We start from the raw sequence: 288,358 nt of genomic DNA, 5'->3' as shown, positions 1-288,358 counted from the left end.
GTTTAAATACCGTTATTGGTAGTCCATGCGGCAATCGCAAGTCTTTGGCGAAAGTCCCAAAATGGTGGTTGCCATGCGGCCAACAGGCCTTTGTTAGAAATAGTTCCAAGATGGAGGTTTTGGCCCGTGTCCTTGTGGGCTGCCAGGATGTTACTAGGCATCAGATTGAAGGTAAAGGACCTGGACTTTTGGGTCATGTCAGTTTTGTTCCTCACTGTAGGTGGGAGGAGTTATGACACATACAAGTCCAGCCTTGCAATTTGAATAAGGCAGTGCCCCCTTAGGCAGAGAGAGGTTTTAGGCCAATTCATATTTTGCCCGCTCTCAGCATGCCCGTAGGTAATATCAGGAACCCGAATGAATATTCACAATCAGCGTAAGTGTGTGAATCTGCTAATACCAAAAACGAGGAGTCTGGATCGCTAACAGCACCGTCCCCCCCTTCACCTTACTGGCACTGGTTCTGAAAGATCCAGAGGGCTGAACATCTCTCAGGGCCAGTGTCATGTGGCATCTAATAAACTCCGTGAATTTGAGGGAACTGCGATCTTGGGAACACCAGAAATATTACCAAACTGTGACTATTTATTAAATATAGTTTCTAAAGTTTGTTGAATGTTTGGGTGTCCAGATGGCGTGATAAGGATCATTCCTGTCTCCTTTCAACTCAGGCCACAAGGCAGCTACGTGTCGGACTCCTGCTGGGGTCGGTGCCTAGCTGTCTATAAGTGGATGCCTAGATTGGTTCTGTCAGGCTGATATCTCGCCTTCCTCTGATGGATGAGCTATATAACTACCCAGCAAGGCTAGGTGACAAATTCCACCCTTGGATGCGAGAAGCGATGTATTTAGCCAGTGTTTGTTAGCAGCCAGAGTGTAAGAGAAAAAAAAGGGTTGGTTTAAGCCAAAATGTAATTTTTACTATTTTGCAATGGAATTTGCGCTTGTGACGGCATGATGCATTCGATATGTCATATCGAAGGCGTCATAGAAGGGTAGTCACATGACACAACCCGGAAACCATGAAGGAGCAAAAACAAAAGCCTGAAAGAAATCCTCCCTCCTGCACAGCTGCAATTGAAGACTGAAGCCTGGGTAAGTTTAAACCTAACCCTCCCCCCCGCCCAAGTGCTGCACCTTCCGCCACCCACCTGCCCAGGTACAGGCAAATAGCGTCCACACAACCACCCTCCCGCACCCATGCATGATATTGCATTTTATATAAAAAAATGCACTATTAAATAAGGAAAAGCCCTGTTATGCCTTTTCAAATTTATTTAAATTGGTTTAGCCTTGGACATTAGTATAATTAATCAAATCCATTTGCAACACTTTCACAATTGTTGAAATTTTATTTATATATGTCACATGGTTATATGAACTTACATATATAGGTAGGTTTAGCACAGGGTTGAAAATGTGTTTTAACCATAAATGATGTCCAAAAAATTATACAAAATTACTATTTGGTGTAGGTATTGTCAAATAGCAGTAGGCTATGTGAACTACATTAAAAACATATTGGACTATATTTACTTTTCATTAACCCTTTTGAAGAACATTTATTAATTTCCTGCACTCGGTAGCATCAATAACTAATTTTTGGTTAATCACCATCCGATGTACAGAAGAATGTTTTAGACATGGTCTAAAAATGTACAGTAATTATGGAGTAATTAACAGCATTGAATTCATGAAAGTGGCAGTGTTTGATCAGTATTTTCTGGCAAAGATTACAACAGCGGATCCCTGCCTGGAAGTCAGCAAGCTTGCAAGTATGGCACACAGGCACAGATAGTTTACTAAAGCAGAGGTAATTCCAGTTATTTACATCTGCCAACCCTTCATGCTACTACAAAGGGAGCTTCAGCAAAATGGTATTTGGTGTATAAAAAGCAGGTGGTGAGTAGTGTTGGGCGAACACCTGGATGTTCGGGTTCGGGAAAGTTCGCCGAACATGGCCGCGATGTTCGGCATGTTCGGGCCGAACCCCGAACTCCCCGAACATCCCGCTTTTGGGGGCCCTATGGGGTCGCAGGCATAAGGGGGGAGCATGCCCCGATCGCGGGGGGGTCGGAAATTCCCCCCACCCCCTCCGCTAGCGCTCCCCCCTCTGCCCGCTTCCCCATACAAAAGTTTAATGAAGTAAAACAGTACCGGTCTGGTGGTAGTGGGTGGCTGGCAGTGGGCGGCACTGTTTAGTGAGTGACTGAGGAGGAGGAGTCCGGAGAGTGACGCGTTGAGGGAGGCCGGGCAGCGGGCGGTTCAGCAGTAGTACGGTACTACTGCTGAACCGCCCGCTGCCCGGCCTCCCTCAACGCGTCACTCTCCGGACTCCTCCTCCTCAGTCACTCACTAAACAGTGCCGCCCACTGCCAGCCACCCACTACCACCAGACCGGTACTGTTTTACTTCATTAAACTTTTGTATGGGGTAGCGGGCAGAGGGGGGAGCGCTAGCGGAGGGGGTGGGGGGAATTTCCGACCCCCCCCGCGATTGGGGCATGCTCCCCCCTTATGCCTGCGACCCCATAGGGGGGCAGTATTCGGCCGAACAGGGCCCTGTTCGGCCGAACAGGGGCCCTGTTCGGCCCTGTTCGCGGCCATTTAGTAGTTCGGGGCGAACCCGAACTTAAAAGGCCGAACACCATCAGGTGTTCGGCCGAACTCGAACATCACCCGAACAGGGTGATGTTCTGCAGAACCAGAACAGTGGCGAACACTGTTCGCCCAACACTAGTGGTGAGTAAGAGTTGAAGATTTTGTAATTCAATGTAAGCTCCTTACAGTAGATGGCAGCTGCTCAATCTTGTGGTTTTTTTTTGTTTTTTTTTTTGTTTTTGTTTTTTGCACTTTGCTTGATAACTGCAAATGCCCCTCTTAATACTTGCAAAGCTTGGAAGGACTGCCACCAGTTTATTTGCTTCTTGAAGCACCCATCCTCTTCATCTACATCTGCCAGATTCTGCAAAACTTTTGTGAATATAGGAAAAACGGTTGAAATACTAAATGTGGTATTTCATCCAACACTTTCCTATACTAGAACACCCTTTATTGAATACTTGATATTGTACTTCGATGCTCAATATATTTTGATGCAAGTCACATATCAATTTATAACAATCAGTAGGCAAATGGAATCATGCATTAACAATATTGACTTTGAACATGCAGGGATTTGGTTTGTCCAAGAGGCCAGCATAATAAAGGCTTATGCTATTGTTTTTAAATTGTTATAGTAGATGGATTGAAAAAAAATATTGTGTATATAAAAAAAAACCAAGCAAACTTTGTACTCTCTCAGTTTGATGAAATGTGAAATACATATGATGCATAGGCAGGGTTAACAATGCGCATGTTGTGGCGCTGACCTGGTCTAATAGTCTGATAGGCTGCAGCGGTATAAAAGAGGTTAACTCCCAACCTCATCTAGGAAAAAACTGCAAAAATAAATAAATACCTGCGCCTTCAATGGTAAATACCTTGACAATTTAATAAAGCCGTCTCATTATTATTGTGTTCTTTTAATATGAGACGGCTTTATTAAATTGTCAAGGTATTTACCATTGAAGGCGCAGGTATTTATTTATCATAGGCAGGGTTGCCTACTTAATTTGTAATTGATGACTGAAAAAAACCTACTAAAAAGCAGGACACTCAAAATTGTGGGCGGACAGGGGGTGGAGTTGGGTGCGGAGTCAACAGCACACTTTTAATTAGAGTTGTGGGTGGTGCTAAGCTCTGGGCATATATATATATATATATATATATATATATATATATATATATATATATATATATATATAATTATTATTTGTAAAGCCAGGGCTGTGGAGTCGGAGTACAAACAATTTTTGAGTACCAGGAGTCAGTTTCAGAGACGAAGGTGTCAGAGTTGGATGATTTTTCAAACAACTCTATGGCCCTTTATATAGCACTGACATCTTCTGCGGCACTTTACAGAGCACATAGTCATGTCACTGACTGTCCTCAGAGGAGCTCACAATCTAATCCTACCATAGTCATAGTGTAATGTCCTACCACATTATTATTATGTATTTATATACCAGTGACATCTTCTGCAGCACTTTACAGAGTACATAGTCGTGTCACTGACTGTCCTCAGAGGAGCTCACACTCTAATCCTACCATGGTCATAGTCTAATGTCCTACCATATTATTATTATGTATTTATATAGCACTGACATCTTCTGTGGCACTTTACAGAGCACATAGTCATGTCACTGACTGTCCTCAGAGGAGCTCACAATCTAATGCTACCATAGTCATAGTGTAATGTCCTACCACATTATTATTATGTATTTATATACCAGTGACATCTTCTGCAGCACTTTACAGAGTACATAGTCATGTCACTGACTGTCCTCAGAGGAACTCACAATCTAATACTGTCATAACTGTCCTACCATATTGTGAGATATTACTCAGCTTATACAGGAGGCGATTTCCCTGACATCAGACGTAATTCATTATTTATAGAACAGAAGCGGTTTCCTAAATGCTTGGATAGGTGGCTCCTATCATATGAGGCACTAATGCTCTGAATATTGTGTTGTATGCTAAACCTCTGGTTCTCAAGGATGAATACTTGCACCATGCAAGTGTCCTGGCCCTCCTCTATACATGCTATCCCTGCAGTGAGTAATATTCATACTTTTGTGCAATCATGAGCATGCCACTTTCCAGGAAAGAAAGAATCATACTGATTTAAAACTTCTTTCATTTGCTGATGGATAACATGGTAAAATACTGCTTACCTGGAAAGTGTCAGCAGTTATTTATTGTAGACTTATAGAAAGCTGCACTGTTGCAGACCTGAGAGCTGATAGGGCTGTCTGTGTGTGACCTGTCATTGTGCCTAGTCTGTGGGGCTCACACACTCTGGTCACTGATTGGTTATTACTGCATGCTGAGGCTCTAACGGCCCAGAGTCATAGTTTGCACTCTCCATTTCCCTTTTTGTAAACCTTGACACTGTGATGAGGTCAGCCTTCTCCATCCTCCTCCCCCTCCCGTAAAGAAGTCTCTCTCTCTCATCCTCTTTCTAAGTTTTACAATGCAAACCTTAATTGAAGTCATTTGGCAGCTTTCTCATTAAATGTTCCTTGTGTCGGTGAGTGCATCCAGCATCCCTTCCCCTCCCCCAAGCCACTCTCTACAGTTTCCAAGGCTGGGAGCTCGCGGACTATACTTTATTGCACCAATTCAGAATTGCTATTCCCAGGGAATATGTCCACTCTCTGGGGGAGATTTATCAAAGCATTACAGTTTTTTCTTCTTAAACTGTCCTTACCAGCAGGGGAAACTGTTTTGCACATTAACAAGCTTCCCAATGTTTTCTTAAGTGAAGGGAAATGGCGACAGTTCTGAGTGATTTCTTTAGATTAAGAACAGTGCAGAACTGTCCCTGAATAAGAAGTGGCTAATACCACTTCTTAGCCCCGCAGAGCAGGTTTACGCTGACACCTCATAGCTTGTTTTTTAATTTACTGCCATCTATCCAACCTCATTTGTTACTGAGGTGAACTCGCCTTCACCCTGGTGATGTTTATTTGTTTAATAGAAGGAGGGGAATTGTGGACAAGTGTATGGAGAATTGACTGCTTAGAGCAGTGTTTCTCAACATTTTATTGGTATGTACCCCTTTTAAAACCCCGTACTCACCAAGTACCCCCTAGCATAGTAAACATTATCACAAGTACCCCTTGATAAATATATATTTAATTGTAGTATATGATAATTGGTTCTGAACAATTTCCAAGCATTTACTATTGCTTTTAATTACTTAAAACACTAATTTGGTGTTTTTAAAATAAGATGTGTCATTTTCTAAAACTCTAAATGTGTTATTCTTGGTCAAGTACATCAAGCCCGAGTACCCCCTGGCACCATCAGAAGTACCCCCTGGGGTACGCGTACCACACGTTGAGAACCTAGGGCTTAGAGCATCTTAAAAATGTCTGTAAAAGACAGAGCAGACATCAGGGGTTATTTAAGAATGGAAGTTTAGAAGAGTAATTACAGCCTGGGCTGCTTGTGTCCCAGATGGATAAACAAACAAGTCATACACTATTTTGTTCAATTGTCTGAGACACTGTACTAGCCCCTCCTCATTTAGAACAATTTAGGAATGAAACAGCACCATCTAGTGGCTTATTAAGGTGCATGAGAGTTCTGCACAGAGTTCTACAAACCTATCAGCATTTTGTCTGACACTCTTGACAAATCTGGCCCACTATCCTATACAGCTGCTGCTGCTGCTTGCTTCCTGGATTGGAGTGGGGGGGGGGGGGGGGGGGGGCTCGTTTGGCTATTTCTCCTGCTCTCTCTCATTGGTTGTAGAGGTAGCAGCAGCAGAAACGGCACTATTGATTGGAGGGTGGGAGAGAAGTAGGAGAAAGAAGCCTGAAGGTAACAGAGCTTCCTTCTCTGGGACCAGGTCTGTCTGTAGCCGCAGTGTGCACATGTGCACACAAGATCCGTGACAGTGTTCACTTTTGTAGAAACGCCAGACTGAAAGTAAGGGTAACTACGGACACACACAATTTAATGCATTAAATACGGACTGCATGTCCTTTGACGGATGTTTGCCAACCCTGTACATAGGTGTGGTGAATGAAAAGTGAGATTTTACAAATGAATATGCTATATTTAGTGTTGTAAATTAAATAAGAATAACTTTCTTTTAATATATATATATTATGGCTATATATAAAAAATGTCCCCTACATTTCAGGTGCAATGTGATGGCTGCAACACGTGGACACATTATCAGTGTGCAAAACTTTTCAAGGAAAATGAAGACTTTTTATGTGCGAAATGCATCAATAGTCAAATCAACATTTCCGGTGGCAAATTCTCCACTCCAAAAAAATGAACATCTTTGCTTCAAAACCCGAATAAGGCATACTTACTACCTTCGGCAGCACTGCACCAATTTTTGTTTCTACTACTACTATGTGGGGTATCTCGCTCACAGAGATCAACCGGGCGGCCCGCATGGGTAAAAGGCTTTGGGAAGAACACTGTTCCTAATTTTTGGCTCCATTCTTAATCTGAAGCTCACTGTTGAGATATTTGTTACATGTTCTGCTGTCTGCATTTATAGTTTGGAGAAATATATATATATATTTTAATGTTTTATACTCTGTATGCTACCTGCTTACATTCCTTTTCACAATAAAAATCCTTTTGTAAACTAAAGTGTACCTGAAATTGTACACTGACCCATATGACACTTACCTGGGGCTTCCTCCAGCCCCATGAGCACTGTGGCATCCTCGTCTTCTTCTGCCTATCCGTTCTGGCTCTACGACTCCTGGTATTCAGGCCAGTCTCTGACAGTCGTGTGCTAAGCATGTGCAGCTAATCTGCTTGCACACCACCGCAACACTTCAGTGTCCTGGAGGTGGACGGGAGCGCAACAAAGGGTGTACGCATGTCCAAGTCTCGCATGTGCAGAAGCTGTAGACTGGCCAGATTACCGAAAGTTGTAGCGCCAGAACAGAAAGGCTGAAGAGGGAGATGAGGGAAGCCACAGTACTCATGGGGCTGGAGGAAGCCCCAGGTAAGTGTAAATATGGGCCAGTGTAGTATCTCAGGCACATTTTTTAAGATATTCATACTGTCTTTAGAAACATTTCTTATCCACTGTTTTTATGAAGAATATAATGTAAAAGAATGTTAAGTGTTCAAATTTGTCTCAGTTTATGTGTTTAAACTGCATATTTAATGCATTATGCCTTACATTCCAGTATACCAGACGTTGTTTTGTTCATCAGGTATTACAATTTTTTACTTAACAAAAAAACAGTACATGTAACATTTGTACATTTATTTTGTAATTTACAGAAATATATTTTAAGAACTAAAATGTATGAAGTTTCACTTATGTGACATTTCATTGTTGTGATTTATTTTTTTAGTTTCAGTCTCTGGGTAAAGTGTGTTCATGTCTAACTCCCAATAACCGTAAATATTAAAAAGATTACTTAAATGTAAGTAAAGGTCATGCTACCATAATGGGAGCATGCTACGGTTGCAAAGTTAGTGGAAAGATCAGCTTGGCATACAACAAACACTCATGTCCACACAAGCGTGTTCAGAAATTCTCTGTGTGCTGCATTATTTTTTCTTTTGTTTTTTAAAAAAGTACTCTGCTTATTTGTGGCATTCCTGTATGGCTCACTCAACATGTCACCTGACCCTCATATGTTCATTCAAAGCATTGGGACATGCACAGAGTACACCGATAAGCAGCTGGAAGGTTCAGTAAATTAAAAATATGATGAAAAAAGGATTTATAAATAGTTTATGATAGTATGATGGGAAAGAGGTTAGTGTTCTTTTAAATGCCAGTTGCTTGACTTCAATTGAAAGCAAACATCCATCACACATATCCGGCATCAAGCAATCACCACCTGTGCTGGGTAATTAAGACTCATACTATACGCAAATTTTCAGTTCACAAAATATCATTAATACATCTATTAAAATCTTTGTATTACATTGTTAATTTAATGCCACAAAAGCTAACTTTTCAGACATATGGGTGCAAATTTTGCAGTTGTCATATGCATATATAATCTGGTATAACGTGGCCACTACTGCAATGCTTTGTCCTAAACATGTTGCTTAATTGTACTGTGTAAGTTAAGGCCACAATCCAGCATTGCCAGTGCAGATGAACTTATGCACATTACTACGTTCAATATGAAAATATTTAACACAGCCATGATAGGACATCATGATGGTTTCAGTGGACTAATGTGAATGGTGATAAACTTTTGACTAGCTAGAGCAGTGTTCCACAACCCTGTCCCCATGGTCCACCAACAGTAAATAATTTGTAGAAATCCAGAGGTGGGTAATCAGGTTTGCTGCAAAACTAATTACTCCACCTGTGCAGGTTTGTGGTTTTCTGCAAAACATGTACTGTTGGTGGGCCTTGAGGACAGGGTTTGGGAACTCTGAGCTAGAGTGCCCCTGAATTCCTTAATGTCTTGTTCTACTATTTAACTCAATCTATGTACACATCAGTCACACTGCCCTGTTGGTCTACACCCAATAGGGGCTAGACTAAAGGCTTTCAACTATGAATCTGTTGTGTTTCAACCAAAAGTATTACTAGATTAGAAATAAAATGTTATGTTATCCCTATGGTGCATTAGACATCGATCAAGCTGCAGTGGCATACAAAGCTTCTGAAGCTATGTGCATTAATTTAGTGACATGTACATTTACAATTGTCATGACTAAATTGTACTGAATTCCTCAATGGCCTCAATTCACTAAGCTTAACTCCTGTCTTTAATAACTCTTCTGAGCTGTTTTACAGTTATCACAATTATATCACCATGGTGATAACTGTAAAACAGCTCAGAAGAGTTATTAAAGACAGGAGTTAAGCTTAGTGAATTGAGGCCCTTGGTTGCATCAGTAATCCACGCTATGTGTTTTTTGGTGGGTACATGTAAATTTTAATTAAAACAGAGAGAAAATGTGTGCATCAACCAAGTGAACCTGACAAATCTGGCTTTGCAAATTTGGCCTATTGGCTAATCACGAGACATTGCTCATGCAAATATGCATTTGCTGTCGCATGCCTAAATATGCAGGGTCAAAAACCAAAACCGCAAAACAATCGCCCTGCGGGAATTAGTTCATGCTACATAGCACTATCCAGGGGCGCCACGAGGAGGCTTCCCATTGCCCCCAACTCCTGCAGGAAAGGCAGGTTGATAGTTTAGATCCTGCACATTCTGGTAGGCAAATGCATGATTATGCAAACACTTTGCCATTTTAATTAGTCAGCAGACTTGAGGCAGCCAGTAATGAAGTCAGGAGTTGACTGGTCTGAGCACACATCCCTTTTCTCTTGTGTAGCATACATCTGGTTCTTCCTTCTTGGGGGTGGTGTGGTGGTTGGTGTGGGGGGGCGGGGTGCGGACGGGCTCTCCCAGCGGTGGCATCGTCTGGGGGGCTTGCCTGCGCCCTGCCCCCCTCCCCCTCCGCATCACCCCACCATTGGTGTGTTCGCTCCCAGGACATGCAATTTTGCACCACAGGTAAGTAAATACGCAAGGTAGGGAATCTATCCTTTGGGGGCGGGCTGCATGGGTGGTCCCCCCCCGGACACAGGCCATGTCTGGGGGGCGAACCGGCCATGTAATCTCGCTCCCCCCTCCCGGGGGGGGGGGGGGCAGTTGCGGCGCTCCCAGATTTTTGGGGGTGTCTGCGCTGCCCTTTTTTTCTTGGGGGTACAAGGAGGCCTACACGCGGCGCCCCTGTTGAGATGCAATGCACATTGCGTGGGCCAACTCCTGCAGGAAAGGCAGGTTGATAGTTTAGATCCTGCACAATCTGGTAGGCGAATGCAACATGCCAACGCTTTGCCATTTTAATTAGTCAGCAGACTTGAGGCAGCCAGTAATGAAGTCAGGAGTTGACTGGTCTGAGCACACATCCCTTTTCTCTTGTGTAGCATACATGTAAATTTGAACATACATGTGAACTTTTGAAAACACGGAGAACGCCGAACGCCGAACTTACTTTAAGGTAAGTTCCCATATGGAACATGATTCCACTGGCTCGAATGGGGGACCTTGTACAGCGTTGAGTACCGTTGTTAAGTCCCAAGTGAGGAACACTGAATTTGTTGGTGGTCTAAGCTTCATTACACGCTTCATAAAATACGCTACCAGCGGTTTCTGTGCCCATCTGACCTCTGTCAATGCTGATATGGCTGTAACTTGGATCTTTAATGAAGAGTAGCTGAGCTGCTTATCCAGTCCTGTGTGTAGGAAACCTAGGATGTGACAAGGCTGAGGTTTACTAGGATTAAAGTTTTCTATTTTTGCGAATTCCATGAATCTGTTCCATATTCTATGAGATGTTTTATTTGTTGACATTTTCCTAGACTGTAACAGCGTCTTAATCACCTCTTCTGAACATCCCACTTGTCTGAACCTTTCCCCCTCAACAGCCATGCCATCAAATTCAGTCTGTCTGGGTTAGGATGAAATATGGGGCCCTGTTGCAACCTGTTCTGTGACTTCGTGAGCGTCCACAGCGGTTGTGTCTTCATCTCCCATAGAAGTGGAAATCAAGGACTATGTGCCCAGAAAGGGATTATTGTGATCATCGTAACAGACTTTCTCCGTAGTCGCCTCAATAGTCTGGTAATTATCGCTATAGGGGGAAAAACATACCCCGGGCTGAAGTTCCACAGGGACGTAATCGCATCCACTGTTTCCACCAGATGGTGCGGATATCTGGATATAAATCTTGTGCATTTGTTGTTGTGGGGAGATGCCATCACATCTATCTCTGGAACTCCCCATCTCCTGCAAATCTCGAGATAGGTGTTCTGGTTGAGTGTCCACTCGTTGTCTATCGATTGTCGGCTTAGGAAGTCCGCTGTCATGTTCTTTTTCCCTGGTATATAACAGGCAGTCAGGCTCTGTAAATGTGTCTCCGCCAAAGCCATGATCTGGGCTGTTTTCTGAAGAAGTGTCAAACTCCTTGTTCCGCCCTGCCTGTTTATGTACGCCATTGCCATCCGGTTGTCCAGTCTTATCACTATGGACCTGTTCTTTAATTCCGGTACTAACTCTCTCAACGCCATGTAAACCGCTCTTAGTTCAAACAGGTTTGTGGGTAAATGGCTGTATTTGTTCTCCCAAATACCCTGCACTACTTGTGTCGACGTCTGAGCTCCCCAGCCCCTGTGGCTGGCATCCGTCGTGATGACCACTTCCTTCTGTTCCACTATAGGTAAGTATCTGTTCAACTTGACTGGATCTGTACACCATGTAAGGCTGTCCCTCATGCGCTCTGAGATGTAAATTTTCTGTTGTAGATTGCAGTTGTTCTATTGGTTTATGAACCCCCACTAAAACGCTCTTGTGTGCCACTGAGCCCATTTCACCATGGGTATGGTGGATGTTAGGGTAACTAATAGGCTCATGCAATCCCTGGCTATCATATATTCCTTCGGAATCACTTCCTATACTGTTATGATAATCTTCTCTATTTTCTCCCCCAGAAGTCTTACTGCATTCAACTTCGTTTGGAATTTTGCACTGAGAAATACCAGGGGCTCGATTCACAAAGCGGTGCTAACCCAGTTAGAGACTTTTTATTCATGATAACCATTGCACCACGCTGGTGAAAAGCCAGTTTAGGCGTGATAAGTTTAGGTGTGATAAGTTTAGGTGTGATAAGTTTAGGCATGCTAAGTTTAGATAAGTGTAGATAGCGTGCAAAGTCCCGCACGCAAAGCAGCGCCATTAAACTCTATGGAAAGTGTACCAGACTTTGCTAGCGCAAAACGTTTGATCAGCTGTGCACTGCGGTGCTAACCCAGTTGGTGCTTAAACTTAACATGCCTAAACTTATCACACCTAAACTTATCATGCCTAAACTTATCACACCTAAACTTATCACACCTAAACTCATCACACCTAAACTTATCGGGCTCGATTCACAAAGCGGTGATAACCCAGTTAGAGACTTTAGGCGTGATAACCATTGCACCATGCTGGTGAAAAGCCAGTTTAGGCGTGATAAGTTTAGGTGTGATAAGTTTAGGTGTGATAAGTTTAGGCATGCTAAGTTTAGATAAGTGTAGATAGCGTGCAAAGTCCCGCACGCAAAGCAGCGCCATTAAACTCTATGCGAAGTGCACCAGACTTTGCTAGCGCAAAACTTTTGATCAGCTGTGCACTACGGTGCTAACGCAGTTGGTGCTTAAACTTATCATGCCTAAACTTATCACACCCAAACTTATCATGCCTAAACTTATCACACCTAAACTTATCACACCTAAACTTATCATGCCTAAACTGAGTTTAGGCATGATAAAGGGCTTTTCACCAGCGTGCTAACTGTTAGCACCGCTTTGTGAATCAGGCCCATCATGCCTAAACTGAGTTTAGGGCCTCGATTCACCAAGCAGTGCAAACCCAGTTTTCGCGCGCCCTTGCGGTTGCGCGCGGACATGCGTACGCCGTGGCTCGCGATGTGCGGACTCGCGCGGAAAATGTGTGCTCGCGCGCTAAATTGAACACGCGCGAAGAGCGTTGTGTTTCGCGTGAACCGGGGCTCTTCACGCGAAGTACTGCTGTTCGCGCGATGCCTGCAAATTTGAAAATCTCGCCGGCGCGTGCTCGCGTGCTCGCGTGCTCCTGTGCGCGCGTTCGGCGGCTTCGCGCGAGCGGCTTCGCGCGAAAATGTGTGCAATTACATCTAATTAATGCTATTGTTGATTTCAATTGAGCTATGTAGTGTGTCTATTAAAGGATTAGTTGGAGGCTGCTTTGTTGTGGGTTGCCATGGATGGAAATAGGAGAAGAAGCGTGCGCCTTTCTGGCCAGGTGCAGTCGCCCACCCATGCTGCTCATGGCCGTAGTGGCCGATCTGATCGGCCTGACCGCGACCGCAACCGCAGCCGCAGTCCCCATCGCACCAGTCCCCGAGGTGCCAGTTACCGCCACCACCGCAGTCCTAGCCCCTATCCTGGCCCCTCCGGCTCTCGCCAGACCACCAGCCAAGAGCCCCGGAGAAGGGGGATCCGTTTTTCAGAGGCCGAAAACTTGGCACTGTGTGAGGAGGTTGTGCTGCGCTTCGATCAGCTGTACGGGCGCGATTCTGGAAAGACGGATGTGGCTACCAAAAACCGCCTTTGGCGCATTATTTGCGCTGAAGTGTGCGCTGTGGACCATCAGCAGCGGACCGAGCAGCAATGCCGCAAGCGGTTTGCTGACATCAAGCTGCGGCTTCGGAAAAAATTGACCAAGCTGCGTCAATACGCGTAAGTTTAGAAAGCATGTGTATTTTTGCCACCAATGTTAGTTAATTAACCCTGTGCTAAACTACAATAATGGTCAATGTAATTGGTGGCATGTATATTATTTGTCTTCCACAACGGAAGCAAGAAATATGTCATAGTGTAATTGCTGTTGGCCATCCATGGTTAAAGTAACTTTGATATAATCTCCACCGTTTATATGTAGTATAATGGGCAATGCAATGTAGTATAATGGGCAATGCAATGCATAAACACAATTTTATTTTTCTTTGCGGCCTGGCACATATCAAAACCAGATATCACATCCACTAAATGCTAGAATATGTTTCAAGGGAATCTGAGCTGTGCAAATTTGTGTGAAGTGTAAGCTTTGCGATATATTTGGTGTGTTAAAGGCCCATAAGCCAGGATTGCTATCACCAATATTGGAAACTCATCCCTTTAATTAGTCTCATATGTAAGTTATACCGGTTCAGGGGCTCTTTGGACATAATCAGTGCCTTAACTGCATCCTCCTAGCCCCAAAACCAGCATAATTCATGTGTCATTAATTAAAGGGATGAGTTGCCAACACTGGCTCCCACGCCGCCATCATCCACTTCCTGGATGGTCGTTACCGGCTCCAGTCACTTTTGGGGGCCTCGGCGGATCCAACCAACAAAGGACGGCGTTGTGGGAGTGATCCGTGTGTATGGGGCTGGAAGTTATGTATACAATCTTTTGCTATGGACTCTGGTTCCCTTTAATAGGTTTTGGTTAGGTTTTGTGTAGCGCTTCACCTAGCGTTTATTGTTTTTCAGAACAGTCTTAAGGCTCATACACACATCAGACTATAGTGTTTGGGAAATGAAAGATCACAGACCAATCTTACCACCCTTCATGTAGTATGACAGCCATACTGTACACACTCTTTTCTATGGAGCAGAACTCCACATCAGATAAAAAACGTTGAAAGATGCTGCACACACAGATGCTGTACACGCCCAAAAGATCAGTATCTGCCAAAGAGGTGTTTTTGCCAAAATGCATTCCTGCAAATTGCAATGCTCGGCGATGAGATTGGCAGATCAGCATACACACGATTTAGCTGTCATTCATCTGCAGATCAAGCTATCTTCCGCAGATCTGAAAATCCATCCTGGTGGATCTGATCTGCAGATGAATGTCAGTGAAATCATGTGTGTATGGTGTTCTGCATATCTCATTGCCTATTTTTGCCATTTGCAGGAATGGATATTTTGCAGGAGCAGATCTTTGCCAGCTACTGTTCGTTTGAGTGTGTGCAGCATCTTGCAAAGATTTTGGTCTGATGGGGAGTTCAGCTCCATACAATAGACTGTCAAGGTATGGCTCTCATACTACATGAAGGGTGCTAAGATTGGTGTTTGATCTTTCATTTTCAAAAGACTATAGTGTGATGTGTGTACGCACCTTTAGTTGTTTGACATTTCCAACATTCTTAAAGGGCCAAATCTCTGCTCAGCATGAGTTGCACTATTTGCACTCAGGGAAAAAAGCTAGTGGTTTGACACAATCCGCTACCCAATGTAGCGAGTGGCAGTGGTCACACTGCTGCATTAGGCCTGGAACCCACTGCAAACCGCAAACGCAAAACGCAACCGCTAGCGTTTTGTCTGAGCGGTTTGCAAGCGGATTCATGCGCGTTTTGGGTTGTGTTTTGCAACATTGTATTTTTTTCCCCAGCGGGTGCCTAGCGTTTTGCGTTTTGCGCTTTTATCCTCATTGGTCCTGTGAATTATTTTTCATTTTGTTACAGTGTGCTGAACCGCAAAACGCTAGCAGAACCGCTCAGTTTAGGTTTTGCTGATTGTTTCTGCTAGCGTTTCAATACTTTACATTGAAGCGCTAACGCTCCCAAAATGCTGCATGTCCTGCGTTTGCGTTTCTGGGAAACGCAAACGCTCCTGTGGAAGTTGCCCCATCCATTAACATCAGCTGAGCGTTTTGGCAAAACGCTAGCGTATCGCAGCGCTGCCAAAATGCTCAAAAAAACGCTCTTGTGGGTTCCAGCCCTAGGCATTTTGTGGAAAACGCTGTGGTTTGGTGGCGATGAGTGCTCCTCAAGTAGCGTTGTTGATTATTGTGGTTCGAATGCTAATTGCGCTTGGTCCTAAACCGTGTTAAGTGATGTTTTTGTGAGAATGGGCGCCAAAGCACTCCTGCGAAAGGCTACCGATAATGTGCGGCATTTTGCCATTATAAGTGTGAATGAGCCCAGCTTCTATATCCCTAAATTGTGTCAACCAGCTCACAAGTGTTTATTTTTCTGAGTGTTAGATTGGCAGAACATACTTTTTGTGCCTATTTGCAGGATGAAATGGGCTTGCAAATCCAAATTGCAATTGCTTTTCAATGTACAGTATGCTATTGTGTTTGAGCTACTATACTCATTATAGTACATTGCAATTGCATACAGCTCTATTGCATACTAAACGCTGCAGGATGACCATTGCAGGGTTACCAACATCGCATCGCTATTGGCTCACACAAAGGCCCTTTTGCCACTCGCCTGCACTGTGCATTTTTTTGGCCAAAGGCAAGGTACATGCAGCAAATGGAAACTGCAGCAGCTATTTATTAGGGCCCTTCTCCACTAGCAATCACTAGCGTTCACGCTGAACGCTAGCGATTGCTGTATCTCGAATGTTATAGAAAGTTCAGGCCATTGCGTTCCCGATGTGATGCTGTAGTGCCTCGCAAAATGGAGGTAAATTTGGATCCATGGCGCTATTGCGTTTGCTGCAAACGCAAACCACGCTAGTGGAAATAACCGACCGACATTCATATGTGATTTTGCAAACCGTAGTGATTGTACAATCAGTAGCGCTTTCCCATTTGGCACTTCACCTAGGGCAAATGCGCTAGCGGAAAAGGTCCACAAGTGCCATCCGCTTGACATGCAATGTTGGTAAAAGCACAATTGTTGGCCTGCCGCATTTGGTATGCCATTGAGCTGTACTCTAATGAGTAGAGTAGGTCACTTGCAATCGCATACTGACAATTGAAAGCCAATCGCTATCGCATTTAATTTGTAAAAACAGCCCTTGCAAATTGCTGCTGCAGTTTCCATTTGTTTAATGCTACATTAAACAAATGGAAACAGCAGCAGCAATTTGCAAGGGCTGTTTTTAACAATTAAATGCGATAGCAATTGGAAAGGCCTGTTTTTCACAATTAAATGCAATAGCGATTGGCTTCCAATTGCCATTTGCAATCACAAGCAAATTGCAGGGTAGTGGAAAAAGGACCTAAGTGTGGTGACCTACCCCAGTCAGATTCAGCCCTTTAGCAGTTCCCTTGTATACGACATGCAATTGTAAGCCACACATGTCAAGATGGATAACGAAGTTAATGGTATTTAGCAGTGTGAATTTGCAATTGTATTGTGGAAATGTTTGCTGTTTGACTGCCTGCACCAGCATGCATCCAGTTTTGCTGATATGTCATATAGTTGTGTTTAGTGTCTGCATGGCTGTTGGTGTTGGAGTTGTGATTGTTACATATGTACATAAGGCCAGTCTGTAATGTATGATTTGGTGCAAGGCACAACTCTCAGCTCTTCCTGAATCCGCACTTCCGTATGTTGGATGTGTCAAACCGCTAATTGATTGTTCAAGATGTGTAGTCGGCCATATGTGTAAGGTTTCATGCAATCCCATTTGGCTGCTTGTGCTGTTGATAATTTGACTATGGTCCTTGGACACAGGCCCTGAGCAAGCATGCATGAGTGCATGGATTTGTGTGACTAATTTGGTGTACCTTTATGTGTTTGTGTGTTGGAACAGTATAACTAATTCATACATATGCATCAGCAGGGCAGGTGTGCTGGTTTGTGTTTTTACTTGGTCTTACAAATGGCATTCAAAAAATCACTGTCAGTTGATGACTTCTCGATTTTAAAGTGACCCTGTACACTGAGTCATTGACATTGTTTAGGATTACCTCCAACCCATTGAAGCTACAGGGATATTGAGGCTGCCACAAGTGTTGCGATTAGAATAGCACAAAATGGCTGCATATCATGCTTTAGTCACTGTAAGTTTGGGAAACATAGGCCTAAACCACGGGGCCACATAACCCCTGGTATTGTGTTTGTTATTCTAATTGGATTACAGTTGTATTGTAGAAGTGGACAGACATCTCTGTTTGCTTATGGTATGTAGCAAACATGAATGTATCCCAAACGTTGCAACAACACTTTTCCCTTTCAGAACATAACAAGCAATGCTATGCTCCATTTTGTTTTCAGGTAACAAGGAGTCCTTTGCGCAGCCATTTTCTGATGACTCCTGCAGAACAGTAAAGGTGCCTACACATGTCAGATCAAAGTCTTTTTCAAATGACATTTCTCCTCGCAATTTGAACACCTTCCATGTAGTATTAGGGCCATACTCAACACGGTCTGATCTATGTAGCTGAACTACCCATCATTTAAAAATCTTTGCAAGATGATGCACACAAAGATGTTGGACACATTAGAAACATAATTAGCATCTAAATATCACTTCCTGCTATCCGTTGGTGCAAAATGCATTTCCAATTGATATCTGCACATCTCAGAGACACCTTGTTGAAGGGACAATTATCTGCAGTTCTAATCAACCAGGTTGTATATGCACATCTGCCTACAATTGTGTGATCTGCACATGATGGGCCATTAAACAACGTGTGTGTGAAATCAGCAGATATCATAGTCGTTGAATGTATTTTGCATCAACTGCATTTAGCCACATACTGATCTTTTGCATGTGTCCATCCTCTTTCTAAGTTTTGTATGTGAGGTGGAGTTCAGCTCCATAGTCTAGACTCTGAAGGTATGTCTCTCATACTACATGGAAGGGGGTAATATTGGTCTGTGAGCTTTCATGTGGCCCACACTTTGAACGGACATGTGTGCACACATTAAAGGCTGCAGTAGTGTGTGAATTCGACATTACAAAGGTGCATGCAGTATGTGTCGGCTTTAAATACTAGCATGTGAAGTGTATGTTGAATGTTTGCCACTGGGTCACAGTCACACAGACAGGATTATCAGGATAGTGCAGACTGTTTAGTTGTAGTGGTCTAATTCTATGTTGTTGTTTTTTGTTTGCTCAACATAGCCTTGGTACCGGTGGTGGTCCCCCCGCATCCCTGGCATTGCTCGATTATGAGCAGGTGGTAGAGCCGCATTTGATGACGGCAGCCCTGCATGGCATCCAGGGTGGCTACGATGCCGACGCGCCAACTTCTGATGAGGGTAATTAATGATGCTGTTTTCTTGGAAAGTGAACACGTGTTTGAGTATGCGTATGACATTGATAATGCTTGGTTTCTCTATGTCAAAATTGTAGGTGAAGGTGGGTCTGGCCTTCAGGGTCCTGCTGGAGTGGCACCTAGCATCCCACAATCAGAGGGCCCATCACGTTCTGGCCAAATTCCTGGTGAGTTTCCAGTGTCTGTAGAAACTGCTGTTGAACAAGGCAGTGGAGGAGCAGCCTGTGTTGCCTAGTGTCCTAACCTGTGTGTTTTTCTTCCTTTCGTGTAGCTGTTGTTGCCTCTGATGCTGGCTTGGCCCCTGATGCTGGACTGGCTTTGGTCCCCGGACATTCTGTGCCGTTACCTCCCTCTGGCCAAATTCCTGGTGAGTTTCCAGTGTCTGTAGAAACTGCTGTTGAACAAGGCAGTGGAGGAGCAGCCTGTGTTGCCTAGTGTCCTAACCTGTGTGTTTTTCTTCCTTTGGTGTAGCTGTTGTTGCCTCTGATGCTGGCTTGGCCCCTGATGCTGGACTGGCTTTGGTCCCCGGACATTCTGTGCCGTTACCTCCCTCTGGCCAAATTCCTGGTGAGTTTCCAGTGTCTGTAGAAACTGCTGTTGAACAAGGCAGTGGAGGAGCAGCCTGTGTTGCCTAGTGTCCTAACCTGTGTGTTTTTCTTCCTTTGGTGTAGCTGTTGTTGCCTCTGATGCTGGCTTGGCCCCTGATGCTGGACTGGCTTTGGTCCCCGGACATTCTGTGCCGTTACCTCCCTCTGGCCAAATTCCTGGTGAGTTTCCAGTGTCTGTAGAAACTGCTGTTGAACAAGGCAGTGGAGGAGCAGCCTGTGTTGCCTAGTGTCCTAACCTGTGTGTTTCTCTTCCTTTCGTGTAGCTGTTGTTGCCTCTGATGCTGGCTTGGCCCCTGATGCTGGACTGGCTTTGGTCCCCGGACATTCTGTGCCGTTACCTCCCTCTGGCCAAATTCCTGGTGAGTTTCCAGTGTCTGTAGAAACTGCTGTTGAACAAGGCAGTGGAGGAGCAGCCTGTGTTGCCTAGTGTCCTAACCTGTGTGTTTCTCTTCCTTTCGTGTAGCTGTTGTTGCCTCTGATGCTGGCTTGGCCCCTGATGCTGGACTGGCTTTGGTCCCCGGACATTCTGTGCCGTTACCTCCCTCTGGCCAAATTCCTGGTGAGTTTCCAGTGTCTGTAGAAACTGCTGTTGAACAAGGCAGTGGAGGAGCAGCCTGTGTTGCCTAGTGTCCTAACCTGTGTGTTTTTCTTCCTTTGGTGTAGCTGTTGTTGCCTCTGATGCTGGCTTGGCCCCTGATGCTGGACTGGCTTTGGTCCCCGGACATTCTGTGCCGTTACCTCCCTCTGGCCAAATTCCTGGTGAGTTTCCAGTGTCTGTAGAAACTGCTGTTGAACAAGGCAGTGGAGGAGCAGCCTGTGTTGCCTAGTGTCCTAACCTGTGTGTTTTTCTTCCTTTGGTGTAGCTGTTGTTGCCTCTGATGCTGGCTTGGCCCCTGATGCTGGACTGGCTTTGGTCCCCGGACATTCTGTGCCGTTACCTCCCTCTGGCCAAATTCCTGGTGAGTTTCCAGTGTCTGTAGAAACTGCTGTTGAACAAGGCAGTGGAGGAGCAGCCTGTGTTGCCTAGTGTCCTAACCTGTGTGTTTCTCTTCCTTTCGTGTAGCTGTTGTTGCCTCTGATGCTGGCTTGGCCCCTGATGCTGGACTGGCTTTGGTCCCCGGACATTCTGTGCCGTTACCTCCCTCTGGCCAAATTCCTGGTGAGTTTCCAGTGTCTGTAGAAACTGCTGTTGAACAAGGCAGTGGAGGAGCAGCCTGTGTTGCCTAGTGTCCTAACCTGTGTGTTTCTCTTCCTTTCGTGTAGCTGTTGTTGCCTCTGATGCTGGCTTGGCCCCTGATGCTGGACTGGCTTTGGTCCCCGGACATTCTGTGCCGTTACCTCCCTCTGGCCAAATTCCTGGTGAGTTTCCAGTGTCTGTAGAAACTGCTGTTGAACAAGGCAGTGGAGGAGCAGCCTGTGTTGCCTAGTGTCCTAACCTGTGTGTTTTTCTTCCTTTGGTGTAGCTGTTGTTGCCTCTGATGCTGGCTTGGCCCCTGATGCTGGACTGGCTTTGGTCCCCGGACATTCTGTGCCGTTACCTCCCTCTGGCCAAATTCCTGGTGAGTTTCCAGTGTCTGTAGAAACTGCTGTTGAACAAGGCAGTGGAGGAGCAGCCTGTGTTGCCTAGTGTCCTAACCTGTGTGTTTTTCTTCCTTTCGTGTAGCTGTTGTTGCCTCTGATGCTGGCTTGGCCCCTGATGCTGGACTAGCTTTGGTCCCCGGACATTCTGTGCCGTTACCTCCCTCTGGCCAAATTCCTGGTGAGTTTCCAGTGTCTGTAGAAACTGCTGTTGAACAAGGCAGTGGAGGAGCAGCCTGTGTTGCCTAGTGTCCTAACCTGTGTGTTTTTCTTCCTTTCGTGTAGCTGTTGTTGCCTCTGATGCTGCTTTGGGGAGTGATGCTGCAGTGTTTGTGATGACCCTCCAATCTGGGGACTTATCTCCGGCACGGTCTGGTGAGTTTCCTGTGGATGTAGAAACTGCTGTTGAACAAGGCAGCCGAGGAGCTGGCTGTGTTGCCTAGTGTCCTAACCTTTCTATGTGTGCTCCTTTTTGTGTAGTTCATGTGATTTCTGGGTCCAGCATGGATGAGGGCCTGCAGTTGGACTCATGGCAACATGCGGAGGATTCCCATGGAGCAGCAAGTGGTGGTGAGTTTTATGTGTTAGTATATGTCCTTGAGGCAAAAGGATATGAAGAAGGTTTGGCTAGCTAACATATCTTCCTTGTGAAAACACTGTGACAGTGTAGCATGTGGCCGGTTGAGAGGTGTGTAGGTAATGTTCGGAGTCAATACATCTCAAAGCATGCAGCTAATCTGCCACAAAGGACCTTTCAATGGCTCTTGAATGGCAAGTGACACATGGGTTGGTGAGGTAGTGAGTGCACATGAGCATATACGCCTTTGTTAAGGATTTGCTAGTGCCTGACTTCATTTTTGTTCTTGTATGATCTACAATGCTCCATGTCCAACCACACCTACATGGCCTGGCATTTTGCAGGGACTCTCAATTTTGACCAATAGGAATGCTGCCATTGGAGGTTAGATGTTGTAATTCACATTGAAAGAAGGAATCTCAGAATGCAAACATTAATCCTCGACATGGCGTTTGATTTTGTGTAAGATATGTTGTTGGTATGGTGAAATAAACAGACCACATTCACTATTAAGTTTCTGCAATGCATTGGTACTGACCTTGGGTGTGTGAAGCCTCATCAGCCTTCAGAGGCTTCCCACCTTTTCCTCTGTGGTTGGTGGTGCAGGGCAGGGAACCCAGAGCTGACCATTTGTTGATATGGCCAATGTTACCCTTTTGCCCCTCCAGTGGGGGCACTTTCGTGACGATTAGAATTGTGATTGTTGTGATTAGGCATTTTCCGTGCTTCACACTGTAGTATGCTGGCCACTTGTGTCTGAGCATTACAGTTGCTGCATGGCGAATGCCTATTGTAGTCAATTTCTGTCTCGAGGACCCGTACTGTGCATGTAGTTGCGTGTGCTAGGTTGCGAGGTCAATAGCAGTTGGTTGAGGAGGATAGTGTCCACCACCATTGGACGGAGGAGGGGGGAAAGGGTCAATAGTATCCAAAGCCTTGATACACCACAGGTGGATCCCCCCCCCCCATGGTAATGTTTGTGCCAGACTGGTTCACTGTAACCACCATGGAGGTTGTGAGGTCCCGCCTGACAGCACAAGTCACCCTGTGTCCCCCCCCCCCCCAGCTTTTTGTGCTGCACTTGACTGCAGCTGCATCTAACTTCCTGGCACCGCACAAACTTGACACACTACACCACCCTCTGTTTAAAAGTAAAGCACCAATAAGTGCAGATGGAGTACAGTTTAGAGAAGAAGCAACAGGGACAGAGGGGGACTACCGCTTTACAGTTTACTTTACAGTGCAAAGCACATCCCAATGAGATATGTATTTTGTCTGTATGTGCTTCGCACTGTAAAGTCCATGGCCAGCCTCCATGGTGGTTACATTGAAGCAGTATATATGTATGTCGATGTCTCCAATCAAGCCAATTGTGAAGATAATAGTGCCATGTACCTGAGTCTGCAAACCTTACATTAAAGGGTGCCAAAAGGAACAGCTGCCATATACTGGTATTTTTGAGAGCACATCCAACCAACAGCTCACTCAGGCCAAACATTTGATTATACAGGGATTGTATGGCTGGCTTCACTGGCAACAGAATGTGATAGTATTTCACTATGAAAATGATCAATATCTGTGGAGATGCTGCCAATGCCTTGTGTTTTCCACAGACACCTCTCATACATTACCAGCTCTGCTGAGCAGTAGTCCCCCTCTGTCCCTGTTGCTTCTTCTCTGCGCTGGCCTCCATCTGCACTTATTGGTGCTTTACTTTTAAACAGAGGGTGGGGTGGTGTAGTGTGTCAAGTTTGTGCGGTGCCAGGAAGTTCGATGCAGCTGCAGTCAAATGCTGCACAAAAAGCTGGGGGGGGGGCACAGGGTGACTTGTGCTGTCAGTAGGCGGGAATGTTTTGCTGCTACTGTCATCCATTTGAGTGCCACTATAGAGCCACTCCCAAAGGCCCCGTCCATGTTGGTAATTTTATGCATGGATTTATTTAAAGTAAAGATTTGACTCCAACAATGGTGTAGGCAGTGTTTGGGCACTGATTTCACAGCATATTCCATCACACTCAGGGATGCAGCTGTATCTAACCGGCACTCTAGTTTTGTGTCCTTCCAAAGTCAATAGCATTACCTTTTTAAAACAATAACAGTTGCATGACTGTGCTGTTTGTGTGTCCCTAATATTTAGTGCAACTGCCCCTGAAGAAGCATGTCGATCATGTGCTGTGGTCAAAGTTATCAAGGATTTCAGACATCTCATTTGACCATGAAGACAGGCAAATACATCATCAGCACTGTTAAGCAACTGTTATTGTTTACAAGGAAGCATCCATATTAGTCCATATCCGTCTCAATGTGGTTTTCATTTAAAGCCACATCACACGCTTTGCAATTTAATGCAGTACATGAACTTTCGGGCCAGGAAACTTATTTGTTTGTATTAAACATTGTGGGCCATTGTGACAGTATGTAAATGCAAAAGTGATGGTTTGTATTTTTTTTTCCATTCATTTTCAACTATACCTCACACTGACTCCAATCATGATGTTGTCATTGTGTTGGCGCCTGTGCATGCTGACCCTATTTTTTAATTTCTTGTATTTGCAAGGTGTTGTTTATTGTGAAAGGTTGTTTGGGTTGTTGCAAACTTCTACTTACAAACCATTTACTCTTCTCTTCCTAGGTGATGACATGTCACTGGGTAGTGGTCCCGATGGGATGGTTGAATGCCCAGGCCCAAACCTCAACCTTCACGTCTCTTCTGAAACAAACACCACTGTACATAATCAGTCACCAACATCTGACCAGGCCAACTCTGGCACCTCCTTCCATTCCAGAAACTACACTCGGGCAGACTATAACACCGACCGGTGGCATTCCCGGCATTTTCTCCAGGCCCAAGAGGACTATAGGGTCCTCATGGAGGAACACATGCGCCGCTTCCACCAAGACTTTGAGACCTTCAACCGTACTGCTACGGACCTGGCTGGAAATGTGCAGAGACTGGCCAATGCTGGAGTGGGCCAAGAGGCGAGCCACCAGCGTTTGGCAGAGGATGTTGATCGGCAAAACTTAATTCTGAGCCGGATGGCTCGGGCTGCCGAAAGCCAAAATGCTATCTTGACACGGTTGGCTGATGGTGTTGAGCGGCAGAACCTCACTCAGGCCAGAATGGCTGAAGCCCTTGAAAGGCAAAATGCCATTTCAGAACGCCAGAATGCTTTGATGAACCAGATTTTGAATAAATAATTTTTGGGGCCACACATTGCAGTTCCATTTTTTTACTTTTGGGGGTCTACCTTATTAAGAGTGCTAATCTTTACAAAAGATGCATCTTATTAGGTTCATACATTATAGTCCTTTGAAGAGTACTTTATTGTTCAAACCAAACAATTCATACTGAGGTATGGGCACCAATAGATTAGTTGACATTGTGTAGGGCGACTTGTTTCCCCTAAATTTTTGGAGAAGATTCACTATGTCCTTAGTTACACATTGACTATTGGAATATTATAATGCTGTCTGAGTGTGAAGTTCTCAGCCATCATTGTAGTTGGGCGCTTGGTACTGTGACCATGCCAATAGGTTATGTATAACAAGTTGACCACACACTGCAGAAAGCATTGGCCTGAAGGGCCACAAACAGTGAAATGGATGTACACACTGTGAACTTGGCCACGGTCCTGGAACCCCTTCAGGAAAATTATTCCTTGAACTGCCGGTGCTACGCCTCACTCAGGTCACCCACCTGAGGGTAGAATCATGCAAACAGTGAAGAGGCGGCACACAAAAGGCTTGCTATTTAAAGCATATATTGATGGAGCAACACTACATGTTACGAACCATCACGGTTCTTCATCAGGTGTAAAATGAAACCAAATGCAGTCCACACATTTATACGAATTCAAAACCACACCCCTTAGCTCCGGGGCGTGGTGATCTTAACTAGACACTGGCCACACCTAGCTGTCACAATTACATTCTATCTACATTTACAACTTCTCTGATAGAGAAATCGATCAAAGATTAACATTAGCATACTCCCTATACTTCTAAACACAATACCACATTAGGGGAACTCCAAAATATGGCTACCCCATCTAATAAACAATTTAACTGACCGTAATCCCAGGGCACTCCACTAGGGCTACCCGTAAACTCCGACCTAAAAAAGAAAGGCAAAGGTTGTAACTGTAGTCACTACCACTAGATTCCATAATACATTGCACCGCTAACGTTGCCTGGCCTAATTGAAAAATGGCAATAAAAAGCACCTTAAACGGCACAGCAAAAATCACAGTTACTATAAATGCTCTGCAAAATGCTAATTAACTGCTATAGAAATGCTACCATAATGCCATAGAGCAGCCAAAAAAATGCTGAAAAAAAGCTGAAAAAAATGCTGCCATACTGCTATAAACCGCTGTGCAATAATGCTATATGCATGCTCTGCGAAATGCTAAATAACCGCTGTGAAAATGCTGCCATAATGCCATAAAGCTATCTCTTGCAGGTAACCATCTAAATACCCCGCTAGTGGGTACAGGACACTCCCCCGGCTCGCCACAATGGGGCGACCAGGAGGATCCTGTAGCCCCTTGTGGATCTTAGGAAGAAGATATAGTAACGGGACACTAGGATGGTCGGTGGTCAAACCTCTAGCTGTTTGTTGTGAGATTGTCCCATCCTCAACTGCACATGTTAATAGGAAGTCCACCTTGGCTTTGACTTTAATTGTTGGATCGTCATCACATAGTTCATAATGCTCAACGATTCCTACTTGCTTCAATCCTTCCTGTACATAACTGTCCTTATCTTGCACAACTGTGGCACCCCTAGTGGTGCTCAGCAGAGCTCGAATATTCGAGTAGCTCGAATATTCGAGCTCTTTTTCAGCTATTCGAGCTCGGTATTCGAGCTCCGAATAGCTGTAGCTATTCGAATGGGCTATTCGAGAACACTCGAATAGCCCATTCACTATTCGAGCTATTCGAGCAAACCGGCGCTATTCGAGCTCGGTACCGAGCTCGAATAGCGTCATAGCCCAGATTGATGTGCTTAGAGCCAATCAGAGGGCTCCCAGGCCCTCTGACGGCAGCCAATCACAGAGGGGGACCCTGGCCAGCCCCTACCCTATAAATAGCGGCCGCCATGTTCGGGTTTTCCATGCTTGCCTGAGACTTGTACAGAGAGAGATCTGCTCCTTTGTGCTTTGGCTTAGCAAGTGCTCTATTGTGTTCATTTACCTAGCGTTTTTGCTCACCTACACCTGCCATATACACCTGTATTGTTGTTATTTAGATAGACATTGTATTTTAGTTAGTAGCTTGTGTGTTACATTAGAGACAGGCAGCTGCTGCAAGCTTACAGGTTTAGGCCTCAGGGGGGCCTTGCCTCTGTGGGCAGCTGTCCTCTGTTTATTTCTCTCATCATCTATACCAGTATTTCTGCTGTCCTTTACTAATAGTATTGTAGTTATACTGTACTAGGAGTAGGACACTCACTGACTGTCACTGTTTATAGGCTACTAGCTAGCTCCTGCGTGTGTGCACTCACTCACTGTCTGTGTGTACACACACTCTATTTCCTTCTGATTACTGATTGATTATTGTTAGTTGTACTTACTTACTACTTACTCTTACTGTACCCGTAGGGACACTCACTGTCACTGTTCATATAGGCTACTAGCTCCTGCGTGTGCGCACTCACTGTCTGAGTGTACACACACAACACACACTCTATTTCCTTCTGATCGCTGATTGATTATTGTAATTAGTTAGTTCTACTTACTGTTACTACTTACTCTTACTGTACTAGGAGTCTAGGACACTCAGTCACTGTGTTCATAGGCTACTAGCTCCTGCGTGCGTGCACTCACTGTCTGAGTGTACACACACCCACACTCCATTTCCTTCTGATCGCTGATTGATTATTGTTATTAGTTAGTTCTACTTACTGTTACTACTTACTTACTCTTACTGTACTAGGAGTCTAGGACACTCAGTCACTGTGTCCATAGGCTACTAGCTCCTGCGTGCGTGCACTCACTGTCTGAGTGTACACACACCACCCACACTCCATTTCCTTCTGATCGCTGATTGATTATTGTTATTAGTTAGTTCTACTACTTACTGTTACTACTTACTGTACTAGGAGTCTAGGACACTCAGTCACTGTGTCCATAGGCTACTAGCTCCTGCGTGCGTGCACTCACTGTCTGAGTGTACACACACCACCCACACTCCATTTCCTTCTGATCGCTGATTGATTATTGTTATTAGTTAGTTCTACTACTTACTGTTACTACTTACTTACTCTTACTGTACTAGGAGTCTAGGACACCCAGTCACTGTGTCCATAGGCTACTAGCTCCTGCGTGCGTGCACTCACTGTCTGAGTGTACACACACCACCCACACTCCATTTCCTTCTGATCGCTGATTGATTATTGTTATTAGTTAGTTCTACTTACTGTTACTACTTACTTACTCTTACTGTACTAGGAGTCTAGGACACTCAGTCACTGTGTCCATAGGCTACTAGCTCCTGCGTGCGTGCACTCACTGTCTGAGTGTACACACACCACCCACACTCCATTTCCTTCTGATCGCTGATTGATTATTGTTATTAGTTAGTTCTACTACTTACTGTTACTACTTACTGTACTAGGAGTCTAGGACACTCAGTCACTGTGTCCATAGGCTACTAGCTCCTGCGTGCGTGCACTCACTGTCTGAGTGTACACACACCACCCACACTCCATTTCCTTCTGATCGCTGATTGATTATTGTTATTAGTTAGTTCTACTACTTACTGTTACTACTTACTTACTCTTACTGTACTAGGAGTCTAGGACACCCAGTCACTGTGTCCATAGGCTACTAGCTCCTGCGTGCGTGCACTCACTGTCTGAGTGTACACACACCACCCACACTCCATTTCCTTCTGATCGCTGATTGATTATTGTTATTAGTTAGTTCTACTTACTGTTACTACTTACTTACTCTTACTGTACTAGGAGTCTAGGACACTCAGTCACTGTGTCCATAGGCTACTAGCTCCTGCGTGCGTGCACTCACTGTCTGAGTGTACACACACCACCCACACTCCATTTCCTTCTGATCGCTGATTGATTATTGTTATTAGTTAGTTCTACTACTTACTGTTACTACTTACTGTACTAGGAGTCTAGGACACTCAGTCACTGTGTCCATAGGCTACTAGCTCCTGCGTGCGTGCACTCACTGTCTGAGTGTACACACACCACCCACACTCCATTTCCTTCTGATCGCTGATTGATTATTGTTATTAGTTAGTTCTACTACTTACTGTTACTACTTACTTACTCTTACTGTACTAGGAGTCTAGGACACCCAGTCACTGTGTCCATAGGCTACTAGCTCCTGCGTGCGTGCACTCACTGTCTGAGTGTACACACACCACCCACACTCCATTTCCTTCTGATCGCTGATTGATTATTGTTATTAGTTAGTTCTACTTACTGTTACTACTTACTTACTCTTACTGTACTAGGAGTCTAGGACACTCAGTCACTGTGTCCATAGGCTACTAGCTCCTGCGTGCGTGCACTCACTGTCTGAGTGTACACACACACCACCCACACTCCATTTCCTTCTGATCGCTGATTGATTATTGTTATTAGTTAGTTCTACTTACTGTTACTACTTACTTACTCTTACCGTACTAGGAGTCTAGGACACTCAGTCACTGTGTCCATAGGCTACTAGCTCCTGCGTGCGTGCACTCACTGTCTGAGTGTACACACACTAAATTTACTTGTGATTACTACTACTGATTATTGTAACTGCTAGTTGTACTTCCTGACTGTTAATACTTACTTACTGTACTAGGGGACACTCACTCAGTCACCTCACCAACCAACCCACTCCATTAAAGTACCCCACTTTTCACCCGCCCTTTTACAAAACTTTTGTCTATACGCCCAAAACATTGAAGATGTCTGGAAGTGGCAGCCAGCGCGGTTTGGGCAAGGGGAAGGGCAGCAAGGGAATCAGGAAGAGAGGGAGCAGCATTGTGGCAAGCCGCGGCCGCGGGCGCGCCACCATGCACAGTTCCGCAGCAGCAGCAGCAGCGTCAGTGGCTAACATTCCTCCCATAGCCACTGGCCGTGGACGCCTTGGGCGCCGCCCAGGAGGAGCATCTGCAACTCACGCTGCAGAGACACAGCAGCAGCAGCGTGTAGCACCTGCTCCCATTTTCCTCCAGCCGGGTCGGAAACGTCCCATTGAGGAAAAGGATGCAGACACTGTGGTGCAACTCATGACGGAGGATGAGCAGCCCGCCATCAGCTCTGCATCCGAGGCCTCCACCCTCACCACCACCACCACCACCACCCCTGTTCGCAGCAGCCGCCCAGCAGGGTCTGGGGAGGAGGCCAGTTCACCGTCAGTCGCCGACCTCTCATTCAGCACTCTTTTGACCCCAGGCATGATGAGTCAATTGAATGCTGTTGTTGGCGATTTGGAGGAGGAGATGCTGATGGGCACTTTGGGGGAGGAGGGATTGGACAGCAAGACTGTGGCGACAGTCAAGCGTCCCATCCATGCATCAGCAGAGGAGTTTGGGGGGTCATCATCAGAGCAGGACATGTTTCAGGAGGGGCATGATGATGATGACCCGGTGACAGACAGAGACTGGGTGCCAACACATCCAGAGGATGTCGTCCTCAGCAGCTCTGAGGAGGAGGAGGAGGATGCGGTTGTGGGCCTTGCAAGGAGGCGCATCATTGCAAGCATTGGCAGCGTCCCACAGCCTGCTGGTGTCTCAGGCTCAGCAGCAGCAGCAGCAGCATCAGCCAGTACCACCACCAGCCGCACCCAAGACCCACCCCCCCCCCCAACCACCACAGGGAAACAGGCAGCAGCGCTTCCATGCCGTAGGGGGATGTTTTTGTCACCAATCTGGCGGTTTTTCACCATGCCCACAGTGTACAGCAAGTACGCCACTTGCAACCACTGTCAGCGGAAGTTGAGCAGAGGTGCAGACCCCTTGAAGTTCAGCACCAGCTCGCTGATCAACCACCTTTCTGCGAAACACTTCCACCAGCATGAGGAGTTCCAGAGGCTGAAGGCATCTGGTGCTGGCAGTGGCACCAATCCCATCACTGCACAGCCTTCAGCAGCAGCAGCAGCAACAGCAGCCACCCGCCCTCCTGCTCCTCCAGCAGCACCAGCAGGAGTGCGGAAACGCCCTGCTCCTCCCCCCTCTGCAACTCCTGCCGCCGACACTGAGGCCTGTTCTGGCAGCCAGTCCTCAGTGGCCTCCTCTGCTCCGTCTGCTGATTCCCGTGCCAGCAAAAAGGCACGCCAGAGCCTTTTGAGCGAGTCCTTCCAGGGGGTGGTTAGGGCTCTGCCTCCCAGCAGCCGTCGCGTGCGGCAGCTGAACGGCTTGCTGGCACGGGCCATGTGCTCCCAACTCCTGCCGTACACGCTCGTGCAGGAGGGGAGCGACATGCGGGCGCTGCTTGCTTGTGCAGCCCCAGACTGGCAGCTCCCCAGCAGACACTTCTTCGCCCGCAAGGCCATTCCTGCACTGCACCGCTTTGTGATGGCCAATGTGGAGCGAGGGCTGGAGCACGCGGTTGGTGAAAGGGTCCACGTCACCATGGACTCCTGGAGCAGCCGCTTCGGGACAGGCCGCTACCTGTCCTTCACTGTCCACTGGGTCAGCTTGGTGGAAGGGGGTGAGGATGGGAGAGCAGCAGCGGGCACAGCAGCAGCAGCAACACAGTGGGTGGTGCCACCCCGCAGGGTCAGGGGAACTGCAGCGGGTTCCTCCGATCCTCTGCCATCCTCCGCCACACCTGGCCAAACCCCCCGCCTCAGCAGCAGTGTGAAGGCCCGCCACTGCCAAGCGCTGCTGCACTTGGTCAGCCTTGGCAAGACCAAGCTGACGGCAGCCCACGTGTTGGCCAAACTCCAGGAGCAGGAGCGGATTTGGCTGACCCCCAGAGGCCTCAGAGTCGGAGAGGTGGTGTCCGACAATGGGGCCAATCTGGTTGCTGCCATAGACAGGGGAAACCTGACCCACATCCCCTGTCTTGCCCACGTGCTGAACCTGGTGGTGCAGAAGTTCCTGCGCACCTACCAGGGGATGGACGAGCTGCTGGAAACGGCAAGGAACGTTGTGCGTCACTTCCGGCGCTCGGCTGCAGCCTGTGCGAGCCTGGAAGACGTGCAAAAGGAGCTGGATCTGCCACGCCATCGGCTGATCATTGACGTTCCGACTCGCTGGAACTCCACCCTGGCGATGTTGGAGCGTCTGGTTGAACAGAAGCACGCTGTCAACCACTACCTTGCCCTGGCCACTGTTTCCGCAGCTCAGAGAAGGGACAAGACCAGCAACATCCCGTCCATCGTCCCCGATGATGACTGGAGGCACATGCAGCAGGTGTGCTTAGTGCTGGCTCCCTTCCTGCAGGCCACAAACATGGTGAGCAGGGACCATGCTATGGTCTGCGAGTGGGTGCCCCTGGTTTCTCTGCTGAACAGGGCACTCGATGCTTTGCTGGCACAGGGAGCGGCAGCCTTGGACCAGCAGGAGCGGCAAGCAGCTGCACAGTCCACCTCTGAGGGGGAGGAGGAGGAGGACTTGGTGGAGGTCCCTGACCTGGCTGCTGATGAGGGGGATCAGCGCAGTGCAGCTGAGTTGGTGCGGGGGTGGAGAGAGGATGAGGCAGCAGAGGAGGAGGATGAGGAGGACAGCACTGACGTCGATGTGCCAGCAGACGTGGCCCGCCTCTTCCCAATGGCAGCGCACATGCTGACGTGCCTGCGCAGGGACCCCAGGGTGATCCAGATGAAGCAGAGGGAGGACATCTGGATCAGCATGATGTTGGACCCACGCCTCAAGGGGAAGTTGAGCCAGTTCCTGCCGCCTGCAGGAGGAGACCCAGCGCAACAAATAAGGAGCTTGCAGCAGGCCCTTGTTGAGCGCTTGGAGGAAGCCTTCCCCCAGCCTTCCACCCCCACTGTCCAGCAGCCAGCACAGAGGCAGCAGCAGGTGCCTGCATCCAGCAGCAGCAAGCGCCCCACAGACCTGCTGTCTCTCAGCCACGAGCTCTACAGGACTGTAGAGGCTCCGGCAGCAGTGACTAGAGAGGAGATGCATGCAGCAGCATCCTCCTCCGGTCACAGCCAGCGCCTGACCCGCATGGTGGCTGACTACATGGGGTCCTACAGCGGGCTTGACAGCGATGCCCCTGTTGATCCCATGGAGTATTGGGTCAAGCGCATGGAGATCTGGAGCGAGCTGGCGCAGTACGCCCTGGAAGTGCTGTCCTGCCCCCCTTCCAGCGTGCTGTCCGAGCGCTGCTTCAGTGCAGCTGGTGGCGTGGTCACCGAGAAACGCTCACGTCTGTCTCACAAGTCTGTGGACAGACTGACGTTTCTCAAGATGAACCAGGCGTGGGTGGAAGGCGAGTTCCTGGCCCCTGTTGTCGGCGAGAGGGGGACATGAACTGGCTGCCGGAACTTAGTACCATCGTTAATGTGCCTTACCACCCTTTACCACCTCCTGGCTCCTGCTCACTAAGCCAGCCTGGTTCACTTTGACTATTACGTCGCCTGCAGCCACACATTTCACACCTACAGTGGGCTGCTGCTGTGTACTGCCCTTCTGCTGTCTGTCTGTGTTTCCCACTGCCAGGGTACACAGAATTACCGTCTGCTGCCACTCTGCCACCAGCTATTACGTCACAACAATAGCTGCTCACACTGCTCCTCCATTCCTCCTGCTGCTGCTGTCTGTCTGTGTTTCCCACTGCCAGGGTACACAGAATTACCTTCTGCTGCCACTCTGCCACCAGCTATTACGTCAAAACAATAGCTATATTGGTTGTAAAACCAAAACCAAAAAAAACCAATAAAAAAAAAAAAAGGTTTAATTTTTCTGAGGTGCCCGGGTTGAAAACTGTGTTGTCCCAGTTGTGTATTGGACACAATGTGGGCTGCACGACCGCTGTCTGGGACCTCCTGTTGTGTTTATTTACAGCCCTGGTATCACCGCTAGGTACCAGGGCTATTATGTCACGCTGCCTACCTGCTGCCACACTCACACTGCTCCTCCATTCCTCCTGCTGCTGCTGTCTGTCTGTGTTTCCCACTGCCAGGGTACACAGAATTACCGTCTGCTGCCACTCTGCCACCAGCTATTACGTCACAACAATAGCTGCTCACACTGCTCCTCCATTCCTCCTGCTGCTGCTGTCTGTCTGTGTTTCCCACTGCCAGGGTACACAGAATTACCTTCTGCTGCCACTCTGCCACCAGCTATTACGTCAAAACAATAGCTATATTGGTTGTAAAACCAAAACCAAAAAAAACCAATAAAAAAAAAAAAAGGTTTAATTTTTCTGAGGTGCCCGGGTTGAAAACTGTGTTGTCCCAGTTGTGTATTGGACACAATGTGGGCTGCACGACCGCTGTCTGGGACCTCCTGTTGTGTTTATTTACAGCCCTGGTATCACCGCTAGGTACCAGGGCTATTATGTCACGGCGAGCTGCCTGCCTCATTGACTGCCTGCTGCCACACACTCATCCTCCTCCTCCTGCTGCTGAATTTACCTCCTGCTGTCTTTGTGTTTCCACTGCCAGGGAGCACATACAATGGCGCTTCCAACATGCGTGCGCCCACCAGCTATTTGTTACGCTCAAAAATAGCTGCATTTCTTTAAAAAAAAATTTGAAAAGAGAAATACGTGAAGAAGAAGAAGAAGACGATATTGAAAAAGAAGGAGAAGGAGAAGATGAAGAAGAAGATGAAGAAGAAGATGAAGAAGAAGAAGATGAAGATGAAGAAGATGAAGATGAAGAAGAAGAAGAAGATGAAGAAGAAGAAGATGAAGAAGAAGATGAAGAAGATGAAGATGAAGAAGAAGAAGAAGATGATGAAGAAGATGAAGAAGAAGAAGAAGAAGATGAAGAAGAAGAAGATGAAGAAGAAGAAGATGAAGAAGAAGATGAAGAAGATGAAGAAGAAGATGAAGAAGATGAAGATGAAGAAGAAGAAGAAGATGATGAAGAAGATGAAGAAGAAGAAGAAGAAGATGAAGAAGATGAAGAAGAAGAAGAAGAAGATGAAGAAGAAGAAGAAGAAGATGAAGAAGATGAAGAAGATGAAGAAGATGAAGAAGAAGATGAAGATGAAGAAGATGAAGATGAAGAAGATGAAGATGAAGAAGATGAAGAAGATGAAGAAGAAGAAGAAGATGAAGAAGAAGAAGAAGAAGATGAAGAAGAAGATGAAGAAGATGAAGATGAAGAAGAAGAAGAAGATGATGAAGAAGAAGAAGAAGAAGAAGAAGAAGATCTAGAAGAAGATTAAGAAAGATAAAGAAGAAGAAGAACAAGTATATACAGTAACACTACACTACTGAACCAAATTAAGGACACAACTTCTCTTTCCACATTTTTTTTTAAAGGAACATCCCCACATAATCACTTGCTGTTGTTACTTGGAAAAAAAGATGTTTCTTGCATCATTCACCCTCAAAACAAGTGTTGGAAGCTATTTTGGGCCAATTCGAATAGTCAGCTCGAATAGTGAGCTCGAATACCGACTCGAATAGTGAGCTCGAAGTCCGAGGTCGAATCGAATAGTAAAAAATATTCGACTCGAATATTCGACTGACCTCGAATAATTTACTATTCGAATTCGACCAAATTCGAATTTTTAAAAGGGGTATTTGAGCACCACTGGGCACCCCCCTTATCAGCTTTAAGTATGATGATACTATCATTGTCCCGAATTGTACTGAGTGCCTGCTTTTCTGCCATAGAGAGATTGCTGTGTGCCTTTCTATTGTCCCATTTTGCTTTTATTTCGTTTTTCACTGCCTTTTCAAACGCATCAATTGCTGGACAACAGACATCAGGAATCCACTCTGATCTATTTAAATATTTTGTAACGTTCATATGCTGTTTCATAGCAGTATGTTAGCATCTTTTCAGCATTTTGCCAGCATTTTTTCAGCTGCTTTATGATATTATGGCAGTATTTTTACAGCAGTTATTTAGCATTTTGCAGAGCATTTATACAGCATTTTTGCACAGCTGTTTAGCAGTATGGTAGTATTTTTTCAGCATTTTTTTAGCATCTTTCCAGCATTTTTTTAGCTGCTTTATGGCATTATGGCAGCATTTTCACAGCGGTTATTTAGCATTTCGCAGAGCATGCATATAGCATTATTGCACAGCGGTTTATAGCAGTATGGCAGCATTTTTTTAGCATTTTTTCGGCTGCTCTATGGCATTATGGTAGCATTTCTATAGCAGTTATTTAGCATTTTGCAGAGCATTTATACAGCATTTTTGCACAGCTGTTTAGCAGTATGGTAGTATTTTTTCAGCATTTTTTTAGCATCTTTCCAGCATTTTTTTAGCTGCTTTATGGCATTATGGCAGCATTTTCACAGCGGTTATTTAGCATTTCGCAGAGCATGCATATAGCATTATTGCACAGCGGTTTATAGCAGTATGGCAGCATTTTTTTAGCATTTTTTCGGCTGCTCTATGGCATTATGGTAGCATTTCTATAGCAGTTATTTAGCATTTTGCAGAGCATTTATACAGCATTTTTGCACAGCTGTTTAGCAGTATGGTAGTATTTTTTCAGCATTTTTTTAGCATCTTTCCAGCATTTTTTTAGCTGCTTTATGGCATTATGGCAGCATTTTCACAGCGGTTATTTAGCATTTCGCAGAGCATGCATATAGCATTATTGCACAGCGGTTTATAGCAGTATGGCAGCATTTTTTTAGCATTTTTTCGGCTGCTCTATGGCATTATGGTAGCATTTCTATAGCAGTTATTTAGCATTTTGCAGAGCATTTATACAGCATTTTTGCACAGCTGTTTAGCAGTATGGTAGTATTTTTTCAGCATTTTTTTAGCATCTTTCCAGCATTTTTTTAGCTGCTTTATGGCATTATGGCAGCATTTTCACAGCGGTTATTTAGCATTTCGCAGAGCATGCATATAGCATTATTGCACAGCGGTTTATAGCAGTATGGCAGCATTTTTTTCAGCTTTTTTTCTGCATTTTTTCGGCTGCTCTATGGCATTATGGTAGCATTTCTATAGCAGTTAATTAGCATTTTGCAGAGCATTTATAGTAACTGTGATTTTTGCTGTGCCGTTTAAGGTGCTTTTTATTGCCATTTTTCAATTAGGCCAGGCAACGTTAGCGGTGCAATGTATTATGGAATCTAGTGGTAGTGACTACAGTTACAACCTTTGCCTTTCTTTTTTAGGTCGGAGTTTACGGGTAGCCCTAGTGGAGTGCCCTGGGATTACGGTCAGTTAAATTGTTTATTAGATGGGGTAGCCATATTTTGGAGTTCCCCTAATGTGGTATTGTGTTTAGAAGTATAGGGAGTATGCTAATTTGAAACAATGTTAATCTTTGATCGATTTCTCTATCAGAGAAGTTGTAAATGTAGATAGAATGTAATTGTGACAGCTAGGTGTGGCCAGTGTCTAGTTAAGATCACCACGCCCCGGAGCTAAGGGGTGTGGTTTTGAATTCGTATAAATGTGTGGACTGCATTTGGTTTCATTTTACACCTGATGAAGAACCGTGATGGTTCGTAACATGTAGTGTTGCTCCATCAATATATGCTTTAAATAGCAAGCCTTTTGTGTGCCGCCCCTTCACTGTTTGAGTGAAATGGATGTAATTTAAAATCACTCTCACTTTCATGCATATTGCCCATGTATGTTGCCTGAGAATACATGCACTGTTGGTGGGCCGTGTGGCGAGGGAGTTGGAACTGGGCATTATGCTGGATACACACGTTGCGTTTGTGCGTGCGATTTTCCCGTCAGTTTATTTTAGGCAAACATTTCCAAGGAGGAAAATCAAGCGCAAAGACGCACCGTGTGTATCCAGCATTAGGTGTTTGGAGAAAGATAATTAGGCCAGTAATGTAACCAGATTCTCCAAATCATGTGTAGTGAAGGAAGCCTAAGTTGTAGCAACTATACCACAACAAACACAATGCTAACCACAACTGTACGATTTGAAACATATTTATAAATTCAAGAGCAATAAAAAAACTATATACACAATATATACACACACAATATCAAAATATATACACAATATACAAATATCTACACAATATACAAATATATACACACACAATATCCAAATATAAACAAATATCTACATAACAATATATACAAATATATATATACACAGACAATACAAAACTATCTACACACAATCTCAAACTATATACATCAGCTCCACATAAAACAAATTAAACCAATAAAACTATTTACATCACTCCGAGTCGGAGAGGGCCCCCTGCAAAGTAGCAGCCATTTGGGCCAATTGTCTGGCTATGGCTGCCAATTGGGAACGTCCTTTAAAAAAAAAACACAACAAAACAAAAGTTAGCTTAAAAACAAGATGCATGAAAACTTGATTGAAGTAATAAGAATGGTTACACTTACTCTGCCGTCTTCGGCTAGGTTGTGGGGCTGCAGCTGGGGCTGGGGGGCCTTCCTGGCCCACAACATCCGGTGGGCCTCCCAGGGCTTCGGCCTCCAGAGCTGGGGGCCCAACATCAGCTGGGTCCTGGGATGGCCCACCTTCTTCACCCACATCCAACGGAGGGGCCTGGTCCAGAGCCTCATCCGAGTCCTCATGTGCCGGGTCCCCGCGGTGTCGGCGGGGTGGCATTGGTGCATCTATAGAGAGCAAAAGAAAAACATAGGTATTTAAGGCCCATGCAACATGAAAGGGGGTCATTTTTTTGGGGCCTAATGGTTACCAGCCATTATATAGTAGAGAGTCAGCAATACAGCCATTCAGAACGCTCCCTCCCTAATAGTGGCTCTGAAAGCAGACATGTGGCAGATATGTACATCTATTAGTAAGGATTCCATCAGCCTGTAGGTACCTTCTTGGATCATTAAGGGGGCTGTGACGGATGGTACTTAAGTGGTTCAGCCACTTAAGGGTGATCAGCACTGTTTCACACAACACAATTTGTATACCTCTGTATTGTGTAAAGAAGTATATTGCTAACTAGATGTAAGATTACACAATGCTTACCACATGTACTATGACATTGTGCACAATCGATGTCGTATAACGCAAGTTCATTCAATGAATTATGTAGCCATTTCCCTTATCTTCATTTGAAATAGTTTGACTGACAGAAACAGATTTCAACATCAGTGGGGCCCATTCCACTAATAAGCCATCAATCCAACCTCGCCTATAACGTTTCTCACTATTACTTTGCTTTACAAATACACATGGATGTGTGTGAAATAATGTGTAAATTCCCACAAACCAAGTTATGGTTTGACAATGATGGTGCAGAGAACACACCTGTAGTACTGGTGTATGGGCCATCACACAAACACTCGCTGCTATATCTGTAGTGGTATTTCATGGTTAAATGCAATGGTGTGTCCAAGGCATGAAGGGATCTGCTTGGCCTATAAGGAATATTCACACTCTTACACAACAGTGTACCAAACATAGGTTTCAAGATCACTGTAATGGTAATAGAGATGCATGCTCGTTCCTGTGCTCTAGGTAATGATCCCACATAAAACCAACTTAAGCTACCCCTGCAATATGCATTGAGGCTCCTTCAGTCCCCAATTTGGGCCACATAAACACAGAAAGCATGGCCCACACAATTACATAGGGACCTGTAAATTACATATTTAGCTTACCAGCGGCCAGCCATCATAATGCTGAACGTTCGTATACATTACTTACCAGGAACATGCTCCCGGCGGACCTCTCGGATGAAGCTCCGCTCCCGACGCTTCATGTCGGACCACCTCCGTTGGATCTGTGGAATGGTGTGTTGGCCCTGGAAGTGCTGGCGGAGCTCCCGCTGCAGCTCCACCATCACCCTCCTCTTCTCATACATGTCGGTCATCCCGTCATAGTTGGTACGGAGGAGGGTCTGTAAGAGAAACAAGATTGGGAAGAAATTATCTTTTCAAATGAAAGTATAGCTGAGATAGACATGTGTATGTACAGTGGGTAGCACACAAATAACCAACTATGCTGGGTTCCTTTTCACTTTCTGTGTCTGAAAGAGTGACATATGTGGTATTTTAGGTGGGTGACTCACTCCTGAGTCTGTAGTGACACTGATTGGATTGTTGTTAACTCTAATGTAATGTATTTTAATCGAACTCATTATCTGGATAGTAAGTAGTTAATATAACTTTGGTTGTTGCAGTGAGGCAACTCTCACTTGCTGTCTGAGTCTGAAATGAGTGAGCCACTTAACAAACAACAAATGTTTCAAGCACAGAATGACAACAAACACAGCATTGTTGTGTGTATGCTACACACTGTACATTACACATGTTTGACATGAGACTTTGGGGACCTTTATGTTGGCTATTGCAAATAATGTTAATTGGTGAAGTTAATACATACATTTCCTAAAATGTCACCACGTCTGTTTGCAAAAAGAGTGAAAGTTTGGTTAAGTTACACAAACATTACCCACACACAACCAATTCCTCAGATTTGATTGAGGACCTTTTCTCAGTGTCAGCTTGCCAGTGATACAGTAACCAAGATAAGGAGTTCTGTTGGCTGCTGCTAGCGTGCCATTACCAGCGGCCACACCCATTACATCCAAACTATTACTGCCTAAAGAACACTTCACAAATCCCACCCAAGTCAACACTACAAGGAGGGTAGAGTCATCTGTCGCCACAGTATTACTACGATCAGCCTACTAGGCACAAACATCATTTACAACACCAAACCCCACGGGAGAATAGATTTGTGGTGGGGGTGCCCTCAGTGACTTAATAGCCTAAGTGACCTCAAGCCATTCTCACACACACATACATTCCTCTAAAGCTCGCTACAGGAGCATGAGTATTAATGGAATGGGTTATAAACCCTTGCCTTCAGCAACTCCACATACCATGGTGTTGAAATTGTGTTGTCTGTGGCATTGACAAATGTTTCACCAAGTTGGTGACACAGCCTTACAGTGTGTGCCAAATCCCCAGCTACATTGCATTCGTGCATCAACAAGGTCAGCAGCAAACCCCCCCCCCCCCCCCCCGGTGTAGGTTTTTATCTGCCCATTTTTCGCTGCTTTCACTAACAGGGATGGCCAAATCCCTCATTCCCGCTGTCCCAAGCGCTCATGGGAACGCTCACATGCACACTGCCTGGTGAACTGGAGATCAATGAACGGGCAAAACTATTACCGGTCGTTGATATAACCCTTGCAATGATGCGCTGCTTCTATGAGAAGCAGTGCAATTATTGTGACGGTACAAATTTGGCCTCAGCATCGTACTACTTCCTGCAAGCGTACTTAAGAACGCTTGCAGGCCGCAACAACCAAAAGTTACTGGGGACATCTTGTGGGCAAATAGTCCAACCACACCCTAAAGCATTTTTCACATACCACTATTTTTTTGGCCCCACACAAACATTCCATAATTCCCGGCCACAGTTCCGCAAATGTTATGATTTCAGATGAGCAAAGACAACAATAAAAGATCCAAAATACCTTAGGGATTGAATGTGGCAAACTGGTCTGTCAATAGGGGATAACACTGTTACTTTCAAAACTATGCACTTGGAATTATGGATGGAGGCCAAATGGGAAAACATTTGCCTTAATTAGCACATGCAATATTGGGATCAATAAATGAGATCAAGACCCAAATATCATTGTTTGCTAGCCGGCACAAATGTGCACCTAAATTGCCCGGTCTTTAAAGGGACTCCAAACAGGGCCTAGCCTATGGAACCATGCAGCTAATTTGAAAGCTCTCTTTCTCCTCTTTGCAATTATATATAAACCAGCGCCCTACAACTTTTATTGTTGAGTAGTTTTGCTATAGTAATGTGCGTGGGCCACATTTTGGTTGCCAAGATAGAGGAAAAAAAAGGCGTAGAATGTGGATTGAGCTGTCGGCAGAAAGAGTCAAACAATTACTTTACAATTAAACCCATCTTTCCATACTTCAATAGGATTACACGCGGCCACATTTGTGGCTGAATGGAGCTGTTGACTTTCAGAAAATGTCGCCCTGTGTAATCCAAGATCACTATGGCAAGATGGGCATGATTGGAACGCTATCTTTCGTCGCTTTCATACAACACCTAATTTGTCATTCTACGCCTTTTATTTGTCTAGATATTTGCAAGCCAAATTGTTGCCGCGGCAATTACAATCATGAACATAGCAAAACTGAAAAGGCATAGGGCGGCGGTGTATATATAATTTTAACGAGGAGAAAGAGCTTTACATGATATTCATCTTTCCAGAGGTTATGCACTGCTCACAGTCCCTTTAAATACAGTACCAGGCTTGTTTTAACTACTATATTTGCCATAATCAGGCCAAAACTATTGGAACCCAAATTTTGGCCAAATTCACCATTACAAGATATGCAAATAAGCAAACAACAATTGCCATAATGTCACACCTCCAAAAACATGCTTTTGTGTGGGGAAAAAAAAGATGGAGTTCATTTCATTGCGAAAACTAAAGGTAACGTTCTAAACAATTGAATGGAAGTAGCACAGAAAGGTGAAAAATGCTCTGTTGCTCAAGGGGTAACATCACTCATGGGAACAAGCCATTTCACAAAGGACAAACCATTAACCACTGCCACATAATTTGCCTTACAATACAACACTTTTCCATCCCAAAAATATACTGTGCACTGGCCCTTTAAGTACTACTAATAATTAAAATCAGCTTCGGCTTCCACAATGCCACATAACAGCACCAGACATTTTCCAGCATTACCACATGACAACTTCATAAACCAACACATTTAGAATACTGTCCTAAAAAACATGCGGCTTAAATTGACACTGATCAACATGTATAATGTAGACAGTCAATATCATAAATCAGATCTGGAGACATGTCAACATTTACCAAAACAACAGTCTGTGATAGAGCCAGGTTGGAACCACACCCTGATATACAGTAATGAAGCAAAAAAAAAAAAAAAAAAACACTACATACAGACATATATACATACAGGCAAGACAACAGATCCATGTAAGACACAGCCCCAAACTCACATACTTACGGTGGCCAAATAAACGCGCTCACGCCTGGTGAAGTGCTGGACCATGCTTGCTTCCCAGTCTGCTTCCCTCTCACCAGATGAGTCACTTCCTGTCACTTCCTGTTTCCTAAGGGCGCCAACGCGCGCGTACCACGTAGCGCGCTATGCACATGTCACTGACCGCCGCGCGCACACGGTGCCCCGCGGCGTGCGCGCATACCACTTTGCGCTCTACGCGCATAGGACTCTGCGCTATACGCGCGTATTGCACACAACACAGGAGAGGCTGAAGTAAAAATTAAAGGGGAGCTTCAGCCTAAACAAACAGACTGTCATTCAGTTACATTAGTTAAGTTAATTAGAATAGATGGTTAATATAAATTTTTACCCACCCTGTTTTAAAATAACAGGCACATTTTTGTGATTCATGGGGGATGCCATCTTTGTCATGGGGGCCCCCATCTTTTTGTTTGAAAGGAGGTGACAAGGAGCAGGAGACACAGTTCCAACTGTCCTGTGTCCTGTTAAGCCCTCCCAGCTGCACACGCTAGGCTGCAAATGACAAATGTTACAAGTAAAAACATAAAAAAACATTTCACAAAAACAGCAGAACGAGATAAACCACATCTGAAATCCCATCATGCTTTGCGCAGCATTAGGGGAAAATAGCCCGGGCAGTTTTCTTCTGTGCAGCTAAAAATGAGGCTTGGATAACAGAAACAATGTTCTGATGCTGTGAAACTGGTAAAGAAACACCAGCCCTTTTCAGTGCTGAGTAGTCGATTTTTGGTCCGGAGGTTCACTTTAAAGGTAAACATACAGAGCTAATAATTAGCTACTTAGGGCCCATTTAGGCTGCTTGCACTCAGGGACGTTACTGGCGCACGTTAGGGCAACCTGTAAGTAAGGCACAACAATGTAACACGTGGCCTGTTCACACTGGCCACGTTGCATTACATGTAAGTCTGCACGTTGTAGTAAAAGTGCAGCCTGCAACGACATTTTTCGTGACACAAAATGCATTGGCAGCTGCCTTTTGCAATAACTATTGCGAGCAGATTCAATCCCAGTGATCACACAGTTGGACAGTGTCCAACTGTGCGATCACTGTGATTTATTCTGGTGCTAATAGTTTGTGCAAAAGGCACCTGGCAATCCATTTGGCCACAGAAATGATTTTGGGGGGGTCTATTGCGGCGTGCGTGATTTGTATGTGGATCGGCTGCGGCCAGGGAGCGCAACGCTAGTGGCGGTCATTCCAATACAGGTAGACATCACCTGACACTGCCCAATGGACACATGCAATGGCATGCAGTGTGCAAATGACATACATTATGCAGTAATTTGTGACAAATACACGTGTAGGCCACAATATACATGGACAACAGCATTGCAAGCCTATGTCCAGCGTACTATTGATATGCCAAATATTTACTCTACGCTGCAACAAAGGGAGCCAAAAATTAAAAAAAAAAAAAAAAAAAATCACTCAAAAAATTCTACAATTACTCTTCCACGCACTACATTGCCAGCCTCATCTGGCTCCTCCTCCTCATCTGGCTCCTCGTCCTCAAAGTCATCGGATTGCACTGATAAGGGTGTGTGTGGAAGCCTGTAGCCAGGGAGGTTTTGCTTAATGCAAATGTTATGTACCACACAGCAGGCCACTATAATGTCAATGACCTTCTGTGGTTTGTATAACAACGCACCTCCACTGTTGTCAATGCAGCGGAAACGCGTTTTCAAGTGCCCAAAACAACGCTCTATAACAGATCTGGTACGCACATGTGCTCTGTTATAGGCCTCTTCCGCATTATTGCTTGGATGGCCAAGAGGTGTCAGAAGCCAGGGCAGGCAAGGATATCCTGCATCACCTTGAATATAATACAAAGCAAACAAATTAGTAGGGCAACATTAGACATACCAATATATATCTGACAAATGCAAAACTCCCCAAGAAATAAAACCAACAAAGGATCAACTTACCAAGCAACCAGCCGCCTTCACGATAAAACGCATGAAAAAAATTAAAAAGGGCAGATTCACGCAAAATATGGGCATCATGACACGAACCAGGGAATTTAGCGACAACAGAGAATATTTCCATGTCAGGGCCACACACTACTTGGACATTCAACGAATGGCCAAGCTTCCGGTTCCGATACATGTATTCATCAGCACTTGGAGGAACAAGTGCAACATGGGTGCAGTCAATGGCCCCGATGACATTGGGCATTTGGGCAAGATGGTAAAATGCCACTTTGACTGCATCCCATTCGGCAGGGGACCGAGGAAAGTGGATCAACTCTCGGCTTATCCGCCGCATGCCTATCAGGAACTGGGATATAATCCTGCTCATGGTGGACTGGGACACCCCACAGGCAAAGCCACCCAGCCGTTGAAAGCTCCCATTGGCCAGGAACTGCAGGCAGGCAAACAACTTAGTTTGCCCACTCACAGCATGACTTCGAGATGTTAATGGCCTGAGATAGGTCTCCAAACGAGCATACAGCTCATCAAAGGCTGCCCTGTTCAGCCTTGTCAGCCTCAGCAGTTCTCTGTCTGAAAGCAACGCAACATCAATGCGTTCCCGGATGAGACGTGGAATCCGTCTCCTGCGCAGATTATAGCGGCTCATGCGGTCAACAGCCCGAGCCTCGCTCAACCAACTAGCATAAGGCTCCATCTGCAAATGAAATTGGAAAGGAAATAACAATAACAACTTTGTACTAAGTAACACTGCACATACAAGACATTTTTGACCTACCAAGGTTCAAGGCATTCACACTAGCAGGGGCCCATGAGCAGAGGGACCCCTCAGGACATCCTACTCAAGTCACTGCAAATCCTCATAAAAAGACACATTCATTCCAGTGTGGCCAACTCATCCCTTTAATTACTGGCACATATGAATTATACAGGTTTTGTGGCTAGGTAGATGCAGTTAAGGCAATGATTCTGTGCAAATAGCCCCAGAACCTGTATAACTTACAGTCAACTCACTGCAAATCCTCATAAAAAGACACATTCATTCCAGTGTGGCCAACTCATCCCTTTAATTACTGGCACATATGAATTATACAGGTTTTGTGGCTAGGTAGATGCAGTTAAGGCAATGATTCTGTGCAAATAGCCCCAGAACCTGTATAACTTACAGTCAACTCACTGCAAATCCTCATAAAAAGACACATTCATTCCAGTGTGGCCAACTCATCCCTTTAATTACTGGCACATATGAATTATACAGGTTTTGTGGCTAGGTAGATGCAGTTAAGGCAATGATTCTGTGCAAATAGCCCCAGAACCTGTATAACTTACAGTCAACTCACTGCAAATCCTCATAAAAAGACACATTCATTCCAGTGTGGCCAACTCATCCCTTTAATTACTGGCACATATGAATTATACAGGTTTTGTGGCTAGGTAGATGCAGTTAAGGCAATGATTCTGTGCAAATAGCCCCAGAACCTGTATAACTTACAGTCAACTCACTGCAAATCCTCATAAAAAGACATTCATTCCAGTGTGGCCAACTCATCCCTTTAATTACTGGCACATATGAATTATACAGGTTTTGTGGCTAGGTAGATGCAGTTAAGGCAATGATTCTGTGCAAATAGCCCCTGAACCTGTATAACTTAGAGGTGTCAGTAATTAAAGGGATGAGTCGGCAACACTGATTCATTCACTCATTTGTAACAACAACAAGGGCTCGATTCACAAAGCGGTGCTAACCCAGTTAGAGACTTTAGGCATGATAACCATTGCACCATGCTGGTGAAAAGCCAGTTTAGGCATGATAAGTTTTGGTGTGATAAGTTTAGGTGTGATAAGTTTAGGCATGATAAGTTTAGATAAGTTTACATCGCTTGCAAAGTCCCGCACGCAAAGCAGCGCCATTAAACTTTATACGAAGTGCAGCAGACTTTGCTAGCGTAAAACTTTTGATCAGCTGTGCACTGCGGTGCCAACGTAGTTGGCGCTCAAACTTATCATGCCTAAACTTATCACACCTAAACTTACCATGCCTAAACTTATCACACCTAGGGCTCGATTCACAAAGCGGTGCTAACCCAGTTAGCATGCCTAAAAGACTTTAGGCATGATAACCATTGCACCACGCTGGTGAAAAGCCAGTTTAGGTGTGATCAGTTTAGGCGTGATAAGTTTGGGTGTGATAAGTTTAGGCATGCTAAGTTTAGATATGTTTAGATCGCTTGCAAAGTTCTGCACGCAAAGCAGCACCATTAAACTCTATGCGAAGTGCACCAGACTTTGCTAGCGTAAAACTTTTGATCAGCTGTGCGCTACGGTGCTATCCCAGTTGCCGCTTAAACTTATCATGCCTAAACTTATCACACCTAAACTTATCATGCCTAAACTGAGTTTAGGCGTGATAAAGGGCTTTTCACCAGCGTGCTAACTGTTAGCACCGCTTTGTGAATCAGGCCCCAAATATGTTACAAAAGTAGCATTTCACCTTGAAAATACATGGAAGGCACAGCATCAAACAGAACTTACTTGCTCAATCACAAAATGATTCCTCACTCAATCCTCTCCTCATAAGCCAACCTTATAAAGGCCAAAAACACCTGTTACATGTTAACTACATTATTGCATTAACATCATTAATTGATTGGGCATGCGCGGCGCCTACTGCCCATCGCGCGAAGCAGCACGGGAGCGCGCGCGCGCACCGCCGAACGCGCGAAGTCAACGCTGAAACAGCTGTTATTTTTTTTCTAAGTTCACTTCGCGTGATATGGGCGCAGTACGCGCGATCGGAGGCATGTTCACGCGGAACCAGCTGCATCACGCGGAGTGCCTTTTTTTCGCGCGTACCGAGGTGCCGTTCGCGCGTACGCCGGTACGCCCAAACTTTGCGCGCGAGGCCTCCTTTATCATGCCTAAAGTGACTTTAGGCGTGAAGAGGGCCTTTTCAACACGGTGCTAACACTTTGCACCGCTTGGTGAATCGAGCCCTAGGTGTGATAAAGGGCTTTTCACCAGCATGCTAACTGTTAGCACCGCTTTGTGAATCAGGCTCCATGTCTTGAGATGGCTGTAGTTGGTAGTTTCTCCAGCTTATCTGCCAAACGAAATCTTGCAATCTTTGTAGGAGAATCTTCTTCTGATGCTGTATCACTTGACGACTCTGTGCTAGAAGGATAATGTCGTCCAGATAGTGATGAAGTCTTAGGCCTTGTAGGCGAAGCAAAGCTACTATCTAAACCAGAACCTTTCGGGGGGTGGTATTTATGCCGAAAGGTAGACAGGTAAATTGGAGGTGTAAGTCTCCTATTGCAAAGCGACAGAATTGATGGAACTTTCTGTGGATAGGAATATGTAAATACGCGTCTTCCAGATCTATGGATAACATCCAGTCCGACAACTGTGTGGCTAAAATCACTGTTTGTAGGGATTCCATTTTGAAGTGTTGGAGCTTTATGTGTCGATTCAGTACTCTGAGATTCAGTACTGGCCTTAATTCTGCCGTCTTGTTCTTTACAAAAAAAAAGGGGTGAGTAAACTCCCTTTCTCTCTTCCGCCTTGGGTACCCTTATTACTGCCTTCTTCAGTATTAGGTCTTGCACATAATTTACTAAGATCTGCTGTTTTTCCAATGAGCGTGGTATTGTTGTTGGCACAAAGTGATTGTGCGGAGGGTGATCCCGGAAGCTCCAGCGATGTCCCGTGGTGACTGTCCGCAGCACCCAGGGATTGTGGATGTGTTCCGCCCAAATATGTCCAAAAAAACGTAATCTTCCTCCCACCAGACACACCTGGGCGGACGCACCCTCAAAAGCCCTTAGGCGCATTGGATGTAGCGGATGTGGATCTTTGTTTAGTTTCTGCAGTGTAGCCTAACTACCCTGCCAGTTCTTTCTGAAATCCTTTGCAGGTCTATAGGTTCTTGTGTTGCGGAATCTATTTTGTTTGAATCTTGGTTGTGGACTATTGTACATTTTTTTGGTTCTTCTGTCCTGGGGGATGAGGCCGGATTTACTGCTCGGCAGAATCCATTTTTTCTCCAAATAGGTTTTTTCTGTCAAACGGTATTTTACACTAGGTTTGTTTCAATGTGGGATCAGCAGACCATGATTTCAGCCATAATGTGCGACGAGTTGTAATTGAGTGTAGCATTGCTCTTGATGTAGACCTGATGATATCGACGGCTGCTTACCCTACAAAGTCTGCTGATAGTTTAAACTCGTGTAGGGATTTGATTAGTGTTTGTTTATCGGTATCCGCTGTAATGGCATCCGAGATTTTCCGTCCAGGCCTGTATTGCCCTACTTACTGAAGTTAGGGCTATGGCTGGTTTTACAGCACTTCCAGATAGTGTATAGTTCGTTTTAAGATCTTGATCCATTCTCCTCTCAATTGGATCCCTGAAGGCTACTGCATCCTCCAGCAGAAATGTCACGTGCTTTGCGAGTCTCATGACTGACGCGTCCACAACAGGTACCGTATCAAATGGCCTTGCCTTTTCCTCCGTTAGTGGGTACAGTCTAGTAAGGCCACATCTGGAATATGGAATTCAGTTCTGGCCACCACATTATAGGAAAGATATTGCAGTTTTAGAGCAGAGACGAGCAACAAAATTGATACGTGGGATGGAAGGTCTCGCTTACCAAGAAAGGTTAGATAAACTGGGTTTATTTAGTCTAGAGAAAAGACGCCTTAGAGGAGATCTAATTAACATTTATAAATACATCAGAGGGCAATATAATACCTTGGCGGATGAGCTTTTTGTCCCTAGGCCTTCTCAAAGGACTAGAGGACATGATCTGCGCATGGAGGAAAAACGTTTTAGACATTTATTTAGGAAAGGGTTCTTTACAGTAAGAGTGATTAACCACCCTGGCGTTCTATTAAGATCGCCAGGGCAGCTGCGGAAGGGGTTTTTTTTTTATTAAAAAAAAACTATTTCATGCAGCCAACTGAAAGTTGGCTGCATGAAAGGCCACTAGAGGGCGCTCCTATCCATTATTTCTGATCGCCTCCGGCGATCCACAGTAACAAGGAAGGCCGCAATGAGCGGCCTTCCTTGTTTCGTTTTGCTCGTCGCCATGGCGACGAGCGGAGTGACGTCATGGACGTCAGCCGACGTCCTGACGTCAGCCGCCTCCGATCCAGCCCTCAGCGCTGGCCGGAACTGTTTGTTCCGGCTGCGCAGGGTTCGGGCGGCTGGGGGGACCCTCTTTCGCCGCTGCACGCGGCGGATCGCCGCGCTGCGGCGGCGATCAGGTAGCACACGCGGCTGGCAAAGTGCCGGCTGCGTGTGTTCCTTTTTACAGGGAGCAAATCGGCCCAGCAGGGCCTGAGCGGCAGCCATCGGCGGTAATGGACGAGCTGAGCTCGTCCATACCGCTAAGGTGGTTAAGATGTGGAATGCATTGCCAAAGGAAGTAGTTATGGCAAATTCGATAACTGCATTTAAAGGGGGCTTAGATGCTTTCCTTGCGTTGAAAGACATCCATGGCTACAATTACTAGGTAATGCCTAATGTTGTCGATCCAGGGATTTTATCTGATTGCCATCTGGAGTCGGGAAGGAATTTTTTCCCTTTTGGGGCTAATTCTACCATGCCTTGTAAGGGTTTTTTGCCTTCCCCTGGATCAACAGGGATATGTGAGGGAGCAGGCTGGTGTTGTACTTTATACTGGTTGAACTCGATGGACGTATGTCTTTTTTTCAACCAAAATAACTATGTAACAATGTAACATAGCCGTGCATAGTTAATGCACGGACCCACGGCAGCTAGTAGATTCCTCTGCATTTTCGGGACTGTAAGTGTAGAGAAGAAAATAAAAGCATTTTTCTTCCAAAGTGGGGAGCCAGGGTCTGTCCATTACACCCCCCCCCCCACACACACACACACACACACACACCTCCAAAGTGCAGAGTGAATCTAGCATATGCACTCCAATTCCTCCATCACCAGCTGAATCACTCTTTCCTCGCCTTATGTCCCATGCTGGTTTACTGGTGCACAATCACTGTCTACCCCCCAATGTGCCAGGAAGAGACAGAGGAGGAGATGGTGAATCAAAACGCAATGGCTGCATAGGTGCTGGTTTCCACTGCACTTTGCACTTGTAGTTCCAGTAGTGGTTGGGGGGTGGTTATTGTAGCTGTAGGAAGTAGTCTAGCTAGTGAAGCCAGTAGGGGTTAGTGTAGCTAGGCAGTGTAGCTTTGATAGACAAGCCTGCACCATGGACACATAAAGTTTATATATATATATATATATATATATATATATATATATATAGCTGGATTTACCATAAGAAACTGTGTTCATGTGCCTACAGGCGCCTGATGATGGAAAGGCAACTCTCTCCCCTCCCCGAGTGCCTCTCTCCTTTCCTATGCAGAGTCCTGATGAGAATGTAAATGAGAGGTTCCTCACCTGGCTCTCTGCATTCCGCTGACCAGATCTCCCTTCAATCAGGGCTCCTCTAGCAACCTAATACTGCGGTTCCTCTAGCTACCTGATACTTGGGGCCACCTCTAGCTACTTAATACTGAGGGTACTTGTGGCTACCTAATGCTAAGGGTCACCTGTAGTAGCTGCCTATGATGGGCAAAGGAAGAAGTGACAGCCAGGGCAGCCAGAACTCTTGTGGTGCGGTTTGGTGGGGGTTATTATTATTATTTAGTATATATATGTAGCGCCGACATCTTCCGCAGCACTGTACAGAGCACAGAGTACGTTGTCTTGCCACTAACTGTCCCTCAGAGGGGCTCACAATCTAATCCTACCATAGTCACGTCGTGTATATATCGTAGTCTAGGGACAATTTTTGGGGAGAAGCCAATTAACCTATCTGTATGTTTTTGGGGATGTGGGAGGAAACGGGAGTACCCAGGGGAAACCCATGCATTTGATAAAATACTACAATTTGATGGTCAAATAAGACTGGTCATTAACCAGTTCGGCCTATCTGGACGAGCTTCCTCGTCCAGATAGGCACTGCTGCTGCCGCCGGCTGGTGCTCGCGATCGGGCGCGCCCCCCGCGCGTGCTCCCGCTGCCCACCGCTAACCCCCTGATCAGTGAATGGGAATATAATTCCCATTTACCGATCTAACTTCCCCGCAGAAATACTGACACTTTCTCTCCAGAGAGCGCGGTATTTCTGCCCCCAGAAAACTTCTCCCCAGCATTTTAGTTCCTGGTTGCGAGATCGTTCGCATCCAGGACTTTTTTCACTGTGGCCAAATAGTAAACTGCACCCACATACATTTTTAATAAAAAAAAAATATTATTTTACATTTAAAATTAGCAGTTTCCCTTCCACACCAGAAATTACCCACATACACTTTTTTTTTATTAAAAAAAAATAAAAAATACAATAAAAAACAAACAAAAACAACATAAATAGTTACCCAAGGGTCTGAACTTTTTAAATATGCATGTCAAGAGAATATGTTATTATAATATTTAAAATTATAAGCGTATAAATAGTGATGGACGCAAATTGAAAAAATGCACCTTAATTTCTAAATGAAATATCGGCACCATAAATTGTGATAGGGACATCGTTTAAACGGTGTAATAACCGGGACAGATGGGCAAATAAAATACATGAGTTTTAATTACGGTAGCCTATATTAATTTCAAACTATAATGGCCAAAAACTGAGAAATAATGATTTTTTTTCATTTCTTTCTTAATCTTCCTGTTAAAATAGATTTAGAAAAAAATAATTCTTAGTAAAATGTACCCCCCAAAGAAAGCCTAATTAGTGGCGTAAAAAACAAGATATAGATCAATTCATTGTGATAAGTAGCAATAAAGTTATAGGCGAATGAATGGGAGGTGAACGTTGCTCGGATGCATGAGATTTTCGGACTGCAGTGCTGAACCGGTTAATCACACCTAGTGCTAACCTAAAAAAAAAAAACCAGATCTGATGATGTATGCCAATTGGTTGGTACAGGTCATCAGGCTACAGAGTCTGACAAATTGTGTGTGTGTGTGTTTACATCTATATAATATTATTAGAGTCTTGGTCCCTGACACAATGCAAAAGGAAATTAATGAAATGCTGTCGGCATACCTACATTGTTGGCAGGGACTAACATTTAGGGCTCATTTCCACTATTGCGAATTCGCATGCGTTTTTCCGCATGCAAATTCACATAGCAATACAAGTGAATGGGACTGTTTCCACTTGTCAAAATTTCTTTGCGTTTTTCTGTGAAGAAAAAATTTGCATGGCAGAGCCATCAGAATTCGCATATTGCATACCGCTATGCGAATCGCATACAATGTATTTAATAGGAAATTCGCATGAGGTTTGGGTATGCGAATTCGCATAGAAACAATCGAAAAGCACACCAGCACTGCCATGGTTAAATTCGCATACATTGTCATCCATGCGAATTTTTACCGCGGCGATTCGCACCGCACAAATGGAAATGCAGCCTCAGGCATTCCTCAACACATTGACATACATTGCATTGTGATGTAATATGTTATGGTTATATTTATGTATTTGTATGGATATATTTATATCAGAGCTGGGACAAGGTCCTTCAGCACCCAAGGCTGAGACACCAAAGTGCGCCCCACACACTGATTGCTACTAGACTAAGAGGGCCACAGGGCCCCCAACCTCCCTAATACCTTAATCTCTAGTTATCTCACTTGCAGTCACTGCCATGTATCCCCTTTTCTTATTTCTTTCTGCTTCATACACAATTAGGAATGACAGCTGAATGAATTGTGCACCCCCTCCTACACTGCGCCCTGAGGCTGGAGCCTCTCCAGCCTATGCCTCGGCCTGGCCCTGATTTATATAATATATATATCTGTATGTATGTATATCAAAAAAGTCACTGTATGCAAAAATGATGAGGTATGCTATTGTGTTGTGACAACATGTAGTCCTTCATACTTAGGCTTTCCCATTGTGATGTACGTTAGTTTATGACTACAATAGCACTCGTGTGTTCATATGTCCAGTTTGCATTTTTAAACGTTCCTCGCTGTATGCTGTTTTGTTTGTTGGTCTGAACTGACACACACGTCACTTCCGTATGCTGGATTGTCGGGACATCCTATCTAGTTGGAACACTGGTGTGAGGAGCAGGACACATGGGAGGTGATTATATAGCTGCAGGTTATGGATGGAGTGACGTCACAGCGCTCCGCTCTACTCCGGACACACGTGCCTAATAGCCGCGCTGTGATTGGCTGCCGCTCCTGCATTCCCCGCTCCCATTGGTCGCTCCGCCCCGCAGTGCGGCCGCCATCTTGGAGAAGGCATGGAGGAGAGGAGGTGATTTCCTCGGCGGCGCTCGGCCGGGGCTGCAGGTGAGGGGAGAGGAGGAGGCCGCGGGGCCCGGTGGGTGTGTGCGGAGCTCGGGGGACACCTGGAGGGGGCTGCGGCCACCGCCGGGGGGAGCTCCGGCCCTCACTCAATAACCCGCCCGCTCATTGGCCGCTGCTGCGGAGTCACTATGGAGAGACATGAGCGGGGGGCGGGGCTGCGGGATCTGCCGAGGAGGGGGCGGGGCTCCAGTACATACCAGCTGCTGGCTGACACTCTTGCTTCCTCTCCATAGCAACCAGTCATTCAGGGGAGGAGCCCTCATACAGGATATAGCAGCTGCTGGAGTCATGTGCTTGTTGTCCCTAGCAACCAGTCATTCAGGGGAGGAGCCCACATACAGGATATAGCGGCTGCTGCAGTCATGTGCTTGTTGTCCCTAGCAACCAGTCATTCAGGGGAGGAGCCCTCATACAGGATATAGCAGCTGCTGGAGTCATGTGCTTGTTGTCCCTAGCAACCAGTCATTCAGGGGAGGAGCCCTCATACAGGATATAGCAGCTGCTGGAGTCATGTGCTTGTTGTCCCTAGCAACCAGTCATTCAGGGGAGGAGCCCACATACAGGATATAGCGGCTGCTGGAGTCATGTGCTTGTTGTCCCTAGCAACCAGTCATTCAGGGGAGGAGCCCTCATACAGGATATAGCAGCTGCTGGAGTCATGTGCTTGTTGTCCCTAGCAACCAGTCATTCAGGGGAGGAGCCCACATACAGGATATAGCAGCTGCTGGAGTCATGTGCTTGTTGTCCCTAGCAACCAGTCATTCAGGGGAGGAGCCCTCATACAGGATATAGCAGCTGCTGGAGTCATGTGCTTGTTGTCCCTAGCAACCAGTCATTCAGGGGAGGAGCCCACATACAGGATATAGCGGCTGCTGGAGTCATGTGCTTGTTGTCCCTAGCAACCAGTCATTCAGGGGAGGAGCCCACATACAGGATATAGCGGCTGCTGCAGTCATGTGCTTGTTGTCCCTAGCAACCAGTCATTCAGGGGAGGAGCCCTCATACAGGATATAGCAGCTGCTGGAGTCATGTGCTTGTTGTCCCTAGCAACCAGTCATTCAGGGGAGGAGCCCACATACAGGATATAGCGGCTGCTGGAGTCATGTGCTTGTTGTCCCTAGCAACCAGTCATTCAGGGGAGGAGCCCACATACAGGATATAGCAGCTGCTGCAGTCATGTGCTTGTTGTCCCTAGCAACCAGTCATTCAGGGGAGGAGCCCTCATACAGGATATAGCAGCTGCTGGAGTCATGTGCTTGTTGTCCCTAGCAACCAGTCATTCAGGGGAGGAGCCCACATACAGGATATAGCAGCTGCTGGAGTCATGTGCTTGTTGTCCCTAGCAACCAGTCATTCGGGGGAGGAGCCCACGTACAGAATATAGCGGCTGCTGCAGTCATGTGCTTGTTGTCCCTAGCAACCAGTCATTCAGGGGAGGAGCCCACATACAGGATATAGCAGCTGCTGGAGTCATGTGCTTGTTGTCCCTAGCAACCAGTCATTCAGGGGAGGAGCCCACATACAGGATATAGCGGCTGCTGCAGTCATGTGCTTGTTGTCCCTAGCAACCAGTCATTCAGGGGAGGAGCCCTCATACAGGATATAGCAGCTGCTGCAGTCATGTGCTTGTTGTCCCTAGCAACCAGTCATTCAGGGGAGGAGCCCACATACAGGATATAGCGGCTGCTGCAGTCATGTGCTTGTTGTCCCTAGCAACCAGTCATTCAGGGGAGGAGCCCACATACAGGATATAGCGGCTGCTGCGGTCATGTGCTTGTTGTCCCTAGCAACCAGTCATTCAGGGGAGGAGCCCACATACAGGATATAGCGGCTGCTGCAGTCATGTGCTTGTTGTCCCTAGCAACCAGTCATTCAGGGGAGGAGCCCACATACAGGATATAGCGGCTGCTGCAGTCATGTGCTTGTTGTCCCTAGCAACCAGTCATTCAGGGGAGGAGCCCACATACAGGATATAGCGGCTGCTGCGGTCATGTGCTTGTTGTCCCTAGCAACCAGTCATTCAGGGGAGGAGCCCTCATACAGGATATAGCGGCTGCTGGAGTCATGTGCTTGTTGTCCCTAGCAACCAGTCATTCAGGGGAGGAGCCCACATACAGGATATAGCGGCTGCTGCAGTCATGTGCTTGTTGTCCCTAGCAACCAGTCATTCGGGGGAGGAGCCCACGTACAGAATATAGCGGCTGCTGCAGTCATGTGCTTGTTGTCCCTAGCAACCAGTCATTCAGGGAGGCGCCCACATACAGGATATAGCGGCTGCTGCAGTCATGTGCTTGTTGTCACTAGCAACCAGTCATTCAGGGGAGGAGCCCACATACAGGATATAGCGGCTGCTGCAGTCATGTGCTTGTTGTCCCTAGCAACCAGTCATTCAGGGGAGGAGCCCACATACAGGATATAGCGGCTGCTGCGGTCATGTGCTTGTTGTCCCTAGCAACCAGTCATTCAGGGGAGGAGCCCTCATACAGGATATAGCAGCTGCTGGAGTCATGTGCTTGTTGTCCCTAGCAACCAGTCATTCAGGGGAGGAGCCCACATACAGGATATAGCGGCTGCTGCAGTCATGTGCTTGTTGTCCCTAGCAACCAGTCATTCAGGGGAGGAGCCCTCATACAGGATATAGCGGCTGCTGCAGTCATGTGCTTGTTGTCACTAGCAACTAGTCATTCAGGGGAGGAGCCCACATACAGGATATAGCGGCTGCTGCAGTCATGTGCTTGTTGTCCCTAGCAACCAGTCATTCAGGGGAGGAGCCCACATACAGGATATAGCGGCTGCTGCAGTCATGTGCTTGTTGTCCCTAGCAACCAGTCATTCAGGGGAGGAGCCCTCATACAGGATATAGCAGCTGCTGGAGTCATGTGCTTGTTGTCCCTAGCAACCAGTCATTCAGGGGAGGAGCCCACATACAGGATATAGCGGCTGCTGCAGTCATGTGCTTGTTGTCCCTAGCAACCAGTCATTCAGGGGAGGAGCCCTCATACAGGATATAGCGGCTGCTGCAGTCATGTGCTTGTTGTCACTAGCAACTAGTCATTCAGGGGAGGAGCCCACATACAGGATATAGCGGCTGCTGCAGTCATGTGCTTGTTGTCCCTAGCAACCAGTCATTCAGGGGAGGAGCCCACATACAGGATATAGCGGCTGCTGCAGTCATGTGCTTGTTGTCCCTAGCAACCAGTCATTCAGGGGAGGAGCCCACATACAGGATATAGCGGCTGCTGGAGTCATGTGCTTGTTGTCCCTAGCAACCAGTCATTCAGGGGAGGAGCCCTCATACAGGATATAGCAGCTGCTGGAGTCATGTGCTTGTTGTCCCTAGCAACCAGTCATTCAGGGGAGGAGCCCACATACAGGATATAGCGGCTGCTGCAGTCATGTGCTTGTTGTCCCTAGCAACCAGTCATTCAGGGGAGGAGCCCTCATACAGGATATAGCAGCTGCTGGAGTCATGTGCTTGTTGTCCCTAGCAACCAGTCATTCAGGGGAGGAGCCCACATACAGGATATAGCGGCTGCTGCAGTCATGTGCTTGTTGTCCCTAGCAACCAGTCATTCAGGGGAGGAGCCCACGTACAGGATATAGCGGCTGCTGCAGTCATGTGCTTCCTCTCCATAGCAACCAGTCATTCAGGGGAGGAGCCCACATACAGGATATAGCGGCTGCTGCGGTCATGTGCTTGTTGTCCCTAGCAACCAGTCATTCAGGGGAGGAGCCCTCATACAGGATATAGCAGCTGCTGGAGTCATGTGCTTGTTGTCCCTAGCAACCAGTCATTCAGGGGAGGAGCCCACATACAGGATATAGCAGCTGCCTGAGTCATGTGCTTGTTGTCCCTAGCAACTAGTCATTCAGGGGAGGAGCCCACATACAGGATATAGCGGCTGCTGCAGTCATGTGCTTGTTGTCCCTAGCAACCAGTCATTCAGGGGAGGAGCCCACATACAGGATATAGCAGCTGCTGGAGTCATGTGCTTGTTGCCCATAGCAACCAGTCATTCAGGGGAGGAGCCCACATACAGGATATAGCGGCTGCTGCAGTCATGTGCTTGTTGTCCCTAGCAACCAGTCATTCAGGGGAGGAGCCCTCATACAGGATATAGCAGCTGCTGCAGTCATGTGCTTGTTGTCCATAGCAACCAGTCATTCAGGGGAGGAGCCCACATACAGGATATAGCGGCTGCTGCAGTCATGTGCTTCCTCTCCATAGCAACCAGTCATTCAGGGGAGGAGCCCACATACAGGATATAGCAGCTGCTGCAGTCATGTGCTTGTTGTCCCTAGCAACCAGTCATTCAGGGGAGGAGCCCTCATACAGGATATAGCGGCTGCTGCAGTCATGTGCTTGTTGTCACTAGCAACCAGTCATTCAGGGGAGGAGCCCACATACAGGATATAGCGGCTGCTGCAGTCATGTGCTTGTTGTCCCTAGCAACCAGTCATTCAGGGGAGGAGCCCACATACAGGATATAGCAGCTGCTGGAGTCATGTGCTTGTTGTCCCTAGCAACCAGTCATTCAGGGGAGGAGCCCACATACAGGATATAGCGGCTGCTGCAGTCATGTGCTTGTTGTCCCTAGCAACCAGTCATTCAGGGGAGGAGCCCTCATACAGGATATAGCAGCTGCTGGAGTCATGTGCTTGTTGTCCCTAGCAACCAGTCATTCAGGGGAGGAGCCCACATACAGGATATAGCAGCTGCTGGAGTCATGTGCTTGTTGTCCCTAGCAACCAGTCATTCAGGGGAGGAGCCCACATACAGGATATAGCGGCTGCTGCAGTCATGTGCTTGTTGTCCCTAGCAACCAGTCATTCAGGGGAGGAGCCCACATACAGGATATCGCGGCTGCTGCAGTCATGTGCTTCCTCTCCATAGCAACCAGTCATTCAGGGGAGGAGCCCACATACAGGATATAGCAGCTGCTGCAGTCATGTGCTTGTTGTCCCTAGCAACCAGTCATTCAGGGGAGGAGCCCTCATACAGGATATAGCAGCTGCTGGAGTCATGTGCTTGTTGTCCCTAGCAACCAGTCATTCAGGGGAGGAGCCCACATACAGGATATAGCGGCTGCTGCAGTCATGTGCTTGTTGTCCCTAGCAACCAGTCATTCAGGGGAGGAGCCCACATACAGGATATAGCGGCTGCTGCAGTCATGTGCTTCCTCTCCATAGCAACCAGTCATTCAGGGGAGGAGCCCACATACAGGATATAGCAGCTGCTGCAGTCATGTGCTTGTTGTCCCTAGCAACCAGTCATTCAGGGGAGGAGCCCTCATACAGGATATAGCAGCTGCTGCAGTCATGTGCTTGTTGTCCATAGCAACCAGTCATTCAGGGGAGGAGCCCACATACAGGATATAGCGGCTGCTGCAGTCATGTGCTTGTTGTCCATAGCAACCAGTCATTCAGGGGAGGAGCCCACGTACAGGATATAGCAGCTGCTGGAGTTATGTGCTTGTTGTCCCTAGCAACCAGTCATTCAGGGGAGGAGCCCACATACAGGATATAGCGGCTGCTGCAGTCATGTGCTTGTTGTCCCTAGCAACCAGTCATTCAGGGGAGGAGCCCACATACAGGATATAGCAGCTGCTGCAGTCATGTGCTTGTTGTCCCTAGCAACCAGTCATTCAGGGGAGGAGCCCACATACAGGATATAGCAGCTGCTGCAGTCATGTGGTTGTTGTCCCCAGCAACCAGTCATTCAGGGGAGGAGCCCACATACAGGATATAGCAGCTGCTGCAGTCATGTGGTTGTTGTCCCCAGCAACCAGTCATTCAGGGGAGGAGCCCACATACTGGATATAGCAGCTGATGCAGTCATGTGCTTGTTGTCCATAGCAACCAGTCATTCAGGGGAGGAGCCCACATACAGGATATAGCGGCTGCTGCAATCATGTGCTTGTTGTCCATAGCAACCAGTCATTCAGGGGAGGAGCCCACATACAGGATATAGCAGCTGCTGTAGTCATGTGCTTGTTGTCCCCAGCAACCAGTCATTCAGGGGAGGAGCCCACATACAGGATATAGCGGCTGCTGCAGTCATGTGCTTGTTGTCCATAGCAACCAGTCATTCAGGGGAGGAGCCCACATACAGGATATAGCGGCTGCTGCAGTCATGTGCTTCCTCTCCATAGCAACCAGTCATTCAGGGGAGGAGCCCACATACAGGATATAGCGGCTGCTGCAATCATGTGCTTGTTGTCCATAGCAACCAGTCATTCAGGGGAGGAGCCCACATACAGGATATAGCGGCTGCTGCAGTCATGTGCTTGTTGTCCATAGCAACCAGTCATTCAGGGGAGGAGCCCACATACAGGAGATAGCAGCTGCTGCAGTCATGTGCTTGTTGTCCATAGCTACCAGTCATTCAGGGGAGGAGCCCACATACAGGATATAGCAGCTGCTGGAGTCATGTGCTTGTTGTCACTAGCAACCAGTCATTCAGGGGAGGAGCCCACATACAGGATATAGCAGCTGCTGGAGTCATGTGCTTGTTGTCCCTAGCAACCAGTCATTCAGGGGAGGAGCCCACATACAGGAGATAGCGGCTGCTGCAGTCATGTGCTTGTTGTCCATAGCAACCAGTCATTTACATGCAGCGTTCAGGGTGATTGAAGGACACATCCAAGGAACTGTTGTAAAATAAAAAAGAAAACATCCAGTTACCTGGGGCTTCCTCCAGCTTTCCTGCAAACCTCCAGACTCTTCAGTGTATTTTGAAAGCACACCTTAAAGGGCAACTGAAGTGAGAGGAATATGGAGGCTGTCACATTTATTTCCTCTTAAAGGACCACTATCGCGAAAAAAGTAGGCAGTTAAAAAATGTGACAGATGACAGGTTTTGGGCTAGTCCATCTCCTCATAGGGTATTCTCAGGGCTTTCTTTGTTTTCAACAGCATTTCCTGAACAGCAGTTTAACTGCCAAAATAGCAAGATACCAGCCGGCCTCCCTAATCACTTGCACACTATTATGTCACTTAGATTTTACAACTGTTGTTCAGGAAATGCTGTTGAAAACAAAGAAAGCCCTGAGAATACCCTATGAGGAGATGGACTAGCCCAAAACCTGTCATCTGTCACATTTTTTAACTGCCTACTTTTTTCGCGATAGTGGCCCTTTAAACAATACCAGTTGCCTGGCAGCCCTGTTGGTCTATTTGGCTACAGCAGTGTCTGAATCACACTCCTGAAACAAGCATGCAGCTAATCTAGTCACACTTTAGTCAGAAACACCTGATCTGCTGTATGCTTGTTCAGGGGCTATGGCTAAATGTATTAGAGGCAGAGGATCAGCAGGGCTGCCAGGCAACTGGTATTGTTAAAAAGAAAATAAATATGTCAGCCTCCATATCCCTCTTGCTTCAGTTGTTGCATGGCAGCCCTGCTGATCTCTCTGGCTGCAGTAGTGTCTGAATAACACCAGGAACAAGCATGCAGCAAATCTAGTCAGATCTGACAATAATGCCAGAAAGTAATATAAGAAAGAGGAAAGAAGGGGATATAAGACGTCAAGTTCAAAAATGAGAAAAACTTTATTGAGAAGCTTTAAAACAGACACCAAGTCACACTAATGAAAAGCAGTAAAATCACAGGATTAAAGCTCAAGCGGGTCTCCAGCAACCTCCAGTCTGGGGTCTCCCATTCACACCTTCACACACCAGCATCATACAGGCTCTACACCCTGAGGAAGGCCATGATTGGCCGAGACATGTAGGTGGGCGGAGCCTAAAGACGCCTGACCTATCCACCTTCACACACCAGCATCATACAGGCTCTACACCCTGATGAAGGCCATGATTGGCCGAGACATGTAGGTGGGCGGAGCCTAAAGACGCCTGACCTATCCACCTTCACACACCAGCATCATACAGGCTCTACACCCTGAGGAAGGCCATGATTGGCCGAAACATGTAGGTGGGCGGAGCCTAAAGACGCCGGACCTATCCACCTTCACACACCAGCATCATACAGGCTCTACACCCTGAGGAAGGCCATGATTGGCCGAAACATGTAGGTGGGCGGAGCCTAAAGATGCCTGACCTATCCACCTTCACACACCAGCATCATACAGGCTCTACACCCTGAGGAAGGCCATGATTGGCCGAAACATGTAGGTGGGCGGAGCCTAAAGATGCCTGACCTATCCACCTTCACACACCAGCATCATACAGGCTCTACACCCTGAGGAAGGCCATGATTGGCCGAAACATGTAGGTGGGCGGAGCCTAAAGACGCCGGACCTATCCACCTTCACACACCAGCATCATACAGGCTCTACACCCTGAGGAAGGCCATGATTGGCCGAAACATGTAGGTGGGCGGAGCCTAAAGATGCCTGACCTATCCACCTTCACACACCAGCATCATACAGGCTCTACACCCTGAGGAAGGCCATGATTGGCCGAAACATGTAGGTGGGCGGAGCCTAAAGACGCCGGACCTATCCACCTTCACACACCAGCATCATACAGGCTCTACACCCTGAGGAAGGCCATGATTGGCCGAAACATGTAGGTGGGCGGAGCCTAAAGACGCCGGACCTATCCACAGCCTTGTCCCACGCTGATCTCCGCCTAGCAACTGTGGAAACGCCCACAGGGGATCGCCTTCCGTGCACACAGCCAGCAGGTGCATCCAAAAGTGTGAGTACTCATATCCAAAGGCAAGTTAGGATTGCGGTGAGTGGAATCAAGTAGGGCAAGCAATCTCGGACTGCCTGGTTTACACTGTGCTGCGTGTAGCATGACTGTTGTTGTATGTCACCATGCTCAGCTAAATCCTGCAAGACGCTAAGCTAATCTAATGTGCTATGAACTATGCGCTAAGCCTGTATGCAACTCTCATGTATTGGCTAACTCAGATGCCTACTAACAACTAAAGGCTTCATATGCTGAACTTACCACCATTGCAGTACGATGAGCGCTGTTTGAATTAGATTTTTGAGCTGCTTGAACTTTCTAAGCTTTGATGATCTGGATTGTGTACATCCATATATATATATATATATATATATATATATATATATATATATATATATATATATATATATATATATATACAATGGATCTTTCCCATCTCAGTCACCACATGCAATCAGATGTTTGGCATTAATGCCTGTGTAGTACACAATGTTTGTGCTGTGCCGTGTATGATGCTGCTGTGTGAAGGTGGATAGGTCAGGCGTCTTTAGGCTCCGCCCACCTACATGTTTCGGCCAATCATGGCCTTCCTCAGGGTGTAGAGCCTGCATGATGCTGGTGTGTGAAGGTGTGAATGGGAGACCCCAGAGTGGTGGTTGCTGGAGACCCAGGTGAGCTTTAATCCTGTGATTTTAGTGTTTTTCATTAGTGTGACTTGGTGTCTGTTTTGAAGCTTCTCAATAAAGTTTTTTCTAATTTTTGAACTTGAAGTCTTATATCCCCTTCTTTCCTCTTTCTTATATTAGTTCATATCACTAGTTGGAGACCCAACAACAAATGTATCATACGGTATGCAGAGGTGTGTGACGCTCAACTACCTGTGTGAACGTTTGCTATCAAAAAAGAGAGAAGACTTTTTTCTTTAAGTTTTGGGAATAATGTCAGAGCACCTGATCTGCTGCATGCTTGTTCAGGGGCTATGGCTAAAAGTACTAGAGGCAGAGGATCAGCAGGATGGCCAGGCAACTGGTATTGCTTAAAAGGGAATAAATATGGCAGCCTCCATATTCCTCTCTCTTCAGTTGTCCTTTAATTAAAGTGGACCTGATCTCAGAATTTCCTCTCTGCTCTACAAGCAACAGATATAATAACCTTTAAATTAAAAAAAAAAAAAAACAACCTTTTCTTTATTACAGCTGATACACAACTTAAAATAAATATGTGGTGTGTCTACTTCCTGCTTTCATGGAAGCAGACATAAGGTTAACATCCTGTGTTTACAAATAAGCTGCTCTGCTGAGGCAACAGATATTCCTCAGCTGACACAGCTGGGAGATCAAATTACAACTTGTGATTAGTCACAGATGAGGAGGAAGTAGACAGGCTAAACTCTCTACATACATACAGGGTGCATGTTCAGGTTCACTTGAAGTGAGAGGGATATGGAAGCTGACATATTTATTTCCTTTTAAACAATGCATATTGCTTGGCTGTCTTGCTGATCCTCTGCCTGTAATCATAGACCCCCGGAAGAAGCATGCAGCAGATCAGGTGTTTCTGACTGAAGTCTGACTAGATTAGCTGCTTGCGTGTTTCTGGTGTGGGATTCAGACACTACTGACCTTTCATTCTTTCTGTATATTGATGAAGAAATGATGTTGTGACGTTCCCGTGTGACGTTCCCGTGTGACGTTCCCGTGTGACGTTCCCGTGTGACGTTCCCGTGTGACGTTCCCGTGTGACGTTCCCGTGTGACGTTCCCGTGTGTCGTTCCCGTGTGACGTTCCCGTGTGACGTTCCCGTGTGTTATTCAGGGATGGACGACCCTTTCGATGGCAATGAGGTAACAGTGGAGTCTGAAGAGATGGAGGGAACTTACGTGCCTGCAAAGCCCCCACTGAAGAAGAAGAAATACAGAGGATGTACGGACCATGGCGAAGCTGTGAGGAAACCCAGGTATGTGAGGAAACCCAGGTAACATGACTAGAGCAAAGCACAGGACTTCTGCCCAGTGATAGTAATACAGAGGATGTGAGGAAACCCAGATATGTGAGGAAACCCAGGTAACAGGACCAGTGATAGTAATACAGAGGAACATGGCGATGCTGTAAGGAAACACAGGCATGTGAGGAAACCCAGGTATGTGAGGAAACCCAGGTAACAGGACTAGAGCAGAGCACAGGACTTCTCCCCAATGATAGTAATACAGAGGAACATGGCGATGCTGTAAGGAAACCCAGGTATGTGAGGAACCCCAGGTATGTGAGGAACCCCAGGTATGTGAGGAACCCCAGGTATGGGAGGAACCCCAGGTATGGGAGGAACCCCAGGTAACAGGACTAGAGCAGAGCACAGGACTTCTGCCCAGTGATAGGAATGCGGGAGAGATCTTGCCAGGCACTATACTAATGCTTTGTCATGCTGAAAACCCAGGAGGCTTTGCGTAACTCAGAGCCTGTATACTCCTCATTATTATTTGTTCCAGCATACATGGTCTTTTCTACCTTCCTGGTTATTTTCCATCTCAGCCTTTTTTCTATAGACGGTTATAAAGTGATATGAAACCCAACATTTCATTTCTGCTCTAAATCATTAAACACAATGTTAGAATTTAAGTATTATATGATTGAAGTTGTAGGCCTTAGTTAGTTGAACTGAGGTTAGGTAAAAGACTTGATTTGCAGAGTCTCCCTTTAAGCAGAGTTTCTCGGAGAAGAAATGATGCAATCATGTACAAGGAACCTGTTCCTTGTGGAAGGCCACATAAGGGGTTATCAGGTCTAAGGTCTAACTGCCCCGACCGTTCGACGACATAAACAAAGCCGATATTTACAAAACATTGCATTCTTTGCAAATAGGTTATAAAGCAATGGAATATTAATGAGGTGGGTCGCATGCCCATGCCCGCCAATTGTAGGCTTGGGGGTATGGCTCAGATGATGTCACATTTAACTCTTTCCTGGTCGGTAGTTGCCGGCCTACGGAGAGGCACTTCTGCTTCCTGTGACTGCTGACTTCAACCCTTTACTTTTATGTCTTGTCGTTTTATCTAACTGTATGCTGTATATAGAATGTAGTACAGATGGAACGTAGTCTAGATGGAACATACCTGGTTGCCATGCAATGGAACCAACAAGCTGTAACGCAACAGACTTACAACAGAACAATCTGCTTCGCTAAGATCTAACCACATGTACTGTATATCTGCTGACTGAATAAACTCCTAAACTTTGAGGACGCCTAAGAAGTTCTATCTACTATGCTGTTGCTGTGATGAGAGTCGAGTTCTCACACTTCCTGTGAGTTGCAACTCTAATGAGTTGCTGGTGCCGGAATAAAGGTGTAGTGCTGTTGCCAATAGCAACCAACTTATAGTTTCTTACACACAACATAAGCTGTTCCAGAAAGAGTCCCAGGTGCCTGGGAGGCAGAGAACCTCTGCTGTATCTGCTAATAGTATGACAATACAATCTGACCATTCTGTCTGCCACCTAGGCACCCTTATCCATTAGCCTCCTAGTGAAGTGGAAATTTCAGTTATTAACCCTTCCAGTATTTTTATACCAGTATTTGTTTTTCCATAGAGGTTCTAATGTTGTGTTTAATCATTTGGCCCGAGGCCCACTAGAGAGCTTTGTGCTTTCCAGGAATCTCTAGCACTTGCAGAAATGTTTGGCTAATGTAAGCCGGTGATTACACAAGAGCCATTAGCTGCAGCATTTTCTGAGTGCTTTCCTTCCAGCTGCGCAGGATTTATAATCGTATTTCCTGAAATCGCTCCGGAAACCGCTGGTTGTTTAGCACAAAAATCGTTATTGAAAACATTAGCATGTTTGATAGAAATCGTTGATCTCCAACAGGGACCTGAGCCCTTTGCTGCGCATGTACACTGTCCCAGTTTTAAACATATTGTATGGCCCTCACGGAATTACATTTTAAAATATGCTGAAGAGAAATCGAGAGCCCAATATGGTGTAGTATGTCAAAATTGATTGGATAAATGAAACAGTGAGATGGTAATACTCACAAACACGGGTTACCACCTAGGTAACCACTCATTAGGCAGGTGAGGAGATTAGACCTGTCCTCACTCAGGATTAAGAAGTCGCTCTCTGTAGATAGGAAGAAAGGGGGTAGATCACCCCTCCACCTGGGGTGGACTCAAATATATTGGTAGGTGAACAGAGGCGCTAGAAGGATAAAAGTACATAACATTTTTAAAAAATTGCTGGGAGGAAGTGGTGGACTCGCCTCTGTTAAAGCAGACACCAAGGACTGTAAATATATGGATATACACATTTATTGAAAATACCCCAAAGATGCAACGCGTTTCGCAGGCACAGCCCACTTCTTCAGGCAATAAGCAGGGGATAAACAACAGCAATTCAGTTATAGCAAGCAGAGCGCCTCTGTACTCAATACTTTTATCCTTCTGGCGCCTCTGTTCACCTACCAATATATTTTATAATATGTGGCGTTTATGGCTCTCTCAGACAAAAAGGTTCCTGACCCCTGCCTTAGAGCATAGGTGACATTTTTAATTTCATACCATTTTTACAGTTCCCCTTTTGGGCAGAGGTCTGTAAGTTAGAGACTTATAGCGGATGGAAGACTCATGAGTAGTAAGGCTGGATTCACAGCTGTGTTCCATGTGAAAGCAGCAATAGCTCGTCAGAGCAGCGCAGAACGGTGATACTGTCAGTTTGGCTACTTTCACTTTACTATTTTCCTCACTCTGATGCAGGAATTTGCCTGATAGAGCCATGATTCTGCAGAACTGTATTACTATCACAGGCTATTTACACACCGTTATATCAATCAATTATACAGTATTCCAACAATTTTATTATGGCATCTTTAAAAGGACAAATCAAAAAGCAAAAACAATATTAAATAAAGAGGAATGCAATATTTCTGACATAGTCACATGGTCACTCCTGGTTGACCCGCCCACCAGCTAAATCTACAGAGTACCAGAGGCGAGCTGTACTGCAGTTTGAGAAAGGGATTAAGCCCAATGCTTCTCTTCACTACAATGTTCATACTTATTTATTAGGCTGGCTGGTTTGTTCTGGGTTTAGTCGGGTTATTTAAGAATAAATAGCAGTGTGGTATATTGAGAGATTTGACCTAACACCCCTCTGTGTACTGTAGGTCGGCATACTTGCTGTACTACTATGATATCTACCTCAGTGTCCAGCAGAAGGTGCCTCACCTGCCCCAGTCTGAGATCAACAAGAGGATCAGCGAGAGCTGGAAGCTACTGAGCGTTGCCGAAAAGAGTTATTACCTAGAGAGGGCCAAGCTGGAGAAGGAGGGCCTGGACTCTGTGAGTATCCACCTCAGGGACATGGTCATTGCAGGTGTCTGACTGACTCTGGGACATCACCATTGCAGGTGTCTGACTGACTCGGGGACATCACCATTGCAGGTGTCTGACTGACTCGGGGACATCGCCATAGCAGGTGTCTGACTGACTCGGGGACATCGCCATAGCAGGTGTCTGACTGACTCGGGGACATCGCCATAGCAGTTGTCTGACTGACTCGGGGACATCACCATAGCAGGTGTCTGTCTGACTCGGGGACATCACCATTGCAGGTGTCTGACTGACTCGGGGACATCGCCATAGCAGGTGTCTGACTGACTCGGGGACATCACCATTGCAGGTGTCTGACTGACTCGGGGACATCGCCATGGCAGGTGTCTGTCTGACTCGGGGACATCACCATTGCAGGTGTCTGACTGACTCGGGGACATCGCCATAGCAGGTGTCTGACTGACTCGGGGACATCACCATTGCAGGTGTCTGACTGACTCGGAGACATCGCCATAGCAGGTGTCTGTCTGACTCGGGGACATCGCCATAGCAGGTGTCTGTCTGACTCGGGGACATCGCCATAGCAGGTGTCTGTCTGACTCGGGGACATCGCCATAGCAGGTGTCTGTCTGACTCGGGGACATCGCCATAGCAGGTGTCTGTCTGACTCGGGGACATCGCCATTGCAGGTGTCTATATGACTAAAGGGCTTTATTACCTAGAGAGGGCCAAGCTGGAGAAGGAGGGCCTGGACTCTGTGAGTATATCCACCTCAGGGACATGGTCATAGCAGGTGTCTGTCTGACTCAGGGACATCGCCATTGCAGGTGTCTGTCTGACTCGGGGACATCGCCATAGCAGGTGTCTGTCTGACTCAGGGACATCGCCATTGCAGGTGTCTGACTGACTAAAGGGCTTTATTACCTAGAGCGGGCTGACTAAAGGACTGACGTTATATAATATAATAGAAGCATTACAGGTGTTCCTGGATATGCCAATAACTAACTTTGAAAATTGAGATGTTTTAGACAGCGATATTAGACAGCGATATTAGACAGCGATATTAAACAGCGATATTAGACAGCGATATGAATGTATTAAGGGTTCTCCCACACAACAGTTCCTCCTGTCCTCCTCGGCAACTTCAAGCTGACTACTCAATAGAGAGGACTTTCTGAGTTCAGGCCCACCATAAAATTAAAGTGGGCCTGAACTCAGAAAGTCCTCTCTGCTGTAAAAGATAAGCAACAGCATAATGATCTTTAACCTTCTGTGCCGAATGCCTGACACTGTGACGGGCATGCCACTCAAGAGGTTTTGCTGGCCTCAGGAGTTCCCCCCCCCCCCCGTATAAAACTATTTGGTTATATGGCTGCATAAGGTGTTAGCTAGCACTAGGCTATCTAATATAAGTGTCTATAAGTGTGTATAAGGGACTGCGCATGGCGTCGGAGACATCATGACTTCATGTATGATCCACACCACAGAGAGAGCGGAGCTGTGCGGGAGGCTGCGGCGATCACTGGAACCAGGCCGGGTAATGTATAAGTGTCCACAACCCACTGATTGCCCCGATCACCCTGCTTATACATTACCCAGCCTGGTTCCAGTGATCACCGCAGCGCTCCCGCACAGCTCCGGTCTATGGGGAGGATCGGGACTGCGCATGGCGTCGGAGACATCATGACTTCATATATGATCCACACCACAGAGAGAGCGGAGCTGTGCGGGAGGCTGCGGCGATCGCTGGAACCAGGCTGGGTAATGTATAAGCAGGGTGATCGGGGCAATCAGTGGGTTGTGGACACTTATACATTACCCGGCCTGGTTCCAGTGATCGCCACAGCCTCCCGCACAGCTCCGGTCTATGGGGAGGATCAGGACTGCGCATGGCGTCGGAGACATCATGACTTCATATATGATCCACACCACAGAGAGAGCGGAGCTGTGCGGGAGGCTGCGCCGATCGCTGGAACCAGGCTGGGTAATGTATAAGCAGGGTGATCGGGGCAATCAGTGGGTTGTGGACACTTATACATTACCCGGCCTAGTTCCAGTGATCGCCACAGCCTCCCGCACAGCTCCGGTCTATGGGGAGGATCGGGACTGCGCATGGCGTCGGAGACATCATGACTTCATATATGATCCACACCACAGAGAGAGCGGAGCTGTGCGGGAGGCTGCGGCGATCGCTGGAACCAGGCTCGGTAATGTATACGCAGGGTGATCGGGGCAATCTGTAGGTTGTGGACACTTAGATAGCCTAGTGCTAGCTAACACCTTATGCAGCTATATAACCAAATAGTTTTATACGGGGGGACTCAGTCTAGCAAACCTCCTGAGAGGCGTAACGCTCAGGAGGTTAAAGAAAAACATTTATTTGTTATAACTGATACAATTCCTGCAATAAATATGCAGTGTGTCTACTTCCTGCTTTCATGGAAGAAGACATACAGTGTATACCTGAGCATAAGTCGAGTTTTTGGGACCAAAAAAGTGGGGGCCTCAGCTGTTATTTGACTCAATATACTCAAGTCGCTATACTGGGGCACCTACAGCCGGATAACCTACACTGGGGCACCTATGGCTGGCTAACCTATACTGGGGCACCTATGGCTGGCTAACCTATACTGAAGCACCTATGGCTGGATAACCTACACTGGGGCACCTATGGCTGGCTAACCTATACTGAAGCACCTATGGCTGGATAACCTATACTGGGGCCCCTATTGCTAGCTAAAATATACTGGGGCACCAATGGCTAGCTAACCTATATTGGAGCACTGATGGCTAGCCCTATACTCAGGATGCCTGTACTGGGGCACCTATGGCTGGCTAACCTACACTGGGGATACCTATACTGGGCCACCTATGGCTAGCTAACCTATACTGGGGCACCTACAGCCGGATAACCTACACTGGGGCACCTATGGCTGGCTAACCTATACTGAAGCACCTATGGCTGGATAACCTACACTGGGGCACCTATGGCTGGATAATCTATACTGGGACACCTACAGCTGGATAACCTACACTGGGGCACCTATGGCTTGCTAACCTATACTGGGGCACCTATGGCTGGCTAATCTATACTGGGGCACCTACACCTGGATAACCTATACTGGGGCCCCTATTGCTAGCTAAAATATACTGGGGCACCAATGGCTAGCTAACCTATATTGGAGCACTGATGGCTAGCCCTATACTCAGGATGCCTGTACTGGGGCACCTATGGCTGGCTAACCTACACTGGGGATACCTATACTGGGCCACCTATGGCTAGCTAACCTATACTGGGGCACCTACAGCCGGATAACCTACACTGGGGCACCTATGGCTGGCTAACCTATACTGAAGCACCTATGGCTGGATAACCTACACTGGGGCACCTATGGCTGGATAATCTATACTGGGACACCTACAGCTGGATAACCTATACTGGGGGCACCTATGGCTGGCTAACCTACACTGGGGATACCTATACTGGGCCACCTATGGCCGGCTAACCTATACTGGTACACCAATGGCTAGCTAACCTATACTGGAGCACCGGTGGCTAGCCCTATACTGGGAATACCTATACTGGGGTACTTATTGCTGGCTAACCTATACTGGGGCACCTATGGCTGGCTAACCTATACTGGGGCACCTATGGCTGGCTAACCTATACTGAAGCACCTATGGCTGGATAACCTATACTGGGGCCCCTATTGCTAGCTAAACTATACTGGGACACCAATGGCTAGCTAACCTATATTGGAACACTGATGGCTAGCCCTATACTCAGGATGCCTGTACTGGGGCACCTATGGCTGGCTAACCTATACTGGGGGCACCTATGGCTGGCTAACCTATACTGGAGCTACCTATACTGGGCCACCTATGGCTGGCTAACCTATACTGGGGGCACCTATGGCTGGCTAACCTACACTGGGGATACCTATACTGGGCCACCTATGGCTAGCTAACCTATACTGGGGGCACCTATGGCTGGCTATCCTATACTAGGGGACCTATGGCTGGCTAACCTATACTGGGGGCACCTATGGCTGGCTAACCTATACTGGGCCACCTTTGGCTAGCTAACCTATACTGGGGGGCACCTATGGCTGGCTAACCTATACTGGGCCACCTATGGCTAGCTAACCTATACTGGGGGCACCTATGGCTGGCTAACCTATACCGAGGGACCTATGGCTGGCTAACCTATACTGGGGGCACCTATGGCTGGCTAACCTATACTGGGTGCACCTATGGCTGGCTAACCTATACTGGGGGCACCTATGGCTGGCTAACCTATACTGGGCCACCTATGGCTAGCTAACCTATACTGGGGGCACCTATGGCTGGCTAACCTACACTGGGGATACCTATACTGGGCCACCTATGGCCGGCTAACCTATACTGGTACACCAATGGCTAGCTAACCTATACTGGAGCACCGGTGGCTAGCCCTATACTGGGGATACCTATAATGGGGTACCTATTGCTGGCTAACCTGTACTGGGGCACCTATGGCTGGCTAACCTATACTGTAACACCAATGGCTGTCTAACCTATATGGGAGCACCGATAGCTAGCCCTATACTCGGCATACCTATACTGGGGCACCTATGGCTGGCTAACCTATACTGGAGATACCTATACTGGGCCACCTATGGCTGGCTAACCTACACTGTGGCCCCTATGGCTGGCTAACCTATACCGGAGCTCCTATGGCTAGCTAACCTATACTGGAGCACCTGTGGATGGCTAACCTATACTGGAGATACCTATAATAATCTGATAATAATAATCTGAACATTTGTATAGCGCTTTTCTCCTGTCGGACTCAAAGCGCTCAAGAGCTGCAGCCACAGGGACGCGCTCAAGAGGCCACCTTGCAGTGTTAGGGAGTCTTGCCTTGAACTCCTTACTGAATAAGTACTTGACCTAGCCAGGATTCGAACCCTGGTCTCCCATGTCAAAGGCAGAGCCCTTAACCAGTACACTTTCCAGCCACTATACTGGGGCACCTATGGCTGGCTAACCTATACTGGGGCTCCTATGGCTACCTAATCTATACTGGAGCACCTGTGGATGGCTAGCCCTATACTCAGGATGCCTGTATTGGGGCACCTATGGCTGGCTAACCTATACTGGGGGCAGCTATGGCTGGCTAACCTATACTGGAGTTACCTATACTGGGCCACCTATGGCTGGCTAACCTATACTGGGGGCACCTATGGCTGGCTAACCTACACTGGGGATACCTATACTGGGCCACCTATGGCTAGCTAACCTATACTGGGGGCACCTATGGCTGGCTAACCTATACCAGGGGACCTATGGCTGGCTAACCTATACCGGGGGACCTATGGCTGGCTAACCTATACTGGGGGCACCTATGGCTGGCTAACCTATACTGGGCCACCTACGGCTAGCTAACCTATACTGGGGGCACCTATGGCTGGCTAACCTACACTGGGACACCTATGGCTGGCTAACCTATACCGAGGGACCTATGGCTGGCTAACCTATACTGGGGGCACCTATGGCTGGCTAACCTATACTGGGGGCACCTATGGCTGGCTAACCTATACCGGGGGGACCTATGGCTGGCTAACCTATACTTGGTGCACCTATGGCTGGCTAACCTATACTGGGGGCACCTATGGCTGGCTAACCTATACCGGGGGGACCTATGGTTGGCTAACCTATACTGGGCCACCTATGGCTAGCTAACCTATACTGGGGGCACCTATGGCTGGCTAACCTACACTGGGGATACCTATACTGGGCCACCTATGGCCGGCTAACCTATACTGGTACACCAATGGCTAGCTAACTTATACTGGAGCACCGGTGGCTAGCCCTAAACTCGGGATACCTATACTGGGGTACCTATTGCTGGCTAACCTATACTGGGGCACTTATGGCTGGCTAACCTATACTGTAACACCAATGGCTGTCTAACCTATATGGGAGCACCGATAGCTAGCCCTATACTCGGCATACCTATACTGGGGCACCTATGGCTGGCTAACCTATACTGGAGATACCTATACTGGGCCACCTATGGCTTTCTAACCTACACTGTGGCCCCTATGGCTGGCTAACCTATACCGGAGCTCCTATGGCTAGCTAACCTATACTGGAGCACCTGTGGATGGCTAACCTATACTGGAGATACCTATACTGGGGCACCTATGGCTGGCTAACCTATACTGGGGCTCCTATGGCTACCTAATCTATACTGGGGCACCTGTGCATGGGTAGCCCTATACTCGGCATACCTATACTGGGGCACCTATGGCTGGCTAACCTATACCAGGGCTCCTATGGCTAGCTAATCTATACTGTAGCACCTGTGGATGGCTAACCTATACTGGAGCACCTGTGGATGGCTAACCTATACTGGGGCACCTGTGCATGGGTAGCCCTATACTCGGCATACCTATACTGGGGCACCTATGGCTGGCTAACCTATACTGGGGCTCCTATGGCTGGCTAATCTATACTGGGGCACCTGTGCATGGGTAGCCCTATACTCGGCATACCTATACTGGGGCACCTATGGCTGGCTAACCTATACTGGGACTCCTATGGCTAGCTAATCTATACTGGAGCACCTGTGCATGGGTAGCCCTATACTCGGCATACCTATACTGGGGCACCTATGGCTGGCTAACCTATACTGGGGCTCCTATGGCTAGCTAATCTATACTGGGGCACCTGTGCATGGGTAGCCCTATACTCGGCATACCTATACTGGGGCACCTATGGCTGGCTAACCTATACCAGGGCTCCTATGGCTGGCTAATCTATACTGGAGCACCTGTGGATGGCTAGCCCTATACTGGGGCACCTGTGGATGGCTAGCCCTATACTCGGCATACCTATACTGGGGCACCTATGGCTGGCTAACCTATACTGGAGCACCTGTGGATGGCTAACCTATACTGGGGCACCTGTGGATGGCTAGCCCTATACTGGGGATACCTATACTGGGGCACCTATGGCTGGCTAACCTATACTGGAGCACCTGTGGATGGCTAGCCCTATACTCGGCATACCTATACTGGGGCACCTATGGATGGCTAGCCCTATACTCGGCATACCTATACTGGGGCACCTGTGGATGGCTAACCTATACTGGGGCACCTGTGGATGGCTAACCTATACTGGGGCACCTGTGGATGGCTAGCCCTATACTCTGCATACCTATACTGGAGCACCTATGGCTGGCTAACCTATACTGGGGCTCCTGTGGATGGCTAGCCCTATACTCTGCATACCTATACTGGGGCACCTATGGCTGGCTAACCTATACTGGGGCTCCTATGGCTGGCTAATCTATACTGGAGCACCTGTGGATGGCTAACCTATACTGGGGATACCTGTACTGGGGCACAGCTGCAACTGCATATTACATACTAACCTCACTGTCAGTTCCTCTCAGAAGCGCACCACTTTCTTCTTACAGTGATTACTTCCACTGAAATATACCAACTGAAATATACCAGTTGCTGTCATTTATATATCAGCTGCTGTCAGTTACAACTGAATGTGCAAGGTAATGTCCATGTTCCCTATGGCTCAAGTGGGTGATACTACAGGAGGTAAGTATGACCTGTGTATGGTTAGTTTGACTTTTTATTTTCAGTTCAGGTTTTCTTTAAGTGCTTTCATAATAAGTGGAAAGGGGTCAGTTTATAAACTTACAGTGCTAATATGTTGCTAAACTTTGCTCTTAATTTCAAGTATATCTAAAGCAATATAAAATAGAAGATACTTAGCATCTGGATGGTCCAGAGACTTCCCGGATCGTAGCGGAGCCCACCGTTCCAGTGCGGGGTCCCTTTATATCTATTCAGCTGGCCCCAGATGAAGAGCTTTCTTCCAGCCCCATTCCTGGCCATGGGCAGACTTACGTGGACTGGGCATACAGGAGTAAGGTCCACACATGGCCAGTAGAACAAAGCACTTTTACATGGAGGAAGAAAGTACAAAGAGAGGTCCACTGCTTAAACCACACAAAACAATTCCAGAAACCAGGGAGTCAACCAGCAGCACTCCGATCCCCAAAGTGTACAAACTCAAGGAGGAAGAAAGCCCAGTCCGGATGCGTTCATCCACCGCCGGGAACTCAACCCGAAGACAATGAGGGCCCCTCGCGGCAACGGTGGTCTCTACAAGGATCCTGGAAGTTTCTGGACCTTCCATAGGCTTCCCACTACTGAGGTGTCCAATTGTTGTGTTATTTTTTCAATTGCCTCAGCTGTAACATATATGTTTTTATGTCCTCATTTCTCCAGAACATTAAATGTAACTCGGCCACCATGGTGTCTGACGTCCCGGGGTTCAGAAGGATCCTTCCTCGTTCAGAATACATCTTGATACCAAAACCTCATCCTGAAGAACAACGTCCGCATCAAGAACGTTTGATTCAACCCAGGGACAGTGCAGCCGTGGCTCCTTCAGCTACCTCGTCGCACAATGGAAGGCAGAACGTCATTACTGTGGAATCGGGACAAATCGGCCTTTCTGAACAGCTGATTGATGTAGACGGACTCCCTGACGAAGGGGAAAGTGTTAGTCTGGCAAATGAGCTTCATGAAGTCCTCCCCGCTGGTGTTTATTCCCATTGTTCCAGGCAGGTGGATGATAAAGTAGCAGGGGAAATCATCGTGGATGATGCTACCTTGGAGATAGAAGAAACTAGCACTTACCCGGTCATTGAGGAGGATGGGGGCATCTCTGTGGCAAGATCAGTCACTAGTGGAATGTCTGTTGTTACAGTTATGGCGATCCAGGTAAAGCAACAGAAGTATTACCTCAACTGAAAAATAGTCTGGAGTACAACATCTGCATATTGGAGAAAATGTAAAGCCTAGAGAAGTCTGAGGGCCAGTTCACATGTAAAGCCTAGATATGTCTGAGGGCCAGTTCACATGTAAAGCCTAGATAAGACTGAGGGACAGTTCACATGTAAAGCCTAGAGAAGTCTGAGGGCCAGTTCACATGTAAAGCCTAGATATGTCTGAGGGCCAGTTCACATGTGAAGCCCAGATAAGACTGAGGGCCAGTTCACATGTAAAGCCAAGATAAGTCTGAGGGCCAGTTCACATGTAAAGCCTAGATAAGTCTGAGGGCCAGTTCACATGTAAAGCCTAGATATGTCTGAGGGCCAGTTCACATGTGAAGCCCAGATAAGACTGAGGGCCAGTTCACATGTAAAGCCTAGATAAGTCTGAGGGTCAGTTCACATGTAAAGCCTAGATAAGTCTGAGGGCCAGTTCACATGTAAAGCCTAGATAAGTCTGAGGGCCAGTTCACATGTAAAGCCTAGATAAGTCTGAGGGCCAGTTCACATGTAAAGCCAAGATAAGTCTGAGGGCCAGTTCACATGTAAAGCCTAGATAAGACCGAGGGCCAGTTCACATGTAAAGCCTAGATAAGACTGAGGGCCAGTTCACATGTAAAGCCTAGATAAGACTGAGGGCCAGTTCACATGTAAAGCCTAGATATGTCTGAGGGCCAGTTCACATGTAAAGCCCAGATAAGTCTGAGGGCCAGTTCACATGTAATGCCTAGATAAGTCTGAGGGCCAGTTCACATGTAAAGCCTAGATATGTCTGAGAGCCAGTTCACATGTAAAGCCTAGATAAGTCTGAGGGCCAGTTCACATGTAAAGTCTAGAGAAGTCTGAGGGCCAGTTCACATGTAAAGCCTAGATATGTCTGAGGGCCAGTTCACATGTAAAGCCTAGATATGTCTGAGGGACAGTTCACATGTAAAGCCTAGATAAGACTGAGGGCCAGTTCACATGTAAAGCCTAGATAAGACTGAGGGCCAGTTCACATGTAAAGCCTAGATATGTCTGAGGGCCAGTTCACATGTAAAGCCTAGATATGTCTGAGGGCCAGTTCACATGTAAAGCCTAGATATGTCTGAGGGCCAGTTCACGTGTAAAGCCTAGAGAAGTCTGAGGGCCAGTTCACATGTAAAGCCTAGATAAGACTGAGGGCCAGTTCACATGTAAAGCCTAGATAAGACTGAGGACCAGTTCACATGTACAGCCTAGATAAGACTAAGGTCCAGTTCACATGTAAAGCCTAGATAAGTCTGAGGGCCAGTTCACATGTACAGCCTAGATAAGACTGAGGGCCAGTTCACATGTAAAGCCCAGATAAGTCTGAGGGCCAGTTCACATGTAAAGCCTAGATAAGACTGAGGGCCAGTTCACATGTAAAGCCTAGAGAAGTCTGAGGGCCAGTTCACATGTAAAGCCTAGAGAAGTCTGAGGGCCAGTTCACATATAAAGCCTAGATAAGACTGAGGGCCAGTTCACATGTAAAGCCTAGATAAGACTGAGGGCCAGTTCACATGTAAAGCCTAGATATGTCTGAGGGCCAGTTCACATGTACAGCCTAGAGAAGTCTGAGGGCCAGTTCACATGTACAGCCTAGATATGTCTGAGGGCCAGTTCACATGTAAAGCCTAGAGAAGTCTGAGGGCCAGTTCATGCTGCACCCTCTGTTTTGTGTTGAACCTCAGTGGCACCAGAAGGGGGAGCAGTTCTATTCTATTACATGGACTTATCCACACCAATCCGTTGGGTTTGAAAAATAAGAATATAAGTCAGAGGGAAAGTTCTGTTTAGCATTAGTGCTTCAGATACAGTCAGTGAAATGGTTCTTTTCAGGATAGGTTTGCCTTCACCTATGTTTTTGGGGTTGGTGGTGGTGGGGGGGGGGGGGGGGGGGTGACACCCTTATTGAATAGCCATAGAGAATCTGCAGACTTCTCAGACGTACGCTTTCTGTTCAGGTATGTTGCAGACTTGTATTATCAGTGGTTCTGATCCAGTTTCGTAGTGTGTCTGAAGAAGAAACGTAGGTTTTTGAAAGCTTGCACCCCCCACGTCTTTCTACAGTTGCTCAATAAGGGGATCACCCAAAACTACTTTTGTTATTCTGACAAAAAGGATGTATCTATCTTTTCCACAACACCGGACGACGTCTCACTAGTGTGGGGAAACTAAACTTGGGGGAACATCACTTTTGTTTTTGATATTTTAGTTGATACTGACATATGACAGTAATTTGCTCCGCAGGACACAGAGGAGAACACTCCTGCACCAGCCACCTCGCAGTTCATCATGCTGCCCATGCCAGGTCATCTCTTCTCTGAACCCACTCGGCCTGTTAAACTGGTGAGTACTGGAAATCCTGACTTTTGGTAATCTTCCTAAAGGCAACCGAGCACCACGGGAAACATATTTTTAAAATGAGCCTCCCCATAAGGGACTTCTGCATCTCCTGACATACATTGTGGCGGCGGGCAACCGTGTCCAACACTGCTGGGAAGTAAGAAGCTGCAGCAATCCATGGAGAAGGTGGTGCATCCCATACAGGCTGAGGAGCAGCACCCTGCAGGTAAGTAATAGAGAAGGTGGTGCATCCCATACAGGCTGAGAGAAGAGGAGCAGCACCCTGTAGGTAAGTAATGGAGAAGGTGGTGCATCTGATACAGGCTGGGAGAAGAGGAGCAGCACCCTGTAGGGAAGTAATGGAGAAGGTGGTGCATCCAATACAGGCTGGGAGCAGAGGAGCAGCACCCTGTAGGTAAGTAATGGAGAAGGTGGTGCATCCCATACAGGCCGATGAGCAGCACCTCCTAGGTAAGTAATGGAGAAGGTGGTGCATTCCATACGGGCCGAGGAGCAGCACCTCCTAGGTAAGTAATGGAGAAGGTGGTGCATCCCATACAGGCAGAGGAGCAGCACCCTGTAGGTAAGTAATAGAGAAGGTCGTGCATCCGATACAGGCCGGGAGCAGAGGAGCAGCACCCTGTAGGTAAGTAATGGAGAAGGTGGTGCATCCCATATGGGCCAGGGAGCAGAGGAGCAGCACCCTGTAGGTAAGTAATGGAGAAGGTGGTGCATCCCATACAGGCTGGGAGCAGAGGAGCAGCACCCTGTAGGTAAGTAATGGAGAAGGTGGTGCATCCCATACAGGCTAGGAGCAGCACCCTGTAGGTAAGTAATGGAGAAGGTGGTGCATCCCATACAGGCCGGGAGCAGAGGAGCAGCACCCTGCAGGTAAGTAATGGAGAAGGTGGTGCATCCCATACAGGCTGGGAGCAGCACCCTGTAGGTAAGTAATGGAGAAGGTGGTGCATCCCATACAGGCTGGGAGCAGAGGAGCAGCACCCTGTAGGTAAGTAATGGAGAAGGTGGTGCATCCCATACAGGCTGGGAGCAGAGGAGCAGCACCCTGTAGGTAAGTAATGGAGAAGGTGGTGCATCCCATACAGGCTGGTAGCAGAGGAGCAGCACCCTGTAGGTAAGTAATGGAGAAGGTGGTGCATCCCATACAGGCTGGGAGCAGAGGAGCAGCACCCTGTAGGTAAGTAATGGAGAAGGTGGTGCATCCCATACAGGCTGGGAGCAGAGGAGCAGCACCCTGTAGGTAAGTAATGGAGAAGGTGGTGCATCCCATACAGGCTGGGAGCAGAGGAGCAGCACCCTGTAGGTAAGTAATGGAGAAGGTGGTGCATCCCATACAGGCTGGGAGCAGAGGAGCAGCACCCTGTAGGTAAGTAATGGAGAAGGTGGTGCATCCCATACAGGCTGGGAGCAGAGGAGCAGCACCCTGTAGGTAAGTAATGGAGAAGGTGGTGCATCCCATACAGGCTGGGAGCAGATGAGCAGCACCCTGTAGGTAAGTAATGGAGAAGGTGGTGCATCCCATACAGGCTGGGAGCAGAGGAGCAGCACCCTGTAGGTAAGTAATGGAGAAGGTGGTGCATCCTATACAGGCTGGTAGCAGAGGAGCAGCACCCTGTAGGTAAGTAATGGAGAAGGAGGTGCATCCCATACAGGCTGGTAGCAGAGGAGCAGCACCCTGTAGGTAAGTAATGGAGAAGGAGGTGCATCCCATACAAGCTGGTAGCAGAGGAGCAGCACCCTGCAGGTAAGTAATGGAGAAGGTGGTGCATCCCATACAGGCTGGGAGCAGAGGAGCAGCACCCTGTAGGTAAGTAATGAGAAGGTGGTGCATCCCATACAGGCTGGGAGCAGAGGAGCAGCACCTCCTAGGTAAGTAATGGAGAAGGTGGTGCATCCCATACAGGCTGGGAGCAGAGGAGCAGCACCCTGCAGGTAAGTAATGGAGAAGGTGGTGCATCCCATACAGGCTGGGAGCAGAGGAGCAGCACCCTGTAGGTAAGTAATGGAGAAGGTGGTGCATCCCATACGGGCCGGGGAGCAGAGGAGCAGCACCCTGCAGGTAAGTAATGGAGAAGGTGGTGCATCCCATACAGGCTGGGAGCAGAGGAGCAGCACCCTGTAGGTAAGTAATGGAGAAGGTGGTGCATCCCATACAGGCTGGGAGAAGAGGAGCAGCACCCTGTAGGTAAGTAATGGAGAAGGTGGTGCATCCCATACAGGCTGGGAGAAGAGGAGCAGCACCCTGTAGGTAAGTAATGGAGAAGGTGGTGCATCCCATACAGGCTGGTAGCAGAGGAGCAGCACCCTGTAGGTAAGTAATGGAGAAGGTGGTGCATCCCATACAGGATGGGAGCAGAGGAGCAGCACCCTGTAGGTAAGTAATGGAGAAGGTGGTGCATCCCATACAGGCTGGGAGCAGAGGAGCAGCACCCTGTAGGTAAGTAATGGAGAAGGTGGTGCATCCCATACAGGCTGGGAGCAGAGGAGCAGCACCCTGTAGGTAAGTAATGGAGAAGGTGGTGCATCCCATACAGGCTGGGAGCAGAGGAGCAGCACCCTGTAGGTAAGTAATGGAGAAGGTGGTGCATCCCATACAGGCTGGGAGCAGAGGAGCAGCACCCTGTAGGTAAGTAATGGAGAAGGTGGTGCATCCCATACAGGCTGGGAGCAGAGGAGCAGCACCCTGTAGGTAAGTAATGGAGAAGGTGGTGCATCCCATACAGGCTGGGAGCAGATGAGCAGCACCCTGTAGGTAAGTAATGGAGAAGGTGGTGCATCCCATACAGGCTGGGAGCAGAGGAGCAGCACCCTGTAGGTAAGTAATGGAGAAGGTGGTGCATCCTATACAGGCTGGTAGCAGAGGAGCAGCACCCTGTAGGTAAGTAATGGAGAAGGAGGTGCATCCCATACAGGCTGGTAGCAGAGGAGCAGCACCCTGTAGGTAAGTAATGGAGAAGGAGGTGCATCCCATACAAGCTGGTAGCAGAGGAGCAGCACCCTGCAGGTAAGTAATGGAGAAGGTGGTGCATCCCATACAGGCTGGGAGCAGAGGAGCAGCACCCTGTAGGTAAGTAATGAGAAGGTGGTGCATCCCATACAGGCTGGTAGCAGAGGAGCAGCACCTCCTAGGTAAGTAATGGAGAAGGTGGTGCATCCCATACAGGCTGGGAGCAGAGGAGCAGCACCCTGCAGGTAAGTAATGGAGAAGGTGGTGCATCCCATACAGGCTGGGAGCAGAGGAGCAGCACCCTGTAGGTAAGTAATGGAGAAGGTGGTGCATCCCATACGGGCCGGGGAGCAGAGGAGCAGCACCCTGCAGGTAAGTAATGGAGAAGGTGGTGCATCCCATACAGGCTGGGAGCAGAGGAGCAGCACCCTGTAGGTAAGTAATGGAGAAGGTGGTGCATCCCATACAGGCTGGGAGAAGAGGAGCAGCACCCTGCAGGTAAGTAATGGAGAAGGTGGTGCATCCCATACAGGCTGGGAGCAGAGGAGCAGCACCCTGTAGGTAAGTAATGGAGAAGGTGGTGCATCCCATACAGGCTGGTAGCAGAGGAGCAGCACCCTGTAGGTAAGTAATGGAGAAGGTGGTGCATCCCATACAGGCTGGGAGCAGAGGAGCAGCACCCTGTAGGTAAGTAATGGAGAAGGTGGTGCATCCCATACAGGCTGGGAGCAGAGGAGCAGCACCCTGTAGGTAAGTAATGGAGAAGGTGGTGCATCCCATACAGGCTGGGACCAGAGAAGCAGCACCCTGTAGGTAAGTAATGGAGAAGGTGGTGCATCCCATACAGGCCGAGGAGCAGCACCCTGTAGGTAAGTAATGGAGAAGGTGGTGCATCCCATACAGGCTGGGAGCAGAGGAGCAGCACCCTGTAGGTAAGTAATGGAGAAGGTGGTGCATCCCATACAGGCTGGGAGCAGAGGAGCAGCACCCTGTAGGTAAGTAATGGAGAAGGTGGTGCATCCCATACAGGCTGGGAGCAGAGGAACAGCACCCTGTAGGTAAGTAATGGAGAAGGTGGTGCATCCCATACAGGCTGGGAGCAGAGGAGCAGCACCCTGTAGGTAAGTAATGGAGAAGGTGGTGCATCCCATACAGGCTGGGAGCAGAGGAGCAGCACCCTGTAGGTAAGTAATGGAGAAGGTGGTGCATCCCATACAGGCCGAGGAGCAGCACCCTGTAGGTAAGTAATGGAGAAGGTGGTGCATCCCATACAGGCTGGGAGCAGAGGAGCAGCACCCTGTAGGTAAGTAATGGAGAAGGTGGTGCATCCCATACAGGCTGGGAGCAGAGGAGCAGCACCCTGTAGGTAAGTAATGGAGAAGGTGGTGCATCCCATACAGGCTGGGAGCAGAGGAACAGCACCCTGTAGGTAAGTAATGGAGAAGGTGGTGCATCCCATACAGGCTGGGAGCAGAGGAGCAGCACCCTGTAGGTAAGTAATGGAGAAGGTGGTGCATCCCATACAGGCTGGGAGCAGAGGAGCAGCACCCTGTAGGTAAGTAATGGAGAAGGTGGTGCATCCCATACAGGCCGAGGAGCAGCACCCTGTAGGTAAGTAATGGAGAAGGTGGTGCATCCCATACAGGCTGGGAGAAGAGGAGCAGCACCCTGCAGGTAAGTAATAGAGAAGGTCGTGCATCCGATACAGGCTGGGAGCAGAGGAGCAGCACCCTGCAGGTAAGTAATGGAGAAGGTGGTGCATCCCATACAGGCCGGGGAGCAGAGGAGCAGCACCCTGCAGGTAAGTAATGGAGAAGGTGGTGCATCCCATACAGGCTGGGAGCAGAGGAGCAGCACCCTGTAGGTAAGTAATGGAGAAGGTGGTGCATCCCATACAGGATGGGAGCAGAGGAGCATCACCCTGCAGGCAAGTAATGGAGAAGGTGGTGCATCCCGTACAGGCTGGGGAGCAGAGAAGCAGCACCCTGTAGGTAAGTAATAGAGAAGGTGGTGCATCCCATACAGACTGGGAGCAGAGGAGCAGCACCCTGCAGGTAAGTAATAGAGAAGGTGGTGCATCCCATACAGGCCGGGGAGCAGAGGAGCAGCACCCTGCAGGTAAGTAATGGAGAAGGTGGTGCATCCCATACAGGCTGGGAGCAGAGGAGCAGCACCCTGTAGGTAAGTAATGGAGATGGTGGTGCATCCCATACAGGCTGGGAGCAGAGGAGCAGCACCCTGCAGGTAAGTAATAGAGAAGGTAGTGCATCCCATACAGGCCGGGGAGCAGAGGAGCAGCACCCTGCAGGTAAGTAATGGAGAAGGTGGTGCATCCCATTCAGGCTGGGAGCAGAGGAGCAGCACCCTGTAGGTAAGTAATGGAGAAGGTGGTGCATCCCATACAGGCTGGGAGCAGAGGAGCAGCACCCTGTAGGTAAGTAATGGAGAAGGTGGTGCATCCCATACAGGCCGGGGAGCAGAGGAGCAGCACCCTGTAGGTAAGTAATGGAGAAGGTGGTGCATCCCATACAGGCTGGGAGCAGAGGAGCAGCACCCTGTAGGTAAGTAATGGAGATGGTGGTGCATCCCATACAGGCTGGGAGCAGAGGAGCAGCACCCTGTAGGTAAGTAATGGAGATGGTGGTGCATCCCATACAGGCTGGGAGCAGAGGAGCAGCACCCTGTAGGTAAGTAATGGAGAAGGTGGTGCATTCCATACAGGCTGGGAGCAGAGGAGCAGCACCCTGTAGGTAAGTAATGGAGAAGGTGGTGCATCCGATACAGGCTGGGAGCAGAGGAGCAGCACCCTGTAGGTAAGTAATGAGAAGGTGGTGCATCCGATACAGGCTAGGAGCAGAGGAGCAGCACCCTGTAGGTAAGTAATGGAGAAGGTGGTGCATCCGATACAGGCTGGGAGCAGAGGAGCAGCACCCTGTAGGTAAGTAATGAGAAGGTGGTGCATCCCATACAGGCTGGGAGCAGAGGAGCAGCACCCTGTAGGTAAGTAATGGAGAAGGAGGTGCATCCCATACAGGCTGGTAGCAGAGGAGCAGCACCCTGTAGGTAAGTAATAGAGAAGGTGGTGCATCCCATACAGGCTGGGAGCAGAGGAGCAGCACCCTGTAGGTAAGTAATGGAGATGGTGGTGCATCCCATACAGGCTGGGAGCAGAGGAGCAGCACCCTGTAGGTAAGTAATAGAGAAGGTGGTGCATCCCATACAGGCCGGGGAGCAGAGGAGCAGCACCCTGCAGGTAAGTAATAGAGAAGGTGGTGCATCCCATACGGGCCGAGGAGCAGCACCCTGCAGGTAAGTAATAGAGAAGGTCGTGCATCCCATACAGGCTGGGAGAAGAGGAGCAGCACCCTGTAGGTAAGTAATGGAGAAGGTCGTGCATCCCATACAGGCTGGGGAGCAGAGGAGCAGCACCCTGTAGGTAAGTAATGGAGAAGGTGGGGCATCCCATACGAGCAGAGGAGCAGCACCCTGTACGTAATGACTTCCCCCCCCTCCAACTCAGTGAAGATCCCGCCTTATGGGGAGGGTCATTTAAGGAACATTTTCCTGTGGGGCTTTTTTGCCTTTAGCCATGTTGTTAATATTTGAGGCCATTATGGCACCTTTGTGCTTGTTTTATGCTCTCTTGATGACATGTTTATCCTGCCATCACTACTACGTCCGGCCATCACCACATCACTACTACGTCCGGCCATCACCGCATAACTACTACATCCTGCCATCACCACATCACTACTACGTCCGGCCATCACTACTACATCCTGCCATCACCACATCACTACTACATCCTGCCATCACCACATCACTACTAAATCCTGCCATCACCACATCACTACTACATCCTGCCATCACCACATCACTACTACGTCCTCCCATCACCACATCACTACTACATCCTGCCATCACCACATCACTACTACGTCCTCCCATCACCACATCACTACTACATCCTGCCATCACCACACCACTACTACATCCTGCCATCACCACATCACTACTACATCCTGCCATCACTACTACATCCTGCCATCACCACATCACTACTACATCCTGCCATCACCACATCACTACTATGTCCGGCCATCACTGCATCACTACTACATCCTGCCATCACTACTACATCCTGCCATCACCACATCACTACTACATCCTGCCATCACTACTACATCCTGCCATCACCACATCACTACTACATCCTGCCATCACCACATCACTACTATGTCCGGCCATCACTGCATCACTACTACATCCTGCCATCACTACTACATCCTGCCATCACCACATCACTACTACATCCTGCCATCACCACATCACTACTAAATCCTGCCATCACCACATCACTACTACATCCTGCCATCACCACATCACTACTACGTCCTCCCATCACCACATCACTACTACATCCTGCCATCATCACATCACTACTACGTCCTCCCATCACCACATCACTACTACATCCTGCCATCACCACACCACTACTACATCCTGCCATCACCACATCACTACTACATCCTGCCATCACTACTACATCCTGCCATCACCACATCACTACTACATCCTGCCATCACCACATCACTACTATGTCCGGCCATCACTGCATCACTACTACATCCTGCCATCACTACTACATCCTGCCATCACCACATCACTACAACGTCCTCTCATCACCACATCACTACTACGTCCTGCCATCACTGCATCACTACTACATCCTGCCATCACTACTATGTCCGGCCATCACTGCATCACTACTACATCCTGCCATCACCACATCACTACTATGTCCTCCCATCACCACATCACTACTACATCCTGCCATCACTACTATGTCCGGCCATCACTGCATCACTACTACATCCTGCCATCACTGCATCACTACTACATCCTGCCATCACTGCATCACTACTACATCCTGCCATCACCACATCACTACTACGTCCTGCCATCACTGCATCACTACTACATCCTGCCATCACTACTATGTCCGGCCATCACTGCATCACTACTACATCCTGCCATCACCACATCACTACTATGTCCTCCCATCACCACATCACTACTACGTCCTGCCATCACTGCATCACTACTACGTCCTGCCATCACCACATCACTACTACGTTCCTCCCATCACTGCATCACTACTGCGTCCTGCCATCACTGCATCACTACTACATCCTGCCATCACTGCATCACTACTACATCCTGCCATCACCACATCACTACTACGTCCTCCCATCACCACATCACTACTACGTCCTGCCATCACTGCATCACTACTACGTCCTGCCATCACCACATCAGTACTACGTCCTCCCATCACCACATCAGTACTACGTCCTCCCATCACTACATCACTACTACGTCCTGCCATCACTGCATCACTACTACATCCTGCCATCACTGCATCACTACTACATCCTGACATCACCACATCACTACTACGTTCTCCCATCACCACATCACTACTACGTCCTGCCATCACTGCATCACTACTACGTCCTGCCATCACCACATCACTACTACGTCCTCCCATCACTGCATCACTACTACGTCCTGCCATCACTGCATCACTACTACATCCTGCCATCACCACATCACTACTACATCCTCCCATCACTGCATCACTACTACATCCTCCCATCACTGCATCACTACTACATCCTCCCATCACTACATCACTACTACATCCTGCCATCACTACTATGTCCGGCCATCACCACATCACTACTACATCCTGCCATCACCACATCACTACTACATCCTGCCATCACCACATCACTACTACGTCCTCCCATCACTGCATCACTACTACATCCTCCCATCACTACATCACTACTACATCCTGCCATCACTACTATGTCCGGCCATCACCACATCACTACTACGTCCTTCCATCACTACATCACTACTACATCCTGCCATCACTACTATGTCCGGCCATCACTGCATAACTACTACATCCTGCCATCACTACTACATCCTGCCATCACCACATCACTACTACGTCCTCCAATCACTGCATCACTACTACGTCCTCCCATCACCACATCACTACTACATCCTGCCATCACCACATCACTACTACATCCTCCCATCACTACATCACTACTACATCCTGCCATCACCACATCACTACTACATCCTGCCATCACTGCATCACTACTACATCCTCCCATCACTACATCACTACTACATCCTGCCATCACTACTATGTCCGGCCATCACCACATCACTACTACATCCTGCCATCACCACATCACTACTACATCCTGCCATCACCACATCACTACTACGTCCTCCCATCACTGCATCACTACTACATCCTCCCATCACTGCATCACTACTACATCCTCCCATCACTGCATCACTACTACATCCTGCCATCACTACTATGTCCGGCCATCACCACATCACTACTACATCCTGCCATCACCACATCACTACTACATCCTGCCATCACCACATCACTACTACGTCCTCCCATCACTGCATCACTACTACATCCTCCCATCACTACATCACTACTACATCCTGCCATCACTACTATGTCCGGCCATCACCACATCACTACTACGTCCTCCCATCACTACATCACTACTACATCCTGCCATCACTACTATGTCCGGCCATCACTGCATAACTACTACATCCTGCCATCACTACTACATCCTGCCATCACCACATCACTACTACGTCCTCCAATCACTGCATCACTACTACGTCCTCCCATCACCACATCACTACTACATCCTGCCATCACCACATCACTACTACATCCTCCCATCACTACATCACTACTACATCCTGCCATCACTACTATGTCCGGCCATCACTGCATAACTACTACATCCTGTCATCACTACTACATCCTGCCATCACCACATCACTACTACGTCCTCCAATCACTGCATCACTACTACGTCCTCCCATCACTACTGCGTCCTGCCATCACTGCATAACTACTACATCCTGCCATCACTACTACATCCTGCCATCACTACTACATCCTGCCATCACTACTACGTCCTCCCATCACTGCATCACTACTACGTCCTCCCATCACTGCATCACTACTACGTCCTGCCATCACTGCATCACTACTACATCCTCCCATCACTGCATCACTACTACGTCCTCCCATCACTGCATCACTACTACGTCCTGCCATCGTGGTGATTACGTCCTCCCATCACTACATCACTACTACATCCTGCCATCACTGCATCACTACTACATCCTGCCATCATTACATCACTACTACGTCCTCCCATCACTGCATCACTACTACGTCCTGCCATCACTGCATCACCACTACGTCCTGCCGTCACTACATCACTACTACGTCCTCCCATCACTGCATCACTACTACATCCTCCCATCACTACATCACTACTACATCCTGCCATCACTGCATCACTACTACGTCCTCCCATCACTACATCACTACTACGTCCTGCCATCGTGGTGATTACGTCCTCCCATCACTACATCACTACTACATCCTGCCATCACTGCATCACTACTACGTCCTGCCATCACCACATCAGTACTACGTCCTCCCATCACTGCATCACCACTACGTCCTGCCATCACTGCATCACTACTACGTCCTGCCATCACCACATCAGTACTACGTCCTCCCATCACTGCATCACTACTACGTCCTGCCATCACTGCATAACTACTACGTCCTCCCATCACTGCATCACTACTACGTCCTGCCATCGTGGTGATTACGTCCTCCCATCACTACATCACTACTACATCCTGCCATCACTGCATCACTACTTCGTCCTCCCATCACTGCATCACTACTACGTCCTGCCATCACTGCATCACTACTACGTCCTGCCATCACCACATCAGTACTACGTCCTCCCATCACTGCATCACCACTACGTCCTGCCATCACTGCATAACTACTACGTCCTCCCATCACTGCATCACTACTACGTCCTGCCATCGTGGTGATTACGTCCTCCCATCACTACATCACTACTACATCCTGCCATCACTGCATCACTACTTCGTCCTCCCATCACTGCATCGCTACTACGTCCTGCCATCACTGCATAACTACTACATCCTGTCATCACTACTACGTCCTGCCATCACTATATCATTACTACGTCCTGCCATCACTGCATAACTACTACATCCTGCCATCACTACTATGTCCTCCCATCACTGCATCACTACTACGTCCTCTCATCACTGCATCACTACTACGTCCTGCCATCACCACATCAGTACTACGTCCTCCCATCGCTACATCACTACTACGTCCTGCCATCACTGCATCACTACTACGTCCTGCCATCACCACATCACTACTACGTCCTGCCATCACTGCATCACCACTACGTCCTGCCGTCACTACATCACTACTACGTCCTGCCATCACTGCATCACTACTACATCCTGCCATCACCACATCACTACTACATCCTCCCATCACTGCATCACTACTACATCCTCCCATCACTGCATCACTACTACATCCTCCCATCACTGCATCACTACTACGTCCTCCCATCACTGCATCACTACTACGTCCTGCCATCGTGGTGATTACGTCCTCCCATCACTACATCACTACTACATCCTGCCATCACTGCATCACTACTACATCCTGCCATCATTACATCACTACTACGTCCTCCCATCACTGCATCACTACTACGTCCTGCCATCACTGCATCACCACTACGTCCTGCCGTCACTACATCACTACTACGTCCTCCCATCACTGCATCACTACTACATCCTCCCATCACTACATCACTACTACATCCTGCCATCACTGCATCACTACTACGTCCTCCCATCACTACATCACTACTACGTCCTGCCATCGTGGTGATTACGTCCTCCCATCACTACATCACTACTACATCCTGCCATCACTGCATCACTACTACGTCCTGCCATCACCACATCAGTACTACGTCCTCCCATCACTGCATCACCACTACGTCCTGCCATCACTGCATCACTACTACGTCCTGCCATCACCACATCAGTACTACGTCCTCCCATCACTGCATCACTACTACGTCCTGCCATCACTGCATAACTACTACGTCCTCCCATCACTGCATCACTACTACGTCCTGCCATCGTGGTGATTACGTCCTCCCATCACTACATCACTACTACATCCTGCCATCACTGCATCACTACTTCGTCCTCCCATCACTGCATCACTACTACGTCCTGCCATCACTGCATCACTACTACGTCCTGCCATCACCACATCAGTACTACGTCCTCCCATCACTGCATCACCACTACGTCCTGCCATCACTGCATAACTACTACGTCCTCCCATCACTGCATCACTACTACGTCCTGCCATCGTGGTGATTACGTCCTCCCATCACTACATCACTACTACATCCTGCCATCACTGCATCACTACTTCGTCCTCCCATCACTGCATCGCTACTACGTCCTGCCATCACTGCATAACTACTACATCCTGTCATCACTACTACGTCCTGCCATCACTATATCATTACTACGTCCTGCCATCACTGCATAACTACTACATCCTGCCATCACTACTATGTCCTCCCATCACTGCATCACTACTACGTCCTCTCATCACTGCATCACTACTACGTCCTGCCATCACCACATCAGTACTACGTCCTCCCATCGCTACATCACTACTACGTCCTGCCATCACTGCATCACTACTACGTCCTGCCATCACCACATCACTACTACGTCCTGCCATCACTGCATCACCACTACGTCCTGCCGTCACTACATCACTACTCTGACACAGGAGACCAGGGTTCGAATCTCGGCTCTGCCTGTTCAGTAAGCCAGCACTAATTCAGTAGGAGACCTTTGACAGGTCTCCCTTACACTGCTACTGCCAATAGAGCGCGCCCTAGTGGCTGCTGCTCTGCTCTGGCGCTTTGAGTCCGCAAGGAGAAAAGCGCAATATAAATGTTATTTGTCTTGTCTTGTCTTAACTACTACGTCCTCCCATCACTGCATCACTACTACATCCTGCCATCACTGCATCACTACTACACCCTGCCATCACTGCATAACTACTACATCCTGCCATCACTACTACGTCCTGCCATCACTGCATCACCACTACGTCCTGCCATCACTGCATCACCACTACGTCCTGCCATCACTGCATCACTACTACATCCTCCCATCACTGCATCACTACTACATCCTGCCATCACTGCATCACTACTACGTCCTGCCATCACCACATCAGTACTACGTCCTCCCATCACTGCATCACTCCTACGTCCTGCCATCACCACATCAGTACTACGTCCTCCCATCACTGCATCACTACTACGTCCTGCCATCACCACATCCGTACTACGTCCTCCCATCACTACATCACTACTACATCCTCCCATCACTGCATCACTACTACATCCTCCCATCACTGCATCACTGCTACGTCCTGCCATCACTGCATCACTACTACATCCTCCCATCACTGCATCACTACTACGTCCTCCCATCACTGCATCACTACTACGTCCTGCCATCACTGCATCACTACTACGTCCTGCCATCACCACATCAGTACTACGTCCTCCCATCACTGCATCACTCCTACGTCCTGCCATCACCACATCAGTACTACGTCCTCCCATCACTGCATCACTACTACGTCCTGCCATCACCACATCCGTACTACGTCCTCCCATCACTACATCACTACTACATCCTCCCATCACTGCATCACTACTACATCCTCCCATCACTGCATCACTGCTACGTCCTGCCATCACTGCATCACTACTACGTCCTGCCATCACTGCATCACTACTACATCCTGCCATCACTGCATCACTACTACATCCTGCCATCACTGCATAACTACTACATCCTGCCATCACTACTACGTCCTGCCATCACCACATCACTACTACGTCCTGCCATCACTACGTCACTACTACGTCCTCCCATCACTGCATCACTACTACGTCCTCCCATCACTGCATCACTACTACGTCCACCCATCACTGCATCACTACTACGTCCTGCCATCACCACATCAGTACTATGTCCTCCCATCACTACATCACTACTACGTCCTGCCATCACTGCATCACCACTACGTCCTGCCGTCACTACATCACTACTACGTCCTCCCATCACTGCATCACTACTACATCCTCCCATCACTACATCACTACTACGTCCTCCCATCACTGCATCACTACTACATCCTGCCATCGCCACATCAGTACTACGTCCTCCCATCACTACATCACTACTACGTCCTCCCATCACTGCATCACTACTACATCCTCCCATCACTGCATCACTACTACATCCTGCCATCACTGCATCACTACTACATCCTCCCATCACCACATCACTACTACGTCCTGCCATCACCACATCACTACTACGTCTTCGCATCACTACTACGTCCTGCCATCACTACTACGTCCTGCCATCACTACTACGTCCTGCCATCACTACAACGTCCTGCCATCACTACTACATCCTGCCATCACTACATCACTACTACGTTCTGCCATCGGCCCTTTTGTGAGTAGATTATGCATCACTCTTTTTGGGCAGAAATTGGAGGTCACACTAATATAGATGGAGTATTGGGTATAATGAACCTGGTAAGCAGCTTGTCACTTCTGTCCTGCAGGCCACCACATACACCAGAAGGGGGCGCGGGAGCTGCACAAACCCAGTCTGCAATTTTACCTATGTGACAAGGCACAAACCACCCATTTGCCCCCGATGCAACCAGTACCTGGGAGGAAAGTGGATCCCAAAGGCAAGTATAAACATTTTATTTCACACTCACCTATGTTCTAAAATTTAGGGTTGTGTTAAAGCAAAACTGTGAGGAGGAAATGTGCCTGTGTGAGAACAAGCTTCACTGGAATACAGTCTGTACATGCCCAGTAGATTGAAGCGCTTGTGCATGCAGGAATAAAGCCATGCACAAGCAGCCTCTTTTACTGAGCATGCGCAGTACTTTCTTACACATGCCCAGTACAGAGAAGCACTTGTGCATGCAGGAATAAAGTCGTGCACAAGCTGCTTCATCTTACTGGGCATGCCCGGACCTTTCTCGCACATGCCCAATGCAGAGGAGCTCTTTCTCGGATGGGAGCGCAGCCATGAGAAGCACATTTGACAAGCCCTTGTAGGATATGCTCGGAGAGGCACCCAGCGCTGGGACTATGGTGTGTAGGATGATCAATGATGCCTCTGGACTACCCATCACTTCCCATCAGCCACTGCTGTGTCTCTTTATAAGAATGGAGAGACTTCAGTTTAGCAGGACTCTATACTTACCTCTCTGCCAATAAAGGAGGGCAGAATGTTGTGCCTGCTGAAGGCAGGGCTTAGCTGTGAGGAACGCCTCCTTGTGTCCTGAAGCTGTATCTATAGTTAGTCTGACTCCACAGCCCACAAAGAGCTAGAGAGTGGGTTAAAAATCAGTTTATGAAACCTCTGACTCCACACAGCCCTGGGTCTGTAGTTCAGAGTAACAGCTGTGACAACCAGAGATACAATGCAAGAGGCATGCATAGCCATTGTGACAACTTCATAGACAAGCAGAGATACAATGCAAGAGGCATGCATGGCCATTGTGACAACTCCATAGACAAGCAGAGATACAATGCAAGAGGCATGCATAGCCATTGTGACAACTTCATAGACAAGCAGAGATACAATGCAAGAGGCATGCATGGCCATTGTGACAACTCCATAGACAAGCAGAGATACAATGCAAGAGGCATGCATAGCCATTGTGACAACTCCATAGACAAGCAGAGATACAATGCAAGAGGCATGCATGGCCATTGTGACAACTCCATAGACAAGCAGAGATACAATGCAAAAGGCATGCATAGCCATTGTGACAACTTCATAGACAAGCAGAGATACAATGCAAGAGGCATGCATGGCCATTGTGACAACTCCATAGACAAGCAGAGATACAATGCAAGAGGCATGCATAGCCATTGTGACAACTCCATAGTTTAGCCGTATTACTCCCTTGAGAATCTGGAAAGATGACTTCGTCTACATGAAGTGCACAAAAATAAACCATTAGAAATTACATTTTTATAACAATGAATTTTTATTGAATATTTTGAAAAAATAGTTAACAAAGATGTTAAACAGTTGGTATAAAAACAGGCTTGATTAATCCGGTGTTACATTTTACCATTGAGCATGTTTTAGTAGAACTACAAAAGTTAACACCATTTCAATATATATTTAGATTAAATGGAATTGGTGTACATTAACAATTATTATAACTGCTTAGTTGCATTATACAACATAGCAGGATAAGGAACATATTGGAAGAACTACAATATAAGTGAAAAGAAAAGAAAGAACTTCGATGCTTTAGCTGAATGATGCCTATGACCAAAACCAGAACCTGAAACCAAAAATGGAAAGGCTTTACTAAATATAGTTGTTTACATTATAAATTACATTTTATTCACCATAGGTAAAAAATCCTGCATTGCGTTAACATTTTATCCATAATTCTTATGTGAAAGCATGCTCTGTAGAGCGGGCTATGGCTGCTGCCTGGCTTACATCATCCCGCTGCTCGGTCTGGAAACATATGGAGCGCAGATGGAGATCTCTGTGGGCAGGGCCGTGCAGAGGATTCTCAAGGGGGGGTGCTCAAATTTTAAAAAGGGGCCCTAATCGATAAATCGTGCTAAATTGTGTATGTAATACCCCTTCTCCAGAAAGCACTAGGCAGTCTTAACCCCCCCCCCACCACCACCACCACCACCACCACACACACACACACACACACACACACACACCTTTATAGAAGTATCAGGCAGACTTTGTGTCTTCTTCCAACCAACTTCTTTGGTGCCACCACCCTCAAATCAGCAGTCATAGGTGCGCACTATTAGAGTGGGCACAGTGGAGCCTGATGTAGGCATGGATTCACCTTTCATTACTGGGACCTCTGTCCCTCTAGATCAGCACCCAAGCTTCTTTTCAGGCAAAGAAGCAGTGGTTGCCAATATGCAGTGGTTGCTAAGCATTAGTAGATGCAAAACTGCAGTAAGTGCCAAGGTGCAGTGGGTGCACAGATGCAGTGGGTGGTAAGACGCAAAGGTCCAGTTTGTGCTAATTTGCAGTGGGTGCCGATGTGCCAAAGTACAGTACGTGTCAAGCTGCTGTGGGTACCAAGGTCCAGTTTGTATTGGGTGTTTATTTGCAGTGGATGCTATGCTATATTGGGTGCTGAATGAGTAGCAGAAGGCGATAAACAATAGTGGGTGCCATGTGAGTGCTAATTGGTACAGGGAGCCATGTGAGTGTTGGACATGAGTGAGTAGGGAGTGCCATGTGTGGTCTGGATGTGTGCCATGGGAGAGAACTGAGTCTCATATGGGTTCAGACCAAGGGTGGGTACTGGTTGCTATTTGAGTGCTGGCCATGGATGGGTACTAGGTGCATATAATGGCTTTGGAACTTTGTGCTGTGTGAGTACTATGCCATGTGGGTGTTGATTATGGGGGTTATAGGGTGTCATGTGGGTCTTAGGTGCAAATATTGAGTGCCAAGTGGGTACTGGGAGCAAGTACATGGTAACATCTGGGTAATGGGTGCTGGCTAGTGGGGTATTTGTTGTCATGTGGGTGCTAAATGCAGAAGCTGGGTGCCATGTGGGATCTGGGTGCTGGCACAGGGTGTCATGTGCATTCTGGCTGTATGGGTTGGTGTCAAGCATCATGTAGGTGTTGATTGCAGTTACTCAAGCCCTTGTGAGTTCTGGGTGCAAGTACTGGATGTCATATGTGAGTGTTTGGTGTTTGTGCTGGGCACCAAGTGGAGGCTTAGTGCAACTGGAACTACTGCAGATGAAACATGTGGGTGTTGGGTGCAGGTACATTGGTGCGAATACTTGGTGCATTGCCTGCACTAGGTGCTAGCTATGGGTGGGCATTGTGTGTCATGTGGATTCTGAGTGCAGGTACTTTGGGTGCTAGTACTGGTTTATGTGAGTTCAGATAATGTGCAAGTACTGTGCCAAGTGGGTGTGAGTACTGGGTGCCAGCTATAGGGTGAATGATGCAAGTACTAAGTGCCATATGGAGGTCGGATATAAGTATTGGGTGAAAGTTGCTTGGTGCAAGTACTGGGTGCTTGCTATAGTGGGGGTACTGGTTGAGTGTAATGTGGGTGCTGAATATTGGTGGGATTGCGGTGGGTGCAGGGAGTGGGCGGTCACTGTGGGTACTGCTATGAATAGCATAGTTGCTGCTAGGAGAGGTAGAGGTCAGTGTGGTTGCTGGGGGAGGTAGAGGTCAGTGTGGGTGCTGGTGGAAGGGTAGGTCACTGTGGGTTCTGTGGAAGGAAGAGGTCAGTATGAGTGCTGGAGGAAGGGGAGGTCACTGTGGGTGCTGGGAGAGGTCATTGTAGTTATTGGAGGAGGGAGTAGTTGTGGATGCTGTGTGTTGGGAGAGATCAGTGTGGGCGCTGCTTTTGGGATGGGAGGTCCCTGTAAGTGCTGCAGGGGACAGGAGGGTAGCCTCTGGGGGAGGGAAAGACCACTGTGGGTGCTGGGGGAAGGATAGGTCAGTGTGGGTGCTGGGGTAGGCAGGATCACTGCTAGAGCTGATTAGATTGTGAGCTCCTTTGAGGGACAGTTAGTGACAAGATATATATAGACACTGTACAGCGCTGCGTAATATGTCGGCGCTATATAAATACTAAATAATAATAATAATAATAATAGAGCTGGGGAGGGAGAGGTGATTGTGGGTGGTAGGTGAAGGGAGAGGTCACTGTGGGAGGGAGAGGTCACTGTGGGTGCTAGGTGGAGGGAGAGGTCACTGTGGGAGGGAGAGGTCACTGTGGGTGCTGGGGGAGGGACAGATCACTGTGGGTGCTAGGTGGATGGAGAGGTCACTGTGGGAGGGAGTGGTCACTGTGGGTGCTGGTGGAGGGAGAGGTCACTGTGGGTGCTAGGTGGATGGAGAGGTCACTGTGGGTGCTGGTGGAGGGAGAGGTCACTGTGGGTGCTAGACGCAGGGAGAGGTCACTGTGGGTGCTAGGTGGAGGCAGAGGTCACTGTGGGTGCTGGTGGAGGGAGAGGTCACTGTGGGTGCTAGGCGCAGGGAGAGGTCAATGTGGGTGCTAGGTGGAGGGAGAGGTCACTGTGGGAGGGAGAGGTCACTGTGGGTGCTGGTGGAGGGAGAGGTCACTGTGGGTGCTAGGTGGAGGGAGAGGTCACTGTGGGTGCTAGGTGGAGGGAGAGGTCACTGTGGGTGCTAGGTGGAGGGAGAGGTCACTGTCGGAGGGAGAGGTCACTGTGGGAGGGAGAGGTCACTGTGGGTGCTGGTGGAGGGAGAGGTCACTGTGGGTGCTAGGTGCAGGGAGAGGTCACTGTGGGTGCTAGGTGGAGGAAGAGGTCACTGTGGGTGCTAGGTGGAGGGAGAGGTCACTGTGGGAGGGATAGGTCACTGAGGGTGCTGGGGGAGGGAGAGGTCACTGTGGGTGCTAGGTGGAAGGAGAGGTCACTGTGGGTGCTAGGTGGATGGAGAGGTCACTGTGGGAGGGAGTGGTCACTGTGGGTGCTGGTGGAGGGAGAGGTCACTGTGGGTGCTAGGTGGATGGAGAGGTCACTGTGGGTGCTGGTGGAGGGAGAGGTCACTGTGGGTGCTAGGCGCAGGGAGAGGTCACTGTGGGTGCTAGGTGAAGGCAGAGGTCACTGTGGGTGCTGGTGGAGGGAGAGGTCACTGTGGGTGCTAGGCGCAGGGAGAGGTCACTGTGGGTGCTAGGCGGAGGGAGAGGTCACTGTGGGAGGGAGAGGTCACTGTGGGTGCTGGTGGAGGGAGAGGTCACTGTGGGTGCTAGGTGGAGGGAGAGGTCACTGTGGGTGCTAGGTGGAGGGAGAGGTCACTGTGGGTGCTGGGGAAGGAAATGTCACTGTGGGTGCTAGGTGGAGGGAGAGGTCACTGTGGCAGGGAGAGGTCACTGTGGGAGGGAGAGGTCACTGTGGGTGCTGGTGGAGGGAGAGGTCACTGTGGGTGCTAGGTGGATGGAGAGGTCACTGTGGGTGCTGGTGGAGGGAGAGGTCACTGTGGGTGCTAGGCGCAGGGAGAGGTCACTGTGGGTGCTAGGTGAAGGCAGAGGTCACTGTGGGTGCTGGTGGAGGGAGAGGTCACTGTGGGTGCTAGGCGCAGGGAGAGGTCACTGTGGGTGCTAGGCGGAGGGAGAGGTCACTGTGGGAGGGAGAGGTCACTGTGGGTGCTGGTGGAGGGAGAGGTCACTGTGGGTGCTAGGTGGAGGGAGAGGTCACTGTGGGTGCTAGGTGGAGGGAGAGGTCACTGTGGGTGCTGGGGAAGGAAATGTCACTGTGGGTGCTAGGTGGAGGGAGAGGTCACTGTGGCAGGGAGAGGTCACTGTGGGAGGGAGAGGTCACTGTGGGTGCTGGTGGAGGGAGAGGTCACTGTGGGTGCTAGGTGCAGGGAGAGGTCACTGTGGGTGCTAGGTGGAGGGAGAGGTCACTGTGGGTGCTAGGTGGAGGCAGAGGTCACTGTGGGTGCTGGTGGAGGGAGAGGTCACTGTGGGTGCTAGGCGCAGGGAGAGGTCACTGTGGGTGCTAGGCGGAGGGAGAGGTCACTGTGGGAGGGAGAGGTCACTGTGGGTGCTGGTGGAGGGAGAGGTCACTGTGGGTGCTAGGTGGAGGGAGAGGTCACTGTGGGTGCTAGGTGGAGGGAGAGGTCACTGTGGGTGCTGGGGAAGGAAATGTCACTGTGGGTGCTAGGTGGAGGGAGAGGTCACTGTGGCAGGGAGAGGTCACTGTGGGAGGGAGAGGTCACTGTGGGTGCTGGTGGAGGGAGAGGTCACTGTGGGTGCTAGGTGCAGGGAGAGGTCACTGTGGGTGCTAGGTGGAGGGAGAGGTCACTGTGGGTGCTAGGTGGAGGGAGAGGTCACTGTGGGTGCTAGGTGGAGGGAGAGGTCACTGTGGGTGCTGGGGAAGGAGATGTCACTGTGGGTGCTAGGTGGAGGGAGAGGTCACTGTGGGTGCTAGGTGGAGGGAGAGGTCACTGTGGGTGCTGGGGAAGGAGATGTCACTGTGGGTGCTAGGTGGAGGGAGAGGTCACTGTGGCAGGGGGAGGTCACTGTGGGAGGGAGAGGTCACTGTGGGTGCTGGTGGAGGGAGAGGTCACTGTGGGTGCTAGGTGCAGGGAGAGGTCACTGTGGGTGCTAGGTGGAGGGAGAGGTCACTGTGGGTGCTAGGTGGAGGGAGAGGTCACTGTGGGTACTAGGTGGAGGGAGAGGTCACTGTGGGTGCTAGGTGGAGGGAGAGGTCACTGTGGGTGCTAGGTGGATGGAGAGGTCACTGTGGGTGCTGGGGAGGGAGAAGTCACTGTGGGTGCTAGGTGGATGGAGAGGTCCCTGTGGGTGAGGAAGAAGTCACTATGGGTGCTTGGGGAGGTAGAGGTCAGTATGGGTCCTAGGTGGAGGGTGAGGTCAGTATGCCACACTAGGATTCCTATCCAGACCTCTTCACCTGAAAGTGCCCCAGGAGGAGGCGGAGCTTCTCGCGGGTGGGAGGGGCTTACCGCGGTAGGGGGCGGGGCTTATTTTGCGCGATCAGAGGGGCCTTTTTTTACTGATTTTAAAAAGGGGGGTGCCTGGGCACCCAGAGCACCCCCCTCTGCACGTGCCTGTCTGTGGGGTTGCAGTATACGGCTACGGAATTCTTTGGTACGGGAGGTGACTGGCGGGTGGGCTCCTGATTAGGGATTTCATACTGCAAGTGCTTTTGAGTGCTTTTTATACCACTTGTGATGTGTAAAGTGCTTTGTTAATATAGCCCTATAAGGGTGTTCCCACAGCAGCCTTGCTATTTAATTGAAACTGCAAACATGCAACATTTTTTCCAAGCGATTCGACTTGAAGTAATTTGCCAAAATGCACTTTCCTTCAAAAATGGCTTTGAAAAAAATCAAAGCACTTTGCAAATACGATTTTCAGTATGAACTGAGCCTAAAAGGGATTTTTGTGATATTGACAAATTGTAGGACTTTTACACCAATAAAAGCGTCTCTGGTAGTCAGTACTGCGCTGGACGAGAAAAACATGGTGCCTGGGTGATCTGGGTTTTAGGTTACTATCTTGGCTTCTGTTCTAACTCTTCACTATAAATTCTTACAGGGGAAAGAAATAAGACAAATACTTCCAGCCACTTTAAATGCCACAGTCCGTCCATCAGGCAGTACCGCTGCTGTGGATCGGCCAGTTGTTTCTGCTAGAGAGTCCAAGGTGACTGAGAAGGAGAATTCCGAGGCAGTCAGCCAGCTTCTTCAGTCCTCCCAGGGTGAGGAGTGGGAAGAGGTGGTCATCTCTGAGGAACACTTTAACACAGACAATGAAAGCAGCTCAGCCCCACCAGAGAAGCATCAGGAGAAGACCACAAAGTCAGCCGAGGATGTCCACAAAACTGATACACCCCCTCCAACTGGAGGAACCAAAACCACATCACAGATCTCTACCTGCAAGTGAGTGTATTTTTACAGCGAGTAACTGCTACAGAGAGTACCTTGTTGTCTTCATCCACTCTCACTTCACACAGTTGTAATGATCATGTCTGTTATTTTAGCATGTTTTTATAGAAAGTATACCTTGCCATCTTGTTGTCCCTTCTGAAAGCAGAGGAGTTAAAGATAGTAAATTGTTAGTAATCCGAACGGATAGACACAGCACAGGCAAAGCAGGGCTTTGTGGCGCAAGCACAACATCTCTGATTTTTGGCAAATGTAATCATTGCCAGCCAGGAGACACTCTCTGCCTGTTTCTTCACTCCCTCCCCCCCCCCCCCCAGCCAGGAGACACTCTCTGCCTGTGTCTTCATTCCCCCCCAGCCAGGAGACACTCTCTGCCTGTGTCTTCACCCCCCCCCCCCAGCCAGGAGACACTCTCTGCCTGTGTCTTCACTCCTCCCCAGCCAGGAGACACTCTCTGCCTGTGTCCTCACCCCCCCCCCCCCAGCCAGGAGACACTCTCTGCATGTGTCTTTACTTCTCCCCCCCCCCCAGCCAGGAGACACTCCCTGCCTGTGTCGTCACCCCCCCCCCCCCCCCCCCAGCCAGGAGACACTCTCTGCCTGTGTCTTCACTCCTCCGCCCCCAGCCAGGAGACACCCTCTGCCTGTGTCTTCACTCCTCCCCCCCCCAGCCAGGAGACACTCTCTGCCTGTGTCTTCACTCCTCCCCCCCAGCCAGGAGACACTCTCTGCTTGTGTCTTCACTCCTCCCCAGCCTGGAGACACTCTCTGCCTGTGTCTTCACTCCTCCCCCCCAGCCAGGAGACGCTCTCTGCCTGTGTCTTTACTCCCCCCCCCAGCCAGGAGACACTCTCTGCCTATGTCTTCACTCCCCCAGTCAGGAGACACTCTCTGCCTGTGTCTTCCCTCCCCCCCCCCCCAGCCAGGAGACACTCTCTGCCTATGTCTTCACTCCTTCCCAGCCAGGAGACACTCTCTGCCTGTGTCTTCACTCCCCCCAGCCAGGAGACACTCTCTGCCTGTGTCTTCCCCCCCCCCACACACACACACACACACACTCACTCAAACACACTTTCTGCTGAAGTGACTCAGCTGTTGCCAGGGCGATGTGTCTGTTCTGCAGAGTTAGGGGGCAGAGTGAAGACACATGCACAGGGAAACTTTTGCCTTTGCTGATAACAAGAGATAAGCAAGATTCTGCTCTGCAGTGGAAGTAAATGATTTTACACACAGGGAACACTTGGGAATGCTTTCAAATATTCTTTTATGTAACTAAGAAAAGTTGCTAACATTTTCATTTTGTGAGTATAATCCCAATGTGTTGTTCGGCAGTATTCAGGAGTTCTGAACTCGTTATACCGAATTTGAACACCATGTCAGGCTTGTCTGGTCAATGACTATAGGTCAGGCTGTATGCCCATATGACTGACCTATACTCCAGCACGTAACACCTGCAAAAGCGCCTACCTGGTTCAATACTATAATATACCCTGCAGGTAGATGTAGCATACAAACTGACAGATAGTAATCAGGGCTGTGGAGTCGGAGTTGGAGTCGGGGCAATTTTGGGCACCCGGAGTCGGAGTTGGAGTCGAAGTCGTGGTTTCAGAAACTGAGAAGTCGGAGTCGCATGATTTTTGTACAAAATCCACAGCCCTGTTAAGTATTAGACTAAGGAGTCGGAGTCGAGGAGTCGGAGTCTCAGCAATTTTGGGTACCCGGAGTCGGAGTTGGAGTCAGAGTCGTGGTTTCAGAAACTGAGGAGTCGGAGTTGGAGTCGGAAGATTTTTGTACCGACTTCACAGCCCTGATAGTAATCCACCGACAGAACCTGTAACTAGAAATGCAATGGGCACAGTATTCACAAGTATCTCTTATATACACTCACCTAAAGGATTATTAGGAACACCATACTAATACAATGTTTCACCCCCTTTCACCTTCAGAACTGCCTTCATTCTACGTGACATTGATTCAACAAGGTGCTGAAAGCATTCTTTAGAAATGTTGGCCCATATTGATAGGATAGCATCTTGCAGTTGATGGAGATTTGTGGGATGCACATCCAGGGCACGAAGCTCCCGTTCCATCACATCCCAAAGATGCTCTATTGGGTGGAGATCTGGTGACTGTGGGGCCATTGTAGTACAGTGAATTCTCTGTAATGTTCAAGAAACCAATGTGAAATGATTGGAGCTTTGTGACATGGTGCATTATCCTGCTGGAAGTAGCCATCAGAGGATGGGTACATGGTGGTCATAAAGGGATGGACATGGTCAGAAACAATGCTCAGGTAGCCCGTTTCATTTAAATGATGCCCAATTGGCACGAAGGGGCCTAAAGTGTGCCAAGAAAACATCTCCCACACCATTACACCACCAACAGCAGCCTGCACAGTGGTAACAAGACATAATGGATCCATGTTCTCATTCTGTTTACCCCAAATTCTGACTATCGAGACTCATCAGACCAGGCAACATTTTTCCAGTCTTCAGCTGTCCAGTCTTGTAGAGCTCGTGCAAATTGTAGCCTCTTTTTCCTATTTGTAGTGGAGATGAGTGGTACCCGGTGGGGGTCTTCTGCTGTTGTAGCCCATCCCCCTCAAGGTTGTGCGTGTTGTGGCTTCACAAATGCTTTGCTGCATACCTCGGTTGTAACGAGTGGTTATTTCAGTCAACGCTGCTCTTCTATCAGCTTGAATCAGTCGACCCATTCTCCTCTGACCTCTAGCATCAACAAGGCATTTTCGCCCACAGGACTGCCGCATACTGGATGTTTTTCCCTTTTCACACCATTCTTTGTAAACCCTAGAAATGGTTGTGTGTGAAAATCCCAGTAACTGAGCAGATTGTGAAATACTCAGACCGGCCCCTCTGGCACCAACAACCATGCCACGCTCAAAATTGCTTAAATCACCTTTCTTTCCCATTCTGACATTCAATTTGGAGCTCAGGAGATTGTCTTGACCAGGACCACCCCCCTAAATGCATTGAAGCAACTGCCATGTGATTGGTTGATTAGTTAATTGCATTAATGAGAAATTGAACAGGTGTTCCTAATAATCCTTTAGGTGTGTGTGTATGTATATGTGTATATATATATATATATATGTGTCACCTGGGGCCTAGAAGTTGATGCAGTCCAGATGAATGAACCACAGGTGACTGTGGAACACAGAGTCCGGGATGGCAGGGCAGTCCAGAAACACCTTTAGAGATATCGTAGTCGAGGGAAGCCAAAGTCGGTTTGGGCAGTGTTGTAGCGTAATCCAGTAGGCAGGCAGTAGTTGCCAACAGGGAGTCAGAGTAGCGTGGTCAGGATGCAAAGCAGAAGTTGGCAACAGTAATCAATCAGAGGTTAGCGTGGTCAGCATACAAGCAGTAATCGGCAACAGGAATGAAATCAGAAGAGAGCGCCACAGCTAATGCTATCACGTGCAATGTTTGGGGGCGCTCTCTGGGTTTAAATACATGGACTAACCAATCAAAACAAAGCAGACTTGGAAACAAACCAATGAACACACAGCGTGTCAGCAATCAGCTGACACGCATGCACTACTGTTTACATCTGCGGAGCGCGTATTGAGAACGCATCCTCCGCCTATCCAATAGAGCCTCAGAGCCACCTTGCGTTTCAGTGACGTCAGCGGCTCATCGAGACCCGGAAGTTCGGGCTGCAGGCCGGGTATTTTTTGCCATCTTCTCTGGAAATATGTGCCTTATTTATTTCATTGTTATAAAGTGTTTTTTTTTTCTAATTGTAGGACAACTTCTCCTTCGTCATGCCTCAAGTCAGCTGAGTCTAAGTGCTTCTCCCGACCTCTCGCTGCTGCTCGGCCAATAAGAGCCATCCTTCCTGCGCCTGCTGCTTCCGGCAGAAGCATCAACCTGGAGTGTTCTGGCAGCACCTTGACCTTCATAAAACCTGGTGCATTCAGCCCCCTCACCTCTGCCTGCTTGAAAGCCAGTACCCTGAAGCAGCTTGGGCAAGCATTCCTGCAGCAACCAATCAAACAGCAGCTCGGGAAAGCACTCATGCAGCAGCCAATCAAACAGCAGATCGGTAAAGCACTCGTGCAGCATCCAATCAAAGAGCAGCTCGGGAAAGCATTCGTGCAGCAGCCAATCAAACAGCAGCTTGGGCAAGCACTCGTGCAGCAGCCAATCAAACAGCAGCTCGGGCAAGCATTTGTGCAGCAGCCAACCAAACAGGAAATCCCGGTAAACAAAATAAAGGCAATTCTATTTACTTATTTGACTACGTGACTATATATTGAGGGGATGGTATGTAAACTTTAAGATCTAGTTGGGCTACGGGCAAATGTGAACCACTACGGTACAGTGCCATGACGTATTTCCCCCCCTTCCTGGTCACTGTGCTGACGCAGCCTGTTATATTCACAAGCAGTTTTGTAGATCACAGGAAGTGAGATTGTAGAACCCACTTTATAGACAGGATGGAGACGAGGTGGAGTATGAAATATTTCTAAATCGCTGTGCAGGTTAGCAAAACTACAACACATTTCTTACTTAGAAAAGGCAAAGTCATAAGTAACAAGGTGCACCCGGGGTAAAAAGAAACTGATGAGATAAACAATTGGATCTGTCTTCCTACTCCTAATAATGAGTTTTTGTAGATATCTCATTGTTTTATTTTAGTACTGGTAGATTTAATGTTTTATTGTCTCTGCTCAAGGGCCGTGTCTCCAGAGTCCCATAGTGAAAATATATGAGCTATTGACCTTTTTATCTTCCCGCTGCTCTCAGGAAAGCTGTTATTCCTTATGAGTAAGGGTAACCCTATAATAACCCTATAATAACCCTATAATAACAAGGTTCCCACCAGAGTGAGACTGTCACTTGCATGCCGGAACGTGCCTGAACATCAACTCTACTTGGTGGCCGAGCCACCATCCAATTCCGCTAACAGCATGCCCAATCGACAATGTAACCAATTTCAAGCCGAAATTGGTGATATATATCAATCTGACATATTGGCAAATCTCAGGCGGATATGCTCGATATGTGCACGGCGGTAACTGCGTGTAAAATCAGGACGAATGTGACCGCTGCCCTCTAGTGTAAATGTGCCCCCCGTGCACACCTGTCTGCTGTACCCTCCGCGGTGCCCTCGTCAGCTTCCTCCATTTATACTTTACCTGTCCGCTGTGTCCTCCGCGGTGCCCTCTTCAGCTTCCTCCATTTATACTTTACCTGTCCGCTGTGTCCTCCGCGGTGCCCTCTTCAGCTTCCTCCATTTATACTTTACCTGTCCGCTGTACCCTCCGCGATGCCCTCGTCAGCTTCCTCCATTTATACTTTACCTGTCCGCTGTGCCCGCCGCGGAGCCCTCTTCAGCTTCCTCCATTTATACTTTACCTGTCCGCTGTGCCCTCCGCGGTGCCCTCTTCAGCTTCCTCCATTTATACTTTACCTGTCCGCTGTACCCTCCGCGGTGCCCTCTTCAGCTTCCTCCATTTATACTTTACCTGTCCCCTGTACCCTCCGCGGTGCCTTCTTCAGCTTCCTCTATTTATACTTTACCTGAAGATATGTCGCGAACCTCCGATTTTCAGTTAGCGAACCTCGTTCGCGAACTTCCGTGGAAGTTTCGGTTCGCGCGAACTTTCGCGAACCGCAATAGACTTCAATGGGGAGACGAACTTTGAAAAATGTAAACACTTATGCTGGCCAGAAAAGTGAGGGAAAAAATGTTTCAAGGGGTCTAACACCTGGAGGGGGGCATGGCGGAGTGGGATAGACGCCAAAAGTCCCGGGGAAAAATCTGGATTTGACGCAAAGCAGCGTTTTAAGGGCAAAAATCACATTGAATGCTAAATTGCAGGCCTAACGTGCTTTCAAACATCTTGCATGTGTATACATCAATCAGGGAGTGTAATTAGAGTACTGCTTCACACTGACACACCAAACTCACTGTGTAACGCACCACAAACAGCTGTTTGCGTAGTGATGGCCGTGCTGGACTGGTGAGCACCGTGGCCAGAGTGCAGGCCGTGGCGGTTTTCCAGGCCATATGGTCACCGGGCTGTGGTAGCTCAATGATAGAACAACAGTGACTGTCCAGCTGATCAAATTTGGTCTGACCACAATGAAGCAATGATCTTATTATCTTTGGTGTGCCACCCCCCCCCCCCCCCCCCCGAGACACATTTAAATAGCCGGCGGTCATTGCTTCATTGTGATACGCAAGCCCCTTCACCGCGGCAAGGTAATGATCACGAAGGGGGATGGGTACATGTACATGCCTTTTGTTTTTTTGTTGCAGCCGCCCGCAGTGCAGCCAGAAAAATTAGGCAGGCATGTACGCGCACCAGAAAAATTAGTATAGCGGCCGCGGCCTTAAAAATTCAGGAATCCGCCTAGAGTCCTGGACCCTGTTGGTGGTGGCGGAGAAGGCAAGCGGCCTGCAGGCAGAGATGCTGTGTGTGGGGACTGACTTAGTCTTCGGTCGGGCAGTAGCCCTCCGGGATCCATGCCTCATTCATTTTGATAAAGGTGAGGTACTGAACACTTTTGTGACTTAGGCGACTTCTCTTCTCAGTGACAATGCCTCCAGCTGCACTGAAGGTCCTTTCTGACAGGACGCTTGTGGCAGGGCAAGAGAGAAGTTGGATGGCAAATTGGGACAGCTCTGGCCACAGGTCAAGCTTGCGCACCCAGTAGACCAAGGGTTCATCGTCGCTGCTCACAGTGTCTACATCCACAGTTAAGGCCAGGTAGTCGGCTACCTGCCGGCCCAGGCGTTGGTGGAGGGTGGATCCGGAAGGGCTAAGGCGAGGCGTTGGACTAAAGAATGTCCGCATGTCTGACATCACCATGAGATTGCTGGAGCGTCCTGTCCTTGCCTGCGTAGACATGGGAGGAGGAGGATTACTGCCAGTGGTACCTTTATTGCGTTGTGCTGTCACATCACCCTTAAACGCATTGTAAAGCATCATTGCCAGCTTGTTCTGCAAGTGCTGCATCCTTTCCGCCTTCTGTTGAATTGGTAACAGGTCAGCCACTTTGTGTCTGTACCGAGGGTCCAGTAGCGTGGCCACCCAATACAGGTCATTCCCCTTGAGTTTTTTGATACGGATGTCCCTCAACAGGCTGGACAACATGAAAGAGGCCATCTGCACAAAGTCGGATCCAGATGTACTATCCATCTCTTCTTGCTCTTCCTGAGTGACGTTACCTAAGTCCTCTTCCTCCCCCAGCCACGAACAATACCACGGGAACCTGGAGCAGCACAAGCCCCCTGTGACGGCTGCTGCGGTTGTTCTTCTGCTGCCGCCTCTTCCTCCTCCACAGAAACACCTTCCTCATCATCCGAGTCTGACTCCTCTTCTTCTCCACACGACTCCTCTTCTTCTTCCTCCTCCCCCCTCTGTGCTGCCGCAGGTGTTGAGGAAACATCTGGTTCGGATGAAAATTGCTCCCACGACTCTTCCTGCCGTAACTGTTTTTCTTCACGCTCCTCCACAGCTTTATCCATCACTCTACGCACGGCACGCTCCAGGAAGTAGGCGTAGGGGATCAAGTCGCTGATGGTGCCCTCATCGCGACTCACCAGTTTGGTCACCTCCTCAAAGGGCTCCATGACCCTGCATGCATTTCGCATCAGTGTCCAGTTGTTGGGCCACAACATCCCCATCTTCCCAGATTGTGTCCTTCTACTGTAATTGTACAGGTACTGGGTGACGGCTTTCTCCTGGTCTAGCAGGCGAGAGAACATGAGCAGGGTGGAATTCCAGCGAGTCGGGCTATCACATATCAAGCGTCTCACCGGTGTGAGAAAACGCGGAAAAGCCGACGCCTGTACTGATAGCAAGGCGGCTGGCTCCGTGTCCAGCACGGCGGTTTGTAGGCAGCAGCATGCGTCTGATACTGTGATAGATCGCGGAAAAACCGCCGCATGTACTGCCAGCAAGGCGGCGGTTTCCGCGTCCAACGCGGCGGTTTGCACGCATTGGCGTGCATCTGGTGTGGCTGGGTCTGTTAGTGCACCTGGATGGAGAACTACGCGCGCGAGCCAGAAGTCAGGACCTTTATACCAGCAGGAGATGGATCAGCTGATCAGGACGATCAGCTGATTCCTGCTGGACTCCTGATTGGCTGAGTGGCTCGGGCGGGGCGGCAGAGTCCTGCAACTATATATATAGCTTGCTTGCCAGTTGCTGGTTGTCTGCCATTGCGAACACTTACGTGGAAGCATTCAGACCATAGTCAGATCCTACAGTGTGTTTGAACCAGGTGGACCTGGGAATTCACACTGAGCCAGATTACTTTTGTTTATCATTGTATTATTATTCAGACTAGTTCCAGGGTGCTGAGACCACGGACCTCGGTCCCAAGACTAGGGAACTGTATTGTCATTTGTGTTATACTCCAGACTAGTTCCAGGATGCTGAGACCACGGACCTCGCACCCAAGACTAGGGAACTGTATTATCATTTGTGTTATACTCCAGACTAGTTCCAGGGTGCTGAGACCACGGACCTCGCACCCAAGACTAGGGAACTGTATTATCATTTGTGTTATACTCCAGACTAATTCCAGGATGCTGAGACCACGGACCTCGCACCCAAGACTAGGGAACTGTATTATCATTTGTGTTATACTCCAGACTAGTTCCAGGGTGCTGAGACCACGGACCTCGCACCCAAGACTAGGGAACTGTATTATCATTTGTGTTATACTCCAGACTAATTCCAGGATGCTGAGACCACGGACCTCGCACCCAAGACTAGGGAACTGTATTATCATTTGTGTTATACTCCAGACTAGTTCCAGGGTGCTGAGACCACGGACCTCGCACCCAAGACTAGGGAACTGTATTATCATTTGTGTTATACTCCAGACTAGTTCCAGGGTGCTGAGACCACGGACCTCGCACCCAAGACTAGGGAACTGTATTATCATTTGTGTTATACTCCAGACTAGTTCCAGGGTGCTGAGACCACGGACCTCGCACCCAAGACTAGGGAACTGTATTATCATTTGTGTTATACTCCAGACTAGTTCCAGGGTGCTGAGACCACGGACCTCGCACCCAAGACTAGGGAACTGTATTGTCATTTGTGTTATAATTTGGACTAGTTCCAGGGTGCTGAGACCACGGACCTAGCACCCAAGACTAGGGAACTGTATTATCATTTGTGTTATACTCCAGACTAGTTCCAGGGTGCTGAGACCACGGACCTCGCACCCAAGACTAGGGAACTGTATTATCATTTGTGTTATACTCCAGACTAGTTCCAGGGTGCTGAGACCACGGACCTCGCACCCAAGACTAGGGAACTGTATTGTCATTTGTGTTATAATTTGGACTAGTTCCAGGGTGCTGAGACCACGGACCTCGCACCCAAGACTAGGGAACTGTATTATCATTTGTGTTATACTCCAGACTAGTTCCAGGGTGCTGAGACCACGGACCTCGCACCCAAGACTAGGGAACTGTATTATCATTTGTGTTATACTCCAGACTAGTTCCAGGGTGCTGAGACCACGGACCTCGCACCCAAGACTAGGGAATTGCATTATCATTTGTGTTAGTCTCCAGACCTGCTTGTGACGCCCATCTTCCAGGGTCACTAGCCACCGGGTCTTCTTGCTATCCATGTAAGGAGGAGAGAGGCAAGGTGAAGCCAGCACTGCGATTCAAAATTTTTAATGGAGTAATGGATTGTAAAAAGCACTTACAGTCAGCATTCGGTCGGATGCAATGCGGATGTGGTGGGCGCCAGGTCTAGATCCCCCTGCGGACGTCCGTTTCGCGCGTCTAGCGCTTGTTCACCGCAATGGGGAAGAGATGGGGGCGGACTGTTTCAGCGTGGATGAAATACCCATGCTACGGAGGCACTTCAGCCTACGTCAGCCAGTCACGCCCCCCGTCTCCATGGCAGCCAACGACGCCCACTTGCCCCGTGTAGAGGACGTGAAGCGTCCTTGTAACTAAGTGGGTGGAAGCATGGGAAGGCGGGGCGCACCGCCGGGCCAATCAGCGCCCAGCTTTAAAGTGTAAACATGAGCACATTACATAAGTGCGCACGCTAAGAGCCTACTGTATTAGAGGCTAAAGAACTTAGGAGTACGGGCAGTGACGGCGCGGACCAGCGTCCCGACACCCAGGCAACCAATCAGTAGGCATTGCACATAGAAACAATTAAAAACAAACTCAAGCCGGGAGAGGAGAGAGAGGCCAGAGAGAAGATGGCCAAAGACGTCTTGGTGATTGGTTGCCTGGGTGTCGGGACGCTGGTCCTCTACACGGGGCAAGTGGGCGTCGTTGGCTGCCATGGAGACAGGGGGCGTGACTGGCTGACGTAGGCGGAAGTGCTGCCGTAGCATGGGTATTTCATCCACGCTGAAACAGTCCGCCCCCATCTCTGCCCCATTGCGGTGAACAAGCGCTAGACGCGCGAAACGGACGTCCGCAGGGGGATCTAGACCTGGCGCCCACCACATCCGCATTGCATCCGACCGAATGCTGACTGTAAGTGCTTTTTACAATCCATTACTCCATTAAAAATTTTAAATCGCAGTGCTGGCTTCACCTTGCCTCTCTACTCCTTACAAGTTTGCTGTCTGCTATTAAGCCTCTGCACGCCTTTCCACAGGACGTACACTTACAATCGACACAGTGAATTCAGGTCCAGTCCACATCTCCTGCTGCCACTTATTAAGAGTGCTGGAACTTTACTTTTCTTGCATTGAAATCTTCTTACTATCCAGCCTGACTCCGCCCCTTGGAGAGTCTAAGGCTGCTGGAAGGTTCCTGTTCTCTCAACAGCAGTATTGCTCATACTGCCTGCTATCACCTGTTCACAGGTGCATTACTCAAAGTATTACTGTTACACCAAACACTCACATACCTTAGGTGTCCAGAGGTTAGCAATATATCTGTATTATCGGTGATTCTGCAGATCATCAATAATCAGGTATATATCTGCATTCTTGGTGATACTGCAGATCACCAATAATCAGATTCTCTCTGCGTGCTGACACCAATCGTTACAACCGGCAAGTTGTTTCTCCGCTGAATGTCCGCAAAGCGTGCCATGGCCGGGTAAGACCGCCTGAAATGCCCACACAACTTCCTGGCCTGCTTCAGGACGTCCTCTAAGCCTGGGTACTTGGACACAAATCTTTGCATGACCAGATTCAGCACATGTGCCATGCAGGGTACGTGTGTCAGCTTTCCCAAATTCAAAGCGGAAAGGAGATTGCTGCCATTGTCACACACTACGTTGCCGATCTCCAGCTGGTGCGGGGTCAGCCATTGCTCCACCTCTTTGTTAAGAGCAGCCAGGAGAGCTGGTCCAGTGTGACTCTCCGCTTTGAGGCAAGACATGTCTAAAATGGCGTGACACCGTCGTACCTGGTATGCAGCGTAGGCTCTGGGGAGATTGGGCTGTGTAGCTGGAGAGGAGGAGATGGCAGCACCACTAAAGTTGAATTGCCACTCAGCCAAGGAGGAGGAGGATGACAGCGAAGAGGATGTAGCAGGAGGAGAAGGAGAGGAGGTGGCAGGAGGCCTGCCTGCAAGCCGTGGAGGTGTCACAAGTTGGTCTGCTGCGCAGCCAATTACTCCCTGCTTGCCATCAGTCACTAGGTTGACCCAATGGACTGTGTACGTAATGTAGCGGCCCTGCCCGTACTTGGCAGACCAGGCATCCGTGGTCAGGTGGACCCTTGACCCAACGCTCTTCGCAAGAGATGACACCACTTGCCTCTCAACTGCACGGTACAGTTTGGGTATGGCCTTTTTTGAAAAATATTTGCGGCCTGGTATCTTCCACTGCGGTGTCCCAATGGCCACAAATTTACGGAAAGCCTCTGACTCCACCAGCTTGTATGGTAATAGCTGGCGAGCTAATTGTTCCGCCACGCCAACTGTCAGACGCTGGGCAAGAGGGTGACTGGCAGAAATTGGATTTTTCCGCTCAAAGACTTCCTTCACGGACACCTGACTGTGGGCAGAGGAGCAGGAACCACTCAAGGGCAGAGGCGGTGTGGAGGAGGGTGGCTGTGAAGGTGCAAGAGAGAAAGCGGCTGAATACGCTGCACCTGAAGGAGGAAGAGAAAGCGGAGGGTGGTTTCTCTTTTGGGTGCTGATTTTCCTCAGGTGTTCTTGCCATTGCTGTTTGTGCCTTTTCTCCAGGTGCCTTCGTAAGGCACTTGTCCCTACGTGAGAGTTGGCCTTTCCACGGCTCAATTTTTGGAGGCAGAGAGAACAGATGGCTTTGCTCTGATCTGAGACATACACGTTGAAAAATGTCCAAACCGCTGAGCCCCCCTGGGGTGATGGCACTATGGTGGCATCAGAAGCTGACGTTGAAGGGCATGTTGGCTGGCTGTCCATAGCTGGCGATACATGGCACCGGACACTGCCCCCAGCTGTTTCTGAGGACGAACTCCCTCTGCTTCTTTCATGGACTCGTCTCCTCCTACTCCTCTCTGGCTCCCCCTCTGAACTGTCCCCCTGGTCATCTCCTCTATTGGGAACATACGTGGCATCCGTATAATCGTCATCATAATCCTCCTGCCCAGCTTTGCTTTCCTCAGACATCAGGTACTTCATCATCCCCCTCTTTACACGTTACGTCCATACTATCGCCACCTAACTCAGACGTATGAGGTGGTGTAACTTGCTTAGCGCCCTCATCTTGTTGTAGCAGTATTGGCTGTTAATCAGTGATTTCCACACCAAATAACTCCTGCGAAGTGTCAAATGCAGTGGATGTGGTGCTTGTACACTAGTGCTGGTGGCTGCGGGAGATGAGGTGTTCTGTGTTTAATAGTCAACCACGTCCTGACAATCTTGGGAAGTGATGGGACGTGCCTTCTTCTAAACACTGTACTTTGGGCCAGGGCCACACAAAATCACATCAACACGACCTCGCACAGACCTGCCGGTGCCAGGTGGCCTTTCTCTGGGTCTGCCTCTACCTCTTCCTCTACCTGGTTTGTCCATTTTGTCCATCTCGGGGGGATGCTAGGTATATGCAGTGAGGTGGGTTCACTGAACACAACAGCTAGGTATATGCAGTGAGGTGGGTTCACTCAACACAAAAGGTAGTTAGATGCAGTGAGGTGGGATCACTGAACACAGAAGGTAGTTAGATGCAGTGAGGTAGGTTCACTCAATACAACATCTAGGTATATGCAGTGAGGTGGGTTCACTCAACACAAAAGGTAGTTAGATGCAGTGAGGTGGGTTCACTGAACACAAAGGTAGGTATATGCAGTGATGAGGTGGGTTACCTAAACACAACCGGTATTAGGTATATGCAGTACTGGGTAGTACAATGTGCAGCTCCCTGTCACACACACAGGTAGTCACTAAATGTGCTGGGCCGCTGGCAGTGGCACACACACAGTATGAATTATCAAGGCTGTCTATGCAACACAAGTGTCAGTTTGACACACAGAAGAAAAAAAAATAGATCACAAGAACAGGATTAGCTCTGAAAAGAGCTGTTGAATGAGGGGTGCTATTAAAGCAATAAGATTCAGCCAGGAGCAAGCTAACAAGCCAAGAGCCTAACTAATCTTTCCCTAGGAGAAAGTCTGCAGCAGCTCGCCCTACTCTGTCTATTTGCAGGCACACGAGTGAGTGTAATGGCCAGCGGAGCCTGCCTTATATAAGGTGGGGAGTGGCTCCAGGGATGAGTGTAGCCTGATTGGCTGCAATGTGCCTGCTGACTGTGATGTAGAGGGTCAAAGTTGACCCTCATAGAGCATTATGGGGCAAATCGAACTTCCCGGAAAGTTCACCGGCGAAGGCGAACCACCCGAAGTTCGCCAGCGAACCGTTCGGGCCATCTCTATTTACCTGTCCACGGTGCCCTCTTCAGCTTCCTCCATTTATACTTTACCTGTCCGCTGTGCCCGCCGCGGTGCCCTCTTCAGCTTCATCCATGTATACTTTACCTGTCCGCTGTGCCGGCCGCGGTGCCCTCTTCAGCTTCATCCGTGTATACTTTACCTGTCCGCTGTGCCCTCCGAGGTGCCCTCTTCAGCTTCCTCCATTTATACTTTACCTGTCCGCTGTGCCCTCCATGGTGCCCTCTTCAGCTTCCTCCATTTATACTTTACCTGTCCGCTGTGCCCTCCGCGGTGCCCTCTTCAGCTTCCTCCATTTATACTTTACCTGTCCGCTGTGCCCTCCATGGTGCCCTCTTCAGCTTCCTCCATTTATACTTTACCTGTCCGCTGTGCCCTCCATGGTGCCCTCTTCAGCTTCCTCCATTTATACTTTACCTGTCCGCTGTGCCCTCCGCGGTGCCCTCTTCAGCTTCATCCATTTATACTTTACCTGTCCGCTGTGCCCGCCGCGGTGCCCTCTTCAGCTTCCTCCATGTATACTTTACCTGTCCGCGGTGCCCTCTTCAGCTTCCTCCATTTATACTTTACCAGTCCGCTGTGCCGGCCGTGGTGCCCTCGTCAGCTTCCTCCATTTATACTTTACCTGTCCGCTGTGCCGGCCGTGGTGCCCTCGTCAGCTTCCTCCATTTATTCTTTACCTGTCCGCTGTGCCCTCCGCGGTGCCCTCGTCAGCTTCCTCCATTTATACTTTACCTGTCCGCTGTGCCGGCCGCGGTGCCCTCTTCAGCTTCCTCCATTTATACTTTACCTGTCCGCTGTGCCCGCCACGGTGCCCTCTTCAGCTTCCTCCATTTATACTTTACCTGTCCGCTGTGTTCGCCGCGGTGCCCTCTTCAGCTTCCTCCATTTATACTTTACCTGTCCGCTGTGCCCTCTTCAGCTTCCTCCATTTATACTTTACCTGTCCGCTGTGCCGGCCGTGGTGCCCTCGTCAGCTTCCTCCATTTATACTTTACCTGTCCGCTGTGCCGGCCGCGGTGCCCTCTTCAGCTTCCTCCATTTATACTTTACCTGTCCGCTGTGCCCGCCGCGGTGCCCTCTTCAGCTTCCTCCATTTATAATTTACCTGTCCGCTGTGCCCGCCGCGGTGCCCTCTTCAGCTTCCTCCATTTGTACTTTACCTGTCCGCTGTGCCCTCCGCGGTGCCCTCTTCAGCTTTCTCCATTTATACTTTACCTGTCCGCTGTGCCCGCCACGGTGCCCTCTTCAGCTTCCTCCATTTATACTTTACCTGTCCGCTGTGTTCGCCGCAAAGCCCTCTTCAGCTTCCTCCATTTATACTTTACCTGTCCGCTGTGCCCTCCGTGGTGCCCTCTTCAGCTTCCTCCATTTATACTTTACCTGTCCGCTGTGCCGGCCGCGGTGCCCTCTTCAGCTTCCTCCATTTATACTTTACCTGTTCGCTGTGCCGGCCGTGGTGCCCTCGTCAGCTTCCTCCATTTACACTTTACCTGTCCGCTGTGCCCACCGCGGTGCCCTCTTCAGCTTCCTCCATTTATACTTTACCTGTCCGCTGTGCCTGCCGCGGTGCCCTCTTCCGCTTCCTCTATTTATACTTTACCTGTCCGCTGTGCCCTCCGCGGTGCCCTCTTCAGCTTCCTCCATTTATACTTTACCTGTCCGCTGTGCCTGCCGCGGTGCCCTCTTCCGCTTCCTCTATTTATACTTTACCTGTCCGCTGTGCCCGCCGCGGTGCCCTCTTCAGCTTTCTCCATTTATACTTTACCTGTCCGCTGTGCCGGCCGCGGTGCCCTCTTCAGCTTCCTCCATTTATACTTTACCTGTCCGCTGTGCCCTCCGCGGTGCCCTCTTCAGCTTCCTCCATTTATACTTTACCTGTTCGCTGTGCCCGCCACGGTGCCCTCTTCAGCTTCCTCCATTTATACTTTACCTGTCCGCTGTGCCTGCCGCGGTGCCCACTTCAGCTTCCTCCATTTATACTTTACCTGTCCGCTGTGCCCTCCGCGGTGCCCTCTTCAGCTTCCTCCATTTATACTTTACCTGTCCGCTGTGCCTGCCGCGGTGCCCTCTTCAGCTTCCTCCATTTATACTTTACCTGTCCACTGTGCCCTCCGCGGTGCCCTCTTCAGCTTCCTCCATTTATACTTTACCTGTCCGCTGTGCCGGCCGCGGTGCCCTCGTCAGCTTCCTCCATTTATTCTTTACCTGTCCGCTGTGCCCGCCGCGGTGCCCTCTTCAGCTTCCTCCATTTGTACTTTACCTGTCCGCTGTGCCCTCCGCGGTGCCCTCGTCAGCTTCCTCCATTTATACTTTACCTGTCCGCTGTGCCCTCCGCGGTGCCCTCTTCAGCTTTCTCCATTTATACTTTACCTGTCCGCTGTGCCCGCCGCGGTGCCCTCTTCCGCTTCCTCCATTTATACTTTACCTGTCCGCTGTACCCTCCGCGGTGCCCTCTTCAGCTTCCTCCATTTATACTTTACCTGTCTGCTGTGCCCGCCGCGGTGCCCTCGTCAGCTTCCTCCATTTATACTTTACCTGTCCGCTGTGCCCGCCGCGGTGCCCTCTTCCGCTTCCTCCATTTATACTTTACCTGTCCGCTGTGCCTGCCGCGGTGCCCTCGTCAGCTTCCTCCATTTATACTTTACCTGTCCGCTGTGCCCTCCGCGGTGCCCTCTTCAGCTTCCTCCATTTATACTTTACCTGTCCGCTGTGCCCTCCGCGGTGCCCTCTTCAGCTTCCTCCATTTATACTTTACCTGTCCGCTGTGCCTGCCGCGGTGCCCTCTTCAGCTTCCTCCATTTATACTTTACCTGTCCGCTGTGCCCTCCGAGGTGCCCTCTTCAGCTTTCTCCATTTGTACTTTACCTGTCCGCTGTGCCCTCCGAGGTGCCCTCTTCAGCTTCCTCCATTTATACTTTACCTGTCCGCTGTGCCCGCCGCGGTGCCCTCTTCAGCTTCCTCCATTTATAATTTACCTGTCCGCTGTGCCCGCCGCTAAGCCCTCTTCAGCTTCCTCCATTTATACTTTACCTGTCCGCTGTGCCGGCCGCGGTGCCCTCTTCAGCTTCCTCCATTTATACTTTACCTGTCCGCTGTGCCCTCCGTGGTGCCCTCGTCAGCTTCCTCCATTTATACTTTACCTGTTCGCTGTGCCGGCCGCGGTGCCCTCTTCAGCTTCCTCTATTTATACTTTACCTGTCCGCTGTGCCCTCCGCGGTGCCTTCTTCAGCTTCCTCCATTTATACTTTACCTGTCCGCTGTGCCCGCCGCGGTGCCCTCGTCAGCTTCCTCCATTTATACTTTACCTGTCCGCTGTGCCCTCCGAGGTGCCCTCTTCAGCTTTCTCCATTTATACTCTACCTGTCCGCGGTGCCCTCTTCAGCTTCCTCCATTTATACTTTACCTGTCCGCTGTGCCCTCCGCGGTGCCTTCTTCAGCTTCCTCCATTTATACTTTACCTGTCCGCTGTGCCCGCCGCGGTGCCCTCGTCAGCTTCCTCCATTTATACTTTACCTGTCCGCTGTGCCCGCCGCGGTGCCCTCTTCAGCTTCCTCCATTTATACTTTACCTGTCCGCTGTGCCCGCCGCGGTGCCCTCGTCAGCTTCCTCCATTTATACTTTACCTGTCCGCTGTGCCCTCCGCGATGCCCTCGTCAGCTTCCTCCATTTATACTTTACCTGTCCGCTGTGCCCGCCGCGGTGCCCTCTTCAGCTTCCTCCGTTGGAAGTCATGCTGCGGGTGTATTGCACATGACCCATGTGTGACGGCATTATTATTATTATTTATAGCATTAATAAAACGTGAATTTTATCCTTTCTTCTTCACTTCAGGTAAGAGCTGACATCCCTGCAGCAGCCCAGAGACAGCCGGATAAAGGAGTGACTGAAAACTCCCCAGCCTACAAGTACAGCAGCCCAGTGCCACTAGTAAGTGAGACTTCCATATAAGCCTGTCTATTTATTACAAACGTCAGGGTTGTGGTTCAGGGAAGCAGTGTGAACAAGACCCTTGCTTCTCACAATCTAATCCTACCATAGTCATAGTGTAATGTCCTACCATATTATTATGTATTTATATAGCACTGACATCTTCTGCAGCACATTACAGAGTACATAGTCATGTCACTGACTGTCCTCAGAGGAGCTCACACTCTAATCCTACCATAGTCATAGTGTAATGTCCTACCATATTATTATTATGTATTTATATAGCACTGACATCTCCTGCAGCACATTACAGAGTACATAGTCATGTCACTGACTGTCCTCAGAGGAGCTCACACTCTAATCCTACCATAGTCATAGTGTAATGTCCTACCATATTATTATTATGTATTTATATAGCACTGACATCTTCTGCAGCACTGTACAGAGTACATGGTCATGTCACTGACTGTCCTCAGAGGAGCTCACAATCTAATCCTACCATAGTCATAGTGTAATGTCCTACCATATTATTATTATGTATTTATATAGCACTGACATCTTCTGCAGCACTGTACAGAGTACATGGTCATGTCACCGACTGTCCTCAGAGGAGCTCACACTCTAATCCTGCCATAGTCATAGTCTAATGTCCTACCATATTATTATTATGTATTTATATAGCACTGCCATCTTCTGCAGCACTGTACAGAGTACATGGTCATGTCACCGACTGTCCTCAGAGGAGCTCACAATCTAATCCTACCATAGTCATAGTGTAATGTCCTACCATATTATTATTATGTATTTATATAGCACTGACATCTTCTGCAGCACTGTACAGAGTACATAGTCATGTCACTGACTGTCCTCAGAGGAGCTCACAATCTAATCCTACCATAGTCATAGTGTAATGTCCTACCATATTATTATTATGTATTTATATAGCACTGACATCTTCTGCAGCACTGTACAGAGTACATGGTCATGTCACCGACTGTCCTCAGAGGAGCTCACACTCTAATCCTGCCATAGTCATAGTCTAATGTCCTACCATATTATTATTATGTATTTATATAGCACTGCCATCTTCTGCAGCACATTACAGAGTACATAGTCATGTCGCTGACTGTCCTCAGAGGAGCTCACAATCTAATCCTATCATAGTCATAGTCTAATGTCCTACCACATTATTTTTATGTATTTATATAGCACTGACATCTTCTGCAGCACATTACAGAGTACATAGTCACGTCACTGACTGTCCTCAGAGGAGCTCACACTCTAATCCTACCATAGTCATAGTGTAATGTCCTACCATATTATTTTTATGTATTTATATAGCACTGACATCTTCTGCAGCACATTACAGAGTACATAGTCATGTCACTGACTGTCCTCAGAGAAGCTTACAATCTAATCCTACCATAGTCATAGTATAATGTCCTACAATATTATTATTATGTATTTATATAGCACTGACATGACATCTTCTGCAGCACATTACAGAGTACATAGTCATGTCACTGACTGTCCTCAGAGGGGCTCACACTCTAATCCTACCATAGTCATAGTGTAATGTCCTACCATATTATTATTATGTACTTATATAGCACTGACATCTCCTGCAGCACATTACAGAGTACATAGTCATGTCACTGACTGTCCTCAGAGGAGCTCACACTCTAATCCTACCATAGTCACAGTCTAATGTCCTACCATATTATTATTATGTATTTATATAGCAATGACATCTTCTGCAGCACTATACAGAGTACATAGTCATGTCACTGACTGTCCTCAGAGGAGCTCACACTCTAATCCTACCATAGTCATAGTGTAATGTCCTACCATATTATCATTATGTATTTATATAGCACTGACATCTCCTGCAGCACATTACAGAGTACATAGTCATGTCACTGACTATCCTCAGAGGAGCTCACACTCTAATCCTACCATAGTCATAGTCTAATGTCCTACCATATTATTATTATGTATTTATATAGCACTGACATCTTCTGCAGCACATTACAGAGTACATAGCCATGTCACTGACTGTCCTCAGAGGGGCTCACACTCTAATCCTACCATAGTCATAGTGTAATGTCCTACCATATTATTATTATGTACTTATATAGCACTGACATCTCCCGCAGCACATTACAGAGTACATAGTCATGTCACTGACTGTCCTCAGAGGAGCTCACACTCTAATCCTACCATAGTCATAGTCTAATGTCCTCCCATATTATTATTATGTATTTCTATAGCACTGACATCTTCTGAAGCACATTACAGAGTACATAGTCATGTCACTGACTGTCCCCAGAGGAGCTCACACTCTAATCCTACCATAGTCATAGTCTAATGTCCTACCATATTATTATTATGTATTTATATAGCACTGACATCTTCTGCAGCACATTACAGAGTACATAGCCATGTCACTGACTGTCCTCAGAGGAGCTCACACTCTAATCCTACCATAGCCATAGTGTAATGTCCTACCATATTATTATTATGTATTTATATAGCACTGACATCTTCTGCAGCACTTTACAGAGTACATAGCCATGTCACTGACTGTCCTCAGAGGAGCTCACAATCTAATCCCACCATAGTCATAGTCTAATGTCCTACCATATTATTATTATGTATTTATATAGCACTGACATCTCCTGCAGCACATTACAGAGTACATAGCCATGTCACTGACTGTCCTCAGAGGAGCTCACACTCTAATCCTACCATAGTCCTAGTCTAATGTCCTACCATATTATTATTATGTATTTATATAGCACTGACATCTTCTGCAGCACATTACAGAGTACATAGTCATGTCACTGATTGTCCTCAGAGGAGCTCACAATCTAATCCTACCATAGTCATAGTCTAATGTCCTACCATATTATTATTATGTATTTATATAGCACTGACATCTCCTGCAGCACATTACAGAGTACATAGTCATGTCACTGACTGTCCTCAGAGGAGCTCACACTCTAATCCTACCATAGTCATAGTCTAATGTCCTACCATATTAATATTATTATGTATTTATATAGCAGTGACATCTCCTGCAGCACATTACAGAGTACATAGTCATGTCACTGACTGTCCTCAGAGGAGCTCACACTCTAATCCTACCATAGTCATAGTGTAATGTCCTACCATATTATTATTATGTATTTATATAGCACTGACATCTTCTGCAGCACATTACAGAGTACATAGTCATGTCACTGACTGTCCTCAGAGGAGCTCACAATCTAACCCTACTATAGTCATAGTCTAATGTCCTACCATATTATTATTATTATGTATTTATATAGCACTGACATCTTCTGCAGCACATTACAGAGTACATAGTCATGTCACTGACTATCCTCAGAGGAGCTCACAGCCTAATCCCTACCATAGTCATAGTCTAATGCCCTACCATATTATTATTATGTATTTATATAGCACTGACATCTTCTGCAGCACATTACAGAGTACATAGTCATGTCACTGACTGTCCTCAGAGGAGCTCACACTCTAATCCTATCATAGTCATAGTCTAATGTCCTACCATATTATTATTATGTATTTATATAGCACTGACATCTTCTGCAGCACATTACAGAGTACATAGTCATGTCACCGACTGTCCTCAGAGGAGCTCACAATCTAATCCTACCATAGTCATAGTGTAATGTCCTACCATATTATTATTATGTATTTATATAGCACTGACATCTTCTGCAGCACATTACAGAGTACATAGTCATGTCACTGACTATCCTCAGAGGAGCTCACACTCTAATCCTACCATAGTCATAGTCTAATGTCCTACCATATTATTATTATGTATTTATATTGCACTGACATCTTCTGCAGTACTTTACAGAGTACATAGTCATGTCACTGACTGTCCTCAGATGTGGCATAACTCACAGATGACACAAAATGGTAGAACACCCTCAGTTTTTATGAGATAATTATTGGCCTTAATTCACTAAAATCATGCTGGAGATATTAAGGCTAGAGAAAACTTGCTACAACACAGTGAGAGAGTTATCTTATCTTTTCATTCCTTATGTTACCTCCTCTGTAGTTAAGTTACCTCCTCTGTAGTTATTTTCACACGCAGTTCATTAATGGCCTGTCTTTGGCCTCAATTCACTAAGATCCTGCTGGAGATAATAAGGCAAGAGAAAACTTACCTCCACACGTGAGAGAGTTATCTTACCTCTTCATTCCTTAAGTTACCTCTCCTGTAGTTATTTTACCTCCTCTGTAGTTAATTTACCTCCTCTGTAGTTATTTTCACATGCAGTTCATTAATGGCCTGTCTTTGGCCTCAATTCACTAAGATAATGCTGGAGATAATAAGGCAAGAGAAAACTTACCTCCACACGTGAGAGAGTTATCTTACCTCTTCATTCCTTAAGTTACCTCTCCTGTAGTTATTTTACCTCCTCTGTAGTTAATTTACCTCCTCTGTAGTTATTTTCACATGCAGCTAATTAACAGCTTGTCTTTAACTCTGGAGTTATTTTAAGGATTGGAGAGTTAATTTAAAGACAGAAGAGTTAACTTTAGGCTTGCCTGAGGTAAAATGTTTCCTGAATAATACATGCCTTATCACCATGGTAACAACTCTAGAAGAGTTATTAAAGACAGGAGATAAGCTTAGTGAATTGAGGCCAAATTTTTATCTTTAGAATTCTGGAGTTATTTTAAGGATTGAAGAGGTAACTTTAGATTTGCCTGAGGTAAAATATTTCCTGAATACTACATGCCTCATCACCATGGTGATAACTCTAGAAACGTTATTAAAGACAGGAGATGAGCTTAGCGAATTGAGGCCAATGGCAGGCAATGGTGATGTGTTTAGTTGGGTAACTCCAGTTCATTAGGCAATGTATTCGTGCCAAAAGAAATAATGTAGCTGAGGCGCCTCTGGCCAGGCGGTGCTGTGCAGTTCACAGGAAGTTGGTGTGACCAGTTTTTAAGACCTCCACTTTGTGAACAGGAAATCCCGTTCCGGAGAGGTTTTGAGCCTGTATGCAGAGGTGCACCTGCAGCAACGCAGCTGTCCAAAGTGGATATTCTACGCATGTCAGCATGGTTGCTTTCAGTATTTGTGCTGTAACAAAGATTGTGTTATCACCTCTGCTGTGCCTGTTCCTTCATCCTCATATCTTTTCTCATTCCAACAGGACCTGGGCCTGGCAACTCAGAGAGGGAGAGGGAGATGTAAAAATCCCTTCTGTAATTTCATGTACACTAACAGGCATAAGCCAAAGGTGTGTCCCAACTGTGGCAGCAATCTCAAGGAGAAGGCAGAGAAAGTGCAGAAACCCTCCGTAAGTGCTGTGCTGTAGTCTACATGTGTGGCATCGCTACCGAGGACTATCCTAGGGCTGTTTCCTTTCATTGCTAGGTAACTTCTCACAATAGCACCAGTCCCTCAAGGGTTATCTGTGCCTCAGAACTTCACTGAGCAGACACTGTTTACATTAGAGGGGCACAGCAAGGTCAAGCAGTGAGCCAGTCCTGGCATTTTTTGCAGCCCTTCACTGTAGAGATTGGATTGTAAAACTGGGTGTTTTCTTTTATATTTTAAACATGTGGGGGGGAAAGGTGAGGGTGGCTAAAGAGGTGATTTGGCACTATAAGAGTGTGTGTGTGTGTGGGGGGGGGGGGGTATGTTTAGGGGGAAGGGTAAGTGATGAATGGCCACTTTGTGTGGTCAGAGGGGGGAGCTTGGGGGGGGGGGGGTAAATAGATGACGGTAACTGGGCACTACTGGGGTGGGTGTTTAGGGGGGAGGGTAAGTGATGAGCCGGAGGTGGGAGCTGGAGGGAGGGTAAGGAGATGACTGGGCACTGCTAGTGGGGGGGGGGGGAGTGTTTAGGGGGGAGGGTAAGTGATGAGGTGGAGGGAGGGTACGGAGATGACTGGGCACTGCTAGTGGGGGGGGGGGGGGGGGGGAGAGTGTTTAGGGGGGAGGGTAAGTGATGAGGTGGAGGGAGGGTACGGAGATGACTGGGCACTGCTAGTGGGGGGGGGGGGGGGAGAAGAGAGTGTTTAGGGGGGAGGGTAAGTGATGGGCCGGAGGTGGGAGCTGGAGGGAGGGTAAGGAGATGACTGGGCACTGCTAGTGGGGGGGGGGGGGAGAGAGTGTTTAGGGGGGAGGGTAAGTGATGAGGTGGAGGGAGGGTACGGAGATGACTGGGCACTGCTAGTGGGGGGGGGGGAGAGAGTGTTTAGGGGGGAGGGTAAGTGATGAGGTGGAGGGAGGGTACGGAGATGACTGGGCACTGCTAGTGGGGGGGGGGGGAGAGAGTGTTTAGGGGGGAGGGTAAGTGATGAGGTGGAGGGAGGGTACGGAGATGACTGGGCACTGCTAGTGGGGGGGTGGGTGAGAAGAGAGTGTTTAGGGGGGAGGGTAAGTGATGGGCCGGAGGTGGGAGCTGGAGGGAGGGTAAGGAGATGACTGGGCACTGCTAGTGGGGGGGGGGAGAAGAGAGTGTTTAGGGGGGAGGGTAAGTGATGAGGTGGAGGGAGGGTACGGAGATGATACACCACCATGGCCTCAATTCACTAAGCTTTATCAAACGTTTGATAATTTACCTCATGAGTAACATCTAATTTTGAATTCACTAAGGTGTTATAGATTTATCTATAAAATGTTCATCCTACCTAATGAAAGCTAAGGGTCTCTGCGTCCAGCAGTTTTGTCCCTGCGCCCCAGGATTTTTGTTACTGTGCATGTGCGCAGTAACGGACAGCTGGGACCAGGGAGCTGGACGGGCGGGCTAGCAAGGTGGGCGGGTGCGGGCGAGCGAGGTGGGCGGGTGCGGGCACGTGTCTGTGTCGGGCACGCTCGGCGCGCGGCGGTTGCGTGCGCAGCGTATGCGCACTGGCGGCGGCGGCCGTAGACCTAGAGCCCGTTTTTAAATGGGCTGGGTCTATTAGTTAGATCTATAAAACTTTAGTGAATTTAAAATTAGATTTTACTCATGAGGTAAATTTTCATACGTCTGATAAGGTGTTGGATAAAGCTTAGTGAATTGAGGCCCATGTGAGGGGTGGGGTTGACCTACAGGTGGCCCCGTGATGATAATCTTGCTGAAGCCTATGGATGAGTGGTGGAGTTACACTTGTTCACAATAGATAGCCCTGCAGCCCTGGCTAGCCGCTGATTGAAGCAGCAGGTAGAAGGTTAAGCACTATGGTGAGATTTTGGGTCTGCAGAGTGACGTGTTTTCCATACTCTACAGGCAGCTGCTATTGCGGCTTCCACTGATGCGGCTGTTCGGGAGCCGCTCTCGCAGTCTCAGAAAGAAGTCCAGCGGCATTCCACTCTGCAGCTCCTCCGTAAAACCGTCCAGATCCCTGAGAACGAGTGCGAGATGACCGACACCTTCACGCTCATCCAAGAGCTTAACAGTTCTCGTCTAGTACTGTCTGACGTCAGCGACGGCACCGTCACCATCCAGCAGACCTCCTGGGCGAGCTTCTATGAGTCTCCAGCGGAGCAGTGTCTGCTGTGTGGCACGCAGCTGTACAAGGGGGACAGGAAGTAAGTGTTCCCTCTCATCTGAGGCTCCTCCCCATTATGAGCCACACAGCTGTACAAGGGGGACAGGAAGTAAGTGTTCCCTCTCATCTGAGGCTCCTCCCCATTATGAGCCACACAGCTGTACAAGGGGGACAGGAAGTAAGTGTTCCCTCTCATCTGAGGCTCCTCCCCATTATTAGCCACACAGCTGTACAAGGGGGACAGGAAGTAAGAAAGAAGGGTTTGCTTAGGAACAATTTCACTCTATGTTCTCTAAGTCACAAGTCTTCCAGATTGCAGATACAGGACGTAGACATAATTCAGAAATCCAGTCACTAAAAGGCTGCCTGACACGTGTTTCATGGCCAAAAGCCGCTTCCTCAGAGGCACACAGTGTACACATCGATTGCAGATCGAGAGGTTACAAATGCCAACCGCAATCTGTAATAGAGTGAAATTAGAGCGGACGTGTCCGGAATACAGATGAATCTTTGTTCCGGGGCTGTATTAGCACGGACACGTCGTTGATCGCTCTAATTTTACTGTATTACAGATTGCGGTTGGCATTTTTTACCTGTGTCTGTATTAATTATGGGTTATAAGATTGTTTCATTCATCCTTCATACACTGGAAATTGAATAGAGGGATTTGTGGACGTCCACTAACGTTCTTCCTTTCTATTTCCTTCCAGCCCACTGACTGGTGTTCAGGACTGCTGGCTTCTAACGGCCAATCGTCTGCAGCTGGTGAGTGCGCAAGCCAAAGTGTGCCGCAACCCGCACTGTCTGGCTATACACAGCTTCAATGATACCTATACTGGTAAGTGGAGCGCAATAGCAGCAATGCTTCCCATGAGCATGTACAGATCCTGACCCCTCCCACTTCTCCATCCCACTCCTCCTCCAGTGCAGATCCTGATCCCTCCCACTACTCCATCCCACTCCTCCCACAGTGCAGATCCTGATCCCTCCCACTTCTCCATCCCACTCCTCTTTCCACAGTGCAGATCCTGATCCCTCCCACTTCTCCATCCCACTCCTCCCACAGTGCAGATCCTGACCCCTCCCACTTCTCCATCCCACTCCTCTTCCCACAGTGCAGATCCTGATCCCTCCCACTTCTCCATCCCACTCCTCTTCCCACAGTGCAGATCCTGATCCCTCCCACTTCTCCATCCCACTCCTCCCACAGTGCAGATCCTGATCCCTCCCACTTCTCCATTCCACTCCTCCCACAGTGCAGATCCTGACCCCTCCCACTTCTCCATCCCACTCCTCTTCCCACAGTGCAGATCCTGATCCCTCCCACTTCTCCATCCCACTCCTCTTCCCACAGTGCAGATCCTGATCCCTCCCACTTCTCCATCCCACTCCTCTTCCCACAGTGCAGATCCTGATCCCTCCCACTTCTCCATCCCACTCCTCTTCCCACAGTGCAGATCCTGATCCCTCCCACTTCTCCATCCCACTCCTCCCACAGTGCAGATCCTGATCCCTCCCACTTCTCCATCCCACTCCTCCCACAGTGCAGATCCTGACCCCTCCCACTTCTCCATCCCACTCCTCTTCCCACAGTGCAGATCCTGATCCCTCCCACTTCTCCATCCCACTCCTCTTCCCACAGTGCAGATCCTGACCCCTCCCACTTCTCCATCCCACTCCTCCCACAGTACAGATCCTGACCCCTCCCACTTCTCCATCCCACTCCTCTTCCCACAGTGCAGATCCTGACCCCTCCCACTTCTCCATCCCACTCCTCCCACAGTGCAGATCCTGATTCCTCCCACTTCTCCATCCCACTCCTCCCACAGTGCAGATCCTGACCCCTCCCACTTCTCCATCCCACTCCTCTTCCCACAGTGCAGATCCTGATCCCTCCCACTTCTCCATCCCACTCCTCTTCCCACAGTGCAGATCCTGACCCCTCCCACTTCTCCATCCCACTCCTCCCACAGTACAGATCCTGACCCCTCCCACTTCTCCATCCCACTCCTCCCACAGTACAGATCCTGACCCCTCCCACTTCTCCATCCCACTCCTCTTCCCACAGTGCAGATCCTGATCCCTCCCACTTCTCCATCCCACTCCTCTTCCCACAGTGCAGATCCTAATCCCTCCCACTTCTCCATCCCACTCCTCTTCCCACAGTGCAGATCCTGATCCCTCCCACTTCTCCATCCCACTCCTCTTCCCACAGTGCAGATCCTGATCCCTCCCACTTCTCCATCCCACTCCTCTTCCCACAGTGCAGATCCTGATCCCTCCCACTTCTCCATCCCACTCCTCTTCCCACAGTGCAGATCCTGATCCCTCCCCACTTCTCCATCCCACTCCTCTTCCCACAGTGCAGATCTTGATCCCTCCCACTACTCCATCCCACTCCTCTTCCCACAGTGCAGATCCTGATCCCTCCCACTCCTCTTCCCACAGTACAGATCCTGACCCCTCCCACTTCTCCATCCCACTCCTCTTCCCACAGTGCAGATCCTGATCCCTCCCACTTCTCCATCCCACTCCTCTTCCCACAGTGCAGATCCTGATCCCTCCCACTTCTCCATCCCACTCCTCTTCCCACAGTGCAGATCCTGATCCCTCCCCACTTCTCCATCCCACTCCTCTTCCCACAGTGCAGATCTTGATCCCTCCCACTACTCCATCCCACTCCTCTTCCCACAGTGCAGATCCTGATCCCTCCCACTCCTCTTCCCACAGTGCAGATCCTGATCCCTTCCCACTTCTCCATCCCACTCCTCCCACAGTGCAGATCCAGATCCCTTCCCACTTCTCCATCCCACTCCTCCCACAGTGCAGATCCTGATCCCTCCCACTTCTCCATCCCACTCCTCTTCCCACAGTGCAGATCCTGATCCTTCCCACTTCTCCATCCCACTCCTCTTCCCACAATGCAGATCCTGATTCCTCCCATTTCTCTCTCCCACTCCTCTTCCCGCAGTGCAGATCCTGATCCCTCCCACTTCTCCATCCCACTCCTCCCACAGTGCAGATCCTGATCCCTCCAACTTCTCCATCCCACTCCTCTTCCCACAATGCAGATCCTGATCCCTCCCACTTCTCCATCCCACTCCTCTTCCCACAGTGCAGATCCTGATCCCTCCAACTCCTCTTCCCACAGTGCAGATCCTGAATTCTCCCACTTCTCCATCCCACTCCTCCCACAGTGCAAATCCTGATCCCTCCCACTACTCCATCCCACTCCTCTTCCCACAATGCAGATCCTGATCCCTCCCACTTCTCCATCCCACTCCTCTTCCCACAATGCAGATCCTGATCCCTCCCACTTCTCCATCCCACTCTTCCCACAGTGCAGATCCTGATCCCTCCCACTTCTCCATCCCACTCCTCCCACAGTGCAGATCCTGATCCCTCCCACTTCTCCATCCCACTCCTCTTCCCACAATGCAGATCCTGATCCCTCCCACTCCTCCATCCCGCTCCTCTTCCCACAATGCAGATCCCGATCCCTTCCACTTCTCCATCCAACTCCTCTTCCCACAGTGCAGATCCTGATCTCTCCCACTCCTCTTCCCACAATGCAGATCCTGATCCCTCCCAATCCTCCATCCCACTCCTCTTCCCAGAATGCAGATCCTGATCCCTCCCACTTCTCCATCCCACTCCTCTTCCCACAGTGCAGATCCTGATCCCTCCCACTCCTCTTCCCACAGTGCAGATCCTGATCCCTCCCACTTCTCCATCCCACTCCTCCCACAGTGCAGATCCTGATCCCTCCCACTTCTCCATCCCACTCCTCTTCCCACAATGCAGATCCTGATCCCTCCCACTTCTCCATCCCACTCCTCTTCCCACAATGCAGATCCTGATCCCTCCCACTGCTCCATCCCACTCTTCCCACAGTGCAGATCCTGATCCCTCCCACTTCTCCATCCCACTCCTTTTCCCACAGTACAGATCCTGATCCCACCCACTACTCCACCCCACTCCTCTTCCCACAGTGCAGATCCCGATCCCTCCCATTCCTCCATCCCACTCCTCCTCCCACAATGCAGATCCTGATCTCTCCCACTTCTCCATCCCACTCCTCTTCCCACAATGCAGATCCTGATCCCTCCCACTTCTCCATCCCACTCCTCTTCTCACAATGCAGATCCTGATCCCTCCCACTCCTCTTCCCACAATGCAGATCCTGATCCCTCCCACTCCTCCATCCCACTCCTCTTCCCACAATGCAGATCCTGATCCCTCCCACTTCTCCATCCCACTCCTCTTCCCACAATGCAGATCCTGATCCCTCGCACTTCTCCATCCCACTCCTCTTCCCACAATGCAGATCCTGATCCCTCCCACTTCTCCATCCCACTCCTCTTCCCACAGTGCAGATCCTGATCCATCCCACTGCTCTTCCCACAGTACAGATCCTGATCCCTCCCACTTCTCCATCCCACTCCTTTTCCCACAATGCAGATCCTGATCCCTCCCACTTCTCCATCCCACTCCTCTTCCCACAGTACAGATCCTGATCCCTCCCACTTCTCCATCACACTCCTCTTCCCACAGTGCAGATCTTGATCCCTCTCACTTCTCCATACCACTGCTCCTCCCACAATGCAGATCCTGATCCCTCCCACTTCTCCATCCCACTCCTCTTCCCACAATGCAGATCCTGATCCCTCCCACTCCTCCATCCCACTCCTCTTCCCACAATGCAGATCCTGATCCCTCCCACTCCTCCATACCACTCCTCTTCCCACAATGCAGATCCTGATCCCTCCCACTTCTCCATCCCACTCCTCTTCCCATAGTGCAGATCCTGGTCACTCCCACTTCTCTTTCCCTCTCCTCTTCCCACAGTGCAGATCCTGATCCCTCCCACTCCTCTTCCCACATTGCAGATCCTGATCCATCCCACTGCTCTTCCCACAGTGCAGATCCTGATCCCTCCCACTTCTCCATCCCACTGCTCTTCCCACAATGCGGATCCTGATCCCTCCCACTTCTCCGTCCCCCTCCTCTTCCCACAGTGCAGATCCTGATCCCTCCCACTTCTCCATCCCACTCCTCCTCCCACAGTGCAGATCCTGATCCCTCCCACTCCTCCATCCCACACCTCTTCCCACAGTGCACATCCTGATCCCTCCCACTTCTCCATCCCACTCCTCTTCCCACAGTGCAGATCCTGATCCCTCCCACTTCTCTATTCTTAATCCTCTTGCCACAGTGCAGATCCTGATCCCTCCCACTCCTCCATCCCACTCCTCTTCCCTCAGTGCACATCCTGATCTCTCCCACTTCTTTTCCCACAGTACAGATCCTGATCCCTACCACCTCTCCATCCCACTCCTTTTCCCACAGTACAGATCCTGATCCCTCCCACTTCTCTATCCCACTCCTCTTCCCATAGTACAGATCCTGATCCCTCCCACTTCTCCATCCCACTCCTTTTCCCACAGTACAGATCCTGATCCCTCCCACTTCTCCATCCCACTCCTTTTCCCACAGTACAGATCCTGATCCCCACCACTTCTCCATCCCACTCCTCTTCCCACAGTACAGATCCTGATCCCTCCCACTTCTCCATACCACTCCTCTTCCCACAGTGCAGATCCTGATCCCTCCCACTCCTCCATCCCACTCCTCTTCCCACAATGCAGATCCTGATCCCTCCCACTTCTCCATCCCACTGCTCTTCCCACAGTGCAGATCCTGATCCCTCCCACTTATCCATCCCACTCCTCCTCCCACAATGCAGATCCTGATCCCTCCCACTTCTCCATCCCACTCCTCTTCCCACAATGCAGATCCTGATCCCTCCCACTTCTCCATCCCACTCCTCTTCCCACAATGCAGATCCTGATCCCTCCCACTCCTCTTCCCACAATGCAGATCCTGATCCATCCCACTCCTCTTCCCACAATGCAGATCCTGATCCCTCCCACTTCTCCATCCCACTCCTCTTCCCACAATGCAGATCCTGATTCCTCCCACTTCTCCATCCCACTCCTCTTCCCACAATGCAGATCCTGATCCCTCCCACTTCTCCATCCCACTCCTCTTCCCACAGTGCAGATCCTGATCCCTCCCCACTTCTCCATCCCACTCCTCTTCCCACAGTGCAGATCTTGATCCCTCCCACTACTCCATCCCACTCCTCTTCCCACAGTGCAGATCCTGATCCCTCCCACTCCTCTTCCCACAGTACAGATCCTGACCCCTCCCACTTCTCCATCCCACTCCTCTTCCCACAGTGCAGATCCTGATCCCTCCCACTTCTCCATCCCACTCCTCTTCCCACAGTGCAGATCCTGATCCCTCCCACTTCTCCATCCCACTCCTCTTCCCACAGTGCAGATCCTGATCCCTCCCCACTTCTCCATCCCACTCCTCTTCCCACAGTGCAGATCTTGATCCCTCCCACTACTCCATCCCACTCCTCTTCCCACAGTGCAGATCCTGATCCCTCCCACTCCTCTTCCCACAGTGCAGATCCTGATCCCTTCCCACTTCTCCATCCCACTCCTCCCACAGTGCAGATCCAGATCCCTTCCCACTTCTCCATCCCACTCCTCCCACAGTGCAGATCCTGATCCCTCCCACTTCTCCATCCCACTCCTCTTCCCACAGTGCAGATCCTGATCCTTCCCACTTCTCCATCCCACTCCTCTTCCCACAATGCAGATCCTGATCCCTCCCATTTCTCTCTCCCACTCCTCTTCCCGCAGTGCAGATCCTGATCCCTCCCACTTCTCCATCCCACTCCTCCCACAGTGCAGATCCTGATCCCTCCAACTTCTCCATCCCACTCCTCTTCCCACAATGCAGATCCTGATCCCTCCCACTTCTCCATCCCACTCCTCTTCCCACAGTGCAGATCCTGATCCCTCCAACTCCTCTTCCCACAGTGCAGATCCTGATCCCTCCCACTTCTCCATCCCACTCCTCCCACAGTGCAAATCCTGATCCCTCCCACTACTCCATCCCACTCCTCTTCCCACAATGCAGATCCTGATCCCTCCCACTTCTCCATCCCACTCCTCTTCCCACAATGCAGATCCTGATCCCTCCCACTTCTCCATCCCACTCTTCCCACAGTGCAGATCCTGATCCCTCCCACTTCTCCATCCCACTCCTCTTCCCACAATGCAGATCCTGATCCATCCCACTCCTCTTCCCACAATGCAGATCCTGATCCCTCCCACTTCTCCATCCCACTCCTCTTCCCACAATGCAGATCCTGATTCCTCCCACTTCTCCATCCCACTCCTCTTCCCACAATGCAGATCCTGATCCCTCCCACTTCTCCATCCCACTCCTCTTCCCACAGTGCAGATCCTGATCCCTCCCCACTTCTCCATCCCACTCCTCTTCCCACAGTGCAGATCTTGATCCCTCCCACTACTCCATCCCACTCCTCTTCCCACAGTGCAGATCCTGATCCCTCCCACTCCTCTTCCCACAGTACAGATCCTGACCCCTCCCACTTCTCCATCCCACTCCTCTTCCCACAGTGCAGATCCTGATCCCTCCCACTTCTCCATCCCACTCCTCTTCCCACAGTGCAGATCCTGATCCCTCCCACTTCTCCATCCCACTCCTCTTCCCACAGTGCAGATCCTGATCCCTCCCCACTTCTCCATCCCACTCCTCTTCCCACAGTGCAGATCTTGATCCCTCCCACTACTCCATCCCACTCCTCTTCCCACAGTGCAGATCCTGATCCCTCCCACTCCTCTTCCCACAGTGCAGATCCTGATCCCTTCCCACTTCTCCATCCCACTCCTCCCACAGTGCAGATCCAGATCCCTTCCCACTTCTCCATCCCACTCCTCCCACAGTGCAGATCCTGATCCCTCCCACTTCTCCATCCCACTCCTCTTCCCACAGTGCAGATCCTGATCCTTCCCACTTCTCCATCCCACTCCTCTTCCCACAATGCAGATCCTGATCCCTCCCATTTCTCTATCCCACTCCTCTTCCCGCAGTGCAGATCCTGATCCCTCCCACTTCTCCATCCCACTCCTCCCACAGTGCAGATCCTGATCCCTCCAACTTCTCCATCCCACTCCTCTTCCCACAATGCAGATCCTGATCCCTCCCACTTCTCCATCCCACTCCTCTTCCCACAGTGCAGATCCTGATCCCTCCAACTCCTCTTCCCACAGTGCAGATCCTGATCCCTCCCACTTCTCCATCCCACTCCTCCCACAGTGCAAATCCTGATCCCTCCCACTACTCCATCCCACTCCTCTTCCCACAATGCAGATCCTGATCCCTCCCACTTCTCCATCCCACTCCTCTTCCCACAATGCAGATCCTGATCCCTCCCACTTCTCCATCCCACTCTTCCCACAGTGCAGATCCTGATCCCTCCCACTTCTCCATCCCACTCCTCCCACAGTGCAGATCCTGATCCCTCCCACTTCTCCATCCCACTCCTCTTCCCACAATGCAGATCCTGATCCCTCCCAATCCTCCATCCCACTCCTCTTCCCAGAATGCAGATCCCGATCCCTCCCACTTCTCCATCCCACTCCTCTTCCCACAGTGCAGATCCTGATCCCTCCCACTCCTCTTCCCACAGTGCAGATCCTGATCCCTCCCACTTCTCCATCCCACTCCTCCCACAGTGCAGATCCTGATCCCTCCCACTTCTCCATCCCACTCCTCTTCCCACAATGCAGATCCTGATCCCTCCCACTTCTCCATCCCACTCCTCTTCCCACAATGCAGATCCTGATCCCTCCCACTTCTCCATCCCACTCTTCCCACAGTGCAGATCCTGATCCCTCCCACTTCTCCATCCCACTCCTTTTCCCACAGTACAGATCCTGATCCCACCCACTACTCCACCCCACTCCTCTTCCCACAGTGCAGATCCCGATCCCTCCCACTCCTCCATCCCACTCCTCCTCCCACAATGCAGATCCTGATCTCTCCCACTTCTCCATCCCACTCCTCTTCCCACAATGCAGATCCTGATCCCTCCCACTTCTCCATCCCACTCCTCTTCCCACAATGCAGATCCTGATCCCTCCCACTCCTCTTCCCACAATGCAGATCCTGATCCCTCCCACTCCTCCATCCCACTCCTCTTCCCACAATGCAGATCCTGATCCCTCCCACTTCTCCATCCCACTCCTCTTCCCACAATGCAGATCCTGATCCCTCGCACTTCTCCATCCCACTCCTCTTCCCACAATGCAGATCCTGATCCCTCCCATTTCTCTATCCCACTCCTCTTCCCGCAGTGCAGATCCTGATCCCTCCCACTTCTCCATCCCACTCCTCCCACAGTGCAGATCCTGATCCCTCCAACTTCTCCATCCCACTCCTCTTCCCACAATGCAGATCCTGATCCCTCCCACTTCTCCATCCCACTCCTCTTCCCACAGTGCAGATCCTGATCCCTCCAACTCCTCTTCCCACAGTGCAGATCCTGATCCCTCCCACTTCTCCATCCCACTCCTCCCACAGTGCAAATCCTGATCCCTCCCACTACTCCATCCCACTCCTCTTCCCACAATGCAGATCCTGATCCCTCCCACTTCTCCATCCCACTCCTCTTCCCACAATGCAGATCCTGATCCCTCCCACTTCTCCATCCCACTCTTCCCACAGTGCAGATCCTGATCCCTCCCACTTCTCCATCCCACTCCTCCCACAGTGCAGATCCTGATCCCTCCCACTTCTCCATCCCACTCCTCTTCCCACAATGCAGATCCTGATCCCTCCCAATCCTCCATCCCACTCCTCTTCCCAGAATGCAGATCCCGATCCCTCCCACTTCTCCATCCCACTCCTCTTCCCACAGTGCAGATCCTGATCCCTCCCACTCCTCTTCCCACAGTGCAGATCCTGATCCCTCCCACTTCTCCATCCCACTCCTCCCACAGTGCAGATCCTGATCCCTCCCACTTCTCCATCCCACTCCTCTTCCCACAATGCAGATCCTGATCCCTCCCACTTCTCCATCCCACTCCTCTTCCCACAATGCAGATCCTGATCCCTCCCACTTCTCCATCCCACTCTTCCCACAGTGCAGATCCTGATCCCTCCCACTTCTCCATCCCACTCCTTTTCCCACAGTACAGATCCTGATCCCACCCACTACTCCACCCCACTCCTCTTCCCACAGTGCAGATCCCGATCCCTCCCACTCCTCCATCCCACTCCTCCTCCCACAATGCAGATCCTGATCTCTCCCACTTCTCCATCCCACTCCTCTTCCCACAATGCAGATCCTGATCCCTCCCACTTCTCCATCCCACTCCTCTTCCCACAATGCAGATCCTGATCCCTCCCACTCCTCTTCCCACAATGCAGATCCTGATCCCTCCCACTCCTCCATCCCACTCCTCTTCCCACAATGCAGATCCTGATCCCTCCCACTTCTCCATCCCACTCCTCTTCCCACAATGCAGATCCTGATCCCTCGCACTTCTCCATCCCACTCCTCTTCCCACAATGCAGATCCTGATCCCTCCCACTTCTCCGTCCCACTCCTCTTCCCACAGTGCAGATCCTGATCCATCCCACTGCTCTTCCCACAGTACAGATCCTGATCCCTCCCACTTCTCCATCCCACTCCTTTTCCCACAATGCAGATCCTGATCCCTCCCACTTCTCCATCCCACTCCTCTTCCCACAGTACAGATCCTGATCCCTCCCACTTCTCCATCACACTCCTCTTCCCACAGTGCAGATCTTGATCCCTCTCACTTCTCCATCCCACTGCTCCTCCCACAATGCAGATCCTGATCCCTCCCACTTCTCCATCCCACTCCTCTTCCCACAATGCAGATCCTGATCCCTCCCACTCCTCTTCCCACAATGCAGATCCTGATCCATCCCACTCCTCTTCCCACAATGCAGATCCTGATCCCTCCCACTTCTCCATCCCACTCCTCTTCCCACAATGCAGATCCTGATTCCTCCCACTTCTCCATCCCACTCCTCTTCCCACAATGCAGATCCTGATCCCTCCCACTTCTCCATCCCACTCCTCTTCCCACAGTGCAGATCCTGATCCCTCCCCACTTCTCCATCCCACTCCTCTTCCCACAGTGCAGATCTTGATCCCTCCCACTACTCCATCCCACTCCTCTTCCCACAGTGCAGATCCTGATCCCTCCCACTCCTCTTCCCACAGTACAGATCCTGACCCCTCCCACTTCTCCATCCCACTCCTCTTCCCACAGTGCAGATCCTGATCCCTCCCACTTCTCCATCCCACTCCTCTTCCCACAGTGCAGATCCTGATCCCTCCCACTTCTCCATCCCACTCCTCTTCCCACAGTGCAGATCCTGATCCCTCCCCACTTCTCCATCCCACTCCTCTTCCCACAGTGCAGATCTTGATCCCTCCCACTACTCCATCCCACTCCTCTTCCCACAGTGCAGATCCTGATCCCTCCCACTCCTCTTCCCACAGTGCAGATCCTGATCCCTTCCCACTTCTCCATCCCACTCCTCCCACAGTGCAGATCCAGATCCCTTCCCACTTCTCCATCCCACTCCTCCCACAGTGCAGATCCTGATCCCTTCCACTTCTCCATCCCACTCCTCTTCCCACAGTGCAGATCCTGATCCTTCCCACTTCTCCATCCCACTCCTCTTCCCACAATGCAGATCCTGATCCCTCCCATTTCTCTCTCCCACTCCTCTTCCCGCAGTGCAGATCCTGATCCCTCCCACTTCTCCATCCCACTCCTCCCACAGTGCAGATCCTGATCCCTCCAACTTCTCCATCCCACTCCTCTTCCCACAATGCAGATCCTGATCCCTCCCACTTCTCCATCCCACTCCTCTTCCCACAGTGCAGATCCTGATCCCTCCAACTCCTCTTCCCACAGTGCAGATCCTGATCCCTCCCACTTCTCCATCCCACTCCTCCCACAGTGCAAATCCTGATCCCTCCCACTACTCCATCCCACTCCTCTTCCCACAATGCAGATCCTGATCCCTCCCACTTCTCCATCCCACTCCTCTTCCCACAATGCAGATCCTGATCCCTCCCACTTCTCCATCCCACTCTTCCCACAGTGCAGATCCTGATCCCTCCCACTTCTCCATCCCACTCCTCTTCCCACAATGCAGATCCTGATCCATCCCACTCCTCTTCCCACAATGCAGATCCTGATCCCTCCCACTTCTCCATCCCACTCCTCTTCCCACAATGCAGATCCTGATTCCTCCCACTTCTCCATCCCACTCCTCTTCCCACAATGCAGATCCTGATCCCTCCCACTTCTCCATCCCACTCCTCTTCCCACAGTGCAGATCCTGATCCCTCCCCACTTCTCCATCCCACTCCTCTTCCCACAGTGCAGATCTTGATCCCTCCCACTACTCCATCCCACTCCTCTTCCCACAGTGCAGATCCTGATCCCTCCCACTCCTCTTCCCACAGTACAGATCCTGACCCCTCCCACTTCTCCATCCCACTCCTCTTCCCACAGTGCAGATCCTGATCCCTCCCACTTCTCCATCCCACTCCTCTTCCCACAGTGCAGATCCTGATCCCTCCCACTTCTCCATCCCACTCCTCTTCCCACAGTGCAGATCCTGATCCCTCCCCACTTCTCCATCCCACTCCTCTTCCCACAGTGCAGATCTTGATCCCTCCCACTACTCCATCCCACTCCTCTTCCCACAGTGCAGATCCTGATCCCTCCTACTCCTCTTCCCACAGTGCAGATCCTGATCCCTTCCCACTTCTCCATCCCACTCCTCCCACAGTGCAGATCCAGATCCCTTCCCACTTCTCCATCCCACTCCTCCCACAGTGCAGATCCTGATCCCTCCCACTTCTCCATCCCACTCCTCTTCCCACAGTGCAGATCCTGATCCTTCCCACTTCTCCATCCCACTCCTCTTCCCACAATGCAGATCCTGATCCCTCCCATTTCTCTCTCCCACTCCTCTTCCCGCAGTGCAGATCCTGATCCCTCCCACTTCTCCATCCCACTCCTCCCACAGTGCAGATCCTGATCCCTCCAACTTCTCCATCCCACTCCTCTTCCCACAATGCAGATCCTGATCCCTCCCACTTCTCCATCCCACTCCTCTTCCCACAGTGCAGATCCTGATCCCTCCAACTCCTCTTCCCACAGTGCAGATCCTGATCCCTCCCACTTCTCCATCCCACTCCTCCCACAGTGCAAATCCTGATCCCTCCCACTACTCCATCCCACTCCTCTTCCCACAATGCAGATCCTGATCCCTCCCACTTCTCCATCCCACTCCTCTTCCCACAATGCAGATCCTGATCCCTCCCACTTCTCCATCCCACTCTTCCCACAGTGCAGATCCTGATCCCTCCCACTTCTCCATCCCACTCCTCCCACAGTGCAGATCCTGATCCCTCCCACTTCTCCATCCCACTCCTCTTCCCACAATGCAGATCCTGATCCCTCCCAATCCTCCATCCCACTCCTCTTCCCAGAATGCAGATCCCGATCCCTCCCACTTCTCCATCCCACTCCTCTTCCCACAGTGCAGATCCTGATCCCTCCCACTCCTCTTCCCACAGTGCAGATCCTGATCCCTCCCACTTCTCCATCCCACTCCTCCCACAGTGCAGATCCTGATCCCTCCCACTTCTCCATCCCACTCCTCTTCCCACAATGCAGATCCTGATCCCTCCCACTTCTCCATCCCACTCCTCTTCCCACAATGCAGATCCTGATCCCTCCCACTTCTCCATCCCACTCTTCCCACAGTGCAGATCCTGATCCCTCCCACTTCTCCATCCCACTCCTTTTCCCACAGTACAGATCCTGATCCCACCCACTACTCCACCCCACTCCTCTTCCCACAGTGCAGATCCCGATCCCTCCCACTCCTCCATCCCACTCCTCCTCCCACAATGCAGATCCTGATCTCTCCCACTTCTCCATCCCACTCCTCTTCCCACAATGCAGATCCTGATCCCTCCCACTTCTCCATCCCACTCCTCTTCCCACAATGCAGATCCTGATCCCTCCCACTCCTCTTCCCACAATGCAGATCCTGATCCCTCCCACTCCTCCATCCCACTCCTCTTCCCACAATGCAGATCCTGATCCCTCCCACTTCTCCATCCCACTCCTCTTCCCACAATGCAGATCCTGATCCCTCGCACTTCTCCATCCCACTCCTCTTCCCACAATGCAGATCCTGATCCCTCCCACTTCTCCGTCCCACTCCTCTTCCCACAGTGCAGATCCTGATCCATCCCACTGCTCTTCCCACAGTACAGATCCTGATCCCTCCCACTTCTCCATCCCACTCCTTTTCCCACAATGCAGATCCTGATCCCTCCCACTTCTCCATCCCACTCCTCTTCCCACAGTACAGATCCTGATCCCTCCCACTTCTCCATCACACTCCTCTTCCCACAGTGCAGATCTTGATCCCTCTCACTTCTCCATCCCACTGCTCCTCCCACAATGCAGATCCTGATCCCTCCCACTTCTCCATCCCACTCCTCTTCCCACAATGCAGATCCTGATCCCTCCCACTCCTCCATCCCACTCCTCTTCCCACAATGCAGATCCTGATCCCTCCCACTCCTCCATACCACTCCTCTTCCCACAATGCAGATCCTGATCCCTCCCACTTCTCCATCCCACTCCTCTTCCCATAGTGCAGATCCTGGTCACTCCCACTTCTCTTTCCCTCTCCTCTTCCCACAGTGCAGATCCTGATCCCTCCCACTCCTCTTCCCACATTGCAGATCCTGATCCATCCCACTGCTCTTCCCACAGTGCAGATCCTGATCCCTCCCACTTCTCCATCCCACTGCTCTTCCCACAATGCGGATCCTGATCCCTCCCACTTCTCCGTCCCCCTCCTCTTCCCACAGTGCAGATCCTGATCCCTCCCACTTCTCCATCCCACTCCTCCTCCCACAGTGCAGATCCTGATCCCTCCCACTCCTCCATCCCACACCTATTCCCACAGTGCACATCCTGATCCCTCCCACTTCTCCATCCCACTCCTCTTCCCACAGTGCAGATCCTGATCCCTCCCACTTCTCTATTCTTAATCCTCTTGCCACAGTGCAGATCCTGATCCCTCCCACTCCTCCATCCCACTCCTCTTCCCTCAGTGCACATCCTGATCTCTCCCACTTCTTTTCCCACAGTACAGATCCTGATCCCTACCACCTCTCCATCCCACTCCTTTTCCCACAGTACAGATCCTGATCCCTCCCACTTCTCTATCCCACTCCTCTTCCCATAGTACAGATCCTGATCCCTCCCACTTCTCCATCCCACTCCTTTTCCCACAGTACAGATCCTGATCCCTCCCACTTCTCCATCCCACTCCTTTCCCACAGTACAGATCCTGATCCCCACCACTTCTCCATACCACTCCTCTTCCCACAGTACAGATCCTGATCCCTCCCACTTCTCCATCCCACTCCTCTTCCCACAGTACAGATCCTGATCCCTCCCACTTCTCCATACCACTCCTCTTCCCACAGTGCAGATCCTGATCCCTCCCACTCCTCCATCCCACTCCTCTTCCCACAATGCAGATCCTGATCCCTCCCACTTCTCCATCCCACTGCTCTTCCCACAGTGCAGATCCTGATCCCTCCCACTTATCCATCCCACTCCTCCTCCCACAATGCAGATCCTGATCCCTCCCACTTCTCCATCCCACTCCTCTTCCCACAATGCAGATCCTGATCCCTCCCACTTCTCCATCCCACTCCTCTTCCCACAATGCAGATCCTGATCCCTCCCACTCCTCTTCCCACAATGCAGATCCTGATCCATCCCACTCCTCTTCCCACAATGCAGATCCTGATCCCTCCCACTTCTCCATCCCACTCCTCTTCCCACAATGCAGATCCTGATTCCTCCCACTTCTCCATCCCACTCCTCTTCCCACAATGCAGATCCTGATCCCTCCCACTTCTCCATCCCACTCCTCTTCCCACAGTGCAGATCATGATCCATCCCACTGCTCTTCCCACAGTACAGATCCTGATCCCTCCCACTTCTCCATCCCACTCCTTTTCCCACAATGCAGATCCTGATCCCTCCCACTTCTCCATCCCACTCCTCTTCCCACAGTACAGATCCTTATCCCTCCCACTTCTCCTTCACACTCCTCTTCCCACAGTGCAGATCTTGATCCCTCTCACTTCTCCATCCCACTGCTCTTCCCACAATGCAGATCCTGATCCCTCCCACTTCTCCATCCCACTCCTCTTCCCACAATGCAGATCCTGATCCCTCCCACTCCTCCATCCCACTCCTCTTCCCACAATGCAGATCCTGATCCCTCCCACTCCTCCATCCCACTCCTCTTCCCACAATGCAGATCCTGATCCCTCCCACTCCTCCATACCACTCCTCTTCCCACAATGCAGATCCTGATCCCTCCCACTTCTCCATCCCACTCCTCTTCCCATAGTGCAGATCCTGGTCACTCCCACTTCTCTTTCCCACTCCTCTTCCCACATTGCAGATCCTGATCCATCCCACTGCTCTTCCCACAATGCGGATCCTGATCCCTCCCACTTCTCCGTCCCCCTCCTCTTCCCACAGTGCAGATCCTGATCCCTCCCACTCCTCCATCCCACTCCTCTTCCCACAATGCAGATCCTGATCCCTCCCACTCCTCATCCCACTCCTCCTCCCACAGTGCAGATCCTGATCCCCTCCCACTCCTCCATCCCACTCCTCTTCCCACAGTGCCGATCCTGATCCCCTCCCACTTCTCCATCCCACTGCTCTTCCCACAATGCAGATCCTGATCCCTCCCACTCCTCTTCCCACATTACAGATCCTGATCCCTCCCACTCCTCCATCCCACTCCTCTTCCCACAGTGCAGATCCTGATCCCCACCCACTACTCCACCCCACTCCTCTTCCCACAGTGCAGATCCCGATCCCTCCCACTCCTCCATCCCACTCCTCTCACCACAGTGCACATCCTGATCCCTCCCACTCTTCTTCCCACAGTACAGATCCTGATCCCTCCCACTTCTCCATCCCATTCCTCTTCCCACAGTACAGATCCTGATCCCTCCAACTTCTCCATCCCACTCCTCTTCCCACAGTGCAGATCCTGATCCCTCTCACTTCTCCATCCCACTGCTCTTCCCACAATGCAGATCCTGAACCCTCCCACTTCTCCATCCCACTCCTTTTCCCACAATGCAGATCCTGATCCCTCCCACTTCTCCATCCCACTCCTCTTCCCACAATGCAGATCCTGATCCCTCCCACTTCTCCATCCCACTCCTCTTCCCACAATGCAGATCCTGATCCCTCCCACTTCTCCATCCCACTGCTCTTCCTACAGTGCAGATCCTGATCCCTCCCACTTATCCATCCCACTCCTCCTCCTACAATGCAGATCCTGTTCCCTCCCACTTCTCCATTCCACTTTTCTTCCCACAATGCAGATCCTGATCCCTCCCACTTCTCCATCCCACTCCTCTTCCCACAATGCAGATCCTGATCCCTCCCACTCCTCTTCCCACAATGCAGATCCTGATCCCTCCCACTCCTCCATCCCACTCCTCTTCCCACCATGCAGATCCTGATCCCTCCCACTTCTCCATCCCACTCCTCTTCCCACAATGCAGATCTTGTTCCCTCCCACTTCTCCATCCCACTCCTCTTCCCACAATGCAGATCCTGATCCCTCCCACTTCTCCATCCCACTCCTCTTCCCACAGTGCAGATCCTGATCCATCCCACTGCTCTTCCCACAGTACAGATCCTGATCCCTCCCACTTCTCCATCCCACTCCTTTTCCCACAATGCAGATCCTGATTCCTCCCACTTCTCCATCCCACTCCTCTTCCCGCATTACAGATCCTGATCCCTCCCACTTCTCCATCCCACTCTTCCCACAGTGCAGATCCCGATCCCTCCCACTCCTTCATCCCACTCCTCTTCCCACAATGCAGATCCTGATCCCTCCCACTTCTCCATTCCACTCCTCTTCCCACAGTGCAGATCCTTATCCATCCCACTGCTCTTCCCACAGTACAGATCCTGATCCCTCCCACTTCTCCATCCCACTCCTTTTCCCACAGTACAGATCCTGATCCCACCCACTACTCCACCCCACTCCTCTTCCCACAGTGCAGATCCCGATCCCTCCCACTCCTCCATCCCACTCCTCCTCCCACAATGCAGATCCTGATCTCTCCCACTTCTCCATCCCACTCCTCTTCCCACAATGCAGATCCTGATCCCTCCCACTTCTCCATCCCACTCCTCTTCCCACAATGCAGATCCTGATCCCTCCCACTCCTCTTCCCACAATGCAGATCCTGATCCCTCCCACTCCTCCATCCCACTCCTCTTCCCACAATGCAGATCCTGATCCCTCCCACTTCTCCATCCCACTCCTCTTCCCACAATGCAGATCCTGATCCCTCGCACTTCTCCATCCCACTCCTCTTCCCACAATGCAGATCCTGATCCCTCCCACTTCTCCGTCCCACTCCTCTTCCCACAGTGCAGATCCTGATCCATCCCACTGCTCTTCCCACAGTACAGATCCTGATCCCTCCCACTTCTCCATCCCACTCCTTTTCCCACAATGCAGATCCTGATCCCTCCCACTTCTCCATCCCACTCCTCTTCCCACAGTACAGATCCTGATCCCTCCCACTTCTCCATCACACTCCTCTTCCCACAGTGCAGATCTTGATCCCTCTCACTTCTCCATCCCACTGCTCCTCCCACAATGCAGATCCTGATCCCTCCCACTTCTCCATCCCACTCCTCTTCCCACAATGCAGATCCTGATCCCTCCCACTCCTCCATCCCACTCCTCTTCCCACAATGCAGATCCTGATCCCTCCCACTCCTCCATACCACTCCTCTTCCCACAATGCAGATCCTGATCCCTCCCACTTCTCCATCCCACTCCTCTTCCCATAGTGCAGATCCTGGTCACTCCCACTTCTCTTTCCCTCTCCTCTTCCCACAGTGCAGATCCTGATCCCTCCCACTCCTCTTCCCACATTGCAGATCCTGATCCATCCCACTGCTCTTCCCACAGTGCAGATCCTGATCCCTCCCACTTCTCCATCCCACTGCTCTTCCCACAATGCGGATCCTGATCCCTCCCACTTCTCCGTCCCCCTCCTCTTCCCACAGTGCAGATCCTGATCCCTCCCACTTCTCCATCCCACTCCTCCTCCCACAGTGCAGATCCTGATCCCTCCCACTCCTCCATCCCACACCTATTCCCACAGTGCACATCCTGATCCCTCCCACTTCTCCATCCCACTCCTCTTCCCACAGTGCAGATCCTGATCCCTCCCACTTCTCTATTCTTAATCCTCTTGCCACAGTGCAGATCCTGATCCCTCCCACTCCTCCATCCCACTCCTCTTCCCTCAGTGCACATCCTGATCTCTCCCACTTCTTTTCCCACAGTACAGATCCTGATCCCTACCACCTCTCCATCCCACTCCTTTTCCCACAGTACAGATCCTGATCCCTCCCACTTCTCTATCCCACTCCTCTTCCCATAGTACAGATCCTGATCCCTCCCACTTCTCCATCCCACTCCTTTTCCCACAGTACAGATCCTGATCCCTCCCACTTCTCCATCCCACTCCTTTCCCACAGTACAGATCCTGATCCCCACCACTTCTCCATACCACTCCTCTTCCCACAGTACAGATCCTGATCCCTCCCACTTCTCCATCCCACTCCTCTTCCCACAGTACAGATCCTGATCCCTCCCACTTCTCCATACCACTCCTCTTCCCACAGTGCAGATCCTGATCCCTCCCACTCCTCCATCCCACTCCTCTTCCCACAATGCAGATCCTGATCCCTCCCACTTCTCCATCCCACTGCTCTTCCCACAGTGCAGATCCTGATCCCTCCCACTTATCCATCCCACTCCTCCTCCCACAATGCAGATCCTGATCCCTCCCACTTCTCCATCCCACTCCTCTTCCCACAATGCAGATCCTGATCCCTCCCACTTCTCCATCCCACTCCTCTTCCCACAATGCAGATCCTGATCCCTCCCACTCCTCTTCCCACAATGCAGATCCTGATCCATCCCACTCCTCTTCCCACAATGCAGATCCTGATCCCTCCCACTTCTCCATCCCACTCCTCTTCCCACAATGCAGATCCTGATTCCTCCCACTTCTCCATCCCACTCCTCTTCCCACAATGCAGATCCTGATCCCTCCCACTTCTCCATCCCACTCCTCTTCCCACAGTGCAGATCATGATCCATCCCACTGCTCTTCCCACAGTACAGATCCTGATCCCTCCCACTTCTCCATCCCACTCCTTTTCCCACAATGCAGATCCTGATCCCTCCCACTTCTCCATCCCACTCCTCTTCCCACAGTACAGATCCTTATCCCTCCCACTTCTCCTTCACACTCCTCTTCCCACAGTGCAGATCTTGATCCCTCTCACTTCTCCATCCCACTGCTCTTCCCACAATGCAGATCCTGATCCCTCCCACTTCTCCATCCCACTCCTCTTCCCACAATGCAGATCCTGATCCCTCCCACTCCTCCATCCCACTCCTCTTCCCACAATGCAGATCCTGATCCCTCCCACTCCTCCATCCCACTCCTCTTCCCACAATGCAGATCCTGATCCCTCCCACTCCTCCATACCACTCCTCTTCCCACAATGCAGATCCTGATCCCTCCCACTTCTCCATCCCACTCCTCTTCCCATAGTGCAGATCCTGGTCACTCCCACTTCTCTTTCCCACTCCTCTTCCCACATTGCAGATCCTGATCCATCCCACTGCTCTTCCCACAATGCGGATCCTGATCCCTCCCACTTCTCCGTCCCCCTCCTCTTCCCACAGTGCAGATCCTGATCCCTCCCACTCCTCCATCCCACTCCTCTTCCCACAATGCAGATCCTGATCCCTCCCACTCCTCATCCCACTCCTCCTCCCACAGTGCAGATCCTGATCCCCTCCCACTCCTCCATCCCACTCCTCTTCCCACAGTGCCGATCCTGATCCCCTCCCACTTCTCCATCCCACTGCTCTTCCCACAATGCAGATCCTGATCCCTCCCACTCCTCTTCCCACATTACAGATCCTGATCCCTCCCACTCCTCCATCCCACTCCTCTTCCCACAGTGCAGATCCTGATCCCCACCCACTACTCCACCCCACTCCTCTTCCCACAGTGCAGATCCCGATCCCTCCCACTCCTCCATCCCACTCCTCTCACCACAGTGCACATCCTGATCCCTCCCACTCTTCTTCCCACAGTACAGATCCTGATCCCTCCCACTTCTCCATCCCATTCCTCTTCCCACAGTACAGATCCTGATCCCTCCAACTTCTCCATCCCACTCCTCTTCCCACAGTGCAGATCCTGATCCCTCTCACTTCTCCATCCCACTGCTCTTCCCACAATGCAGATCCTGAACCCTCCCACTTCTCCATCCCACTCCTTTTCCCACAATGCAGATCCTGATCCCTCCCACTTCTCCATCCCACTCCTCTTCCCACAATGCAGATCCTGATCCCTCCCACTTCTCCATCCCACTCCTCTTCCCACAATGCAGATCCTGATCCCTCCCACTTCTCCATCCCACTGCTCTTCCTACAGTGCAGATCCTGATCCCTCCCACTTATCCATCCCACTCCTCCTCCTACAATGCAGATCCTGTTCCCTCCCACTTCTCCATTCCACTTTTCTTCCCACAATGCAGATCCTGATCCCTCCCACTTCTCCATCCCACTCCTCTTCCCACAATGCAGATCCTGATCCCTCCCACTCCTCTTCCCACAATGCAGATCCTGATCCCTCCCACTCCTCCATCCCACTCCTCTTCCCACCATGCAGATCCTGATCCCTCCCACTTCTCCATCCCACTCCTCTTCCCACAATGCAGATCTTGTTCCCTCCCACTTCTCCATCCCACTCCTCTTCCCACAATGCAGATCCTGATCCCTCCCACTTCTCCATCCCACTCCTCTTCCCACAGTGCAGATCCTGATCCATCCCACTGCTCTTCCCACAGTACAGATCCTGATCCCTCCCACTTCTCCATCCCACTCCTTTTCCCACAATGCAGATCCTGATTCCTCCCACTTCTCCATCCCACTCCTCTTCCCGCATTACAGATCCTGATCCCTCCCACTTCTCCATCCCACTCTTCCCACAGTGCAGATCCCGATCCCTCCCACTCCTTCATCCCACTCCTCTTCCCACAATGCAGATCCTGATCCCTCCCACTTCTCCATTCCACTCCTCTTCCCACAGTGCAGATCCTTATCCATCCCACTGCTCTTCCCACAGTACAGATCCTGATCCCTCCCACTTCTCCATCCCACTCCTTTTCCCACAATGCAGATCCTGATCCCTCCCACTCCTCCATCCCACTCCTCTTCCCACAATGCAGATCCTGATCCCTCCCACTCCTCCATCCCACTCCTCTTCCCACAATGCAGATCCTGATCCCTCCCACTCCTCCATACCACTCCTCTTCCCACAATGCAGATCCTGATCCCTCCCACTTCTCCATCCCACTCCTCTTCCCATAGTGCAGATCCTGGTCACTCCCACTTCTCTTTCCCTCTCCTCTTCCCACAGTGCAGATCCTGATCCCTCCCACTCCTCTTCCCACATTGCAGATCCTGATCCCTCCCACTCCTCCATACCACTCCTCTTCCCACAATGCAGATCCTGATCCCTCCCACTTCTCCATCCCACTCCTCTTCCCATAGTGCAGATCCTGGTCACTCCCACTTCTCTTTCCCTCTCCTCTTCCCACAGTGCAGATCCTGATCCCTCCCACTCCTCTTCCCACATTGCAGATCCTGATCCATCCCACTGCTCTTCCCACAGTGCAGATCCTGATACCTCCCACTTCTCCATCCAACTGCTCTTCCCACAATGCGGATCCTGATCCCTCCCACTTCTCCGTCCCCCTCCTCTTCCCACAGTGCAGATCCTGATCCCTCCCACTTCTCCATCCCACTCCTCCTCCCACAGTGCAGATCCTGATCCCTCCCACTCCTCCATCCCACACCTCTTCCCACAGTGCAGATCCTGATCCCTCCCACTTCTCTATTCTTAATCCTCTTGCCACAGTGCAGATCCTGATCCCTCCCACTCCTCCATCCCACTCCTTTTCCCACAGTGCACATCCTGATCTCTCCCACTTCTTTTCCCACAGTACAGATCCTGATCCCTACCACCTCTCCATCCCACTCCTTTTTCCACAGTACAGATCCTGATCCCTCCCACTTCTCCATCCCACTCCTCTTCCCATAGTACAGATCCTGATCCCTCCCACTTCTCCATCCCACTCCTTTTCCCACAGTACAGATCCTGATCCCTCCCACTTCTCCATCCCACTCCTTTTCCCACAGTACAGATCCTGATCCCTCCCACTCCTCTTCCCACAGTACAGATCCTGATCCCTCCCACTTCTCCATCCCACTCCTCTTCCCACAGTGCAGATCCTAATCCCTCCCACTCCTCCATCCCACTCCTCTTCCCACAATGCAGATCCTGATCCCTCCCACTTCTCCATCCCTCTGCTCTTCCCACAGTGCAGATCCTGATCCCTCCCACTTATCCATCCCATTCCTCCTCCCACAATGCAGATCCTGATCCCTCCCACTTCTCCATCCCACTCCTCTTCCCACAATGCAGATCCTGATCCCTCCCACTTCTCCATCCCACTCCTCTTCCCACAATGCAGATCCTGATCCCTCCCACTCCTCTTCCCACAATGCAGATCCTGATCCCTCCCACTCCTCCATCCCACTCCTCTTCCCACAATGCAGATCCTGATCCCTCCCACTTCTCCATCCCACTCCTTTTCCCACAATGCAGATCCTGATCCCTCCCACTTCTCCATCCCACTCCTCTTCCCACAATGCAGATCCTGATCCCTCCCACTTCTCCATCCCACTCCTCTTCCCACAGTGCAGATCCTGATCCATCCCACTGCTCTTCCCACAGTACAGATCCTGATCCCTCCCACTTCTCCATCCCACTCCTTTTCCCACAATGCAGATCCTGATCCCTCCCACTTCTCCATCCCACTCCTCTTCCCACAGTGCATATCCTGATCCCTCCCACTCCTCTTCCCACATTACAGATCCTGATCCCTCCCAATCCTCCATTCCACTCCTCTTCCCACAGTGCAGATCCTGATCCCCACCCACTTCTCCACCCCACTCCTCTTCCCACAGTGCAGATCCCGATCCCTCCCACTCCTCCATCCCACTCCTCTTCCCACAGTGCATATCCTGATCCCTCCCACTCCTCTTCCCACAGTACAGATCCTGATCCCTCCCACTTCTCCATCCCACTCCTCTTCCCACAGTGCAGATCCTGATCCCTCTCACTTCTCCATCCCACTGCTCTTCCCACAATGCAGATCCTAATCCCTCCCACTTCTCCATCCCACTCCTCTTCCCACAATGCAGATCCTGATCCCTCCCACTTCTCCATCCCACTCCTCTTCCCACAATGCAGATCCTGATCCCTCCCACTTCTCCATCCCACTGCTCTTCCCACAGTGCAGATCCTGATCCCTCCCACTTATCCATCCCACTCCTCCTCCCACAATGCAGATCCTGATCCCTCCCACTTTTCCATCCCACTCCTCTTCCCACAATGCAGATCCTGATCCCTCCCACTTCTCCATCCCACTCCTCTTCCCACAATGCAGATCCTTATCCCTCCCACTCCTCTTCCCACAATGCAGATCCTGATCCCTCCCACTTCTCCATCCCACTCCTCTTCCCACAATGCAGATCCTGATCCCTCCCACTTCTCCATCCCACTCCTCTTCCCACAATGCAGATCCTGATCCCTCCCACTTCTCCATCCCACTCCTCTTCCCACAATGCAGATCCTGATCACTCCCACTCCTCCATCCCACTCCTCTTCCCACAATGCAGATCCAGATCTCTCCTACTTCTCTATCCCACTCCTCTTCCCACAGTGCAGATCCTGATCCCTCCCACTCCTCTTCCCACAGTGCAGATCCTGATCCATCCCACTGCTCTTCTCACAGTGCAGATCCTGATCCCTCCCACTTCTCCATCCCACTCCTCTTCCCACAATGCGGATCCTGATCCCTCCCACTTCTCCATCCCCCTCCTCTTCCCACAGTGAAGATCCTGATCTCTCCCACTTCTCCATCCCACTCCTACCACAATGCAGATCCTGATCCCTCCCACTCCTCCATCCCACACCTCTTCCCACAGTGCACATCCTGATCCCTCCCACTCCTCTTCCCACAGTGCAGATCCTGATCCCTCCCTCTTCTCCATCCCACTCCTCTTCCCACAGTGCAGATCCTGATCCCTCCCACTTCTCCATTCCACTCCTCTTCCCACAGTGCAGATCCGGATCCCTTCCACTCCTCCATCCCTCTCCTCTTCCCACAGTGCATATCCTGATCCCTCCCACTCCTCCATCTCACTCTTCCCACAGTGCAGATCCTGATCCCTCCCACTTCTCCATCCCACTCCTCTTCCCACAGTGCAGATCCCGATCCCTCCCACTCCTCCATCCCACTCCTCCATCCCACTTCTCTTCACACAGTGCACATCCTGATCTCTCCCACTCCTTTTCCCACATTACAGATCCTGATCCCTCCCACTTCTCCATCCCATTCCTCTTCCCACAGTACAGATCCTGATCCCTCCCACTTCTCCATCCCACTCCTCTTCCCACAGTGCAGATCCTGATCCCTCCCACGCCTCCATCCCACTCCTCTTTCCACAGTGCAGATCCTGATCTCCTCCCACTTCTCCATCCCACTCCTCTTCCCACAGTGCATATCCTGATCCCTCCCACTCCATCCCACTCTTCCCACAGTGCAGATCCTGATCCCTCCCACTCCTCTTCCCACAGTGCAGATTCTGATCCCTTCCCACTTCTCCATCCCACTCCTCCCACAGTGCAGATCCAGATCCCTTCCCACTTCTCCATCCCACTCCTCCCACAGTGCAGATCCTGATCCCTCCCACTTCTCCATCCCACTCCTCTTCCCACAGTGCAGATCCTGATCCTTCCCACTTCTCCATCCCACTCCTCTTCCCACAATGCAGATCCTGATCCCTCCCATTTCTCTCTCCCACTCCTCTTCCCGCAGTGCAGATCCTGATCCCTCCCACTTCTCCATCCCACTCCTCCCACAGTGCAGATCCTGATCCCTCAAACTTCTCCATCCCACTCCTCTTCCCACAATGCAGATCCTGATCCCTCCCACTTCTCCATCCCACTCCTCTTCCCACAGTGCAGATCCTGATCCCTCCCACTTCTCCATCCCACTCCTCTTCCCACAATGCAGATCCTGATCCCTCCCACTTCTCCATCCCACTCTTCCCACAGTGCAGATCCTGATCCCTCCCACTTCTCCATCCCACTCCTCCCACAGTGCAGATCCTGATCCCTCCCACTTCTCCATCCCACTCCTCTTCCCACAATGCAGATCCTGATCCCTCCCACTCCTCCATCCCGCTCCTCTTCCCACAATGCAGATCCCGATCCCTTCCACTTCTCCATCCAACTCCTCCTCCCACAGTGCAGATCCTGATCTCTCCCACTCCTCTTCCCACAATGCAGATCCTGATCCCTCCCAATCCTCCATCCCACTCCTCTTCCCAGAATGCAGATCCTGATCCCTCCCACTTCTCCATCCCACTCCTCTTCCCACAGTGCAGATCCTGATCCCTCCCACTCCTCTTCCCACAGTGCAGATCCTGATCCCTCCCACTTCTCCATCCCACTCCTCCCACAGTGCAGATCCTGATCCCTCCCACTTCTCCATCCCACTCCTCTTCCCACAATGCAGATCCTGATCCCTCCCACTTCTCCATCCCACTCCTCTTCCCACAATGCAGATCCTGATCCCTCCCACTTCTCCATCCCACTCTTCCCACAGTGCAGATCCTGATCCCTCCCACTTCTCCATCCCACTCCTTTTCCCACAGTACAGATCCTGATCCCACCCACTACTCCACCCCACTCCTCTTCCCACAGTGCAGATCCCGATCCCTCCCACTCCTCCATCCCACTCCTCCTCCCACAATGCAGATCCTGATCTCTCCCACTTCTCCATCCCACTCCTCTTCCCACAATGCAGATCCTGATCCCTCCCACTTCTCCATCCCACTCCTCTTCTCACAATGCAGATCCTGATCCCTCCCACTCCTCTTCCCACAATGCAGATCCTGATCCCTCCCACTCCTCCATCCCACTCCTCTTCCCACAATGCAGATCCTGATCCCTCCCACTTCTCCATCCCACTCCTCTTCCCACAATGCAGATCCTGATCCCTCGCACTTCTCCATCCCACTCCTCTTCCCACAATGCAGATCCTGATCCCTCCCACTTCTCCATCCCACTCCTCTTCCCACAGTGCAGATCCTGATCCATCCCACTGCTCTTCCCACAGTACAGATCCTGATCCCTCCCACTTCTCCATCCCACTCCTTTTCCCACAATGCAGATCCTGATCCCTCCCACTTCTCCATCCCACTCCTCTTCCCACAGTACAGATCCTGATCCCTCCCACTTCTCCATCACACTCCTCTTCCCACAGTGCAGATCTTGATCCCTCTCACTTCTCCATACCACTGCTCCTCCCACAATGCAGATCCTGATCCCTCCCACTTCTCCATCCCACTCCTCTTCCCACAATGCAGATCCTGATCCCTCCCACTCCTCCATCCCACTCCTCTTCCCACAATGCAGATCCTGATCCCTCCCACTCCTCCATACCACTCCTCTTCCCACAATGCAGATCCTGATCCCTCCCACTTCTCCATCCCACTCCTCTTCCCATAGTGCAGATCCTGGTCACTCCCACTTCTCTTTCCCTCTCCTCTTCCCACAGTGCAGATCCTGATCCCTCCCACTCCTCTTCCCACATTGCAGATCCTGATCCATCCCACTGCTCTTCCCACAGTGCAGATCCTGATCCCTCCCACTTCTCCATCCCACTGCTCTTCCCACAATGCGGATCCTGATCCCTCCTACTTCTCCGTCCCCCTCTTCCCACAGTGCAGATCCTGATCCCTCCCACTTCTCCATCCCACTCCTCCTCCCACAGTGCAGATCCTGATCCCTCCCACTCCTCCATCCCACACCTCTTCCCACAGTGCACATCCTGATCCCTCCCACTTCTCCATCCCACTCCTCTTCCCACAGTGCAGATCCTGATCCCTCCCACTTCTCTATTCTTAATCCTCTTGCCACAGTGCAGATCCTGATCCCTCCCACTCCTCCATCCCACTCCTCTTCCCTCAGTGCACATCCTGATCTCTCCCACTTCTTTTCCCACAGTACAGATCCTGATCCCTACCACCTCTCCATCCCACTCCTTTTCCCACAGTACAGATCCTGATCCCTCCCACTTCTCTATCCCACTCCTCTTCCCATAGTACAGATCCTGATCCCTCCCACTTCTCCATCCCACTCCTTTTCCCACAGTACAGATCCTGATCCCTCCCACTTCTCCATCCCACTCCTTTTCCCACAGTACAGATCCTGATCCCCACCACTTCTCCATCCCACTCCTCTTCCCACAGTACAGATCCTGATCCCTCCCACTTCTCCATACCACTCCTCTTCCCACAGTGCAGATCCTGATCCCTCCCACTCCTCCATCCCACTCCTCTTCCCACAATGCAGATCCTGATCCCTCCCACTTCTCCATCCCACTGCTCTTCCCACAGTGCAGATCCTGATCCCTCCCACTTATCCATCCCACTCCTCCTCCCACAATGCAGATCCTGATCCCTCCCACTTCTCCATCCCACTCCTCTTCCCACAATGCAGATCCTGACCCCTCCCACTTCTCCATCCCACTCCTCTTCCCACAATGCAGATCCTGATCCCTCCCACTCCTCTTCCCACAATGCAGTACCTGATCCATCCCACTCCTCTTCCCACAATGCAGATCCTGATCCCTCCCACTTCTCCATCCCACTCCTCTTCCCACAATGCAGATCATGATTCCTCCCACTTCTCCATCCCACTCCTCTTCCCACAATGCAGATCCTGATCCCTCCCACTTCTCCATCCCACTCCTCTTCCCACAGTGCAGATCCTGATCCCTCCCCTCTTCTCCATCCCACTCCTCTTCCCACAGTGCAGATCTTGATCCCTCCCACTACTCCATCCCACTCCTCTTCCCACAGTGCAGATCCTGATCCCTCCCACTCCTCTTCCCACAGTACAGATCCTGACCCCTCCCACTTCTCCATCCCACTCCTCTTCCCACAGTGCAGATCCTGATCCCTCCCACTTCTCCATCCCACTCCTCTTCCCACAGTGCAGATCCTGATCCCTCCCACTTCTCCATCCCACTCCTCTTCCCACAGTGCAGATCCTGATCCCTCCCCACTTCTCCATCCCACTCCTCTTCCCACAGTGCAGATCCTGATCCCTCCCACTCCTCTTCCCACAGTGCAGATCCTGATCCCTTCCCACTTCTCCATCCCACTCCTCCCACAGTGCAGATCCAGATCCCTTCCCACTTCTCCATCCCACTCCTCCCACAGTGCAGATCCTGATCCCTCCAACTTCTCCATCCCACTCCTCTTCCCACAGTGCAGATCCTGATCCTTCCCACTTCTCCATCCCACTCCTCTTCCCACAATGCAGATCCTGATCCCTCCCATTTCTCTCTCCCACTCCTCTTCCCGCAGTGCAGATCCTGATCCCTCCCACTTCTCCATCCCACTCCTCCCACAGTGCAGATCCTGATCCCTCCAACTTCTCCATCCCACTCCTCTTCCCACAATGCAGATCCTGATCCCTCCCACTTCTCCATCCCACTCCTCTTCCCACAGTGCAGATCCTGATCCCTCCAACTCCTCTTCCCACAGTGCAGATCCTGATCCCTCCCACTTCTCCATCCCACTCCTCCCACAGTGCAAATCCTGATCCCTCCCACTACTCCATCCCACTCCTCTTCCCACAATGCAGATCCTGATCCCTCCCACTTCTCCATCCCACTCCTCTTCCCACAATGCAGATCCTGATCCCTCCCACTTCTCCATCCCACTCTTCCCACAGTGCAGATCCTGATCCCTCCCACTTCTCCATCCCACTCCTCTTCCCACAATGCAGATCCTGATCCATCCCACTCCTCTTCCCACAATGCAGATCCTGATCCCTCCCACTTCTCCATCCCACTCCTCTTCCCACAATGCAGATCCTGATTCCTCCCACTTCTCCATCCCACTCCTCTTCCCACAATGCAGATCCTGATCCCTCCCACTTCTCCATCCCACTCCTCTTCCCACAGTGCAGATCCTGATCCCTCCCCACTTCTCCATCCCACTCCTCTTCCCACAGTGCAGATCTTGATCCCTCCCACTACTCCATCCCACTCCTCTTCCCACAGTGCAGATCCTGATCCCTCCCACTCCTCTTCCCACAGTACAGATCCTGACCCCTCCCACTTCTCCATCCCACTCCTCTTCCCACAGTGCAGATCCTGATCCCTCCCACTTCTCCATCCCACTCCTCTTCCCACAGTGCAGATCCTGATCCCTCCCACTTCTCCATCCCACTCCTCTTCCCACAGTGCAGATCCTGATCCCTCCCCACTTCTCCATCCCACTCCTCTTCCCACAGTGCAGATCTTGATCCCTCCCACTACTCCATCCCACTCCTCTTCCCACAGTGCAGATCCTGATCCCTCCCACTCCTCTTCCCACAGTGCAGATCCTGATCCCTTCCCACTTCTCCATCCCACTCCTCCCACAGTGCAGATCCAGATCCCTTCCCACTTCTCCATCCCACTCCTCCCACAGTGCAGATCCTGATCCCTCCCACTTCTCCATCCCACTCCTCTTCCCACAGTGCAGATCCTGATCCTTCCCACTTCTCCATCCCACTCCTCTTCCCACAATGCAGATCCTGATCCCTCCCATTTCTCTCTCCCACTCCTCTTCCCGCAGTGCAGATCCTGATCCCTCCCACTTCTCCATCCCACTCCTCCCACAGTGCAGATCCTGATCCCTCCAACTTCTCCATCCCACTCCTCTTCCCACAATGCAGATCCTGATCCCTCCCACTTCTCCATCCCACTCCTCTTCCCACAGTGCAGATCCTGATCCCTCCAACTCCTCTTCCCACAGTGCAGATCCTGATCCCTCCCACTTCTCCATCCCACTCCTCCCACAGTGCAAATCCTGATCCCTCCCACTACTCCATCCCACTCCTCTTCCCACAATGCAGATCCTGATCCCTCCCACTTCTCCATCCCACTCCTCTTCCCACAATGCAGATCCTGATCCCTCCCACTTCTCCATCCCACTCTTCCCACAGTGCAGATCCTGATCCCTCCCACTTCTCCATCCCACTCCTCCCACAGTGCAGATCCTGATCCCTCCCACTTCTCCATCCCACTCCTCTTCCCACAATGCAGATCCTGATCCCTCCCAATCCTCCATCCCACTCCTCTTCCCAGAATGCAGATCCCGATCCCTCCCACTTCTCCATCCCACTCCTCTTCCCACAGTGCAGATCCTGATCCCTCCCACTCCTCTTCCCACAGTGCAGATCCTGATCCCTCCCACTTCTCCATCCCACTCCTCCCACAGTGCAGATCCTGATCCCTCCCACTTCTCCATCCCACTCCTCTTCCCACAATGCAGATCCTGATCCCTCCCACTTCTCCATCCCACTCCTCTTCCCACAATGCAGATCCTGATCCCTCCCACTTCTCCATCCCACTCTTCCCACAGTGCAGATCCTGATCCCTCCCACTTCTCCATCCCACTCCTTTTCCCACAGTACAGATCCTGATCCCACCCACTACTCCACCCCACTCCTCTTCCCACAGTGCAGATCCCGATCCCTCCCACTCCTCCATCCCACTCCTCCTCCCACAATGCAGATCCTGATCTCTCCCACTTCTCCATCCCACTCCTCTTCCCACAATGCAGATCCTGATCCCTCCCACTTCTCCATCCCACTCCTCTTCCCACAATGCAGATCCTGATCCCTCCCACTCCTCTTCCCACAATGCAGATCCTGATCCCTCCCACTCCTCCATCCCACTCCTCTTCCCACAATGCAGATCCTGATCCCTCCCACTTCTCCATCCCACTCCTCTTCCCACAATGCAGATCCTGATCCCTCGCACTTCTCCATCCCACTCCTCTTCCCACAATGCAGATCCTGATCCCTCCCACTTCTCCATCCCACTCCTCTTCCCACAGTGCAGATCCTGATCCATCCCACTGCTCTTCCCACAGTACAGATCCTGATCCCTCCCACTTCTCCATCCCACTCCTTTTCCCACAATGCAGATCCTGATCCCTCCCACTTCTCCATCCCACTCCTCTTCCCACAGTACAGATCCTGATCCCTCCCACTTCTCCATCACACTCCTCTTCCCACAATGCAGATCCTGATCCCTCCCACTTCTCCATCCCACTCTTCCCACAGTGCAGATCCTGATCCCTCCCACTTCTCCATCCCACTCCTTTTCCCACAGTACAGATCCTGATCCCACCCACTACTCCACCCCACTCCTCTTCCCACAGTGCAGATCCCGATCCCTCCCACTCCTCCATCCCACTCCTCCTCCCACAATGCAGATCCTGATCTCTCCCACTTCTCCATCCCACTCCTCTTCCCACAATGCAGATCCTGATCCCTCCCACTTCTCCATCCCACTCCTCTTCCCACAATGCAGATCCTGATCCCTCCCACTCCTCTTCCCACAATGCAGATCCTGATCCCTCCCACTCCTCCATCCCACTCCTCTTCCCACAATGCAGATCCTGATCCCTCCCACTTCTCCATCCCACTCCTCTTCCCACAATGCAGATCCTGATCCCTCGCACTTCTCCATCCCACTCCTCTTCCCACAATGCAGATCCTGATCCCTCCCACTTCTCCATCCCACTCCTCTTCCCACAGTGCAGATCCTGATCCATCCCACTGCTCTTCCCACAGTACAGATCCTGATCCCTCCCACTTCTCCATCCCACTCCTTTTCCCACAATGCAGATCCTGATCCCTCCCACTTCTCCATCCCACTCCTCTTCCCACAGTACAGATCCTGATCCCTCCCACTTCTCCATCACACTCCTCTTCCCACAGTGCAGATCTTGATCCCTCTCACTTCTCCATCCCACTGCTCCTCCCACAATGCAGATCCTGATCCCTCCCACTTCTCCATCCCACTCCTCTTCCCACAATGCAGATCCTGATCCCTCCCACTCCTCCATCCCACTCCTCTTCCCACAATGCAGATCCTGATCCCTCCCACTCCTCCATACCACTCCTCTTCCCACAATGCAGATCCTGATCCCTCCCACTTCTCCATCCCACTCCTCTTCCCATAGTGCAGATCCTGGTCACTCCCACTTCTCTTTCCCTCTCCTCTTCCCACAGTGCAGATCCTGATCCCTCCCACTCCTCTTCCCACATTGCAGATCCTGATCCATCCCACTGCTCTTCCCACAGTGCAGATCCTGATCCCTCCCACTTCTCCATCCCACTGCTCTTCCCACAATGCGGATCCTGATCCCTCCCACTTCTCCGTCCCCCTCCTCTTCCCACAGTGCAGATCCTGATCCCTCCCACTTCTCCATCCCACTCCTCCTCCCACAGTGCAGATCCTGATCCCTCCCACTCCTCCATCCCACACCTCTTCCCACAGTGCACATCCTGATCCCTCCCACTTCTCCATCCCACTCCTCTTCCCACAGTGCAGATCCTGATCCCTCCCACTTCTCTATTCTTAATCCTCTTGCCACAGTGCAGATCCTGATCCCTCCCACTCCTCCATCCCACTCCTCTTCCCTCAGTGCACATCCTGATCTCTCCCACTTCTTTTCCCACAGTACAGATCCTGATCCCTACCACCTCTCCATCCCACTCCTTTTCCCACAGTACAGATCCTGATCCCTCCCACTTCTCTATCCCACTCCTCTTCCCATAGTACAGATCCTGATCCCTCCCACTTCTCCATCCCACTCCTTTTCCCACAGTACAGATCCTGATCCCTCCCACTTCTCCATCCCACTCCTTTCCCACAGTACAGATCCTGATCCCCACCACTTCTCTATCCCACTCCTCTTCCCACAGTACAGATCCTGATCCCTCCCACTTCTCCATACCACTCCTCTTCCCACAGTGCAGATCCTGATCCCTCCCACTCCTCCATCCCACTCCTCTTCCCACAATGCAGATCCTGATCCCTCCCACTTCTCCATCCCACTGCTCTTCCCACAGTGCAGATCCTGATCCCTCCCACTTATCCATCCCACTCCTCCTCCCACAATGCAGATCCTGATCCCTCCCACTTCTCCATCCCACTCCTCTTCCCACAATGCAGATCCTGATCCCTCCCACTTCTCCATCCCACTCCTCTTCCCACAATGCAGATCCTGATCCCTCCCACTCCTCTTCCCACAATGCAGATCCTGATCCATCCCACTCCTCTTCCCACAATGCAGATCCTGATCCATCCCACTCCTCTTCCCACAATGCAGATCCTGATTCCTCCCACTTCTCCATCCCACTCCTCTTCCCACAATGCAGATCCTGATCCCTCCCACTTCTCCATCCCACTCCTCTTCCCACAGTGCAGATCATGATCCACCCCACTGCTCTTCCCACAGTACAGATCCTGATCCCTCCCACTTCTCCATCCCACTCCTTTTCCCACAATGCAGATCCTGATCCCTCCCACTTCTCCATCCCACTCCTCTTCCCACAGTACAGATCCTTATCCCTCCCACTTCTCCATCACACTCCTCTTCCCACAGTGCAGATCTTGATCCCTCTCACTTCTCCATCCCACTGCTCTTCCCACAATGCAGATCCTGATCCCTCCCACTTCTCCATCCCACTCCTCTTCCCACAATGCAGATCCTGATCCCTCCCACTCCTCCATCCCACTCCTCTTCCCACAATGCAGATCCTGATCCCTCCCACTCCTCCATCCCACTCCTCTTCCCACAATGCAGATCCTGATCCCTCCCACTCCTCCATACCACTCCTCTTCCCACAATGCAGATCCTGATCCCTCCCACTTCTCCATCCCACTCCTCTTCCCATAGTGCAGATCCTGGTCACTCCCACTTCTCTTTCCCACTCCTCTTCCCACATTGCAGATCCTGATCCATCCCACTGCTCTTCCCACAGTGCAGATCCTGATCCCTCCCACTTCTCCATCCCACTGCTCTTCCCACAATGCGGATCCTGATCCCTCCCACTTCTCCGTCCCCCTCCTCTTCCCACAGTGCAGATCCTGATCCCTCCCACTCCTCCATCCCACTCCTCTTCCCACAATGCAGATCCTGATCCCTCCCACTCCTCATCCCACTCCTCCTCCCACAGTGCAGATCCTGATCCCCTCCCACTCCTCCATCCCACTCCTCTTCCCACAGTGCCGATCCTGATCCCCTCCCACTTCTCCATCCCACTGCTCTTCCCACAATGCAGATCCTGATCCCTCCCACTCCTCTTCCCACATTACAGATCCTGATCCCTCCCACTCCTCCATCCCACTCCTCTTCCCACAGTGCAGATCCTGATCCCCACCCACTACTCCACCCCACTCCTCTTCCCACAGTGCAGATCCCGATCCCTCCCACTCCTCCATCCCACTCCTCTCACCACAGTGCACATCCTGATCCCTCCCACTCTTCTTCCCACAGTACAGATCCTGATCCCTCCCACTTCTCCATCCCATTCCTCTTCCCACAGTACAGATCCTGATCCCTCCAACTTCTCCATCCCACTCCTCTTCCCACAGTGCAGATCCTGATCCCTCTCACTTCTCCATCCCACTGCTCTTCCCACAATGCAGATCCTGAACCCTCCCACTTCTCCATCCCACTCCTTTTCCCACAATGCAGATCCTGATCCCTCCCACTTCTCCATCCCACTCCTCTTCCCACAATGCAGATCCTGATCCCTCCCACTTCTCCATCCCACTCCTCTTCCCACAATGCAGATCCTGATCCCTCCCACTTCTCCATCCCACTGCTCTTCCTACAGTGCAGATCCTGATCCCTCCCACTTATCCATCCCACTCCTCCTCCTACAATGCAGATCCTGTTCCCTCCCACTTCTCCATTCCACTTTTCTTCCCACAATGCAGATCCTGATCCCTCCCACTTCTCCATCCCACTCCTCTTCCCACAATGCAGATCCTGATCCCTCCCACTCCTCTTCCCACAATGCAGATCCTGATCCCTCCCACTCCTCCATCCCACTCCTCTTCCCACCATGCAGATCCTGATCCCTCCCACTTCTCCATCCCACTCCTCTTCCCACAATGCAGATCTTGTTCCCTCCCACTTCTCCATCCCACTCCTCTTCCCACAATGCAGATCCTGATCCCTCCCACTTCTCCATCCCACTCCTCTTCCCACAGTGCAGATCCTGATCCATCCCACTGCTCTTCCCACAGTACAGATCCTGATCCCTCCCACTTCTCCATCCCACTCCTTTTCCCACAATGCAGATCCTGATTCCTCCCACTTCTCCATCCCACTCCTCTTCCCGCATTACAGATCCTGATCCCTCCCACTTCTCCATCCCACTCTTCCCACAGTGCAGATCCCGATCCCTCCCACTCCTTCATCCCACTCCTCTTCCCACAATGCAGATCCTGATCCCTCCCACTTCTCCATTCCACTCCTCTTCCCACAGTGCAGATCCTTATCCATCCCACTGCTCTTCCCACAGTACAGATCCTGATCCCTCCCACTTCTCCATCCCACTCCTTTTCCCACAATGCAGATCCTGATCCCTCCCACTTCTCCATCCTTCTCCTCTTCCCACAGTACAGATCCTTATCCCTCACACTTCTCCATGACACTCCTCTTCCCACAGTGCAGATCTTGATCCCTCTCACTTCCCCATCCCACTGCTCCTCCCACAATGCAGATCCTGATCCCTCCCACTTCTCCATCCCACTCCTCTTCCCACAATGCAGATCCTGATCCCTCCCACTCCTCCATCCCACTCCTCTTCCCACAATGCAGATCCTGATCCCTCCCACTCCTCCATCCCACTCCTCTTCCCACAATGCAGATCCTGATCCCTCCCACTCCTCCATACCACTCCTCTTCCCACAATGCAGATCCTGATCCCTCCCACTTCTCCATCCCACTCCTCTTCCCATAGTGCAGATCCTGGTCACTCCCACTTCTCTTTCCCTCTCCTCTTCCCACAGTGCAGATCCTGATCCCTCCCACTCCTCTTCCCACATTGCAGATCCTGATCCCTCCCACTCCTCCATACCACTCCTCTTCCCACAATGCAGATCCTGATCCCTCCCACTTCTCCATCCCACTCCTCTTCCCATAGTGCAGATCCTGGTCACTCCCACTTCTCTTTCCCTCTCCTCTTCCCACAGTGCAGATCCTGATCCCTCCCACTCCTCTTCCCACATTGCAGATCCTGATCCATCCCACTGCTCTTCCCACAGTGCAGATCCTGATACCTCCCACTTCTCCATCCAACTGCTCTTCCCACAATGCGGATCCTGATCCCTCCCACTTCTCCGTCCCCCTCCTCTTCCCACAGTGCAGATCCTGATCCCTCCCACTTCTCCATCCCACTCCTCCTCCCACAGTGCAGATCCTGATCCCTCCCACTCCTCCATCCCACACCTCTTCCCACAGTGCACATCCTGATCCCTCCCACTCCTCTTCCCACAGTGCACATCCTGATCCCTCCCACTTCTCTATTCTTAATCCTCTTGCCACAGTGCAGATCCTGATCCCTCCCACTCCTCCATCCCACTCCTCTTCCCATAGTACAGATCCTGATCCCTCCCACTTCTCCATCCCACTCCTTTTCCCACAGTACAGATCCTGATCCCTCCCACTTCTCCATCCCACTCCTTTTCCCACAGTACAGATCCTGATCCCTCCCACTCCTCTTCCCACAGTACAGATCCTGATCCCTCCCACTTCTCCATCCCACTCCTCTTCCCACAGTGCAGATCCTAATCCCTCCCACTCCTCCATCCCACTCCTCTTCCCACAATGCAGATCCTGATCCCTCCCACTTCTCCATCCCTCTGCTCTTCCCACAGTGCAGATCCTGATCCCTCCCACTTATCCATCCCATTCCTCCTCCCACAATGCAGATCCTGATCCCTCCCACTTCTCCATCCCACTCCTCTTCCCACAATGCAGATCCTGATCCCTCCCACTTCTCCATCCCACTCCTCTTCCCACAATGCAGATCCTGATCCCTCCCACTCCTCTTCCCACAATGCAGATCCTGATCCCTCCCACTCCTCCATCCCACTCCTCTTCCCACAATGCAGATCCTGATCCCTCCCACTTCTCCATCCCACTCCTTTTCCCACAATGCAGATCCTGATCCCTCCCACTTCTCCATCCCACTCCTCTTCCCACAATGCAGATCCTGATCCCTCCCACTTCTCCATCCCACTCCTCTTCCCACAGTGCAGATCCTGATCCATCCCACTGCTCTTCCCACAGTACAGATCCTGATCCCTCCCACTTCTCCATCCCACTCCTTTTCCCACAATGCAGATCCTGATCCCTCCCACTTCTCCATCCCACTCCTCTTCCCACAGTGCATATCCTGATCCCTCCCACTCCTCTTCCCACATTACAGATCCTGATCCCTCCCAATCCTCCATTCCACTCCTCTTCCCACAGTGCAGATCCTGATCGCCACCCACTTCTCCACTCCACTCCTCTTCCCACAGTGCAGATCCCGATCCCTCCCACTCCTCCATCCCACTCCTCTTCCCACAGTGCATATCCTGATCCCTCCCACTCCTCTTCCCACAGTACAGATCCTGATCCCTCCCACTTCTCCATCCCACTCCTCTTCCCACAGTACAGATCCTGATCCCTCCCATTTCTCCATCCCACTCCTCTTCCCACAGTGCAGATCCTGATCCCTCTCACTTCTCCATCCCACTGCTCTTCCCACAATGCAGATCCTAATCCCTCCCACTTCTCCATCCCACTCCTCTTCCCACAATGCAGATCCTGATCCCTCCCACTTCTCCATCCCACTCCTCTTCCCACAATGCAGATCCTGATCCCTCCCACTTCTCCATCCCACTGCTCTTCCCACAGTGCAGATCCTGATCCCTCCCACTTATCCATCCCACTCCTCCTCCCACAATGCAGATCCTGATCCCTCCCACTTTTCCATCCCACTCCTCTTCCCACAATGCAGATCCTGATCCCTCCCACTTCTCCATCCCACTCCTCTTCCCACAATGCAGATCCTCATCCCTCCCACTCCTCTTCCCACAATGCAGATCCTGATCCCTCCCACTTCTCCATCCCACTCCTCTTCCCACAATGCAGATCCTGATCCCTCCCACTTCTCCATCCCACTCCTCTTCCCACAATGCAGATCCTGATCCCTCCCACTTCTCCATCCCACTCCTCTTCCCACAATGCAGATCCTGATCACTCCCACTCCTCCATCCCACTCCTCTTCCCACAATGCAGATCCAGATCTCTCCTACTTCTCTATCCCACTCCTCTTCCCACAGTGCAGATCCTGATCCCTCCCACTCCTCTTCCCACAGTGCAGATCCTGATCCATCCCACTGCTCTTCTCACAGTGCAGATCCTGATCCCTCCCACTTCTCCATCCCACTCCTCTTCCCACAATGCGGATCCTGATCCCTCCCACTTCTCCATCCCCCTCCTCTTCCCACAGTGAAGATCCTGATCTCTCCCACTTCTCCATCCCACTCCTACCACAATGCAGATCCTGATCCCTCCCACTCCTCCATCCCACACCTCTTCCCACAGTGCACATCCTGATCCCTCCCACTCCTCTTCCCACAGTGCACATCCTGATCCCTCCCTCTTCTCCATCCCACTCCTCTTCCCACAGTGCAGATCCTGATCCCTCCCACTTCTCCATTCCACTCCTCTTCCCACAGTGCAGATCCGGATCCCTTCCACTCCTCCATTCCTCTCCTCTTCCCACAGTGCATATCCTGATCCCTCCCACTCCTCCATCTCACTCTTCCCACAGTGCAGATCCTGATCCCTCCCACTTCTCCATCCCACTCCTCTTCCCACAGTGCAGATCCCGATCCCTCCCACTCCTCCATCCCACTCCTCCATCCCACTTCTCTTCACACAGTGCACATCCTGATCTCTCCCACTCCTTTTCCCACATTACAGATCCTGATCCCTCCCACTTCTCCATCCCATTCCTCTTTCCACAGTACAGATCCTGATCCCTCCCACTTCTCCATCCCACTCCTCTTCCCACAGTGCAGATCCTGATCCCTCCCACGCCTCCATCCCACTCCTCTTTCCACAGTGCAGATCCTGATCCCCTCCCACTTCTCCATCCCACTCCTCTTCCCACAGTGCATATCCTGATCCCTCCCACTCCATCCCACTCTTCCCACAGTGCAGATCCTGATCCCCACCCCCTTCTCCACCCCACTCCTCTTCCCACAGTGCACATCCTGATCCCTCCCACTCCTCTTCCCACTCCTCTTCCCACAATGCAGATCCTGATCCCTCCCACTTCTCCATTCCACTCCTCTTCCCACAGTGCAGATCCTGATCCCTCCCACTTCTCCATCCCACTCCTCTTCCCACAGTACAGATCCTGATCCCTCCCACTTCTCCATCCCACTCCTCTTCCCACAGTGCAGATCCTGATCCCTCCCACTTCTCCATCCTACTCCTTTTCCCACAATGCAGATCCTGATCCCTCCCACTTCTCCATCCCACTCTTCTTCCCACAATGCAGATCCTGATCCCTCCCACTTCTCCATCCCACTCCTCTTCCCACAATGCAGATCCTGATCCCTCCCACTTCTCCATCCCACTCCTCTTCCCACAGTACAGATCCTGATCCCTCCCACTTCTCCATCTCACTCCTCTTCCCACAGTGCAGATCCTGATCTCTCCTACTTCTCCATCCCACTCCTCTTCCCACAATGCAGATCCTGATCCCTCCCTCTTCTCCATCCCACTGCTCTTCCCACAGTGCAGATCCTGATCCCTTTCACTTCTCCATCCCACTTCTCCTCCCACAGTGCGGATCCTGATCCCTCCCACTCCTCCATCCCACGTCTCTTCACACAGTGCACATCCTGATCTCTCCCACTCCTTTTCCCACATTACAGATCCTGATCCCTCCCACTTCTCCATCCCACTCCTCTTCCCACAGTACAGATCCTGATCCCTCCCACTTCTCCATCCCACTCCTCTTCCCACAGTGCAGATCCTGATCCCTCCCACGCCTCCATCCCACTCCTCTTCCCACAGTGCAGATCCTGATCCCCTCCCACTTCTCCATCCCACTCCTCTTCCCACAGTGCATATCCTGATCCCTCCCACTCCATCCCACTCTTCCCACAGTGCAGATCCTGATCCCCACCCCCTTCTCCACCCCACTCCTCTTCCCACAGTGCAGATCCCGATCCCTCCCACTCCTCCATCCCACTCCTCTTCCCACAGTGCACATCCTGATCCCTCCCACTCCTCTTCCCACAGTACAGATCCCTATCCCTCCCACTTCTCCATCCCACTCCTTTTCCCACAATGCAGATCCTGATCCCTCCCACTTCTCCATCCCACTCCTCTTCCCACAATGCAGATCCTGATCCCTTCCACTCCTCCTCCCACAATGCAGATCCTGATCCCTCCCACTTCTCCATCCCACTCTTCTTCCCACAATGCAGATCCTGATCCCTCCCACTTCTCCATCCCACTCCTCTTCCCACAATGCAGATCCTGATCTCTCCCACTTCTCCATCCCACTCCTCTTCCCACAATGCAGATCCTGATCCCTCCCACTCCTCTTCCCACAGTACAGATCCTGATCCCTCCCACTCCTCCATCCCACTCCTCTTCCCACAATGCAGAGCCTGATCCCTCCCACTCCTCTTCCCACAGTACAGATCCTGATCCCTCCCACTCCTCCATCCCACTCCTCTTCCCACAATGCAGATCCTGATCCCTCCCACTTCTCCATCCCACTCCTCTTCCCACAATGCAGATCCTGATCCCTCCCACTCCTCTTCCCACAGTGCAGATCCTGATCCCTCCCACTCCTCCATCCCACTCCTTTTCCCACAGTGCAGATCCTGATCTCTCCCACTTCTCCATCCCACTCCTCTTACCACAGTGCAGATCCTGATCCCTCCCACTTCTCCATCCCACTCCTCTTCCCACAATGCAGATCCTGATCCCTCCCACTCCTCCATCCCTCTCCTCTTCCCACAATGCTGATCCTGATCCCTCCCACTCCTCTTCCCACAGTGCAGATCCTGATCCCTCCCACTCCTCCATCCCACTCCTCTTCCCACAGTGCAGATCCTGATCTCTCCCACTTCTCCATCCCACTCCTCTTACCACAGTGCAGATCCTGATCCCTCCCACTTCTCCATCCCACTCCTCTTCCCACAATGCAGATCCTGATCCCTCCCACTCCTCCATCCCTCTCCTCTTCCCACAGTACAGATCCTGATCCCTCCCACTTCTCCATCCCACTCCTCTTCCCACAGTGCAGATCCTGATCCCTCCCACGCCTCCATCCCACTCCTCTTCCCACAGTGCAGATCCTGATCCCCTCCCACTTCTCCATCCCACTCCTCTTCCCACAGTGCATATCCTGATCCCTCCCACTCCACCCACTCTTCCCACAGTGCAGATCCTGATCCCTCCCACGCCTCCATCCCACTCCTCTTCCCACAGTGCAGATCCTGATCCCCTCCCACGCCTCCATCCCACTCCTCTTCCCACAGTGCAGATCCCGATCCCTCCCACTCCTCCATCCCACTCCTCTTCCCACAGTGCACATCCTGATCCCTCCCACTCCTCTTCCCACAGTACAGATCCCTATCCCTCCCACTTCTCCATCCCACTCCTTTTCCCACAATGCAGATCCTGATCCCTCCCACTTCTCCATCCCACTCCTCTTCCCACAATGCAGATCCTGATCCCTTCCACTCCTCCTCCCACAATGCAGATCCTGATCCCTCCCACTTCTCCATCCCACTCTTCTTCCCACAATGCAGATCCTGATCCCTCCCACTTCTCCATCCCACTCCTCCTCCCACAATGCAGATCCTGATCTCTCCCACTTCTCCATCCCACTCCTCTTCCCACAATGCAGATCCTGATCCCTCCCACTCCTCTTCCCACAGTACAGATCCTGATCCCTCCCACTCCTCCATCCCACTCCTCTTCCCACAATGCAGATCCTGATCCCTCCCACTCCTCTTCCCACAGTACAGATCCTGATCCCTCCCACTCCTCCATCCCACTCCTCTTCCCACAATGCAGATCCTGATCTTTCCCACTTCTCCATCCCACTCCTCTTCCTACAATGCAGATCCTGATCCCTCCCACTCCTCTTCCCACAGTGCAGATCCTGATCTCTCCCACTTCTCCATCCCACTCCTCTTACCACAGTGCAGATCCTGATCCCTCCCACTTCTCCATCCCACTCCTCTTCCCACAGTGCAGATCCTGATCCATCCCACTTCTCCATCCCACTCCTCTTACCACAGTGCAGATCCTGATCCCTCCCACTTCTCCATCCCACTCCTCTTACCACAGTGCAGATCCTGATCCCTCCCACTTCTCCATCCCACTCCTCTTCCCACAATGCAGATCCTGATCCCTCCCACTTCTCCATCCCACTCCTCTTACCACAGTGCAGATCCTGATCCATCCCACTTCTCCATCCCAATCATCTTTTCAGAGAACAGAACAGGCGAGCATATAGTCTGAATAATCACTAACAACTTTTTGATGCAACAGAAACTCAAAAAGGGAAAGTAACTTAATGTACCTGTAGGGAATAATAGCCGCATGCAGGTGTCATAAAGCTTACAGTAATATCCGCATGCATGTGTCATAGAGCTTACAGTAATTGCTGCATGCAGGTGTCATAGAGCTTACAGTAATATCCGCATGCAGGTGTCATAGAGCTTACAGTAATAGCTGCATGCAGGTGTCATAGAGCTTACAGTAATAGCTGCATGCAGGTGCCATAGAGCTTACAGTAATTGCCGCATGCAGGTGTCATAGACCTTACAGTAATAGCTGCATGGAGGTGTCATAGAGCTTACAGTAATGGCTGCATGCAGGTGTCATAGAGCTTACAGTAATAGCTGCATGCAGGTGCCATAGAGCTTACAGTAAAAGCTGCATGCAGGTGTCATAGAGCTTACAGTAATAGCTGCATGGAGGTGTCATAGAGATTACAGTAATAGCTGCATGCAGGTGTCATAGAGCTTACAGTAATAGCTGCATGCAGGTGCCATAGAGCTTACAGTAATAGCTGCATGGAGGTGTCATAGAGCTTACAGTAATGGCTGCATGCAGGTGCCATAGAGCTTACAGTAAAAGCTGCATGCAGGTGTCATAGAGCTTACAGTAATAGCTGCATGGAGGTGTCATAGAGCTTACAGTAATAGCTGCATGCAGGTGCCATAGAGCTTACAGTAAAAGCTGCATGCAGGTGTCATAGAGCTTACAGTAATAGCTGCATGGAGGTGTCATAGAGCTTACAGTAATAGCTGCATGCAGGTGTCATAGAGCTTACAGTAATAGCTGCATGCAGGTGCCATAGAGCTTACAGTAATAGCTGCATGGAGGTGTCATAGAGCTTACAGTAATAGCTGCATGCAGGTGCCATAGAGCTTACAGTAATATCCGCATGCAGGTGTCATAGAGCTTACAGTAATAGCTGCATGCAGGTGTCATAGAGCTTACAGTAATAGCTGCATGGAGGTGTCATAGAGCTTACAGTAATAGCTGCATGCAGGTGTCATAGAGCTTACAGTAATAGCTGCATGCAGGTGCCATAGAGCTTACAGTAATAGCTGCATGGAGGTGTCATAGAGCTTACAGTAATAGCTGCATGCAGGTGTCATAGAGCTTACAGTAATTGCCGCATGCAGGTGCCATAGAGCTTACAGTAATAGCTGCATGCATGTGTCATAGAGCTTACAGTAATAGCTGCATGCAGGTGTCATAGAGCTTACAGTAATATCCGCATGCAGGTGTCATAGAGCTTACAGTAATATCCGCATGCAGGTGTCATAGAGCTTACAGTAATAGCTGCATGGAGGTGTCATAGAGCTTACAGTAATAGCTGCATGCAGGTGTCATAGAGCTTACAGTAATAGCTGCATGCAGGTGTCATAGATCTTACAGTAATAGCTGCATGCAGGTGCCATAGAGCTTACAGTAATAGCTGCATGGAGGTGTCATAGAGCTTACAGTAATAGCCGCATGCATGTGTCATAGAGCTTACAGTAATAGCTGCATGCAGGTGCCATAGAGCTTACAGTAATAGCTGCATGCAGGTGTCATAGAGCTTACAGTAATATCCGCATGCAGGTGTCATAGAGCTTACAGTAATAGCTGCATGCAGGTGTCATAGAGCTTACAGTAATGGCCGCATGCAGGTGTCATAGAGCTTACAGTTATAGCCGCATGCAGGTGTCATAGAGCTTACAGTAATATCCGCATGCAGGTGTCATAGAGCTTACAGTAATAACTGCATGCAGGTGCCATAGAGCTTACAGTAATAGCTGCATGCAGGTGTCATAGAGCTTACAGTAATATCCGCATGCAGGTGTCATAGAGCTTACAGTAATAGCTGCATGCAGGTGCCATAGAGCTTACAGTAATAGCTGCATGCAGGTGTCATAGAGCTTACAGTTATAGCCGCATGCAGGTGTCATAGAGCTTACAGTTATAGCCGCATGCAGGTGCCATAGAGCATACAGTAATAGCTGCATGCAGGTGTCATAGAGCTTACAGTAATTGCTGCATGCAGGTGTCATAGAGCTTACAGTAATAGCTGCATGCAGGTGCCATAGAGCTTACAGTAATAGCGGCATGCAGATGTCATAGAGCTTACAGTAATATCTGCATGGAGGTGTCATAGAGCTTACAGTAATAGCTGCATGGAGGTGTCATAGAGCTTACAGTAATTGCTGCATGCAGGTGTCATAGAGCTTACAGTAATAGCTGCATGCAGGTGCCATAGAGCTTACAGTAATAGCTGCATGCAGGTGTCATAGAGCTTACAGTAATAGCTGCATGCATGTGTTATAGAGCTTACAGTAATAGCTGCATGCATGTGTCATAGAGCTTACAGTAATAGCTGCATGCAGGTGCCATAGAGCTTACAGTAATAGCTGCATGCAGGTGTCATAGAGCTTACAGTAATATCCGCATGCAGGTGTCATAGAGCTTACAGTAATAGCTGCATGGAGGTGTCATAGAGCTTACAGTAATAGCTGCATGCAGGTGTCATAGAGCTTACAGTAATTGCTGCATGCAGGTGTCATAAAGCTTACAGTAATAGCTGCATGGAGGTGTCATAGAGCTTACAGTAATATCCGCATGCAGGTGTCATAGAGCTTACAGTAATAGCTGCATGCAGGTGTCATAGAGCTTACAGTAATAGCTGCATGCAGGTGTCATAGAGCTTACAGTAATTGCTGCATGCAGGTGTCATAAAGCTTACAGTAATAGCTGCATGCATGTGCCATAGAGCTTACAGTAATAGCTGCATGCAGGTGCCATAGAGCTTACAGTAATAGCTGCATGCAGGTGTCATAGAGCTTACAGTAATATCCGCATGCAGGTGTCATAGAGCTTACAGTAATAGCTGCATGCAGGTGTCATAGAGCTTACAGTAATAGCTGCATGCAGGTGTCATAGAGCTTACAGTAATATCCGCATGCAGGTGTCATAGAGCTTACAGTAATTGCTGCATGCAGGTGTCATAGAGCTTACAGTAATGGCTGCATGCAGGTGTCATAGAGCTTACAGTAATGGCTGCATGGAGGTGGCATAGAGCTTACAGTAATATCCGCATGCAGGTGTCATAGAGCTTACAGTAATAGCTGCATGCAGGTGTCATAGAGCTTACAGTAATAGCTGCATGCAGGTGCCATAGAGCTTACAGTAATATCCGCATGCAGGTGTCATAGAGCTTACAGTAATAGCTGCATGCAGGTGTCATAGAGCTTACAGTAATAGCTGCATGCAGGTGTCATAGAGCTTACAGTAATAGCTGCATGGAGGTGTCATAGAGCTTACAGTAATAGCTGCATGCAGGTGTCATAGAGCTTACAGTAATAGCTGCATGCAGGTGTCATAGAGCTTACAGTAATGGCCGCATGCAGGTGTCATAGAGCTTACAGTAATGGCCGCATGCAGGTGTCATAGAGCTTACAGTAATGGCCGCATGCAGGTGTCATAGAGCATACAGTAATGGCCGCATGCAGGTGTCATAGAGCTTACAGTAATGGCCGCATGCAGGTGTCATAGAGCTTACAGTAATGGCTGCATGCAGGTGTCATAGAGCTTACAGTAATAGCTGCATGGAGGTGGCATAGAGCTTACAGTAATATCCGCATGCAGGTGTCATAGAGCTTACAGTAATAGCTGCATGCAGATGTCATAGAGCTTACAGTAATAGCTGCATGCAGGTGTCCTAGAGCTTACAGTAATAGCTGCATGCAGGTGTCATAGAGCTTACAGTAATGTCTGCATGGAGGTGTCATAGAGCTTACAGTAATAGCTGCATGCAGGTGTCATAGAGCTTACAGTAATGTCTGCATGGAGGTGTCATAGAGCTTACAGTAATAGCTGCATGCAGGTGTCATAGAGCTTACAGTAATAGCTGCATGCAGGTGTCATAGAGCTTACAGTAATTGCTGCATGCAGGTGTCATAGAGCTTACAGTAATAGCTGCATGCAGGTGCCATAGAGCTTACAGTAATAGCGGCATGCAGATGTCATAGAGCTTACAGTAATATCTGCATGGAGGTGTCATAGAGCTTACAGTAATAGCTGCATGCAGGTGTCATAGAGCTTACAGTAATATCTGCATGCAGGTGTCATAGAGCTTACAGTAATTGCTGCATGCAGGTGTCGTAGAGCTTACAGTAATAGCTGCATGCAGGTGTCATAGAGCTTACAGTAATAGCTGCATGCAGGTGTCATAGAGATTACAGTAATATCCGCATGCAGGTGTCATAGACCTTACAGTAATAGCCGCATGCAGGTGTCATAGAGCTTTCAGTAATAGCTGCATGCAGGTGTCATAGAGCTTACAGTAATAGCTGCATGCAGGTGTCATAGAGCTTACAGTAATAGCCGCATGCATGTGTTATAGAGCTTACAGTAATATCTGCATGGAGGTGTCATAGAGCTTACATTAATTGCGGCATGCAGGTGTCATAGAGCTTACAGTAATAGCTGCATGCAGGTGTCATAGAGCTTACAGTAATTGCTGCATGCAGGTGTCATAGAGCTTACAGTAATGGCTGCATGCAGGTGCCATAGAGCTTACAGTAATAGCCGCATGCAGGTGTCATAGACCTTACAGTAATAGCTGCATGCAGGTGTCATAGAGCTTACAGTAATAGCCGCATGCAGGTGTCATAGAGCTTACAGTAATAGCTGCATGCAGGTGTCATAGAGCTTACAGTAATTGCTGCATGCAGGTGTCATAGAGCTTACAGTAATAGCTGCATGCAGGTGTCATAGAGCTTACAGTAATAGCTGCATGTAGGTGTCATAGAGCTTGCAGTAATAGCTGCATGTAGGTGTCATAGAGCTTGCAGTAATTGCTGGATGCAGGTGTCATAGAGCTTACAGTAATAGCTGCATGCAGGTGTCATAGAGCTTACAGTAATCGCTGCATGCAGGTGTCATAGAGCTTACAGTTATAGCTGCATGCAGGTGTCATAGAGCTTACAGTAATAGCTGCATGCAGGTGCCATAGAGCTTACAGTAATAGCTGCATGGAGGTGTCATAGACCTTACAGTAATAGCTGCATGCAGGTGTCATAGAGCTTACAGTAATAGCTGGATGCAGGTGTCATAGAGCTTACAGTAATAGCGGCATGCAGATGTCATAGAGCTTACAGTAATATCTGCATGGAGGTGTCATAGAGCTTACAGTAATAGCTGCATGCAGGTGTCATAGAGCTTGCAATAATTGCTGGATGCAGGTGTCATAGAGCTTACAGTAATAGCTGCATGCAGGTGTCATAGAGCTTACAGTAATAGCGGCATGCAGATGTCATAGAGCTTACAGTAATATCTGCATGGAGGTGTCATAGAGCTTACAGTAATATCCGCATGCAGGTGTCATAGAGCTTACAGTAATAGCTGCATGCAGGTGTCATAGAGCTTACAGTAATCGCTGCATGCAGGTGTCATAGAGCTTACAGTAATAGCTGCATGCAGGTGTCAGAGCTTACAGTAATAGCTGCATGCAGGTGTCATAGAGCTTACAGTAATAGCTGCATGCAGGTGTCATAGAGCTTACAGTAATCGCTGCATGCAGGTGTCATAGAGCTTACAGTAATAGCCGCACGCAGGTGTCATAGAGCTTACAGCAATAGCAGCATGCAGGTGCCATAGAGCTTACAGTAATAGCTGCATGCAGGTGTCATAGAGCTTACAGTAATAGCTGCATGCAGGTGTCATAGAGCTTACAGTAATAGCTGCATGCAGGTGTCATAGAGCTTACAGTAATAGCTGCATGCATGTGTCATAGAGCTTACAGTAATAGCTGCATGCAGGTGCCATAGAGCTTACAGTAATAGCTGCATGCAGGTGTCATAGAGCTTACAGTTATAGCCGCATGCAGGTGTCATAGAGCTTACAGTAATAGCTGCATGCAGGTGTCATAGAGCTTACAGTAATAGCCGCATGCAGGTGTCATAGAGCTTACAGTTATAGCCGCATGCAGGTGTCATAGAGCTTACAGTAATAGCTGCATGCAGGTGTCATAGAGCTTACAGTAATAGCTGCATGCAGGTGTCATAGAGCTTACAGTGATAGCTGCATTGATGATTGCGCTTAGCATTGATTTTCTTTTGCTTTGTTAATTAGGACTCTTCAACGTGGGGAACAAATTGCTGGTGAGTTTAGATCTCCTCTTCTCCATCCGCAACCAGATCAAGCTGGGTGACGACCCCAGAGTCTCCATCAGTAACATCTTGGAGTCAGTGCAGGGGCAGGCTGGTAAGTATGTAATACATGGTACGGGGCACATTTGTGTTTTCTGCTTGATAGTCACCTTCCATTCTATCCCTCCCCTGCCAGAGAAGTTGCTGAGCCTGGAGGAGGTGCTGGGGGTGCAGGGGAGGCTGGTAAGGATGGGGATCAGTATATAATACAGGTTACAGGGCACATGTTGTGTTTCCTGCTGGGTGGGTGTTATGCTATACTCACCTCCCCTCTATCCCTCCCCTGCCAGAGAAGATGCTGAGCCTGGAGGAGGTGCTGGGGGTGCAGGGGAGGCTGATAAGGATGGGGATCAGTATATAATACAGGTTACGGGGCACATGTTGTTTTTCCTGCTGGGTGGGTGTTATGCTATACTCACCTCCCCTCTATCCCTCCCCTGCCAGAGAAGAGGCCGAGCCCGAGGAGGTGCTGGGGGTGCAGGGGAGGCTGGTAAGGATGGGGCTCAGTATAGAATACAGGTTACGGGGCACATGTTGTGTTTCCTGCTGGGTGGGTGTTATGCTATACTCACCTCCCCTCTATCCCTCCCCTGCCAGAGAAGAGGCCGAGCCCGGAGGAGGTGCTGGGGGTGCAGGGGAGGCTGGTAAGGATGGGGATCAGTATATAATACAGGTTACGGGGCACATGTTGTGTTTCCTGCTGGGTGGGTGTTATGGTATACTCACCTCCCCTCTATCCCTCCCCTGCAGAGAAGATGCTGAGCCCGGAGGAGCTGCCGGCGGTGCAGGATCTGCTGAGTTGTGGATATTGGGCATTTGAATGTCTTACTATACGCGACTACAATGATATGATCTGCGGGGTATGCGGAGTGGCACCAAAAGTGGAGATTGCACAAAGAAATGCAGAGAACACCCTGACACTGACCAGCATAGAGGTAACTGGATATAATGTCATTGTCTTCTGTTTCATGTCATTGACTGATTTAAGGTGCTGGATCCAGTGCTGGGGTAGCTGTGGACCTGCAGCGAGCTAAGCATGCCGTGACAAAAAATGGAAATGTCTATGCTCTGGAAAGTGGGCATGGTCATGACAGGTCATGGGCAGGGCCATATGTACATGAACAGCCTGACCTGACGTCTCTGCTATGCGTCACAAACATGGAAAGTGGGCGTGGTAATGACAGGTCATGGGCGGGGCCATATGTACATGAACAGCCTGACCTGACGTCTCTGCTATGTGTCACACACATGGAAAGTGGGCGTGGTAATGACAGGTCATGGGCAGGGCCATATGTACATGAACCGCCTGACCTGACGTCTCTGCTATGCATCACACATATGGAAAGTGGGCTTGATAATGACAGGCCATGGGCGGGGCCATATGTACATGAACCGCCTGACCTGAGGTCTCTGATATGTGTCACACATACTGAAAGTGGGTGTGGTAATGACAGGTCATGGGCGGGGCCATATGTACATGAACCGCCTGACCTGATGTCTCTGCTATGTGTCACACACATGGAAAGTGGGCGTGGTAATGACAGGTCATGGGCAGGGCCATATGTACATGAACCGCCTGACCTGACGTCTCTGATATGTGTCATGCATATGGAAAGTGATTGTGGTAATGACAGGTCATGGGCGGGGCCATATGTACATGAACCGCCTGACCTGATGTCTCTGCTATGTGTCACACACATGGAAAGTGGGCGTGGTAATGACGGGTCATGGGCAGGGCCATATGTACATGAACCGCCTGACCTGAGGTCTCTGATATGTGTCACACATATGGAAAGTGGGCGTGGTAATGACGGGTCATGGGCAGGGCCATATGTACATGAACCGCCTGACCTGAGGTCTCTGATATGTGTCACACATATGGAAAGTGGGTGTGGTAATGACAGGTCATGGGCGGGGCCATATGTACATGAACCGCCTGACCTGATGTCTCTGCTATGTGTCACACACATGGAAAGTGGGCGTGGTAATGTCAGGTCATGGACAGGGACATACGTCTCTGCTATGTGTCACACACATGCTCTCTGCACTACACTGAGCGGGAGGGAGGGAGACAGAGGGAAATAGAAAACACTCGTAGCCGTGCGAGCGAGTGGACTGCTCATGACAGTGTGATGCTGCGGAGTGTGGCGGCAGGGTAGTTTCTAGGCTAAATTGTTCGCAGGCCAAGGCTGTGCAAATTGCTATGTAGTGCTATGTAGCCACCCCCGCCCCCAGGTAGGCAGATTACCAATTACCAGTATAAGTTAGTCAGGTATAGGTGCCCCCAGTATAGGTAGCCAGGTATAGGTGCCCCCAGTATAGGTAGCCAGGTATAGGTGCCCCCAGTACAGGTAGCCAGGTATAGTTTCCCCCAGTATAGGTAGCCAGGTATAGGTGCCCCCAGTATAGGTAGCCAGGTATAGGTGCCCCCAGTATAGGTAGCCAGGTATAGTTTCCCCCAGTATAGGTAGCCAGGTATAGGTGCCCCCAGTATAGGTAGCCAGGTATAGGTGCCCCCAGTATAGGTAGCCAGGTATAGGTGCCCCCAGTATAGGTAGCCTGGTATAGCTGCCCCCAGTATAGGTAGCCAGGTATAGCTGCCCCCAGTATAGGTAGCCAGGTATAGGTGCCCCCAGTATAGGTAGCCAGGTATAGGTGCCTCCAGTATAAGTTAGTCAGGTATAGGTGCCCCCAGTATAAGTAGCCAGGTATAGGTGCCCCAGTATAGGTAGCCAGGTATAAGGTGCCCTCAGTATCGGTTAGTCCGGTATTTGTAGCCAGCTATAGGTGCCCCTGTATAGGTAGCCAGGTATAGGTGCCCCAGTATAGGTAGCCAGGTATAGGTACCCCCGGTATAGGTAGCCAGGTATAGGTGCCTCCAGTATAGGTAGTCAGATATAGGTGCCCCCAGTATAGGCAGTCAGGTATAGGTGCCTCCAGTATAGGTAGCCAGGTATAGGTGCCTCCAGTATAGGTTAGTCAGGTATAGGTGCCTCCAGTATAGGTAACCAGGTATAGTTGCCCCCAGTATAGGTAGCCAGGTATAGGTGCCCCAGTATAGGTAGTCAGGTATAGTTGCCCCCAGTATAGGTAGCCAAGTATAGTTGCCCCCAATATAGGTAGCCAGGTATAGGTGCCTCCAGTATAGGTTAGTCAGGTATAGGTGCCTCCAGTATAGGTAACCAGGTATAGGTGCCCCAGTATAGGTAGTCAGGTATAGGTGCCCCCAGTATAGGTAGCCAAGTATAGGTGCCTCCAGTATAGGTTAGTCAGGTTTAGGTGCCTCCAGTATAGGTAGCCAGGTATACTTGCCCCCAGTATAGGAAGCCAGGTATAGGTACCCCCAGTATAGGTAGCCAGGTATAGTTGCCCCCAGTATAGGTAGACAGGTATAGGTACCCCCAGTATAGGTAGCCAGGTATAGGTGCCTCCAGTATAGGTAGCCAGGTATAGGTGTCTCCAGTATAGGTAGCCATGTATACTTTCCCCAGTATAGGTAGTGAGGTATAGGTACCCCTAGTATAGGTAGCCAGGTATAGGTACCCCCAGTATAGGTTAGTCAGGTATAGGTGCCTCCAGTATAGGTTAGTCAGGTATAGGTGCCTCCAGTATAGGTTAGTCAGGTATAGGTGCCTCCAATATAGGTTAGTCAGGTATAGGTGCCTCCAGTATAGGTTAGTCAGGTATAGGTGCCTCCAGTATAGGTTAGTCAGGTATAGGTGCCTCCAGTATAGGTTAGTCAGGTATAGGTGTCTCCAGTATTGGAAATGGCTCAGATAGGAAAACAAAAGGAGGAGTCGGCACTACAGCTCTTTCTGCGTGGCATGAGGAGCAATGGCAGGATGGCAAGCCTTCTGGTCCTTAGGTACAAACAGCGTGCTCAGACTAGGAATGTACAGGGGAAGCAGGTTGAGATAAGAAGTGGATCAGTCGGCACTTGCTGTGAACTGTAATTTATTCAAAAGGAGGTAGCATATCACATCACATTCATAGGTGCAATAGAGGTAAACATACCATATGGAAGGCTGCGCGGTGATGGTGGGTGCTGGGCACAGATGAGCCTTACAGCCGTTTCGCGCTAGGCATGCGCTTCTACGGAGGCTGTCTCCAGTATTGGTTAGTCAGGTATAGGTGCCTCCAGTATAGGTTAGTCAGGTATAGGTGTCTCCAGTATTGGTTAGTCAGGTATAGGTGCCTCCAGTATAGGTTAGTCAGGTATAGGTGCTTCCAGTATAGGTTAGTCAGGTATAGGTGCTTCCAGTATAGGTTAGTCAGGTATAGGTGCTTCCAGTATAGGTTAGTCAGGTATAGGTGTCTCCAGTATAGGTTAGTCAGGTATAGGTGCCTCCAGTATAGGTTAGTCAGGTATAGGTGCCTCCAGTATAGGTTAGTCAGGTATAGGTGTCTCCAGTATTGGTTAGTCAGGTATAGGTGCCTCCAGTATTGGTTAGTCAGGTATAGGTGCCTCCAGTATTGGTTAGTCAGGTATAGGTGTCTCCAGTATTGGTTAGTCAGGTATAGGTGCCTGCAGTATAGGTTAGTCAGGTATAGGTACCTCCAGTATAGGTAGTCAGGCGGGGGCACATGCAGAGCGGGTTACAAAACTTACGTACATACCTTGCGGCATCCACACGCCACATGTACTTACTTCCTGTTCCCTTGCCTTCCATCTCATAGTAACAGAGCACCTTGGGGGCTCGCTCGCCCACCTACCCTGATATTAGCACCCTGATAACACCGGCACCCCCTCCCGCCACAGTGGCAGACAGGGTATTGGTGCTATCAGGGTCCCAATTAACATTTTGGGGGTGCTGCAGCACCGGCATGCTCCCCACCGCGCTGCCACTGAAGGTTGCTCATTAACGGTGCAATCTCCCAAACCGTTTGATCGATCAGATTATTGACAAATTATCATTCAGTTGATCTGAATTTTGGAATGTTTTTTTAGCTTATCGTTTTCTCCTTCCTTGGCGGGCCAAATGAGTGTTTCCTATCAATCGAAAGGACCATATCAGATGACTTATCGTTTGGGAAAGTGAATTGTTAGTGAGCACTTTAACCACCTTATGACCACCTAATGCCAGGTGGCTACCCCAGGATCGTGTAACGCCAGTTGGCAGTCGCAAGGCTACCCCAGGATCGTGTAACACCAATTGGCAGTCGCAAGGTGGCTACCCCAGGATCGTGTAACGCCAGTTGGCAGTCGCAAGGTGGCTACCCCAGGATCGTGTAACGCCAATTGGCAGTCGCAAGGTGGCTACACCATGATCGTGTAACGCCAATTGGCAGTCGCAAGGTGGCTACCCCAGGATCGTGTAACGCCAATTGGCAGTCGCAAGGTGGCTACCCCAGGATCGTGTAATGCCAGTTGGCAGTCGCAAGGTGGCGATCGTGTAATGCCAGTTGGCAGTCGCAAGGTGGCTACCCCAGGATCGTGTAATGCCAATTGGCAGTCGCAAGGTGGTTACTCCAGGATCATGTAACGCCAATTGGCAGTGGCAAGGTGGCTACCCCAGGATTGTGTAACGCCAATTGGCAGTCGCAAAGTGGCTACCCCAGGATCGTGTAACGCCAATTGGCAGTCGCAAGGTGGCTACTCCAGGATCATGTAACGACGATTGGCAGTCGCAAGGAGGCTACTCCAGGATCGTGTAACGACAATTGTCAGTCGCAAGGTGGCTACCCCAGGATCGTGTAACGCCAATTGGCATTCGCAAGGTGGCTACTCCAGGATCATGAAACGCCGATTGGCAGTCGCAAGGAGGCTACCCCAGGATCGTGTAACGCCAGTTGGCAGTCGCTAGGTGGCTATTTCAGGATCATGTAACGCCGATTGGCAGTCGCCAGGAGGCTACTCCAGGATCGTGTAACGCCAATTGGCAGTCGCTAGGTGGCTACCCCAGGATCGTGTAACGCCAATTGGCAGTCGCAAGGTGGCTACCCCAGGATCGTGTAACGCCAATTGGCAGTCGCAAGGTGGCTACCCCAGGATCGTGTAACGCCAATTGGCAGCCGCAAGGTGGCTACTCCAGGATCATGTAACGCCGATTGGCAGTCGCAAGGAGGCTACTCCAGGATCGTGTAACGCCTATTGGCAGTCGCAAAGTGGCTACCCCAGGTTCGCGTAACGCCGATTGGCAGTCGCAAGGTGGCTACCCCAGGATCATGTAACGCCAGTTGGCAGTCGCAAGGTGGCTACCCTAGGATTGTGTAACGCCTATTGGCAGTCGCAAAGTGGCTACCCCAGGTTCGCGTAACGCCGATTGGCAATCGCAAGGTGGCTACCCCAGGATCGTGTAACGCCAGTTGGCAGTCGCAAGGTGGATACCCCAGAATCGTGTAACGCCAATTGGCAGCCGCAAGGTGGCTACTCCTGGATCGTGTAACGCCGATTGGCAGTCGCAAGGAGGCTACTCCAGGATCGTGTAACACCAATTGTCAGTCGCAAGGTGGCTATCCCAGGATCGTGTAACGCCAATTGGCAGTCGCAAGGCGGCTACTCCAGGATCATGTAACGCTAATTGGCAGTCGCAAGGTGGCTACCCCAGGATCGTGTAACGCCAATTGGCAGCCGCAAGGTGGCTACTCCAGGATCGTGTAACGCCAATTGGCAGCCGCAAGGTGGCTACTCCAGGATTGTGTAACGCCAATTGGCAGTCGCAAGGTGGCTACCCCAGGATTGTGTAACGCCAATTGGCAGTCGCAAGGTGGCTACCCCAGGATCGTGTAACGCCTTTGGCAGCCGCAAGGTCGACATACTCGCCACGTGAGTTTTCCTCCTATGTCCTTGTCGGGGTGTACATTCCTCCTGATGCTGATGTCAAAGGTGTCTTACTGGAGCTCAGCGAGACCATCTCACAGTGGGAGACGTCCCTCCCAGACTCACTTTTCATTGTCATGGGCGACTTCAACAAGGCCAATCTTCGTCGAGACATGCCACGATACCACCAGCATGTGGAGTGCCCCACCAGGGGCGGGAACACTCTTGACCACTGCTACACAGCACTGAAGGATGCTTACAAGGCAGTCCCAGGGGCGGCTCTCGGCTTCTCTGACCACTGTGTCATCCACCTGATACCCACTTACAAGAGACGCCTAAAATCCGCTAAACCAACTCTTAGGTCCACCAAAGTATGGTCAGACGAGGCCAAGCTCCAACTCCAAGCCTGCCTTGACTGCACTGACTGGGAGGCCCTGGAAGCACCAAACATAGACGAGTGGGCAGATAACGTTGCCTCATACATCAGCTTCTGTGAAGACTCTTGCATACCAACCAAAGTCTTCAAGGTCTACCCGAACAACAAGCCGTGGTTCACTAACAAGCTACGGCAACTGCGGAGACGAAAGGAAGTCGCACACAAGACTGGCAACCAGGAGGACTACAGGAAGGTGAGAAATGACCTTAACAGAGTACTGAGGGCTGCCAAAAGGGATTATGCGGAGAGAAGGAAACAAAACCTGCGCTCAAACGACACTCGAGCTGTATGGAAGGGGCTCAGGGCTGCCACCAACTACAAGACCCCCCCCAAACAGGCACCACCCAGCCTGGAACTAGCCGAAGAACTCAGCAAGTTCTACTGCAGGTTTGAGAGGCAGGAAGAACCGAAGGTTCACCTGGAGCCGCTCAATAGAGTGGGGCCGAACCTCCGATTTTAGGTTCGCGAACTTACGCGTAAGGTTCGGTTCGCGTAAAAGTTCGCGAACCGCAATAGACTTCAATGGGGATGCGAACTTTGAAAAAAAAAAAATTATGCTGTCCACCAAAGTGATGGAAAAGATGTTTCAAGGGGTGTAACACCTGGAGGGGGGCATGGCGGAGTGGGATACATGCCAAAAGTCCCCGGGAAAAATCTGGATTTGACACAAAGCAGCGTTTTAAGGGCAGAAATCACATTGAATGCTAAATGACAGGCCTAAAGTGCTTTAAAACATCTTGCATGTGTATACATCAATCAGGTAGTGTAATTAAGGTACTGCTTCACACTGACACACCAAACTCACCGTGTAACGCACCGCAAACAGCTGTTTGTGTAGTGACGGCCGTGCTGGACTGGTGCGCACCATGGCGAGAGTGCAGGTTTTGGTGGCTTTACAGCCCATATGGTCGCCTGGCTGATGTAGCTGAATGACAGAACAGTGACTGTCCAGCTGATCAAATTTGGTCTGACCACAATGAGGCAACGACCTTATTATCGTGGGTGTGCCCCCCGAGACACTCATCTAGGCGCCGGTCATTGCTTCCATGTGATACGCAAGCCCCTTCACCACGGCAAGGTAATGATCACGAAGGGGAATGGGCGCATGTACATGCCTTTTCTTTTGTTGTTGCAGCTGCCCGCAGTGCAGCCAGAAAAATTAGGCAGTCATGTACACGCACCAGAAAAATTAGTACAGCGGCAGCGGCCTAAAAAATTCAGCAATCTGCCTGGAGTCCCGGACCCTGTTGGTGGTGGCGGACATGCTGACATGCTGTGTGGAGGGACTGGGAGTGACTTAGTCTTCTTGGGGCAGGCCAGGCAGCCAGTCACACGGCGTGCAGGCAGAGATGCTGTGTGTGCGGGGACTGACTTAGTCTTGGGGCGGGCAGCAGCCCTCCAGGATCCATGCCTCATTCATTTTGATAAAGGTGAGGTACTTAACAGTTTTGTGACTTAGGCGACTTCTCTTCTCAGTGACAATGCCTCCAGCTGCGCTGAAGGTCCTTTCTTACAGGAGTTCAAGGGTTCCTCATTGCTGTTCACAGCAGTGTCTACATCCACACTTAAGGCCAGGTAGTCGGCTACCTGTCGTTCCAGGCGTTGGTGGAGGGTGGATCCGGAAGGGCTACGGCGAGGCGTTGGACTAAAGAGCGTCCGTATGTCCGACATCACCATGAGATCGCTGGAGCGTCCTGTCTTTGACTGCGTGGACACGGGAGGAGGATTAGTGGCAGTGGTACCTTGCTGGCGTTGTGCTGTCACATCACCCTTAAAGGCACTGTAAAGCATAGCTGACAGCTGGTTCTGCATGTGCTGCATCCTTTCCACCTTCAGGTGAGTTGGTAACAGGTCCGCCACTTTGTGCCTGTACCCTCAACAGGCAGGAAAGCATAAAAGACGACATCTGCACAAAGTCGGATCCAGATGTACCATCCATCTCCTCTTGCTCTTCCTCAGTGACGTCACGTAAGTCAACCTCCTCCCCCCAGCCGCGAACAATACCACGGGAAGGTTGAGCAGCACAAGCCCCCTGCGACGCCTGCTGCGGTTGTTCTTCTGTCGCCGTCCCCTCCTCCTCCTCCCCCAAAGAAACACCTTGCTCATCATCCTCTGAGTCTGACTCGTCTTCTGCACACGACTTCTCTTCTTCCTCCTCCTCCCCCCTCTGTGCTGCCGCAGGTGTTGAGGAAACAGCTGGGTCTGATGAAAATTGGTCCCATGCCTGTTCCTGCCGTAACTGTTCCTGGTCACGCTCATTCACAGCTTCATCCGCCACTCTACGCACAGCACGCTCCAAGAAGTAAGCGTAGGGAATCAAGTCGCTGATGGTGCCTTCACTGCGGCTCACCAGGTTGGTCACCTCCTCAAACGGCCGCATGAGCCTGCATGCATTTCTCATCAGTGTCCAGTTGTCGGGCCAGAACATCCCCATCTTCCCAGACTGTTTCGTTCTACTGTAGTTATTATTATTATTATTTAGTATTTATATAGCGCCGACATATTACGCAGCGCTGTACAGTGTATATATATATATATATATCTTGTCACTAACTGTCCCTCAAAGGAGCTCACAATCTAATCCCTACCATTGTCATATGTCTATATTATAAGTTGTAGAGGTACTGGGTGACGGCTTTCTCCTGTTCTAGCAGGCGGGAGAACATGAGCAGGGTCGAATTCCATCGAGTCGGGCTATCGCAAATCAGGCGTCTCACCGGCAAGTTGTTTTTCCGCTGAATTTCCGCAAAGCGTGCCATGGCTGTGTAAGACCGCCTCAAATGCCCACAGAACTTCCTGGCCTGCTTCAGGACATCCGCTAAGCCAGGGTACTTTGACACAAATCTTTGAACAACTACATTCATGACATGTGCCATGCAGGGTATGTGTGTCAGCTTCCCCATATGCAAAGCGGCAAGGAGATTACTGCCGTTGTCGCACACCACGTTGCCTATCTCCAGGTGGTGCGGGGTCAGCCACTCATCCACCTGTTTCTTAAGAGCAGCCAGGAGAGCTGCTCCAGAGTGACTCTCCGCTTTGAGGCAAGACATGTCTAAGATGGCGTGACACCGTCGTACCTGGCATGCAGCATAGGCCCTGCGGAGCTGGGGCTGTGTAGCTGGAGAGGAGAACTGCCACTCAGCCAAGGAGGAGGAGGACAGCGAAGAGCATGTAGCAGGAGGAGAGGAGGTGGCAGGAGGCCTGCCTGCAAGCCATGGGGGTGTCACAATTTGGTCCGCTGCGCCCTGCTTGCCATCGTTCACCAGGTTGACCCAATGGGCTGTGTACGTAATGTAGCGGCCCTGCCCGTGCTTGGCAGACCAGTCATCCGTGGTCAGGTGTACCCTTGACCCAACGCTCTTCGCAAGAGATGACACCACTTGCCTCTCAACTTCACGGTGCAGTTGGGGTATGGCCTTTCTAGAAAAATAAGTGCGGCCTGGCATCTTCCACTGCGGTGTCCCGATGGCCACAAATTTACGGAAGACCTCAGAGTCCACCAGCCGGTATGGTAACAGCTGGCGAGCTAACAGTTCCACCACGCCAGCTGTCAGACGCCGGGCAAGGGGGTGACTGGCCGAAATTGGCTTCTTCCGCTCAAACATTTCCTTCACGGACACCTGACTGCTGCTGTGGGCAGAGGAGCAGGAACCGCTCAAGGGCAGAGGCGGAGTGGAGGAGGGTGCCTGTGAAGGTGCAAGGGAGAAAGCGGCAGAAGCAGATGATGCACCTGAAGGAGGAAGAGGAGAAGGAGGGTGACTTTTCTTTTGTGTGCTGCTGTTGCTTTTGCTCAGGTGGCCATCCCATTGCTGTTTGTGCCTTTTCTCCAGGTGCCTTCGTAAGGCACTTGTCCCTACGTGAGTGTTGGCCTTTCCACGGCTCAATTTTTGTTGGCAGAGCGAACAGATGGCTTTGCTCCGATCTGAGGCACACACATTAAAAAATTTCCACACCGCTGAGCCACCCTGGGATGTGGGCACTATGGGGACCTCAGCAGCTGATGCTGAAGGGCAAGTTGGCTGGCTGTACATCGCCACGATACATGGTGCCGGACACTGCCACCAGCTGTTTCTGACGAAGAGCTGCCCCAGCTTCTTTCAGCAACTTCTCTCCTCCTACTACTCTCCTGACTCCCCCTCTGAACTGTCCCCCTCTTCATCTCCTCTATTGGGAACATACAGAGGATCCGTATCATCGTCATCATCGTAATCATCCTGCCCAGCTTCGCTTGCCTCAGAAAAATCCAAACATGCACCATCAGTAGGTCCTTCATCCTCCTCACACGTTACATCCATAGTGTTGGCGCGTAACTCAGACATATGAGCTGGTGAAAATTCATCTGGCTGTAACAACAATGGCTGTGCCTCAGTGATTTCACCACTAAATAATTCTTGCGAAGTGTCAAATGCAGCGGAAGTGGTGCTAGTAGTAGCGCTGGTGGCTGAGCAAGATGAGGTGTTCTGTGTCGCTAAATACTCAACCACGTCCTGACAGTCTTGGGAAGTGATGGGACGTGCCTTCTTCCGAGCACTGTACTGTGGGCCAGGTCCACACGAAATTACATTTACATGACCTCGCACAGACCTGCCGGGTGGCCTTCCTCTGGCTCTGGCACTACCTCTTCCTCTACCTGTTTTGTCCATATCGGGTATGCACGGAGTGGTATATCACACTGCGTGCACTCACGTAGGTAGGTGGGTTCACTTAACTGCACAGGTATGCACACTGATGCGGTGGGTTCACTGAACAGAACAGGTATGCAGTGGCGGGTTCACTGAACAGAACCGGTATACAGTGGCGGGTTTGCAGTGGCAGGTTCACTGAACACAACAGGTATGCAGTGGCGGGTTCACTGAACAGGAATACAGTGGCGGGTTCACTGAACAGAACAGGTATGCAGTGGCGGGTTCACTGAACAGAACAGGTATGCAGTGGCAGGTTCACTGAACAGGTATGCAGTGGTGGGTTCACTGAACAGGTATGCAGTGGTGGGTTCACAGAACAGGTATGCAGTGGTGGGTTCACAGAACAGGTATGCAGTGGCAGGTTCACTGAACAGGTATGCAGTGGTGGGTTCACTGAACAGAACAGGTATACAGTGGCAGGTTCACTGAACAGAACAGGTATGCAGTGGCGGGTTCACTGAACAGTACAGGTATGCAGTGGCGGGTTCACTGAACAGAACAGGTATACAGTGGCAGGTTCACTGAACAGAACAGGTATGCAGTGGCGGGTTCACTGAACAGTACAGGTATGCAGTGGCGGGTTCACAGAACAGGTATGCAGTGACAGGTTCACTGAACAGAACAGGTATGCAGTGACGGCTTCACTGAACAGTACAGGTATGCAGTGGCGGGTTCACAGAACAGGTATGCAGTGGCAGGTTCACTGAACAGGTATACAGTGGCGGGTTCACTGAACACAACAGGTATGCAGTGGCGGGTTCACTGAACAGGAATACAGTGGCGGGTTCACTGAACAGAACAGGTATGCAGTGGCGGGTTCACTGAACAGTACAGGTATGCAGTGGCAGGTTCACTGAACAGGTATGCAGTGGTGGGTTCACTGAACAGGTATGCAGTGGTGGGTTCACTGAACAGGTATGCAGTGGTGGGTTCACAGAACAGGTATGCAATGGTGGGTTCACAGAACAGGTATGCAGTGGCAGGTTCACTGAACAGGTATGCAGTGGCGGGTTCACTGAACAGGTATGCAGTGGTGGGTTCACAGTACAGGTATGCAGTGGTGGGTTCACAGAATAGGTATGCAGTGGCAGGTTCACTGAACAGGTATGCAGGTATCCAGTGGGCTCACTGAACAGAACAGGTATGGTGGGCTCACTGAACAGAACAGGTATGCAGCCAGGAACAAGCTAAGCCTAACTAATCTTTCACTGTGAGAGACAGTCTGCAGCAGCTCGCCCTACTCTCACTAACGCAGGCACTCGAGTGAGCGTAATGGCCGCCGCTGCCTGCCTTTTATTAGGGGGGAAGTGGCTCCAGGGGCTAGTGTAGCCTAATTGGCTACACTGGGCCTGCTGACTGTGATGTAGAGGGTCAAAGTTGACCCTCATGGTGCATTATGGGGCAAACCAAACTTCCGCAAAAGTTCGCCTGCGGGACCCGAACGCGAACCACTGAAGTTCGCATGGAACCGTTCGCAGGCGAACCGTTCGGCCCAACTCTACCGCTCAACACCCCTCCCCGAATCAAGGAGAACATCATGAGCCCACCTCCTTCTCTAGTGGTGAGCGATGCTGAAGTCCTGCAACTCCTGGCAAGACTAAACACCAGGAAAGCCCATAGACCGGACGGTGTGTCTCCAGCCTGCCTGAAAACCTGCTCCAGGCAACTCGCTCCCGTTCTCTCCGCCATCTTCACCAAATCACTAAGCGAAGGAATAGTCCCCAGATGCTTCAAGAGGTCGACCATCATACCTGTCCCTAAGAAACAAGGAGCCTCGGAGCTGAACAACTTTAGGCCGGTAGCCCTTACGTCCATCATAATGAAAACTCTGGAGCGAGCGGTCCTTTCCAACCTCAAGACCTCCACTCTGCACTTTCTAGACCCCCATCAGTTCGCGTACAGGGCAAACAGGTCCACTGACGATGCAATAAACATCTGCCTGGAGTCCATCTATGACCACCTGGACAGACCAGACACGTACGCCAGAATACTACTCCTGGACTTTAGCTCTGCGTCTAATACGATTTGCCCACGCATTCTACAAGGAGAACTAACCACACTTGGTGCGCACCCAAGCCTGCGCCTCTGGATCACAGACTTTCTCACCAACAGGACCCAATCTGTCAGGCTGGGTGAGATCCACTCACAAATTATGACCACGAACACAGGGGCCCCTCAGGGCTGTGTCTTGTCTCCACTGCTGTTCTCCCTCTACACAAACAATTGTAGATCCAAGGCATATTCGGTCAAGGTCATTAAGTTCGCCGACGACACCACCATTGTTGGTCTCGTCACCAAGGACAACATCCAGGAGTACTGTCAGCAGGTGGAGAGAATCTGTCACTGGTGCAAAGAGTACAGGCTAGTGCTCAACGCGGCAAAAACTGTCGAGCTAATTGTTGATTTCAGGAAATTCGCTCCCACCCCACCTCCAATTCACATTGATGGTACGGAAGTGGCCAGAGTGCCCTGCGCCCGTCTTTTGGGCACCACCATCTCCAGTGACCTCAGCTGGAGGCCCAACATCACCGCCACCCAAAGGAAAGCCCAACAGAGACTCTACCTCCTTCGTCAGCTGAGGAAGTTCGGCATGGCCCCAGAGATCTTGACCAGCTTCTACTCCGCCACCATTGAATCGATTCTCTGCTCTTCCATCCTGGTCTGGTACTCCGGCTCCACCGCCAGCGACAGGCTCACACTTCAGAGGGTCATCAGGGCAGCGGAGAGGGTCATTGGAAGACCTCTCCCTGCACTCGACCTCCTACACAAGAGAAGGCTGAGAGTGAGGGCGCTGAAGATCGCTAATGATCCATCTCACCCAGGCCACCGCTACTTCTGTCAGCTCCCACTGGGACGGAGGCTTCGGGCCATCTCCACAAGGACTGCCAGACACAGTAACTCTTTCTTCCCTTCGGCCGTCAGCCTCCTTAATTCCCTTCACATACTCCCTTCAGCAAACAAAATCTAATTGTTGATTGGCCAGTCTAGTCTATGACTTTTTGAAACCGTTACGAGCAATGTGGAACCGCTGGCCTAGTATGTAACACAATTGTATTACAATAATGTAGATGTAACTGCTTGTCCTCTGTGTATAGTGTTAAGTGTCAACTTTCTGTTCTTGCTGTTCTATACTACCTATCGTTGTTCTCTGAGCTATTATGTACTGTGCCAAACCCAATTCCGGGCATGACCCAGTCGTGCTTGGCGAAATAAAGAATTCCTGATTCCTGATGTAACTCCAATTGGCAGCCGCAAGGTGGTTACCCCAGGATCGTGTAACTCCAATTGGCAGCCGCAAGGTGGTTACCCCAGGATCATATAACGCCAATTGGCAGTCACAAGGTGGCTACCCCAGGATCGTGTAATGCCAAGTGGCAATGGCAAGGTGGTTACCCCAGGATCGTGTAACGCCAATTGGCAGTCACAAGGTGGCTACCCCAGGATCGTGTAACGCCAAGTGGCAGTGGCAAGGTGGTTACCCCAGGATCGTGTAACGCCAAGTGGCAGTCGCAAGTGGTTACCCCAGGATCGTGTAACGCCAATTGGCAGTCACAAGGTGGCTACCCCAGGATCGTGTAACGCCAAGTGGCAATGGCAAGGTGGCTACTCCAGGATCATGTCTGCTCCTCTGGGAGCCTTTTAATATTTTTAATAGTTTTTTAATTGTATCCAGCTTGTTGAAATAAAGATAAAGACGTTTTTTCATTGGAGACATTGTACAGTGTATATTTTTTTTGATACATATGTATTGCCCAGGATGGCTTTTTCTTTCTCTTTAATGGTGGTACCCCAGCGAGTGAGGTGTGTGCCTGCTAGATTACTATCTGACCATGTGACTAGCATAGATGTGTGGCTGCTATATTACTATCTGACTATGTGACCAGCATAGGTGTGTGGCTGCTAGATTACTATCTGACCATGTGACTAGCATAGGTGTGTGGCTGCTAGATTACTATCTGACCATGTGACTGGCATAGGTGTGTGGCTGCTAGATTACTATCTGACCATGTGACTAGCATAGGTGTGTGGCTGCTAGATTACTATCTGACCATGGGACTAGCATAGGTGTGTGGCTGCTATATTACTATCTGACCATGTGACTAGCATAGGTGTGTGGCTGCTAGATTACTATCTGACCATGTGACTAGCATAGGTGTGTGGCTGCTAGATTACTATCTGACCATGTGACTAGCATAGCTGTGTGGCTGCTAGATTACTATCTGACCATGTGACTAGCGTAGGTGTGTGGCTGCTATATTACTATCTGACCATGTGACTAGCATAGGTGTGTGGCTGCTAGATTACTATCTGACCATGTGACTGGCATAGGTGTGTGGCTGCTAGATTACTATCTGACCATGTGACTGGCATAGGTGTGTGACTGCTAGATTACTATCTGACCATGTGACTAGCATAGATGTGTGGCTGCTAGATTACTATCTGACCATGTGACTAGCATAGGTGTGTGGCTGCTAGATTACTATCTGACCATGTGACTAGCATAGGTGTGTGGCTGCTAGATTACTATCTGACCATGTGACTAGCATAGGTGTGTGGCTGCTAGATTACTATCTGACCATGTGACTAGCATAGGTGTGTGACTGCTAGATTACTATCTGACCATGTGACTAGCATAGATGTGTGACTGCTAGATTACTATCTGACCATGTGACTGGCATAGGTGTGTGGCTGCTAGATTACTATCTGACCATGTGACTAGCATAGGTGTGTGGCTGCTAGATTACTATCTGACCATGTGACTAGCATAGGTGTGGCTGCTAGATTACTATCTGACCATGTGACTAGGTGTGTGGCTGCTAGATTACTATCTGACCATGTGACTAGCATAGGTGTGTGGCTGCTAGATTACTATCTGACCATGTGACTAGCATAGGTGTGTGGCTGCTATATTACTATCTGACCATGTGACTAGCATAGGTGTGTGGCTGCTAGATTACTATCTGACCATGTGACTGGCATAGGTGTGTGGCTGCTAGATTACTATCTGACCATGTGACTAGCATAGGTGTGTGGCTGCTAGATTACTATCTGACCATGTGACTAGCATAGGTGTGGCTGCTAGATTACTATCTGACCATGTGACTAGCATAGGTGTGTGGCTGCTAGATTACTATCTGACCATGTGACTAGCATAGGTGTGTGGCTGCTAGATTACTATCTGATCATGTGACTAGCATAGGTGTGTGGCTGCTAGATTACTATCTGACCATGTGACTAGCATAGGTGTGTGGCTGCTAGATTACTATCTGACCATGTGACTAGCATAGGTGTGTGGCTGCTAGATTACTATCTGACCATGTGACTGGCATAGGTGTGTGGCTGCTAGATTACTATCTGACCATGTGACTAGCATAGGTGTGTGGCTGCTAGATTACTATCTGACCATGTGACTAGCATAGGTGTGTGGCTGCTATATTACTATCTGACCATGTGACTAGCATAGGTGTGTGGCTGCTATATTACTATCTGACCATGTGACTAGCATAGGTGTGTGGCTGCTAGATTACTATCTGACCATGTGACTAGGTGTGTGGCTGCTAGATTACTATCTGACCATGTGACTGGCATAGATGTGTGACTGCTAGATTACTATCTGACCATGTGACTAGCATAGGTGTGTGGCTGCTAGATTACTATCTGACCATGTGACTAGCATAGGTGTGTGGCTGCTAGATTACTATCTGACCATGTGACTAGCATAGGTGTGTGGCTGCTATATTACTATCTGACCATGTGACTAGCATAGGTGTGTGGCTGCTAGATTACTATCTGACCATGTGACTAGCATAGATGTGTGGCTGCTAGATTACTATCTGACCATGTGACTAGCATAGGTGTGTGGCTGCTAGATTACTATCTGACCATGTGACTGGCATAGGTGTGTGGCTGCTAGATTACTATCTGACCATGTGACTAGCATAGGTGTGTTGCTGCTAGATTACTATCTGACCATGTGACTAGCATAGGTGTGTGGCTGCTAGATTACTATCTGACCATGTGACTAGCATAGATGTGTGGCTGCTAGATTACTATCTGACCATGTGACTAGCATAGGTGTGTGGCTGCTAGATTACTATCTGACCATGTGACTAGCATAGGTGTGTGGCTGCTAGATTACTATCTGACCATGTGACTAGCATAGGTGTGTGGCTGCTAGATTACTATCTGACCATGTGACTAGCATAGGTGTATGGCTGCTAGATTACTATCTGATCATGTGACTAGCATAGGTGTGTGGCTGCTAGATTACTATCTGACCATGTGACTAGGTGTGTGGCTGCTATATTACTATCTGATCATGTGACTAGCATAGGTGTGTGGCTGCTAGATTACTATCTGACCATGTGACTAGCATAGGTGTGTGGCTGCTAGATTACTATCTGACCATGTGACTAGCGTAGGTGTGTGGCTGCTATATTACTATCTGACCATGTGACTGGCATAGGTGTGTGGCTGCTAGATTACTATCTGACCATGTGACTAGCATAGGTGTGTGGCTGCTAGATTACTATCTGACCATGTGACTAGCATAGGTGTGTGGCTGCTAGATTACTATCTGACCATGTGACTAGCATAGATGTGTGGCTGCTAGATTACTATCTGACCATGTGACTAGCATAGGTGTGTGGCTGCTATATTACTATCTGACCATGTGACTAGCATAGGTGTGTGGCTGCTATATTACTATCTGACCATGTGACTAGCATAGGTGTGTGGCTGCTAGATTACTATCTGACCATGTGACTAGCATAGGTGTGTGGCTGCTAGATTACTATCTGACCATGTGACTAGCATAGGTGTGTGGCTGCTAGATTACTATCTGATCATGTGACTAGCATAGGTGTGTGGCTGCTAGATTATTATCTGACCATGTGACTAGCATAGGTGTGTGGCTGCTAGATTACTATCTGACCATGTGACTAGCATAGGTATGTGGCTGCTAGATTACTATCTGACCATGTGACTAGCATAGGTGTGTGGCTGCTAGATTACTATCTGACCATGTGACTAGCATAGGTGTGTGGCTGCTAGATTACTATCTGACCATGTGACTAGCATAGGTGTGTGACTGCTAGATTACTATCTGACCATGTGACTAGCATAGGTGTGTGGCTGCTAGATTACTATCTGACCATGTGACTAGCATAGATGTGTGGCTGCTAGATTACTATCTGACCATGTGACTAGCATAGGTGTGTGGCTGCTAGATTACTATCTGACCATGTGACTAGCATAGGTGTGTGGCTGCTAGATTACTATCTGACCATGTGACTAGCATAGGTGTGTGGCTGCTAGATTACTATCTGACCATGTGACTAGCATAGGTGTATGGCTGCTAGATTACTATCTGATCATGTGACTAGCATAGGTGTGTGGCTGCTAGATTACTATCTGACCATGTGACTAGGTGTGTGGCTGCTATATTACTATCTGATCATGTGACTAGCATAGGTGTGTGGCTGCTAGATTACTATCTGACCATGTGACTAGCGTAGGTGTGTGGCTGCTATATTACTATCTGACCATGTGACTAGCTTAGGTGTGTGGCTGCTAGATTACTATCTGACCATGTGACTAGCATAGGTGTGTGGCTGCTAGATTACTATCTGACCATGTGACTAGCATAGATGTGTGGCTGCTATATTACTATCTGACTATGTGACCAGCATAGGTGTGTGGCTGCTAGATTACTATCTGACCATGTGACTAGCATAGGTGTGTGGCTGCTAGATTACTATCTGATCATGTGACTAGCATAGGTGTGTGGCTGCTAGATTATTATCTGACCATGTGACTAGCATAGGTGTGTGGCTGCTAGATTACTATCTGATCATGTGACTAGCATAGGTGTGTGGCTGCTAGATTACTATCTGACCATGTGACTAGCATAGGTGTGTGGCTGCTATATTACTATCTGACCATGTGACTAGCATAGGTGTGTGGCTGCTAGATTACTATCTGACCATGTGACTAGCATAGGTGTGTGGCTGCTAGATTACTATCTGACCATGTGACTAGCATAGGTGTGTGGCTGCTAGATTACTATCTGACCATGTGACTAGCATAGGTGTGTGGCTGCTAGATTACTATCTGACCATGTGACTAGCATATGTGTGTGGCTGCTAGATTACTATCTAACCATGTGACTAGCATATGTGTGTGGCTGCTAGATTACTATCTGACCATGTGACTGGCATAGGTGTGTGACTGCTAGATTACTATCTGACCATGTGACTAGCATAGGTGTGTGGCTGCTATATTACTATCTGACCATGTGACTAGCATAGGTGTGTGGCTGCTAGATTACTATCTGACCATGTGACTAGCATAGGTGTGTGGCTGCTAGATTACTATCTGACCATGTGACTAGCATAGGTGTGTGGCTGCTAGATTACTATCTGACCATGTGACTAGCATAGGTGTTTGGCTGCTAGATTACTATCTGACCATGTGACTAGCATAGGTGTGTGGCTGATATATTACTATCTGACCATGTGACTAGCATAGGTGTGTGGCTGATATATTACTATCTGACCATGTGACTAGCATAGGTGTGTGGCTGCTAGATTACTATCTGACCATGTGACTAGCATAGGTGTGTGGCTGCTAGATTACTATCTGACCATGTGACTAGCATAGGTGTGTGACTGCTAGATTACTATCTGACCATGTGACTGGCATAGGTGTGTGGCTGCTAGATTACTATCTGACCATGTGACTAGCATAGGTGTGTGGCTGCTAGATTACTATGACCATGTGACTAGCATAGGTGTGTGGCTGCTAGATTACTATCTGACCATGGGACTAGCATAGGTGTGTGGCTGCTGGATTACTATCTGACCATGTGACTAGCATAGATGTGTGGCTGCTAGATTACTATCTGACCATGTGACTAGCATAGGTGTGTGGCTGCTAGATTACTACCTGACCATGTGACTAGGTGTGTGGCTGCTAGATTACTATCTGACCATGTGACTAGCATAGGTGTGTGGCTGCTAGATTACTATCTGACTATGTGACTAGCATAGGTGTGTGGCTGCTAGATTACTATCTGACCATGTGACTAGCATAGGTGTGTGGCTGCTAGATTACTATCTGACCATGTGACTAGCATAGGTGTGTGGCTGCTAGATTACTATCTGACCATGTGACTAGCATAGGTGTGTGGCTGCTAGATTACTATCTGACCATGTGACTAGCATATGTGTGTGGCTGCTAGATTACTATCTGACCATGTGACTAGCATAGGTGTGTGGCTGCTAGATTACTATCTGATCATGTGACTAGCATAGGTGTGTGGCTGCTAGATTATTATCTGACCATGTGACTAGCATAGGTGTGTGGCTGCTAGATTACTATCTGATCATGTGACTAGCATAGGTGTGTGGCTGCTAGATTACTATCTGACCATGTGACTAGCATAGGTGTGTGGCTGCTAGATTACTATCTGACCATGTGACTAGCATAGGTGTGTGGCTGCTAGATTACTATCTGACCATGTGACTAGCATATGTGTGTGGCTGCTAGATTACTATCTGACCATGTGACTAGCATATGTGTGTGGCTGCTAGATTACTATCTGACCATGTGACTGGCATAGGTGTGTGACTGCTAGATTACTATCTGACCATGTGACTAGCATAGGTGTGTGGCTGCTAGATTACTATCTGACCATGTGACTAGCATAGGTGTGTGGCTGCTAGATTACTATCTGACCATGTGACTAGCATAGGTGTGTGGCTGCTATATTACTATCTGACCATGTGACTAGCATAGGTGTGTGACTGCTAGATTACTATCTGACCATGTGACTAGCATAGGTGTGTGGCTGATATATTATTATCTGACCATGTGACTAGCATAGGTGTGTGGCTGATATATTACTATCTGACCATGTGACTAGCATAGGTGTGTGGCTGCTAGATTACTATCTGACCATGTGACTAGCATAGGTGTGTGGCTGCTAGATTACTATCTGACCATGTGACTAGCATAGGTGTGTGACTGCTAGATTACTATCTGACCATGTGACTGGCATAGGTGTGTGGCTGCTAGATTACTATCTGACCATGTGACTAGCATAGGTGTGTGGCTGCTAGATTACTATCTGACCATGTGACTAGCATAGGTGTGTGGCTGCTAGATTACTATCTGACCATGGGACTAGCATAGGTGTGTGGCTGCTAGATTACTATCTGACCATGTGACTAGCATAGGTGTGTGGCTGCTAGATTACTATCTGACCATGTGACTAGCATAGATGTGTGGCTGCTAGATTACTATCTGACCATGTGACTAGCATAAGTGTGTGGCTGCTAGATTACTATCTGACCATGTGACTAGCATAGGTGTGTGGCTGTTAGATTACTATCTGACCATGTGACTAGGTGTGTGGCTGCTAGATTACTATCTGACCATGTGACTAGCATAGGTGTGTGGCTGCTAGATTACTATCTGACTATGTGACTAGCATAGGTGTGTGGCTGCTAGATTACTATCTGACCATGTGACTAGCATAGGTGTGTGGCTGCTAGATTACTATCTGACCATGTGACTAGCATAGGTGTGTGGCTGCTAAATTACTATCTGACCATGTGACTAGCATAGGTGTGTGGCTGCTAGATTACTATCTGACTATGTGACTAGCACAGGTGTGTGGCTGCTAGATTACTATCTGACCATGTGACTAGCATAGGTTTGTGGCTGCTAGATTACTATCTGACCATGTGACTAGCATAGGTGTGTGGCTGCTAGATTACTATCTGACCATGTGACTAGCATAGGTGTGTGACTGCTATATTACTATCTGACCATGTGACTAGCATAGATGTGTGGCTGCTAGATTACTATCTGACCATGTGACTAGCATAGGTGTGTGGCTGCTAGATTACTATCTGACCATGTGACTAGCATAGGTGTGTGGCTGCTAGATTACTATCTGACCATGTGACTAGCATAGCTGTGTGGCTGCTAGATTACTATCTGACCATGTGACTAGCATAGGTGTGTGGCTGCTAGATTACTATCTGACCATGTGACTAGCATAGGTGTGTGGCTGCTAGATTACTATCTGACCATGTGACTAGCATAGCTGTGTGGCTGCTAGATTACTATCTGACCATGTGACTAGCATAGGTGTGTGGCTGCTAGATTACTATCTGACCATGTGACTAGCATAGGTGTGTGGCTGCTAGATTACTATCTGACCATGTGACTAGCATAGGTGTGTGGCTGCTAGATTACTATCTGACCACATGACTAGCATAGGTGTGTGGCTGCTAGATTACTATCTGACCATGTGACTAGCATAGGTGTGTGGCTGCTAGATTACTATCTGACCATGTGACTAGCATAGGTGTGTGGCTGCTAGATTACTATCTGACCATGTGACTAGCATAGATGTGTGGCTGCTAGATTACTATCTGACCATGTGACTAGCATAGGTGTGTGGCTGCTAGATTACTATCTGACCATGTGACTAGCATAGGTGTGTGGCTGCTAGATTACTATCTGACTATGTGACTAGCATAGGTGTGTGGCTGCTAGATTACTATCTGACCATGTGACTAGCATAGGTGTGTGGCTGCTAGATTACTATCTGACCATGTGACTAGCATAGGTGTGTGGCTGCTAGATTACTATCTGACCATGTGACTAGCATAGATGTGTGGCTGCTAGATTACTATCTGAAATATGCTGCAAAATATTAAAGTATACCTCAAGTGAAATTTTCTCTGTAGTCGGGACCCAGTCAGACTATAGCATCCCTCAATGATAAGGAATTACAGGCATAAAACTCTTTCTTCACAGAAAACAGCTTCTGAGAGCAGGGAATAGATAATAAAGGTTAATAGTTCATATATTTGAGCTCTCTGAGACATGGGACAAACTGTGTCATTGAGCACAGACAAAAAAATAAACTTTTTTTTTTACGTTTTTAAACATAACATAAAGCTGTGTGTTATCTAAAAGTCATTTTTAAAGAGATTCTGAAGTCTCGTAAAAATCATGTTTTTAATTAAAAAATGTGTTTTACATCTTTGCCCTACCTAAACCGCCGCATCCCCGCCGCTGTAATCTTACTAAATCCCCCCAAACTCCCTGGGGGGCAGTCCGAGCAGCGCTTCTATGAGAGGCAGAGCTATGAGCCGCAGTTCTGCCTCTTAGCTCCTCTATCAGCGCCGGATCGCCGCCGCTATAATCTTACTAAATCCCCCCACACTCCCCAGGGGGCAGTCCGGGCAGCGCTTCTATGAGAGGCAGAGCTATGAGCCGCAGTTCTGCCTCTTAGCTCCTCTATCAGCGCCGGATCGCCGCCGCTGTAATCTTACTAAATCCCCCCACACTCCCCAGGGGGCAGTCCGAGCAGCGCTTCCATGAGAGGCAGAGCTATGAGCCGCAGTTCTGCCTCTTAGCTCCTCTATCAGCGCCGGATCGCCGCCGCTGTAATCTTACTAAATCCCCCCACACTCCCCAGGGGGCAGTCCGAGCAGCGCTTCCATGAGAGGCAGAGCTATGAGCCGCAGTTCTGCCTCTTAGCTCCTCTATCAGCGCCGGATCGCCGCCGCTGTAATCTTACTAAATCCCCCCACACTCCCCAGGGGGCAGTCCGAGCAGCGCTTCTATGAGAGGCAGAGCTATGAGCCGCAGTTCTGCCTCTTAGCTCCTCTATCAGCGCCGGATCGCCGCCGCTGTAATCTTACTAAATCCCCCCACACTCCCCAGGGGGCAGTCCGAGCAGCGCTTCTATGAGAGGCAGAGCTATGAGCCGCAGTTCTGCCTCTTAGCTCCTCTATCAGCGCCGGATCGCCGCCGCTGTAATCTTACTAAATCCCCCCACACTCCCCAGGGGGCAGTCCGAGCAGCGCTTCTATGGGAGGCAGAGCTATGAGCCTCAGTTCTGCCTCTTAGCTCCTCTATCAGCGCCGGATCGCCGCCGCTGTAATCTTACTAAATCCCCCCACACTCCCCAGGGGGCAGTCCGAGCAGCGCTTCTATGAGAGGCAGAGCTATGAGCCGCAGTTCTGCCTCTTAGCTCCTCTATCAGCGCCGGATCGCCGCCGCTGTAATCTTACTAAATCCCCCCACACTCCCCAGGGGGCAGTCCGAGCAGCGCTTCTATGAGAGGCAGAGCTATGAGCCGCAGTTCTGCCTCTTAGCTCCTCTATCAGCGCCGGATCGCCGCCGCTGTAATCTTACTAAATCCCCCCACACTCCCCAGGGGGCAGTCCGAGCAGCGCTTCCATGAGAGGCAGAGCTATGAGCCGCAGTTCTGCCTCTTAGCTCCTCTATCAGCGCCGGATCGCCGCCGCTATAATCTTACTAAATCCCCCCACACTCCCCAGGGGGCAGTCCGGGCAGCGCTTCTATGAGAGGCAGAGCTATGAGCCGCAGTTCTGCCTCTTAGCTCCTCTATCAGCGCCGGATCGCCGCCGCTGTAATCTTACTAAATCCCCCCAAACTCCCCAGGGGGCAGTCCGAGCAGCGCTTCTATGAGAGGCAGAGCTATGAGCCTCAGTTCTGCCTCTTAGCTCCTCTATCAGCGCCGGATCGCCGCCGCTGTAATCTTACTAAATCCCCCCACACTCCCCAGGGGGCAGTCCGGGCAGCGCTTCCATGAGAGGCAGAGCTATGAGCCGCAGTTCTGCCTCTTAGCTCCTCTATCAGCGCCGGATCGCCGCCACTGTAATCTTACTAAATCCCCCCACACTCCCCAGGGGGCAGTCCGAGCAGCGCTTCTATGAGAGGCAGAGCTATGAGCCGCAGTTCTGCCTCTTAGCTCCTCTATCAGCGCCGGATCGCCGCCGCTGTAATCTTACTAAATCCCCCCACACTCCCCAGGGGGCAGTCCGAGCAGCGCTTCCATGAGAGGCAGAGCTATGAGCCGCAGTTCTGCCTCTTAGCTCCTCTATCAGCGCCGGATCGCCGCCGCTATAATCTTACTAAATCCCCCCACACTCCCCAGGGGGCAGTCCGGGCAGCGCTTCCATGAGAGGCAGAGCTATGAGCCGCAGTTCTGCCTCTTAGCTCCTCTATCAGCGCCGGATCGCCGCCGCTATAATCTTACTAAATCCCCCCACACTCCCCAGGGGGCAGTCCGAGCAGCGCTTCTATGAGAGGCAGAGCTATGAGCCGCAGTTCTGCCTCTTAGCTCCTCTATGAGCGCCGGATCGCCGCCGCTGTAATCTTACTAAATCCCCCCACACTCCCCAGGGGGCAGTCCGAGCAGCGCTTCTATGAGAGGCAGAGCTATGAGCCGCAGTTCTGCCTCTTAGCTCCTCTATCAGCGCCGGATCGCCGCCGCTGTAATCTTACTAAATCCCCCCACACTCCCCAGGGGGCAGTCCGAGCAGCGCTTCCATGAGAGGCAGAGCTATGAGCCGCAGTTCTGCCTCTTAGCTCCTCTATCAGCGCCGGATCGCCGCCGCTATAATCTTACTAAATCCCCCCACACTCCCCAGGGGGCAGTCCGGGCAGCGCTTCTATGAGAGGCAGAGCTATGAGCCGCAGTTCTGCCTCTTAGCTCCTCTATCAGCGCCGGATCGCCGCCGCTGTAATCTTACTAAATCCCCCCAAACTCCCCAGGGGGCAGTCCGAGCAGCGCTTCTATGAGAGGCAGAGCTATGAGCCTCAGTTCTGCCTCTTAGCTCCTCTATCAGCGCCGGATCGCCGCCGCTGTAATCTTACTAAATCCCCCGACACTCCCCAGGGGGCAGTCCGGGCAGCGCTTCCATGAGAGGCAGAGCTATGAGCCGCAGTTCTGCCTCTTAGCTCCTCTATCAGCGCCGGATCGCCGCCGCTATAATCTTACTAAATCCCCCCACACTCCCCAGGGGGCAGTCCGGGCAGCGCTTCTATGAGAGGCAGAGCTATGAGCCGCAGTTCTGCCTCTTAGCTCCTCTATCAGCGCCGGATCGCCGCCGCTGTAATCTTACTAAATCCCCCCAAACTCCCCAGGGGGCAGTCCGAGCAGCGCTTCTATGAGAGGCAGAGCTATGAGCCTCAGTTCTGCCTCTTAGCTCCTCTATCAGCGCCGGATCGCCGCCGCTGTAATCTTACTAAATCCCCCGACACTCCCCAGGGGGCAGTCCGGGCAGCGCTTCCATGAGAGGCAGAGCTATGAGCCGCAGTTCTGCCTCTTAGCTCCTCTATCAGCGCCGGATCGCCGCCGCTGTAATCTTACTAAATCCCCCCACACTCCCCAGGGGGCAGTCCGAGCAGCGCTTCTATGAGAGGCAGAGCTATGAGCCGCAGTTCTGCCTCTTAGCTCCTCTATCAGCGCCGGATCGCCGCCGCTATAATCTTACTAAATCCCCCCACACTCCCCAGGGGGCAGTCCGGGCAGCGCTTCTATGAGAGGCAGAGCTATGAGCCGCAGTTCTGCCTCTTAGCTCCTCTATCAGCGCCGGATCGCCGCCGCTGTAATCTTACTAAATCCCCCCACACTCCCCAGGGGGCAGTCCGAGCAGCGCTTCCATGAGAGGCAGAGCTATGAGCCGCAGTTCTGCCTCTTAGCTCCTCTATCAGCGCCGGATCGCCGCCGCTGTAATCTTACTAAATCCCCCCACACTCCCCAGGGGGCAGTCCGAGCAGCGCTTCCATGAGAGGCAGAGCTATGAGCCGCAGTTCTGCCTCTTAGCTCCTCTATCAGCGCCGGATCCCCGCCGCTATAATCTTACTAAATCCCCCCACACTCCCCAGGGGGCAGTCCGAGCAGCGCTTCTATGAGAGGCAGAGCTATGAGCCGCAGTTCTGCCTCTTAGCTCCTCTATCAGCGCCGGATCGCCGCCGCTGTAATCTTACTAAATCCCCCCACACTCCCCAGGGGGCAGTCCGAGCAGCGCTTCCATGAGAGGCAGAGCTATGAGCCACAGTTCTGCCTCTTAGCTCCTCTATCAGCGCCAGGTCGCCGCCGCTGTAATCTTACTAAATCCCCCCATACTCCCCAGGGGGCAGTCCGGGCAGCGCTTCCATGAGAGGCAGAGCTATGAGCCGCAGTTCTGCCTCTTAGCTCCTCTATCAGCGCCGGATCCCCGCCGCTGTAATCTTACTAAATCCCCCCACACTCCCCAGGGGGCAGTCCGAGCAGCGCTTCCATGAGAGGCAGAGCTATGAGCCGCAGCTCTTCCTCTCCACGCCTCTATCAGCGCCAGATCGCCGCCTCTCCCCCGCCCCGCTGAGAAGGGCGGGGGAGAGGCGGAGATCCGGCGCTGATAGACGCCTGTGAGGCAGAGCTGCAGCTCATAGCTCTGCCTCCAACAGCAGCAAAATCCGCCACCAAGAAAGTTGTGGATTTTGCGGGGGAGAGGGAGAGGGCATTTAGATTTCAGCGGCGGGGATGCGGCGGTTTAGGTCGGGCAAAGATGTTAAACACATTTTTTAATTAAAAACATGATTTATAGGAGACTTCAGTGTCTCTTTAGGAGTAGGAGGGTAGATGCAATTATTTATCTCATCAGTTTATTTTCATTTAAGGTTCACTTTAAGTAACTTTCTTTCAGATGAATATTATTGTAGCCACGTTTTGTTCAGTGTATGGCATTACCAGTCTGAGGACCACCTAAACTATAACGTTCTTCCTTGTCACCAGTTCACCTGGCCGGAACTCCTCACCACCAATGAGGTCAGCGTGGAGGATTTCTGGTCCACGCTGGAGACAGAAGTGTTGGAACAAGCTGCCTTCCCTTCAAGCATTCCCATTGCCAAATTGGATGCCTCCATCATCTCTCCATTCTTCCCACCTCTCATGCGTGGATCTGTGGTGGTTAACAGTGAAAGCTACAAGAACCTGGAGATAGAGAAGGTTGTAGGTGAGACAGTGTGTCAGAAATCAAACATTACCGGCCCCCATACAAGTCATTGTCATTGCTATGTGTGTCCCTACTGAAGGTAGCGGTTTGACAAAAAGCAATAGGGACTAATAATAATAGGAAACGTGTGCCATATAATAAAGCTCCTACACTGTGACTGCGATCTCTGATCTGTAGCGGCTTCCAGGCCTTAAGCTGACCACTAACGGTCCAATTTCTAGCGAAAAATCGTTCGAGCGATCAGAAATTCTGATCGGATTGGTTGTAAATAATCTCCATTGTTGGACACAATCGATTATGAACGAGTGAAAAAAATGTCGCCCGAATGAATTTTCGTCGAACGAAAATTTGGATTTTCTTGGTGGTCGTGATAGATAGGAAGCAATGATTGGTTAGTTGATGGTGTAGTGAATGATTTTTAGTCCGATCAGAATTTCTGATCGCTTGAACGATTTTTCGCTAGAAATTGGACCGTTAGTGGCCAGCTTTAGAGTCCCTTTCGCCACAAGGTTAAAGCTGGCTTAAGCAGGTCCTAGACCTAGAACTCCTTTAGACATACTTGTAGCATTTCATTTTAAACCTGTGTAAATTAATGATTAAAATGGGTTTTGTTTAGTCGCTTTTCAGACATGTTCGACCCTTTGTGACCCCATGGACTCTAGTATGCCAGGCCGCCCTATCCTCTACTACAGTGCTGCCTAACTTCACGGGCATGGAGGGCTGTTTTTTTTCCAGACCACATGGTGGAGGGCCGGCAGACCCCCCGACCAACCCTTAATCCCCCCCCCCCCCCCCCCCAGTTAAAAAAATTCTAGCAGCAGTTTTCCCACAAAATGCATTCAAATTGGCTGCAGATTCCCCCACAAAATGCCATCAGATTGGCTACAGATTTACCCACAAAATGCCGTCAGATTGGCTGCAGATTTACCCACAAAATGCTGTCAGATTGGCTGCAGATTCCCCCACAAAATGCCGTCAGATTGGCTGCAGATTCCCCCACAAAATGCCGTCAGATTGGCTGCAGATTTACCCACAAAATGCCGTCAGATTGGCTGCAGATTTACACACAAAATGCATTCAGATTGGCAGCAGATTTACCCACAAAATGCATTCAGATTGGCTGCAGATTCCCCCACAAAATGCATTCAGAATGACAGCACATTCCCCCACAAAATGCAGTCAGAATAGCAGCAGATTTACCCACAAAATGCATTCAGATTGGCTGCAGATTCCCCCACAAAATGCCGTCAGATTGGCTGCAGATTTACCCACAAAATGCTGTCAGTTTGGCAGCAGATTCTCCCACAAAATGCCGTCAGATTGGCTGCAGATTTACACACAAAATGCAGTCAGATTGGCTGCAGATTTACCCACCAAATGCCATCAGATTGGCTGCAGATTTACCCACAAAATGCAGTCAGATTGGCTGTAGATTTACCCACAAAATGGCATCAGATTGGCTGCAGATTTACCCACAAAATGCATTCAGATTGGCAGCAGATTTACCCACAAAATGCCGTCAGATTGGCTGCAGAGTTACCCACAAAATGCAGTCAGATTGGCAGCAGATTTACCCACAAAATGCCATCAGATTGGCTGCAGATTTACCCACAAAATGCCGTCAGATTGGCTGCAGATTTACCCACAAAATGCCGTCAGATTGGCTGCAGATTTACCCACAAAATGCTGTCAGATTGGCAGCAGATTTACCCACAAAATGTATTCAGATTGGCTGCAGATTTATCCACAAAATGCTGTCAGATTGGCAGCAGGTTCTCCCACAAAATGCCGTCAGATTGGCTGCAGATTTACCCACAAAATGACATCAGATTGGCTGCAGATTTACCCACAAACTGCCGTCAGATTGGCTGCAGATTTACCCACAAAATGCCGTCAGATTGGTTGCAGATTTACCCACAAAATGCAGTCAGATTGGCATCAGATTTACCCACAAAATGCCGTCAGATTGGCTGCAGATTTACCCACAAAATGCCATCAGATTGGCTGCAGAATTACCCACAAAATGCCATCAGATTGGCTGCAGATTTACCCACAAAATGCCATCAGATTGGCTGCAGATTTACCCACAAAATGCAGTCAGATTGGCTGCAGATTCCCCCACAAAATGCCGTCAGATTGGCTGCAGATTTACCCACAAAATGCCGTCACATTGGCTGCAGATTTATCCACAAATTGCAGTCAGATTGGCAGCAGATTTACCCACAATATGCCGTCAGATTGGCTGCAGATTTACACACAAAATGCATTAAGATTGGCAGCAGATTTACCCACAAAATGCATTCAGATTGGCTGCGGATTCACCCACAAAATGCATTCAGAATGGCTGCAGATTCCCCCACAAAATGCAGTCAGAATGGCAGCAGATTTACCCACAAAATGCATTCAGATTGGCAGCAGATTTACCCACAAAATGCATTCAGATTGGCAGAAGATTTACATACAAAATGCAGTCAGATTTGCAGCAGATTTACCCACAAAATGCCGTCAGATTGGCTTCAGATTTACCCACAAAATGTATTCAGATTGGCAGCAGATTTACCCACAAAATGCATTCAGATTGGCAGCAGATTCCCCCACAAAATGCATTCAGATTGGCAGCAGATTTCCCACAAAATTCATTCACATTGGCAGCAGATTTACCCACAAAATGCTGTCAGATTGGATGCAGATTTACCCACAAAATGCATTCAGATTGGCTGCAGATTCCCCCACAAAATGCCATCAGATTGGCAGCAGATTTACCCACAAAATGCCCTCAGATTGGCTTCAGATTTACCCACAAAATGTATTCAGATTGGCAGCAGATTTACCCACAAAATGCATTCAGATTGGCAGCAGATTTACCCACAAAATGCATTCAGATTGGCAGCAGATTACCCCACAAAATGCATTCAGAATGGCAGCAGATTTCCCCACAAACTGCAGTCAGAATGGCAGCAGATTTACCCACAAAATGTATTCAGATTGGCAGCAGATTTATCCACAAAATACCGTCATATTGGCTGCAGATTTACCCACAAAATGCTGTCAGATTGGCTGCAGATTTACCCACAAAATGCATTCAGATTGGCAGCAGATTTACCCACAAAATGCATTCAGATTGGCTACAGATTCCCCCACAAAATGCATTCAGAATGGCAGCAGATTCCCCCACAAAATGCCGTCAGAATGGCAGCAGATTTACCCACAAAATGTGTTCAGATTGGCAGCAGATTTACCCACAAAATGCATTCAGATTGGCAGCAGATTTCCCACAAAATGCATTCACATTGGCTGCAGATTTACCCACAAAACGCCATCAGATTGGCAGCAGATTTACCCACAAAATGCCGTCAGATTGGCTGCAGATTTACCCACAAAATGCATTCAGAATGGCAGCAGATTCCCCCACAAAATGCATTCAGAACGGCAGCAGATTTACCCACAAAATGCATTCAGAATGGCAGCAGATTCCCCCACAAAATGCCGTCAGATTGGCTGCAGATTTACCCACAAAATGCATTCAGATTGGCTGCAGATTCCCCCACAAAATGCATTCAGAATGGCAGCAGATTCCCCCACAAAATGCAGTCAGAATGGCAGCAGATTTACCCACAAAATGTATTCAGATTGGCTGCAGATTCCCCCACAAAATGCATTTAGAATGGCAGCAGATTCCCCCACAAAATGCCGTCAGAATGGCAGCAGATTTACCCACAAAATGTGTTCAGATTGGCAGCAGATTTACCGACAAAATGCATTCAGATTGGCAGCAGATTTCCCACAAAATTCATTCACATTGGCTGCAGATTTACCCACAAAACGCCGTCAGATTGGCAGCAGATTTACCCACAAAATGCATTCAGATTGGCTGCAGATTCCCCCACAAAATGCCATCATATTGGCTGCAGATTCCCCCACAAAATGCATTCAGAACGGCAGCAGATTTACCTACAAAATGCATTCAGAATGGCAGCAGATTCCCCCACAAAATGCCATCATATTGGCTGCAGATTCCCCCACAAAATGCATTCAGAACGGCAGCAGATTTACCCACAAAATGCATTCAGAATGGCAGCAGATTCCCCCACAAAATGCCGTCAGATTGGCTGCAGATTTACCCACAAAATGCATTCAGATTGGCAGCAGATTTACCCACAAAATGCCGTCAGATTGGCTGCAGATTTACCCACAAAATGCCATCAGATTGGCTGCAGATTTACCCACAAAATGCATTCAGATTGGTAGCAGATTTACCCACAAAATGCTGTCAGATTGGATGCAGATTTACCCACAAAATGCATTCAGAATGGCAGCAGATTTACCCACAAAATGCCATCAGATTGGCTGCAGATTTACCCACAAAATGCCGTCAGATTGGCTGCAGATTTACCCACAAAATGCATTCAGAATGGCAGCAGATTCCCCCACAAAATGCAGTCAGAATGGCAGCAGATTTTCCCACAAAATGTATTCAGATTGGCTGCAGATTCCCCCACAAAATGCATTCAGAATGGCAGCAGATTCCCCCACAAAATGCCGTCAGAATGGCAGCAGATTTACCCACAAAATGTGTTCAGATTGGCAGCAGATTTACCCACAAAATGCCGTCAGAATGGCAGCAGATTTACCCACAAAATGTGTTCAGATTGGCAGCAGATTTACCCACAAAATGCATTCAGATTGGCAGCAGATTTCCCACAAAATGCATTCACATTGGCTGCAGATTTACCCACAAAACGCCATCAGATTGGCAGCAGATTTACCCACAAAATGCAATAAGATTGGCTGCAGATTCCCCCACAAAATGCCGTCAGATTGGCTGCAGATTTACCCACAAAATGCATTCAGAATTGCAGCAGATTCCCCCACAAAATGCATTCAGAACGGCAGCAGATTTACCCACAAAATGCCGTCAGATTGGCAGCAGATTCCCCCACAAAATGCCGTCAGAATGGCAGCAGATTTACCCACAAAATGTGTTCAGATTGGCAGCAGATTTACCCACAAAATGCATTCAGATTGGCAGCAGATTTCCCACAAAATGCATTCACATTGGCTGCAGATTTACCCACAAAACACCATCAGATTGGCAGCAGATTTACCCACAAAATGCAATAAGATTGGCTGCAGATTCCCCCACAAAATGCCGTCAGATTGGCTGCAGATTTACCCACAAAATGCATTCAGAATGGCAGCAGATTCCCCCACAAAATGCATTCAGAACGGCAGCAGATTTACCCACAAAATGCATTCAGAATGGCAGCAGATTCCCCCAAAAAATGCCGTCAGATTGGCTGCAGATTCCCCCACAAAATGCATTCAGAATGGCAGCAGATTCCCCCACAAAATGCAGTCAGAATGGCAGCAGATTTACCCACAAAATGTATTCAGATTGGCTGCAGATTCCCCCACAAAATGCATTCAGAATGGCAGCAGATTCCCCCACAAAATGCCGTCAGAATGGCAGCAGATTTACCCACAAAATGTGTTCAGATTGGCAGCAGATTTACCGACAAAATGCATTCAGATTGGCAGCAGATTTACCCACAAAATTCATTCACATTGGCTGCAGATTTACCCACAAAATGCCGTCAGATTGGCAGCAGATTTACCCACAAAATACATTCAGATTGGCTGCAGATTCCCCCACAAAATGCCATCATATTGGCTGCAGATTCCCCCACAAAATGCATTCAGAACGGCAGCAGATTTACCTACAAAATGCATTCAGAATGGCAGCAGATTCCCCCACAAAATGCCATCATATTGGCTGTAGATTCCCCCACAAAATGCATTCAGAACGGCAGCAGATTTACCCACAAAATGCATTCAGAATGGCAACAGATTCCCCCACAAAATGCCGTCAGATTGGCTGCAGATTTACCCACAAAATGCATTCAGATTGGCAGCAGATTTACCCACAAAATGCCGTCAGATTGGCTGCAGATTTACCCACAAAATGCCATCAGATTGGCTGCAGATTTACCCACAAAATGCATTCAGATTGGCAGCAGATTTACCCACAAAATGCTGTCAGATTGGATGCAGATTTACCCACAAAATGCATTCAGAATGGCAGCAAATTTACCCACAAAATGCCATCAGATTGGCTGCAGATTTACCCACAAAATGCATTCAGATTGGCAGCAGATTCTCCCACAAAATGCCGTCAGATTGGCAGCAGATTTACCCACAAAATGCATTCAGATTGGCTGCAGATTTACCCACAAAATGCATTCAGAATGGCAGCAGATTCCCCCACAAAATGCAGTCAGAATGGCAGCAGATTTTCCCACAAAATGTATTCAGATTGGCTGCAGATTCCCCCACAAAATGCATTCAGAATGGCAGCAGATTCCCCCACAAAATGCCGTCAGAATGGCAGCAGATTTACCCACAAAATGTGTTCAGATTGGCAGCAGATTTACCCACAAAATGCATTCAGATTGGTAGCAGATTTCCCACAAAATTAATTCACATTGGCTGCAGATTCACCCACAAAATGCCATCATATTGGCTGCAGATTCCCCCACAAAATGCATTCAGAACGGCAGTAGATTTACCCACAAAATGCATTCCGAATGGCAGCAGATTCCCCCACAAAATGCTGTCAGATTGGCTGCAGATTTACCCACAAAATGCATTCAGATTGGCAGCAGATTCCCCCACAAAATGCCGTCAGATTGGCAGCAGATTTACCCACAAAATGCATTCAGAATGGCTGCAGATTCCCCCACAGAATGCATTCAGATTGGTAGCAGATTCCCCCACAGAATCCATCCAGATTGTCGGCACAATGTAAATATTTACGCACCCCCCTCCCCCTCGTTCTCCTCTGTGCTGCAGGAGATCAGAACCAGCCAGACCAGCGCATGGCAGTTGCGTGGTGAATTTAAATGCAGGAAGTGACATCATCGGTCACGTCCAGCATTTAAAGTCCCCCGTGCGGCTGCTATGCGCTGGTCTGGCTGGTTCCGATCTCCTGCCTGCCGCCGATCTGAGGTGGCGGCAGCACGGGGGGAACGAGGGAAGGGGGGCTGTAAATTAACTTTACAGCAGCCGAAGCATGGGGGAAAAGGTTTTTTTTTTTTTTTTTTTTAAAGTCCCCTCAGCTCTGGGGACTCGGGGGCTAACGCTGCCACAGCATGGAGCAGGGAGGCCGCAGCAGAAGGCCGCAGCAAAAGGCCTGGCGGGCCGCGGGCCGCCAGTTGGACAGCACTGCTCTGCTACATGGACTATAGCAAGCCAGGCCACTCTATCCTCTACTGCATGGACTATAGCAAGCCAGGCCACTCTATCCTCTACTGCATGGACCAGGCTTTCTCAACCAGGGTTCCCTGGAACCCCAGGGTTCCTTGAGGACTCTGCAGGGGTTCCTTGGCAATTTCCCCCATCGTGGATGAAGTGTAATAGAGAACATTATAATAGGTGGTACTTTAAAAATAAGCACTAAATTGGGGGTCAGAATAATAATGAGCAAAGTATATGTTATGTGTTGGGTGCTTGTCCAGGCTGAGAAGGTGTTATGTGTTGGGTGCTTGTCCAAGCTGAGAAGGTGTTATGAGTGGCAGTGTAATAGGGGTTAGTGAAATTAACAGCCTCACCTACTTAAAGACCATGCCTCAGGAAAAATAAATGCAGGGGTTCCTCGAGATTACAAAATTGTTTGCAGGGGTTCCTTAAGATCGAAAAGTTATTTTCAGGGTTCCTCCAGGGTAAAAAGGTTGAGAAAGGCTGGCATGGACTATAGCAAGCCAGGCCACTCTATCCACTACTGCATGGACTCTAGTATGCCAGGCCACTCTATCCTCTACTGCATGAACTATAGCAAGCCAGGCCACTCTATCCTCTACTGCATGGACTCTAGTATGCCAGGCCACTCTATCCTCTACTGCATGGACTATAGCAAGCGAGGCCACTCTATCCTCTACTGCATGAACTATAGCAAGCCAGGCCGCTCTATCCTCTACTGCATGGACTATAGCAAGCCAGGCCACTCTATCCTCTACTGCATGGACTATAGCAAGCCAGGCCACCCTATCCTCTACTGCATGGACTATAGCAAGCCTGGCCACTCTATCCTCTACTGCATAGACTATAACAAGCCAGGCCGCCCTATCCTCTACTGCATGTACTATAGCATGCCAGGCCACTCTATCCTCTACTGCATGGACTATAGCAAGCCAGGCCACCCTATCCTCTACTGCATGGACTATAGCAAGCCAGGCCACTCTATCCTCTACTGCATGGACTATAGCAAGCCAGGCCACTCTATCCTCTACTGCATGGAGTATAGCAAGCCTGGCCGCCCTATCCTCTACTGCATAGACTATAACAAGCCTGGCCGCCCTATCCTCTACTGCATGGACTATAACAAGCCAGGCCACCCTATCCTCTACTGCATGGACTATAGCAAGCCAGGCCACTCTATCCTCTACTGCATGGACTATAGCATGCCAGGCCACCCTATCCTCTACTGCATAGACTATAACAAGCCAGGCCACCCTATCCTCTACTGCATGGACTATAGCAAGCCAGGCCACTCTATCCTCTACTGCATGGACTATAGCATGCCAGGCCACCCTATCCTCTACTGCATGGACTATAGCAAGCCAGGCCACTCTATCCTCTACTGCATGAACTATAGCAAGCCAGGCCGCTCTATCCTCTACTGCATGGACTATAGCAAGCCAGGCCGCCCTATCCTCTACTGCATGGACTATAGCATGCCAGGCCACTCTATCCTCTACTGCATGGAGTATAGCAAGCCAGGCCGCCCTATCCTCTACTGCATGGACTATAGCAAGCCAGGCCACTTTATCCTCTACTGCATGGACTATAGCAAGCCTGGCCGCCCTATCCTCTACTGCATGGACTATAGCAAGCCTGGCCACCCTATCCTCTACTGCATGGAGTATAGCATGCCAGGCTGCTCTATCCTCTACTGCATGGACCAGGCTTTCTCAACCAGGGTTCCCTGGAACCCCAGGGTTCCTTGAGGACTCTGCAGGGGTTCCTTGGCAATTTCCCCCATCGTGGATGAAGTGTAATAGAGAACATTATAATAGGTGGTACTGTAAAAATAAGCACTAAATTGGGGGTCAGAATAATAATGAGCAAAGTATATGTTATGTGTTGGGTGCTTGTCCAGGCTGAGAAGGTGTTATGTGCTGGGTGCTTGTCCAAGCTGAGAAGGTGTTATGAGTGGCAGTGTAATAGGGGTTAGTGAAATTAACAGCCTCACCTACTTAAAGACCATGCCTCAGGAAAAATAAATGCAGGGGGTCCTCGAGATTACAAAATTGTTTGCAGGGGTTCCTTAAGATCGAAAAGTTATTTTCAGGGTTCCTCCAGGGTAAAAAGGTTGAGAAAGGCTGGCATGGACTATAGCAAGCCAGGCCACTCTATCCACTACTGCATGGACTATAGCAAGCCTGGCCACCCTATCCTCTACTGCATGGACTATAGCAAGCCTGGCCGCCCTATCCTCTACTGCATGGACTATAGCAAGCCAGGCCACTCTATCCTCTACTGCATGTACTATAGCAAGCCTGGCCACCCTATCCTCTACTGCATGGACTATAGCAAGCCTGGCCACCCTATCCTCTACTGCATGTACTATAGCAAGCCAGGCCACTTTATCCTCTACTGCATGGACTATAGCAAGCCTGGCCGCTCTATCCTCTACTGCATGGACTCTAGTATGCCAGGCCACTCTATCCTCTACTGCATGGACTATAGCAAGCCAGGCCACTTTATCCTCTACTGCATGGACTCTAGTATGCCAGGCCACTCTATCCTCTACTGCATGAACTATAGCAAGCCTGGCCGCCCTATCCTCTACTGCATGTACTATAGCAAGCCAGGCCACTTTATCCTCTACTGCATGGACTATAGCAAGCCTGGCCGCTCTATCCTCTACTGCATGGACTCTAGTATGCCAGGCCACTCTATCCTCTACTGCATGGACTATAGCAAGCCAGGCCACTTTATCCTCTACTGCATGGACTCTAGTATGCCAGGCCACTCTATCCTCTACTGCATGAACTATAGCAAGCCTGGCCGCCCTATCCTCTACTGCATGGACTATAGCAAGCCAGGCCGCTCTATCCTCTACTGCATGGACTATAGCAAGCCAGGCCACCCTATCCTCTACTGCATGGACTATAGCAAGCCATGCCACTTTATCCTCTACTGCATGGACTATAGCAAGCCAGGCCACTCTATCCTCTACTGCATGGACTATAGCAAGCCATGCCACTTTATCCTCTACTGCATGGACTATAGCAAGCCAGGCCGCTCTATCCTCTACTGCATGGACTATAGCAAGCCAGGCCGCCCTATCCTCTACTGCATGGACTATAGCAAGCCAGGCCACTCTATCCTCTACTGCATGGACTATAGCAAGCCAGGCCACTCTATCCTCCACTGCATGGAGTATAGCAAGCCTGGCCGCCCTATCCTCTACTGCATAGACTATAACTAATCTGGCCGCCCTATCCTCTACTGCATGGACTATAGCAAGCCAGGCCACTTTATCCTCTACTGCATGGACTATAGCAAGCCAGGCCACTCTATCCTCTACTGCATGGACCATAGCCAGCCAGGCCACCCTATCCTCTACTGCATGGACTATAGCAAGCCAGGCCGCTCTATCCTCTACTGCATGGACTATAGCAAGCCTGGCCGCTCTATCCTCTACTGCATGGACTATAGCCAGCCAGGCCACCCTATCCTCTACTGCATGGACTATAGCAAGCCAGGCCGCTCTATCCTCTACTGCATGGAGTATAGCTAGCCTGGCCGCCCTATCCTCTACTGCATAGACTATAACAAGCCTGGCCGCCCTATCCTCTACTGCATGGACTATAGCAAGCCAGGCCACTCTATCCTCTACTGCATGGACTATAGCAAGCCAGGCCACCCTATCCTCTACTGACTATAGCAAGCCAGGCCACTCTATCCTCTACTGCATGGACTATAGCAAGCCAGGCCACTCTATCCTCTACTGCATGGAGTATAGCTAGCCTGGCCGCCCTATCCTCTACTGCATGGACTATAGCAAGCCAGGCCACTCTATCCTCTACTGCATGGACTATAGCAAGCCTGGCCGCCCTATCCTCTACTGCATGGAGTATAGCAAGCCTGGCCGCCCTATCCTCTACTGCATGGACTATAGCAAGCCAGGCCACTCTATCCTCTACTGCATGGACTATAGCATGCCAGGCCACTCTATCCTCTACTGCATGGAGTATAGCAAGCCTGGCCGCCCTATCCTCTACTGCATGGACTATAGCAAGCCAGGCCACTCTATCCTCTACTGCATGGAGTATAGCTAGCCTTGCCGCCCTATCCTCTACTGCATGGACTATAGCAAGCCTGGCCGCCCTATCCTCTACTGCATGGACTATAGCATGCCAGGCCACTCTATCCTCTACTGCATGGACTATAGCGAGCCTGGCCGCCCTATCCTCTACTGCATGGAGTATAGCATGCCAGGCCACCCTATCCTCTACTGCATGGACTATAGCAAGCGAGGCCACTCTATCCTCTACTGCATGGACTATAGCAAGCCAGGCCGCTCTATCCTCTACTGCATGGACTATAGCAAGCCAGGCCACTCTATCCTCTACTGCATGGACTATAGCAAGCCAGGCCACCCTATCCTCTACTGCATGGACTATAGCAAGCCAGGCCACTCTATCCTCTACTGCATAGACTATAGCAAGCCAGGCCACCCTATCCTCTACTGCATGTACTATAGCAAGCCAGGCCACCCTATCCTCTACTGCATGGACTATAGCGAGCCAGGCCACCCTATCCTCTACTGCATGGAGTATAGCAAGCCAGGCCACTTTATCTTCTACTGCATGTACTATAGCAAGCCAGGCCACTTTATCTTCTACTGCATGGACTATAGCAAGCCAGGCCACCCTATCCTCTACTGCATGGACTATAGCATGCCAGGCCGCCCTATCCTCTACTGCATGGACTATAGCAAGCCTGGCCGCCCTATCCTCTACTGCATGGACTATAGCAAGCCATCCCACTTGATCCTCTACTGCATGGACTATAGCAAGCCTGGCCGCCCTATCCTCTACTGCATGGACTATAGCGAGCCAGGCCACCCTATCCTCTACTGCATGGACTATAGCAAGCCAGGCCACTCTATCCTCTACTGCATGGACTATAGCAAGCCAGGCCACCCTATCCTCTACTGCATGGACTATAGCAAGCCAGGCCACCCTATCCTCTACTGCATGGAGTATAGCATGCCAGGCCACTCTATCCTCTACTGCATGGACTATAGCATGCCAGGCCACCCTATCCTCTACTGCATGGACTATAGCAAGCCAGGCCACCCTATCCTCTACTGCATGGAGTATAGCATGCCAGGCCACCCTATCCTCTATTGCATGGACTATAGCAAGCCAGGCCACTCTATCCTCTACTGCATGGACTATAGCATGCCAGGCCACCCTATCCTCTACTGCATGGACTATAGCAAGCCAGGCCACCCTATCCTCTACTGCATGGACTATAGCAAGCCAGGCCACTCTATCCTCTACTGCATGGACTATAGCATGCCAGGCCACCCTATCCTCTACTGCATGGACTATAGCAAGCCAGGCCACCCTATCCTCTACTGCATGGACTATAGCAAGCCAGGCCACTCTATCCTCTACTGCACGTACTATAGCAAGCCAGGCCACTCAACCCTCTACTGAATGGACTCTAGTATGCCAGGCCACCCTATCCTCTACTGCATGGACTATAGCAAGCCAGGCCGCCCTATCCTCTACTGCATGGACTATAGCATGCCAGGCCACTCTATCCTCTACTGCATGGAGTATAGCAAGCCAGGCCGCCCTATCCTCTACTGCATGGACTATAGCAAGCCAGGCCACTTTATCCTCTACTGCATGGACTATAGCAAGCCTGGCCGCCCTATCCTCTACTGCATGGACTATAGCAAGCCTGGCCACCCTATCCTCTACTGCATGGAGTATAGCATGCCAGGCTGCTCTATCCTCTACTGCATGGAGTATAGCAAGTCTGGCCGCCCTATCCTCTACTGCATGGACTATAGCAAGCCAGACCATTCTATCCTCTACTGCATGGACTATAGGGAGCCAGGCCACTCTATCCTCTACTGCATGGACTATAGCAAGCCAGGCTACTCTATCCTCTACTGCATGGACTATAGCAAGCCAGGCCACTCTATCCTCCACTGCATGGACTATAGCAAGCCAGGCCACCCTATCCTCTACTGCATGGACTATAGCAAGCCAGGCCACTCTCCTCTACTGCATGGACTATAGCATGCCAGGCCACACTATCCTCTACTGCATGGACTATAGCAAGCCAGGCTGCTCTATCCTCTACTGCATGGACTATAGCATGCCTGGCCGCCCTATCCTCTACTGCATGGACTATGGCGAGCAAGGCCACTCTATCCTCTACTGTATGGACTATAGCAAGCCAGGCCACTCTATCCTCTATTGCATGGACTATAGCAAGCCAGGCCACCCTATCCTCTACTTCATGGACTATAGCAAACCAGCCCACTCTATCACCTACTGCATGGACTATAGCAAGCCAGGCCGCCCTATCCTCTACTGCATGGACTATAGAAAGCCAGGCCACCCTATCCTCTACTGCCTAGGTTCTCAACATGTGGTACGCGTACCCCAGGGGGTACTTCTGATGGTCCCAGGGGGTACTCGGACTTGACATACTTGCCTAAGAACAACAAATTTAGAGTTTTAGAAGTTAATAAATGTTATTTAAACAGCACCAAATTAGCATTTTAGTTAATTAAAAGCAATAGTAAATGCTTGAAATTGTTTAAAACCAATTATCATGTACTATGATTAAATATATATTTGTCGAGGGGTACTTGCGATAATCTTTACTACACTAGGGGGTACTTGGTGAGTACAGGGTTTTAAAAGGGGTACATACCAATGAAATGTTGAGAAACACTGCTCTACTGCATGGACTATAGCCAGCCAGGCCACTCTATCCTCTACTGCATGGACTATAGCAAGCCAGGCCGCTCTACCCTCTACTGCATGGACTATAGCAAGCCAGGCCACCCTATCCTCTACTGCATGGACTATAGCATGCCAGGCCACCCTATCCTCTACTGCATGGACTATAGCCAGCCAGGCCACTCTATCCTCTACTGCATGGACTATAGCAAGCCAGGCCGCTCTACCGTCTACTGCATGGACTATAGCAAGCCAGGCCACTCTATCCTCTCCTGCATGTACTCTAGTATGCCAGGCCATTCTATCCTCTACTGCATGGACTATAGCATGCCAGGCCACCCTATCCTCTACTGCATGGACTATAGCATGCCAGGCCGCTCTATCCTCTACTGCATGGACTATAGCAAGCCAGGCCGCTCTATCCTCTACTGCATGGACTATAGCAAGCCAGGCCACCCTATCCTCTACTGCATGGACTATAGCAGGCCAGGCCACCCTATCCTCTACTGCATGGACTATAGCAAGCCAGGCCGCCCTATCCTCTACTGCATGGACTATAGCAAGCCAGGCCGCCCTATCCTCTACTGCATGGACTATAGCAAGCCAGGCCACCCTATCCTCTACTGCATGGACTATAGCAAGCCTGGCCACTCTCCCCTACTGCATGGACTATAGCAAGCCAGGCCGCCCTATCCTCTACTGCATGGACTATAGCAAGCCAGGCCACCCTATCCTCTACTGCATGGACTATAGCCAGCCAGGCCACTCTATCCTCTACTGCATGGACTATAGCAAGCCAGGCCGCTCTACCCTCTACTGCATGGACTATAGCATGCCAGGCCACCCTATCCTCTACTGCATGGACAAGCCAGGCCACCCTATCCTCTACTGCATGGACTATAACATGCCAGGCCACCCTTTCCTCTACTGCATGGACTATAGCCAGCCAGACCACTCTATCCTCTACTGCATGGACTATAGCCAGCCAGGCCGCTCTACCCTCTACTGCATGGACTATAGCAAGCCAGGCCACTCTATCCTCTCCTGCATGTACTCTAGTATGCCAGGCCATTCTTTCCTCTACTGCATGGACTATAGCATGCCAGGCCACCCTATCCTCTACTGCATGGACTATAGCATGCCAGGCCACTCTATCCTCTACTGCATGGACTATAGCAAGCCAGGCCGCTCTATCCTCTACTGCATGGACTATAGCAAGCCAGGCCTCCCTATCCTCTACTGCATGGACTATAGCAGGCCAGGCCACCCTATCCTCTACTGCATGGACTATAGCAAGCCAGGCCGCCCTATCCTCTACTGCATGGACTATAGCAAGCCAGGCCGCCCTATCCTCTACTGCATGGACTATAGCAAGCCAGGCCACCCTATCCTCTACTGCATGGAGTATAGCAAGCCAGGCCACTCTCCTCTACTGCATGGACTATAGCAAGCCAGGCCGCCCTATCCTCTACTGCATGGACTATAGCAGGCCAGGCCACCCTATCCTCTACTGCATGGACTATAGCAAGCCAGGCCGCCCTATCCACTACTGCATGGACTATAGCAAGCAAGGCCGCCCTATCCTCTACTGCATGGACTATAGCAAGCCAGGCCACCCTATCCTCTACTGCATGGACTATAGCAAGCCAGGCCACTCTCCTCTACTGCATGGACTATAGCAAGCCAGGCCACCCTATCCTCTACTGCATGGACTATAGCAAGCCAGGCCACTCTCCTCTACTGCATGGACTATAGCAAGCCAGGCCACCCTATCCTCTACTGCATGGACTATAGCAAGCCAGGCCGCCCTATCCTCTACTGCATGGACTATAGCATGCCAGGCCACCCTATCCTCTACTGCATGGACTATAGCAAGCCAGGCCGCCCTATCCTCTACTGCATGGACTATAGCAAGCCAGGCCACTCTATCCTCTACTGCATGGACTATAGCAAGCCAGGCCACTCTATCCTCTACTGCATGGACTATAGCATGCCAGGCCACCCTATCCTCTACTGCATGGACTATAGCATGCCAGGCCACCCTATCCTCTATTGCATGGAGTATAGCCAGCCAGGCCACTCTATCCTCTAGTGCATGGACTATAGCAAGCCTGGCCACCCTATCCTCTACTGCATGGACTATAGCATGCCAGGCCACCCTATCCTCTATTGCATGGAGTATAGCCAGCCAGGCCACTCTATCCTCTACTGCATGGACTATAGCAAGCCAGGCCACCCTATGCTCTTCTGCCTTTCCAAGTTGTCTAAGTAGGAGAAAATAATTTTTGACCAGAAAGTTTCAAGGTTTTCCTTGGCCAGCCACTCATTTTACATGCTTAAAGTGTAACTGAAGTGAGAGGGACATGGATGCTGCCATATTTATTTCCTTGTAAACAATACCATTTGCCTGACTATCCTGTTGATCTTCTGGCATAAGTCAAAACCCTGGAACAAGCCTATGGATAATCCATTAAAGAGGCAGAGTACCTGATCTGGCTGCATGCTTGTTTGGGGTCTATGGTTAAAAGTATTAGAGGCAGAGGATCAGCAGGACTGCCAGGCAATCTGCATTGTTTAAAGGGAATAAGTATGGCAGCCTCCCTATCCCTCTCACCTCAAGTTCCCTTTAAAGTTGATGAGTTTGAGCACTGATGTTGGTTTGCTTTATTTCCTGCATGTGTCGCGGTGTGTTCCAGGAAATGGCAGCGCCTTGGCCAGACTTCTCCACGATGGAACGCTGAAGCTGGATGACCTGAACCAGCTCAACACTGAGGAGCTGCAGAGGATGCTGACGCTTTGCGGGATTCCATGGAACGCTGCCGACACTAAGGTAAAGCGGGTTTTGTTACAGGTGGGAGGTGAAGTGACAGGGTGACGATGTTCTGTGTCCCCACATTGTCCGGGGAAGAGGGGGCGGTATTCTGTATATCCCACTCTGGTTTCCCCTCCCCCAGCTTTTATACTCTCGTGAGCTGGAGAGTAAAGCCCATATAGATCATTATAGTCACAAATGAACGCAGCATTTACCGTGTTCTCTTACAAAGTGATACTGACTGTTCTGGTTTAACGCACCCTCCATGCGGCCCCTTCCTGCACTTAGCCCCGCCCCCTTCCTGGCAGGTGCCGTGGCACTCTCTGTATTGGAGAAGCGACACAGCACCTGTCTGAAAAGGGGCAGGGCTAAGCGCTGGGTGTGGCCGCGCGGAGGGTCTTGTAGGGTGTGTTAAACAAAAAACCCTGGAGAGAACACAGTGCAGGTCATGTTAATGTGTGGCTGTAAAGTGGCTTTAACTGATGGTGAGATAAAGTTGTGTAATAAGCTGTATCCTGGGCACATACGTGATGCTATGGTAACTGCGCGATGCACATGTGTGTTGCTATGGTAACGGTGTGATGCACATGTGTGCTGCTGTGGTAACTGTGTGATGCACGTGCATGTTGCTATGGTAATTGCGTGATGCACAAGCGTGTTGCTATGGTAACTATGATGCACATGTGTGTTGTTATGGTAACTGCGTGATGCACATGTGTGTTGCTCTGGTGACTGTGTGATGCACCTGTGTGTTGCTATGGTAACTATGATGCACGTGTGTGTTGCTATGATAACTGTGTGATGCACATGCGTGTTGCTATGGTAGCTGTGTGATATGAATGATAATTGCGTGATGCACGTGCGTGTTGCTATGGTAACTATGATGCACATGTGTGTTGCTATAGTAACTGCGTGATGCACATGTGTGTTGCTAAGGTAATTGCGTGATGCACCTGCGTGTTGCTATGGTAACTGCGTGATGCATGTGCTTGTTGCTATGATAACTGTGTGATGCACATGCGTGTTGCTATGGTAACTGCGTGATATGAATCTCTGTTTATTCTCCTGTGTAGGACAACATGTGTTATTCCATCTTGGCCCTGTCAGAGTTTGTACAGAACGGGACACGTGTGAAGCAGCCGCCGCCCCACGTAACAGGGGGGAAGGTCTACAAAATCTGCCCGCATCAGGTAGGCCGCTGTACAAAGGGACATTTCTGCTGCCTGTCATTGACCTTCTCTATAGAGTGTATTACAGTCAGCACAGCGGGAGGGAGGCAGCTGCACTGGCCTGTGACCATAAGGAAACTTATAATATTATTTATTGTATTTATAAAGCTCCAACATATTACGCAGCACTAATGACTATAGAGTCAGTAATTACAGTCAGCAGGGAGGGAGGGAGGCAGCTGCACTGGCCTGTAACCATAAGGAATCATATATTACTAGTAAAAAGACTCGCCCGTAAAAAACGTGTGCTAGGTCACAGCCGCTACCCCCTGCAATGCGCGCACATACGTGTCCCGCCTGCTCCTTCCCCACCACTGTCTGAAGTATAGGCACACAGGGAGCTGCTTGCTTGGCAGTTGGAAAAAGCTGTTATTTCCCACAATGCAATGAGAACCTCTGTGAACCACACACAGCAAACTGTCAGATCCAGCCCTGTGTCCTAACTGCCCTGGCTGCGCACATGCTCAGTACAAACAAGCCAGGGACACACAACCATTCAGTTGATGATGCAGGGACACTTGCATTTAATAGTATAGGATTATTAATTGTACTAGTGGACCTAAGCCCTTTTAAAAAAACGGGCTAGGTCTGCATTGTGCATGCGCCTGCCATGCACGCACCCGAGCCGCGCCTGCCCGACCACGCCGTGCGCCAGCCCGCCCGCCCGCCCCTTGGCCGTGCGGCTCACGTCACTCCCCCTCACTGTCTCTGCGTCCCTGCACATGCGCAGAGCACAGATGGGACACTCACAGGGACACGGGACGCAGAGACAGTAGGGGTTTTTTTTGATCGTTTGGTTTTTTATTGAATTTTTTGTAAGCAGATAACAACATACAAATATGAATTATAAGCATACCTCTTACAGTTGTAAATACATCTTTACAGTATTAAAACAGAGAGGCATTCTAGACATTGGATGTCTAATTCTACTATTGATCGTAGCTAGTAACAGCCAAATAACAGTAACAATAACAGTAACACTATTACAAGTGGTATAACAAGTGTAGACAAAAGAGTTGGTAAACAATCATGCATTATACATTATACCTTACATATATTGAAGCAGGCCTATGGGGCAAGGTGTGGGATATTTTTTTTTGGTAACGGTGATGATGGGGGGGGGGGGGGGGGTTGGCAAGTCATGAGCATATAGGATTGTGGGGGGGTCTAATAAGGCTCTGGCAATGGTTTCACAACGACTTATATAGAGTAAACAGTTGTTTAACGGGTCTGAAGATTGTTCTCATATATGGAGTACCACTCAATCCAAAACTTCCATTGCTCCAAGAATACTTTTTCTTTACTACAGGTCCTAGCATACATATGTTCATATATTCATATACACTGTTTTGTTGTATTATAGCAATTATTTGTTTGGTGTTTGGGCAGTTATCTGTTTTCCAGTTTCTGGCAATGGAGATCTTGGCAGCCAAGAGAATATGTAAGATTAGAGTTTTCAGGTGAGATGGGATCATGCTAATATCTAGGTGTAGCAGTAGGGTTTCAGGTTTGTATGGTATATGTACACCTGTAATATCAAAAATTAATTGGATCACTAGCTTCCATAGAGGTATAATTTTAGGGCAGAGCCACCAAATATGGAAGAACGAACCTTCTGCCTTACATGTTCTCCAGCATATGTTAGGTGTGGAGTGGTCGTATTTTGATAGTTTATCAGGGGTCAGGTACCATCTTAACAGTATTTTTTGGGAAGTTTCCCAGTGTGTTGTACAGTGCGAGATACGACTAGACATGTAGATAAATTTGTCCCATTGTTCTTGAGAGAACTCTTTTCCCAAATCTTTTTCCCATGCGATTATGTATTTATGCTCACGTTTGTGAAATTGTTTCAAGCATTGGTACCAAACACCTGTAGAGGACTTTTTGACCATATTGTGTTTAATGATGGGTATCAGCTCGCTATGGAACCTATTTTTCTGTGTTGGTAGATGTTGTAGGTAGTGTTGGATTTTGGCATAACTATATATGTCTGTGTCTGGTATGTTGTATTTGCCTTGTATATATAGGAAAGTGTGGGGGGTTTCTCCATTCATTAACTGTCCTATATTGGTTATCCCATACTCAGACCATTTAGTTATGTTTAAGTCGTCTATTAAGGAATTTAGCCATACTAGGGGGCATTGTTGTAATGTGATTCCATCACCAGGTTTTTGTGTGGAGGCAAACCTTTTTACCGCTAACCATGAGGCTTGGGCTGTTGGAGATTGGGGTTTTGCAGTTGGTTGTTGCATTAATGTCCGGAGGAGTATATCTCTTAAGTTATGGCTCATATTGTGTTGTTCTAACTGGATCCATGCTTTATCTTTAGCTGTCGAAGGGATTAGCCAAAACTTGGATTGATCAAGTAACGTGGCGAGGTAGTATTGTTTGATATCTGGTATTCCCATTCCGCCTTTAGTGGTTGGAATTCCCATGATGTGTCTATTTATACGAGGTTTGCGATTTTGCCATACAAATTCATTAATGGTTTTCTGAATTTTGGGGAAAAAATGTGCGGGTATGGTTATGGGGAGATTTCTAAATTGGTAGAGTATGATTGGCAGTATGAGCATTTTAACTGCTGCTATTCTTCCCGCCCAGGAAATCGATATGTGTCTATAGCTTTTACATAAATCTTTGACTTTTTTAAGTAATGGAATGTAATTTTTTGTGTATAGTTTAGTGGTACGATTGGTCAGCTGGATCCCCAAATATTGTACTTGGGAAGGTTCCCATTCAAAGGGGGTAGAGGCTTGTATTCTTTTTTTCATTGGATCAGGTATGTTAAAGGGGAGTATTTGGGACTTGTTTTCATTAATTTTATAATAAGATATTTTTCCAAAAGCCTTAAGTGTTTCATATACTGCTGCTATTGATTTTTCAGGATTCTCAATCATGATGATTACATCATCCGCATAGAGACCAATTGGGTATGTGGAAGAGCCTACTCTGATGCCTTGAATATTAGGGTGTTGTCTGATTTTTTCTGCCAGTGGCTCCATTACAAGGTCAAATATAAGTGGGGATAGGGGACAGCCTTGTCTTGTACCATTTGTGATACTAAATGATTTGGATAATAGGCCAGCAGCAAGGACTTTTGCAGAGGGGACTGAGTATAGGGACATAATCGCTTGTTGAAAGAATAGTGGGAAACTAAATTTATTTAGGATTGATCTTAGGTATAGCCAGTTGACTCTGTCAAAGGCCTTCTCTGCATCCAAAGTGAGAAGCAGAGAAGGCCTTCGAGATTTTTCAGCTGCAAATATTAGATTTAGGACTTTCCTGGTACCATCTGCGGTGTGACGATTTTTAACGAAGCCTACTTGGTCGTTTTTGATAAGAGTGGGTAAGATGTTAATTAGTCTTTTGGCCAAAATTTTTGAAAAGATTTTTAGGTCTGTATTTAACAGAGAGATTGGTCTATAATTTGCAGGGAAGGTGGGGTCTTTGCCTGATTTAGGAATAGTTGTAATAGTGGCTTGAAGCATTTCTGTTGGAAAAGATGCAGACAATATGGCTTGATTAAAGGTCTGGGTAAGAAAGGGTATTAGAGTTCCTGAGTATGTTTTATAGTATTCACTACTTAACCCGTCCGGGCCAGGGGCTTTATTAATTTTTAGTGTGTTAATAGCTTCTAGCACCTCTAGGGATGTGATAGGGGTTTGGAGAGCAGCAGCATCATCTTGTGATATTTTAGGCAAGTTGATTTGTTCAAGGAAGGAGTTAATTTCTTCTTGCGTTGGTTGATATGTTTCATTGTCTGCTTTTAAATTATATAATGTGGTGTAGAAATCTGCAAATGAGTCTGCTATATCTTTAGGGTTGAAACATTTTCTACCATTTTTATCGTATAGGGAGTGAATATTAGTTTTCACAAGTCGTTTCCTGAGTTGTTTTGCCAATAATGTTCCAGGCTTGTTACTCTGGGTATAGAACTTGAATTTAGTTTTTTTAAGTGCTTGTTCATATTGGTACAAGAGAAGGTTTTGTAAATTAGTTCGCAAGACTTTTAGTTGTTCTAACACCGTTATCGAGTCTGAGTAGGGTTTTATTATATAGGATTCATAATGCACCAGCATATTAAACGTCGCTAATGACTAAAGAGTCAGTAATGAAAGTGATTACAATCGGGAGGGAGGGAGGTAGCTGCACTGGCATGTGGCCATAAGGAAATCTATAGGCTCATAAACCTCTTCACCACTGAAGGGTTTTTCACTTTATGAGCAATTTTCACCTTTCAGCACTCCTCCCTTTCTTTTACCAATAACTTTATCACTACTTATTACAATGAAATGATCTATATCTTGTTTTTGTTTTTACCACCAATTACGCTTTTGGGGGTGATATTTGTTTTCAGTAATTACTATTTTCTATGCATTTTAAAAGGGAAAAACATGGCAAAAAATACACTCTTTTCTCTGATTCCATCCCTTGTAGTTCTAAAATAAATAATGCTATTTTGGATAAAACTCTCACATTTCATGTGTCCGTTTGTTCTGTTTTCACAACATTTAAATGATGTCCCTAGTACAATTTATGGTGACAAAATTTTACTTGGAAATAAAGGTGTATTTTTTTTTTTTAAATTTTGTATTTTTTGTTTTCTCATTGATTCAAAACCTTTAATTCAGTACACATCTGTAGTCTTATGCCTTCCTGTGTCACCCCTATAGGTGGTGTGTGGTACAAGTACACTGTGTGTGCAGAGAGTACACATCTATAGTCTTATGCCTTCCTGTGTAACCCCTATAGGTGGTGTGCGGTACAAGTACACTGTGTGTGCAGAGAGTACACATCTGTAGTCTTATGCCTTCCGGTGTCCCCCCTATAGGTGGTGTGTGGTACACTGTGTGTGCAGAGAGTACACATCTGTAGTCTTATCCCTTCCTTTGTCACCCCTATAGGTGGTGTGCGGTACAAGTACACTGTGTGCAGAGAGTACACATCTGTAGTCTTATGCCTTCCTGTGTCCCCCCTATAGGTGGTGTGCGGTACAAGTACACTGTGTGTGCAGAGAGTACACATCTGTAGTCTTATGCCCTCCTGTGTCCCCCCTATAGGTGGTGTGCAGTACAAGTACACTGTCTGTGAAGAGAGTACACATCTGTAGTCTTATGCCTTCCTGTGTCACCCCTATAAGTGGTGTGCGGTACAAGTACACTGTGTGTGCAGAGAGTACACATCTATAGTCTTATGCCTTCCTGTGTCACCCCTATAGGTGGTGTGCAGTACACTGTGTGTGCAGAGAGTACACATCTGTAGTCTTATCCCTTCCTGTGTCCCCCCTATAGGTGGTGTGCGGTACATGTACACTGTGTGTGCAGAGAGTACACATCTGTAGTCTTATGCCTTCCTGTGTCCCCCCTGTAGGTGGTGTGCGGTACACTGTGTGTGCAGAGAGTACACATCTGTAGTCTTAGCCCTTCCTGTGTCACCCCTATAGGTGGTGTGCGGTACACTGTGTGTGCAGAGAGTACACATCTATAGTCTTATGCCTTCCTGTGTCACCCCTATAGGTGGTGTGCGGTACAAGTACACTGTGTGTGCAGAGAGAACACATCTGTAGTCTTATGCCCTCCTGTGTCCCCCCTATAGGTGGTGTGCGGTACAAGTACACTGTGTGTGCAGAGAGTACACATCTGTAGTCTTATGCCTTCCTGTGTCACCCCTATAGGTGGTGTGTGGTACAAGTACACTGTGTGTGCAGAGAGTACACATCTGTAGTCTTATGCCTTCCTATGTCACCCCTATAGGTGGTGTGTGGTACAAGTACACTGTGTGTGCAGAGAGTACACATCTGTAGTCTTATGCCTTCCTGTGTCACCCCTATAGGTGGTGTGTGGTACAAGTACACTGTGTGTGCAGAGCGTACACATCTGTAGTCTTATGCCTTCCTGTGTCACCCCTATAGGTGGTGTGCGGTACAAGTACACTGTGTGTGCAGAGAGTACACATCTGTAGTCTTATGCCTTCCTGTGTCACCCCCATAGGTGGTGTGCGGTACAAGTACACTGTGTGTGCAGAGAGTACACATCTGTAGTCTTATGCCTTCCTATGTCACCCCTATAGGTGGTGTGCGGTACAAGTACACTGTGTGTGCAGAGAGTACACATCTGTAGTCTTATCCCTTCCTGTGTCCCCGCTATAGGTGGTGTGCGGTACAAGTACACTGTGTGTGCAGAGAGTACACATCTGTAGTCTTATGCCTTCCTGTGTCCCCCCTATAGGTGGTGTGCGGTACATGTACACTGTGTGTGCAGAGAGTACACATCTGTAGTCTTATACCTTCCTATGTCACCCCTATAGGTGGTGTGCTGTACAAGTACATTGTGTGTGCAGAGAGTACACATCTGTAGTCTTATGCCTTCCTATGTCACCCCTATAGGTGGTGTGCGGTACAAGTACACTGTTTGTGCAGAGAGTACACATCTGTAGTCTTATGCCTTCCTGTGTCCCCCCTATAGGTGGTGTGCGGTACAAGTACACTGTGTGTGCAGAGAGTCCACATCTGTAGTCTTATGCCTTCCTGTGTCACCCCTATAGGTGGTGTGCTGTACAAGTACATTGTGTGTGCAGAGAGTACACATCTGTAGTCTTATGCCTTCCTATGTCACCCCTATAGGTGGTGTGTGGTACAAGTACACTGTGTGTGCAGAGAGTACACATCTGTAGTCTTATGCCTTCCTGTGTCACCCCTATAGGTGGTGTGCGGTTCAAGTACACTGTGTGTGCAGAGAGTACACATCTGTAGTCTTATGCCTTCCTGTGTCCCCCCTATAGGTGGTGTGTGGTACAAGTACACTGTGTGTGCAGAGAGTACACATCTATAGTATTATGCCTTCCTATGTCACCCCTATAGGTGGTGTGCGGTACAAGTACACTGTGTGTGCAGAGAGTACACATCTGTAGTCTTATGCCTTCCTGTGTCCCCCCTATAGGTGGTGTGTGGTACAAGTACACTGTGTGTGCAGAGAGTACACATCTGTAATCTTATGCCTTCCTGTGTCACCCCTATAGGTGGTGTGTGGTACAAGTACACTGTGTGTGCAGAGAGTACACATCTGTAATCTTATGCCTTCCTGTGTCACCCCTATAGGTGGTGTGTGGTACAAGTACACTGTGTGTGCAGAGAGTACACATCTGTAGTCTTATGCCTTCCTGTGTCCCCCTTATAGGTGGTGTGTGGTACAAGTACACTGTGTGTGCAGAGAGTACACATCTGTAGTCTTATGCCTTCCTGTGTCACCCCTATAGGTGGTGTGCGGTACAAGTACACTGTGTGTGCAGTGAGTACACATCTGTAGTCTTATGCCTTCCTGTGTCACCCCTATAGGTGGTGTGCGGTACAAGTACACTGTGTATGCAGAGAGTACACATCTGTAGTCTTATGCCTTCCTGTTTCCCCCCTATAGGTGGTGTGCGGTACAAGTACACTGTGTGTGCAGAGAGTACACATCTGTAGTCTTATGCCTTCCTGTGTCACCCCTATAGGTGGTGTGTGGTACAAGTACACTGTGTGTGCAGAGAGTTCACATCTGTAGTCTTATGCCTTCCTGTGTCCCCCCCTATAGGTGGTGTGCGGTACAAGTACACTGTGTGTGCAGAGAGTCCACATCTGTAGTCTTATGCCTTCCTGTGTCACCCCTATAGGTGGTGTGCTGTACAAGTACATTGTGTGTGCAGAGAGTACACATCTGTAGTCTTATGCCTTCCTATGTCACCCCTATAGGTGGTGTGTGGTACAAGTACACTGTGTGTGCAGAGAGTACACATCTGTAGTCTTATGCCTTCCTGTGTCACCCCTATAGGTGGTGTGCGGTTCAAGTACACTGTGTGTGCAGAGAGTACACATCTGTAGTCTTATGCCTTCCTGTGTCCCCCCTATAGGTGGTGTGTGGTACAAGTACACTGTGTGTGCAGAGAGTACACATCTATAGTATTATGCCTTCCTATGTCACCCCTATAGGTGGTGTGCGGTACAAGTACACTGTGTGTGCAGAGAGTACACATCTGTAGTCTTATGCCTTCCTGTGTCCCCCCTATAGGTGGTGTGTGGTACAAGTACACTGTGTGTGCAGAGAGTACACATCTGTAATCTTATGCCTTCCTGTGTCACCCCTATAGGTGGTGTGTGGTACAAGTACACTGTGTGTGCAGAGAGTACACATCTGTAATCTTATGCCTTCCTGTGTCACCCCTATAGGTGGTGTGTGGTACAAGTACACTGTGTGTGCAGAGAGTACACATCTGTAGTCTTATGCCTTCCTGTGTCCCCCTTATAGGTGGTGTGTGGTACAAGTACACTGTGTGTGCAGAGAGTACACATCTGTAGTCTTATGCCTTCCTGTGTCACCCCTATAGGTGGTGTGCGGTACAAGTACACTGTGTGTGCAGTGAGTACACATCTGTAGTCTTATGCCTTCCTGTGTCACCCCTATAGGTGGTGTGCGGTACAAGTACACTGTGTATGCAGAGAGTACACATCTGTAGTCTTATGCCTTCCTGTTTCCCCCCTATAGGTGGTGTGCGGTACAAGTACACTGTGTGTGCAGAGAGTACACATCTGTAGTCTTATGCCTTCCTGTGTCACCCCTATAGGTGGTGTGTGGTACAAGTACACTGTGTGTGCAGAGAGTTCACATCTGTAGTCTTATGCCTTCCTGTGTCCCCCCCTATAGGTGGTGTGCGGTACAAGTACACTGTGTGTGCAGAGAGTACACATCTGTAGTCTTATGCCTTCCTATGTCCCCCCTATAGGTGGTGTGCGGTACAAGTACACTGTGTGTGCAGAGAGTACACATCTGTAGTCTTATGCCTTCCTGTGTCACCCCTATAGGTGGTGTGTGGTACAAGTACACTGTGTGTGCAGAGAGTACACATCTGTAGTCTTATGCCTTCCTGTGTCACCCCTATAGGTGGTGTGCAGTACAAGTACACTGTGTGTGCAGAGAGTACACATCTGTAGTCTTATGCCTTCCTGTGTCACCCCTATAGGTGGTGTGCGGTACAAGTACACTGTGTGTGCAGAGAGTACACATCTGTAGTCTTATGCCTTCCTGTGTCACCCCTATAGGTGGTGTGCGGTACAAGTACACTGTGTGTGCAGAGAGTACACATCTATAGTCTTATGCCTTCCTGTTTCCCCCCTATAGGTGGTGTGCGGTACAAGTACACTGTGTGTGCAGAGAGTACACATCTGTAGTCTTATGCCTTCCTGTGTCACCCCTATAGGTGGTGTGTGGTACAAGTACACTGTGTGTGCAGAGAGTTCACATCTGTAGTCTTATGCCTTCCTGTGTCCCCCCCTATAGGTGGTGTGCGGTACAAGTACACTGTGTGTGCAGAGAGTACACATCTGTAGTCTTATGCCTTCCTATGTCCCCCCTATAGGTGGTGTGCGGTACAAGTACACTGTGTGTGCAGAGAGTACACATCTGTAGTCTTATGCCTTCCTGTGTCACCCCTATAGGTGGTGTGCGGTACAAGTACACTGTGTGTGCAGAGAGTACACATCTGTAGTCTTATGCCTTCCTGTGTCACCCCTATAGGTGGTGTGCAGTACAAGTACACTGTGTGTGCAGAGAGTACACATCTGTAGTCTTATGCCTTCCTGTGTCATCCCTATAGGTGGTGTGCGGTACAAGTACACTGTGTGTGCAGAGAGTACACATCTGTAGTCTTATGCCTTCCTGTGTCCCCCCTATAGGTGGTGTGCGGTACAAGTACACTGTTTGTGCAGAGAGTACACATCTGTAGTCTTATGCCTTCCTGTGTCACCCCTATAGGTGGTGTGCGGTACAAGTACATTGTGTGTGCAGAGAGTCCACATCTGTAGTCTTATGCCTTCCTGTGTCCCCCCTATAGGTGGTGTGCGGTACAAGTACACTGTTTGTGCAGAGAGTACACATCTGTAGTCTTATGCCTTCCTGTGTCCCCCCTATAGGTGGTGTGCGGTACAAGTACACTGTGTGTGCAGAGAGTACACATCTGTAGTCTTATCCCTTCCTGTGTCACCCCTATAGGTGGTGTGCGGTACACTGTGTGTGCAGAGAGTACACATCTATAGTCTTATGCCTTCCTATGTCCCCCCTATAGGTGGTGTGCGGTACAAGTACACTGTGTGTGTGCAGAGAGTACACATCTGTAGTCTTATCCCTTCCTGTGTCACCCCTATAGGTGGTGTGCGGTTCAAGTACACTGTGTGTGCAGAGAGTACACATCTGTAGTCTTATGCCTTCCTGTGTCCCCCCTATAGGTGGTGTGTGGTACAAGTACACTGTGTGTGCAGAGAGTACACATCTATAGTATTATGCCTTCCTATGTCACCCCTATAGGTGGTGTGCGGTACAAGTACACTGTGTGTGCAGAGAGTACACATCTGTAGTCTTATGCCTTCCTGTGTCCCCCCTATAGGTGGTGTGTGGTACAAGTACACTGTGTGTGCAGAGAGTACACATCTGTAATCTTATGCCTTCCTGTGTCACCCCTATAGGTGGTGTGTGGTACAAGTACACTGTGTGTGCAGAGAGTACACATCTGTAATCTTATGCCTTCCTGTGTCACCCCTATAGGTGGTGTGTGGTACAAGTACACTGTGTGTGCAGAGAGTACACATCTGTAGTCTTATGCCTTCCTGTGTCCCCCTTATAGGTGGTGTGTGGTACAAGTACACTGTGTGTGCAGAGAGTACACATCTGTAGTCTTATGCCTTCCTGTGTCACCCCTATAGGTGGTGTGCGGTACAAGTACACTGTGTGTGCAGTGAGTACACATCTGTAGTCTTATGCCTTCCTGTGTCACCCCTATAGGTGGTGTGCGGTACAAGTACACTGTGTATGCAGAGAGTACACATCTGTAGTCTTATGCCTTCCTGTTTCCCCCCTATAGGTGGTGTGCAGTACAAGTACACTGTGTGTGCAGAGAGTACACATCTGTAGTCTTATGCCTTCCTGTGTCACCCCTATAGGTGGTGTGTGGTACAAGTACACTGTGTGTGCAGAGAGTTCACATCTGTAGTCTTATGCCTTCCTGTGTCCCCCCCTATAGGTGGTGTGCGGTACAAGTACACTGTGTGTGCAGAGAGTACACATCTGTAGTCTTATGCCTTCCTATGTCCCCCCTATAGGTGGTGTGCGGTACAAGTACACTGTGTGTGCAGAGAGTACACATCTGTAGTCTTATGCCTTCCTGTGTCACCCCTATAGGTGGTGTGCGGTACAAGTACACTGTGTGTGCAGAGAGTACACATCTGTAGTCTTATGCCTTCCTGTGTCACCCCTATAGGTGGTGTGCAGTACAAGTACACTGTGTGTGCAGAGAGTGCACATCTGTAGTCTTATGCCTTCCTGTGTCATCCCTATAGGTGGTGTGCGGTACAAGTACACTGTGTGTGCAGAGAGTACACATCTGTAGTCTTATGCCTTCCTGTGTCCCCCCTATAGGTGGTGTGCGGTACAAGTACACTGTTTGTGCAGAGAGTACACATCTGTAGTCTTATGCCTTCCTGTGTCACCCCTATAGGTGGTGTGCGGTACAAGTACATTGTGTGTGCAGAGAGTCCACATCTGTAGTCTTATGCCTTCCTGTGTCCCCCCTATAGGTGGTGTGCGGTACAAGTACACTGTTTGTGCAGAGAGTACACATCTGTAGTCTTATGCCTTCCTGTGTCCCCCCTATAGGTGGTGTGCGGTACAAGTACACTGTGTGTGCAGAGAGTACACATCTGTAGTCTTATCCCTTCCTGTGTCACCCCTATAGGTGGTGTGCGGTACACTGTGTGTGCAGAGAGTACACATCTATAGTCTTATGCCTTCCTATGTCCCCCCTATAGGTGGTGTGCGGTACAAGTACACTGTGTGTGTGCAGAGAGTACACATCTGTAGTCTTATCCCTTCCTGTGTCACCCCTATAAGTGGTGTGCAATACAAGTACACTGTGTGTGCAGAGAGTACACATCTGTAGTCTTATCCCTTCCTGTGTCACCCCTATAGGTGGTGTGCGGTACAAGTACACTGTGTGTGCATAGAGTACACACATCTGTAGTCTTATCCCTTCCTGTGTCACCCCTATAGGTGGTGTGCGGTACAAGTACACTGTGTGTGTAGAGAGTACACATCTGTAGTCTTATGCCTTCCTGTGTCACCCCTATAGGTGGTGTGCGGTACAAGTACACTGTGTGTGCAGTGAGTACACATCTTTAGTCTTATGCCTTCCTCTGTCACCCCTATAGGTGGTGTGCGATACACTGTGTGTGCAGAGAGCACACATCTGTAGTCTTATGCCTTCCTGTGTCCCCCCTATAGGTGGTGTGCGGTACAAGTACACTGTGTGTGCAGAGAGTACACATCTGTAGTCTTATGCCTTCCTCTGTCACCCCTATAGGTGGTGTGCGGTACAAGTACACTGTGTGTGCAGAGAGTACACATCTGTAGTCTTATGCCTTCCTGTGTCACCCCTATAGGTGGTGTGCGGTACAAGTACACTGTGTGTGCAGAGAGTACACATCTGTAGTCTTATGCCTTCCTGTGTCACCCCTATAGGTGGTGTGTGGTACAAGTACACTGTGTGTGCAGAGAGTACACATCTGTAGTCTTATTCCTTCCTATGTCACCCCTATAGGTGGTGTGCGGTACAAGTACACTGTGTGTGCAGAGAGGACACCTCTGTAGTCTTTTGCCTTCCTGTGTCCCCCCTATAGGTGGTGTGCGGTACAAGTACACTGTGTGTGCAGAGAGTACACATCTGTAGTCTTACGCCTTCCTGTGTCCCCCCTATAGGTGGTGTGCGGTACAAGTACTCTGTGTGTGCAGAGAGTACACATCTGTAGTCTTATGCCTTCCTATGTCCCCCCTATAGGTGGTGTGCGGTACAAGTACACTGTGTTTGCAGAGAGTACACATCTGTAGTCTTATGCCTTCCTGTGTCCCCCCCTATAGGTGGTGTGTGGTACACTGTGTGTGCAGAGAGTACGCATCTGTAGTATATGCCTTCCTGTGTCACCCCTATAGGTGGTGTGTGGTACAAGTACACTGTGTGTGCAGAGAGTACACATCTGTAGTCTTATGCCTTCCTGTGTCACCCCTATAGGTGGTGTGCGGTACAAGTACACTGTGTGTGCAGAGAGTACACATCTGTAGTCTTATCCATTCCTGTGTCCCCCCTATAGGTGGTGTGCGGTACAAGTACACTGTGTGTGCAGAGAGTACACATCTGTAGTCTTATGCCTTGCTGTGTCCCCCCTATAGGTGATGTGCGGTACATGTACACTGTGTGTGCAGAGAGTACACATCTGTAGTCTTATCCCTTCCTGTTTCCCCCTTATAGGTGGTGTGCGGTACAAGTACACTGTGTGTGCAGAGAGTACACATCTTTAGTCTTATGCCTTCCTGTGTCCCCCCTATAGGTGGTGTGCGGTACAAGTACACTGTGTGTGCAGAGAGTACACATCTGTAGTCTTATGCCATCCTGTGTCCCCCTCTATAGGTGGTGTGCGGTACAAGTACACTGTGTGTGAAGAGAGTACACATCTGTAGTCTTATGCCTTCCTGTGTCACCCCTATAAGTGGTGTGCGGTACAAGTACACTGTGTGTGCAGAGAGTACACATCTGTAGTCTTATGCCTTCCTATGTCACCCCTTTAGGTGGTGTGCGGTACAAGTACACTGTGTGTGCAGAGAGTACACATCTGTAGTCTTATGCCTTCCTGTGTCCCACCCCTATAGGTGGTGTGTGGTACAAGTACACTGTGTGTGCAGAGAGTACACATCTGTAGTCTTATGCCTTCCTGTGTCCCCCCTATAGGTGGTGTGCGGTACAAGTACACTGTGTGTGCAGAGAGTCCACATCTGTAGTCTTATGCCTTCCTGTGTCCCCCCATAGGTTTTGTGCGGTACAAGTACACTGTGTGTGCAGAGAGTACACATCTGTAGTCTTATTCCTTCCTATGTCACCCCTATAGGTGGTGTGCGGTACAAGTACACTGTGTGTGCAGAGAGGACACCTCTGTATTCTTTTGCCTTCCTGTGTCCCCCCTATAGGTGGTGTGCGGTACAAGTACACTGTGTGTGCAGAGAGTACACATCTGTAGTCTTACGCCTTCCTGTGTCCCCCCTATAGGTGGTGTGCGGTACAAGTACTCTGTGTGTGCAGAGAGTACACATCTGTAGTCTTATGCCTTCCTATGTCCCCCCTATAGGTGGTGTGCGGTACAAGTACACTGTGTTTGCAGAGAGTACACATCTGTAGTCTTATGCCTTCCTGTGTCCCCCCCTATAGGTGGTGTGTGGTACACTGTGTGTGCAGAGAGTACGCATCTGTAGTATATGCCTTCCTGTGTCACCCCTATAGGTGGTGTGTGGTACAAGTACACTGTGTGTGCAGAGAGTACACATCTGTAGTCTTATGCCTTCCTTTGTCACCCCTATAGGTGGTGTGCGGTACAAGTACACTGTGTGTGCAGAGAGTACACATCTGTAGTCTTATCCATTCCTGTGTCCCCCCTATAGGTGGTGTGCGGTACAAGTACACTGTGTGTGCAGAGAGTACACATCTGTAGTCTTATGCCTTGCTGTGTCCCCCCTATAGGTGATGTGCGGTACATGTACACTGTGTGTGCAGAGAGTACACATCTGTAGTCTTATCCCTTCCTGTTTCCCCCTTATAGGTGGTGTGCGGTACAAGTACACTGTGTGTGCAGAGAGTACACATCTGTAGTCTTATGCCTTCCTGTGTCCCCCCTATAGGTGGTGTGCGGTACAAGTACACTGTGTGTGCAGAGAGTACACATCTGTAGTCTTATGCCATCCTGTGTCCCCCTCTATAGGTGGTGTGCGGTACAAGTACACTGTGTGTGAAGAGAGTACACATCTGTAGTCTTATGCCTTCCTGTGTCACCCCTATAAGTGGTGTGCGGTACAAGTACACTGTGTGTGCAGAGAGTACACATCTGTAGTCTTATGCCTTCCTATGTCACCCCTATAGGTGGTGTGCGGTACAAGTACACTGTGTGTGCAGAGAGTACACATCTGTAGTCTTATGCCTTCCTGTGTCCCCCCCCTATAGGTGGTGTGTGGTACAAGTACACTGTGTGTGCAGAGAGTACACATCTGTAGTCTTATGCCTTCCTGTGTCCCCCCTATAGGTGGTGTGCGGTACACTGTGTGTGCAGAGAGTGCACATCTGTAGTCTTATGCCTTCCTGTGTCACCCCTATAGGTGGTGTGCGGTACAAGTACACTGTGTGTGCAGAGAGTACACATCTGTAGTCTTATGCCTTCCTGTGTCCCCCCCTATAGGTGGTGTGCGGTACAAGTACACTGTGTGTGTAGAGAGTACACATCTGTAGTCTTATGCCTTCCTGTGTCATCCCTATAGGTGGTGTGCGGTACAAGTTCACTGTGTGTGCAGAGAGTACACATCTGTAGTCTTATGCCTTCCTGTGTCCCCCCTATAGGTGGTGTGCGGTACACTGTGTGTGCAGAGAGTACACATCTGTAGTCTTATGCCTTCCTGTGTCCCCTCCTATAGGTGGTGTGCGGTACAAGTACACTGTGTGTGCAGAGAGTACACATCTGTAGTCTTATGCCTTCCTGTGTCCCCCCTATAGGTGGTGTGCGGTACACTGTGTGTGCAGAGAGTACACATCTGTAGTCTTATGCCTTCCTGTGTCACCCCTATAGGTGGTGTGTGGTACAAGTACACTGTGTGTGCAGAGAGTACACATCTGTAGTATATGCCTTCCTGTGTCACCCCTATAGGTGGTGTGCGGTACAAGCACACTGTGTGTGCAGAGAGTACACATCTGTAGTCTTATCCCTTCCTGTGTCACCCCTATAGGTGGTGTGTGGTACAAGTACACTGTGTGTGCAGAGAGTACACATCTGTAGTCTTATCCCTTCCTGTGTCCCCCCTATAGGTGGTGTGCGGTACAAGTACACTGTGTGTGCAGAGAGTACACATCTGTAGTCTTATGCCTTGCTGTGTCCCCCATATAGGTGATGTGCGGTACATGTACACTGTGTGTGCAGAGAGTACACATCTGTAGTCTTATCCCTTCCTGTGTCCCCCCTATAGGTGGTGTGCGGTACAAGTACACTGTGCGTGCAGAGAGTACACATCTGTAGTCTTTTGCCTTCCTGTGTCCCCCCTATAGGTGGTGTGCGGTACAAGTACACTGTGTGTGCAGAGAGTACACATCTGTAGTATATGCCTTCCTGTGTCACCCCTATAGGTGGTGTGCGGTACAAGTACACTGTGTGTGCAGAGAGTACACATCTGTAGTCTTTTGCCTTCCTGTGTCCCCCCTATAGGTGGTGTGCGGTACAAGTACACTGTGTGTGCAGAGAGTACACATCTGTAGTATATGCCTTCCTGTGTCACCCCTATAGGTGGTGTGCGGTACAAGTACACTGTGTGTGCAGAGAGTACACATCTGTAGTATATGCCTTCCTGTGTCACCCCTATAGGTGGTGTGCGGTACAAGTACACTGTGTGCAGAGAGTACACATCTGTAGTCTTATCCCTTCCTGTGTCACCCCTATAGGTGGTGTGTGGTACAAGTACACTGTGTGTGCAGAGAGTACACATCTGTAGTCTTATGCCATCCTGTGTCCCCCCTATAGGTGGTGTGTGGTACACTGTGTGTGCAGAGAGTACACATCTGTAGTATATGCCTTCCTGTGTCACCCCTATAGGTGGTGTGTGGTACAAGTACACTGTGTGTGCAGAGAGTACACATCTGTAGTCTTATGCCTTCCTGTGTCACCCCTATAGGTGGTGTGCGGTACAAGTACACTGTGTGTGCAGAGAGTACACATCTGTAGTCTTATGCCATCCTGTGTCCCCCTCTATAGGTGGTGTGCGGTACAAGTACACTGTGTGTGCAGAGAGTACACATCTGTAGTCTTATGCCTTCCTATGTCACCCCTATAAGTGGTGTGCGGTACAAGTACACTGTGTGTGCAGAGAATACACATCTGTAGTCTTATGCCTTCCTGTGTCCCCCCCCTATAGGTGGTGTGCGGTACAAGTACACTGTGTGTGCAGAGAGTACACATCTGTAGTCTTATGCCTTCCTGTGTCCCCCCTATAGGTGGTGTGCGGTACACTGTGTGTGCAGAGAGTACACATCTGTAGTCTTATGCCTTCCTGTGTCCCCCCTATAGGTGGTGTGCAGTACAAGTACACTGTGTGTGCAGAGAGTACACATCTGTAGTCTTATGCCTTCCTGTGTCATCCCTATAGGTGGTGTGCGGTACAAGTACACTGTGTGTGCAGAGAGTACACATCTGTAGTCTTATGCCTTCCTGTGTCCCTCCCTATAGGTGGTGTGCGGTACAAGTACACTGTGTGTGCAGAGAGTACACATCTGTAGTCTTATGCCTTCCTGTGTCATCCCTATAGGTGGTGTGCGGTACAAGTACACTGTGTGTGCAGAGAGTACACATCTGTAGTCTTATGCCTTCCTGTGTCTCCCCTATAGGTGGTGTGCGGTACACTGTGTGTGCAGAGAGTACACATCTGTAGTCTTATGCCTTCCTGTGTCCCCCCCTATAGGTGGTGTGCGGTACAAGTACACTGTGTGTGCAGAGAGTACACATCTGTAGTCTTATGCCTTCCTGTGTCCCCCCTATAGGTGGTGTGCGGTACACTGTGTGTGCAGACGGTACACATCTGTAGTCTTATGCCTTCCTGTGTCCCCCCTATAGGTGGTGTGCAGTACAAGTACACTGTGTGTGCAGAGAGTACACATCTGTAGTCTTATCCCTTCCTATGTCACCCCTATAGGTGGTGTGCGGTACAAGTACACTGTGTGTGCAGAGAGTACACATCTGTAGTCTTATGCCTTCCTATGTCACCCCTATAGGTGGTGTGCGGTACAAGTACACTGTGTGTGCAGAGAGTACACATCTGTAGTTTTATTCCTTCCTGTGTCCCCCCTATAGGTGGTGTGCGGTACACTGTGTGTGCAGAGAGTACACATCTGTAGTCTTATGCCTTCCTGTGTCCCCCCTATAGGTGGTGTGCGGTACAAGTACACTGTGTGTACAGAGAGTACACATCTGTAGTCTTATGCCTTCCTGTGTCCCCCCTATAGGTGGTGTGCGGTACAAGTACACTGTGTGTGCAGAGAGTCCACATCTGTAGTCTTATGCCTTCCTGTGTCCCCCCATAGGTTTTGTGCGGTACAAGTACACTGTGTGTGCAGAGAGTACACATCTGTAGTCTTATGCCTTCCTGTTTCCCCCCCTATAGGTGGTGTGCGGTACAAGTACACTGTGTGTGCAGAGAGTACACATCTGTAGTCTTATGCCTTCCTGTGTCACCCCTATAGGTGGTGTGCGGTACAAGTACACTGTGTGTGCAGAGAGTACACATCTGTAGTCTTATGCCTTCCTGTGTCACCCCTATAGGTGGTGTGCGGTACAAGTACACTGTGTGTGCAGAGAGTACACATCTGTAGTCTTATGCCTTCCTGTGTCACCCCTATAGGTGGTGTGCGGTACAAGTACACTGTGTGTGCAGAGAGTACACATCTGTAGTCTTATTCCTTCCTGTGTCCCCCCCTATAGGTGGTGTGCGGTACAAGTACACTGTGTGTGCAGAGAGTACACATCTGTAGTCTTATGCCTTCCTGTGTCACCCCTATAGGTGGTGTGCGGTACAAGTACACTGTGTGTGTGCAGAGAGTACACATCTGTAGTCTTATGCCTTCCTGTGTCCCCCCTATAGGTGGTGTGCGGTACAAGTACACTGTGTGTGCAGAGAGTACACATCTGTAGTCTTATGCCTTCCTGTGTCCCCCCTATAGGTGGTGTGCGGTACAAGTACACTGTGTGTGCAGAGAGTACACATCTGTAGTCTTATGCCTTCCTGTGTCCCCCCTATAGGTGGTGTGCGGTACAAGTACACTGTGTGTGCAGAGAGTCCACATCTGTAGTCTTATGCCTTCCTGTGTCCCCCCATAGGTGGTGTGCGGTACAAGTACACTGTGTGGGCAGAGAGTACACATCTGTAGTCTTATGCCTTCCTGTGTCCCCCCCTATAGGTGGTGTGCGGTACAAGTACACTGTGTGTGCAGAGAGTACACATCTGTAGTCTTATGCCTTCCTGTGTCCCCCCTATAGGTGGTGTGCGGTACACTGTGTGTGCAGACAGTACACATCTGTAGTCTTATGCCTTCCTGTGTCCCCCCTATAGGTGGTGTGCAGTACAAGTACACTGTGTGTGCAGAGAGTACACATCTGTAGTCTTATCCCTTTCTGTGTCACCCCTATAGGTGGTGTGTGGTACAAGTACACTGTGTGTGCAGAGGGTACACATCTGTAGTCTTATGCCATCCTGTGTCACCCCTATAGGTGGTGTGCGGTACAAGTACACTGTGTGTGCAGAGAGTACACATCTGTAGTCTTATGCCTTCCTGTGTCCCCCCTATAGGTGGTGTGCAGTACAAGTACACTGTGTGTGCAGAGAGTACACATCTGTAGTCTTATCCCTTCCTATGTCACCCCTATAGGTGGTGTGCGGTACAAGTACACTGTGTGTGCAGAGAGTACACATCTGTAGTTTTATGCCTTCCTATGTCACCCCTATAGGTGGTGTGCGGTACAAGTACACTGTGTGTGCAGAGAGTACACATCTGTAGTTTTATACCTTCCTGTGTCCCCCCTATAGGTGGTGTGCGGTACACTGTGTGTGCAGAGAGTACACATCTGTAGTCTTATGCCTTCCTGTGTCCCCCCTATAGGTGGTGTGCGGTACAAGTACACTGTGTGTGCAGAGAGTACACATCTGTAGTCTTATGCCTTCCTGTGTCCCCCCCTTATAGGTGGTGTGCGGTACAAGTACACTGTGTGTGCAGAGAGTCCACATCTGTAGTCTTATGCCTTCCTGTGTCCCCCCATAGGTTTTGTGCGGTACAAGTACACTGTGTGTGCAGAGAGTACACATCTGTAGTCTTATGCCTTCCTGTGTCCCCCCCCTATAGGTGGTGTGCGGTACAAGTACACTGTGTGTGCAGAGAGTACACATCTGTAGTCTTATGCCTTCCTGTGTCACCCCTATAGGTGGTGTGCGGTACAAGTACACTGTGTGTGCAGAGAGTACACATCTGTAGTCTTATGCCTTCCTGTGTCACCCCTATAGGTGGTGTGCGGTACAAGTACACTCTGTGTGCAGAGTGTACACATCTGTAGTCTTATGCCTTCCTGTTTCACCCCTATAGGTGGTGTGCGGTACAAGTACACTGTGTGTGCAGAGAGTACACATCTGTAGTCTTATTCCTTCCTGTGTCCCCCCCTATAGGTGGTGTGCGGTACAAGTACACTGTGTGTGCAGAGAGTACACATCTGTAGTCTTATGCCTTCCTGTGTCACCCCTATAGGTGGTGTGCGGTACAAGTACACTGTGTGTGTGCAGAGAGTACACATCTGTAGTCTTATGCCTTCCTGTGTCCCCCCTATAGGTGGTGTGCGGTACAAGTACACTGTGTGTGCAGAGAGTACACATCTGTAGTCTTATGCCTTCCTGTGTCCCCCCATAGGTGGTGTGCGGTACAAGTACACTGTGTGGGCAGAGAGTACACATCTGTAGTCTTATGCCTTCCTGTGTCCCCCCCTATAGGTGGTGTGCGGTACAAGTACACTGTGTGGGCAGAGAGTACACATCTGTAGTCTTATGCCTTCCTGTGTCCCCCCATAGGTGGTGTGCGGTACAAGTACACTGTGTGGGCAGAGACTACACATCTGTAGTCTTATGCCTTCCTGTGTCACCCCTATAGGTGGTGTGCGGTACAAGTACACTGTGTGGGCAGAGAGTACACATCTGTAGTCTTATGCCTTCCTGTGTCCCCCCCTATAGGTGGTGTGCGGTACAAGTACACTGTGTGTGCAGAGAGTACACATCTGTAGTCTTATGCCTTCCTGTGTCTCCCCTATAGGTGGTGTGTGGTACAAGTACACTGTGTGGGCAGAGAGTACACATCTGTAGTCTTATGCCTTCCTGTGTCTCCCCTATAGGTGGTGTGTGGTACAAGTACACTGTGTGTGCAGAGAGTACACATCTGTAGTCTTATACCTTCCTGTGTCACCCCTATAGGTGGTGTGCGGTACAAGTACACTGTGTGTGTGCAGAGTGTACACATCTGTAGTCTTATGCCTTCCTGTGTCCCCCCATAGGTGGTGTGCGGTACAAGTACACTGTGTGTGTGCAGAGAGCACACATCTGTAGTCTTATGCCTTCCTGTGTCCCCCCCTATAGGTGGTGTGCGGTACAAGTACACTGTGTGTGCAGAGAGTCCACATCTGTAGTCTTATGCCTTCCTGTGTCCCCCCATAGGTGGTGTGCGGTACAAGTACACTGTGTGTGCAGAGAGTACACATCTGTAGTCTTATGCCTTCCTGTGTCCCCCCCTATAGGTGGTGTGCGGTACAAGTACACTGTGTGTGCAGAGAGTACACATCTGTAGTCTTATGCCTTCCTGTGTCCCCCCATAGGTGGTGTGCGGCTCCAAGTACATTGTGCGTGCAGAAAGTCCTCGGGATCATGTGGATCTTCTGGCCTCATCACGACATTGGCCTCCTGTGTATGTTGTGGACATGGCCACGCAGGTAGCTCTATGTGCTGATCTTTGTTACCCAAACCTTACACAGCAGATGTGGGGGAAGTATCAAGGCTGCTTCTCTGACCCGACAGAGTCCCCGCAGGTGAGTACAGCCATCAACATTCCTATAGCGTAAAACATCAATCAATTGTGAGACTTTCCTTGTGACATGTGTATATGCCCAACCAATGTACCCCTGGGGTAAACGTATCATGCATTGAGAACTTAGGCTCCACCCCACCAACATCACAGAACTCCATATAGTTAGTAAATTCAATCATCCCACTGTCTGTGATTGCCTATAAACATAGAGGTGGGCTGTGCTAGCAAGTATACCAAGGTGTGGTTCCCCGGGTTACCTTGTTGGGGTGGGGTGATCTCTTAGTCTTACAGCTTGATTCAGAAAGCGGTGCTAACCTAGTTAGCACGCCTAAAGACTTTGGGCGTGTTAAGTAGGGTGCTAACTAGAGTAGCACCGTTTTGGAAATCATCTCACGCGCAATGTCCCGCAATCTCACGCGCAAAGTCCCGCACGCAAAACTTTGTGCGCGCATGGCACGGTGTGCGCGAAATAACGGCGCAGTTCGCATGGGGTGTGCCCTTAACGTCGCACTATGCGTCGTTAAGGGCGAACGTCGCACTATGTTGCGCGCAAGTTGCTTTTATCACGACCTAACTGAGTTTAGGCGTGATAGAGGGCTTTTCACAAGTGTGCTAACAGTTAGCACCGCTTTCTGAATCAAGCCCTTAGTGTTGGGGTAGGGTGATCTCCTAGTCTTAGTGTTGGGGTAGGGTGATCTCTTAGTGTTGGGGTGGGGTGATCTTTTTATATTGGGGTAGGGTGATCTCTTTATATTGGGGTAGGGTGATCTCTTAGTATTAGTGTTGGGGTAGGGTGATCTCCCAGTCTTAGTGTTGGGGTAGGGTGATCTCTTAGTCTTAGTGTTGTAGTAGAGGGATCTCTTAGTCTTTGTGTTGGGGTAGGGTGTTCTCTTAGTCTTAGTGTTGGGGTGGGGTGATCTCTTAGTGTTGGGGTAGAGGGATCTCTTAGTCTTAGTGTTGGGGTAGGGTGATCTCTTAGTGTTGGGTTAGGGTGATCTCTTAGTCTTAGTGTTGGGGTAGGGTGATCTCCTAGTCTTAGTGTTGGGGTAGGGTGATCTCTTAGTCTTAGTGTTGGGGTAGGGTGATCTCTTTGTCTTAGTGTTGGGGTAGGGTGATCTCTTTGTCTTAGTGTTGGGGTAGGGTGATATCTTAGTCTTAGTGTTGGGGTAGGGTGATCTCTTAGTGTTGGGGTAGGGTGATCTCTTAGTGTTGGGATAGGGTGATCTCTTAGTCTTAGTGTTGGGGTAGGGTGAGCTCTTAGTCTTAGTGTTGGGGTAGGGTGATCTCTTAGTCTTAGTGTTGGGGTAGGGTGATCTCCTAGTCTTAATGTTGGGGTAGGGTGATCTCCCAGTCTTAGTGTTGGGGTAGGGTGATCTCTTAGTCTTAGTGTTGGGGTAGGGTGAGCTCTTAGTCTTAGTGTTGGGGTAGGGTGATCTCCCAGTCTTTGTGTTGGGGTAGGGTGATCTCTTAGTCTTAGTGCTTGGGTAGAGGGATCTCTTAGTCTTAGTGTTGGGGTTGGGTGATCTCTTAGTCTTAGTGTTGGGGTAGGGTGATCTCCTAGTCTTAGTGTTGGGGTAGGGTGATCTCTTAGTCTTACTGTTGGGGTAGGGTGATCTCTTAGTCTTAGTGTTGGGGTAGGGTGATCTCCTAGTCTTAGTGTTGGGGTAGGGTGATCTCTTAGTCTTACTGTTGGGGTAGGGTGATCTCTTAGTCTTAGTGTTGGGGAAGGGTGATCTCCTAGTCTTAGTGTTGGGGTAGGGTGATCTCCCAGTCTTAGTGTTGGGGTAGGGTGATCTCTTAGTCTTAGTGTTGGGGTAGGGTGATCTCTTAGTCTTAGTGTTGGGGAAGGGTGATCTCCCAGTCTTTGTGTTGGGGTAGGGTGATCTCTTAGTCTTAGTGCTTGGGTAGAGGGATCTCTTAGGCTTAGTGTTGGGGTAGAGTGATCTCTTAGTGTTGGGGTGGGGTGATCTCTTACTGTTGGGGTAGTGTGATCTCTTAGTGTTGGGGTAGGGTGATCCCTTTGTCTTTGTGTTGGGGTAGGGTGATCTCTTAGTCTTAGTGTTGGGGTAGAGTGATCTCTTAGTCTTATTGTTGGGGTAGGGTGATCTCTTAGTCCTAGTGTTGGGCTAGGGTGATCTCTTATTCTTAGTGTTGTGGTAGAGGGATCTCTTAGTGTTGGGGTAGGGTGATCTCTTAGTCTTAGTGTTGGGGTAGGGTGATCTCCTAGTCTTAGGGCTTGATTCACAAAGCGGTGATAACTCAGTTATCACGCCTAAAAGACTTTAGGCGTGATAAGCGGTGCAAAGCTGAGTTATCACCGATTTGTGCTGCTCTTCGCGCGAAGCTCCCGCGCGCAAAGTTTTGCGCGCGTAGCGCACCGCGCTGCGCGCGCAAAGTCCCATAGGGCTCAATGGACGCTGCGCGCGAAGCAGGGCACACTGCGCGCGCAGCGCGGTGCGCTACGCGCGCAAAACTTTGCGCGCGGGACATCGCGCGAGTTTCTTCTTATCACTCCTAAACTGAGTTTAGGCGTGATAAAGGGCTTTTCACAGGCGTGCAAACACTTTGCACCGCTTTGTGAATCAAGCCCTTAGTGTTGGGATAGGGTGATCTCTTAGTCTTAGTGTTGGGGTAGGGTGATCTCTTAGTCTTAGTGTTGGGGTAGGGTGATCTCTTAGTCTTAGTGTTGGGGTTGGGTGATCTCCCAGTCTTAGTGTTGGGGTAGGGTGATCTCCTAGTCTTAGTGTTGGGGTAGGGTGATCTCCTAGTCTTAGTGTTGGGGTAGGGTGATCTCTTAGTCTTAGTGTTGGTGTAGGGGGATCTCCTAGTCTTAGTGTTGGGGTAGGGTGATCTCTTAGTCTTAGTGTTGGGGTTGGGTGATCTCCCAGTCTTAGTGTTGGGGTAGGGTGATCTCCTAGTCTTAGTGTTGGGGTAGGGTGATCTCCTAGTCTTAGTGTTGGGGTAGGGTGATCTCCTAGTCTTAGTGTTGGGGTAGGGGGATCTCTTAGTCTTAGTGTTGGTGTCTGGTGATCTCCTAGTCTTAGTGTTGGGGTAGGGGGATCTCCTAGTCTTAGTGTTGGGGTAGGGTGATCTCTTAGTCTTAGTGTTGGGGTAGGGGGATCTTCTAGTCTTAGTGTTGGGGTAGGGTGATCTCTTTGTCTTAGTGTTGGGGTAGGGTGATCTCTTAGTCTTAGTGTTGGGATAGGGTGATCTCTTAGTCTTAGTGTTGGGGTAGGGTGATCTCTTAGTCTTAGTGTTGGGGTAGGGGGATCTTCTAGTCTTAGTGTTGGGGTAGGGTGATCTCTTGTCTTAGTGTTGGGGTAGGGTGATCTCTTAGTCTTAGGGCCTGATTCACAAAGCGGTGCTAACAGTTAGCACCCTGGTGAAAAGCCCTTTATCACGCCTAAACTCAGTTTAGGCATGATAAGTTTAGGTGTGATAAGTTTAGGTGTGATAAGTTTAGGCATGATAAGTTTAGGTGTGATAAGTTTAGGTGTGATAAGTTTAAGCGCCAACTGCGTTAGCACCGCAGTGCACAGCTGATCAAAAGTTTTGCGCTAGCAAAGTCTGGTGCACTTCGCATAGAGTTTAATGGCGCTGCTTTGCGTGCGGGACTTTGCACGCTATCTACACTTATCTAAACTTAGCATGCCTAAACTTATCACACCTAAACTTATCACACCTAAACTTATCACGCCTAAACTGGCTTTTCACCAGAGTGGTGCAATGGTTATCATGCCTAAAGTCTCTAACTGGGTTAGCACCGCTTTGTGAATCGAGCCCTTAGTGTTGGGGTAGGGTGAGCTCTTAGTCTTAGTGTTGGGGTTGGGTGATCTCCTAGTCTTAGTGTTGGGGTAGGGTGATCTCTTTGTCTTAGTGTTGGGGTAGGGTGATCTCTTTGGCCTCGATTCACAAAGCGGTGATAACCCAGTTATCACGCCTAAAAGACTTTAGGCGTGATGACCTTTTCACCACTGAGTTATCACCGATTTTTCCTGCTCTTCGCGCGAAGTTACCGCGCGTAAGCGCGTTCGCGCGTACGCGCGTAAGAGCGTGCGCAAAGTCCCATAGAGCTTAATGGGAGCTTCGCGCGAAGCGGCGGGCGTTGCGCGCGCACTTACGCGCGTACGCGCGGCAACTTCGCGCGAGTTTCTTCTTATCATGCCTAAAGTGACTTTAGGCGTGATAAGGGCCTTTTCACCATGGTGCTAACACTTTGCACCGCTTGGTGAATCGAGCCCTTTGTCTTAGTGTTGGGGTAGGGTGATCTCCCAGTCTTAGGGCTCTATTCAGTAAACGGTGCTAACCCAGATAGCACGCCTAAAGGCTTTGGGCATGCTAACTAGGGTGCTAAGTAGTTAGCACATTCAAACTTAGCACCGTAGTTAGCACATGCAAACTACTTAGCACCGTAGTTAGGACATGCAAACTACTACTTAGCTACCGTGCTAAGAGATACCGTGATGAGATAGCTACTGTGCTAACTAGGGTGCTAAGCTCCATGATTAGATACCCCTGGTCTTGCTAATTATGATCTTGTAAAAGATAGAATATTTGGAAATTTAAATTCAATCTGAGCTCTATATATTATGTGACGATCATTATATTATTGGTAACAATACCTCTCATCTTCCACAGTGATAATTGATGCTGAAGCTACAGTTGGAAAAGTTAGGAGGCGCACTGCTACACTGCATATTCTGTCACATGTTCCTTTTCTTTGTTGAATAAACACTGATTTAAAAAAAAAAAACTAGGGTGCTAAGTAGTTTACATGTGGTAACTACGATGCTAAGTAGTTACGGGCTTGATTCACAAAGCGGTGCTAACAGTTTGCACGCTGGTGAAAAGCCCTTTATCACGCCTAAACTCAGTTTAGGTGTGATAAGTTTAGGTGTGATAAGTTTAGGTGTGATAAGTTTAGGCGTGATAACTATAGCACCAACTGGGTTAGCACCGCAGTGCACAGCTGATCAAAAGTTTTGCGCTAGCAAAGTATGGTGCACTTCGCATAGAGTTTAATGTCGCTGCTTTGCGTGCGGGACTTTGCGCGCGATCTAAACTTATCTAAACTTATCACGCCTAAACTTATCACACCTAAACTGGCTTTTCACCAGCGTGGTGCAATGGTTATCACGCCTAAAGTCTCTAACTGGGTTAGCACCGCTTTGTGAATCGAGCCCTACATGTGCTAACTACGGTGCTAAGTAGTTTGCATGTGCTAACTACTTAGCACGTACAAAGCATGTTAGCACATGCAAAGTGGCTTTTCACTGGCGTGCTAACACTTAGCACCCTTTTCTGAATCAAGCCCTTAGTTTTGGGGTAGGGTGATCTCTTAGTCTTAGTGTTGCGGTAGGGTGATCTCCTAGTCTTAGTGTTGGGGTTAGGGTTATCTCCTAGTCTTAGTGTTGGGGTAGGGTGATCTCTTAGTGTTGGGGTAGGGTGATCTCCTAGTCTTAGTGTTGGGGTAGGGTGATCTCCTAGTCTTAGTGTTGGGGTAGGGTGATCTCCCAGTCTTAGTGTTGGGATAGGGTGATCTCTTAGTCTTCGTGTTGGGGTAGGGTGATCTCCTAGTCTTAGTGTTGGGGTAGGGTGATCTCCCAGTCTTAGTGTTGGGGTAGGGTGATCTCTTAGTCTTAGTGTTGGGGTAGGATGATCTCTTAGTCTTAGTGTTGGGGTAGGGTTATCTCTTAGTCTTAGTGTTGGGGTAGGGTGATCTCCCAGTCTTAGTGTTGGGGTAGGGTGATCTCTTAGTCTTAGTGTTGGGGTAGGGTGATCTCCCAGTCTTAGTGTTGGGGTAGGGTGATCTCCCAGTCTTAGTGTTGGGGTAGGGTGATCTCCTAGTCTTAGTGTTGGGGTAGGGTGATCTCCTAGTCTTAGTGTTGGGGTAGGGTGATCTCCCAGTCTTAGTGTTGGGGTAGGGTGATCTCCTAGTCTTAGTGTTGGGGTAGGGTGATCTCCTAGTCTTAGTGTTGGGGTAGGGTGATCTCCTAGTCTTAGTGTTGGGGTAGGGTGATCTCCCAGTCTTAGTGTTGGGGTAGGGTGATCTCTTAGTCTTAGTGTTGGAGTAGAGGGATCTCTTAGTGTTGGGGTGGGTTGATCTCTTAGTGTTGGGGTAGGGTGATCTCTTAGTCTTAGTGTTGGGGTAGGGTGATCTCTTAGTCTTAGTGTTGGAGTAGAGGGATCTCTTAGTCTTAGTGTTGGGGTAGGGTGATCTCTTAGTGTTGGGGTAGGGTGATCTCCTAGTCTTAGTGTTGGGGTAGGGTGATCTCCTAGTCTTAGTGTTGAGGTATGGTGATCCTCCAGTCTTAGTGTTGGGGTAGGGTGATCTCCCAGTCTTAGTGTTGGAGTAGAGGGATCTCTTAGTGTTGGGGTGGGGTGATCTCTTAGTGTTGGGGTAGGGTGATCTCTTAGTCTTAGTGTTGGGGTAGGGTGATCTCTTAGTCTTAGTGTTGGAGTAGAGGGATCTCTTAGTCTTAGTGTTGGGGTAGGGTGATCTCTTAGTCTTAGTGTTGGGGTAGGGTGATCTCTTAGTCTTAGTGTTGGAGTAGAGGGATCTCTTAGTGTTGGGGTGGGGTGATCTCTTAGTGTTGGGGTAGGGTGATCTCTTAGTCTTAGTGTTGGGGTAGGGTGATCTCTTAGTCTTAGTGTTGGAGTAGAGGGATCTCTTAGTCTTAGTGTTGGGGTAGGGTGATCTCTTAGTCTTAGTGTTGGAGTAGAGGGATCTCTTAGTCATAGTGTTGGGGTAGGGTGATCTCTTAGTCTTAGTGTTGGGGTGGGGTGATCTCTTAGTGTTGGGGTAGGGTGATCTCTTAGTGTTGGGGTAGGGTGATCTCTTAGTCTTACTGTTGGGGTAGGGTGATCTCTTAGTCGTAGTGTTGGAGTAGAATGATCTCTTATGGTGGCCATACATGGTACAATTTTTTCATACAATCTTACCATTTCTATGTAATATAAGGTAACTGCCTAAATTATCCTTTCAGTATATTCACTTAATTTACCCTTACCCTACATAGAAATGGTAAGATTGTATGAAACAATTGTACAATGTATGGCCATAAGTCTTAGTGTTGGGGTAGGGTGATCTCTTAGTCTTAGTGTTGGGGTAGGGTGATCTCTTAGTGTTGGGGTAGGGTGATCTATTAGTGTTGGGGTAGGGTGATCTCTTAGTCTTACTGTTGAGGTAGGGTGATCTCTTAGTCTTAGTGTTGGGGTAGGGTGATCTATTAGTGTTGGGGTAGGGTGATCTCTTAGTCTTACTGTTGAGGTAGGGTGATCTCTTAGTCTTAGTGTTGGAGTAGAATGATCTCTTAGTCTTAGTGTTGGGGTAGGGTGATCTCTTAGTCTTAGTGTTGGAGTAGAATGATCTCTTAGTCTTAGTGTTGGGGTAGGGTGATCTCTTAGTCTTAGTGTTGGAGTAGAATGATCTCTTAGTCTTAGTGTTGGGGTAGGGTGATCTCTTAGTCTTAGTGTTGGGGTAGGGTGATCTCCCAGTCTTACTGTTGAGGTAGGGTGATCTCTTAGTCTTAGTGTTGGGGTAGGGTTCCGGTTATATACCCTTAAATGGAATGTAAAGTGAGGCATCTATATTTGTTTCCTGTTAAACAATACTAGTTGCCTGGCATTGTGATAAATCTTTCTGGTTGCAGCAGTGTCTGAATCACACACCTGGAACAATTATGCAGCTAATCCAGTCTCACTTCAATTAGAGCACCTGATCTGCTGCATGCTTGTTTAGGGGCTAGAGCTTAAAGTATTAGAGGCAGAGCGTCAGCAGGACAGCCAGGCAATCTGCATTATATAAAAGGAAATAAATATGACAACCTCATATCCCTCTCACTGTAGGTTCCCTTTAATTTTCTTGCTCTAGGCAATTTAGCTGAACCACGTGCCCATGTGTGGCATAATGTTGTGCTATGAAGCCCAATGATTATCAGAACATGCTTGTTATTGTCTTGTTATTAGATTCTGCTGTGTGAAGTGCTGTTACTGGAAACGGAGAGATCTATTCCTCTTTCTATTTTTATCTGTCTTAGTTAGTGTTTTTATAATTCTGTTTCACTTGTAGTGGGAGATCTGGCAGGCGCACACAGACTTTCATGCTGAAATTGAATGAAAATCTGTGTGTAGTGTGTGGAGGGATTTGAGCAGATAGATCCCTCTCTGATCATCAGATAATGATTGGAGTGGGATCTGTCTATCGACCTGTGTGTGGCCAGCTTTATTTAACCTTTAATTGGTAAGCAGGGAGGGACAGAGAGGGCTGTAACTCTCTGATTACTGTGTCTGCCTCTGTTTGGCTGTTTTTATAATATTCTGGGCATCTGTTTTGTCCCTTAGTACGTTTCCTGCCCAGAACTCCTTGACAGACATTATAATGTGGACATGATGAGCAACGAGCCGTCCATTGAACACCCCATCACGAAATCTGCCTCCCGAAGGATTGTCCATGCTGTGGCAGAACAGAACGGAGCCAGCGATCCGACCTCCCGCCACCATTCCCTGTCCCTGTGCCGTGAGATGGAACCTTATAGCGCCATCATCACCGCCATCGATGACAGCAATACCAGCAACATCCGCCACCACGCCATAAACTTCGATAACGTCACTCATTATTACCTCTACAACAGGCTTATTGACTTTCTGAGCAGCCGGGAGATTGTGAACAGGCAGATTCATGACATTGTGCAGAGCTGTCAGCCCGGCGAGGTGGTGATCAGGGACACACTCTACCGGCTTGGCGTGGCTCAGATCAAGACTGAAATAGGGGACAATGACTTGGAGGAGGACATCATGGTGGAGCAGACAAGCTCTGCATGACACCACCTGGAAATGCTATCTTGCACTACAGAGTCCAAAACATTTCCTGAAGAACAGATGGAGACAGTCGGCTCACCCGGTGACCGCTCCTCTGTTCCACTGCACGTTATTGGAGAACGTGTGAGCAGATGTCTTCCAACGTTGGTTGCGGAAGTTGGGATGTGAAGACTACATTCAGCTACCTTTACAGAGAGGACTGAAGGTGAAATGCACTTTTCTTGTGTGTTTTGCTCTAATACTTTAAGATGAATTTTGTCATCTCAAGGATGACCCAGAACACATTATATGGTGTAGAGGTGGCAAGACTTGAAACTTAAACCTCATCTGATTCTTGGCAACAAGCAGTCAATCCAAAATCTGCAGAGTATAAACACCACAGATCAATGTCTACCGAAACCAGACCTGTTTCCGCTGAAAAGCTTCCACAGGCAGTGTGCAGATGTAGCAGTTAATGGTTGCCAAGTAGGTTGCTATAGTTAGTATAAAATCGTTTAAGCGCACATCCTGATACTATAAATAGTCCGCATATACAGTGTCTTGATCCAGTGTATCACCTTCACCATGGACACCCAACAGCATACAGACTCACCAGATGTATTGGCCACTGCTAGACTGACCAATCGTGCACAAATCCAGGAGCCTCGGTGCTTCAGGATCCTGGTGTCACTTTGAGGATAACCCTTTGGATCACCTCTCCACCTTTTCCTTGCAGCTTACATAGCGTGATACCGTAAAAATCCATAAAACTTTTATTTTTAAAATAAACTCACATGATCCAAACAGTTATGCGCACATAGGCCTTGATTCACAAAGCAGTGATAACTCAGTTATCACGCCTAAAAGACTTTAGGCGTGATAACCTTTGCACTAGCAAAGTTATCACCGCTTTGTGCTCTAACTCGCGCGAAGCTACCGCGCGTACGCGCGCGCAAAGTCCCATAGGGCTTAATGGGAGCTTCGCGCGAAGCGCCGGGTGCTGCAAGCGCGCGCGCAAAAGTTTGCGCGCGGAAAATTCGCGCAAGTTTCTTCTTATCATGCCTAAACTGAGTTTAGGCGTGATAAAGGGGTTTTCACTCACGTGCAAACACTTTGCACCGCTTTGTGAATCGAGCCCCTAGAGTTTTGCGGGCTCTCCCCCGTTGCCAGGCAGGACGCTGTTGATATTATGGCCTCCTGTCGCTCATCCACTAGGCCCACGAACACCGCCGTCTCCTGCCATCCACTTCCTGGTCCAACCGCCCGCCCTATTGATTTCGTCACTGCCTCGTGACTCATCAGGGGCACGGGGGTTAGATGACATACAAGGATACTTGTATCTGCCGTAGTGCGGCTATTGGCCGCCTCCTCCGCGTCATTCAGCGGCTACACTGGCCGCCTCCCCTACCTCACGCGAACCTCCTATTGGCTGTTGATTCTATTGGTCCGCTCCGGCACATGATCATACTGTATATCCTATTGGCCATCAGCGTGAGTGCACGTCACGCTGCTATTGGCTCACCTTTCTGCTGCTTAAATGACACTTTGTGCTGTGTTACAGCCAGCTATACAAGGAGGGACAGCCCATTTACATACAATGTGCATCTATCCACAAATCTTCATTCCTCCAATCACCTATATTTTGTACATACGTAGTTGATCTTAGATATATATATATCCACACATATTTTTGAACACACTGCGCGCTACACCAATTTGTCCAGCTTCATTCATACCAGCAATTGTCGTTCTATTGTTCATTCTCACTGTTATTACAGAACATATTACATTAGATCACTACCCATAAGGCCACATGTAAATGTTAATTGTCTGCTAGATCTAGGTCAATATTATGCCCCCCCCCCCCCCTCCCATTCCATATATCCATCTAGTTTCCTTCCTAGATATATGTCTCACCTTGTGACATCCATCCATCCATAGTCCATCTTTCCAAGTCCACAGAAGTACAAACTCCCAGGGTTACATTGGTGGTGGGTTCTAAAGTGCTCAGACACACTGTGACCCCCAAAACCCTTCTTGATATTTCTGAGGTGCTCCTGCACCCTGGATGTCAGTGCCCTGGTGGTCCTCCCCACATATTGTTTCCCACATCCACACCACAGTAAGTATAACACCCCTACCATGTTGCAGGTGATGTTCTGCAAGATCTTGAACTTGTCATAGGGTGTGACTTCACCCGTTCTGCTACCCTTAGCCTCCTCACACGCCTTGCGTGGAAAAAAACCCCTTCTGTTGCCAAAAATGTCCATCCTTCTTTGGCCCCACCACCAAACTTGGTGCTAGTATTTGTTTTAAATTTGGGGCTTTTCTGTATATAAATTGGTGCCTCTCTTGCAGAACCCTCTGCAACACTCTATCCTCCTTCAATATGTGCCAGTGCCTTCTGACTATATTTTCCATCTCTCTATGCTGGCTAGAATATTCTGATACAAACAGGACTACATACCTTGTGCCCTCCTGTTGCTATAGTTACCTGGTGCTGTTCTTTATCCCCCAAAAGATTGGGTCTTGCCTGAGAGAGATCTATCATTCTGATAATGAGGAATCCTTACGAAAAAGAGCAAGGACCCAGCACCGACTTCCAAAGAAGTTTTATTTCATAAGTGACAATAGTTCCAAAAGATAGACAAACTGAGGGCTAGTTCACCTTGAACAAAAGAGTGGCTGGATAGTGTACTGGTGAAGGACTCTGCCTCTGACCAGGGTTCAAATCACATCTCTTCCTGTTCAGTAAGCCAGCACCTATTCACCTTGGGCAAGACTCCCTAACACTGCAACTGCCTATAGAGCGCCCCCTAGTGGCTGCAGCTCTGGTATAACACTGCTACTGCTTATAGAGCAACCCCCAGTGGCTGCAGCTCTGGCCTAACACTACTACTGCCTATAGAGCGCCCCCTAGTGGCTGCAGCCCTGGCCTAACACTGTTACTGCCTATAGAGCTCCCCCTAGTGGCTGCAGCTCTGGCCTAACACTGCTACTGCCTATAGAGCCGCCCCCTAGTGGCTGCAGCTCTGGCCTAACACTGCTACTGCCTATAGAGCTCCCCCTAGTGGCTGCAGCTCTGGCCTAACACTGCTACTGCCTATAGAGCGCCCCCTAGTGGCTTAGTGGCTGCAGCTCTGGCCTAACACTGCTACAGCCTATAGAGCGCCCCCTAGTGGCTGCAGCTCTGGCCTAACACTGCTACTGCCTAGTGAGCACCCCCTAGTGGCTGCATGCCCTGGTCTAACACTGCTACTGCCTGTAGAGCACCCTTAGTGGCTGCAGCTCTGGCCTAACCCTGCTTCTGCCTATAGAGCAACCCCTAGTGGCTGCAGCTCTGGTATAACACTGCTACTGCCTATAGAGCACACCCTAGTGGCTGCAGCTCTGGCCTAACACTGCTACTGCCTATAGAGTGCCCCCTAATGGCTGCAGCTCTGGTCTAACACTGCTACTGCCTATAGAGCGCCCCCTAGTGACTGCAGCTCTGGCTTAACACTGCTACTGCCTATAGAGCACCCCCTAGTGGCTGCAGCACTGGCCTAACACTGCTACTGCCTATAGAACGCCCCCTAGTGGCTGCAGCTCTGGCCTAACACTACTACTGCCTATAGAGCTCCCCCTAGTGGCTACAGCTCTGGCCTAACACTGCTACTGCCTATAGAGCATCCCCTAGTGGCTGCAGCTCTGGCCTAACACTGCTACTGCCTATAGAGAGCACCCCCTAGTGGCTGCAGCTCTGGCCTAACACTGCTACTGCCTATAGAGCACCCCCTAGTGGCTGCAGCTCTGGCCTAACACTGCTACTGCCTATAGCGCTCCCCCTAGTGGCTACAGCTCTGGCCTAACACTGCTACAGCCTATAGAGCAACCCCTAGTGGCTGCAGCTCTGGTATAACACTGCTACTGCCTATAGAGCACACCCTAGTGGCTGCAGCTCTGGCCTAACACTGCTACTGCCTATAGAGTGCCCCCTAATGGCTGCAGCTCTGGTCTAACACTGCTACTGCCTATAGAGCGCCCCCTAGTGACTGCAGCTCTGGCTTAACACTGCTACTGCCTATAGAGCACCCCCTAGTGGCTGCAGCACTGGCCTAACACTGCTACTGCCTATAGAACGCCCCCTAGTGGCTGCAGCTCTGGCCTAACACTACTACTGCCTATAGAGCTCCCCCTAGTGGCTACAGCTCTGGCCTAACACTGCTACTGCCTATAGAGCATCCCCTAGTGGCTGCAGCTCTGGCCTAACACTGCTACTGCCTATAGAGAGCACCCCCTAGTGGCTGCAGCTCTGGCCTAACACTGCTACTGCCTATAGAGCACCCCCTAGTGGCTGCAGCTCTGGCCTAACACTGCTACTGCCTATAGCGCTCCCCCTAGTGGCTACAGCTCTGGCCTAACACTGCTACAGCCTATAGAGCGCCCCCTAGTGGCTGCAGCTCTGGCCTAACACTGCTACTGCCTAGTGAGCACCCCCTAGTGGCTGCATGCCCTGGTCTAACACTGCTACTGCCTGTAGAGCACCCTTAGTGGCTGCAGCTCTGGCCTAACCCTGCTACTGCCTATAGAGCAACCCCTAGTGGCTGCAGCTCTGGTATAACACTGCTACTGCTTATAGAGCACCCCCTAGTGGCTGCAGCTCTGGCCTAACACTGCTACTGCCTATAGAGCGCCCCCTAGTGGCTGCAGCCCTGGCCTAACACTGCTACTGCCAATAGACCGCCCCCTAGTGGCTGCAGCTTCAGCCTAACACTGCTACTGCCTATAGACCGCCCCCTAGTGGCTGCAGCTCTGGCCTAACACTGCTACTGCCTATAGACCACCCCCTAGGGGCTGCAGCTTTGGCCTAACACTGCTACTGCCTATAGACCGCCCCCTAGTGGCTGCAGCTCTGGCCTAACACTGCTACTGCCTATAGACCACCCCCTAGTGGCTGCAGCTTCGGCCTAACACTGCTACTGCCTATAGACCGCCCCATAGTGGCTGCAGCTCTGGCCTAACACTGCTACTGCCTATAGAGCTCCCCCTAGTGGCTGCAGCTCTGGCCTAACACTGCTACTGCCTATTGAGCGCCCCCTAGTGGCTGCAGCTCTGGCCTAACACTGCTACTGCCTATAGAGCACCCCCTAGTGGCTGCAGCTCTGGCCTAACACTGCTACTGCCTATAGAGCGCCCCCTAGTGGCTGCAGCTCTGGCCTAACACTGCTACTGCCTATAGAGCACCCCCTAGTGGCTGCAGCTCTGGCCTAACACTGCTACTGCCTATAGAGCTCCCCCTAGTGGCTGCAGCTCTGGCCTAACACTACTACTGCCTATAGAGCGCCACCTAGTGGCTGCAGCTCCGGCCAACACTGCTACTGCCTATAGAGCGCCCCCTAGTGGCTGCAGCTCTGGCCTAACACTGCTGCTGCCTATAGAGCACCCCCTAGTGGCTGCAGCTCCGGCCTAACACTGCTACTGCCTATAGAGCACCCCCTAGTGGCTGCAGCTCCGGCCTAACACTGCTACTGCCTATAGAGCACCCCCTAGTGGCTGCACCTCTGGCCTAACACTGCTACTGCCTATAGAGCACCCCCTAGTGGCTGCACCTCTGGCCTAACACTGCTACTGCCTATAGAGCACCCCCTAGTGGCTGCAGCTCCTGCCTAACACTGCTACTGCCTATAGAGCACCCCCTAGTAGCTGCAGCTCCGGGGCTTTGAGTCCACCAGGAGAGAAGTGCGATATAAATATTATTTGTCTTGTCTTTCGAAATCTTGGGCTTGATTCACTAAGAGAAATAGCATGCCTTGTCCCAGGTTAACACGCCTTAGAGATAACACGCGTTTTCAGAGATAACACGCCTTATCAAGGTTAACACGCCTTATCAGAGTAGCATAGCGAGCGCTACGAACCTGCAGGGGCTCAGGGCAGGATGAGTGGAGGTCTCATCATTGCCAATTAGCAGGCATAAGTTTGTAGCGCTCGCTCTGACAAGACGTGTTATCTTTGATAAGGCGTGTTAACTCGGATAAGGCGTGTTATTTGTCTTAGTGAATCAAACACCTTTTGTTAAGAACAAGCCTTATTTTGTCTGTCTTTTTGGCACTATTGTCGCTTCTGAAATAAAAACATCTTTAACTAGGTCCTCAGTCTTTTTCGTTTGGTATCGGCCTCTCTGGGCCGAGAGATATTTACCAGAAGCACATCTCAACTTTATTGGTGGGTGTTGCCTATCCAGTGTTGCTATGATGAGGGGTCCTTATGCAGCTGATAGTCTGTTGAAGCTGCTTATATTGGTCATTTCAACTGACTGGGGTATCACTTCTATGGGTTCCTGTATACACAAAATATAGGAGATGGACTTATCAACTCACCAGTGTTTTTATGAATTTTCATCGTGAGGTTGTAAGAGGTGCTTCTTCTGGCCAAGTCCTGGAGCTGTAATGAAGAAGGACAAAGCTATGCTTAGATGGCAAGCGGTGACAAATGATGGGTGACCGAAACTAATGAAATAGTCTTGTGTGAGCCTATTATTAGTCCTAGATAAGAGATCGCATGTAGAGATGGTCAGTGAGGTGCTAATAATTCAATGTAGATCTAATGGCAAGTGTATTTGACAATTATGATTGGCCGATTGTCAAGTTGCATGCAAATTACGGTGCTCACAAATGGGGGTTGATTCACTAAACAGCGCTAACTCATAGCACAGCCGCGCTAGCGTTCTGCGTGCGTGAACTGCAAAACAAAACCCTAGCGCGGGCGTTCTATGAGTTAGCACGTTTAGTGAATCAACCCCCTTGTGCAGTATGATTTGTGCGCAGCAGAAGAGCCTATCGTATCACACCATTACTAGTGGATTTGTCCCTGCGGCAGACTGCGCCGACAGTGAAATCTGCATGACCCCGCCCAGTCACCAACATGCTGCTGGACAGGAAGTGTGTCACGGCACTTCCCCCGATATGTGCATGCGCACTGCGACAATTTATAAAGACTGAACGTAGTGCCATTGATTCCAGTAGAGTCATGTGCTGCTCGGAGCAGTGACCACTCCCATCGCATTGCATTGTGGGTACTGTGACCTGTCTACTGCAGAGGGGGAATATCACAACCTTTTAAGCATTAACGGACCCTCACATAGAATTTTCATGCAAGTCAGAATTATTATCATCTCATTGAGCATCTCTAGTCTCATGATGCTGCTCAATCAAATATCTTGAACAATTGTCCACTGAACGGGTCTTATTGGTGAGCTGTAGAGTCAAAGGATGGCTCTGTCATTCCCAGGACTGCTGAGAATGTTCCTAGAACAGCAGTGTAACGAGCATAGTCCTTTCATTAGGGTTGGCTTTTCTTGCTTGAAACGGCCATGGTGTCTCTCTGTCAGGGGACGGGCACAGAGGACAGGAAAGGCGGCCTCCAGTACCATTAGGGTACCGGGACACACTGGGGTTAAGTTAGAACCTGTGACACAGTGTGGGGTCCTGACCAGTTGAGGCACCCTATGGGGTACCAAGAAGCTAGGGAACCTGATGGATAGATTGGAAAGCTGAGACAATTTACTGTATAATATTTGGGGTGGCAGGGGGAACAGGGGAGGTGAGACACACTACAGGGGAACTGTTAAGCTGAGACAAACTATTAGGAGGAACTGTATAGCTGAGACACACTACGGGGGGCAATGGAACTTTGTCTTCTCTCGTCATATGTAGTCACTTCATTTTTTGGGTGTGAGGTTTGACATCACAGGTGCATTAAAAAAGCTAAAAGATGCCACAGGGGCAACGGAAAAGCCAAACGACATTACAGGGGCAACAAAAATGCTAAAGACACCACAGGGGCAACAGAAAAGCTAAAAGACACCACAGGTGCAAAAAAAAAAAAATCTAAAAGACACTACAGGGGCAACAAAAAAGCTAAATGACAGCAAAGGGGAACAAAAAAGCTAGAAGACTCCACAAGGTCAACTAAGAAGATAAAAGACACCGCGGGGCAATGGAAAAGCTAAAATACACCACATGGGGCAACAAAAAAAGCTAAAAGACACCACGGGGCAATGGAAAAGCTAAAATACACCACATGGGGCAACAAAAAAGCTAAAAGACACCACAGGGGCAACGGAAAAGCTAAAAGACACCACATGGGGCAACAAAAAAGCTAAAAGACACCACGGGGCAATGGAAAAGCTAAAAGACACTACAGGGGCAACGGAAAAGCTAGAAGACACCACAGGGGCAACAGAAAAGCTAAAATACACCGCAGGGGCAACGGAAAAGCTAAAAGACACCACAGGGGAACAAAAAACCTAAAAGACACCACAGGGGCAACAGAAAAGCTAAAATACACCACAGGGACAACAAAAAAGCTGAAAGACACCTCAGGGGCATCTACAAATCTAAAAGACACCACCGGGGCAACGGAAAAGCTGAAAGACACCACAGGAGCTACAAACAGCTAAAAGACACCACAGGGGCAAATGAAAAGCTAGAAGACACAGGGGCAACAGAAAAGCTGTGATACACTGTGCTGAAGCGGCCTGAAACAGATCTTCATTAATACAGACAGTGCAGTATTGTGCCCTCCACAGTAGAGGGCACCCCATGCCTTTGCCTGGGTAGCATATGATCAGAAACTGCCCTTGTCAGGACATAGGTTGCTGTTAGTCCTGATGTACTAGATAAGCAAATAAATGCAATCCGTACACCAATGGTCTATTAGGTAGCAAAACCTAGCATCCTCTCATTGGGCATACAGCTGCTGCATCTGATTGGTCAATGTCCAAGCTGCATACATTTGTATAAAATGAACATGACATTTCTATCAACTTGGAATGATTAAACGGACCCTGAGCAGTAAAAGAAATGAAACTGGTACTTACCTGTGGCTTCCTCCAGCCCACCGTAGGCCGCAAGGTCCCCCGGCATCCTCCTGGTTCTTCTCCATGTCGCACCGGTGGCTCCCGTTACAGGCGACACCCAGGCTGAAGGTCGGCAGTACACTTCCTGGACGGGCACTGCTACGCGTCATCACGCTGACTGCTACGCATCATCGCGCTGGCTGCTACGCGTCACCCCCCCGGCGGGTGTGACAGTCCTGCGCATGTGCGGTTCAGAGTTAGAAAACCAGGCGTGCGCAGGACTGCCACCCGCGTAGCAGCCGGCGTGATGAGGCGTAGCAGCCGGCGTGATGAGGCGTAGCAGCCGGTGTGAGGACGCGTAGCAGCCAGCGTGATGACGCGTAGCAGCCAGTGTGATGACGCGTAGCAGCCGGTGTGATGACGCGTAGCAGCCGGCGTGATGACGCGTAGCAGCCGGCGTGATGACGCGTAGCAGCCGGTGTGATGACGCGTAGCAGCCGGAGTGATGACGCGTAGCAGCCGGCGTGATGACGCGTAGCAGCCGGCTTGATGACGCGTAGCAGCCGGCGTGATGACGCGTAGCAGCCGGCGTGATGACGCGTAGCAGCCGGTGTGATGATGCGTAGCAGCCGGTGTGATGACGCGTAGCAGCCGGTGTGATGAAGCGTAGCAGCCTGTGTGATGAAGCGTAGCAGCCGGTGTGATGAAGCGTAGCAGCCGGTGTAATGACGCGTAGCAGCTGGAGCGATGACGCGTAGCAGCCGGTGTGATGACGCGTAGCAGCCGGTGTGATGACGCGTAGCAGCCGGCGGGATGACGTGTAGCAGCCGGCGGGATGACGCGTAGCAGCCGGTGTGATGACGCGTAGCAGCCGGTGTGATGACGCGTAGCAGCCGGCGTGATGACGTGTAGCAGCCGGTGTGATGACGAGTAGCAGCTGGTGTGATGATGCATAGCAGCCGGTGTGATGACGCGTAGCGTGCCGTTCAGGCAGTATATGGCTGACCTTCAGCCCAAAAGTACGGATCTGCCAGCCGGGCCGGGAAAGGAGGCAGGAGGACGTCGGGGGACCTCGCGGCCTACGGTGGGCTGGAGGAATCCCCAGGTAAGTACCCAGTTTCGCTTTCTTTGAGTGCTCAGTGTCTCTTTAACATCTCGTTGACCATCACTAATTCTGGGTATTGTGTTTAAAGCCATTGGCGATCGTTGCATGTGTCACAATTATAGCAATTATAAAATCCACAGGTGTGGAAAACTGATGAGGTTTACTTGGAATGCCTACATGAAGTAGTATGTACTGCACATAAACCATTCTTGTATTACACAGTTCTTACCTGGCTGGGCAATGCAGTCTTGTGATGATACAGGATGGACTGAACAGCAGTCTGTGAGTTGTCCAGACTCCTCCCCCTATCTCTTCAGGGAGGAGGTGAGAAGTATTACCAGCCAGTCTATTCTTGTAAATACAGCTAACCCTGCCCACTGCCTTCCTGTCCTCCACAGGAGGGAGCCGAGGTAGAAGGTGGGAGGAGTCAGGTGATGGCTCTGTGCTGGGGAAGGAACTCCCACTCTGCCTGCAGCTCTACACTTTGTGAATAGATCTCTGGTTCATGTGACTAACTTTTCTAAAGGGAATTTCTCCAGAGAAGGATTAGGGTCAAATAGGAAAATAGTGTAAGTAATGGAATCGTCCTCTGCTTCCATCTGCTTAAGTTATACCCATGTGGGGCTCTTGTTCACTACTTGTACACTTTAAGTTTACTGCGGAAAAAAGGAATCATGGAAGACTGGCTTTAGTGAACGTTGAATTTCCCTTTGTTGAAAAGATGGGAATGGCCGGTAGACTCCTCCTACGTTTTCACTTCTTCCCTGCTTCTTTGCTGCTTGATGTTTTTGCACATCTGGTGTATTTTTGCTCTGTACTTGTTTGGGCCGTAATAATAATGTTGATTCCTGTTGACATATGCAGTGGTGATCATGCAAGCTTAGCATGTTGTTGTGATGGCGGAAGCACTGCCAGTGGAGTGGACAAGCACTGAGAAATTATATAGTACACCTGACCCGAGGCAAAGCTAGCTATGGTAAGCACAGGGGCGTGTCCATTCTGAGTCTACATACCCCGCCCCCCATGTTCCCTGCAAGCAGGAGACAGGAAGAGGCAAAGCTAGCTACGGTAAGCACAGGGGCGTGTCCATGCTGAGTCTACATACTCCCCCCCCCCCCCAAGCAGGAGACAGGAAGAGGCAAAGCTGGCTACAGTAAGCACAAGGGAGTGTCCATGCTGAGTCTACATACTCCCCCCCCCCCCCCCCCAAGCAGGAGACAGGAAGAGGCAAAGCTAGCTACGGTAAGCACAGGGGCGTGTCCATGCTGAGTCTACATACTCCCCCCCCCCCCTCCCCCCAAGCAGGAGACAGGAAGAGGCAAAGCTGGCTACAGTAAGCACAAGGGAGTGTCCATGCTGAGTCTACATACTCCCCCCCCCCCCCCAAGCAGGAGACAGAAAGAGGCAAAGCTAGCTACGGTAAGCACAGGGGCGTGTCCATGCTGAGTCTACATACTCCCTTCCCCCCCCCTCCCCCCAAGCAGGAGACAGGAAGAGGCAAAGCTGGCTACAGTAAGCACAGGGGCGTGTCCATGCTGAGTCTACATACTCCCCCCCCCCCCCCCCCCAAGCAGGAGACAGAAAGAGGCAAAGCTAGCTACGGTAAGCACAGGGGTGTGTCCATGTTGAGTCTACATACTCTCCCCCTCCCCCCAAGCAGGAGACAGGGAGAGGCAGTGGCATGGTACTCTTCCCTCCTACCACCCTGTTGACATATGCAGTGGTGATCATGCAAGCTTAGTGTATTATTGTGATGGTGGGAGCACTGTCAGTGGAGTGGACAAGCACTGAGAAATGATAACGTACACCTGACCCGAGGGAAAGTGAGTTTAGGTGGAAGTTCCATTTTCCATGGAGTGATTATGGATGGAGGAGGAGAGGAATGGATAACGCACCGAGGTATGTGTATCCAGCAGGAATATACCTCTGTTCTTACCATGGGCAGTTCTGCCTTGCGTCGGTATAATCCAAAGAACGGGCCGTTACAACGCAGAAGATATGCTGACTGAGTCATTCGTTATATCACTAATTATTACTGATTATTAATCAGTATGTTACTAAGAAGCAGGAGCGGGGCCCGATGCAATTCACGTTTTCACCCGAGTTATCTCCCAGGAGATACTGTTCATCTTCTCTTTAAAATAACTGCTCAGCATTTTCCAATTGAAAAAATATCCCAAAGTTAGTGAAAAGCCACCATGAAAACTATTTTGGTATTTTCTTGCTTGTTGGTGATGTAAAGGGCATTTCATAACCAGGTGTGAAAACATCACCCAGGAGAAAAAGTAAATTGCACGTGGGCCCAGGTCTACGGTACCCACAGTACATGGGCCCAGGTCTACAATACCCACAGTACATGGGCCCAGGTCTACGGTACGCACAGTACATGGGCCCAGGTCTACGGTACCCACAGTACAGGGGCCCAGGTCTACGGTACCCACAGTACATGGGCCCAGGTCTACGGTAACCACAGTACATGGGCCCAGGTCTACGGTAACCACAGTACATGGGCCCAGCGCTACGGTACCCACAGTACATGGGCCCAGGTCTACGGTACCCACAGTACATGGGCCCAGTGCTACGGTACCCACAGTACATGGGCCCAGGTCTACAGTACCCACAGTACAGGGGCCCAGCGCTACGGTACCCACAGTACATGGGCCCAGGTCTACGGTACCCACAGTACAGGGGCCCAGGTCTACGGTACCCACAGTACATGGGCCCAGGTGTACGGTACCCACAGTTCATGGGCCCAGCGCTACAGTACCCACAGTACATGGGCCCAGGTGTACGGTACCCACAGTACATGAGCCCAGGTCTACGGTACCCACAGTACAGGGGCCCAGGTCTACGGTACCCACAGTACATGGGCCCAGCGCTACGGTACCCACAGTACATGGGCCCAGCGCTACAGTACCCACAGTACATGGGCCCAGGTGTACGGTACCCACAGTACATGGGCCCAGCGCTACAGTACCCACAGTACAGGGGCCCAGCGCTACGGTACCCACAGTACATGGGCCCAGTGCTACGGTACCCACAGTACATGGGCCCAGGTCTACGGTAACCACAGTACATGGGCCCAGCGCTACAGTACCCACAGTACATGGGCCCAGCGCTACAGTACCCACAGTACATGGGCCCAGGTGTACGGTACCCACAGTACATGGGCCCAGGTCTACGGTAACCACAGTACATGGGCCCAGCGCTACAGTACCCACAGTACAGGGGCCCAGTGCTACAGTACCCACAGTACATGGGCCCAGCACTATGTACCCACAGTACATGGGCCCAGGTCTACGGTACCCACAGTACATGGGCCCAGGTCTATGGTACCCACAGTACATGGGCCCAGGTCTACAGTACCCACAGTACAGGGGCCCAGCGCTACAGTACCCACAGTACATGGGCCCAGCGCTACAGTACCCACAGTACATGGGCCCAGGTCTACGGTACCCACAGGACATGGGCCCAGTGCTACGGTACCCACAGTACATGGGCCCAGGTCTACGGTACCCATAGTACATGGGCCCAGCGCTACGGTACCCACAATACGTGGGCCCAGCGCTACGGTACCCACAGTACAGGGGCCCAGGTCTACGGTACCCACAGTACAGGGGCCCATATGCAATTCAGTTTTTCCCCGGAGTTTTCTCCTAGGAGATCATTTTTCAACTTCAATTTAAAATAACTTTTTAGCATTTTGCAGGAAAAAGTACCAAATATTAGGTGAAAAAGTCCTGACAGAATGATTGTGTGTATTTGTTTGCTTGCTGATGGTGTAGAAGGCATTTTACTTACACAATGTGAAAACATCACCCGGGAGAAAACTTAGGTGAGAAAGTGAATTGCATCTGGCCCATGGAGTCTGAGAGCCAAAAGGAGTGGAGATATGTCCAACTTGCAGGAGCAGTAGGGCGACCTCTGCTGGATTCTCCAGAGACCGGCAGCCAGGAAAAGCAGCTCAGAAATCTGTTTATCTTACATTTCATATGTGTATTCAGTATTTTTTTTATTTTTATTTTTTAATCCCAAATCTCTTATTTAACAACTTGACTATGAAATACTCACATTGCCTAAAATTCAGAAATCATTGACTTTGGATGGTCGACACTGACCTGTAATAGGTATATCCATCCATTTATATTGTCTTATTTTCTGTAACCTGATCTGTGACAATAAATTTTATTTATTATGATGAATGTGTGCATTCCTTCTGAGCAGTGCTGGATTTTTACCATTGATTTGGGGCTTTTTATAAAGTTGATCTTGGGTAGTAGGAACAAAATTCATAAGAGTTTTCCATAATGAGCTGCTCTGTTTGTATGTAATAAATCTGATCATTGCTGCTGTATGTGGCCAGTGTACAATGACTTGCAAGTCATTCTGAGTTAATACAGGATTATGCAAACTTTGTATGCAGCTGGATAATGAACAGGCATATTTTACCTCAGCAGGATTCGATTTGTCCATTTTCAAGCTGTATATGTTTGCATACAGAATGTGCATCACATTGACCATCCCTCAGGTCAGCAGGTGAGCTCCGTGTGTCTCGGCCTTTCCACAACTCCCTGACCATCCCTCAGGTCAGCAGGTGAGCCCCGTGTGTCTCGGCCTTTCCACAACTCCCTGACCATCCCTCAGGTCAGCAGGTGAGCTCCGTGTGTCTCGGCCTTTCCACAACTCCCTGGCCATCCCTCAGGTCAGCAGGTGAGCCCCGTGTGTCTCAACCTTTCCACAACTCCCTGACCATCCCTCAGGTCAGCAGGTGAGCCCCGTGTGTCTCGGCCTTTCCACAACTCCCTGACCATCCCTCAGGTCAGCAGGTGAGCCCCGTGTGTCTCGGCCTTTCCACAACTCCCTGGCCATCCCTCAGGTCAGCAGGTGAGCCCCGTGTGTCTCGGCCTTTCCACAACTCCCTGACCATCCCTCAGGTCAGCAGGTGAGCCCCGTGTGTCTCGGCCTTTCCACAACTCCCTGACCATCCCTCAGGTCAGCAGGTGAGCTCCGTGTGTCTCAGCCTTTCCACAACTCCCTGACCATCCCTCAGGTCAGCAGGTGAGCCCCGTGTGTCTCGGCCTTTCCACAACTCCCTGGCCATCCCTCAGGTCAGCAGGTGAGCCCCGTGTGTCTCGGCCTTTCCACAACTCCCTGACCATCCCTCAGGTCAGCAGGTGAGCCCCGTGTGTCTCGGCCTTTCCACAACTCCCTGGCCATCCCTCAGGTCAGCAGGTGAGCCCCGTGTGTCTCGGCCTTTCCACAACTCCCTGACCATCCCTCAGGTCAGCAGGTGAGCTCCGTGTGTCTCGGCCTTTCCACAACTCCCTGACCATCCCTCAGGTCAGCAGGTGAGCTCCGTGTGTCTCGGCCTTTCCACAAGCAGAAATGGAGATACTTTGCCGAGCCTTACATTCTCTACAGTAAAAAAATAGTTAATGATGATTTTATATAATCGGTAAATCTGTCCCATGATGTAATTGAGTGAGTGCTTAGGATGTTGTTCCATGGACAATGTCTCCTTTCCCACCGTTCATCCATGTTGTTTGGCTGTAGTTGAGCAGTGTGTAAAGGAATTGTTCCTAAAACTGTTGTCCAGAACGATCACCAACAATCACTCCAGATGACTGTGTCTGAAGATCTGTATGTAACTTAAAGGACAGATGCTAGGAAAATAAAAATGACTTACCTGGGGCTTCCTCCAGCCCCTGGCAGCTGTCCTGTGTCCTCACCGCAGCTCCAGTGTCTGGGGTCCCCACCGTTGCTGATGCTGACCTCGCCAGGTCAGCATCCTCTCCAGGCCTCAGGAGCGCGACCACTAGTTCTGGACAACACTTTGCGCTTGCGCAGGCACAGAAGATGCCAACCTGGCGAGGTCAACATCTGCAATGGAGACACTGGAGCTGCAGTGAGGGACAGATTGGCTGCCAGTGGCTGGAGGAAGCCTCAGGTAAATATATCTTTTTTTTTTCCTCAGACCGTTTGTAGTCAGTTGTGTCAACACCTCCTTCCTTGTGGGCACCTCCATGAATAACTGCACGTATAAGGCATTTTTAGTCAATGATGTCATCTCCAGTCTACCTGAAGAAACCAAAAGGTAGTCAGGCAGTAAAGCCATGTAGGGTTGGGGCTTCTGCTAGTCAGGAACGGCCTTGCCACATGGTAACTAAGGTCATCAGCACACCAGCACACTTTATTGTGCACTATTCCACATCACTATTCCCTGCCATACAGGGTCCCCCTTTCTCAAGGTATTTCTCCAAGCATGCCTTGAGAAAGGGAGACCCTGCGTGGTCCCCAAAACTATTGTCGGAACTTGATGTGGAATAGTGCACTATAAAGTGTGTGTTGCATCTAAAGCTATGGAATGGCTGGTGTGCTGATGACCTTGGTTACTTGGTCACAGCGTCAAGCGCCCAGCACTTGATGGGGGGGGGGGGGGGGGGCTGCTTTTCTCAATGGGAAATTGCATACTTATTTCTTGCAACTGCCAATGTGACTTGAGGGGACGCCAGGCCACAGTGACCAAATCTTTTTATCCAAACATCCGAGGAACCCCGAATTCCAATGTACCTTTTTAATGCTTTCAGGAGAGGTAAACCAGTTTTCATTTAACACTGTAAAAGCCAATGACGCGCAAAATCTGTCGTCTTTTGAAATGTTGGTGCATTCTTCATTGAGGTAAGCCACCTTTATTACATTTAAGATAGTTGTTAATTGTTTTATCCTTTTTGGGGGCACCTCTTCCATCCCAGTATATTTCCCCTCCCCCCCATTTGGTGCTATTTTCTCTACCAGTTCTTTTTAAGGTGCGACCCATCCAGCCCAAAGAAGATTAAAGGACCCAACTGAGGACGGCATTTCCTCCTGTCCCTGATACTATTGTGAGTACCTTTCTTTTATACACTTCTATATACCCATTATCCTCGACTACTACTCTATACAGGGCTCCTGGGTTCCTTTTGTCTTTGGGCTTGATTCAGTAAACTGTGCTAACCTACTTAGCACGCCTAAAGACTTTAGATGTGTTAAGCAGGGTGCTAAGTAGGTTAGCACCGTTTCTAAAGTCAGATCGAGCGCAAAGTCCTGAGCGCAACACTTTGCGCACGCTAAGTCCGGTGCGCGCGAAACGTTGCATAGACGTGAATGGGCACTTTGCGTGCACCGCTTTGCACGTGGGTCTTTGCGTGCGATCTGAGTTTAAAACGCTCAAACTGAGTTTTCAGAAGCGTGCTAACAGTTAGCACTGCTTACTGAATCAAGCCCTTTTTGTTTTTCTGGAATGGCCTTCGGACTACTGTAGACGTTGCAATATAACTGCACTACCTGTACTTGCACCACATCCCCGGTCCCCGCCTTGTAAGCTTACAAAACCAGAGGCCAGATGCAATTCACTTTTTCACCTGAGTTTTCTCCTAGGTAATATTTTTACATTTGTCAATAATACGCCTGTTCAGCCACCAGCAAGCAAGAAAATACTCCAAATCATTTTGAAAAGAGTGCTGGAAAGATATTTTAAATGAAAAATGATCTCCTAGGAGAAAACGCAGGAGAAAAGTGGAATTGCATTTGGGCCTAGGTCTCGGTTTTATTGAACTGTTTTTAGGAATAGAGAAGTGCTCTTAGCAGAGTTTCCAGCCCCGGGGACAATGGCTTCCATTCAGCTACATAACTTTGCAGCACCCATTTGTATTCGAGTGCATAAAAGTGAATAAGAGACCTAGCTGGGTGGAAGTTGGATGGCTTCCTCACTGTCTGTGCCTGAGCCCAGCCCCCATGGTGATCAGCTGCTGATGTAGGTGATGCAAATCTCAGAGCTGTCCATCCATCTGTGTGTATTATACAGGTTCAGCAGCTCTGAGCAATGTACACGACGTTGGATGAGAATTTCCACTGAGGCTCCACATGAAAAGTGAAGCTTTTTTTTCTTTTAAATAAAAAATTCAACCACAAGTTCAGTACATCTCACTTTGTTTGAATCTAAAAATATAAATGCCCATTGAGGCTTCCCGAAAGCCTTGCCATAGCTGTCTCATAATGCAACAACATCCAAGTCATTCCATATCTATACAAGGAATCTTACAATCAAGCAAATCATCTGGACGACTCTCACTGAAGCCGCCATTTCTGACTTAATGTGTACCACCTGAGACGGCGGGAAATAGGAGTTTCTTACGTGCCTGGGGCTTCCTCCAGCCCCCTCCACACAGATCGCTCCCTCATCGTGATCCATAGCCTCCTAGATCCTCCAGGAGCAGCCCCATTCTCTACAGCCAGTTGGGCATACTGCGCATGCGTGACCTGCCTGCCCCCCCCCCCCCCCCCCCCGCATTCCCTTGCCGCAGTCCAAAGCCTCCTAGATCCTCCGGGAGCAGCCCCATTCTCTACAGCCAGTTGGGCATACTGCGCATGCGTGACCTGCCTGCCCCCCCCCCCCCCCGCATTCCCTTGCCGCAGTCCAGAGCCTCCTAGATCCTCCGGGAGCAGCCCCGTTCTCTACAGCCAGTCGGACATACTGCGCATGCGTGACCCGGCCGACCCGGCGAGAGAGGGATCTGCGCAGAGGGGGCTGGAGGAAGCCCCAGGTATGTATACAGCAATCTGTGTGGAGGAAGCCCCAGGTATGTATACAGCGATCTGTGCGGAGGGGGCTGGAGGAAGCCCCAGGTATGTATACAGCAATCTGTGTGGAGGAAGCCCCAGGTATGTATACAGCGATCTGTGTGGAGGGGGCTGGAGGAAGCCCCAGGTATGTATACAGCAATCTGTGTGGAGGAAGCCCCAGGTATGTATACAGCAATCTGTGTGGAGGAAGCCCCAGGTGTGTATACAGCGATCTGTGCGGAGGGGGCTGGAGGAAGCCCCAGGTATGTATACAGCAATCTGTGTGGAGGAAGCCCCAGGTGTGTATACAGCGATCTGTGCAGAGGGGGCTGGAGGAAGCCCCAGGTATGTATACAGCAATCTGTGTGGAGGGAGCCCCAGGTATGTATAAAACTTTTATTTCCTTTCATCTCAGGTACACTTTAATCTGAGCTTTATTAGAAGCCAGCCCAGTTGACCAATACCGACCACTTCTGCCAACCCAAATAATGCATCTATGGGTTGAGGTTGAGGAAGCTGTGAATAAGTAAAACTCCTGGTAACATAATACAGAAGTACGGTAGAGGAGTCCGGTCATTGCATAGTTACAGAGTTAGTAGCCATGTAAGAGTTATTGGCTTTAAGTAAACTTGAAAAGCTTTATTAAGACTAGTATGACAATGACACAAAGCCGCTCACTGCTGCGCTGGTAGAATGTTCTACTTGAAGCAGAAAATGTTTGCATCCATCAGAGTCTAATGACACAAATATTTTGCTCTTTGATATGATCCTTTTAATTACAGTTTAAATGATATAAATTCAATTATTAGATGTAGTAAAAAAATAAATGTTTCACTATGTAATAGAATTTTGCCAGCTTAATAATAATTACAGTACAATCAATACTTTTCATAATCATTTTTAAATTAAAAAAAATTAAAGCTGCCATAATTATTATGGAATGATAACGTAATATATCAGCGTAAAATGATAAATGGTCTGGTTACATAACATAGCTCGTTTATAGACGGGGTATTCCGATATTTGGCCTTTTACCAAAATATAAAACACTCCACAATTTTTATCTGTTTTTATTAAAAAAAATTGTGAATTTAATTTCCATTTTTTTTTTTATGTACATTTTCTTTTACTGAGACTGAGTTATGTTTTTTGGCCGACAAAGAAAAGATTAAATCACAAGTGCTTTCTTATGGAATGTTACAAAGTCACATTGCTCAACCGTTTCGTAGCTCTTCTTGTAGTTTAGAAAAAATGCTTTTAATGGTGAAATTTCACCTTTATATAAAGTGAAAGTTGTGAATAGTGTTAATGTGGTCTGTTGTAGAAATCACTTCTGATCAGTGGACAATCCCATCTTTTTGTTCAGATTGTTTATCTGCCAATATAGACCCGTCCTTAGAGGTGGGTTTTATTACAGACCTGGGAGTTATTTTGTTGATCCCTACAAGTTTGCTTTTACACATTTGATTTGAGCGTTATCATTCTTCAGTCCAGTGATGTTAGATTTGGCACATTTAAAACCCCAGTCTCAGCTTGTCTAATGTAACACACGGCTAGATGAAAGCAGTTAGTATTTACTTTCAATTTAATTATAGCTTAAAATTCTAATGATCATGTCAGGTAAGACTGCGATGAATAGGAGAGGGATATATAAGAATTATTGACAGAACTATTCATTTGTAATACCAGCGTAAATCACGTGTGTGTATCCACAGTGCTGCGTCTTATGGTATTAATACAATTCATACAGCCACATAGAACAGGTGGAACTTCAAGGACTACTTGTGAGGAAAGGAGCAGATTTCAGATGATTATTAGGATTTTCATGGTATTCTCCTCAATCCTTAAAAGACATCTATCAAAAAATGCCAAATGTTATATTGTTTGTGGATGTATTCTGTAACATTCCAGGCATTTGTATGTAAGATTTCTTTTCCCTTTTTATCATATTAATGACATATTTATGCCAAATCCTTTATTAATTGTTTTAAAATATATAAGCAAAGGAATGTACAATTGAATAAGAGTTGATCATATAAGACTAATAAATTAATCGGTGGTCAAGGATTACAGGTTGTTGTTATATGGTACATTTTTCAAAAGTTACCCAGAATCTTACTTCTGTACAGCTGACAAAATACTTGAAGATCAGTGACCAGAACAATTCTAGTTTGATCACTAAGAAAAAAACATTACAGGCAAAATCTTCAACACCAAGAACTAGCAAATAAACAGCCACTATATGAAGTGTCTAACAATGAAGCAGACACGTAAAAATGTGAGTCAAGCCATCGGGAAAGGGTCAAGTTGGGATGAACAAATAACTGTACTCCGGAGCTGGGCCTAGTAGACACTACAGACACACGTAGGGACGAGTTAGATCTTATGCCGAACATGTGGAAAATTCAGGAAGCCAAGATTGGACCATCATGAATTTACAAAATGTGGCAAACATAAATTCCTGAGTGAGAATCAATAATCAGAAGAGTCAATGTGGGCGTAACTTCTGCATAAATCAAGTATGGATTCCTAGGAAAATGAGGGGAAAATATAGTTTTACAAAGTTCTTTGTTCACTAAGGATGGAAGACTATTCCACAGTGGGAAAATCAGCAGCTACATGGGGTACTACAACCATGACATTCCCACATCTTTCCACTAGAGGGTTTTTTTTTTAATTCGTTTTACCAGCTAAATTGTGTGTTAGGACAGTTGCCATGACAGCACCATCACAGACAGTGAAGATAAGGTTGTCACATGATGGAGATAATGCATGAAGATGCGGCAATATTGCTGCGTCCAGACAGGGCACGGTAATATTACCTGTACTACTGGCAGCAGGTTATCATGAGTATCAGCGCGACCGTCGCTATGGTGATGTTGTTACTACTTGAGTACCACACTAGTAGCGTAACTCACAGTAACCTGCCGCCGGTAGTAACAGTAATATTGTCTTTCGCTGTCTGCACACAGTAACATTACCGCAGCTTTGTGCATCAACCCCGACATCTGATAAATCTTACATGTGGATGTGAGACCGGTTACACAATACACCCATGGAGAGCTTCCAGTTAGTGCTTTGTGATAGTTGCCATACCCAGCCATATTGTCCTCCAGTGTGCGAGAGTTCCAACAGGCAAAGTGGCTCGGCGTAAAATGTGGGAAATAACAACTGAGTGTATGATGATAAACTACAGAACCAGAGTTTAGCTGTAGTAACTATGAAATGTCTTCGTTGTCAGGCCTGGAGAGTGGCGGAGCAGAGGTGTGTGAGATCAGGTTCTGTACTGGGCAGTGAATCCATCGCAGTAATGGTCCTATAAGGGGCACATGTGACGGGCAGAATCCTGGTAATGCCAGTATATGTAGATATACAACCTGCAGTTACCATGCTTGTGTACACATGCCATTCATTCTGCATTGTCAGGCCTGGAGAGTGGTGGAGCAGACGTGTGTGAGATCAGGTTCTGTACTGGCCAGTGAATCCATCACAGTAATGGTTCTATAAGGGGCACGTGTGACGGGCAGAATCCTGGTAATACCAGTATATGTAGATATACAGCCTGCAGTTACCATGCTTGTGTACACAGGCCATTCATTCTGCATTGTCAGGCCTGGAGAGTGGTGGAGCAGACGTGTGTGAGATCAGGTTCTGTACTGGGCAGTGAATCCATCGCAGTAATGGTCCTATAAGGGGCACGTGACGGGCAGAATCCTGGTAATGCCAGTATATGTAGATATACAGCCTGCAGTTACCATGCTTGTGTACACATGCCATTCATTCTGCATTGTCAGGCCTGGAGAGTGGTGGAGCAGACGTGTGTGAGATCAGGTTCTGTACTGGCCAGTGAATCCATCACAGTAATGGTTCTATAAGGGGCACATGTGACGGGCAGAATCCTGGTAATGCCAGTATATGTAGATATACAACCTGCAGTTACCATGCTTGTGTACACAGGCCATTCATTCTGCATTGTCAGGCCTGGAGAGTGGCGGAGCAGAGGTGTGTGAGATCAGGTTCTGCACTGGGCAGTGAATCCATCGCAGTAAAGGTCCTATAAGGGGCACGTGACGGGCAGAATCCTGGTAATGCCAGTATATGTAGATATACAGCCTGCAGTTACCATGCTTGTGTACACATGCCATTCATTCTGCATTGTCAGGCCTGGAGAGTGGTGGAGCAGACGTGTGTGAGATCAGGTTCTCTTCTGGCCAGTGAATCCATCTCAGTAATGGTTCTATAAGGGGCACATGTGACGAGCAGAATCCTGGTAATACCAGTATGTGTAGATATACAACCTGCAGTTACCATGCTTGTGTACACATGCAATTCATTCTGCATTGTCAGGCCTGGAGAGTGGTGGAGCAGACGTGTGTGAGAAATCAGGTTCTGCACTGGGCAGTGAATCCATCACAGTAATGGTCCTATAAGGGGCACATGTGACGGGCAGAATCCTGGTAATGCCAGTATGTGTAGATATACAGCCTGCCGTTACCATGCTTGTGTACACATGCCATTCATTCTGCATTGTCAGGCCTGGAGAGTGGTGGAGCAGACGTGTGTGAGATCAGGTTCTGTACTGGCCAGTGAATCCATCACAGTAAAGGTCCTATAAGGGGCACGTGTGTCTGGCAGAATCCTGGTAATGCCAGTATGTGTAGATATACAGCCTGCCGTTACCATGCTTGTGTACACATGCCATTCATTCTGCATTGTCAGGCCTGGAGAGTGGCGGAGCAGAGGTGTGTGAGATCAAGTTCTGTACTGGCCAGTGAATCCATCACAGTAATGGTTCTATAAGGGGAACATGTGAAGGGCAGAATCCTGGTAATGCCAGTATGTGTAGCTATACAGCCTGCCGTTACCATGCTTGTGTACACATGCCATTCATTCTGCATTTGCTCAGTTGGCACACTGAGAGTAGAGACATTCCTTCCTCCCCATATCTCTATTGGGGTCACTCTGGGATTCCTTGCCCTTTCCCTACTCTCCCCACCGACACCTGACTTACCTAAACCTTTCCCCTGAGTCTAACCTTAACGCGCCCATTCTACTGCAATATAAGACTATCATTAGCCCCTATCACCCTAATCCTGGTTCCTGACCCCATGACCTTTCCTTACAACACAACACTATCCTTGAATTGTCTCCTAACCCTCACCTATGTGGGGATCTGTAATTAATCCTATTCTCACTAACTATCCTCAGGTAAATCTAACCAGTTACCTAATGTTACCCTGACCCCAACTTGACTCTCACACATCCTGAGACAATGATGCTAAACCTTTCTAACCTTAAAGTGGAACTAAACTCATAACTTACTCTCTCCTCTAAAAGGTTAGGCACAGCATGATAACCTTTATGGAAAAAAATCTTCATTACAAATTATTGAAGTCCTAAAAAAAACTTTAACTTGTATTCACTTTCCGGGAGCACAGAAAGGGTTACACCTCAGTGTTTACTTATAAGCAGAGAGCCTTGGCACAGGTCCTGGCAGAGCCCCTGCAGTCTATTCACAGCTACTGATAAGACCTGTAATCTGGCTAAACAAACACACAGCAGGGATTTTTTTCAGCAACAATTGTTGAATAAAGTAGTTTCATTGTGTGCTGTGCAAGAAGGCAGGGCTACCTCTGCTGCTCTGTCATCCTCAAAAGCTTGTAATACCAATCAGCATTAGGACTATTAACAATCCTCTTTTCAGATACTCAGAAAAGCTAGCATCCCCTGTACAGGGCTGTGACTGGTTCCATTCCTCTGGGGCACTCGGGTACTAACTAGCAGTAACAGTTATGGTTAACCCTGGAGCACTCAAGTACTAACTAGCAGTAACGGTTATGGTTAACCCTGGGGCACTCTAGTACTAACTATCAGTAACGGTTATGGTTAACTGTGGTGCACTCGGGTACTAACTAGCAGTAACGGTTATGGTTAACCCTGGGACATTTAAGTACTAACTATCAGTAACAGTTATGGTTAACCCTGGGACACTCAAGGACTAACTATCAGTAACAGTTATGGTTAACCCTGGGACACTCAAGGACTAACTAGCAGTAACGGTTATGGTTAACCCTGGGACACTCAAGTACTAACTATCAGTAACAGTTATGGTTAACCCTGGGACACTCAAGGACTAACTAGCAGTAACGGTTATGGTTAACCCTGGGGCACTAAAGTACTAACTAGCAGTAACGGTTATGGTTAACCCTGGGACACTCAAGTACTAACTAGCAGTAACGGTTATGGTTAACCCTGGGACACTCAAGTACTAACTAGCAGTAACAGTTATGGTTAACCCTGGGGCACTAAAGTACTAACTAGCAGTAACGGTTATGGTTAGCCCTGGGGCACTCAAGTACTCAAGCAGTGGTGGACTTACCTCCTTTAAGAACACACAAAAACTGTGAAATTCAACATCACAGAAATTCATGGATCTACTCCAGAGAAGATGCTACGCGTTTCACAGGTGTAACCCTGCTTCATCAGGCAATAGTATATGGAGTAAATGAATGTACAATCAGTCATTTACTCCGTATACTATTGCCTACATTTCTGTGATGTTGAATTTTGCAGTTTTTGTATGTTCTTAAAGCAGGTACATCTACCTCGGCCTCCTCAGCAAGTTTGAACTGTTTTAGCTATTCTGACGGCGCCTCTGTTTTTCCTCATACAATACCAGAGCCCCCTCTTGGTGGAGGCGTGTTACCCGTCTCGTCTGATCTACAGAGAGCGACTTCTTATTCCTGAGTGGGGACAGGTCTAATCTCCTCACCTGCCTGTACAGTGGTAACCCTGGTTTGTGAGTATTCATTACTTACCTCTCATCACCCACCCTTATACCAGTACTTACTACACTATTGTGGGCTCTTGTTAACCCCCCCCCCCTCCCTTTTTGGACATGATAGGAATTCAACACACATAGAACTGAATGTGTGAATTGTCAATGACTCTTTACACGGACCAACAGTTATTCCTGTAGCTGTACACCTAGTGGCCACTATAAGAATCACAAGCAAATAGGTCAGCGATGATTGTCAGTAAGTCTCTGTCATATTATTTGTTTGGTTAGATAGTAGTATTGATAACCATTTACCAGTGACAATAATGCTACATGTTGTTATCACCACGCCTGTGAGAGGATGGGCGATATTAGCTTAATAGAGAGTCAGGCTGGCTTACTATGCCAGATTTAGCATATGGTATGTAGACGTCCTGTGACATCACTTCCTGCATGTCACTTCCTGCAGGCTTGCTGAACGCTGAGAGTGGCGGTATTTAGCAGAACTGGTAGTTGTTCCCTTTGATGAGCGGCTCCTGGGAATCCACATACTTTCTGTCTGCGCAGCCTTCATCTTGCTGGGTGATGTTTGCGTATTCCTTAAACCACAGAAAAGGAAAAAGCATGATGCTGATGTAACATGAAGGTAGCCTATAATGCAGGGTCAGATTTCTGGAAAGGCCTTAAGGCGCGGGCCTTGGGCAACTGCAGCCAACAGGGGGTGGCTGAACATGGAAGAGGGGCGGCTGCATATGGAGGAGGGGGCTGAAAATGGGGATCAACACATTAAAGAGGGGCGCTGCTGCCCTGGAGAGCTGTTCATGAAGGAGGGGATGCTGTACATGGATATAACCCATGGAGGAGGGGGCTGCACATGGGATGGGAGGGGCTGCTGCACATGGAGGAGGGGGCTGCACATGGAATGGAAGGGGATGCTGTACATGGATATAACGCATGATGGAGAGGGATGCTGTCATGGATATAATACATGGAGGAGGGGGCTGCACATGGAATGGAAGGGGATGCTGTACATGGATATAACGCATAATGGAGAGGGATGCTGTACATGGATATAACACATGGAGGAGGGGGCTGCACATGAAATGGGAGGGGCTGCTGTACATGGATGATACACATGGAAGAGGGGGCTGCACATGAAATGGGAGGGGCTGCTGTACATGGATGATACACATGGAAGAGGGGGCTGCACATGAAATGGGAGGGGCTGCTGTACATGGATGATACACATGGAAGAGGGGGCTGCACATGAAATGGGAGGGGCTGCTGTACATGGATGATACACATGGAAGAGGGGGCTGCACATGAAATGGGAGGGGCTGCTGTACATGGATGATGCACATGGAAGAGGGGGCTGCACATGAAATGGGAGGGGGCTGCTGTACATGGATGATACACATGGAAGAGGGGGCTGCACATGAAATGGGAGGGGCTGCTGTACATGGATGATACACATGGAAGAGGGGGCTGCACATGGAATGGGAGGGGCTGCTGTACATGGATATAACGCATGGAGGAGGGGGCTGCACATGAAATGGGAGGGGCTGCTGTACATGGATGATACACATGGAAGAGTGGGCTGCACATGGAATGGGAGGGGATGCTGTAGATGGATATAACGCATGGAGGAGGGGGCTGCACATGAAATGGGGGTGCTGCTTCCCAAGAGAGCTGTTCATGAAGGAGAGGGATGCTGTACATGGATATAACGCATGGAGGAGGGGGCTGCACATGAAATGGGGGCGCTGCTGCACATGGAAGGGGAGCAACAGGAAAGTTGGCCTAGGGGGCGCTAATAGTATAAATCCGGCCTTGCTAGTATGCTCCCCTTGCAGCACTATATACCCTATACTCTCTGCCAGGACAATATCTGCATGGAGTCACTATATTGTGCTGGGATTGTCCAGGGATGAGTGGTGGAATGTAAACAACACCTGAAGTGAGAGAAATATGGAGGCTGCCATGTTTATTTCCTGCTAAACAATGCACATTGCCTGGCTGTCATGCTTATCCTTAGCCTCTGATACTTTCAGCCATAGCCCCGAACAAGCATGCAGAGATGACTGAAGTGGGACTGGATTAGCTGCATGCTTGTTTCTGGTGTAATTCAGACACTGCTGCAGCCAAATAGATCAGCAGGCCTGCAAGCAACTGGTATTGTTTAATATTCTTCTCACTCCAGGAGTCCTTTAAGATGGAAGGTAGCTATTTATGTATTTTTTTAATGATGTACATTTTTTTTTACAAGTGTTTTATTTTGATAACTTTGGGGGGGGGGGGGAGGGGGTGTTAAGAAAATAATAAAATGCATTCAAATTTTGTATGTAAAAATGTACAATGGTGTATTTGGGTGTATTTTTACTTTTTGCCCACAAGATGGCTCCACACTTAGTTCCTCAGTACGGTAAACAGTAGACAGGAACTAGCCTTGCTGACACAGGCTCTCATTCATCACAGGCACTCTGATCGGGTTTGGGAACACCTGTTTCCCGTTCACAAATCACAGAGCGGTGGTATTGCGATGAAGGCAAATGGAAATGATGCAGCAATCATGAACAGGGGTGGTAAACAATGCATATATCTACGGCCCTGATCCGCAAGTGAAGTATACAGGGACGTAGATATACGTAGCAAAGATCATGGAGTGGTCAAATAGGAATAATGTAGTTTGCCAGCTTATAACGGGTGTGGATTGAGGTTGGGGCATACATTGATGGGCGTGCTGGGAGGAGCTATGATATGTATTAATAGGTGTGTTGTATGTGGAGTGGGGCGGTGTCCTGCATTGGTAGGTGTGGTGGGTGGAGCTATGAAATGTATTGGTAGGTGTGGTGGGTGGAGCTATATGTATAAAGAGGTGTGGTGGGTGGAGCTATGCTATGTATTGGTAGGTGTGGTGGGTGAAGCTATGATGTGTATTGGTAGGTGTGGTGGGTGGAGCTATATGTATTGGTAGTTGTGGTGGCTGGAGCTATGATATGTATTGGTAGGTGTGGTGGGTGGAGCTATGAAATGTATTGGTAGATGTGGTGGGTGGAGCTATGATATGTATGAAGAGGTGTGGTGGGTGGAGCTATGATAGTATTGGTAGGTGTGGTGGGTGGAGCTATATGTATTGGTAGGTGTGGTGGGTGGAGCTATGATATGTATTGGTAGATGTGTTGGGTGGAGCTATAAGATGTATTGATAAGTGTGATGGGTGAGGCTATGCTATGTATTGGTAGGTGTGGTGGGTGGAGCTATGCTATGTATTGGTAGGTGTGGTGGGTGAAGCTATGATGTGTATTGGTAGGTGTGGTGGGTGGAGCTATATGTATTGGTAGTTGTGGTGGCTGGAGCTTTGATATGTATTGGTAGGTGTGGTGGGTGGAGCTATGATATGTATTGGTAGATGTGGTGGGTGGAGCTATGATATGTATGAAGAGGTGTGGTGGGTGGAGCTATGATAGTATTGGTAGGTGTGGTGGGTGGAGCTATATGTATTGGTAGATGTGGTGGGTGGAGCTATGCTATGTATTGGTAGGTGTGGTGGGTGGAGCTATGCTATGTATTGGTAGGTGTGGTGGGTGGAGCTATGCTATGTATTGGTAGGTGTGGTGGGTGGAGCTATGCTATGTATTGGTAGGTGTGGTGGTTAGCGAGAAGCACAAAATGAAAAAAAAAAACACAAGGGGGCCAAATAGTAAAACTACATCTACAAACATTTTTGAAGGGAATTCACACACATTTTAACATTTAAAATTAACTGTATATTCCTCGCACCAAAAAATTACCCAAATGAATTTTTTAATGGAAAAAAAAAATTGCAATACAAAAAAAAACAAAAAAAACATAAATAGTTACCTAAGGGTCTGAACTTTTTAAATGTGCATGTGAAGGGGGTATACTACGAACATTTTTTAAATTATAAGCTTGTAAATAGTGATGGACGCAAAACTGGAAAAATGCACCTTTATTTACAAATAAAATATTGGCGCCATACATTGTGATAGGGACAAAATTGAAATGGTGTAATAACCGAGACAAACGGGCAAATAAAATACATCGGTTTTAATTAAGGTAGCATGGATTATTTTAAAGCTATAATGGCCGAAAACCGAGAAATAATGATGCTTTTCCATTTTTTTCTTATTAATCCTGTTAAAATGCATTTATAAAAAAATAATTCTTAGCAAAATGTACCACCCAAAGAAAGCCTAATTAGTGGCGGAAAAAACAAGATATAGATCAATAACTTGTGATAAGTAGTGATGAAGATATTAGCGAATGAATGGAAGGTGAACATTGCTCTGATGCAGAAGGTGAAAAATACCCGTGGGCTGAAATGGTTAAAAGAATTTAGGGCTGGTGCACACCGAGCGGCTTTTTCAGCGTTTCTGCAGCCGCTTGCGGCTGCGGATCCGCTTGGTCAATGTATCTCAATGGGCTGGTGCACACCAGAGCGGGAGGCGTTTTGCAGAAACACATACTCCCGGGGTGAGGCATTTTTTGGATTGCGGATGCGTTTCTGCCTCCAATGTTAAGTATAGGAAAAACGCAAACCGCTCTGAGAAACGGCACTTCAGAGCGGTTTTGCAGGCGTTTTTGTTACAGAAGCCGTTCAGTAACAGCTTTACTGTAACAATATATGAAATCTACTACACCAAAAACACTTCCCAAAACCACAAAACGCTAGCTGAAACGCTACAGAAAAAGAAGAAAAAGCGTTTCAAAATCTGCTAGCATTTTGCGGATCTGCTAGCGGGTTTTGGTGTGCACCGGGCCAAACTGATGGAATAGACAGCTATATACATGCAGCATCAAAAACAAACTAGCTGTCTCTTCCATCAGTTTGTAAGCGTACAGAGTTGAAGCCCGACGAAGGCTGCACCGCTGAAAGCTCGCTTACTCTGTTTCTTTTAAGTCAGCCAATAAATGGTATCCTCCTGTCTCAAAACTTCTTGCTTTTACAGATGGCTGGCACAGTACAATACCCTACTGCAGGGTATGTGGAGGAGACAGTGGGTAGAAGAGGAAAACATTTTTTCAAAAAAACCTTATAGTTTTTAAGAAAATTGATTTTAAATTTAAAGGGAAAAAATAGCAAAGTATAGCAAAGTCACTGCGCCATAATGACAGATAATGTATTAACGTACATAAATGTCATTTTTGTTTTTTTACGTGTAAAAGCGGCCTTATAGTTGAGAAGAAAACGAAATCTTACCTGCTCTGTGACGAGGCCCATTTGCCTGGTAATGAGGTCGGTTATCTCATTAAAGGTTGGCCGTTTAGTAGGTTCCAAGTCCCAGCACGACTTCATGATGCGATAGCTGTTACAGAAAAATATTACAAATAAAAAAGTCAATTCTACCTTAAAGGACGCATGAGACAAATTAAATCAGATTTACTTACCGCACCTCGGGCTTGATTTCCTAAACCGTGATAACTTGCACGTGTTTTCATGCAATCGCGAATTTCCGCATACAAAATTCGGTTCAGTGAATCAAGCCCCTAGTGCACAAAATAAAACACCCTCCTAGTGCCTAAAACAAATCCCCCTGTAGGCGCCATTTCCACACTGAAGTGCCTAAACTGAACCTCCTAACCCTGGCACCCAAACAACCGCTTACTGTAGCAGATGTTATACGATAGACTAGGATTGTTAGTTCCTGTGTAGTAACCGCGCTACTAGCCGCATCAGGCGCCCAACTCACTACTTGTGCCCCCGGGTATTGCTAATTAACCCAGGTGTCTATTAGACATGACATGGTGGATTGGGATGTGTAAAGGGGTCCATGCTTTCCCATAGAAGAGCACGGAGTCCATTATTTCTGTCTGCTGGTTCTGCTGCCACTCTGGGAAGCGATCCTGCAGCGGACCCGTTACCCTGGCCCTCGTGTCTTCTGAGTTCCTCCACTGCATCAAGTATGTAGATATGGAAAGTCAAGGCTGTGGGAATAGAATGGGCTGGGAGGAAGGACTACAGCTTTGGCTTGTAATGGGACAGTTGACTATCGTGAAGCAAGTCAAGTCCATTAAACCATCGCCCCCCCCCCCATTACTCACAGGTCCAGAGGTGCATAATCTGGGCAGTCCATCTTGTAGCCTTCTTTGATCATCTTGTAAAACTTGCGGTTGACAATAACACCGGGATAGGGACTTCTGCCTGCAAGAGGGAAAGCATGAAGTGAGAGAACTGTAGAGGGCGCCATAACTGACTTCCTACTGCAAATGCTCATACCTCTTCATAGAAGAGCAAAAGGTTGAGTGAATGAAAGAGCTAAAATTTTAGGGCTCAAAGTATATCTAAGGAGATTATCGTCCACGTCAATAAGCTATTCTGATTGCCTGGGCAGGGCTCTCTTTTCTCTTATTTGTCAGTTATATGCATCACATTGTTTTGTATTTGTTTATACTTTGTATTCTCTATCAGACAAGATCATGGAAGATGCTGGAGTTATATAAATCCATGTGAATATCTTTGTGAGCTGCCCAGCGTACATGAGTCATGTCTGTCTCCCCCTAGATCCCTTGCCTTTAATTTCAAGGAACTCCTGCGGAGGAGGAAAGGGAGACTTATCAGCTCCTAGCATGACTAGCACTGCACCTGGGACCTTGCCTCAGCAGCATGTCATAGGGGAGGAGTGGTTAGGGAACTCCTGCAGAGAGGGAGGCTTATCAGCTCTTAGCATGATCAGCACTGCACCTGGTACCTCGCCTCAGCAGCAGGTCACAGGGGGGAGGGGCTAGTGAGCTCCTGCAAAGAGGGAGACTTATCAGCTCCTAGCATGACTAGCACTGCACCTGGTACCTTGCCTCAGCAGCAGGTCACAGGGGGGAGTGGTTAGGGAACTCCTGCAGAGAGGGAGGCTTATCAGCTCCTAGCATGACCAGCACTGCACCTGTTACCTCGCCTCAGCAGCAGGTCACAGGGGGGAGGGGCTAGCGAGCTCCTGCAAAGAGGGAGGCTTATCAGCTCCTAGCATGACAAGCACTGCACCTGTTACCTTGCCTCAGCAGCAGGTCACAAGGGGGAGTGGTTAGGGAACTCCTGCAGAGAGGGAGGCTTATCAGCTCCTAGCATGACAAGCACTGCACCTGGTACCTTGCCTCATCAGCAGGTCACAGGGGGGAGGGGCTAGTGAGCTCCTGCAAAGAGGGAGGCTTATCAGCTCCTAGCATGACCAGCACTGCACCTGGTACCTCGCCTCAGCAGCAGGTCACAAGAGGAGTGTCGGGGGGGGGGGGGGGGGGTTAAGGGCCTTGTGAAAACAGTAAGGAGTCTTTGGGCAAGGCTCCCTAATGATCCTGGACACCCGTGGAGTGAGAAAAGTGATATAAATGGTATGTGTCTTGTCTTACCAAGAGAGAAGATCTCCCACAGCAGGATCCCATAGGACCAGACATCACTCTGCACTGTATAGATACAATCAAAAATGCTCTCGGGGGCCATCCACTTCACCGGCAGGCGGGCCTAGGAGAGAGAAGGGATGGATCAGTGCTAGTTCAGCGGTTGGCACTTCACTGTTACATTCTGGGGTTCCAGGACCACAATCTGCCTGGAGGTCACATGATCGGCTTCCCATTGGCTGTCCTGAAGGAGAACTTATATCAGAACCCTTCTGTGTTCCCAATAAAGGAAAGAAATAGTGTTCATTGTTCCAGGAGCCACACCCTCACTGTGGTGCCCTGCAGGGGTCACACTTGTCTGCTGCCCTGTGGCCTGTATTATGTGGTGCAGTCACTGTGGTGTCCTGCAGGGGTCATACTTGTCTGCTGCCCTGTGGCCTGTATTATGTGGTGCAGTCACTGTGGTGTCCTGCAGGGGTCACACTTGTCTGCTGCCCTGTGGCCTGTATTATGTGGTGCAGTCACTGCGGTGTCCTGCAGGGGGCACATTTGTCTGCTGCCCCCTGGCCTGTAATATGTGGTGCAGTCACTGTGGTGTCCTGCAGGGGTCACACTTGTCTGCTGCCCTGTGGCCTGTATTATGTGGTGCAGTCACTGTGGTGTCCTGCAGGGGTCACACTTGTCTGCTGCCCTGTGGTCTGTATTATGTGGTGCAGTCACTGCGGTGTCCTGCAGGGGTCACACTTGTCTGCTGCCCTGTGGTCTGTATTATGTGGTGCAGTCACTGCAGTTTCCTGCAGGGGTCACACTTGTCTGCTGCCCTGTGGCCTGTATTATGTGGTGCAGTCACTGCAGTTTCCTGCAGGGGTCACACTTGTCTGCTGCCCTGTGGTCTGTATTATGTGGTGCAGTCACTGCGGTGTCCTGCAGGGGGCACACTTGTCTGCTGCTCTGTGTATTATGTGGTGCAGTCACTGCGGTGTCCTGCAGGGGGCACACTTGTCTGCTGCCCCCTGGCCTGTATTATGTGGTGCAGTCACTGCGGTGTCCTGCAGGGGTCACACTTGTCTGCTGCCCTCTGGCCTGTATTATGCGGTGCAGTCACTGCGGTGTCCTGCAGGGGGCACACTTGTCTGCTGCCCCCGTATTATGTGGTGCAGTCACTGTGGTGTCCTGCAGGGGTCACACTTGTCTGCTGCCCTGTGGCCTGTATTATGTGGTGCAGTCACTGTGGTGTCCTGCAGGGGGCACACTTGTCTGCT

The 288,358-nt window shown here is 49.4% G+C and overlaps 2 protein-coding genes and 1 long non-coding RNA gene across 11 annotated transcripts in view; 2 read left to right on the top strand and 1 right to left on the bottom strand.

The window, feature by feature from the left end:
• The first annotated feature begins 18,994 nt into the window (after positions 1–18,994).
• LOC137561793 (uncharacterized) lies at positions 18,995–19,420 on the top strand. The gene is made up of 3 exons (XR_011030114.1): positions 18,995–19,090; positions 19,185–19,274; positions 19,379–19,420. It is a non-coding gene; the product is annotated as an uncharacterized lncRNA (long non-coding RNA).
• A 34,510-nt stretch (positions 19,421–53,930) lies between these two features.
• Positions 53,931–259,482, top strand: HMGXB3 (HMG-box containing 3). Of its 7 annotated transcripts, none has more exons than XM_068278426.1 (19): positions 53,931–54,017; positions 64,720–64,861; positions 68,060–68,234; positions 76,523–77,020; positions 79,324–79,422; positions 94,068–94,199; positions 101,591–101,934; positions 105,703–106,159; positions 119,624–119,719; positions 124,924–125,070; positions 126,991–127,292; positions 127,963–128,090; positions 177,101–177,232; positions 177,928–178,112; positions 205,671–205,890; positions 222,584–222,717; positions 223,773–223,889; positions 245,419–245,628; positions 253,971–259,482. In XM_068278426.1, the coding sequence occupies exons 1-19, from the start codon at positions 54,011–54,013 to the stop codon at positions 254,448–254,450; spliced, it is 4,005 nt and encodes a 1,334-aa protein (XP_068134527.1). In that variant the 5' UTR covers positions 53,931–54,010; the 3' UTR covers positions 254,451–259,482. The 7 variants fall into 7 exon arrangements, with proteins under 7 accessions (XP_068134527.1, XP_068134531.1, XP_068134529.1 ...); XM_068278430.1 differs by having other exon boundaries at positions 54,000–54,017; positions 64,556–64,861; XM_068278428.1 differs by lacking the exon at positions 53,931–54,017 and adding an exon at positions 54,046–54,229 and having other exon boundaries at positions 64,556–64,861.
• Positions 259,483–279,565: 20,083 nt separating this feature from the next.
• CSF1R (colony stimulating factor 1 receptor) overlaps positions 279,566–288,358 on the bottom strand; it is a 201,857-nt gene continuing 193,064 nt past the window's right edge. For all 3 annotated transcript variants that reach the window (XM_068278423.1, XM_068278425.1, XM_068278424.1), the window contains 4 exons: positions 287,109–287,220; positions 285,813–285,912; positions 284,971–285,076; positions 279,566–280,348 (listed from right to left, as the gene is read on the bottom strand). In XM_068278423.1, coding sequence (XP_068134524.1) covers positions 280,247–280,348; positions 284,971–285,076; positions 285,813–285,912; positions 287,109–287,220 — 420 coding nt within the window. In that variant the 3' untranslated portion in view covers positions 279,566–280,246. The remainder of the gene's footprint in view (positions 280,349–284,970; positions 285,077–285,812; positions 285,913–287,108; positions 287,221–288,358) is intronic.

This window comes from Hyperolius riggenbachi, chromosome 3 (genome assembly GCF_040937935.1).
Source record: "Hyperolius riggenbachi isolate aHypRig1 chromosome 3, aHypRig1.pri, whole genome shotgun sequence".
Taxonomy (NCBI): Eukaryota; Metazoa; Chordata; class Amphibia; order Anura; family Hyperoliidae; genus Hyperolius; species Hyperolius riggenbachi.
The sequence above is the reverse complement of the archived record's forward strand: the minus strand, read 5'-3'. Positions and strand labels throughout refer to the sequence as shown.

What these genes read in the sequence shown, in the direction of transcription:
- HMGXB3 (XM_068278426.1), top strand. An exon ending in CCACTCGGCCTGTTAAACTG is followed by an intron (nt 79,423 to 94,067) that starts GTGAGTACTGGA and finishes TCTGTCCTGCAG; the next exon opens with GCCACCACATACACCAGAAG. An exon ending in ACCCGACAGAGTCCCCGCAG is followed by an intron (nt 245,629 to 253,970) that starts GTGAGTACAGCC and finishes TTTGTCCCTTAG; the next exon opens with TACGTTTCCTGCCCAGAACT.